The 231,795-nt window shown below is 37.4% G+C and overlaps 1 protein-coding gene and 1 pseudogene across 1 annotated transcript; one reads left to right on the forward strand and one right to left on the reverse strand.

The window, feature by feature from the left end:
• The first annotated feature begins 54,417 nt into the window (after positions 1 to 54,417).
• Positions 54,418 to 209,942, forward strand: LOC150076799 (hepatocyte growth factor-regulated tyrosine kinase substrate-like). The gene is made up of 16 exons (XM_090386541.1): positions 54,418 to 54,485; positions 72,849 to 72,933; positions 81,983 to 82,067; positions 84,237 to 84,312; positions 90,123 to 90,215; positions 94,751 to 94,874; positions 101,236 to 101,357; positions 111,614 to 111,738; positions 115,279 to 115,375; positions 139,017 to 139,115; positions 146,612 to 146,665; positions 168,575 to 168,772; positions 185,420 to 185,627; positions 189,368 to 189,540; positions 193,271 to 193,592; positions 209,644 to 209,942. Exons 2-16 carry the CDS (start codon positions 72,894 to 72,896, stop codon positions 209,940 to 209,942), a joined length of 2,115 nt encoding a protein of 704 aa, XP_090242667.1. The 5' UTR covers positions 54,418 to 54,485; positions 72,849 to 72,893.
• LOC150076800 (translin pseudogene) lies at positions 85,746 to 86,409 on the reverse strand (annotated as a pseudogene).
• Positions 209,943 to 231,795: the final 21,853 nt, after the last annotated feature.

Here is a 231,795-nt window from a genome sequence, read left to right on the forward strand (position 1 = left end):
GGAGGAAAGTTATTCCTTCTGGAATTTTTAAAAAAAAAAATTAAAGTTAAAAAAATATACAAAATCGATTTGGTGTTTGCTGGATGAAAAACCCGAGTTTCAGGGAGAAAAACCATGCTAACCTCTCCCAAGACCGACTAACTCAGCTACGTTGTAAAAAAGACATAAAATTCATCACGTCACTGAAGGAATTCGAACTCAGGTCTTTTCCACCCGTTGTGGGGGAGGAAGGCAATTCTACCAACTGTGCTACCTAGGAGGACGGTAACTATCTAGCTGCAACTGCTAATTAATGAAAAGATGTGACCACAATGCATGATAGGAAACGTAGCTTATCATAATTTGTGTTCTACCAAAAGCCGACCCATGGTATACACCTAACCATCCACTTCTCTACATCTTCCTGACATAGTTCCTCTTCATCATCTCCTTACAACCAGTACATTTTTTAATTCATCTGTTGAAGTTTTCCTCATTATTCCTCTAGGTCTCTTATCCCTCCACCTCTCTCTCTCTCTCTCTCTCTCTCTCTCTCTCTCTCTCTCTCTCTGTTGCCTCCATCATCAACCTCTCCATCTTAACACATACCCAATCCAATTTTGTTTTCTGTTTTCCAATTACATCTCCTCACCAACCCTCCTTAAAACTTTCTGATTTGTCACTTTACCAATAAATCCTAACTTTTCATCCTCTCCATAACCACATCCAGAAATTCTCTGTTCCAAAAAAAAAAAAAAAAAAAAACATACACCACACTAGACATCTTACCAATGTTCATCTTCTAAACTTTATATTAAGAGGACTAGATTTGTAGATGATGTGGCAATGGTAGATTCCAAGGAGAGATTACGAAATTTGGATAACAGGCTAAAAGAAAATTGTGGCAATAATTTATAATAAATAATGGAAAGATAAAGGTTAAGATTATGGGGATATAATGGTACAAGATTCCAGTCTCCATATTAGGAGAAGCCTATACCAGAGAGTTGCAGCACAATGTCAATTGGAAATTCGAAATTGAAAACACAATTGCATATCACAACATGTATTCACAAGTTAAAAATGGCGCGTTGCTTTAACTTTGTGTACCGCCGTATTTTAAAGTTTGCGCTAATAAGTTTGAAGGCTAATGGATTATTAATATAGAAAGGTAGTTGACACGAGCTCAACGTGAATCGATCAATGTGAAAATTGTAAAGCCAACTTTATTAATTTCAAAATATCAGTAATGATATTCAAGGCCGTGACATCATAAAAGTGGTACCCGCACTGCCATCAGGTTTTTATTTATTTACCGCAATGTTTACGAGTGATCAATATTCAGATTTCTTCCAATTGAGTGCTCGAAAAGAGCATCAATAAAACTTTCTTTGCCAAACATCTTCAATACTGCGCTGTTATGTTTGTTTCAAAGAGCTCTCTCTCTCTCTCTCTCTCTCTCTCTCTCTCTCTCTCTCTCTCTCGCGAGTTGCTTTCTTTCTTTTCGTTTTTAATTCCTGGTGTTTCCTTTTTTTTTTTTCATTTATTTTCTCCTTTCTTTCTTTTTTCTTTCCTTCATTTTCTTCCATTATTTTTCTTTCTGTATTTTTTGTTTCTTTATTCGTTTCTCTTTCATTTCTTGTTGTTTTTTCTCTATTTTTTATTTTCTTTCCTTCCCTTCTATTCTTCTTTCTTTATATTGTTCTTTCTTTCTACTTTTCTTTTTCGTTTTTCTTTCATTTTCATTTTCTTTTTTCATTTCTTGTGTTCTTTCTCTCTTTTTTCTTTTTTTCCCCTTCCTTCTTTCTTTATATTGTTCTTTCTTTCTACTTTTCTTTTTCCTTTATTTTTAATTTTTTTCTCTTCTCCTGTCTTTCTTCATTTCTTTTTGCTTTCCACTTTTTCCTTTCTTTTTCATTTCTCTTTTCTTTCGTCTTTTTCTTTCTTTTTTTTTTTTTCCTCTTTTCCTTTCTTTCTTTCTTTCTTTCTTTCTTTCTTTCTTTCTACTTTTCTTTCCTATTTTTTCCTTTCTACTTTTCTTTTTCCATTTCTTTTTTTTCTTCCATTTTTCTGTTACCTTTCTTCTTTTTTTTCTGCTGTTCTCTTCTTGTTTTCTTCCTTCCTTATTTCCTTCTCTTTTTCTCTCTTCCTTTCTGCCTGTGTTTTTTCCCTTTCTCATTTCATTTTTTGCATCTTCCTCTCTTCCTTTCTGCCTGTGTTTTTTCCCTTTCTCATTTCATTTTTTGCATCTTCCTCTCTTACTTTTTCTATTTATACTTTGTTAATTTCTCTATTTTCTTTCCTTTCCTTCTTTTCCTTCCATACTTTTTCTATTTATTTTTCGATCTCTCGCTCTATTTTCTCACGAACCTTTGGAATGGTTTCACGAACCTTTGCAATAGTTTCCAAAGTGTGTTCAGTGGAACCCTTTGTAGAAGTCCAGGGTTTCACAGTCTTGCAAATACTCCGTTAATTTTTTATCATTGATTTGTATTCAATTTGTGTACATGTGTTACCGTAGTCTAAAAGTTATAGAGGTGCTATAGTATTTATTTGTAAATAAAATAAAGTTTAAAGAAACAGTAGTAGTAATGATGGCAAATGATGCAAGAAAGCAAGCTTATATATATATATCATCAGCCAAAAAAAAAAAAAAAACACTTCACCCATCCGTACCAGTTCTCCCTTGAATTTATTCAACCCATCCACTTCCACAACAACAGAAGAAAAAAGCCTATTCCAACAATCAACCACTCGGTGGCTAAAGGAAAACTCCCACACATCTATCCTGCAACCATCCTTCCTCAACTTGAATTTATGTCCCCTCATGTGTATAGTCTCAGCAGGTGGAAGAATATTGACATTCAGCTTACTCAAACCAGTGAAGGCTTTAAACATCCTAATCAGATCTCCTCCAGGTGGCCGACCGGGCTAGCCGAGTGGGTAAAGTACCTGCCCGGCAACCCAAAGGTCGCGGGTTCGATTCCCGCCTCGGGCTTGGATCAAAGTACTGCAAAAACCTTGGGAGGTGCAATATGGCCACAGAAGCCGATGCGCCAACAACTACCAAATCAAAATCAACCAAATCAAACCTCCAGGTGACTAGTCTCGAGACGCTGCAATTTGCAGAACTGAAACCTTTCTACGTAAGAGCACCATTCTGTTCCTTTCACCAATCTGGTTGCCCTTCTCTGCACTTTTTCCAGCAGGTCTATATCGTTCCTAAAGTGAGGCCTCCAGACCTGTATACAGTACTCAAGATGAGGCCTAACCATTGCCTTTTTACAAAGGGATAATCACCTCCTTATCCCTGCTAGCAAAGTTTCTGTATATTATTGATAAAACCCCATAAGCTGTTCTGGTAGCATGTCTGCACTGCTCAGAGAATTTCATGTCTGATTGCAAATGTTACGATTTCACTCATTGACAGGAATTCGAGGCGTTTATCACTCCCAAATACTGGGTATTTTGTAAAATTAAAATTAAAAGGAAAAAATATGATTTTTGACACGGGGATTCCCACTATGTCCGCTCGCGATTGAACAGAGAACTTCGCCCATGCGATAATCCACCACGGGAACTTTGCTACGTTATCCGACCTGGTACTTGTGCGAAATGATGTAAAATGGAAGGATTCTTGGTGTTATCATTGGCATTTTAAAATTCCTAATGTTATCTTTAATGCTAATTAACTGATGTTCAGATAATGTTAATTATCGCTATAATTATTAATACTGCACTCACTGACCAAAACGATTAAAAACTTTTACTCAATATCTAATAGAGCGACCTTTTGCCCGAATTAATCCGTATACGAGAAATGGCATGATTTTACTAGGCGTCTAAGAGCATCTAGCTCCTTTCGACTTATCCCAGATTCGCATCTGAAGAATTAGATAGTCTGGGTAGCTGTTGGAAATTTGGAAATGTTCCTCGAACCATTCAGATATAATTTTTGCATGGTGGATTGTTGCGTTGACGTCTTGAAAGAATCTGTCACAATCCGGATAAAAATGAAGCACTGCAGGGTGAAGTTGGTTGTTGTTGTTTGGTTTTTTAGGAGCATTAGCAACTAAGGCCATATTGCTCCGGGATATGCGGTGGTCATTCCCTGACCTTTCCGCATCTTCCGTATTTGGTGGTGACGGGCTCGAACCCCGGTCTAATCAAGAAGCGTGTGCTGCTCCTGCCCACCTGGCTACAGAGGCGCCAAGGTGAAGTTGGGCTGATATGACAAAAAAAAATTCATTGGCGGTAACACGATCTTCTAATGGCATGGGCAAACCCAGTCCGTATGAACAGAATATGCATACTATGACACAAACTCCAGCCGCTTGAATGGGTGGACACGAGACAGTCTGGTTGCATGGCTTCATTAGTATTAGCAATGGTCATATGGTGCAAAGAAGGCTATGGCTTATGCTGCACCAGCCAAAAAAAAAAAAAATAATAAAGTAAAATAAAAAGTAATAATAAAATAAAATAAAATAATAAGAAGAAAAACAAATTAATAATAATAAGAAAATAAAAAAATAATAAGAAGAAAATAAAAATAATAAGTATTATTATTAACTAGGGGGCTTTGCCCCCTGCTCGCCTACCCCGCGAATGCTTTTCTACGTAATATGTAGAGGTAGGACGGAGTAAGTCAAATCTTTTCTATGTAAAAGACACCTGTCGAAACGCACTGATCGATTATCTAATCTAATATATAAAAGAAAATAGAAAGTGTAAGAAAAAACTATAAAAGTAAAATTATGTGAATGAAAGTTATTATTAATTTCATGTTCTATCTTAGCCTCTTCACTGGACAGACTGATGGCTATGGAGGCCCTCAGGGGCCTCATGGTTATCCTAGCTGACACCATGCTGTAGCTTTCCCTAGCAATACATGGTGTGGGATGCTGACACCGGCCATTCGGGTAAACCCCAAGCCAGTGTGGGACAGAGCTGCAAAAAGCACGCTCCACCAAGGGAATCTCTTTCCCTAAGTTCTTTTATTCGTACCACCTGGGATAAGTGGGTTTCCTTTCCCCACCCTGGGTGATCCCTACCCCCTTTTGCATGGTGGCTCATCCCACCACCCACTCCCAACTCCCACCCTCTGGACCAGGATGGGCGTCCTGTACCAGGGGTTCCCTTACTGTCTTCCCTTTCAAATCAGGCTAGTGTCCCCTCTATTCTCTGCTCCTTTTATCCCACCTTCTTCCTATCATCCCATTGTCTCCTTTCCAATAATTTTTTTTGGCTCTCCTAGGATGCCCAGGATACACCAGGGTTCACCCCTCCAGAGCTTTCTTCTCTCCTAATGTGTCCTGCCCTACCTCCCCGGGGCGGTGATGGAAACTGGGGGTATTATTGACTCTCCACAGGTCCCAGGCTAAGTGGCTAGAGGAACGACACAACCCATACTAATACTTCATAAAACACACACTAACACACACACACACACACACCCTGGCCTTATGCAGAGTATTGAATTCTACACAGAGTAAAAACGCGGAGTTGAGGGACATGTGGACATTTGTTTTTGTAAGGGGCGGCTCCTAGAACGTTAGTTCAATCCGCCTCGTATCTCTGTGAATAACAGTATCACTTCAAATGGGCCAGTGTGTCACTACAATGGATATGTGTGTGACGTAGATTTGTGTGTATTATGTGTGTGTTTTGTTGTTCTGTTCTGGCCTCTTGGCTACCCAGAAGCATCAGTCACCTGGACAGATGATTCTGGGTACTCGTCCACACCACGGGAATGTGGGCCAGTCCCAGCAAAAAGGTGGGCCAGATTCCTCTAGGGGCCCACTCCAGAGGAGAGAAAAAAAAAAATTTTAATTTTCCCGTGGTGAAAAAAAAAGAAAAAAAAAAAGTGATATGCAATAAGAAGAGAGAGGAGAAAAAAAAGTGATATTACTGCAGAACGCGAAACAACAAAACAAAATAAAATAAAATAAATAAATAAATAAATAATAAAATAAAATAAAATAAATAAATAATATAATAAAATAAAATAAATAAATAATAAAATAAAAGAAAAGAAAAAATTAAATAATAAAATAAAATAAATAAATAATAAAATAAAATAAATAAATAAATAATAAAATAAAATAAATAGAAATAAAATTAAAAATAAAGAAAAAAAAAGAGATAGTTTTCTGTCCTGCACACAGGTCGCAGAAACAAGCTCCACAGCCCATGTAGCAGGACGGGAGGGTTGGAATACATGGTTGGTTTCAGTTCACTGTTGGGTCGGATGTTGGTCACTGAGGGCCTGTTAATCCTTCGTCTGCGCTTAAAGACTTCAGCTGGGTAGGTTTGTAGTGCAGGGAGGTTGCTAGGGTTCTGTAGGAAGAGCTCTAGATGCTCGCCAGAGACCTGCGTACAGCTGACAAGGTTGTGTCTCAGATCCGCGTACGTAATGCACTCGAATAGTATGTGCCACCAGTTCTCTTTGGCTCCACAATGGCAGAGATCTGTTGGGTGGAGACCCAGATGGTGTAATTTTTCATTCATGGATCCGTGTCCGGTAATTAGGTATGACGTTTCTAGTGAAGGGGTAAACCAAGACTGTACAGATTTAGTAGCAGCGTAGGTTACATCAGGTAGGACTCTTCTTGTGACAATGCCCAGTGTTGAGTTATCCCATCGAGTTTGCCAAATGTTGAAGAGCTCGTTGTAGCAACGGGTCATCTCATCCTCGGGGTCAGCATCCAGGTTAACCTCAATGTCGAGGATCCTTGTTGGGATATTTCTCGTAATTCGGAAGCACACCCCACTGAAGATAACATATAGATCGAGCGGAAGTGCTCCCGCGATGACCTGAATGGCAGGAGTGGAGACCGTTCTATACACTCGGCAGATTGCCATTAACATTGATCTCTGGATGGTTCCAAGCTTGTCTCGCATCTTTACAGGCGTTACTCGATGGAACCAGGCTCCGGCTGCATAGATCACAATTGGTAAAAATACTGCGTTGTAATACAACCGCAGGGACTTTTTTGGAGAGTCCCCAATCATTTTTAGAGATGCGTATGATGGTTCCTGAGAATCTCTTAACTTTGTTTCTTAGATGAACAAATGTGGGAGAAAGCTGAGTTTGTGGTCAATAATCACCCCAAGTACCTTGGTTTCGTTGACGATTGGCAGTTGAGCATTAAATATCTTTACTTGTGGTGGGCACCTGAGATTCAGTCTATTCTTGAATAACATCATTTTAGTTTTTGTTGGGTTGATATGCAAATTATTAAGTGCGGCCCAAGTTGAGAGATCGTCGAGGACCTGGTCTGCGTTTTCTTCGATGGCCTTCCGTGAATGCCCTGACACCACCACTGTGAGATCATCAGCGAAGGCCACAATTTTCACGTTCCTGAAGGTGCGGGAGAGCCAGTCTTGGAGGGCTATATTCCAAATGAGGGGTTCCAGGACAACCTCGGGGACCCTTGGAGACAACCTCGATTTACTGATCTGGTGACTTGCTGGAATTTTGACTTGACAATAACTGCTCGGTCGGAAAAATAATTCTGGAAGAGGCTGTATAATTGCTAGGGGAAAGCGGCAGTTCGAAGGCGTGCCAGGGCACTGTCCCACCAGGCAATGTCGAAGGCTCCCTCGAAGTCTATGAAGATGGACAATTCGAATTTTTCTTCAGAACTTTCAATATGTAAGACCAAATCGAAAAGAGCATCTTCACACGACCTTCCACGGGTGAAGCCATACTGGCATGGTGAGACCAAATCATGCATCTGTAGCAGGGAGACAAAGACCTTACCAAGGTTAGGCAACAGGGCAATAGGCCGGAAGCTGCAGGGGTACGTTGGTGGTTTGTGAGGCTTCTTGATGAGGCGAAGGAGGGCCAACTTCCATTCTTTTGCGGAGTTGAGGTAGACCTCCGGTGCCGCCAGACAAAAAACACTATGATCGATATCTAATCAGGAAATGACCTATGTAATTACTTACCTGCGCATTTGTAGTACGCGGCATTTTCAAGGTCAAATAAATATCACCATGCAATTATTTACCTGGGTTCACATAGGTCACTTAGGAAAAGGCCTTTTGCTATGGGTTCCTATAATGCATGAGGAATATTGTTGCATCCCAAAGAGCAGGAGTAAAATATTTCACTGATATATTTACAAACTATACAAATATTTAAAATATTTACAAAATACTACATTACTGTATTTATAAATATAAAATATTCATTAATATACAAAAAAACGTTACAATGGAACATCAAATATCAGACAGTGAATCACGTGCACGAGGTTGGTGAACGTTATGGAGGCAGTTGTCAATATTATTTGCATTTCTAGTGACGTAATTGCCTCGCCCTCTTCTTCCATTGGCTCGAATAAATATCACTAGGAGGACAACTTTATTAATGTATAGAGAGATAAGAAAAAAGGAAATGGATAATCTATGCCAGGGGTGGCCAACAAGTCGATCGCGGCTTTAATTTGGATCGATCACGACGAATTTTAAATATATATAAAAAAAGATCCCCAGGGGCTCACATCTGGTGAACATGTGCTTGGCACACCCAATGTCCTGAGCTGGATATCATAATTTTTCTCTTTCTTGGTGATTCCCTTCTATTTCTGACTCTCTCTCTCTCTCTCTCTCTCTCTCTCTCTCAGGCAGGTAAATTCGCGCAGTTACGTTGTGGAGAGCATAGTGTATGTGTCGAATTGTTATTTAGCTTACTGGACAGTACTTATACGTTAATTTGATTTGAAATGAATACTAGGAAAAAGAATAAAACGTATAATTTTCATCAAGAGTGGGAACTAGAATACTTTTTTTGTAATGATAAAAGAAACGTTGTTTGATTTGCAACGCTTCCGTGGCTATACCCAAAAAAGGAAATTTAGAAAGGCAATTCAACGCACTCCATGGTAAATACCAATCGGATTTTCCACAAAATTTCTTCATGATACCCAATTTACAATCTAAAGCAGTTACTGTAGCATCATTTAAAGTGAGTCATTTTCTTGCAAAAAAAAAAAAAAAAATGCAGACTATTTTATGATGATCAATTCATCAAAGACGCATTTTTAGAAATAACAGATTCTCTTTTTGAACATTTTAAGAACAAAAATGAAATTAAAAGTGCCCTTCAAGATCTGCAATTATCTCACAAGTAAAAATGTGAGCGAACAACTGCGTGCTGATATTGCTAATTCTGTATCCTTTTCTTTACAACTGGATGAATCTACAGACGTCAGTGATACAGCTCAATTGCTCGTTTTCATTCGCATGGTTTTTGATGATTCTGTCACTAGAGAAGAACTGCTGAGTATAGTTTCGTTAAAAGAAATAACTAGAGGTCTTGATATGTTTAACGCATTCAAAAATTTTATTGAAAAAATTAAATTACCACTCTTTAAGCTCGTATCAATAACAACAGATGGAGCTAAAGCAATGAAGGGAAACTTAACGGATTCATCGCATTGTGCCAAAAGGATGATGGATTCCCAGATATATTGAGTTACCACTGTATCATCCACTGACAAGCGTTAGCCAGCAAAAGATTAAATACTAAAAGTGTTATGGACATCACTTTCAAAGTCATGAATTCCATCAGAGGACAATCTCTTCAAAGGAGTCTTTTCAAAATGTAACTCGATGAAAATGAACCAGAAAATATTACTTGAAAATGAAATTATTACATTGCGAAACAATATCTTCCTAAAAGCCAGATCATCAGAAGAAGAGTTTTGGAAATACGTTTGCCGAGAAAAGTACCCAAATGTAAAAAAATGCAGTGAACTTTTAAATTCCTGTTTTGGTTCCACATATCTGTATGAATAGTATTCGCATTTGAAACAAACAAAGACGAAGAATCGCTGCTCTCTTGTGGTCTATTATACAGAAGATTCCTTACTGTTGGCCTTATCAAATACAAATTTGTATATCCCCGATTTTGAAAGTTTGGCAGATTACATGAAGACACAAACTTCACATAAATTAAAAATTTAAATACGTATGCATTTAAAAAAAAGAATTCTGAATTGTATTTCATTTTAAATTTATAAACAACATTTTTCAATATGTGTTGATTAACTTTTTTAACCATGTGCAATGAAATTCTTCAGATGGTAGATCGCGGCACATTTTGAAGAAAAAATGTAGATCGCATCACAAATTAAGTTGGCCGCCCCTGATCTATGCACTTCCCTCCTCCCTTAGGTAATTATCCAGCTGACTTTTGAATTTCTCGAGCCGACCGGGCTAGCCGGGTGGGTAAAGTGCCTGCCTGGCAACCCAAAGGTCGCGGGTTCGATTCCCGCCTCGGGCTTGGATCAAAGTACTGCAAAAACCTTGGGAGGTGCATTATGGTCACAGAAGCCTATGCGCCAACAACTACCAAAAAAAAAAAAAAAAAAAAAAAAAATTTGAATTTCTCCAAACTGTCAGCCTCTACCACCCATGTAGGCAACTTAATTACAGTAATTTATAACTCGCTGGCTAAATAAAACTTCCTGCAATCCTGTCTAAACATCTCCCCCCATAACTTGAAATTATGGCCCCTAGTTCTAGCATCATTTATAACCGTAAAAATTTCGTCCTCATTCATTTTACTTATGACTCTCAGAGCCTTAAACACCTCAATCAAATCTCCTCTTAGGTGCCTAGTTTCCAACCTTTGCAACCCACTTATTATAAGTCTTTCCTCATATGGACGCCCTTTTGCCGATCTCACCAGGCGAGTTACCCGTCTTTGGACCCTTTCAAGAAGAACAGTCTTTCTTTAGGTGCGGTCTCCATACTTGAACACAGTATTCCAAGTGTGGTCTAACAATAGCCTTATATAATGGGATTATAACGTCCTTATCTCTACTAGCGATAAATCATTAATAGGACACCATGGGCACTCCTTACAACCAGTCTACAATGCTCGGAGAACATCATACCTGACTGTATCGTAAAGCCAAGTCCCTTTCCTCCACTACCGACTTTGGTTCAACTCCACCAAGTGTATAAGTTATTTTGGGGTTATTGTTCCCCAGGTGCAATACCTTACACTTTGTTGGATTAAAACATAGCTGCCATTTTTTCTAACCATTCCTGAAGTCTATCTAGGTCTCTCTGAAGAAGCTCAGCTTGACAGTGATCATTAACTACTCTACCAGTTTTAACATCAACTGCAAATTTAGACATCACGCCCTCTATCCCTTCATCAATGTCGTTTATGAAAATTAAAAACAACAGTGGTCCTTGGGGAACCCCACTTCTTACATCAACCCAATCTGAGGAGTAGCCATTTATCACAACCCTCTGCCCAGTCCCTGAAACCATCCTTCTATCCACATAAGCATTTTCCATGTGATTCCAACCTGTTCCAGCTTATAAGTAACCGCTCATGTAGGATTGAGTCAAATGCTTTGCTGAAATCCAAATGTCCAGTTCTTGAGTGACCCTGTCAAAATAGCTAACCAGATTAGTTAAACATGATTTTCCCTTTACAAAACCATGCTGAGTATCCTTGAGAATTCTATTTCTATCTAAATGATCCTGAATTTCAACTTTGATCATTGTCTCCATGATTTTCCCTACTACTGAAGTTAGACTAACCAACCGGTAATTCCCCACCTCTCTTAGAATCATCCTTATGTATTGGAGATACATTGGCACTTTTCCAATCCAACGAAATCACTCCCGAGTCCAGTGATACTCTCATAATTAGCCTCAATGGTTCAATGCACTATTCACCAGTGATACTCTCAAAATTAGCCTCAATGGTTCAATGCACTATTCAATGCAAATACTATTCACTTGCCACCTCCCTTAAGATTAAAGGATAAATGCCGCCAACCCCAGGAGCTGTAGGCTTCATGATGTTCACGCTACACTTTCTTACCAATTGTGCAAAAAAAGTGTAAATCGAGACCAGGTAATCTTTCAGCGAGGGTGCGTGGTTTTTTCTCCCGGAAACTGGGTTTGTCGTCTAGTAAACGGGAAATCGACCCTAAAACACAGCAATTTATAGACGTAACATATAAGGCGCAATATAGCCTAAGTCGCGATGCGCCTAAACAAATAAATTCAGCCAGCAGGGTGATCCATCATACAATTAATTATTTACATTACACAAGCATACAATCTCCTAAAACACACAAAATCAATTTTTTCACAAACAGTATCATTAAAAAGTGTATTCAATTTGATAAGTAATATTTACAGATTTATGTAGCCTAAGCTATAACAGTCCATGAAGTATGAATGAGGGGCAAACCTTAACACTCCTTAGTAGCTTGATCCCTTGGATTTTTTTCAAATGGCAATAGATGTCATAGCTCCATCAACATGAGAGTTTCCTGCAGTTTTTCCGGTCTGTATACTTTTGATTCGCAGAACTTGTCGAGGTCAATCGCTACACTGGACAATCTGCATTGTGTTTCTGGGAAACATTACTTTGACGACCTAGATTATCCAGTCCCACTTGAAGAGGTAGCCAGGGGTCAGCCTGGTTGCGTCCTGCTATTCTCGGTGTCTTGACGATATCATCGATTCTGAGGGCATCAATGCGACCGGTTATAAGTTTTGCAAGCGTTTGGATATTTTGAGCTACAATCTGTTTTTTGCAAGGCATCACTTCAAAATTTACAGCACCGATCTAGAGATGGTGTTCTGCATCCCAGTTATTCTATTAAGCCATTTAAGGAACCATACTCGAGCCCGAGAAATTTGTTGAAATGTGTTTTGGGCCCTGAGAACTAGATGAGGGAGGTATATAATGGTATAGGTCATTTCAGCTGATTTAGCGTGAATAACTTGTAAACTGACTGATTATAGATATCTTTCTAGTTGTGTTTTCTGATTGGCCAGTTGAATTTCCTGCATGAGCTTGATTAGGATCAGATAATGTTATGCACAATTTTATGTCATTCGCATAAGACAGAAAGCCCTGATGTGGTGCAAGGAAGGGTTCAAGAGAGTCAACAAACAGTAAGTGAGAAAGTACGCCTTCCTACGGTGTTCCTCTAATGACCAGGCATCTACACTGCCCTACCATTAGTATTCGGACACCCTTCCATGGATGGGGAAACAGTTCCTATGCATGCAACACGTCACAGAACCTGCTATAAATATGCACACTGGGCTTCTAACAGACAATTGCAAAAGTCGACATGCAAGATGAATTACAAGAAGAACCTGCTATAAATATGCACACTGGGCTTCGATGGTGAGATGAATTATCTCACCAGTTCAACAGAAAGGAGCGCGAATCCTGGACTGTAGAGCAGTGGAAAATAGCCCTATGGACAGACGAGTCGAGGTTCGCACTCTAGCAGTCTGATGGCCGTTCCTGGGTGTGACGAATGCCAGTGGAACAGTTCCTTCCTGATTGTATCCTCCCAACAATGAAGTTTGGTGGAGGCAGTGTCATGCTATGGGGCTCCTTCCATTATTTGGCTTGGGCCCATTAGTCGTTATCGACAAAACCATAAAACCATGAATGATGTGGAATACCTGGACAATCTGGACAATTATGCACTTCCAACATTATGAAAATACTTCGGGGAAGTCCCATACCTGTATCAGCAAGAAAATGCGCCACCATAGTGCTCGGGGCGTAACAGAATGGTTTGAGGACATGTATGGAAAAGTTGAATTGGCCAGCCCTGATGTGAACCCAATCGAGCATTTTTGGGATGTATTGGATCGTCGGGTACGTGCAAGTCGAGATCGCCGAAAGAATAAGGCCGAGTGGAGGAACATATCACCTGACATTTATGAAAAACTGGTTGAGAGTATGCCGCGAAGATTGAAGGCCGTCATAAAAGCAAAAGGTTTCAGCACAAAATATTAAATGACACAATAAAAGCTCTTTTTCTTTGTCTAAAGGCAGGTGTGCGAATATTAATGATAGGGCAGTGTATGTTGATAGTTTAGATGCATAACCAGAAGGCGTCCAGGTTTTAGAATTGCTTCCAAAATTATAGTGCATTCCCCGTGAATATTTTAATTATCCAACTAAATTAGAAGGTGAAAATATGTTACTACGTTCAATTTTAAGGGAAAATTTCGAATATCCAATCGAAATTGCATAAGTAAAAAATAAACATCGAAAGAGAAAGAAAGAAAGAAAGAAAGAAAGTAAGCCGGGGGGGGGGGGGGCTTTGTCTCTAAAAAATATTTTAAGTACAGTAATGGAGGGGCGGGATTGGATATATCGGATTCTTTACCAATTTCATGCTCTTGCTAGGCAGTCTTTTGACACCTGAGACTTGTCCTCTGAGAACACACAGGGTCACGATGGTGGCAAGATCCTGTAATCCATTTACTTCTTTTCTTCTTGGGACAAAGTAATCCGACTGGTTTCTTCTCTTCCCACGTGCTTAGGGGGGTTATACATCCCTGTCTGCGTCTCGAGATTGTCTACCTTGTCTTAACTCGTGTTTACTCTTAATTTTTTGGAGGTCATCACTGGACATTTACCCGACTTGACAACCTTACACCTTAGCAACGTCTTTTACGTACAAATAAAGGAAAAGCCGAGCAGCTTAAAGCAAAAGTTCATTACCATTTCTGCATTTTAATTAGTCACTCTATTGAAAAAGAAGCATCGGACAGAAGTAAGAACAATGCATTTTTGAGAATACAGTACTCGTTTAATGCCTGTTCTTATCAACTGCTGCATTATGAATGTCCTGCTGCCATCTGCCGGCATCAAATAACGACTCGGATTCTCATGTATTCAGTTTGTAAATTAAAGTTGAAGTTGATTCACTTCTAAAAATATACATATATAAGTATCACACACAGAAAATTTATAAGCGAAATATGTTAGCTACAAAAATTTTTTTCGGAGGAATTTTATTGCATAGAGTCAATCAGTTTGAGAAGAAATGTTCCTCTATTTTCATTAATCATAATCACGATCAGGAATAGTCCCGGGATTTTCTAAAGGAGGGAGACTAAATCAGTTAAATGAGGGGAGGAGAGGGGCTACTAAAAGAGTTAAAGGGGATTAAACAGGGGATAATTAAGCTTTAATCACCGAGTCATCATCATCATCAGCCATTTTCAATCCACTGAAGGACGAAGGCCTCTGCATTAACTTTCCAGTTCCTTCTGTTTTGTGCAATGGCCATCCATTTACTACCCACAAACTCACGAATTTCATCTGTCCATTTCCATCGTTGTCTTTCAGGTCTTCTTCTAGCTCCTCTTGGGTACCATTCTGTTATTTTCTTAGTCCATCTGTCATCATGTCTTCGAGCTGTATGTCTTGCCCAAGACCATTTTAGTTCTTTAGTTTTGATAAGAATCACCAAGTAGCATAAAAAAAAAAAAAAAAAAAAATCCGCATTATTTTGATCATAAGGAGGGCATAGTCCATTTTAGCTCCCTACCTCAAACATCCCCTTATCACGACTACCAGAATTGTGGAGTTGCTCCTGCATAATTCAAACATATAATGGGGTTGGTTGTTGTATGGTTTCAGTCACATTGGCAACTTAGGATATTGCGCTGTATATATATATATATGTCATTAAATTTCGTCGTCTATTGCTGTTTGCTGGATGAAAAATCCGAATTTCTGGGAGAAAAAACCTCTCACATTCTTCCCTGAAATCAAGTAACTCAGCCACAGTCTAGAAAAGACCCGTAAAAATTCCTTGCGTCATTGATGGGATTCGAACTCAGGTGTTTTCCACCCGGATCCTTCGTTGGTAGTATTGCGATTCTACCAACGAAGTAGCACAGTTAAGAGGGAGGGGTGACCATCTTTGAGAGTCAAACTGTTTACGAGAAAGAACTGATGGTGTGAGATGAGCGTTTGATTTCGGTTTGATACCCAATAAAACGCTCATGGGTCAAACCTAAAGCATCTCAGACAGGCTCAATCGCATTCAAGTCCGGAGATTTAGCTCAACATTCCATCCGAAGAGTATCTTTGCTCTGGAAAAATTTGCCAACCCACTGAGCTATCATCTATCAAAACTAATTTAGGGCCTATAGCACCTCTGCTAAAAGTAGTCTCGCACGCGGGTCTCAAAGAACTCGTCCGTACTCCTTTTAATAGCCAAAGTACCACGTGAACGATTTTGGAATCATTGTGGCCTTTCATCGAAAAGAAAATATTGGTCTTCTCTTTAATAATATAATAGCATCTAAAATAATAATAATAGTAAACTGGCTTCAGAGCCAGTTTGCTATTATTATTATTATTTTAATCAATGCTATAGAAACTTAAGATCATCAGGCGCAAGTGTTATTTGGATCTGACAAATTTCTTTTATTCCATGGCCACTGACCTATAAGAAATCCAAGTTTCCGCTGCTCTTTTACACATGCCTGTTCCTCGACCCTCGCGGTTAGCACAGTGGATATAATCACCCGTCCTCCCTACACCGGATTAAAAAGGCACGAGTTCGAATCCCTTCAACGCGCTTGAATTAGCCGGTCTCAGGCGAGGGTTGCGGGGTTGTTTTCTTTAAGAAACCCTTGATTTTTCGTCCAGCGAAACAACAAACCGGCCGAAGGATACAATTTACTGACGCTTTATCCCTTAGTTTCTTCGAGCGCCTGGCACACAAGATACGCGCGCGCAAATAAACCTGCTCTTTCCTCTAATTTTCTTTTTCACTCGCTAAGCCATTGTCTATCTGCTTATATTTCTGCTATGTTTGTTGTCTGTCCTTGATTTCTCAAGTTATACAAAATCAAATTAACCTAGTTCAGTAGCGCCTTTTCTCGCTATATGTGCTACCTTTTGATAGCTTTCTCCCTGTATAACAACTAATGAGTTTTGTTTTCTGCATCATTTAACAAGGTAGTAAAAAAAAAAAGTGAAAGTGGCCTTCAGAACTTGAACCAGACTTCTGAAAACAACATTCCTGCTTCAAAACTTGTTTCGTGCATAAATTTCACGTTCTCATTAGAGAACCCCTGTTGTCCATTCTATTCTCGTTTTTTTTTCGTTATTTTCATTGAGTGACGTGTGATCCGAGGTTAACAGTACATTAGCTGCAACTGCCATACTACGTTCGAGAATATAGTCCCACTCCATCAACAACACAGAACAATTCTTACGTTTCAATGATTGTTTCGTTTGAATTTTTGGGCTAACAAATCCCGTGTATTAACAATATCCATCTTTCTGTCTGTTGTTTCATCAACCTCATCTGAGCCAATTGCTGGTTAAAAATATATTTTTTTTAATTCTTTTGGCTTGGATTTTAGGGTTCCTTAAAAAAATAATTAAAATCTTTGATCAACCCATAAAAGGGTATTTTTTTTTCCTTCAAAAGTTTCTGTACTTTAACCGTAAGTATCTTAATGTTCATGGATGGTATGTTTGATAATTTGTCACCTTTCATTCCCTATATCGATAATCTGGATTCAACTAATAAAGAATCGATGTAACCAAATGATCTTTTTATATCAAATAGCTCATTGAAAGTCTCTATCCAAGAAAAAAAAGGAGGAACCTGGAAACAATCCAGAGTACACCTTGAGATGTATGCAGCTAATGACGATATCCTTCCAATATTTGTCTTGTTGTTTGTGGTACAGGTTATATATATTGTGGCAATTACAAATATCTGGGATCAGCGTAAGTATCGTGTGTTATATTTTACATTACTCCTTGTTAAAGGATAAGAGGAACTTTTATTGGCTTTTTTTCACAACATCGCCAGTTAAATCAGTCTTGGGGGAAGGTTCGCCGAAAACTAATTTGTCTGGCCATGTGTATTATGTCTACAAATTGCGTATGTTCGCTGGTCAATTTGCCTGGGATTTTCTAGGATAAGAAACCTTGCCATTCACGCCTGTGCTCGATTAACTGAGTCATTTAGGATATGGGGAAGCGATTTGTAGAAGAAAAAAAATTAGTTCAAATTTTCGCCACCGCGGGAGAAATTGGCAGTGTAAACATGAATTGGAATACTTAACTTAGGATTAGATTTTAATATCAGAACTTAGAAATCTACAGATATTGTTTTCCCTTCCAGTATAGGTGATGGTGGGGTGTCCATACGCCTCACTTCCAGTTCCAAAACATCCTACAGATGTTCAACTGGATCGAGGTCAGGCGAATTTGGAGGCTAATAAAGATGAGTGATATCTTCGCTGTGTCCTTCGAACAACTCCTGCACAGTGCTGAAACGATGATATGGCGCATTATCGTATTGGAAGGTCCATCCCGTTTCTGTCCGAAAAAAATGAGACATTGCAGGATGCACGTGGTCTAAGAGCTGCAAGTAGACCTCACCAGTGAAACATTGGTCCATATGTACCAAGGATCCTAGGTTTTACCAGCAAAACGTGCTTCATATTAAGCAACCACCGCCACCTGCCTGGATAGCGGGCATCATGCACGATAAATCCATGGATTCGTGTTGCTTGCACCACACACACACATACGAAGGTGTCCATCGGCGTGATGCACCAGATATTTGGACTCATCCAACCAGCACATTCGTTTCTAGTCCTCCAGTGTCCAACGAGCGTGTTATTGACACCATAGCATACGCCGTCGACAATGATCAGCGGTGAGGAGAGGGTGTCTCTTGTGTGTTCTGCTGTGGACTCCATACGTCTGAGTGAGCGGCGCATCGTCATTTGGAATATTGTTCTTGCGTTCCCCATATTGTATTGCGACGTACAACGCGCTGAACTTTATGCTTACCAAGTACATCTACCTTGCGTAATCCACACCATTATTTGTACACCTTTACCACAGTGGGCATGTCCAACCGAAAGATGTGTACAACCGTTTCCGATACGGAAGCACTCGGCGCATGGGCTCCCACAATCATGCTCTTTTTAAAATCCGTGTTTTCTTTGCTACATCCCATAACTGCTAATTTCTCACTTTGACTTGCACGACTAGATGCAAATTACCACTGCTCTACCGTGTGAAGTTGTTCAGCTTTTTATAGTGCGAGGTATATAGCATAGTCCATTACAGATGGGGTGGGTATAATTCAATGATCACTAAGCGTATATATAGCCCTCTTGGGTAGCACAGTTGGTATAATCGCCGTCCACCCACACCGGGTGGAACAGACCTTAGTTCGAATCCCGTCAACGATGCAACCACCCAGTATATATACATATACACCAAGTATATATAAGCACCAAGTGATTTGGTAGCATTCTGACAGATAGACAGATATTCATAAGACAGATATTCATAAACCACCGAATAAGTCTTCGTTATCTGGAGAGCGTGATAGACGATCCTTCACAGTTAATTGACAGAATGCAACAGTGCTGACCCCTGTAATACATTCATCTGCACAAAACTAGATAAAAATAACAGAAAAGATGCGTATATTCTTTAAGTGAAGTTATAAATCTTTGTTATTAAGGTAACCTGCTGGATCCTACTTTAATCGTATACATCAGCTCCACTAGATTCTTAAAATTATTCGATTTTTTTCTCTTTCAGTAGACGAAATTAAAGGTGAACTACGTGAGTTCTGGGATCTACTTGGGGACCGTAATTCTACTAATGAAGGTCATTAAAAGGTCAGTATTGCCGGAGTTCTATGAATTTGTTTGTATGCCAGTTCTTCGGGTCATGAAATACATCTATGGACAAAAGTTAAGACATAGTTGAGTTTTCAGGCAATACTTCATGGTCCAACGACATAAACACAAAGGATGAGTGATTTACAGCAGTGGAGAGGGGTCCCAGGGAAGGCGCATTGTCCTGCTGTAAGAGTCCATTGCCATGTGGGTGCACGATGACCATGAAGGGATGCAGATGGTGTGCAAGGATAGACACATAATCTGGACGGTTCAGAGATGCGTCTAGACGTACCATAGGTACCAACGTGGGCCAGTTAAACATACCCGAGACCATTACAGACCGTCCACCTGCCTGAACAGTCCTTGTTGACATGACGGATGCATAACTTCCTGCAATTTCCGCCAGATGCGCACACTCCGTCCGTCCAAATAACTGTAAAGGTGATTCATCGGACCAGGAGATCCATTTCCAATCATCCAAGGTTCAGTGCCGATGTTCTTTCGCCTAGTTGAGGCGTAGAGTCCTGTGTCGTGGTGTTAGCAATGATATTGCGGCTAATGATCGTCTGATCGTCTTCGCAGAGACGTTTCTGGCACCTCCCTCGTTGAAATCGGCGGTGATTTCAACGCTATCGCTCTCCGGTTGGCTGAAACAATGAGACATACGTCGGCGGCCACGTTCTTCCACCAACTTTCTCCGCCCACAGCGCTGCCCACGATGAGATGTTATTTTGGAAATGGCATATTCCCGATACACTCTTGATACTGTTGAAAGGGGATAGTGCAATTTCTGTACCATCTCTGCGATAGAGTAACCCATGTGTCGGGCACCCACTATCATCCCTCTTTCAAAGTTTGTTAACTCACGACGTTTATCCATACTGACATCGAATTACCGTGTACGTGAATGCAGCGTACCTATATACTTGCCAAGCGGTGAGTTAGTCCACTAGCGACAGGGGTGAGAGCGTCGCATTGCCCAGGAACCAGGTATCCCATGAATTCTGTCCTTTCACTGTATATACTGCACACTGTGAACTTTGTTACCCATGCGCCTAAAACCCTACAATAACAAACTAAGTACATAGCTCGCGGAATTCATTAAATAAAAAAGAATGGCACAATAAGAATGTATCTTCAACTGTAAAAAATGGCACCGATAGTTTTGGTAACAGAATGATCTGTAAACAGAATTTGTAAATCCATAAAGTTGTTACTGAGATCATTGATTGTAATTTCTGTAGCGTAATTCAAATTTGAATTAATTTTTATGTTTTTTAGGTATCCACGAGTGTAAACCAATTTTACGCTTTTAGCCTGGATGAAAATTGCTCGGATGAAAATAGGGTAACTGGTCATACTCATAAAAAAAGAATGATTACCTTTTCGAGAAGTTTCTTGTATCAATTTTTCAAATGTAAGTATTGTCACGATTCATCAAAATACTGCATTGAATCTTGTGTTTTTCCACTATGCGTAATAATATTTAAGATTAAAGGACATTACCACATTTCCAAATTAGTGAAAATTATTAATATATTCAAGAATTGATAAATTATTAATTATTATCAGATAATAATTTGCGAAAAAAGTATCTTTTAAAATATATCTATTTCTGATTTTTTTCTAGACTTGCTTGCGACTTGCTTGGTAGTCATTTGCTTGTTTCAAGGATTCAAGTTCATGGCATATTTAGGTTCTAAATATGGAGGTATTTTTGATTTTAAATCATTAAAGTAATGAGTTGGAGTAATACATGAATTATGTATTTTGATGACAAATAAGTAGCTACTAGAATAATCCATATCAGAGTTTAAGTTGACGGTTGATGAATAATTGGGAGTGAGGAATTCTCCAATAAATATCACTAGGATATATGGCTGGATCGAAAATATGAACTAATGTTGGTACTGAACTGCAAATGATCAGTACCACCATTAAAGCCAAAGATTTTCCCTTGCTTTATTAGTCTCTTTAATAAAATCCATATTGTTCAACACCACTGGTGTCCAAATACTCTTGAGAGGATAGTGTAACAGTTCGTTTCCTTAAATCATACCATAGACATAACAGAATTTCAATTCTTATATCATAATGGTTAAAAAGAACTTGTTAAACTAAATTTAACAGCATTTTTTACTCTTTAGAATTTCTGCCAAATGCAGTATCCCATTACGACGACTGGATGAAGACGCCACAGTCACTCTCTTCATCCTCATCAGGGTTTAACTCCGTAGAAGCCTCAATTGGAGACATTCCAATCAACGGTGATGCAGAAATGTTTGACATTTCTGTTACTGATGAATTTCTTTTCGTGGTTCTCCTGCTGCTTTTGTTCCAGCTTGTATATCTTTGGCTGATTATAAATATTTGGAAACAGAGTAAGTACCACTTCACATCTTTCATCATAGTGTCCCACATTATGATCGCATTACTGTGATTATAGGTTTCTTATTAGCCACTTGTGCCTTATTTAGAAAGAACCGAGTTCAAATCTCATCAATGACAAGAACTAATTGAGGTCTTTTAAAACGAGTATGTATGAATACACTGCTCGACAAAATTAACAGAACATGTAGAAAACGTGGTGTATGTGGTGCAGCTTGCGGTGAAGCGGGACAAATTTTGATATGGGGTGTACCACAGAAAAGCCCATTAAAGTTCTTCGCGTCATCGACGAGATTCGAACCCGGGCCTTTTCCACCCGGGGAGGGGAGGATGGTGACGATACCACTGTGCTAACGCGCAGACTATATACTGGTGTGCAAAACTTAAGCACCAACATTATTTCTAAAGGTTACAACCACAAAATCGAACGAAATAGCCTGTGGCGATTTTCATACTGTGGCCGTTCAGTAGAAAGCTGGTGCACATGCAAAAAGTTGAATCGTGATGACAGGGCTCACAAAAACAGATAAAAGCAGCAGTTCAGCATTTATGGGCAAATTACCGAATGGTCAGCACTATTGTTACAGCCGTTCGATTGGTTTCATACAGTGCTACAGACAACAAAATGGCCAGTAGACAACATTTGGACGATTGTACCAGGGGTCGAATATTTGGAAAGCTCGAGGAAGGTCGAAGTATGAGGAGTGTAGCTCCAGAATTCGATATCGCCCATAGCATCGTCTCACATGCGTGGTCGGCCTTCAGAACGACAGGTGCAGCTGTTCGAAGGACCAGTGGTCCACGAAAAACAACGCCCAATGATGACCACTGTATACTCCTACAGGACAAAGAGGGACCGACACCAGACAGCGGGATCCATCGGAAAACCAGCTGCACAGGAGCACAGGACGCAAGACATTTATTAATGATAACACTGGTTTACTGTGGCCATCCGACTCAACAAAGGTGGACTGTTTGCCCGACGGCCAGTACGCTGCATCCCTTTAACACCTGCCCATCGGAGACAGTGGTGCATCGAACACAAGGACTGGGCAGCAGTGCAATGGGGTAAGGTACTCTTTACTGATGTGAGTAGATTCAGTCTCAGCAGCGATTCTGGACGTCAGCTAATCTGGCGAGAGGTTGGCACACGGTATAACCCCGCGAACATCACTGAAAGGGATCGATTTGGCGGTCGAGGTGTTCTCGTCTGAGGAGGCATTATCTTGAATGGACGTACACAACTACAGATACTGGAAGGCGGTACTATAACCGGTGCACACTACTGTGCTGAGGTAATCCTTCCCAACGTACGTCTGTTCCGTTGTGCCACTGGCCCCGAGTTCGCATTTATTAATGATAACACCACACCCCATCGCATTGCAGCTGTTGATATGCTTTTGGAAAGTGGGGAAATTATTCATATGGATTAGCCTGCCCGTTCCATCGATCTAAATCCCATCGAACGCATATGGGACGCTCTGGGAAAATGTTCAGAAACTGTTCACCAGCTGAAGATGAATGGATGCTGACAGAGGAATGGACGATGTTACCGCAAGAACTTATCAACAACATTGTTTTAAGTATGGACAGGCGGTGCAAAGCCTGCATTGACTTAGGGGTGGCTATATCTCCTACTGAGGACCACCTTTTCCTTTGTTCCATCTTTGGCAGTGATGCAAATGTATCATGGCAGTCAGTGCTGTATTGCCATTTTTGAACAAAGTCTCTATGTACCGTTTTGTTTCCGCAGCTGTGTCAGTGTTGTTTCCTTCATCATTTCTGTACCTGACGAGGTTCCTTTGGTATGCTTTTCCCAAATCCAGGCCACTCCTATGAGAAGCTACAGGTGAAAACCTGACTGGTCCTTAAGTTTCGCACACCAGTGTAACTCTCTTGGTAGGCAATACGATTACAACTATATTTGACATCTTTTCCTAGGACTCCAGGAGCCAAATAAACTTCAAAAAGTTCATTTAGCTCCTGGATTCCTAGGAGACCTGTTGCTTGATTCCAATTTTTGCATACAGATGGACTAAATCCCTAGAAAGTACACTGAAAGGACAGAATTCATGGAATACCTGGTTCCTGAGCAAAGCGACGCTGTCATCCCTCTCGCTGGTGGACGAACCCACCGCTTGGCAGGTATATAGGTACACTGCATTCACGCACACGGTAATTCGATGTCAGTATTGATTAACGTCTTGAGTTTACCGACTTTGAAAGAGGGATGATTGTGGGTGCCTGACGCATAGGTCACTCCATCGCGGAGGTGGTACAGAAATTGCACTATCCCCGTTCGACAGTATCAAGAGTGTATCGGGAATACGCCATTTCCAGAATAACATCTCATCGTGGACAGCGCTGTGGGCGGAGAAAGGTGGTGGATGAATTTGGCCGTTGACGTCTGTCTCACATTGTTTCAGCCAACTGAAGAACGACAGTGTGACAAATCACCCCCGACTTCAACGAGGGATGTGGCATAAACGTCTCCACCAAGACAATCAGGCGATCATTAGGTGCAATAGGTTATGGGAGCCGCCGAACCACCAGAGTCCCATTGGTGTTCGAAGAGCATTCCGCAGATTTTACCACCATGGAATGGCCTCCCCGTTTTCGGACATGAATCCTGTGCAGCATCTTTGGGATGATGTGGAAAGGTACGTTCGAGTTTTGGATCCTCCATCCAGGAATGCGAAGGAATTATGGATAGCGGTGCAGCAAGCATGGATGGAAATACCCGTGAACTTGTGGACTCAATGCCTCGCCGTGTGATTGTCCTAATCAGGGCGGAATGTGGGCCTATCCGTTACTAGGTAGGTATCCCATGATTTCTGTCCACTCAGAGTACTATGCAGATGTGAACAGAATTTGGTATAATACGTCTAGAAACAAACAAACAAACAAAAAACTATCCTGTTAGGAGCTACCCGGGGACGTTCACATCAAATCATGTTTATTATGTGCATAAATTGCTTGTGTTCGCTGATTGATTTTCATGTTTGCTGGATGAACAACTGAGTTTAGAGGAAACACGGAAATGCTTTCTGTGGTGCAATCCGGGAAAACACAGCCACCTTCGTGAGACTGTGATTATTAATGACAGATTTACCAGGGCCGGATTGTTGCAACACCTCATCGTGATGGAGAACTCCATTAGTAATACAATTCCTGCCAAGATAGTCCTGTATTGTAATCTTAACTTAACTGCAGACTACATGATCTTTCCTGATTGATTGATCGTCGTAGGGATTTTAGGGCATCGGCGACTTAGACCCTACTGCCACTGTTGTTTGTATGGTTTTATGCGCATCAGAAACTTAGGCCATAGTGACATAGTGTTTTTTGACAAGCGGCACCGGTGCTTTCGCACAACTCCGCATTTGAATCTCTTGTGAAGTAAGACAGTACAGTACTGTCAAGGCCAGATATCATATGTTAGTGTATGTTCATGTTTGCTTAGTGCGGGTTATGTTGTTCATCTGGCCGCTTAGCCTAGGGTCTGTGGAACACCACAGACTGCTAGTTACCGTCACTGGCACTGGGAGCCGGACCAGGTATGTGGAAAGAGAACTCTGGCTGGCCGACCCTGGGGTTAGCCTGAGCTTCCCAGGGAGGGCCGAGAAAAAAAAAAAAAAATAATAAAATAAAATAAAAATAAAAATAATAAATAATAAATAATATAAAAAAAAAAAATAAAAATAAAAAAATAAAAAAATAATAATAAAAAAAAATTAATAAAAAAAAATAATAATAAAAAATAAATAAAAAAATAAATAAATAAAATAAAATAAATAAAAATAAAAAAATGAATAAAAAAAAATTTTTTTTTTTTTTTTTTTTGAAATAGGAGAAGGGGTGAGAGATTGAGGAGAAGAAAGAAGGTAAGCAGAAGAGAGAGGGTGAGGTAGGGTGGGCTCCCCCAGGGGGGGAGCCCACCCTACCTCAGGAAGAAGAGAAAAGGTTGTGAGGTCAAGTGACCCACAAAGTCAGATTGCCTAATAGCATGATCCTGCATTTGAAAGTCAAATGCCAGCCCCACTCCCAGAGGAGTATTTATATGAGTTCCTGCACAAGTAGGAAAATCAGATATTGTCATACACCTTGAAGAGAAGAGGTGCCAGCAAGTGAGTGGGTCCCACAATGGGCAAGGGGCCCAGGGTCAACAATTTAATCTTCTTCATCCAAGGGTGACTTGTAGGCAATGAGCAGTGTCCCACACTGGGACTTGGATAATCTTCTCTTAGGGGATGAGAGGAGGCACATGGATTCATGAAACTCAAGGATTGCTTGGAGTTCTTGTGGCTATTGTAGAAAAGTCCTTTTTGGGTTCGTGGGTTTGTCAGATAGCTTCCTTTGTGAACGTCGAGAGATTCCTGTTAGGTCATGACAAAGATCAATATTCTGTTTGTGTTTTCTTTGATTCCATTCAGGATATGTTCTGTGAATTGAGTTTTGGGTTCATTATAAGATGGGGGTGCGTTGAACAGTTTGCTGTAGGTGAATTTGACGCATTTCAAATACAGTCTGGGCAAAAGTAGTGAAGGCTTTGTAGTTGGTTTCGTCAATTATGTAGAGGTGTTCCTGCCCACTGGGTATATTTCCAGTTTTGGTAATTAGGAGACTTCTGGGTAAATCATAAAGAGGGCAATTATACATGAGGTGAATCCAGTCTTCATTGTCACCGCATGTGCAGAGAGGAGAATCGGTGAGACCCAGGGCATGCAGCTTGGCCCGAAACGATCCATGACCAGTGAGGAAGAACGAGACGTGAAGGCCTGGTGAGTACCACGGAGGAGGTTTTGGTGCAGTTATCATAACTTGTGGAAGAAATCTTTTAGTTGTTTCACCTTTGGTTGTTTGCTCCCAAGATCTTTGCCAATGCTGGAAGAGCTTAGAGTAAATCTGTTTCATTTCGTTTTTTGGATCGTTAGCTAGATCGAGTGTTATATCCATAATGGTGGTGGCAATTCCTCTCTTTATGCGGTATGCAAGGCCGCGACGAATAACCTCCAGGTCCAGAGGAAGAGTGCCTGCTAAGACCTGCAGGGCAGGATTACTGACTGTGCGGCATGCTCTAGTCACAGTGAGTAGGATATTGCGTTGAATTGTATGTAGCTTTGCTTTATTACGTGCAATGATGGCACGAGGGAACCATATGGCTGCACCATAGCACACAGCTGGTAAGAAGATGGTTTTATAAAGTAGCATGAGAGTCCTCCTCTTCAAACCCCAGTCTGCTCTGCTAATTCTTACGATCATGGCAGTATAACGACGTATTTTATTGGAGAGGTAATTAAGATGAGGTAAGAATGTTAATCGGGAGTCAAAGGTTACTTCTAGATATTTTAGTTCTGTTTTGAGTTGCAATGTCTGCCCAGAGATTTTAATTTGGGGTGGTCTTCTTATGTCCAAGGATCCTTTGAGGAGGATTGTCTTCGTTTTTTCCCCAGAGATGACTAACTTGTGGTTGTTTGCCCAATTTTGGAGGATCGTTAAGGCAGGGGAGGCAATTTGCTCAAGCTGAGTTCTAGAATCAGCTTTGATAAGGAGGATGAGGTCATCTGCATAGGCCATGCAGTCCACAGGACCCAAATCCATAAGAAGAAATTCATCTAGTATCAAGTTCCAGAAGTAGGGCCCAAGAACCGAGCCCTGTGGACACCCTCTAACAACTGGTCGGGAGGTTTTCTGAAAATTTGTTTGAACAGTGACGAGCGGTTGAAGAGGTAGTTCTGGAGACAGCGGTAGAGGTTGAGTGGAATATTGATTTGACGTAATCTCCTGACAATGCTGGGCCACCAGATGGAATCGAAGGCACCAGCAAAGTCAATGGAAATAGCCAGTAGATATTTTTCTGTGGTTGAGTTTGCTGTGTTGAGCAGATTGTTCATAGCATCTTCAGTGGAGCATCCTGGCTTAAAGCCATACTGCTTTGGAGAGTCTAAGTTGGCTGTCTGGTAGTAGGTGGATAATCTGGATTGAAGCAGCCGCTCCATTACCTTTCCCAAGACCGGGAGAAGAGCAATGGGGCGGTAAGATTTGGGTAGAGTAGGATCTTTATCTGGACCTTTTAGGATGAGTCGAAGCACTGCCTGTTTTCAAGAATCAGGGAAAATTTCTTTCGCAAGGCATTTGTTGAATAGTGCTAATAGGTGGTTTGGGAGATGTGTTGCTGCTTTCTTGATGACCTCAACCTCAATATTATCATGACCAGGGCATTTATTCATTTTTGTTCTGTCAAGTGCTTTGTTCATTTCCTCAGAGGTGAAAGGAGGTTCTATTTTATTGTTGGAGAAGGCCTGGTTGTCTTGTTTAATTTGCTTTTGTTCATCATTGAGGGGACTCTCATCTGTCTGAAGTAGGGCATTCAGAATATTATTCATGGATTCAGCCCATGTGTGTGTTGGATTGCCATCAGGAGTCAGGGTTGCATTTAACATCTCTCCCCTGGGCAGCTTGTTCATAACAATGCGATAAACGACCCCCCAAGGATCTGCGTTACCAGTGGTTGTCACAAGGTTCTGCCAAGACACTTTCTTTTTCTGCCGAATGAGGCTTGTGTAGTCGTTACGATATCTTCTATATGCTTCCCGTAGAGCCTGGACCTCAGCAGGAGGCCAGGAGTGCCTCGCTCTCTGGAAGGCTTTTCGGGCAGTGTGGACTTGCCGCCTTAGGTTTTCTAGTTCCCTGCACCACCAAGGGACAGCCTTTAGGTGCTTCTGACGTTTTTTCATAGTTCTCTCACATGCTTGTTGGAGTGTGCTTGTTAGGAGGGAGAGGTGCTCCTGTGGATCAAGATGGTTTAGTTGGGATGTATCCATTTGTAGCTTTGATTTTATATTGTCCTTGAAGGCATTCCAGTCAGCTGTTTTGGTGGAGTATCTGATGATATCGTGGTAGGTGGGAGGAGTACTATCAAGTTGTCTAGATAGATGGAAGGAGATGGCCCTGTGGTCTGAGGTGGTCCAGGCCTCATGAACCATCCATGATGAGAACTTTTGTGCTATGGACCGTGTGGCGAGCGTAACGTCAATGTTGCTTTCCCACAGGGTATTGCTGAAGGTAGAAAGGTGATGTGGTTTGTTAAGGACTTCAAATGGGGAAGATGAAAGGAAATCTTCTAATTGCTGTCCATTCTGGGAAACTATGTGGCCATCCACACGGCTATGCCACAAGCGAGATCTACAATTGGCATCCATCGTTACTAGGATTTTGCTGGAAGGTAAGAGGGTTATGACTGACTGGAGATATTCAATATATGTTGCGATATCAGTTCATGGTCGGCAGTACAACGAGACTACGTGCAGAGAGCCTTGTTGGCAGATAATGTGTGCACAAACACCAAAGGGGGTGCATAAGGAGTCGATCTTTGTGACTGTAATTGTTGTATTCCTAATAATGATGGCTGCCCATGGAGTATCTGTGGTTGTCTCAATGATCCTATAAGCGCGAGGGTAGCCCTGTACCCGTCCCTTGTGGGTGTAGGGCTCTTGAACGCAAAGGATATCAATTTCTTCTTCATCCATTTTCATTCTAATTTGTTCGACCACATTTCTAGCTCTTTGGGCATTCAGTTGGAGAATTTTGAGGACGTTGGTGGAATGGCGATTATGGTGTACAGCCATAGTCGGTTTTGTTATGGATGGTTCTCAATACCCTTAAATAGATTGGACATTTGACATCCCGGACGGAGTGATTGGGATCCATTTTTGCTGCTTTGCAGTTGGCGCAGTTAGGGGCTTGATGTTTGTTTGGACAATTGTTGTAGGTGTGTCCGCGTTCAGCAACAGTGGCCACAGGTGAAGTCTTGTCGGGCACAGACATGGGATGTGTGTCCAAATCGGAGACATTTAAAGCACTTGATGGTAGGTATGTGCTCCTTGAACCGGCAAGAGCTCCAGCCAATAAATATTCGTTGTTGTTGGAATAATATTTGCCATATCTGCGGGGAGAGTTCGACTACCCAGTTGCAACAAGTACCCGATCTGGATTTGGTGGAGTACTTGACTTTAAGTTCACTTTGAATTTCATGTCTAGTGATATGATCAGCAAGGTTCCTGTCATATATTTCCTCAAGGAGGTCATCTTTGGAAATTCCTTTTTCGACATCGAAGATTACAATTGATGGGCCTTTTGGTTTGGGTATCTCAGCGCTAAGACCCAGTTCATTTATCTGTGGGATTTGAATAATGTTTTCTGCATCTTTTTTGGAAGCAGTCTCAATGATGATTCCAGAATTACGGATTTTTCTGAGGCTTTTAATTTTTATGGTTTTCATTTGAGGTTTCAAGTTGGTAGTAACAACCTCCTTGACAGCCTCGCTTGAAGTAAAGCAACCCTCTTGGGTCGCACGAAGGATGACTAGGTTTTGTTCTCTATTCTGTCTGGTGTTGGGAGGGGCAAATAGCTTATCTGCCATTGGTTGGATCCTTTGCGCATCTGAATAGGACCGGGGGCGCTGTGGCATTTCACTTGGTTCCCGGTTCTTGGTCTGGTGATAATCATTAACTGTGATATTCGGTTCACTGTCCATAAGGTGGCAGTCAGTGTGATTGGGAGGATGGGCATTAATTTTTGGCCGCTGTACCATAGCAGCATAGGTTGATTCTGGGATAGGTGTAGGGAGAAGTGCTGGTCGTGTCTGGCGGTTTGATTGTGCTGTCAGATCTGGGAGGAAAGAGTTCTGAGTGCTATGGCTGGTCCAAGCTGGACTGCTGAGGGCCTTTGTCAAAGTATAATTTGTTTCCCTCAGTTGTTCATTGATTGCAATTAGTTGTTCATTCTGTAGTATTAGGTCATGTAACATTTTCTCGAGGGTACCCCAGCAGCCTGTAACTTTTTTGGGCAGCTGGCTTGGTTACTCTACTTCCTTCAAAGCGAAGGCAGCATTCCATCATGGACCTGAGGATCATAATTTTCTCCAAGTGAGAGCAATCCTTATCTAGTGAGGACTGCATGGAGTTCAGTTCTTCTTCAAGGTTCTCCCAGAGAGTAGCTGAAGGAGAACAGGTTTTAGTGGATTTCTTGACCTTTTTTTTGGGTTTTAGCCGTTTTCGCTCAGCTGGAGGGGTGGGGTTATTCATATTGGTGTCCACACCCGCAACCTCCTCATCAATAATAATATTGCTATTATTTGGATCCCGTTGCGAGGAAACATCAGTGCCTAACTTAGCTGGTTGTTTGTTGAGCTGTTTAATCAGAGCTGAGTTTGGGCAGGTGTTTTCAAGTAGTTCCTGGTTGCTTGAGGTGTGCCGTGCTCTGCATGAAGGGCGCAATAGCACAACTACGGGAGTACTGTTTCCCGTTTGAGATTCGATTTTTGACATATTTTCTTTAATTTTATTTTTGTTTATTATTACAATTTTAATTATTATCAATTATTTATTATTATTCACCTATTATTATTTATCCATATATTATAATTATTACTCATTTATTTATTATTATTATTATTATTTTTTGAAGTTGTTCAAAACAGCTAGAATTTATAGCCAATTAGCAGGAAGCTTCTTAATGCCAACTCGAAAAACGTAGGTTCGCTAAGTGAAACAATATGGTGGCGAACAAAGGAGACTGGCGATAAACATGGTAAAAGGTAAAATAAACTGCTAGGATCTAAAATAAAGACGTTGTATGTGAGGTGACCAGTTTAAAAGTTTCCTGGGAGAACTCCGTTCCCAGTCAGTTTCACAGTTTACAGGTTTCACTGCCTCAGTGACACTATCTCTACGGCGACCACGTGGGTTTCCATAGGGAAGATACGACGATATATTTCACTTGCTTGTAAAATGGCCTTCCCACATCAAATAAAAGATAAAATTTTACCTGCAGGTAGAGAAAGCGATGCTGCATCCACTGAAATGGTCGTCACAGTCCAGGGAATTGATAATCCAAAGTAGAATCCGTATTTTATGGGAACACTCTAAACATCGTTCTTGCTTTGCGACAAAATCGAGACTTAGGCCATATTTATGTCTGTAAATTGCGTGTGTTCTATGATCGATTTGCATGCTGAACGAAAACTTCAGTTTCTGGGATAAACTCCCTCCCCGCAAATAAGATGCAGAGTGTCTGGCTAAGTGAATAAATATGTCCACAAGGGCTCTGGACTATGTAGATCTGGTCTTGGTGTTTACAGCTCGCCGATATTTTCCTCTTTCTGGTTCTATCTGTTCGGCCTTTGATAGGCAGGAAACCAATTCGGCGATGACGATGAAGCAAAACAGTTTCTTGCGCAGTGTTCCCAAGCACTACACGTATAACTGTGGTATATCTGCACTCAGGCATACTACTGTCACAGTCCCGATGGGACAAGCGTCCGAGTTTATTGAGCAAAAAGTAGTACAATAACGAGTTTCCTTTTCGCAAAAGTATCTGTTATCTTGCATTTCAAACAGCCCTAATACACACACACCAGTATAATAAATAATTCGTTTAATAATAGTAGCAGTTGTTGTAGTAGGGTTTAAGGAGCATCAGCAACTAAGAACATATTACTTCTTGTATATTGTCTGGAACCTGAGTGTGTTCTGAAGTCGATTTTCTGTTTGCTGGACGAAAACCAGAGTTTCCAGGTTCGAAAAAACCATGCTGCCCGAGACCGACTAACTCAGCCACGTTGTGAAAATGCCCATAAAAATTCCTCACGTCATCTACGAGACAAGAATTTTGATCTTTTCCACGCAGTGTGGGCAAGACGACGATTCTACCAACTGTGCTATCCACGAGGACAATAAGTTTACCAATGTATGTAATGCGTTACATTTCAGGAACATTCGATTTTTAGGAGCGTTAACATATATGTGTAAAGTGGCTATTGTCTTCACCTTGTCCTTTTGTAATAATTGGACTCCCAGTGGTGGGATTTTCACGAACTATTTTATATTTGAAGAAGAAGAAGAAGAACTCTTTATTATATACAGAAGGCACATTGCTGTATACAACTCCCTTCACGGCTGCAGGCCAGGACTTACATAAAATAAATTACACAACATAATAAACAAAGATGGGGGAAAAAAACCTAGCATTTTGACTCCAGAAAGGTTTGAACATTGGAGTGGTGGATCCATAGCAGTGATGGACAAGTCCTCGGTAGCAGGTTCTAATGTCCTGTGACGTGGTTCTGGGAAAGACGTCGACCGAGTACGTTCTGCCTATATTTCTTATCGAATGCGAACTTGTAGAGGTTGCCGTCTAAGGAGTGTATGCCCTGCAGCATTTGCACGGGTAAGGACCGATCAGATAACTTTAACCGGTTTGGAATGGCTAGAACAATTGGATTGGCCCTAAGGCTTGGGACCGGGATCCTCCATCCGCAGTTAGCACAGAAATCTGGTACTGAAATAATGCCGACCATCATTTTGACGGAAAAGACAAGTCTTCTCTCGTGAATGATGGCAGGAATACGTCTCATGTTGAGAGTTGCCGCCATCTGGGTTGTCCTTGGTGCAGGAGGAAGCCGAAATTTCCATATGGCCCGCTTCCTCCAGAAAGCCAGAATTCCTCCGCGAAAATTCGTCTAAGATGAGTCGTAGCAGTTGAAGTCCAGACTTTAGACTACAACAGTCTATAACTGTCTTTCCTCAATTTGAATTTTTGCCCCCTCAGGTTCGTAATCTGAGCAAGAGGAAGAATCCCATCAGCACTGCGCCTGCTCAACCCATTCAAGTCTTACACACCTCAACCAGATCACCTCGCACTTCAGATGCTGCAATTTGCAGAACTTAAGCCTTTCTTGGTAGGAGGACCCCTTCGTTCTCCTCACCAATCTTTTTGACCTTCTCTGTACTCGTTCTAACAACTGTTCATCCTTCCTAAAATTAGACCTCAAGACCTGTACGCAGTACTCAAGGTGTGATCTGACAATTTTCTTATACAAAGGGATATTGACCTCGTTTTCCCTATTAGCAAAAGTGCTGTATATCATTGACAAAATCCCATGATCTGCTCTGGCAGGTTGTCTGCACTGTTCAGAAAACTTTATATCAGACTGCATAATTACCCCCAGGTCTTTTTCATTCTCCACTATCCTGAGTGGAGAATGAAAAAGACCTGCTACCACAATTAACCTGACTACAGTTAACTAACTGTAGTTAACTATAGTTAACTACCTGTACTACCACAGTTGGTATATTTCTCTGGGGTTACTGCTACACATACGCAGCACTTTGCATTTGTAAAGTTAAACTTCAGTTACCACCTCTCAGTCCGTCTGCTCAACCTTTCTAGATCCAGTTGCAGTAGCGTACCGTCATTACTGTCATTAACAGCCCTGCCAACGTTTATATCCTCCGCTAACCTGGAAATTAAGCCTGATATACCATCATCAATATCATTAATAAATACAGAAAACAACAACGGGCCCAACGCCAACCCCTTGGGGACTCCACTAATAACATTAATCCACGAAGGGCAGTGTCCATTGATTACCACCCTCTGTCTTCTCTCACTCGACCATCTCTTTATCCAAAGCAGAAACTTGCCCTTAATGCCACAATGCTCCAATTTGTCTTCCATGCGCTTTCCTGAAATTCAGGTATATATATCAAAATTATTTTTTGCATCCAGTTCCTTTGTAACTGCATCATAGTACCAATCAAATTGGTCAGACAAGACTTCCCCTTAACAAGCCCACCCATGCTGTGTCTGATCTATGACTGCGGTCTTTCCCAGACGATGATTATATCAGCTCTGCTACCCTCTAGGCCATTTATTTCTTATATTGTTGTTGTTAGGTCTTAGGCACAGGTGACTTAGACCATATTGCGCCATTGTGTATAGTTTCTTATAAATGCTATTTAACTTTCTATTAATTCGATATGCACTGAGTAAAGATTATTTATAAAATTTAAGAATATTATCACTTTCAGTTTCAAACATTAAATGGGAGTTGCATGATTTGCGTACTGCAGCTAGAAGACGCGATTAATAGGCAGCTGATGCAGGTCAGTATATCTGTTGCATATTTTGCAATTAATTAATTGTATTAATAGTTCTGCTAAATTTTTGTGATTAATGCAGTTCTCTTTTACTGTAACAATTTCTCTGTTTTAGTCATTATACAGGGTGTTTCAAAAGTGATGGTCAATAATTTAACTGTGAACTGTAAAGACTACAATATGCGAAAAAAAAGCCAAGTAAAATGGGTCCTTAAGTGAATCGTTTTCGAGATATTGCACATTTCTAATTTGGATCCACCACTGACAAGGAGAACTGTACAGAGTTGGGATCCACCACTGATTTGTTTGTTTAGGTTAGATTATGCTTATTCTCTCCCTTTCCCCTCTCTCAATGCTCTAGCAGCTAGTACTTGTCAAAGGATAGTCAACATGGAAAGAGGTTACAGCAACGAAAAGTATGCGGACATGTACTTCATGTATGGTAAAGCCAACGGCAGTGCACTCGAGGTTGCACGTTTGTACCAAGAAGCATTTCCCTGCCGAAGGCAGCCCAACAGGCGCACATTCATCAGGGTACATCAACGCCTTAGAGAACATGGGCGCTTTGCCCCTGCTTGCAAGCTCGCCAACTCCCGGGCCCGCTTTTCTATGTAAAATGTAGAGGTATGACAGAGTAAGTCAAATCTTTTCTACGTAAAATTGACTCATTGGCATAATTGACTCACTCACTCGTGCCATGTGATCCACATCCCTCTTCTCCCATTGGCTATCCCACCATGCGACATTTTCAAGGTCGAATAAATATCACTATGTAATTATTTATCTGCATTTATGTAGGTCGTTTAGGAAAAGACCTTTTGCTTCAGGATCCATAATGCATGAGGAGTAATGTTGCATCTGAAAGAGCAGGACTAAAATATTTAAAAACTATACAAATAGTTACAAAATACTAAACTATTTACAATTATACAAACTATATCGGGACGATGGGTCCCTTAATCAGCTGACATTAATATACAAAAACATTAAAATGGAACATCAAATTATTCAGGGTGTGGTCATGTATTAGACGGTGAAGCACGTGCACGAGGTTATTGAACGTTATAGAGGCAGTTGTCTTGCAATGCGACGAATGTTGACATGAGTCCTACGTATGCGTTCTACATTGTCAACAGAAAGTGTCGGATTCTGCCCAGTAACCCATTTGTGTGACCTCCATTTAACAAAAGTAGAGGTATGATTGTAAATAGTTTACTATTTTTTAAATGTTTTAGTTTTTTGTAAATATTTGTATAGTTTTGTATTGTATAATGTTACTACTTGTATAATAATAACATTATGATGCATTGATCGAAATCTAATCAGGAAATGACCTATGTAATTATTTACCTGTGAATTTGTAATGACGTAATTTCCCCGTCCTGTTCTCCTATTGGCTCGATTAAATAGGAGGAATACTTTTTTAATGTATAGAGAGATAATTAGGAAATACATCGCCAAAAACCCCGGAGTGAGAGATGACACACGTAGACGAAATAATCTAGCACATCACCGCAGGATGCAGTGTGACCACCCAGACAGAGCACACTCATAGACCACGGTAACCAGGATAATACATCAGAAGCCACCGCAAAATTAGCAGTTGATCAAAGATGACTAAGTGTACAAGTGCGAACCCCAGGCCATACTGGAGATCCCTACTCACGATCGGATATACAAATTATACTGGAACCACCCCATAATAACGAAGAAAGCAATCCCGCACAAGAGAATAAACATAACCCTCATCGACAAGATCGACATAGCGATGCCCGACACCAGCAACCTCCAGAAATCTTACGAAGAAAAGATTGGGAAGTATACAGACCTAAGAAGGAAGTCAAAGAAATATGGCATATGAATAATGACCATCGCAATCACTATGTCAACCGCCAGCATGGTGCCAAAGAGCTTAGCAGCAATAGGGATCCCTGAGAACACTTACATCGAATCCCAGAAAGCTGATATCCTGAACACCTCTGACAGTCCTATAGGTCTGTCCAGTAATAGTCAAGTTTGTATTGTATAATGTTATTATTTGTATGGCTTTGTATTGTATAATGTTATTAAACAATACAAAACATAAAATAATTGGACATAACAGCCACCCAACGAACCTGGTACCAATACCTGTAGCGGTATGAGGAAAAACCCATCAGGGGACGGAAAGAATAATAATAACCTGGTACCAATACCTGTAGCGGTATGAGGAAAAACCCATCAGGAGACGGAAAGAATAATAATAACGAATTACCTTTCTTAGTATTTTAATAATAGTAACAAAAAAGATGATCAATATTAGCATTAGCAAGGGCACATGATGCAAGAAAGCAAGCTTATATAGCATCAGCCAAAAATCAGCATTGAACATGTCAAACCATTCAAGGCTTTATACAACTCAATCAGATAACCTAGCTGGTGCCTAGTCTGCAGACACTGTAATTTGCAAAACTTAAGCCTTTCTTCGTAAGAGCAACCCTTTGTTCCATTCACTAATCTTGTTGCCCTTCTCTGTACTCGTTCCAGCAGCTCTACATCCTTCTTAAAATGAGGCCTCCAGACCTGTACTTAAGGTGTGGCATGACCATTGCTTTATACAAGGGGATAATCACCTCCTTATCCATGCTACAAAAATTCCTGTATATCATTGACAAGACACCATGAGCTACTCTTGCAGCCCATCTGCACTGCTCAGAAAACTTCATATCTGTCTGCACAATTACCCCCAGTTCCTTTTCACTCTCTACCACTGTCAGTGTAGTACGAAAAAACCTTGCTATCTAAGCCCCAGGCTGGCTGAGTTAGTCAGTCTCAGGCGTAGACAGCAAGGTTTTCCCCCAAAAAATTTGGGTTTTTTTTCGTCCAGCAAACAGGCAAATCGACCAGAGAACGCACGCAATTTACAGACAAATAAATATATGGGTAGATGTAAGAAATTACGGGTGGCCCTAATATAATAATTTGAATTTGAATTTGTCAGTGTAGCACCACACAGTTGATAGGCTACTCTAGGGTTGCTGTTTCCCATATGCAGTACTTTACATTTGTCAATGTTAAACTTCAGTTGCCACCTCTCAGTCCATCTGCTCAACTTTTCTAGATCTTGTTGCAACAGCGGACTGTCATTAGTGTCATTAACAACCCTGTCGTCCTTCGTATTGTCTGCAAACTTGGACATTAACCCTGATATATACCATCATCAATATCATTTATAAATCCAGAAAACAACAATGGACCCAACACTGAACCCTGAGGGACTCCACTAATAACATTAGTCCACGATGAGCAGTGTCCATTGATTACCACAATATTGTTGGGTATTTTGATATAATCGATGATCACTGAAGTAGCAGTAGTAGAGTAATAGAGGCATGTGATGCAAGAAAGCAAGTGTGTGAGCTTATATGGCATCAGCCAAAAAAAAAAATTCACACAACCATTCCCTCTAAAAGTTTGTCCAGTTCCTTCCTGAACTGGACAAACTTTTTATTTAAGCTATTTTATTTAAGCTATCAACTTCCACAACGACTAATGGAAGTTTGTTTCAGCAATTAACCACCCGCTGACTAAAGGCAAATTTCCACACATCTATTCTACAACTATCTTTCCTCAATTTGAATTCATGCCCCCTTAGGTTTGTAATCTGAGCAATAGGAAGAATCCCATCAGCGTTGAGCTTGCTCAAACCATTTAAGGCCATATACACCCAACACAATAAGATCACCTTGCAGGTGCCTCGTCTCGAGACTCTGCAATTTGCAGAACTTAAGCCTTTATTGGTAAGAGTACCCTTTCGTTCCCCTCACCAATCTTTTTGCCCTCCTCTGTACACGCTCAAGCAACTCTACATCCTTCCTAAAATGAGACCTCCAGACCTGTACGCGGAACTCAAGGCGTGGTCTGACCATTACCTTATACAAAGGGATAATCACCTCCTTTTCCCTGCTAGCAAAAGATTTGGATCTGCTGGAAAAGGTGCATTGAAGAGCAACATAGTTGTATTGATATGCAGAAGATTCCTTCTGAGAGAGAAAGAGAAACAGTTTTTTTATTGCACAGTGTCGAGACCAGTGTCTAAGTGAGGACTTGTTTGAGGTATTTATGGACTTAGAAGGTTTAAATTAATTAAATAATGGGGATATCTTTTTTCTTTCCAGAGATAGTTTATAGACAGGTTATAAAAGTCTTTTAGCCAAACGGTTATTAACTATTGAAATAATTTGCAATCTAATCTTGTAGAACTAAAGAGCTTATCCTCAATTTAACGATTGCTTAAACAGAGAGGCATTGATGAAAACTTTATAATTATTATATTAATGGCTCCCAATCGTAACTTATATCAATATAAATATATTACGGATGTAGAAGTGTGTTTACAGTCCGATATGCATTTTGTGGAGGCTAAAAATTCCAGAATACCTCAAAGGGAAACCCTACACCTTCAGCCTAAAATCGATTAACTGTTCCACCAATGAAAGAGGATTTAAAAATTCCTCCAATCATCCACGGGAATCGAACCCAGACTTCTTCAAAAGAGTAGAAATTGAGTATAACCCGCTATCCTGTCACGAAGAACAGCCTGGATGAGACCCGGTAGCTTTTTTTAAGACTAGTGTCTAAACTTGTCTTCTTTGCATCGATTTGCTTTTATTATTGTTTCTAATACTAATAAGCTGAAACAGATAATAACCTGCTGGTTCCTAGGTTTTTGTTGTTGGAACAGCCGCATCAGCAACACTTAGGCCGTATGTTCTGTGGGCGACATGCTGTTTACTGGATGAAAAACCTGACTTTCCAGGAGAAAATAACATGCTACAGCGCCTGTGGCCGACTAATTCAGCCACATTGTGAAAAAGGTCCACAAAAATTACTCACTTCATCGATGAGATTCGAACTCAGGACTTTCACATCCGGTGGTATAACCACCGTCCTCCCACGTGCGCCTATTTATTTTTAGCTGTGTAAGTCTCCCACCAGTATGCTAGCCACGAGCGCCTATTTGTTTTTAGCTGGGCAATTATCGATTAATATGTTATATATTAATATCTCTCAACTAATTAATGAACTGCTTACTAAAGTAATCCTCAGATGATGAATACTAGATTTTTATTATTTCTTCTTCTGCTCCTTTTTTTTCAGACTTCAAGAGCCATCAGAATCTTTGATGATGACCAAGCTTTTTTGTGTGTGTTCTCATGTTAAACATAAAAATTATGATCCTTAGATTTGATTATGCTGTGCGGAAAATGTAAACGTAAATTAATAAAAGTTACCGAAAATTATGTATTGTGTTGTTATTTTTTTCTTTTGAAAAGGTTATTCATTTTATGCAGTGCACAAAAAAGGTAGAAATAATAGCATCATTGAAGGATTCCTCAGTGCCTTAATTCAGCTTGGTGTCTTTTGCTTACTGGTAAAGTGCTAAAACTGCAACAGGAGTTTCCAGCAGTGAGCTTTCTCATTACTAAAAAATATTATGCTTACAAAGAATCTCAACATCATAAGTTCACCTTCTTTGGCAAGGAGAAAGTAATGATATTACCTATCTCCAAGTGAACCCAGATGGCCCAGATATTAAAGATGAATTGCTCAGACAGCGAATCTTGTTAAAAGCAGACTGTCTCGTTTGTTCAAAAAAATCCAAAAAAATTTAAAAAAAAAGGGAAGTGTATGCTGTTTTTGTTGTTGTTGTTGTTGTGGGTTTTAGGAGCATCAGCCACTAAGGCCGTATTGCTCCATATACATGTCTGCAAATTGCACGTGTTGTGTAGTCGATTTGCTGTTTGCTGAACGAAAAACCCGAGGTCCTGGGAGTACCAATTTGTTGATCTTTGGTTTGTCAGGTATGGATCCCTCTTGGATTTCTTTTTAGCCTAGTTAACATGTACCTTAAAGAACTGCCTCTACGTGGAAAGGTCAGGAACTAGGTAGCAGCCTTTTTTTCTTGATCGCTGCAACGTGCTAAGTGATCAGTCGAATAATTTATCAACATGACTCAATACTACACACAGAACACGCACACACCACACCCATACGACTCGGCAGTTCGCTACTACACAAAGAAAGAGAATATGACAAAACAAACAGGTACTCGCAGGACAGAGACATTATACATACATGTTTTTCTGATCCCTTTCTATTCGCTGAATTCAAATTCTGCATTCCCTATATTCACGACACCATTTTTCTGGTTTGCAATAAAGTCAGCATTTCATGACTCAACGAATACTTGAAATTCATAAAATTAGCTTTAGCATTGGCTACAAAAAAATTGCTAATTACAGAATCCTATATAAAAAAGTATGCATTTCCTCTGCCCATCCCTTCTAATAATTTGTCGAATCCTCCTTTAAATTTATTTAAACTACCCGCATCAAGAACATTACATGACTTTTTGGTAAAAGTGCCATTTTGTCCCCTTTTGTGCTCTCTTTTACACAGTTACTAACAGATACATGTCTTTTCTAAAATGAAGCGGCCAAACTTGTATGCAATACGTATGATGTAGTCTAATCATTACCATACAAAACAGGATAATCACCTGTTTTTCCTCCCTCCTTCCAAACTTCCAGTGAGTCATTGACAGAACAAGAAATCCCATCCCTTCCAGCAGCGTGTCTGAAATGCTTCGTATTGGACTGTACGTAGAATATTAAGTCATTTAACCTAAATTACTTTGAATTTATTATTACATAAAAAAAATACAGCCATTATCAATCCACTCCAGGATGGAAGCCATCCTCAACAATTCATGTTGATGGAAATAGACAATAATCCGCCACGCTGGACCAGTGCGAGCTAACAGATTGACGGTATTTAGCAGTCAAAGGTTTGAACGTCGGTCTACTCAAAGAGCATGTGCTACTGCACTCCTGCTCCTGACCACTAGGCTACACAGGTCGACCATTACTACTACATAATTAGTAAATGTAAAATTTCAGTTGCCATTTTCAACCCATTTTCTTAATTCATCCAGATGTTGTTGGAGTAGTAGCATACTACACTGGTGTGCAAAACTTAAGGACCAACACTATTTCTAAAGGTTGCAAGACAGGGGTTACAACCACAAAATCAAATGAAACAGCCTGAGGCGATTTGCATAGCTGTGGCCGTTCAGTAGAAAGCTGGTGCACATGCATAAATTTGAATCGTGATGAGAGAGTTCACATAAACAGATAAAAGCAGCAGTTCAGCAGTTATGTGCAAATTACCGAATGGTGAGCACGACTGTTACAGACGTTCGATTGGTTTCATACAGTGCTACAGACAACGAAATGTTCAGTAGACACCATCTGGGTGACTTTACCCGGAGTCGAATAATTGGGAAGCTCCAGGAAGGTCGAAGTGCGAGGAGTGTGCCTGCAGAGTTCGGTATCGCCCATAACATCGTCTCAGTGCATGATCGGCCTTCAGAACGACAGGTACAGCTGTTCGAAGGACCACTGGTGACCGCCCACGAAAAACAACGCCCAGTGATGACCGCTATATACTCCTACAAGCCAAGAGGGGCCGACATCAGAGAGCGGATCCATTGCAAACCAGCTGCAGGACGCAAGATATCGCGGTTTACTGTGGCCAGGCGACTCCGCAAAGGTGGACTGTTTGCCCGACGGCCGGTACGCTTGTGTTCCTTTAACACCCGCCCATCGGAGACACCGTTTACAGTGTCACATCAAACACAAGGACTGGACAGCAGTGCAATGGGGTAAGTTACTCTTTACTGATTAGAGTAGACTCAGTCTCAGCGCGATTCTGGATGTCAGCTGATCTGAAGAGAGGTTGGCACACGGTATCACCCCGCAAACATCACTGAAAGGGATCCATATGGCAGTCGAAGTGTTCTCGTCTGGGGAGGTGTTATCTTGGATGGACGTACACAACTGCAAATACTGGAAGGCGGTACTGAACCAGTGCATGCTACTGTACTGAGGTAATCTTTCCCCATGTTCGTCTGTTCCGAGGTGACATTGGCCTCGAGTCGTGCTTATGGATGATAACGCCACACCCCATCGCACTGCTATTGTTGATGCTTTTGGAAAGTGAGGACATTGTTGATATGGATTGGCCTGCCCGTTCCGCCCATCTAAATCCCATCGAACACATAAGGGACGCTCTGTGGAGACGCTTAGTGGCACGTCCACACCCACCAGAAAATGTTCACCAGCTGAAGATGAATGGAACGGATGACAGAGGAACGGACGATGTTACCGCAACAACTTATCAATCACATTGTTCTAAGTATGGACAGGCGGGGCAAAGTCTGCATCGACATTAGGCATGGCCATATCTCCTACTGACTACCACCTCTTCCCTCTGTTTCATTTTTGGCAGTGATGCATCTGTATCATGGCAGCCAGTGGAATGTTGCCATTTTTGAATGAAGTCCCTCTGTACTGTTTTGTTTCTGTTGTTGTGTCGGTGTTGTTCCCTTCATCATTTCTGTACCTCACGAGGTTCCTTTAGTATGCTTTTTCCATATCCAGACCACTTCTATGAGAAGCTACAGGTGAAAACCCGACTGGTCCTTAAGTTTTGCACCCCAGTGTATGATTACTGTCATTAACCCAAATGTGTAATCTTTACATTATGAAGTTTGGGTAATACAAAGGTTATGCATTTTTGAGAGATGCAAATTCTTTGTATAATAGCAAAGTTAAATTTTATAAAACTTGACATTAAACTTTATATGGCTATATGTTATCAATAATATCAACATTAACAATATCGTTAGAAATTTTTAGAAACAGTAGCATTAGCATTAGCAGAGGCATATGATACAAGAAAGCAAGCTTATTCAGCATCAGCCAAAAAAAAAAAAAAAAAAGAAAACAACCACTACTCCCATTTCACCCCTCCGTTCGTTCGAAATACCTGTCCAGCTGAGCCTTAAATTTATTTAGGCTATCAACTTCAACAACAAGCGATGGGAGTCTATTCCACAAACCAACTGCCCGCTGGCTAAAGGCAAATTTCCGCACATCTATCCAACATCCGTCCTTCCTCAATTTGAATTTATGCCCTCTCAGGTGATTATTCTGAGCAAGAGGAAGAATCCCATCGGCATTGAGCATGCTCAAGCCATTCAAAGCGTTATACACCTCTATCAGATCACCTCGCCGATGCCTAGTATCCAGGCTCTGTAATTTGCAAAACTTAAGCCTTTCTTCGTAAGAGCAACCCTTTGTTCCATTCACCAATCTTGTTGCCCTTCTCTGTACTCGTTCCAGCAGCTCTACATCCTTCCTGAAATGAGGCCTCCAGACCTGTATACAGTACTCAAGGTGTGGCCTGACCAATGCCTTATACAAGGAATAATCACATCCCTGTCCCTGCTTGAAAAATTCCTGTATATCATTGACAAGACACCATGAGCTACTCTTGCAGCTCGTCTGCACTGCTCAGAGAACTTCATATCTGCCTGCACAATTACCCCCAGGTCCTTTTCATTCTCTACCACTGTCAGCGTAGTACACAGAGTTGATACGTTGATCTGGGGTTACTATTTCCCATATGTAGTACTTTACATTTGTCAATGTTAAACTTCATTTGCCACCTCTCAGCCCATCTGCTCAACCTTTCCAGATCCTGTTGCAGCAGCATAGTATCAGTAGTGTCCTTAACAACCCTGCCAACACTTGGTATCATCTGCAAGACTTGGACATTAAGCCTGATACACATCATCATTATCATTTATAAATACAGAAAACAACAATGGACCCAACACTGAACCCTGAGGAACTCCACTAATAAACATTAGTCCACGTTGAGCAGTGTCCATTGATTACCACTCTCTGTCTTCTGCCTCAACCATCCCCTTATCCATAGCAGCAATTTGTCTCCAATGCCACACTTCTCCAATTTGTGCAGCAGACTTCCATGCGCAATAGTATCAAAAGCATTTCTAAGATCCAAATATCAAAGTTATTCCCTGCATCCAGTTCTTTTGTGACTACATCATAGTATCCAATCAAATTGGTCAGACAAGACCTGCCTTTAACAAAACCATGCTGTGTCTGAGCTATAACTGAATTCTTGTCCAGATGATCCTGCAGTGCTTCTTTAACAGTGCCTCATTAATTTTCCTGAGACCGAAGTTAAACTAACAGGTCTATAATTACTTGTGTCAGCCTTTGATCCTCCTTGTGAATTGGGGTTACATTTGCACATCTCTAGGTCCATGGGTACCTCCCCTGAGTCCAAAGAAGCTCGCATAATCATTATGGCTAGGTGTTTGCTTACTTCCTTTGTTGCCTCCTTTAATATAACTGGATAGATCCCATCCACCCCGGGTGCCTTTTTATGTTTATCCTCAACAATTTCTCCTCCACTTCCTCTCAGTTATTAGAAAATAATCTAGCCCACTGCCAATGTTTACTATCACCTACGACTTCCCCTTCCTGAATAACTCCTCATGTGTGAATGTAGATGCAAAATACCTGTTTAGATTGTTAGCCACCTGAGCTGGATCCATCAACTGTTGAACCATCAACATCCAGTGGGACCAATCTGATTCATCCCTTTCCTTCTTGAGTTTAAATAGGTAAAGAACTCTTTTCTGTTTTCTTTGCATCCTTTGCCAAGGAATTTCTCATAATCTGCCGTTTGCCTGCCTAATCTCTCCTGTGCGACTTGGTTACAGAGCAACTTATATCTATCAATAAGGCTTCCATGTCAACCCATTAATTTGTAATGTATCCCATGCATTTTTCTTCTCTGCCATATGTCTCATTAGTTCATCTGACAACCATTTAGGCCTGAAACCTTGAACAATATTTCTTGGTTGTATGTAAAGCCTGGTAGCTTCCAAGATTAGTTCCTTGAATGCTTCCCATTTTAAATTTGCTGTTGGTAACATCATCAGTTGGTCCCACTGTATAGAATTTAAATACTGTCTCAGACCATCATAGTCGCCTTTACGAAAGCAAAAACCCTTCCCTTTACCTCTGATGGTAGTTACCTCCTTGAGTAAATCCCACTTCAGCACACTGTGATCACTGCCACCCAGTGGTTCACTTTAATCTGCAGATTCCTAATGCATGAAGAATCACTACTGATAATCAGATCAAGAGTATTACTCCCTCAAGTTGCCTCCCGAACATGCTGGTGTAGAAAACAATCATCCAATAATCCACAAAAGCCCTGCTGGTGTGTGAGTGACCAACCCACAAATTCCAGTCAATATCTGGGAAATTAAAATCTCCCATATAAAGACTCTCTGATTTAGTGGCCCATTCTATTTCCCTGTTCAGTATCTTATTATACTCATCAGAGTCATTAGGCCACACTCCTACTCTCAATTTTGATTTACCTATGCTTATGTCATACCAAACTGACTCGACACTGCCTGTCCATCAATGTCGACTGGCTTCACTTCCTTGGATTTTATGTGTTTTTTAACTAATAGCATAACCCCTCCTTCCCTCCTGTCCTTTCTATCCTTACTATACACATTGTACTCCCCACAAATTCCAGTTCTGCATCCCTTATATCTGTGTGACACCACGTCTCTGATATTCCAACAATATCTGCCTTCGATGTTTTGAGCAATACCTCAAAATTCATCAATTTATTTACTAAACCTCTAGCATTGGTGTACACGCAAGTATACCTGCACCTGTTTCTATTCTTAGCTACCCTACACACAACCCCATGTGTTTACTTGTAAGCCGCAATGTCTCTGAAATACCATGCATCTTGTTTTTCAGGCTTCTGCTCATTCTAATAGAAGCAGTGCAAGAATCTCTTTCAACTCTGCCAGTGGCTACTGTCAATCTATTGGTCTTTGTCTCCCCCCAAGCTAGCAGTTTTCCGACCCACCTAACACTGCCTCGATAGCATCAGCAAATATTCTTGCACCCTTTCTATTTAAGTGTATCCCATCCCTGTAGAAGCAATCTCTCCTGTTAATAAATACATTCCAGGCTGAAAAAAATTTACCCCTTGAGCCTTGCACAATCTTTCCAGGCCGAATTGATCGACAAGGCTCTCATCATATACTCCCCTCCTATCGTGTCTGGGCAGAATTGCAGACACTTTCAAATTCAACCCTACTTCACGACTTTTTGTCAAAAGTGACCTGTACTTGTTAAGTAATTCCGCTGGTCTCCTACTCTTAATATCATTAGTGCCAACGTGTACAAACTATATCACCTTTAGTGCCCTTAAAAGATGATATCTGCTCTACAACGTCATCAACCTTTGCCCCTGGCAGACATACCTCGGTCCTGTTCCACTATCCTTTTTACAAAGCATGTTCCCCGTCTTCCCTGACAATAGAGTCACCAACAACTACTAGTTCCTGTGGGACCCCAGCGCATTCTGCCTTGGGGGCTGCCTCTGTGTTGCAAGATGACCAAGTGCAAGCTCTGGCGTTGATGTGGGCAGCTGAGAGCTTGATGGGCCCCTCAATTTATTTCCTTCGAGGGCATGCATCCACCCTGTCCTTCAAGGTCTCATATAGGCCCATAACAACGCCGAGTTGTCGCCTAATTTCCTTGCACTCCTTGCATCGTGCACACACAAAGACATCCCCCATGGCAGTATCATGTCCCGTACCCGATTGCTCCGCAAACATCAAGCAAACAGTGCATCTTAAAAGGCTGTGATTCAGAGGGCAACTGCCCCCCTCAGTTCTCCCCTGAGTCACAGCACTCCCATTAGCTTGAGCCTTTTGCTTTGCTGCTCTGGTCAGAGTCATGATTTCGATTTAAATGTCAATAAAATTACAATTTCAGAACAAAATTAAAACCTTAAACTTGTATCTTAACACAGTTATAACGCTATATTTATTTTTCAGTATCGAGTGTTATCTACGAGTTCCCTTTATATAACTTCCGTATCAAGTATGTACTAATTATTTGTTACGTTTGTACTCTAAGTCGTTATATATATATAGTTAAAAGTACAATTTAATTGACAATGAAGTTTAACAAGATTAATAGATCTACTGATTAATTGACAATATTATATTATGCACTATACTATAATTCCGGATATGCTGTATCGAGTTTCAGTAACGAGTGTTATCTACGAAATCCCTTTATATAACTTCCGTATCCAGTTATGTATTAATTATTTATTTTTACTAATTATTTATGTTCCGTAACCTAAGTGGTTATATGTATAGTTAAAAGTGAAATTTAATTGCCAATGAAGTTCGACAAGATTAATAGATTTTACTGATTAATTTTCACGCAACAATGGCGGCTGTTTATGAACGGTAAACACGTGGATTTGATACCCTTTCCGATACTAAGTAATACCTACAAATCTCTATCTAAGTTACTGTAACTTTAAATACCGTAAATAGGAATATAAAGCTACTCTAGAAATAAGTAATATGTCAATTTAAACTAATAAAGCAGAAAATAAATCAGAAAAAAACTTCTCTGTTCCAGGAGCGGCAGAAAGGCACGTCTGCACAGGAAACCCTCGTCCTCAAACTGACCCGGAAACGTGGGAGAATCCACACATAACATTAGTCCATGAGAGCAGAAGACATTAACAATCATTCTCTATCTTCTACCACTGAACCATCCCTTTCTCTATAGCCGAGACTTGCTGCAATGACACACTGCTAGGATTTGTACAGCACGTTCATGTCGAACAGTAACAAGAGCGTTACTGAAACCTAAGTATATAATATCAAAATTATTTTTGCTGTTCCCTTTGCAACTGCCTCATAGTTGCATTCAGATTGGCCAAACAAGATCTTCAAATAATAAATCCATGCTGCGATGGAAATATAATCGGATTCTTTGTTAAGATTCAAGATCTAGAAAAATTAAGTAGATTGGTTGAGAAATGGCAATTGAAATTTAATATTGACAAATGCATATGGGTTGCAGTACTGCATATGGGTGGCAGTAATCTCTCAGAGTAGTGTAGCAGCTAGGCGGTACTATACTCAGGGTAGTGGAGAATGAAAAAGACCTGGAGTAATTGTGCAGTCAGATATGGAGTTTTCTGAGAGTGTAGACAAACTGAAAGAGGAGCTCATGGGGTCTTGTCACCGAGATATGGGAATTTTGCTACAGGGATAAAGAGGTGATTTTCCCTTTGTATAAGGCAATGGTCAGGCAACACCTTGGTGAGGGGAACAAAAGGTTACTCTTATCAAGAAAGGCTTGAGTGCTGCAAATTGCAGTGTCTGGAGACTAGGCACCTGCGAGGTAATATGATGGAGGTTTATAAGGCCTTCAATCGGTTGAAAAGACTAAATCCTGATGGGATTCTTCATCTTGCTCAGATTATGCACTTGAGGAGAGCATACATTCAATTGAGCAAAGACAGTTGCAGAAGAGATGTGTGGTAATTTGCCTTTAGCCAGCGAGTGGTTCTGGAACAAACTTCTATCTGGCATTGTGGAACGTTATAGCTTAAACAAATTCGAGGAAGAACTGGACAAACTTTTGGAGCGAATGAATAGGGGGTGGGTTTTATGTGCCTATAACCCAACAACAATCAACTAAAACCATTTTGTTTTCCCAGTGTTATGCCACACCAAACTGACTCAATCCTATGCTGGTAACCCACATCAATTTTGGTGAACTGCTTTTAAATTATGTGCTTGTTATACAAACACATGACTTTTCCCTCCTTAGTTCCTTCCTTCCTTTTCATTCCATCTCTTGTGAGCACTTTGTAATCACCATATTTAAGGGTTGCATCCCGTACGTCAGAATGGCCCAATATTTCATATACAATACTTCTACAAGGTCTACGTTTGATACATAAAAAATATATACTTAATCAGTATGGTCCTTGACGTTGTCACAGACATTCTCTGAGATATGCCAGACAAGCTGTACTTGCTACCTGGGAGTCTAAAACGCTGGTGAAACTGATATTCGGGTGACATTCAAGTCAAGTGGACCCAATTTCGGCGAAGTCCGGGCAGTGTCTGACAGCCAAATCCTCTGCTTGCACCATCACGATGGTGGGACTGTTTGTAATCCTGGGTATAACCTCCATGCACAAGCACACTGGGTGACCACCCAGGTATGAACCAACATAAGCAAGGGTCGAGCTGTGGCGCCCACACCAAATGGAGGAATGCCGCCCCTCTGTGCTACTAGGCAATACTAGGTGGTAGATGACTCTCATAAACCGGTGCAATACTATCACTTTGCTTATTGGAGGCTCGAAGTGGAGGAATCCATGTGTAGTCTCCAGAGCTAAGTTCCGGTCAACCCTTCCCCATCTCTTCCATCACGCAATATGACTGTTGACTTTTGAGGTTATGATGGACATCATGACGAGATCCAATCTTCCTTACATTTCGAGGGTACATGTCTAAAACGGAGTTCGCAGGCCGGCCGCTTGTTAGTACACCAAACCGAACCTATTGGTAACTCTCTAGGAAGTTTCCGGATCAGCAAGTATATAATCTTGCTACCTCTACTATGCTAGATAGTGACTGGAGGGAGTCCGAGTAGTGTGTATGTGGGGAGCATTGTCGAGGCCACGTTATGTCAAGGATCTGGGCATATTTTTACCATGTGTACGCCATATCCAAAAATTTCATTACTTCATATAGCATGTCCCACCCACTTTTTCTTACTATTGAATACACCATGAATTGTCAAACTAATGGAGCACACTTATCTGCGAAAAGATCTAAACCTCCCAAGCACTTCCTAATTCATTTCACAAATATACGTGGTCTCAATTCTAATCTCAACGATGTCCATTTCCACTTGCGGTCTGCCAAACCCCATGTACTTTTTCTGACAGAATCTCAGTTATCGGTTGATTCAACTACTGCTCATCTCAGATGTCCAAATTATTTGCTGTATGATTCCTTTCGCCTCAAAGGTGGTACTTGTCATATGTCCATTCTGATATTCCCTGTCAGAGACTTGGCAATTTGGAATCTCCTCTCTTTGATCTTCTCTAGCTTAAAATCTCTCTGCCTCATTGTGCCAAATTCATCTGTTGTCTCTACCATTCTCCCAACTCCGCGAATCACCTGGAGCTCTTTGACTTTCTCTCTTTGGACTTCATTTTCTCCACACCAACTTTCCTAACAGTGAGGTAATTTTCCTTGGTAATTTTAATGTTCACAACTCCAGCTGGCTTCCATTTCTTTCACACCGACTAAACTCGTCGAGATGCTGCGGCTTTTACAATTACTAATAACCTAGCACAGATTGATCATTTACCTACAAGAATACCTGACAATCCTAACCATACAGCCAACACCCTTGATCGTTTTCTCACAAACAACACTTCTAAGTACACGGTCATAGTGAGTGGTCCTTTAGGCACCTCAGATCACAACACGGTGATTGTCTCTTCTCCAGTGGAGCATTTATCTCATAATATTCCCAACCTTGTGTTGTTTGTCATTACAAGAATGCAAAATGGGATGACCTGCGAGATTTCTTTTCTTCTTTTCCTTGGTCGGATTACTGTTTCAAAACTTCTGATGTCAACGTTTGCTCAGATCGTGTCAGTGAAATTAGTCTTGTAGGAATGGAACCCTTTATCCCACACTCCACTTTAAAATCTCATCCTTTATCTAAACCTCGGTTTTCCAATAAATGTGGTAAGGCTGTTCAAGAGAAGAATGTTGCATATCGTAATTAGCTTGTTTCCAATTCTTCAGTTTCATATTCTGCTTGCATCAAAGCTCACAGCAATTGTAAAGCAGTTATTAATCAGTCCAAACTAGATTTTGAACAGGCTAAGATTAGAAAACTTGCTTCTTGCCCTAATGGTAACCGAGCATTCTGGTCTCTTGACAAAGCTAGTGGCCGCAAATTTTGTCCACCTCTGCTCACACCTCTGTCAAAACCAGATGGTTCTGTTGTCACTTCAGCCAAGGATAAAGCTGACCCGCTAGCATCACATTTTTCTTCCAGCTCATGTATTATTGAACTTGGTAAAACACCTCTCATCATTTACAACACACTTCATTCAATGCCTCCTGTGGTCTTCCGTCAAAAGGATGTCAGAAGGATTTTGACAAATCTTGATACTATGAAAGCTCCAGATTCTGATAGTATTTCTCCACTTATTCTCAAAACCGGTGCTCCTGAACTATTCTGTTATTTACCGCCTTTTTTCACTTTCTTATTCAATGGTGTTTTTCCTTCTGCTTAGAAATTTGCCCATATCCAGCCAGTTCCTAAAAAGAGTGAAAAATCCCCCTTATCCAATGATCGCCCCTTTGCAATTACTTCTACTCTTTCTAAAGTAATGGAGAAATCAATTAACCGCCAACTCTTAAACTACCTAGAAACCTTCCGTGTGATCAGCGATCGCCAGTATAGATTCCGTCAGTGTCGATCCACTGGTGATATTCTGGTTTGTGTTACCCATTTATCAACAAATTCAATGGAAAGGTTTGGTGGAACACAAGCTGTGGCTCTTGACATCTCAAAGGCTTTCAATCGTGTTTGGCATAAAGGTCTTCTAAACAAGCTTCCATCTTATGTTTGCCAACTGTCTTTTATAATTGGTTATCAATTTTTCTCTCTCTCTCTGATTGCTTATTGAGAGTGATGGTAGATCGTTCTCTGTCGTCTAACTTCTCCACTCATTCATTTTCTACCAAGGTTCAGTTCTTTCCCCTCCTACTCTTTTCCTCTTGTATATTAATGACCTTCTTCCATTGACTGGAAATCCTATTCCTAGTTTTGCCGATGATAGTACATTGCATTCCACTTTCCATTTTGAGAAACGTTGTCCTGCTCAATCAGCTTCAACTTCTCGAAAATCTGCTACCAATTCCTTAAATGCAGATCTTCAGGTAATTCTCCAGTGGGGCAAAGACAACTTAGTTGATTTCAACCCTTCTAAAACTCAGTCTTGTCATATATCTCGCAAAAGGGATTCTTCTGCTCCTATGCTTATCTTAGTGACACTCCGATTTCTAGGCAAAATGATATATCTCTTTTGGGGATTACCCTGACTTCTAATCTCTCTTGGCACAAGCACATTAGAAATATTTCTTCCCCTGCATCTAAAAAAACTTGGTTTTCTCTTTCGCTCTCGGCGTTACTTTTCTTCCAAACAGCTGTTCACTCTGTACAAATCGCGAATCCGCCCTACCATGGAACATTATTCCCACATTGGGGCGGTGCCCCCAAAACCTCTCTAAGGCTTCTAGATTGCATTCAGAAGAAGACAGTTAGGTTAATTAATGACTGATCTTTAACGAAGTCTTTCCACTCACTGTCTCATAGATGTACTGTTTCTGCTGCATGCCGTTTCTACAGATATTTCCATGGGCACTGTTCTTTTGAATTGGCATCAATAATTCCCGATCTCTCTTTCAAAACAGTCTGAACACGTGCCGCCATTAGCCAACATCCATTTACTGTCCAACTTCAACTCACAGAACCAACTCTTCATCTTTCACCTTTATTTATTCAATTGCTATTTTCTGGAACAACCTTCCTTCTTACGTTTTTCCTGAAAATTGCAGTCTACAGAAGTTTAAGACTAATGTCAACAAATATCTTCTTTCGTTTTCTCAACCTCCAACCCAAGCACGGTACTAAACACTATATGTTCTAATATGTCTCTTGTTTGGGGTTTTCATAAAAAAATGCTGCATGCAGCATTGTTTAAGGAATTATCTGTCTGTGGTCTTATTAACACTAACAGCTCATATAATTGATTGTTCCAATAATTGATTATTTCTCTTCTTAAGCATTTAATTTCGCTTCTGCTTATGCCTACCATTAAGATATCTGCCTATATCCTCACCCCAAACTGTAAAATTTTCTTCTCACTTGACACTCTATATATAGTATCAGCAAATATTCTTGTCCTCCTTCTCTTCAAGTGTATTCGTTCTCTGTAAAAATAGTCCCTTCTGTTAACTAGCAGCGGCCATTCTTGAGAAAAATTCTACGTTGTGAGTCTTTCACATTCTTTCCAGGGATCAGATTAATTAACAAAGCTCTAATGTCATTTTCTATGTCATACATCCTTGGCAGCTAGCAGAATGGTTATAATTCATGTGACATCCACATAAAATGCATGAGTTCCATTTCATTTTAGTTGTTAAATTTTACAACTTTTTGAGTACTGTCTGGCATTAGCAGAGGAGCATGATGCAAGAAAGCAAGCTTATGCAGCATCATCCAAAATAAAAAATCCCATTTCACCTATTCATTCGCTCCAAAAGTTTGTTCTGTTCTTCCTTGAATTTTAAGCCATCAACTTCCACAACGACAGATGGACGTTTGTTCCCGCAATTGACCACCAGCTTGCTAAAGGCAAATTTGCTCTAGATGGAGTACCTTTTATTGGTTTATCACACCATGGCCAAGTTAGTCAGTATCATTTGAGAATTGTGATGCTTTCTAATAAAATTCTCTATTTTTATCCCACAAATACGTGAGAAGCAAAGCAGAGAATGCGTTCTATTTTTTTGCATGCGCAAGTTAATCACTCAATTGTCTGAATCTTGTTTTTTTATATATACCGATGTGCCTCCTGGCCTTAGTTTCCTTAAAAAAATCTAGAATCTGGGGTACTTTCGATATTACAGTTGCTGTACACCTGACATTAAATGCATAATTTCTGGTTGTTGAGCTAAAAGTGACATTGTGATTTGTAAACGACGCTAAAACAAAATCAGAAGTTCTGAATTTGCTTTCCTTGTGGGGGCTTATCGCATATGTGTGTTTACTTCAGAAGTGAGACGAGCGAGGTTATATTTACTGTGTATTTGTAAGTGCAATTTTGTTTTTGTATATTGTGATTAGTGACTGCATTGGTACAAAGAATGTAGCACATTGCAATTTTTGTATGTTATTTTTTTATATAAATAAAATTAAATAACATTTAATGTTGAACGGCTGATTTATTTTTAATTAATGTGAGAGCTCGGTTTGATGACACCTATAGCGAGACAAATACTGTTATTTATTATTATTCTTTTTTTTAATTCCGAAGTATACACAATGCAAAAAAAAGTAATAATAAAAAGTAGTATATATCTTACATGTTTTCAGAAGCTAAAGGTGCATTTTATTATTATTATTTTTTTTGTTATACGTGCAGAAAGTTTGGAATTGAAATATCAAATATCAACACACACACACGCACAACCGTTTTTGAGAACAGTTCATAGAATATACAAGATGTTTCAGATAAATTTAAGTTGTGTTAAAATAAAGAGGCACAGTGAATAATTAATAAAATCTTAAAAAAACATTTCTACCTTGCGTATGCATAACAACATAGTGAAACTTATGGATCTCCATCCATATGTGTTGACATGACCATTCACATGTTTGATGTTTATCGGTATGTTTACATAACCAATAGCTTACCGTTTGATCGGTAATATTGGCTTTTCACAGTAAAGTGTATGAGTTCTGCATTTTGTTCATGTATGAAATTTATTTATTTTTTCCTGGAGCTTATAATAATTGAAGAGCTTATAATGATTGAAGATAATTCACTTCATCTTAGTGGCATCATTTTTAATCAGCTGTAAATTGTCAGATATAATTAGCGATTTTACATATACCATACACCAGAGACGTAACTACAATTTTTTTGTCCACTCTTCCGAAAGGCTGGTAAACAACCACCCCCATGCTGACCAAGTCTAGTGACCTAAGCAGGATTCTCAGTTAGCTGCGTAAGGCTTTTGTAAATATGAAATCGGAATATTTATAAAAAAGCGGAGAGTTTTAGGTTTTAATCATTTACAGTTTAATAGTATCGTTTCAAAAAAAAAAATCGAAATTTATTTAACTACGAAATAAACCGTAGTTAACCACATCGCTGCACTGTTTTATTACCATATGACCTTGGTGTCTAGGAATGGCTTTTCTGGAGTACAAGATTTGAAATAAATAAAATTTAAATTATTTACCATTGATAAAATGCATTTTGTAGCAGCATTAGTTCCTTATGCCTCCACTCTCAGTTTTAAAATAACACCTGTCACTCCATTTTTTTTTTTTTTTTTTTTAATTCCTTATCCATATGAGCTAATATTATTTTGTTGTTCCATTCTGAAATCCACAATATTTAAATATGTTAATAATGTGTAATCACTTAAAAAAAAAAAAAACCTAAAGAATAAATATCCTTGAACACCATGCAAACTGTGACTGGGTAGCAAACCATAGATAAATAAAATACTTATTAGACAGGAAACAGTTTTATCATATATGAAGTAATAGCACCAAAGGGAAATGATATGAACTTTGGTACAAAGTGCGAAATTAAAACTGATTCTACTTTTGTGTCTTTTCCTTTATGAATAGCAGTTGGTAGGATCACTGTCTATTCCCACACCAGGTGTAAAAGACCCGAGTTCGAGTCCTGTTGATGGTGGGAAGAATTTTTATGGGCCTTTTTCATAATGTGGCCAAGTTATTTGGTCTCAGGTGAGAGTAGCATGGTTTTTTTTGTCCCAGAAACACAGATATTTCATCCAGCAAAATAGAAAATCAACCTCAAAACACACACAATTTGCAGACAGTATACTTGAAGCAATATGGCCTTAGTCACTATTGCTCCCAAATCCCTACTGCAAAAACTTTTGTGTCTGCAATAGGTGGGGTTGTGAAGTGTGAATGTGGGACTTTGTTGAATCAGAGTGGGCAACTGGATGGATAGTCAAAAAGTGTGGCTGTCCTGCCCAAAGTAGTATAAATGGTTACTGTTACTGTGTCATAACTAAACTGCTGCACTGTTTAACAATGGTGTAGTTAAACAGTGCAGATAATACCTATTGGTTGTTTGATCCTCATCATGGTTCAGTTATTGATAAGGGGGGGAGTTGACACTTTTCCTGATGATCAAAGGTTGTTGTAGCTTTAAAAAATGTTTAATTGCAGCAAAAACCAACGATAAGCACTTTGGAGTAGGGGGATGAATGTGGGTTTGTAACAGAGTTTATAAATTAATGAATAAGTTTTTATCTTAAGCTGAAATAAATAAACAAACAAACAAACAGAGAAACAGAGTATCTCTGTAATGAGGTGGTTAGACTTGGAATACAAGATACTATATCTCCTAATAATGCAACCGTGTTATAAAGAGATTATGTTTACATTACGGTTTATATATATAAATCATGTGCTTTCCTTTTTAATTGTAAAATATAAATTTTTAGCATTTTTTATGAATTTGTGAATTTTCTTTCATTAATTATGATTTACAAATTTTATCCTCTTCCTGATCTCTTGAAATTTCTCATGTTTTTTGTATATACTGTATATATATATATATTATTTTCTTTATTTTTCCAGTCATTCTTTTATTTTCAAAAGAAAATTCACTTTATACTTCAGTACAGCCTTATAGTGGCTAGAGGAATGTACAGCTTCTTATAACTTTGTAACTTTTGGCATCCAGCATACTAATATAGGAACTGACCGACCTACGAAAATACGACTTTACATAAGTTTTTGCCATGTCTAAAAATATATATAAATTCATACACCGACCATTGAATAAAATTTAAAATTTATATTAAGGTCGGATGAACGATTTTCTTTGCCACGTTCCCGAGACATTTCCGCTTCCAGTTCTGACCATGTGCCGATTGAACCACGTGGAGAAATACCACGTGTGGAGGTACCGTGAGCCTGCTACTTAAGGAGATGTTGCAGGAGTCATTTCACTGTTGAAGAAGGGAGCTGACGCTCCCGAAAGCTTCAGGTTTTTTAGCAGTTTTTTAGCGCTTTTATGTTTTATATTTTAGCAAATTTTATTGTAAATGATCTTTTATTACAGTTTTTAGCATTCCGCAATAGTTTATTGTAAATATTTTTGTGTAAAGATTGTAGTCATATTAAATTTTAAATTTTATTCAATGGTCGGTGTATGAATTTATATATATTTTTAGACATGAGTTTTCCCGACCTCAGAGGCCTCTTTCAGGATAAGTTTTTGCCAGCCAGTGCAAACTGAAAAAAATATGGAAGTGTATTTTGCATCTGTAGGGATAGATTATTATTTTAATTATTAGCTATATGGTGCAAGGAAGCCTGAGGCTTATGCTGCACCAGCCAAAAAAAAAAAAATTCCCCAGTTACCCTAAAAGAGAGAGAGAGAGAGATAGAGAAAAGTAAAAGGGAATCACCAAGAAAGGGAAGAATGATGATATCCAGCTCAGGACCCTGGGTGTACCAAACCCATACTCACCAGATGTGAGCCCCTGTGAAAATATTGTAATGTGAACCCAAAAAAAAACTGATATGTTAATATTGGGGTGTTTTTTTTTTTGTTTTTTTTTGTAATTCGTTCTAAGTCCTTGAAAGTTGAAAATTTCACTATATTACTAAGCTATTTATATCTCTAAAAGGTCATATTTATAATGGAAATTGCACTACACTTTCATCATTATCATATGTTCCCTTTATAAGAATAAGTTTTGAATGTCTTTGTGATATTTTTCTAAAGCATGTTTCTGGAGGTCATGACCAAAAAACAATAAAAACTATTGGGCTTTTCTGTTAGTGCAATCTATTATTATAAACGAGTAGTAAACTCAATCTTATTGTATTTGCAATAATCCCAATAACTGGAATTCTGTGCGTTTTTACTTTACGTTATTATGGTGAAATGTGTTCCCTTCATCTTCAATCATATAAAAAACAAATTTTCAGAAACTTCTCTTCATTCCTATTTACGTATTACAATGATGAAGGGAAAGGGACCAACGGAAAGTGCAAGTGCTGGCAGTGCCAGGAAACAAAACAAAATTGATTTAGGAATGAAGATAAAAATGATTAAGAAGTACGAAGCAGGACAAAGTTTGTCATCTATTGTAAGGGAATTCGGTCTCGCTGCTTCAATGCTATTTTAATGAATGGTGAATGCTATTTTAAAGGACAGTGCACATATAAAAGGATATGTCAAAGGATCAACGCACTTAAGATCAACAGTAATTGCAAAACAGCGTTCAGGTGCTATATCTAAGATGGAACAGCTATTAATAATATGGATGAAAATTCAGATTCAGAAGCAAGTGCCCTGAGTCCAATGGCCATTCAAGCAAAAACAAGAAGTATTTATGAAGATATTAAGGATAAGTACATCGAACCCTAAGCCACGTTTGTGGCAACAAATGGGTGGTTTAATAGATTCAAGCATTGTGCTGGTTTCCAAAACAGTAAAGTATGCAGTGAAGTCACCAGTGCCGATTCTGCAGCTGCAGAGAAATTTTGTGACATGTTTGAAAAAATTAATTATTGATGAAGGCAGCTATTCAATACAGCAAATTTTTAACGTTTACGAGACTGCTCTATACTGGAAAAAAACGCCGGATTGAACATACATTGCCAAAGAGGAAAAGACAATGCCAGGTTTCAAGGCTAATGCAGTGGGAGATTACAGATTAAAACCACTGCTTGTGTACTATTCTAGAAATCCTTGTGCATTTAAGGACATCAATAAAGCCACCCTACCCATGCATTTACTATCGAACGAGAGAGCATGGATAACAATATCTCTCTTTGAGGATTGGTTTAAATGCTGTTCATTCCTGAGGTTGAAAAATATTGTAAAGACAACAATGTTCCTTTCAAGATTTTGCTTCTATTAGGTAATGCTCCTGGGCATCCTACGTATCTAGATGATTTCAATTCGAATGTGAGAGTCATATTTCTACTGCCAAACACGACTTCACTCATCCAATCTATGGATTAGGATGTTATTTCGAATTTAAAAGCATACTATTTACGCACATTTGCTCAGGCATTGTCTGCAGTAGACTGTGAGAAAAATTTTACATTAAGAGACTTTTGGAAAGCTTACAATATTTACCACGCCATCTTAAACATTAATAGGGCCTGGGCAGAAATTACTAAAAGTTGTTTAAATGGCGCTTGGAAGAAATTATGCCCGCAGCACATAAAAGGCTTCAAAGGGTTTGAAAAAGACGAATCATATTCCCCCGGGGCTCACATCTAGTGAGTATGGGCTTGGCATACCCAGGGTCCTGAGCTGGATATCATCATTCTTCTCTTTCTTGGTGATTTCCTTCTACTTCTGACTCTTGTTTTCTCTCTCTCTCTGAGGGTAATTCAGAAATTTTTTTTTTTTTTTTTGGCTGGTGCAGCATAAACCTCAGGCTTCCTTGCACCATATAGCTAATAATAATAATAAATTTGTAAAGGTTGCAGAGCTACTTCAGTTGGAGGTTGTTGCCAAAGACATGGAGGAGTTAATAGAGGAAGAAGAGAAGGAATTATCTAACAAAGAACTTATTGACTTGCAGCAGCGATAGTGAAAGAAGAAAATGCTGATGAAGCTCAAGGGTGAACCAAATGAGGAGCCAAGACACTTCATCACCAGAGAAATGGCAGTGGCATTTCGTGAAATGGCAATGGCGAGGTTTGAGAAGATGGATCCTGACAGCAAATGATTCTTAAAAGTTAACAGAGGGATGAATGATATGCTTGCTTGCTACAAAGAAATCTACGATGAAAAGAAAAAAGCCACCATCCATTAATATGTTCTTTTATAAGGTTGAGTGGCTGACCCCTTCTAAATTTCCACAGCCCTCAACCTAGCAGCGGTGTATTTATCAGCTGAAGATGTCGATTCTGGCAACGATGCTCGAGAGGCAAAACTTACTGATGTTATGCCTGTCTCCTCTCTTTTTTTGTAATTTTGAAATTTTTTAAATTGCACGCTTTTGTAATTTTTCTTGCGCATGAGGTAAAAAATTGAATAAATACAATAAATAATTCTATTCACATGTTCATCAAACATTTCTTTTTTGATTCAATCAATTCAGTGAGTGCTGCACAAGCATGGGGGAAATTCCGACTTATGTAGAATTCCATATAATGCAACCCTTACGTTAATCAGGGAGTGGCTGTACTATATGTTTTAATGAGCTGTGTACTTTTTTTGTAGACATGTACAGACTTAATCAGACAATGTGCATATTTGTGTGCATATCAAAGTCCTGTTTCTTTATTTACCACTTGCTGGATTTTTCATCCCACAAAACAAAATCCCTCTATCTGTGCACTGACTTGCCTACTCATCCTAATGGATGAGTAGGCAAGTCAGTGACATAACATTTTGGTAGCTAGTATGCAATTTCCATAATTATCAATGGGCTGTGCACTTTTTACAGAGGCATATGGGTTTGATCTAAAAATCTGTGTATGTTATCACAGGACTACAGCACAGTCCCTTAAACACTCCAACAATTAAAAAAATATGGATATGAGCACTCAGACAGTGTCCATTATGCCCAGAATAAAAAAAAAACTAATGTTTTGTAAGTAGGATCATGATGGTATCAAAAATTTGTAAATAGAATATTAAGCAGAAGTACTGCATCATCATTTAGAGATAATTGAACTGGAAAGGTATATGGGAAGGTATGATTTCACTCCTAAATTCAGAAAAAAATAAATAAGGTTGTCTTTCAGTGCCATGTGGTGGATAGCAGGTCAATAACAACAACAAAAAAAAAGTATAAGGGGAACAGTATTAGTAGAATTAGGTTAAAAAAAGGCAGCACAGAGGCTAGCCTATTACAAGGATGACATGAGGTCAGCCTACGACACCTTATCTATGTGTTAGATAAATTGTTTTTTTTTTTTTTTTCTTTTTGTTCCCTGCTAGTTCCCAAGTAACCTAGCAATATTTTGCCAAATCATATTATTATAATTTAATCGATGCTTTTTTTAATCTAAACAGTATACTTACATAGTGCTGTGGCTACAACCTCAGACTTTTTCTCAAGGAAAATTCAACTTGAGGAATTACTGACATTTTATCTTTTCATCTTTTGGGCAAACTGCATCATGATTATCAAAATACTATGACTAATAAGTTATCAAATTTTTAAGATCCTTTGACGAAATAAATTTTTTCCATTACTAGTTTAAAGTGCTATAAGGAAATTTTTTCCTATAACAGTTTATTTGTAAAGAGTGGACCAAAAATTAAATGTGCCTGATTTCAAATTCTGTCAAAAATAAATTAGCTGTGATGTGAGTGTAAAATTAAAACCAAATAAAAGAGGGATCAAAGTTTATTTTCATCATTAGAGAGAATAATGCAACTGTAATTAACTGTAATTAACTAATACATACATTGCAGTTGCTAATTACAGCCTGCATCCTCTTATGCCCCATATTAGCAGTAACTGCAATCACATAGCCCTTCAGATTGTTAATTATTTTTGACTTCTTGGAAGAGTTTTCTTTGAGGAACTCCCATAGTTAAAAATCTAAAGGAGACACATCTGGTAGCCTTGGAAGTTGTGTCTAGGAAAATATTTATTAAGCCTTTGCATTGCTGGGTGCGAAGTGTGTGTGTGTGTGCATGCATGCGTGTGTGGGTGTGCGTGCCATGTGCAGTGGGGCCTTTTTGGAATCACACACCTCCAAAAATAGCTATCAAGCATTTGGATATATTATTCACTAATACTTCTGCTTCATTTTCTGGGTATTCAAAAAAATATGGCCCATAAATCCTTTTGGCATTGAACTTGCATCAGGCTGTTATCTTTGGAGAATGCAGTGGCATCTCCACAAAATGCACAGGTTTAGAAAATCCTCTACTTATCTCTGAAAATTGTCATCTATTCTTATTTCATTTTGACTTAGAATTTCAAGAAGTGTAGCAAAGACCTTTTCTGCATTGCTGGTATACCTCTTAATTGTAGCATCTTGATTTTTTGCAGGAAAGCTCAAAGTTCATCTCTCAAAATTAGGCTTGTTTGAATACCCAGAAAATGATTTCACTTAAAAGGTAGCATTTTAACTTTGTGACCTGTACATGATTGACTCATAAATGAGCTTCACATTTCTGGTGTTTGAACGTTCTTGGGTTACCTGAATATTTGGCATTTTGCTTCTGTACTGACCCTTTTACTTTCCATACAATCACAGTTGCTGTATTGGTATCTCATATACTTAAAACTTCTTTTTGAAGGCATGCTGTATTAAAATACTGAATGAATTTTTATATGCCAATCAGCAATCAACAGTCTTTGTTACTAAGCTCAATTGAGACATTTTGAATCTGCAGCAAAGAAATACAGTTATTTTGTAAAAACAAATTGTGAATTTTGAACCTATAACAAAAAATAAATTATTTTTTTAAAAAATGACTTTATTATTCATTTCTATCTTGTATTTACAATTTCTATCTGGAATTTACAATTTTTAAATTAGCTGCATTGTTTTTGGCCCACCCTATATAATAGTATACTAATACTATTTTATGGGGTGATTCACTACCAGTGCGATAAACTTGCAGGAGGTGTAGGGGGCACAAAGACGAATCGGAATCTCACATAGCATTGCAGGGTCCGAAATGCCTTCTTCATGCGGTAGAGGACATTGAACGGGAGGTCGCGTGAACAGCGATCCCGCTGGACGTCAGCATTTGCAAATCGGTTCCCGAGGCAGTAGGATGGACGAGTATTCAAACGTTGAACTGGCCGACATGCACCTTGCGTATGGAGCTGCAGACAGACTGTAACGGGCGTGCCGCTCTGCGCTTGTACCAGGAACGTTTCCCGCACAGGCGTGCTCCTCATCATACGATATTCGCACGTTTGCACAGAAGGTTACGTGAGACTGGTTGTTTCACGAGAGGTACCATGAATCGAGAGCGAACGACGAGGACGCCAGACAATGAGGAGAATGTCCTATGTCTTGCAGAAGGCAATCCGAGTACGAGTACTCGAGCGATAGGCCAACGATTGGGTATTTCCCAATCCACTGTATGGAGGATACTGTCAACAAACCAAATGAGTTCATACCATCTGCAACGCGTCCAATCATTGGAGCCTGCGGATTATCCACTCCAGAGGACTTTTGCTACTTGGTTTCTTCAAAGAAACGGTTCGCAAATGCTGACTTCCAGCGGGATCACTGTTCACGCGACCTCCCGTTCAATGTCCTCTACCGCACGACGAAGGCATTTCGGGCCCTGCAATGCAATGTGATTCCGATTCGACTTTGTGCCCCCTACACCTCCTGCAAATTTGTCGCACTGGTAGTGAATCACCCTGTATAGGGTGGTATACTAATTTTCCTATAATTAGTAAAGGTTTGGCCGTTATAAATTCAGTGTGGATGGAAGAATATTTGTCTTGTTTAGTTATACTAACAGTACAGAATGTTTATCTTATCTGTTTGTCAGTATAACTGGATATATGTACTATCCCTTGATAAAATTAGAGAAAGATGTCCATGATAGGATGAGTTTGCTAACTTTGCTTCATTTTCTTTTTTTCTTTGCTCAATTTGTTTGCCAAATTTTGGAAAATTTAATGGTAGCTTTATATATCCATAGCTTGTTAATGGTAGCTATTTTAGCCATTGCAATGCTGCAAATGCAACCCTAGGCCAAGTATCTTTTATTGCTCTATGGAATTTTATGTTCATCATATTTAAACTTAAAATAGTTTATATTTATACAAATCTAAAGTTATACTTAAAATGTATGCTTACAGTTATACAACTCTAATACAGTATATTTAATGCTTCATGTCTAATTATTATTCATTGATAGCAGCATTGTTACTTAATTTAATCTTGCATTGCTAATATGGCATACGACAGACTTCTTTAAAATTTTTCTGTTAATTTTTAAAATTTGTAAATGAAATCAAATCCTCCTGTGTAGCTTTGCCCACCAATATTCTCTAACTAGTTATACAGTATTTTCTGCTTTTATTTCCATTGACTATGAATTACGTGACATTATTATTATTTATTTATTTTTGTTGTTGTTTAACAGATGCTGGGGAAGCAAAAGCATCTATATTTCTTCTAGGCAATTCCCATGCAGGATCTGTGAGACTCCAGTGACAGGTCTGTAATCTTGCCAGAGAGCTTTGGTTTTTCTTGCTAAATGTGAACAGCTGACAAAAATGTAGACATTCACATTGCATCTGTCAAACACCATGGTGAATGAATGACCTTGAAAAGTCTTAAAAATATAAAGTCCTTTATTATTATTATTGCTTTTGCTTGATATTTTTAATTGAGTTTAGCAAATCATAATTAATATATCACTTTTAATTCAATAAAAAAAAGATAAAAATTAATTTTTTTATAATTAAAACAAAAAGATCTTTGCTAAACTGAGGGCATGAGTGATGGAAGGTTAACATTTAACCTTCCGTCCCTCACGCCCTCAAACATCATGCCTACCTTATTTAGGTAGGCATGCTGTTTAATTAATGACAGTTATAAGGGTCAGCCAATTCTAACAAGACCAAGATAAATTAGGCAGATGGCCTGAAAAGTGGCAGTCAAGGTTTAACATTGAAAAATGCAGTGTACCCCATTTGGAGAGTAGTAATCCCTTAATAACACACCAGTTGGGTAGAACTGCACTCAAGGTAGTGAAGAATGAAAAAGACCTATGAGTAATTGTACAGGCAGACATGAAGTTCTTTGAGTAATGGGGGGTTCTGTGAATAATATTCAGCAGTTTTGCCAGCTGGGACATGGAGCTGATTTTCTCATTGTATAAGGGAATAGTTAGGCAGGATTTTGATTACTGCATACTGGTCTGTAAGCCTCATTTATGAAGGATATGGATCTATTGAAATGGTTGCAGAGAAAGCAACAAGATTAGTCAGGTATGTACCCTTACCAAAAAAAGATAAGTTCTTTAAATTGTGATGTAAAGTACCTGTGAGGAGACCTGAAAGTATTTAAGGCTTTAAATTGATTGAGTAAACTAAATGCTTATGGAATCCTTGCTCATTCTTTAATGACACAAAAACACACAAAATTTGAATTGGAAAGGGATGGTTGCAGAATAGATGTGTGAAAATTTTCATTCAGCCAGAGAGTATACTTGACTGTTGGATCAAACTTCCATCTGGCATTGTGGAAGTGAGTAATTTGAATAAATTTAAAGAAGGATTAGGCCCTCCACGACAGTGTAGTGGTTTTGCCAATTGCCACTTATTTAGAAATATCTGGGCTTAAGTCCCATTGTAGACTGGTGCAATTTTTAAAAATTCCTTTAATTAGGGCTGTAATTCTCAGGCAGAAGGAGTAGTTTTCCTGTGAGAAAAATATTCTGGATTTTTCAGCCTGCAACATACAATTTGGACTGTGGATACTCATTTTTACAAAATTAATACACAATGGTGCAATATGGCCAAAGTCTGTTGTACCAAAAAACTAATAACAAGAAGAATGGTGTAAATTATTAGAATGGATCAATGAATAAAATGGATAGGGTTTTTTTTTTTTTTTTTTTTTTGTAGTGATGATGCTTGCTTCCTTGTTGCTATTAATACTTAGTGATGAGCATAATCAAGTTATTAGTAATTGAGAAGGTTCAATAATTGAAATGTTCATTTGCTAAAAATCACTGAAAGTATGTAATTTTTTTTTTAAATTTAAAAATATGTAAAAAAATGTACACCTCTATTACAGCAAAATGAGTTCTTCCAAAGGGTTTTCTTTCCAAATCCATGAAAATGATGAGTGAATGAAGAAATCTTTCATCTTCCAAATATTTGCATTTTATGTTATTGAAGAGTAATATTTAATTTTATAGTTCTGTATTTTTATGAAAACAAAGATAGAAATTTCAAATCTAAAAAAAAAAGAAACAAACAAACAGAGCAAGAAAAATCTTGTTTGGTAGAAAACTGGATTACAGTGGCATTGTGGGTAAGTTACAGTCATGGATAAAAGTATAGTTGAGTGGAAGAAGGTGATTATAAATGGGCACAGCTCTTCTTGGACTAATTTTATTAGTGGAGCACTGCAAGTTTCAGTGCTGGACCCTTTACTATTTTTAGTACTTATTAACTATATTGATAAAAGAATATGAAGCTTATTTTCTCTAAGTTTGCAGATGATACAAAGATCTGTAGGGTGGTTAATGAGAGGAATCAAGGTATACTACTGCAACAATACCTAGAAAAATTCTATAAATGGGCGGCAATAATCCCAAATTAAGATACCAATTGAGTGGTACCACACTCAAGGTGAATAAAGATCTAGGGATAATTGTATAGTCTGACATGGAGTTCTCTGAGCAGTGCAGACAGGCTGCTAGGACAGCCCATGGGATTCTGTCAGTGATGTACAGAGATTTTGACAGCAGAGACAAGTACATGATTATCTTGTGAATGTTAGTATTATTAGTGGCAAATTGTACAAGAAAGCAAGCTTATAAAGCATCAACCAAAAAAAGAGAAAAAAAATAATTCCCACATCTGCCATTCCTCAAATAATTGCTGAATTCTTCCTTAAATTTATTAAAACTACCCACTTCCACGACAACAGATGGAAGTTTGTTTCAATAATCAGTTGTCCCACTGGTGGAAGGAAAATTTCTACACATTTATCCTGCAGATATCTTTCTTCAGTTTAAATTTATGCACCTTCATGTGTGTTGTGTCTGTGAAAGAGTAAGGATGGCATCAACATTTAGCTTACTCAATCCATTTAAAGCCTTAAACACTTCAGTCAGGTCTCCTTGAAAGTACTTAGTTTCCAAATGCCACAATTTTCAGAACCAAAGAAATAGTCTAGTAAGAGTATCTTTTTGTATCACTTCAGTAATCTCTTTGCTCTTCTCTACATCCATTTATATCTATATCCATCCTAAAATGAGACTTCTAGATCTGTATGCAGTACTCAAGATGTGGCCTAACCACTGCCTTATACAATAGGATAATCAGCTCTTTACCCTGCTAACAAAATTGCTATACATCATTGAAAAAACCTCATGAGCTGGCCTAGTAGCTATCTGCTGAGAGGACTTCATATCTGACTATACAATTACCAAAGGACATCATAATCCCATTGTATGAGGCTATTGTTAGACCACACTTGGAATAGTGTATTCAGGTATGGAGACTGTACCTAATGAAAGACATTGTGCTTCTTGAAAGGGCCCAGAGATGGGTAACTCGCCTGGTGTGATTGGCAAAAGGGCATCCATATGAGGAAAGACAGAATATGTGGGTTGCAGAGCTTGGAAACTAGGCACCTTAGAGGAGATTTGATTGAGGTGTTTAAGGCTCTGAGAGGCATAAGCAGAATGAATGAGCACGAAATTTTCACGGTTATAAATGATTCTAGAACTAGGGGCCATAATTTCAAGTTATGGGGGGAGATGTTTAGACTAGATTGCAGGAAGTTTTATTTTAGTCAGCAAGTTATAAATTATTGGAATAAGTTACCTACATGAGTGGTAGAGGCTGACAGTTTGAGGAAATTCAAAGGCCAGCTGGATTACTTATGGGAGGAGGGAAATGCTTAGGTTGTCCATTTCCTTTTCTCATATTTATTAATTTTTTTTTTTTTTCAATTTTTTTCTTCTTATTATTTTATTCTTATCATTTCATTTTATTTATTTTTTGTTATTTTATTATTATCGTTATTTATTTTTTTATTAGGCTGGTGCAGCATGAGCCATAGGCTTCCTTGCACCATGTGGCCAATGCTAATACTAATACATGTACAAAGATTTTTCATTCTTTACTACCTTCAGTATGGTATCACACAGCTGGCATACTATTCTGGGATTTCTCTCCATATGCAGTACCTTGCATTTGTCAGTGTTAAACTTCAGTTGCTACTCCTGCTTTCATCTGCCTAATTTTTCTATAACCTATATTGAACTTCAGCTGCCATGTCTCAGCCCATCTGCCTAATATTTCTAGATCTTGTTGCAGTAGCTTACCTTGATTACTTTCATTAACCACTCTACCAACCTTTGTATCATCTGCAAACTTAGACATTAAGCCTGATATACCTTCATCAGTACCATTTATAATTATTGAAAACAAGGCCTAGCACTGAACCCTGGGAAACTCCACTGACATTAGACCATAAAGAGCAGTGCCCATTGATAACCACTGTCTTTCCCTTTATCTGCAACAGTATCTTGCCCTCAATGACACATTGCTCCTGTTTGTACAGCAATATTTTATGTGCAACAGTATCAAAAGTTCCCCTCAAACCCAAGTATATGATACCAAAATATGATACAGCCTGGAAAGCAAATCCCTTGCTTTCCAGGCTGCTGCAGTTCCCATACAAGCAGTGCAAAAATCATTTTCACTTCTTCCTCTGGCTCTAGTTAATCTATTAGTCTGGGTATCCTCCCAAGCTAGCAGTTTTCTGACCCACTTATCACTGCCTTGATAGCATTAGCAAATTTTCTTGCACCTCTTTTGTTTAAGTGTATCCCATTCCTGTAAAAGGCAGTCTCTCCTGTTAACATGCTGAAAAAAATTCTATCCCATGAGACTTTGCACGTTCTCTTCAGAGCCAGTTTGATTGACATCGCTCTGAACATGTACTTCCTCCTATTGTATGTTCACAGAATTGCAAAACACTCAAATTCAAGCCTAACTCCAAACTTTTTCCCAACATTGGCCTGTGCTTGTTAAGTTCTCAGATTATTGCACATGATATACATTTGTCCCTAGCAGACATACCCTGGTCCTATCCTCCTTGCACAATATATTTCCCATTTCCATGACAATAGAGTCACCAATAATAGCTAACTCCTGTGGGATTAGCCTTGGGGATTGCCGCTGTGTTGTATGATGCACAGTTAGTATTAGTAATGGCCACATGGTGCAAGAAAGCCTATGGCTCATGCTGCACCAGCAAAAAAACAAAACAAAAAAAACCTAATAATTAATAAAAGAAAAGGAAATTAAACCTATCATCCTATGCATTTCCCTCACCCGAAGGTACTATCCAGATGACCTTTGAATTTCCCCAAACTGGGGAAACAAACAAACTTGATGTCCAAAAAAACTTGGACATCAAGCTTAATGTCCAAGTTTGCAGATGATACAAAGGTTGGCAGGGTTGTTAAGGATGCTACTGATGCTATGCTGCTGCAACAGGATCTGGAAAGGTTGAGCAGATGGGCTGAGAGGTGGCAAATGAAGTTTAACATTGACAAATGTAAAGTACTACATATGGGAAACAGCAACCCCAGAGCAACGTATCAACTCTATGGTACTACACTGACAGTGGTAGAGAATGAAAAGGACCTGGGGGTAATTGTGCAGGCAGATATGAAGTTCTCTGAGCAGTGCAGACGGGCTGCAAGAGTAGCTCATGGTGTCTTATCAATGATATACAGGAATGTTTCTTGCAGGGACAGGGAGGTGATTATTCCCTTGTATAAGGCAATGGTCAGGCCGCACCTTGAGTACTGTATACAGGTCTAGAGGCCTCATTTCAAGAAGGATGTAGAGCTGCTGGAATGAGTACAGAGAAGGGCAACAAGGTTAGTGAACGGAACGAAGGGTTGCTCTTACGAAGAAAGGCTTAAGTTTTGCAAATTACAGTGTCTGGAGACTAGGCACCGGCGAGGTGATCTGATAGAGGTGTACAAAGCCTTGAATGATTTGAGCATGCTCAATGCTGATGGGATACTGCCTCTTGCTCAGAATAATCACCTGAGAGGGCATAAATTCAAATTGAGGAAGGACAGATGTAGGATAGATGTGCGGAAGTTTGCCTTTAGCCAGCGGGTAGTTGGTTGGTGGAACAGACTTCCATCCCTTGTTGTGGAAGTTGATAGCCTAAATAAATTTAAGGCTCAGCTGGACAGGTATTTTGAACGAACGGAGGGGTGAAGTGGAAGGGTTTTTTTTTTTTTTTTTTGGCTGATGCTGCATAAGCTTGCTTTCTTGCATCATATGCCTCTACTAATGCTAACTGTCAGCCTCTACCACCCATGTAGGCAATTTATTCCAATAATTTATAACTCGCTGGCTAAAATAAAACTTCCTGCAGTCCAATCTAAACATCTCCCCCCCGTAATTTGAATTTATGTCCCCTACTTCTAGCATCATTTATAATCTTGAAAATTTCGTCCTCTTTCATTTTACTGATGCCTCTCAGAGCCTTAAACACCTCAATCAAATCTCCTCTAAGGTGTCTAGTTTCCAAACTCTGCAACCCACATATTCGAAGTCTTTCTTTATAAGGACACCCTTTTGCTGATCTCACCAGGCGAGTTACCCGTCTTTGCGCCCTTTCAAGAAGCTCGATGTCTTTCTCTAGGTGCGGTCTCCATACTTGAACACAGTATTCCAAGTATGGTCTAACAAATGCCTTATATAATGGGATTATCACGTCCCTATCTCTACTTGCAAAAGCTTGATAGATCATCAATAGGACACCATGAGCCTTCCTTGCAACCTGTTTACAGTGCTCAGAGAATTTCATGTCTGACCGTATCGTAACACCCAAGTCCCTTTCCTCCAGTACTGGGTTTAGTTTGACTCCACCAAGTGAATAAGTTATTTTGGGATTACTGTTTCCCAGGTGTAATACCTTACACTTTGTTGGATTAAAGCATAGCTGCCATTTTTCTGACCATTCCTGAAGTCTATCTAGGTCTCTCTGAACAAGCTCAGCTTGACAGTAATCATTAACTACTCAACCAATTTTTAACATCATCTGCAAATTTAGACATAATGCCCTCTATCCCTTCATCAGTGTTGTTTATGAAAATTAAAAACAACAGTGGTCCTAATACTGATCCTTGGGGAACCCCACTTCTTACATCAACCCAATCTGAGGAGTAGCCATTTATCACAACCCTCTGCCTCCTGCCCTGAAGCCATCCTGCTATCCATCTAAGGATTTTCCTAGTGATTCCAACCTGTTCCAGCTCATAAAGCAACCGCTCGTGGGACTGAGTCAAAAGCTTTGCTGAAATCTAAATAAATAATGCCGAAATTATTCCCTAAATCCAGCTCATCCAGCCCTTTCAAAATAGCGAACCAGATTTGTTAAACAAGATTTTCCCTTTACAAAACCATGCTGAGTATTCTTGAGAGCTCTGGCATTGAGTTGGGCAACTGAGAACTTGATGCCCCCCCTTCCCATTGTAATTAGTTATAGCCTTACTAAAAGTAAAATTTATTAGCTAAAAACAAAAAATATGCCAACCTACATGGCTAGAACCTTCAAGCTACTTATTTATCCCAATGAAACCCTATAATTACACTACCATGCACTACACACCAGTTACATACTATGATATTCATGTCAAATCACTGATACAAATTCTCTGTGAATATTAAATCGAAACTTACGTCTCTAGCTAAATTTTAAAAATAAGCTGATGAACGTGACTAAAGGACCCAGAACTATTGCTATGCCATTTGATGGATCCTTAAAGGCAAGGAGAAGCTGACATAGCAGATTCACTGAGGACTTTTAGACTGTTATTATAAACATTAGTGTGACACCTTTGACATTTTTATTTTCAAGGATTTTATAATGAATAAACTTTGTTTTGCTTGGTTATTTTGGTATATTATAATCTGCTATTTTTGATAAAAAATAACTTAATTTTTAATCTTTTAAAAATATCTCTTTCAAAATTGGATGTGTCTTATGGACAGGAAAATATGGTATGTGCATGAGTTATAGAGTCAATTAAATTGAAATTAGTTTTCCAAAATAAGATGTTTTTTTTTCTTACCCAGAACATCCCAGAAAAATATCTTAAGCTTTTATTTTCAACATAGCCCTCGTAATGGTGGTTATAACCAGTCTCCACACCATGTGGAAAAGGTCTGGGTGGAAAACATCTTGCCTTGATGGAATTTTTATTGGCTCTTTTACACGATGACTTGTGGCCATAGTCACTTAAATGGAAATCCAAAAAAAAAAAAAAAACAATAACAGTTGTAAATATTATTCTTCAGTTGCTTATTATGCATTTTAAAAGCCATTCATTCACCATGGTTGTAAATCACATGATTTGTAACCCTTCCTCCTAAGGAAAGGTTATAAATACGCTATTAAGTCTTATATCTTATAAACCATTTCTTGAGGGTCATGATTATTGCCACAAGATATTGCTAAAGCTCAATTTTTATGACATTGGTGGTATGTTGAAGATGAATCATAATTGCATTGATGGATGCCGGGAAGATTGCTGGGCGAAAAAGTTAGAGAACTACAGCAACTTGCCATTTTTTGTTGTAATTACTTTACTTGGCATTTTTATTTTTCATGCCAAACATTTTAATTTCCCTCTTATATATGCATTATGATGAAATATAATTGTCTATACTCAGTATGATCAGACAATGTAAATTAACCTTTTCAGGAATTAGTCATTTGGTTATACTTGAAGCAGCAGTGTTGAGACGATATGTTTGGATGGTCAACAACCACTTTTGACAGGCTTCTTGGTGAGTATTTAAGTGGAGCTTGAATTTATTTTGTATACTATTAAGTTGTTTTTTTTTTTGTAACTTTTTTATTCTAAAAAAGTTAAATTAATCCTTTCAGCAGTAAGTTTGATGGCTTCCCCCACAATTAATTTTCAATAGTGCTGACTCTGTGGAGTGAGTTCATTTTGGGGAATTTTGAAAGTTTGTAAAAACAAAAACTTGGTACATAAATACTTTTAAAATATCGTCAAAATTCAAATCAGAAATTTTAGAAAAATTCATAAAGAAATTCTTAAAATATTTGTAAATGAAACCCAATTATAATGAACATTGTGGCGAGATCCAATATTCCTTACATTTTGAGGGTACAGCTCTAAACCTGTGTTCGCAGGCCGGCCGCTAGTTAGTACACTGGACCGGACCTATTGGTAACTCTCTAGGAGGCTTCCGGATCAGCTAGTGTATAATCTTGCTACCTCTATTTTGCCAGATAGTGACTGGAGGGAGTCCGAGTAGTGTGTATGCGGGGAGCATTGTCGAGGCCATGTTATGTCAAGGATCTGGGTATATTCTTACCATGTGTACGCCATATCCAAAAATTTCATTACTTCATATAGCATGTCCCACCCACTTTTTCTTACTATTGAATACACCATGAATTGTCAAACTAATGGAGCACACTTATCTGCGAAAAGATCTAAACCTCCCAAGCACTTCCTAATTCATTTCACAAATATACGTGGTCTCAATTCTAATCTCAACGATGTCCATTTCCACTTGCGGTCTGCCAAACCCCATGTACTTTTTCTGACAGAATCTCAGTTATCGGTTGATTCAACTACTGCTCATCTCAGATGCCCAAATTATTCGCTGTATGATTCCTTTCGCCTCAAAGGTGGTACTTGTGCATATGTCCATTCTGATATTCCCTGTCAGAGACTTGGCAATTTGGAATCTCCTCTCTTTGATCTTCTCTAGCTTAAAATCTCTCTGCCTCATTGTGCCAAATTCATCTGTTGTCTCTACCATTCTCCCAACTCCACTAATCACTTGGAGCTCTTTGACTTCCTCTCTTTGCAACTTGACTTTCTCCGGTCCAACTTTCCTAACAGTGAGGTAATTTTGCTTGGTGATTTTAATGTTCACAACTCCAGCTGGCTTCCGTTTTCTAGTACACCGCCCCAGCTGGTCGAGATGCTGAGGCTTTTGCAATTACTAAACCTTGCACAGATTGTTCATTTACCTACAAGAATACCAGACAATCCTAATCATACAGCCACGCTTGATCTTTTTCTCACGAACAACCCTTCTAAGTACACAGTCGAAGTGAGAGGTCCTTTAGGCACTTCAGATCACAACTTGGTGATTATCTCTTCTCCAATGGAGCCTTTATCTCATGGCTATTCACAACCTCGTGTTTTTTGGCATTACAAGAATGCAAAATAGGATGACCTGCGAGACATCTTTTCTTCATTTCCTTGGTTAGATTACTGTTTCAAAACTTCTGATGTCAACGTTTGCTCAGATCGTGTCAGTGAAATTATTCTTGCAGGAATGGAATCCTTTATCTCACACTCCACTTTAAAATCTCATCCTTTATCTAAACCTTAGTTTTCCAATAAATGTGTTAAGGCTGCTCAAAAGAAGAATGTTGCATATCGTAATTGGCTTGTTTCTAATTCTTCAGTTTCATTTTCTGCCTACACCAAAGCTTGCAACAATTGTAAAGCAGTTATTAATCAGTCCAAACTAGAGTTTCAACAGGCTAAGATTAGAAAACTTGCTTCTTGCCCTAATGGTAGCCGAGCATTCTGGTCTCTTGCCAAAGCTATTGGACGCAACTTTTGCCCATCTCTGCTCCCACCTCTGTCCAAACCAGCTAGTTCGGTTGTCACTTCAGCCAAGGATAAAGCTGGCCTGCTAGCATCCCATTTTTCTTCCAACTCGTGTATTAATGATTTTGGTAAAACACCTCGCACCATTCCAAACACGCTCCATTCAATGCCTCCTGTAGTCTTCCACCAACAGGATGTCAGAAGGATTTTGAAGAATCTTGATACTAAGAAAGCTACAGATTCTGATAGTATTTCTCCACTTATTCTCAAAACTTGGAAGAACTATCCTCTTCTTTGCTGCTTTTTTTCACTTTCTTATTCAATGGTGTTTTTCCTTCTGCTTGGAAATTTGCTCATATCCAGCCAGTTCCTAAAAAGGGTGACAAATCTCTCCTATCCAATTATCGCCCCTTTTCAATTACTTCTACTCTTTCTAAAGTAATGGAGAAATCAATTAACCGCCAACTCTTAAACCTTCTTAGAAACCTTCTGTCTGATCAGCGATCGCCAGTATGGATTCCGTCAGTGTCGATCCACTTGTGATATTCTGGTTTATGTTACCCATTTATGGACTAATTCAATGGAAAGGTTTGGTGAAACACAAGTAGTTGCTCTTGACATCTCAAAGGCTTTCGATTGTGTTTGGCATAAAGGTCTTCTAAACAAGCTTCCATCTTATGGTTTGCAAACTGTTTTTAGTAATTGGTTATCCAGTTTTCTCTCTGATCCCTCACTGAGGGTGATGGTAGATGGCTCTCTGCCTTCTAACTTCTCCACTAATGCTTTTCCCCACTCTTTTCCTCTTGTATATTAATGACCTTCTTCCATTGACTGAAAATCCTATCCAAAGTTTTGCCGATGATAGCACATTGCATTCTACTTTACATTTTGAGAACTCTTGCCCTGCTCAATCAGCTTCGACTTCTTGAAAATCTGCTATCAGTTCCTTAAATACTGATCTTCAGGTAATTCTCCAGTGGTGCAAAGACAACTTAGTTGATTTCAACCCTTCTAAAACTCAGTCTTGTCTTATATCTCGCACAAAGGATTCTTCTGCTCCTATGCTTATCTTTAGTGACACTCTGATTTCTAGGCAAAATGATATATCTCTTTTGGGGATTACCCTGACTTATAATCTCACTTGGCACAAGCACATTACAAATATTGCTTCCTCTGCATCTAAAAAACTTGGTTTTCTCTTTTGTTCTCGGCGTTACTTTTCTTCCAAACAGCTGCTCACTCTGTATAAATCGCAAATCTGCTCTGCCATGGAATATTGTTCCCACATCTTGGGTGGTGCCCCCAAAACCTCTCTCAGGCTTCTTGATTCCATTCAGAAGAGGGCAATTAGGTTAATTAATGATTCATCTCTAACAGAGTCTCTCCACTCACTGTCTCAAAGACGTACTGTTTCTGCTGCATTCCTCTTCTACAGATACTTCCTCCAATTCAGAAGAACAGTGCGCACTGTTCTTCTGAATTGGCTTCATAATTCCCGCTCTCTCTTTCAAAACAGTCCGAACACGTGCCGCCACCAGCCAACATTCATTTACTGTCCAACTTCAAACTCACAGAACCAACTTTTCATCTTCCTCGTTTATTTATTCAACTGCTGTTTTCTGGAACAACCTTCCTTCATACGTATTTCCTGAAAATTACAGTCTACAGAAGTTCAAGTCCAATGTCAACAAATATTTCTTTCGTCTTCTCAGCCTCCAACCCAAGCACGATACTAAGTACGCTAGGTTCTGATATCTCTCGTGTTTGGGGTTTACATTAAAAAAAAAAAAAAAAAATTTGTTTTATCAAATTCTGATAAAACTAAGTTGATCTGAATTCACAGAAATTCTTCAAATTTTTTTCTAATTTCAAATTGGACAACTCAGATCAATAGGTGTGATTTTCAAAAATACTATGGATTACTCAACTATAAGTTGAGAAACTTTGGATGTATTAAAAATCAAAAAGTAACAGGCCGGACTTATATATGGGTCATGTCAGTTTTCTATATATACGGGAAAAAATTTATATTAATAACTTAAAATAATTTTTTAATGTTATTGGAAAAGTAAAAATCATCATCTTCTCAGGTCTTTTAGAATGAATGTGATGTATGGATTATTGCATATCTAGTGCTACCAATTTTGGTTGTACAGTGTTTTGTATAACAGAAGTCAGGTGACAGCCTTGCATTTCTCAATTTTTATGATACCTACATTTGTTGTTGTTGCACAGTAGGTGAAAATTGATATTAAAGTGTGTCTGTTTTAATTGGAATTGCAGTTGATAGTGCTGGTAATTATATAAAACCAGTTTTATTAATTCTTTAATAAAAAGGGCAAGTAAGACTGAAATAAATTGAAAATGAGTGTCATGAAGCTGCTATTAAGTTAAAAGTAGTTAATCTTGCAGAGGCCCACAATTATTTGTGGTTTCTGCAATGAAATATTCCATTTATTTACTATAAAAAACAAGTTTTAAAGAAAATAGTTTTGCATACATTCAACATTGACTATGCCCCTAAAGCACATTTTATAATATCGTTCTGTACATAGGCCAATACATTTTCTGATTTCCAAAACTGGAGGTTGACTTATGCTCAGAGTTGACTTGTACTCAGATATCTGTGGTATTATTGCACTTTAATATATTATAAACTGTGTCTGCAATTATTTGAAACACAAGTGATGGCAGCATTCGCTAGAAACATTTCAAGATAATTTGTATATTAAAGGATAAATTATTTGAAGTAACTTTCAAAACATAGATGTACATACATACTCCTGTAGGGTTAATCACATCTATTTCTGCAATTATGTTATCATAGTTGCAGCTTAAAACTACTTACTATGGGACTAACTTTTGATTGCTTATTAGCAGATGTTTAGTTTCAACCACCATAAATTTAAAATTAATAAACAGATAATTTGGAGCTCTACTTCACAATTTGACAGTAAAGGCAGACCACATATCGAAAGGAAAATGGTTTGTAATAACCATTGCTCTAAAAATCTGGTCACTAGGTTGCCATTGACAACTAAGAATTCTGGCCTAGCAACTAGTATTTTACTGCTATTCTTATCCAACTTGTCAACTAACTTTTCACAAAATCTTGAACAGATTTGTCAAAGTTTGTAATAATGTTTTAATAGCTTCAGAAAAATGATATACTGTTAGTTTAAAATTATCCTGCATGATTTTGTTTTGAAAGCTAATTTCAATTATCATTCCATAGCACTGATACCTTTTGGTGATCGTCTGACAGGATTTGCTGCTTTGCTGCATTCGTCTGTTCCATCTGTGTTACCTCATGATGTGATGCTTTTATCACATATTTAAAGTCAATAGCATGATGCACATCAAGGTGTTCTTGAAAGTTCAGACATTTAAATTCATGAGCTGTGGTTCATGTGTAGTGGCCAATGATGCAAGAAAGCAAGCTTGTACAACAACAGCAAAAAAAAAAAAAAACACTTTTCATATTACCCGTCTGTCTGTCTGTCTCCTCTGATAGTTTCTATAGTTCTTACATGAAATTTATTCAATTAAGAACCAGAGAAACTACCCACTTCCACAACACCAGAAGGAAGTTTGTTCCAACAATCAACTATCCGTTAGCTGAAGGAAAACTTCCACACATCTATTCTACAATCATGCTTCCTCAGTTTGAATTTACGTCCATCCCCTGATGTGTGTAGTCTGAGCAGTAGGAAGGATTGCATCAGTGTTAGGCTTACTCAGTCCGAACAAGTTAGTGCAAAGCATCATTTTAGTTTGTAGTAAAACACTAAAGTAGGTGAAATGGCATCATTTTTGTTGTATCTCCTATTGCGAATGCCTTTATAACAAGTTGCTCTGATTTTGCACTACCTGTTTGTTATTTGGTTTTTAGGAGCATTAGCAACTAAGGCCTTATTGCTCCGGGAATATGCGGTGGTCATTCCCTTGACCTTTCCGCATCCTCGGTATTTGGTGGTGACAGGCTCGAACCCTGGTCTAATCAAGAAGCGTGTACTACGCACTGCTGCTCCTTCCCACCTGGCTACGGAGTCGCCGTTTGCACTACCTTGAATAAGCAACACTTCACCAGTGGAGAAGACTAATGTTACTTATTCTCAGTGGATATCACCACCACCCAGACAGCACTGTTTCAAGGCTTTTTGGCCTCTCGTTGGTGGGCAGGTAGATACCCTGGTGGTGCAATTAAGTGACAACCCAGTTATGAAGTATAACTCCAAAATATGAGAGATGCCAAATGGTGTGTAATAGTAAAGACTAAAAAGGTTTTATGGCTGAAAGTCTCAGACTACAGAAAATTCACTAATTTCAGTATTAGATGCAACAAACTTCATTCACAATATGAGATACAACAAAAATGACGAAATATCGATAATATACGGGATGTCTCAAAAATATTGGTACAAACGTTTAGGGGGAGGAAGGTAACATCTAAAGGAATGTGAATCGCATAGGAACCCATAACCGGAAACGTCATGGGAAAATAGTAGCAGAGGCACAAGAAGCAGAAATGACACAAGACAGTAATTAGTGGCAAACATTTATTTGACATAATATTAACAATGGAGTACAAGATGGATGCATTTCATGATGTTACAACAGATGCTCAAAGGTTCCACCAAGAGAGCTATGCCTGCGTGACACCGACGCAGCATGGATTGGCGGATATGGTCGAACACACCTGCAGTTTCTTTGACAGTAGCAGCAGCCCAGACTAGTCTCGCCACAAGATCCATTTCTGTCTCCACAGGCGATTCATACACGATAGATTTGAGAGTCCCCCACAGAAAGAAATCGAGGCTTGATAAAGCAGGTGAGCGTGGGGGCCAGGCAACAGGTCCACCACGGCGAATCCATCGATGCCCAAAACGCCTGTTCAAATGGTCACGAACGCACCTTCCATAATGGGCAGGCGCCCCGTCATGTTGAAACCAAATGTTGCATCTCACATTTGCTGGAACATCGTCAAGTAACCCTTGTAGAACTTGTTCAAGAAAGATCCGATATTTAGCGGAGTTTGTGCGGGATTGTAACAGGTATGGGCCGACTAAGCAGTCACCGACCATATCTGCCTACACATTTATTGCGAAGCGATGTTGTGCCGCATGGGAGCGCACACCGTGTGGGTTGTCATGAGCCCACACATGAGCATTGTGCTGATTGAATAAGCCTTCCCGAGTGAAATAAGCCTCATCCGTGAACAAAACATAGGCTGGAAAATTCAAATCTTGAACACTTTCTTGGAGAAACCACTGCGCAAAAGCCACACGTGCAGGATGATCTTGGGGGAGCAGTAACTGAACCCTTTGGAGATGAAAGAGGTGTAAGGAATCGTCATGCCAGACACGCTGTACACTGCAACGAGACACTCCTAAAGCAGAGGCAATGGCACGTGTGCTGGTAATAGGATTATTCTGGATGGCATTCAACACACTTTTTTCCATGGTGGGAGTTCGCGTCAAACGTGGTCTGCCCGCACTACTCCTGTTACCTCTAAATGACCCATAATCGCACAAATTTTGATGCACACGCGCAAACAAACGGTGTTCTCGTAACATGTATGTCTGGGAAGCGTTCTCCATAAATTCATTGAGTGGCTCATCCATTTCCCTCTGCTAATCCATACACTAGGTGCATGTCTGCCAGCTCACAGTTCGTATATCGATGCATGCTCTTCGTGCGGCAGTGGATGAGCCACTGCCAAAACATCACCGCACCGTCTATTGACTTACGGTGATGTTTCTGGTTATGGGTTCCTATGCGATTCACATTCCTTTAGATGTTACCTACCTCCCCTAAACATTTGTACCAATATTTTTGAGACACCCTGTATATATGAGAGTTACATTTGATAAATGTAGATAATGTGCCAAATAGATAAAAACAGACTATATAATTTGAAGAATTCTACTTTAAATGGTTGTTTAGAAGTGAAATGACAAAATATTATAAGTATTCTTAGAATTTTGAAGTGGACCTGAAAGTGTTACATTATAAGCCATAAAATTCTTTAAATAATAGCCCCTTTAAGACTGAAGCTAAAGATAAAAATCCTATGTTAAAAAGTAAGTTAAGAAATACACCTACTATAATTTAGAAGAACTCTATTCTTCAAAAGTATAGTATGTCTGTTTCTTATATACAGTTAGTTTTAAATATGATGCATTTATAACTTGAATATGGCTTCTTGAAGAGGCTGCATTTAAACATTTATAGCTTACAATCCAATCCCTTTCCAGGGCCATTTCAAAATTCTGACAGATATGTCCATAGTAGTCATTTCATTTGTTTGTACTCTTTTAAGATGTAATTCTGCAGACAAGTGGATCCCCCTCTAAACCAATGTTTCAATTATGGGATTTTATTATTATTACATAAGAGGTTTTTTTGTTGGCAGATGCAGAATGACTTTGTTGCCTTGCATCATTATACCATTTTAATGCAAATAGTAACTTAAGCTTTTTTAACCCTCAGATATTCAATGTTTTGAATTAAGTTTATCTTAAATTATCATTTTGCTGGAAAGTTTAATTTTCATTAATCTTAGAAAAATTTTAAATAATTGTCACCTAAATAAAGGCAATAATTTTCTGATAATGATATAACTAAACAGCTTCTACGATGGAAAAAAAAACTTATTATCACTAAACTTTTGGGGTGTGGTCACATAAAAGTATATTCTAGTATTCTCCATTTGATTTTAGTACACATTCCACTTTTCTGCTACACACCGCTGAAAATCTTTTTGATGAAATCCTTTCAGTAGTGCTGTTGCATTGCTGGATTGCATTGCTGATATCCTTTTTCTATATCAAAAAGAATTGCACTTTATAAATTTGTTTCACCATAGCAAACAGTTCCAGGCATTCTGTCTTCAAGTTTTGAAATGTTTATGACAGTGCGTTTGTCAAAGAAGATCATTCAGACTTGTCAAGCGAGATAAGTGGATTTTGCATTGTGTCAATATCACTTTTTCACAGATCTCTTTTGTCAAAAAAGAAAAATAAAAAAAAGCAATGTTTTCTTGTTCCCAAAAATACGAGAATATTGGAGGTGTACAGAGGTGAATACAGAGCAACTTGGGATGTTGGTCTGCGCGCGTGCACACACACACACACACACACACACACACACACACGCACTAAAGGCTGGTGATAATTTTTTTTTAATATATATGTTTGATAACTTTATATATCATCATTTTTTTTTTTTAGAGAAAGCAACAAGTCATCTGTTATTAGAACCTGATTGGAATGCTATTCTGCAAATATGTGACTGCATAAGACAAGGTGATGTACAGTAAGTATATAAGGAAATATTATTACATATTATTAAAAAATATTATTAAAAAAGTATGTTCAAAACTTTATTCTGCAATCACATGTATATGCAGAACAAATACCACATATACATGTGATATTTGTGTAGAATAGAGATGACAGCTGTAGTTAGTGATTGGAATTGAGTAAAATATATATATATATATATATGTACTTTAGTCCAATTATCAGTAATGTACCTTTCCTAAAATTTCAATATTTATATTTTAAGTAGTTGTTAATGTATTAGTACTGCAGAAATGGAGAAAACTATCCCAATTGGCCTTGATTATTTATAGTCCAATGTGACATTTTCAATATATCTCTTGATATTATGTAAGTAGTTGTGTAAAAGCTTAAGAATTTTATTATTGGTATAAGTCATAAATCATTTGCAAAATACAGCCCATAGCCAAGAAGAACTTATCACAGATGACCAAACATTACAGATAATTTTCCTTCAATGAATTTAGGGCAAAGGACTCCTGCTATGAGAGAGGTTTAAAACATAATTGGACAAATGATGCTATGTCCTATTTGTACAATTATGTTTTATACCTAATTATTCTATAAGTGAATTAAGTATGATGAAAATTATGTCATATTCTATCAATATCTGGTTATCATGCTGGTTTTTTCAAGGTCTGCCATGAAAAACCATCCATAACCTCACCAACATGTGTACCAAACATTACATTGATTATTTTAAAATTCTAAAGCTGAAAAACACCACAGCCAGCCAGCCACCATGGGAGGGACTCAATAAGTCCGCGGAAAGTTACTACGGGTACTTGTGACCATGCAGACTGCAGTGCACCCTGGAGTTCCTGTAGGTTCCTTGGTGGAGGATCCATCCATCTGATGTGTTGATCGAGGTGGCCCCATAGATTTTCAATTGGGTTAAGATCCGGGGAAATTCGGTGACCAAGGGAGTAGCTTGAAGTCTTCATCGTGCTCCTCAAACCACTCACGGACATTTCTGGCGACATGGCATGGAGCATTGTCTTGCTGATAGATACCATCGCCCCCCGGGGAACACGGCCAATATGTACGGAAGTACCTGATCAGCGACGATCAATAGGTAACCATTTTCATTCGGGGTGCCCTCCAGAAGTATCAGCAGACCCAAGCCATGCCATGAAAACATTCCCCAGATCATAACGCCATCCCCACCAGCCTGCCTTCTGCCAACAGTTGTGTCCAGGTGTCTGTTCTCGGAAGTTTCACACCTAATACGCCACCGTCCATCCACTTGGTGGAGCAGAAACCATGACTCATCGGAGAAGGCCACCCGTTGCTACTCAGCCGCAGTCCAGAGTTGGTATTGCTGTGCAAACTGATAGTATTGTTTTCGATGAAAGGCCATCAGCATGGGTGCTGTCACCAAGTGTCTGCTCCAGAGCCCAGTGCGCAACAGGGTTCGTTGCACTGTCGTGTTGGAGACTTTTCTTGTGGCCCCCTGGTTCATTTGGATGGTCAGTTAAGCAACAGTAGCGTGCCGATCCATCCTGACCAACTGTTTCAGCCGACATTCACCTCTGGGATCAATGGTGCATGGGGCTCCACAGTTGGCATGTTGGGTAGTCAAAACTGTCCCATTCGTCCAGTCTTGATACACATTCACCACTGCAGCATGTGTGCATTTCACAAAGTCCTCTGTTTCGTAAATGCTGGCAACCCTGGCCCAATAGCCAATGATCATGCCTTTTTCCAGGTCTGATAGGTCACATGCTTTGCCCATGACAGAGGCTGTTACTGTGTTCACGGAAGCCGAACGTCAAGCCTTATATACTTGCAGTGTGTGAACTTGACAAGTGCCCTTTATGATTCGCTAGGCATGTGTGATGTCTACATTGGGGGATGGTCATAATATTGTGACTGGACTCTGTATACTCACCGCCATACACAGGAGGAGATCATATTGGATGGTGTATTATAGCTAAATAAATATAATTCATCTTTAATTAGAAACATTATACTGAGATTATCAATATTATTTTTATTCACTGACTGATATCAGTTATGTCCTGTATGTTCTTATTTTATTCTGAATGAAAATATTAATTTCTTATGATATATTTGTTTTATGCTTTGTAAATATTCACTAGTTAGTTTGCTGAAACTTTTGTTTAATGCTTTTCATTTTAAGACCTAGATATGCAATGAGTGCCATGAAGAAGCGACTGTATTCTGCAAATCCTCATGTTGTATTATATACTCTGCAGGTAAGACAATTTCAGATTTGGTTGGGGGGGGGGATTTTTATAAATGTAATTTGTTTTTTTAATAAATGTATTTGAAAAAAACAGATGCAGAAATATGTTTTGAATCAATTAAATGAAATAAAATACAGGATATTCCAGATAAATGGAGTTTTCTCAGTATTCATATTTCTGTGTAGTTTGATATACTATTTGCACATGTTACCTTTGAAATCTCTCATATCTGCGGTGTCATCCAAGTGGTTTGCTCTGGTTCGATTGCATAGTTGTTAAAATTTTAGACAGTTACCATTTTCCAAATCTGTTATATCAAGTCAGTACAAAGGTCACTATTGTAATTCAAATCAGTCCTTGACTTCTAGCCTTTAATTCGCTGTTTTTTTTCACATGGGCAAATTCAAGATTTTATGATTCAATAGTTTTGATTCTAAAGCTTTACATTTGGAAAGATCTAGGTCCAGATTTCTGAATCATCAAAAATTTACATTACCTTGTTGATAATGCAAATTCTTGATGATTCAGCAATGAAACAAGGCCGACTATTATGTTCTTATTGAAGCTTTTGCAAGTGGGACTGGCCAGCATAGTCTCAAGCAGGAGTAAGGTTCTCATAGATGATTTACTCTAGAGGAGTGTAATCTTGCAAACAGACAAACTAGCTTAGAATTTTAGACTCAGTGCAGTGACACTTCCTGGTGTTTTGAATTGGCTTGGTACCAATCTAAACAGCCCAGCATGAATGACATATTAAGGAGCACCTGGTATGGAAATATTGGTGCACATATTAATTGTATGTTTGAATTCATTAATTGTCTTACGAATTTCACTTTCTCCAGATCAACCACTCTACAAGAAAAATAAAGCATTCAACCAAAAATGCTTGCATGTCGTAATGGTAATGTAGTGTGTGGCCTTTTGCTGGGGGAAAAAAAAAAAAAAAAACATCTTTATTAGGTCCAGTGACGTGCAACTACACCAGGGCCCAGAGCTGTGGAAGGGGGGACAAAAGGAAAATAAGAATATTGAGAAAGTTAAATAAATTACATTTGTATCATGGTGATATGGCACTCATTAGAGCTAATCATAAAGTAACCAGAATTTTGATTTTGTCTGGTTTTGATTTGGTTACAAAAATTTTGATTGGATATCTGGGACTTGTTGAATGATGTGCTTGAATGCATAATACAGTCATTTTTATTCATTTTGTTTTTGTCCCCTTCAAGGACTGGACCTGTGCAGTTGCACCACTCTTTGCTAAACTCTTTGGAAAGATCTCATTCTCAATTAAAGACATCCACAGAGTACTATGGTAGCGCTAATGACTAATGAGAGGACTTCCAGTAAATGATTTCCTGTAATATTTCCAGGCTTGGCAGAGACATTAGAATATGCATATGAAGTCATAGGAAGAGTGCTCTGAAAATATTCATAGTTGATTAACTTAAAGCATACTTAACTTTTAGATAAACTGACCACTTGCAAAATATCACAACAGCTATAATAAAACCGTTCAAATATATCTTAATATGCGATGAGCCCTCAATATCAGCAATCTTTTCTGTAGATTGAGGTTTTAAACCACGTATGGACAAGTCATAAACTACTTCTTCAATTTTTTTAAATAATACTGAATTCAGGCCATCAAGTCTTTTTCTAACAGAATCATTCTTCAGATTTAGAAGACAAAATCACAAATTGATTTTGTCTTCTAAATCAGTTATAAACTGTGATATCCCTGCAGGATGCCCATAATCACCACATGTAACACTGTTTACTACAAAACAAGCCAACACATCAGCTAAATTCAAGAACCCTAACAAGAAATCATCTAAATCTATGTGGAATCCCTCTTCCCGATTCACTTTTATCCCAGAAATTCAACTGTTACTTCTTTATTGATCAATTTTTCTGATTCAAGATAGACTATAAATGCAGATAAAAATACCAAACTTTGGGTAACAAACTGCCAGTGAGATCGTGGAATCTAAATTACTGGTCTCTCAGAACTTTTATACTCAAAAGTTCATAATAGTGTTGATAGTTAATGTTGATAGTTAGTGATTTTTTTTTTTTAAATTTATGTCCCCTCGTGTGGCGCATTATAGCCTCAGTTGCTGATGCACCAATAAAACCCAAACCCAAACCCAATCCCCTCGTGTGCTCTGAGCAAGAAGAAGGGTTCTATCAGGATTGGGCTTACTCAGTTCCATTCAAGGCCTTAAACGCCTTAGATCTCCTTGCAGGTGCCTAGTCTCCAGACACTGCAGTTTTCAAAACTGAAGTCTTTCCTGGTAAGAGCACACTTTTGCTCCCCCTCACCAGTCTTATTACTCCTCTCTGCACCTGTGTGCAGAGAGGAGTAATAAGACTGGTCCTTCCTAAAATGAAGCTTTCAGACCTATATACAGTGCTCAAGACACAACAGGCACCTCCGTAGCCAGGTGGGAAGGAGCAGCAGTGCGTAGCACACGCTTCTTGATTAGACCGGGGTTCGAGCCCGTCACCACCAAATACGGAGGATGCGGAAAGGTCAGGGAATGATCACCGCATATCCTGGAGCAATATGGCCTTAGTTGCTAATGCTCCTAAAAACCAAATAACAAACAAACATCAAGATACAACCAAACCATTGCCTTATCCAATGGGATAATCACCTCGTTTTCTCTTCGGCAAAATTCTGGTTGACTTGAACTTCTGTAGACTGTAATTGTCAGGAAATACGTAAGAAGAAAGGTTGTTCCAGAAAATGGCAGCTGAATGAATAAACGAGGAAGATGAAAAGGCATGTGCTCGGACTGTTTTGAAAGAGAGACCGGGAATTATAGAAGCCAATTCAGAAGAACAGTGCCTAAGGAAGTATCTGTTGAAAAGGCATGCAGCAGAAACAGTACATCTATGAGACAGCGAGTGGAGAGACTCTGCTAGAGATAAGTCATTAATTAACCTAACTGCCCTCTTCTGAATGGAATCTAGAAGCCTGAGAGGTTTTGGGGGTACTGTACCAAATATGGGAGCAATATTCCATGGTAGGATGGATTTGTGATTCGTACAGAGTGAACAGCTGTTTGGAAGAAAGGTAATGTCGAGAGCGAAAGAGAAAACCAAGTTTTTTAGATGCAGAGGAAGCAATATTTGTAATGTGCTTGTGTCAAGAAAGATTAGAAGTCAGGGTAATCCCCAAAAGAGATATATCATCTTGCCTAGAAATCAGAGTATCACCAAAGATAAGCATAGGAGCAGAAGAATCCTTTTTGCGAGATATAAGACAAGACTGAGTTTTAGAATGATTGAAATCAACTAAGTTATCTTTGCTCCACTGAAGAATTACCTGGGGATCAGCATTTGAGGAATTGGTAGCAGATATTCGAGAAGTCGAAGCTGATTGAGCAGGGCAAGAGTTCTCAAACTGTAAAGTAGAATGCAATGTGCTGTCATCTGCAAAACTATGGATAGGGTTTCCAGTCAATTTTTTTTTTTTTTTTTTTTTTTGTAGTTGTTGGCGCATCGGCTTCTGTGGCCATAGTGCACCTCCCAAGTTTTTTGCAGTACTTTGATCCAAGCCCAAGGCGGGATTCGAACCCGCAACCTTTGGGTTGCCAGGCAGGCACTTTACCCACCTGGCTAGCCCGGTCGGCTTCCAGTCAATGGAAGGTCATTAATATACAAATGGAAAAGAGTGGGGGAAACCAGCATTAGTGGAGAAGTTAGAAGACAGAGAGTCATCTATCATCACCATCAGTGAGCAATCAGAGAGAAAACTGGATAACCAATTACAGAAAACAGTTGGTAAACCATAAGATGCAAGCTTGTTTAGAAGACCTTTATGCCAAACAAGATCGAAAGCCTTTGAAATGTCAAAAGCAACTGCTTGAGTTTCACCAAACTTTTCCATTGAATTAGTACCATAGATAGGAAATATAAGCAATAATATCATTAGTGGAGCAACACTGATGGAATCCATACTGGTGATAGTTGATCAGATGGAAGGTTTCTAGATAGTTTAAGAGTTGGCAGTTAATTGATTTCTCCATTACTTTAGAAAGAGTAGAAGTGCAATGGGATGATAACTGGATGGGAAGCATTTGCCACCCTTTTTAGGAACTGACTGAATATGAGCAAATTTCCAAGCAAAAGGAAAAAAACTCTTGGAATAAGAAAGTGAAAAAAGACGACACAGAACAGGAGTAAGTTCAGCAGAACAGGTTTTGAGAACAAGTGGAGAAATACCATCAAGACCGCGCCTCCATAGCCAGGTGGGCAGGAGCAGCAGTGCGTAGCACACGCTTCTTGATTAGACCGGTGTTCAAGCTCGTGACCACCAAATACGGAGGATGCGGAAAGGTCAGGGAATGACCACCGCATATCACTGGAGTAATATGGCCTTAGTTGCTAATGCTCCTAAAAACCAAATAACAACCATCAAGACCTGGAGCTTTCTGAGCATCAAGTTTCATCAAAATCCTTCTGACATCCTTTTGACGGAAGACCACAAGAAGCATTAAATGAAGTGTGTTGGGAATGGTGGGAGGTGTTTTACCAAAATCATTAATACATGAGTTGAAAGAAAAATGGGATGCTAGCAGGCCAGCTTTATCCTTGGCTGAAGTGACAACAGAACCATCTGGTGTTGACAGAGGTGGGAGCAGAGATGGGCAAAAGTTGCAGCCAATAGCTTTGATAAGAAATCAGAATGCTCGGCTACCATTAGGGCAAGAAGCAAGTTTTCTACTCTTAGCCTGTTGAAAATCTAGTTTGGACTGATTAATAACTGCTTTACAATTGTTGCGAGCTTTGGTGTAGGCAGAAAATGAAACTGAAGAATTAGAAACAAGCCAATTACGATATGCAACATTCTTCTTTTGAGCAGCCTTAACACATTTATTGGAAAACTAAGGTTTAGATAAAGGACGAGATTTTAAAGTGGAGTGTGGAATAAAGGATTCCATTCCTACAAGAATAATTTCACCGACACGATCTGAGCAAACGTTGACATCAGAAGTTTTGAAACAGTAATCCGACCAAGGTCCTAGCAGCCTGTCTGCACTGCTCAGAGGACTTCATATCTGACTGCACAATTTTCCCCAGATTTTTTTAATTCTCCAGTGCCCTGAGGATGGTACCACACAGCTGGTATGTTAATCTGGGACTACTGCTCCCTATATGAAGTACCTTGCATTTGTCAATATTAACTTCACTTGCTACTTCTCAGCCCATTTGCTTAATTAGTTTGCTTACTTTTTGAAACTAAGCATTATTACCAATAGTTTTGAAACTATTATACTCCAGACAGATTTAATATTTTGGATTCTGCCATTTGGCATCTTTCAAAGTGCAGATTTAAATCATCACTCTTTTGATAATTATTCAATGTGGTGTCCTCTGATCAGATGGCAGTGCCATCATAACTACTTTCATGGTGACAGCATCGTACTGCAAATAAAATATTTGCCGTACAATGTATCAAAAGTAAAGTGCTTTTCTTTAATATCAAATTATCATTACTCTGATACTTTTATATTTAAGATACTTTTTATTGAGTATTTTGAATGCAACAAATTCTCAATTATTTCAAATGCAACATGTTACCGTGCAGCAATACCAAAGTTTGTGCTGCGTGTAAGAAATTGTCACTATTATGTAAAAATTGCATGCCCCCCCCACTCAATTTGGCTTTAGTTCACTTTAGAAAAAGGATGTTAGTCCTGCTAGTAATGTCTTAAATTTTCTGGGCTTGAGATTTTTAAAATTTTAGCACTCTTAATTTCATATATTGCTTATTTATTATTATTTGTTTGTATTTATTAATATTTTAGGTTCTGGAATCATGTGCAAAAAATTGTGGAACACCTATTCATCAAGAAATATCTGCTAGATCATTTATGGAAGAACTTAGAGAACTAGTTAAGGTGAACCAGTACTTTATATTCCATATTTATATAATATAATTTGTTATTCGGTATAATGCAGAATAAATTTTAAAAAGGATAATGAATTTTAAGTGAGATATAAGATGATTTAAAATGATTTTTCCTGATTTCAAAATTTATTTTGACTAAACCAATAAAGATACATTGAAAAATAAGTCACTTCTCAGAATATAAAGGTGCCTCCATAGCCAGGTGGGAAGGAGCAGCAGTGCGTAGCACATGCTTCTTGATTAGACCGTATTTTGAGCCCGTCACCACCAAATACGGAGGATGCAGAAAGGTCAGGGAATGACTACTGCATATCCCCGGAGCAATATGGCCTTAGTTGCTAATGCTCCTTAAAAAAAAAAAAAAACCAAAAAACCAAATCAAAATATAAAGTTTATTCCCAAATTTATTTCAGAATAATGAAGTTCACTATATGCTCTATTTGTGGCTCTGCCTGCTTCAAGAATATTAAATTTATTGTTATATAGTCATAATATATTATGCCGAACTCATGCAGTAACTTCACAAATATTTTTGTGAAAAAATATTTAAAAAATTATAAAAAAATATAAAAAAATCACAAATACTTTTGTGGAAAAAAAAATATTCATTGTTCTCTGTGCTATATCATATATCTCCAGAGGAAAAAAGTCAAAGGTTGAAGTGAAGAGTTAGATCAGTTAAACAAGCTGACAAAAGAATGGAATCCTTGTTCAGTTTAGCAGATTTGCACTTGTAAAAGTATTATAACCATGTTTTGAAAATGTGATGGTATGGTATATCACCTTTTTGAAACAAAACACTTGGATTGTCCTCTGACAGCTGGACCTCAGTCATAGCTCTATGCTGTGATCATCAGTCTATGCTCTTAATTGAATAATTAAGTGTAGCAGTGTATATAAGTAGAAGGAAGAGATGAACATCAAAAACTGTAAATACTGGCAGATACAAGTGAATTATAGAATCTTTGAGATTAAATTTCTGTGAAATAGTAAGTTGTATTGATCAGTGTCATTTCTGCTGACAAGTTAATTTGGTCTCTCTCTCTCTCTCTATGCATATATATATATATATACATATACATATATATGCATATATATATATATATATATTAATAGTTATATTAGTGATAAAAGGAAAGCAAGAAATAAAGCAAAGCAAGAAAGTTAAAAGACAATAACTAATATTTATGGGTTAATGCAGTTGCAAGCAATCATGCAATACACCCACAATGTCTACAGAATATCATTAGAAAAAGTAAATCAATCCAATAATAAGAATACCATCAAGGACTTAAGAAAACGCAAAAAAAAAAAAAAAAAAATATTATTATTATTATTATCGCTTTTTACCGACAATCTAGATGACTTCAACTGGGGCCAACCACCCAGAATGAAGGCAAAAAACGATAAGAAGTTCTCTGTTTCTGTGATGATCAATATATGCTAAGTAATTTAAATCTAAACCAAATATAAACCAGTATAGGCCGAACATAAATCGAATATAAATAAATCGAATGAAGATAATTAATTAAGAAAAATTTTGAAATATTAGAATCAAAGGTAAGAAATATAAGTAAAATATAAAAATGTAAGCATATATTAATCATCGTTGACCCGACAGAGAACGTAATTTAAGGATTAAAACAAGATTAAATATATAATACATACTACATTTGACCGTATCTAGGACATAATGTAATAGTCGTCAAAATAATATGTGGTGCCCCCTATGTGATGGATACGGTAAAAATAAATAATTAAATTAAATTAACGCAAAGAGAAACATGCAGATAGTAAGAAGAAAAACTAAAGGAGTAGGAAAAATAGAACCTGAACTCCACAAAGGCGAAAAATAGTGGTATAGATAAGAAATAGTTTCTCCTACGTCCTCGGATTGCCCTAATAATTTCGGAGAAATAAAAGTTTTATTTCTCCGAAATTATTAGGGCAATCCGAGGACGTAGGAGAAACTATTTCTTATCTATACCACTATTTTTCGCCTTTGTGGAGTTCAGGTTCTATTTTTCCTACTCCTTTAGTTTTTCTTCTTACTATCTGCATGTTTCTCTTTGCGTTAATTTAATTTAATTATTTATTTTTACCGTATCCATCACATAGGGGGCACCACATATTATTTTGACGACTATTACATTATGTCCTAGATACGGTCAAATGTAGTATGTATTATATATTTAATCTTGTTTTAATCCTTAAATTACGTTCTCTGTCGGGTCAACGATGATTAATATATGCTTACATTTTTATATTTTACTTATATTTCTTACCTTTGATTCTAATATTTCAAAATTTTTCTTAATTAATTATCTTCATTCGATTTATTTATATTCGATTTATGTTCGGCCTATACTGGTTTATATTTGGTTTAGATTTAAATTACTTAGCATATATTGATCATCACAGAAACAGAGAACTTCTTATCGTTTTTTGCCTTCATTCTGGGTGGTTGGCCCCAGTTGAAGTCATCTAGATTGTCGGTAAAAAGCGATAATAATAATAATAATATTTTTTTTTTTTTTTTTTTTTTGCGTTTTCTTAAGTCCTTGATGGTATTCTTATTATTGGATTGATTTACTTTTTCTAATGATATTCTATATATATATATATATATATATGCATGTGTGAGTGCCGATCGGGCTAGCCGAGTGGGTAAAGTGCCTGCCTGGCAACCCAAAGGGGGTTCAAATCCCGCCTCGGGCTTGGATCAAAGTACTGCAAAAAACCTTGGGAGGAGCACTATGGCCACAGAAGCCGATGCACCAACAACTACAAAAAAAAAAAAAAAAAAAAAAAAGCATGTGTGAGCACATGTACGCATGCTTCTTGTGATAGTTTTTCTCACCTAAAAGTCGGTGCTATTCAGGCATATGAAATATGAACATCAGCAGATAATAATATACATAAAATATAACAAAGAATGAGGTAGCAATACAAGTATTGCACACAGGCATTACAAGAAGAAACAAGGAGAAGGAAAATTATACACTTTTATATATGAATAAGTCTGTAGTGTTTGCAATACCTTTTTATTTCTCACTTAGTGTTCAGAAAATGAAGTGGCATTTTCCAAATATATATTTGGATCTCTCTCTTAGCCTGATTCAAGTCTGTTGGGGTGTGTACCCACCCCAACTGGGTTTAACAAATAAATTCTTTAATTTTTACTCTATCTAGAAAGCTGAAACTCACTATAGCTGGAACCAGAACTGTTTTCTTCGATTTTCTCATTTCAATTTTCAGAAATTTCTGTTCAGTTTCACGCAAACGACAAAAATGTGACATCAAGTGTGCATTTTTTTTAAGCCTTTTACAGTTATTTTTTTAACCCCCACCTTAACTAGCCTAGGGCTTATGAAACAATACTTGATTCATTTATTGTTTTAGAGAGAGCGTGCGCACGTCTCTGTTTACAGAGAGGAGTTGTTTATGGAACGAAGCATGAGAACGGTTTGCTCCAGGATTGCATCAGTTCTCCATATAGCTTTATCGAGAAGGCAAAAAACAAACAAAAGACAAATGCAAGCTACTCTTTGTTGGTATAAGAAACAATAAAGCAAAATGGTATTAACAATTGTTTCTGAAAAGCGAAAAGATCGTATTTCCTTTCTTCAATGTGTATTGCACCTACTAACAGAAAATCAAGGAAATTCATTTATTGGAAGCTACACTCTAGAGCAAAGTTTCCGGCGTCCCCCCCCCCATACTTCTCATTTAACCCATGCACGGTACTAAGTACTATAGGTTTTGATACCTTTCGTGTTTGGGGTTTTCATAAAAAAAAAAAAAAAAAAAAAAAACACTGGAAATGGGAAAAATTGGTGTAAAACTGATAACACTGCAATGCGCATTTGATAAAAAAAAAAAGTTTGCTCTATTGTAATTGTTTTTAGGGAACAATATCAGAACAGCAGTTCCCTGGATGTATATTTGATCTTCTAACGAAATTTCAAGAAAATATTTCTATTGATAGCTGCGTTATAAACTTCGAAAACTGGTACACAAAAGAAGAAAAAAATCATCCACTATGAATAATGGATTGTTTCTTGAAATGTGTATTGTTCACAAAACTACAATATTTTTGAACAATACAAAGATAACGGATTACGGCTAATGGAATGGTATTTTTAGAAAATATTTCCTTGGTATGAAACTGTTCTTTTACAAGATTTCCCAGAATAACAAACCTGGAAAAAAAATAATTTAAAAGAAAATAAATATGTTGTTAAATCAGTCGCCATGATTGATTTTAATAATATAGCAGAATTGCTTTTTTTTTCTGTTCATTTGTTTAAGAATAGAAAATATATAATTTGAGAATTATTAAAGCTTGCCTTTCAACTTTGAAGACAAAAGGTTAAACATAACCTTTACACCTCAAGTTGGTTTTAACTTACTGTAAGAGATAAAATTATCCAGACATAGGAATGGATTTAGGTTTTTAAAAACACATAAGTATACAACTTTTATTATTTATTTTTAAATTTTTTTACCCCAATTCCTTTTCAGAAACCAACCAATGAAAATGTGAAAAATAGGATTCTTGAACTGATTCAGATTTGGGCTCATGCTTTCCGCAATGAACCTAAATATCGGGCTGTCCAGGACACACTTAATCTACTAAGGATGGAAGGTAAAGTTAAATATATAAGTTCTGTTTGGTTATGTTTTCACCATTACATCTAAGGTTTCTAAATTCCTGATATTTTTTAATCTTTGGGAACCAGGAATGAGAAATTGTGGTTCCCGAAAATTTTATTTTATCGATTAAATATTTGCTATCTCTTTGAAAATAATTTTTGTCCATATTCTAGTCATGAAATGTTATTATAATGAATTGTATATTGTGGCATATAAGTAAAAAACTAAAATTTAATAAGAATTAGATATTAAAAAATACGATTCATAGTTTGATGAATGTAAACAGAAAATTTTATTATATTGGTACAGCATACAGATAGGCAACATTATTCTATTCATTTATTCAAAAACCTTAAGTTTGAGATTAGCATAAAAGAAACCTAAGTAAAGACTAATGCTGAAACAAAACAAATAATAAGGAAAACTAATATTAGCATTTAACATTTACAATCATTATTAAAATGAAATATTAAAAAAACACAGTGCATTAATTGTTTGGTCACAAAGCCTGAGTCTTTGCTTAGTTACAAATAAGCCTGAAATAGAAAATTTCCTTCATTTTGAGTTGAAGTAGATCTAATTGTTAGCAGTGTATCTAATAACATTGTTAGATTCGGTGTCAGTGTACGTGTCACTTCATATAAATTCATCTCACTTCTTAACAATGAAAATACCTTATTTGGTTGGATTAGCTCTTCTTTTGCTGTTGAAATGGATATATCTCTTGCTAACTAGGCACCTCCATAGCCAGGTGGGCAGGAGTGGCAGTGCATAGCACACGCTTCTTGATTAGACCGGGGTTTGAACCCGTGACCACCAAATACGGAGGATGCGGAAAGGTTGGGGAATGACCACCACATGTCCCCGCAGCAATATGGCCTTAGTTGCTAATGTTCCTAAAAAGCAAATAACAACAACAAGTCGCTAACTCTGTTTTTAGCTCTGCTTCTAATTCTCCGGGTTCCAAATTTTCCATTTCTTTGTTCATATTATTTTCTGTTTCAAACTCCTCTATTGAAGTGCAGGTAACCCTCGCTTAACACGGTAATTTGGTTCCTATAAAATCTTATGTAATGTGAAACGGTGTTATAAAGGCCTAAGAACCGGTACAAATGGGGGTTACATTCCAAAAGCTAACAAAAATATACCATTTTTTTATAACTATTGGAAACTTAATTTTTGTAGTAGTAATACCTTAATATTTTAACTTTATTTTTATAATAGCAGTAACTTAAATAGTAATAACTGAACAAACGTCTTACCTTACAAACTGTGATACTTATATGTGAGATAATGTACATTCATTTAATTTTCTTCCTCTTCATCGCTGCTTAGCAGCAATGAAGTGAGATGAAGAGCAATCTCTTCTGCAGCATTTAGATTTCATGTACTTTCTGCTCTCTTTAAAAGTCACGAACTTCATTCTTCGAAGTCAATTATTTTTTATGGTCTCAAACAAGCACAAGTTCAATAACACAGAAGCTATTGAACACCCGGGGATTTCCCAATAAAATACAGTGTACCTCCACTTTAAATGATGTGTGAAAATCATAAGAATATTTTCTAGTTAGCAAAATAAAAATAAATTTACACTTACTTAATTAATACATACTGTAATATGTACATACTAATCGATATTTCTGTTCACTGAATTTTTTTTTTTGTTTTAAAATTTAAAACAGTAAAAATGATAAGCAATAAATAACAAAGAACACAGCATGCACAAGTTGCAACAAACACATACAAAGTAATGAGTTTCTGGAAATTTATATTTTTTATATGATTGAATATTTCACAGAAGAGGAAACACATTTCACCATAATAATGTGAAAACCCACAGAATTCCAGCTATCGGTACTATAGCAAATGCAAGAAGATTGAGTTTACCACCCTTTTATAATTGATTACACTAACAGAAAAGACCAATAAACCGGAAACTGCAAATTGTTTTTATTGTTTTATGGTAGTGACCTCCAGAAATGTGTTTTAGAAAAATACCATGAAGGCAATAACGACTAGCGAGTCATCACCAGGGATTCAGAAAAAAGGAATGGAAACATTGAAAATTATTGAAAATTCATCTAACATAATAGCAGGGTTTCCCTAGCACAAATGCTTAAAAATACCTTGTTATGGGAGATTTCTAGCAATTCTCAAACTGTGTTAGAACGAAACCTTGTTGTAGAAGTACTGTTGTGCGAGGATTGCTGCAATTTATCAATCATGTTAGAGCGAAACTGTGTTGTAGAAGTACCATGTTATATGGGGCTTGCCTGCACACTAGGGCTTACAATACTGATATTCCGGGATCCCGGTCATTTTTTTCCAGTATTCAAATCCCGGTATTGATACAAAAATACCAGTTTTTCGGTACTAATTTAAAAAATAATTATCCATTATTTATTCACATAAAGGTTATAAAATTAACAACAGTAAATTATTAATACTGCTGAATTTGCAAATGAGGGATTGTTATACACAGTAGAAATGCAACGGAAACCTGAAAATGTCATGAAACTGTAAGACAAAATCTTACAAATATATTTCTCTTAGTAAGTATAGTGTGTGAAAGTAAAGCACTTAAGGAATAACGAAAACATCATTACAGAAATATTTCCATTAGTGGCAGTAGGCCTGGTAGTGCAATTTTAAGGAATATGGTGAACAGTGGTATGGCAGGTGTGGAAGGGTTAAAATTAAAAGCTTCTGAACAATAGTTTAATCCTTCTATTACACTGCTATTGTAGATTCAACACTTAGTGCATTTTGGGAAAGAGTGTCAGTATGGAGCAGTTCAAAGTTATTGTGAACAGGTGATCTTGAGGTAAAAGATGAAAGCATTTCGTTGTGTGGGAAAAATATTCTGTTTTTCCTACCAAAGGAAGAATGAGTTTAAAAAATAACACCGTGATTAGGTCGGGTTTAAATTTGATAGGGGTAGATATGTAAATGCATGCAAACTCCTCTGGGGTTTGCACTTGGGGGGGGGGGGGTAATTATGCATTCAGATATGAAGTTCTCTGAGCAGGGAAGACAGGCTGCCAGGAAAGTTCATGGGATTTTGTCAATGATATACAGTAATTTTGCTAGAAGGGATAAGATGATAATTATCCCATTATATAAGGCGATAGTTAGGTTGCATCTAACCATTATGCTGCATACAGGCCTGGAAGCCTCATTTTGGAGGAATGTAGATACTTGTAGTAGTAGTAGTAGTGGGAAATGATGCAAGAAAGCAAGCTTGTAAAGCATCAGCCAAAAAAAAAAACTCACTACCCACTTACACACTTCTCTCTTCCACACCCTCAAAGAATTTGTCTAGTTCTTCTGTGAATTTATTCAAACCATCCACTTCCACAACAACAGATAGAAGCCTGTTCCAATGATTAACCACCCACTGGCTGAAGATGAAAACTTCAGCACAACTGTGCTACAACCATGCTTTCTCAACTTAAATTTATGCTCCCTCATGTGTGGTCTCAGCAAGAGGAAGAATTCCATTCATGTACAGCTTACTCAATCCATTCAAGGTCTTAAACACTTCAATCAGATCACCGTGTAGGTACCTAATCTCCAGAAGCTGCAATTTGCAGAACTGAAGCCTTTCTATGTAAGAGCACCATTTTGTTCCCTTCACCAATCTGGTTGCCCTTCTCTGTGCCCCTTCTAACAGATCTTCATCCTTTCTAAAGTGAGGCTTCCAGACTTGTATTCAATACTAAAGATGAGTCCTAACCATGGCCTTATACAATGGGATACTCACCTCCTTATCCCTACTAGCAAAGTTTCTGTATATCATTGACAAAATTCCATGAGCTGCTTTGGCAGCACATCTGCATTGCTCAGAGAATTTCGTATCTGACTGCACAGTTACCTCCAGGTCTTTGATGAATTTGAAGTACTGATTAAGTCATCAAATGCAGACATTGTAGGGATAGCAGAGACATGATGTCACTCAGACACAAGTGATGCTGATTTTGAATGTGGGGAGTACAATATATACAGGAAGGACAGACAGGACAGGAGGGATTATGCTCATAGTTAAGAAGCATATTATATCTAAGACAGTGCATCCAGTCGACATGGGTGACCATTGTAATGTTGAGTCAGTTTGGTGCGATGTAAGAACTTGGAAAAAAAATTGAGAGTAGGAGTGTGTTATATGAGAGTAGGAGTATGTTATGGAGATGTTCTTGCTGTCATAAAATCATAAACCATGAAAGAAGGTAGGTAGTGGTGAGCGAGTAAACATCAAATTTTATCCCTAGTTCTAGCAACCAGCTTGTAAAAATCATTTTAAAACTCTACTCTTGAAATGTGAGGAATGTTGTGTCTCAACGTGATGCTCATCATAACCTCAAAAGTACTTGTGCAGCACAATAGAAGAAACAGTGAGGGGGGGGGGCGACTTCATTCTGGAGTCCAGGAGTAGTTTTGGCCATATAAAATCTCCATGAAGCAAAGTGGTAGTTTTTCACTAGGTGATGGCAGTCATCTGCCATCTAGTATTCCCAGTTGTCAAAGAGGGGATGTAGCCATTACTCTGTTAGGTGTGGACACCACTTGGAATGGTCATCTCCAGTATAGGCATTAATAGCACTTTTAGACCTTGGCAAATATACCCAGAGTTATACAGTAATACCCCGACTTACGCTACCCCGACTTACGCGAACTCGGAGTTACGCGGTTCTTGATTTTTTCGTTTCGCAACGCTGCCGCCCACTATCTTCAAGGTCGTTTTTCATATGTTATCGATATGCGGTGCGACGGCGGAGAATGAGAGCGAAAGATGAACAAAATTCAACTTTGCTGCTTTTATGTTTTTTATATCAGTGAAGGGGAAACACATTTCACCATAATAACGTAAAAACCAACACAATTCCAGCTATCGGTATAATCGCAAATGCAATTAGATCGAGTTTACTACCAGTTTATAACAGATTTCACTAGCAGAAACGCAACTGGACTTTTATTGTTTTATGGTAGTAACCCCTAGAAATGTGAGGTGTTAATAGTGTATCTCTGCCTTTATGGTGTTGTTTATTCAGTTGCTACATGCGCGCAGCTTTATTTATGCGTATCAAGCGTGCCTCCTCGTTTTGTAATTGTGCTTTATTCCCTAAAAATGAGTAAAATACTTAATTAAAAGGTGTGAAAAGGAAGCGTCCTGGTGAAGACACTGCAGATTCAGAGAGAAAAAGAAAAGCAATTATCGATAAACAGAGGCGGACTGGATCAAAAATTCTTACCCGGGAAAATTTATAGTGGCCTCATACTATGGTTTATGGCCAAAATCACACTGGCCCACCGGGGTTTCCCCGGTAAGGCTTATGGCCAGTCCGCCTCTGTCGATAGAGAAAAAATATGAAATTGTGAAACGCTTTGAGCGAAATGAAAGACCATGTGATATTGCACGTGCTACAGGCCTAAATGAAGCAATGGCGAAAAGCACATGACAATTGCAAACTTGACAAGTTGAAAATTGAAAAGGGCTCAATTGTAAAGGGCTTAAAAATGTTAGAAAACATAGACTCCAACGTAGAACGCGTTATAGCTACAAAGCAAGGAATAAAAAAAAATTATTAGCTTGCTACGAAGAAATTCTGTGTGAAAAAAAGAACGCGCTGTGTCGTCAGACGAATTTGTTAGATTTTATGAAGCCATCGACATCGAAATAACTTTTTAACGTAAGTAATTTGTTTTTTTAATACATATTTTGTATTAATATGTATAAAGAACTGCAATTTTATTAATATTTTTCTTCTAAACTAGTGTTTATATTAGTCCTTGGTCCCAATTAAGCAAAATTTATATGCAAAGTTGTACCCCGACTTACGCGAATTCGACTTACGCGATTTTCGTCGGACCCACCTATCGCGTAACTTCGGGGTATTACTGTACTAATAGTCCCTCTAGTGTGAGAGTGGAGCAAAGAATGTTTACATTACAGAATCATGGAGTTTTGTGATGTTTGTCTCACAAGTGTAACTGCAATGTCAGCTCCATCAGCATTTTAGACTTTCAAGAAGTTGCTTTAAAGCAACTTTCAAGAAGTTGCTTTAAATCTCATTACTAGAAGAATGGCTGTGAATCAGTGCATGTAATAAACATTGTTTCACTTTTAACATAGAGTAGTTTAATACACCTTGTTACACAAGTATTGTTATTGATTGAGAAAAATAATGACAACTATTCTAATATTGGGTGACAAAATACCTTGTGCATCCACTATTACAAAAGCATGTGTGTTTGCATAATAGTTAATTTTCTTAAATTAATTTTGAACATTGTTACTTATCATTTAACACTTACGTAATTGTGATACCTGTAATTATTATTGGATTTCTTTCTAGGTTTCAAATTTCAAATGCTGAAAGAAAGTGATGCTATGTTCACGGCAGATCAAGCACCAAAATGGGCTGATGGGGAATGTTGTCATCGCTGCAGAGTGCAGTTTTCTGTGGTGCAGAGAAAGGTTGATTAATTTTCAGAAAATGAATTGGCTTTAGTAATTTAAAATAATTCCGGTTAGCTTTTGAGCAAGTTGCTTCTAAAACTAAATTTTAACAACTTAAAACTATTTAATATAGCAGAAGCAGTATGATTAGAAATAAATTTAGTAAACTATGGTCTTTCTTCATGTTTAGGTGGCCAGCACACTTTTGATTGCCATAAGTTGTATGGGCAACCTTTGTTCAGCTGCAGGCCAGAAAAAAATAATTTATATATTTCATTATTCAAATTTTATGATTCGAAATCTAACAAATCATGACTTATGATGTTGTTAAATAATAACACTGGAAATGGTGAAATAAAATATTGTATTTACGTGACTTTTGGATTTGAACATTTTTCACAAGAATGTCAATGTTTTTGAAATGCTTTTTACAGCTATTCAGAAGTTATTTTGGAGGATATGGTCTGTCAGCTTTAGATTTGATTTTATGTACAGTAAAACCTCATAAATGCCAGCATTCAGAAAATATTGCATTTTTCTTTTTTAACAATGTTGCACAAAAATTACAGTAATTCAAAAATTGTTATGCCCTTCAAGTCCCCATATCAAATCCCTCAACTGTACATAAGTATTTATAACAGCTATTATTTTAGCAGTTATAAATAATTATGTACAGTTGTATAAATTTTGAAGTAGTTTGAAATTCTCCACAAAAATTCAGGCAGTGCTCTAATGGTAAATAGCATTTATTACAGCAACTTTATCTTGGTTAATTTTATTATAGCTTACTGAAGTAGGTTGTTTACTAATATATGAGTCAAGCTGAGGCTGCAATGGGATAATTAAACTGTGTGACCTATTTACCTTATTAAACTTAGTTTATAATGTGATACCAAAAATTGCTTCTGCAGCTAACTTCATTGTGTGTTTATTTCTCAATTGCAAGCTTAACGTCGTATTGATCACGTTGGGATGCTTTCCTTGGTTGTCAAAGCAGTGGCCATCGAAAAGTTATCCACACATCATATTCTTGTCTTCTTAAAAAATAAATAAAAATAACAGAAAACCTTGCTCTCTTTGCTATAAATTTATATGGCATGCAATTTGAATTACAGTAGTTACCATTCATGATTAGATCCCTCCAACATATACAGTGGGGCCTCAACTTACAATGACATCAACGTCCAATATTCTCAGGATCCGATATACCTTCCATACAATATTTTATTTTAAGGATCGATGATATGTGCAGGAACTGATGGTTTCCTGATATAGCTGTAATGATTATTGTTGTTGTTTTAAGGGTTTTTAAGACACAAGGGCATCAAAGGCCAAGATGTGTTTTTACAGGTTTTTTTAATGCATATCAATATTTTTTAGATTCGTTTGTCAAAGTGGATTTGCCGAATAAAATTAAACAGTTCATCGAGATTTGCAGGGTTATCTAAAATCTGTTGATGGGTAAGTGGATTCTGATTATTGCAACTGGAATGATACATGGGTGAAATTTTTCAGACACGTGGTGCACGGAACATCAGTCGTACGATTGTTCTCAACTAATTAGCATCTTTATTATTGTTCAATAAACATTCCCATGTGTTACAGTACTTTGGAGAGTTTCTTTATCTTCTGTTTGATGTTCTTGTTCAGTGTATAAGCAGTGTGTTTTTGTTAATTATACGTAATTACAGTAATTTAATTGTGTTTATTTTTGAATTTATTAATTAAATAAATTGAAATTAAATAACCATTGCTCCTAAAGCACAAGTTAAGAATAAATTTCTATTAAAATGAAAACAAGAGATGATAAAAAAACATGAAGGAGTAAAAAATTAATGTATTAGTACATAAGTATAGTTTTTCCTCAATCAAACCATTTTCTACAATACTTAAACAAAAAGATAGTCCACAGAGTGTTTAAAGTTAGTGATGATTCCACATCGGTGCATAAGGGAAGAAACTTTATTGTGGAAATGGAAAGGTTTTTTGTTGATATGGATTAGGGAAAAGCAGATGAAGGATGACACAGTGTCTAGACAGTTTATCTGCGAACGTGCTAAGCAGATCTATGACGATCTTAAACTTAAAGCTCCATCAACCAGTGGCAGTGCTGTGCATTTGAAGGCTTTAAAGCTAGTAGAGGCTGGTTCAAGTGCTTAAAAAAAAAAAAAAAAAAAAGGGCGAATATCAAAAGTGTTGAAAGGCATGGAGAGGCATCCAGTGCTGTTAAAAAAAGCAGCTGAGGCCTTTAAAATTGAATTCAAAGAGTTTGTTGATCAGGAGGGTAATCTTTCACAGCAGGTTTTTAACATTGATGAAACTGCCCTCTTCTGGAAGCAAATGCCCAGGAGAACGAACATCACTAAGGATGAGGCTAGTTTACCTGGGCATAAGCCTATGAAAGATAGGCTCACTCTCCTGTTGGTGCCAATCCCTTGGCGCCTCCGTAGCCAGGTGGGAAGAAGCAGCAGTGCGTAGCACCCGTTTCTTGATTAGACCGGGGTTCGAGCCCGTCACCATCAAATACGGAGTTTGCGGAAAGGTCAGGGAATGACCACCGCATATCCCGGAGCAATATGGCCTTAGTTGCTAATGCTCCTAAAAACCAAATAACACCATAATAACACGCCAATCCCTCTGGAAATTTCAAGCTCAAGCCCTTTGCTTGTGTATCACTCTAACACCCCCAGAGTATTTAAACAACAAAAAGTCGATAAAGGCATGCTGGGAGTGTTTTGGCACAGTAACAAGAAGGCCTGGATTACAAGATATGTCTTCAGTGAATGGGCACTTAAAATTTTCTGTCCTTCAGTGAAGGGTTATCTTGAGAAAAATAAGCTTCCTGTGAAGGCACTGCTCCTGCTGGATAATGTCCCAGGCCATGATCCCAACCTTGTTTAATCTCCTAAGGGACAGTTTGACTGTGTTCAAGTCAAATTTTTGCCACCCAACACCACTCCTCTTCTTCAACCAATAATGGACCAGCAAGTAATAGAAAACTTCAAGAAAATCTACACCAAGAAAATGTTTGCAGGTTGCTTTGCAGCAACCTCTTGTGAAAATGCTGTCACCCTCAATGATTTCTGGAGGTCGAAGTTCAACATCCTGGACTGTGTGTGAAACTGATTGTAAGTTCTTGCAATGATGTTTCCACCAGGTGCTTAAATTCAGTCTGGAAAAACATCTGGCCTTTAATTATCCATAACATTGACAGATTTGAAGATGATGGTGCTTTGACAAATGATATTGTCACTCTTGGTAAATCAATTGGTCTGGAGGTTGACGAAGAGGATGTGGGGCGGACCTTATTGATGCTCATGGGTGTGAGCTAACAACAGGGGAGCTATAAGAGTTGGAGAAAATTACAGAAAGTGACACTGGAGAGGAAGAAGATACCCAAAATGTGTCTGCTGAAGAGTTGAAGACTCATTTCTTGTTGAGAGCATTTAAGAGAAGTGGTAAAAAACCACCCCAACATTGAAAACACTGATATGCAAAATGGAATATGAAGTCATTTCTTACTTCAGGAAGCTACAAAAAAGTCATCAGAAACAGTCCACTTTGGACAGTTTCTTTTCCAGTAGCGACAAAAGACTGAAAAGACACCTGACTCCTGAAATAGTCACACCACCACTATGCCACCATTGATTTCATCAGCTCTGCACTTCAAGTCTAAGGTAAATGCTAATTTATTGGGTTTTTCATTTTAAGATGTTTTATGACTATTTATTAAATAATCTTTATAAAACACTCATTTTTAATGTAAATAAAGTATAACATGTAAGAAATGCCTATTTTTTGTGTTGTTGGGGGTCTCCTGTCAAGGGTTTGAAATAAATTACAGGAAATATATTATTGGTTTCAACTTACAATATTTTCAACATACAATGGGTTTTGTGGAATAAATTACCATCGGATGTTGGGCCACTTTATATCTTCAAGAGATGTATATATCAAAGAATTTATCAGTGAATTGACACTGGATGGTGTGTTGCTTTGGATGGTCATGTCACATTTTTAACTTGAAGTGTGATATTTGGAAACTTTCCCGTGGTGAACCATATGCTATAATCATTATTATGGCAACATTATTTGAACATCTAGGCACTTTATTATCAGTATTTATGTACAATATTAGGTCTGAAAAATCTGGAATATTTAAAAGTGTAACAAGGACTAAGTCCAGTGTTGTCAGATTTATGAAGTTTTACTGTATTTCATTTTGGAAAACAGCTCATTACAGTTATAGGTATCCCTGATTAGAGACAGATTGTTGAGGGAAGATTATACAGGGGGAGGGGAACACCAGTATGTCAGATTCCACCTGAGTCCTGGAAGGTTAAAATTTTACTGCAGAAAATTTTATTTGCTTAACACAAATCACCAATTTTTTGGCAGGTTTCCACAGGCTATCAGTTACTCATTTATGCCATAAATAAATACTGTGGACTTTCAGTACTCATCATAGAGCTCAGTAACCAAAATGTGTGTAATAGTGGTGTTTCATATTTTAAACAAATAACACAGTAACCTTTACTAATTTTATTTGTTGAAAAATAGTGTATTTTGAGGTGTCTTATGACTACTGGTAACCGGTAGCCATTCTGTTTTAAACAGTGTAAGTCCATGGCATTCACTTTTAGCAGCCTATAGTCTACTGGCCGTTAGACATATAGAGGGCCAAAGTATAGTCCTTGTTAGTTTACTAAGCCTTAAAAAAGTTGATTGATTACACTTTAATAACCTTGGATTAAAAAATACATATAAAAACCTTACTTTAACAAACTATATTAGGTTAAGGCTTATCAATTGAGTGGATGCCTGTGTATAGTGGAGGGCCTCCCAGATATTCTGCTGGCCCTCCACTTAGCATCACTGGGCTCCAGTGATTCTAAGTGGAGGGCCTAGTTTCCAGACTAAAAAATCATAAGAATCTGACATGTTTTGACCTGTCTTGTTGCAACCTTTACCTGAGAGAACTGGAAGAGGGGAATCATAGCGTTTGGGAGACCCAGTTTCAACACACCACTTTGGCCCCTGCTTCAACAAAATAGAAAATCCTGTAATGGCTCACTCAGTATCAATCTGCTAGTGGGTTAGCATTAGCATTAGTAGAGGCATTTGATGCAAGAAAGCAAGCTTATGCAGCATCAGCCAAAAAAAAAAAAAAAAAAAAACCCACTTCCACTTCACCCCTCTGTTCGTTCAAAATACATGTCCAGCTGAGCCTTAAACTTATTTAGGCTATCAACCTCCACCACAAGGGATGGAAGTCTGTTCCACCAACCAACCACCCGCTGGCTAAAGGCAAATTTCCGCACGTCTATCCTACATCTGTCTTTCCTCAATTTGAATTTATGCCCTCTCAGGTGATTTTTCTGAGCTAGAGGAAGAATCCCATCAGCATTGAGCATGCTTAAACCATTCAAGGCTTTATACACCTCTATCAGATCACCTCGCTGGTGCCTAGTCTCCAGACACTGTAATTTGCAAAACTTAAGCCTTTCTTCGTAAGAGCACCCCTTTGTTCCATTCACTAATCTTGTTGCCCTTCTCTGTACTCGTTCCAGCAGCTCTACATCCTTCTTGAAATGAGGCCTCCAGACCTGTATACAGTACTCTAGTTGTGGCCTGACCACTGCCTTATACAATGGAATAATCACCTCCTTATCCCTGCTGGAAAAATTCCTGTATATCATTGACAATACTCTATGAGCTACTCTTGCAGCCCGTCTGCACTGCTCAGAGAACTTAATATTTGCCTGCTCAATTACCCCTAGGTCCTTTCTATTCTCTACCACTGTCAGTGTAGTACCACAGAGTTGATACGTTGCTCTGGGGTTGCTGTTTCCCATGTGTAGTACTTTACATTTGTCAATGTTAAACTTCATTTGCCACCTCTCAGCCCATCTGCTCAACCTTTCCAGATCCTGTTGCAGCAGCATAGTGTCAGTAGTGTCCTTGACAACCCTGCCAACCTTCGTATCGTCTGCAAACTTGGACATTAAGCTTGATATACCATCATCAATATCATTTATAAATACAGAAAACAATAAAGGACCCAATACTGAACCCTGAGGGACTCCATTAATAACATTAGTCCACGATGAGCAGTGTCCATTGATTACCACTCTCTGTCTTCTCCCCCTCAACCACCCCTTTATCCATAGCAGCAATTTGCCTCCAATGTCACACTGCTCCAATTTGTGTAGCAGTCTTCCATGTGCAACAGTATCAAAAGCCTTTCTAAGATCCAAGTATATAATATCAAAGTTATTCCCTGCATCCAGTTCTTTTGTGACTGCATCATAGTATCCAATCAAGTTGGTCAGGCAAGACTTCCCCTTAACAAAACCATGCTGTGTCTGAGCTATAACTGAAGTCTTGTCAAATGATCCTGCAGTGCTTCTTTAACCAGTGCCTCCATTAATTTTCCTGGAACAGAAGTTAAGCTCACAGGTCTATAATTACTTGTGTCAGCCTTTGATCCTCCTTTGTGAATTGGGGTCACATTTGCACATTTCCAGTCTATGGGTACCTCCCCTGAGTCCAAGGAAGCTGCCATAATTATGGCTAAGGGTTTGCTTACTTCCTTTGCTGCCTCCGTTAATATAACTGGATAGATCCCATCCACCCCGGGTGCCTTTCTTGTGTTTATCTTCAACAGTTTCTCCTCCACCTTACTCCCAGTTATTTCAAGATTCTGTAACTTACTGCTAGAGTTGAATACACCTCTGGCATTCCCCTTGCTGAATAACTCCTCATGTGTGAATATCGATGCAAAATATTCATTTAGTTTGTTAGCTACCTGAGCAGGATCATCAACAGTTGACCCATCAATATCAAGTGGACCAATCTGATTTATCCCCTTCCTTCTAGAGTTTACATAAGTAAAGAACTCTTTGCTGTTTTTCTTTGCATCCCTTGCCAATGATTTCTCGTAATCTGCCTTCGCCTGCCTAACCTCCTTTGTAACTTGGTTGCATATCAACTTGTATCTATCATAGGCTTCTGTGTCATGTGTTAATTTGTAAGTATCCCATGCATTTTTCTTCTCTGCCATATGCCTCATTAGTTCATCTGACATCCATTTTGGCCTAAACCTTGAACAATATTTCTTAGTTGGTATGTAAAGCCTAGTAGCTTCCAAGATAGGTTCTTTGAATGCTTCCCATTTTGAATTTGCTGTTGGTAACATCATCAGTTGGTCCCACTGTATAGAATTTAAATACTGTCTCAGTCCATCGTAGTCGCCTTTACGGAAGCAATAACCCTTCCCTTTACCCCTAATGGTAGTTACCTCTTTGAGTAAATCCCACTTCAGCACACTGTGATCACTGCCACCTAGTGGTTCATTTATCTGCAGATTCTTAATGCATGAAGAATCACTGCTGATAATCAAATCAAGAGTATTACTCCCTCAAGTTGCCTCCCGAACATGCTGATGTAGAAAACAATCATCCAATAAATGCACAAAAGCCCTGCTAGTGTGTGAGTAACCAGCCCCCAAATTCCAGTCAATATCTGGGAAATTAAAATCTCCCATTATAAGACTCTCTGATTTACTGGCGCACTCTATTTCCCTGTACAGTTCCTTATTATACTCATCAGAGTCATTAGGCCTATAGCACACTCCTACTCTCAATTTTGATCTCCCAATGCTTATGTCACACCAAACTGACTCAACACTGCACTGTCCAGTGATGTCGACTGGCTTCACTTCCTTGGTTTTTATGTGTTTCTTAACTAATAGCATAACCCCTCCCCCCTTCCTATCCTGTCTATCCTTTCTGTAGACGTTGTACTCCCCAAATTGCAGTTCTGCATCCCTTATATCTGTGTGACACCACGTCTCTGATATCCCAACAATATCTGCCTTTGATGTTTTGAGCAATACCTCAAATTCATCAAATTTATTTACTAAACTCCTAGCATTGGTGTACACACAAGTATACCTGCACCTGTTTCTATTCTTAGCTACCATAACACAACCCATGTGTTTACTTGTACCGCAATGGCTCCCAGCAGTCTCTGAAATACCATGCATCTTGTTTTTCAGGCTTCTGCTCATTCTAATAGAAGCAGTGCAAGAATCTCTTTCACCTCTGCCAGTGGCTACTGTCAATCTATTGGTCTTTGTCTCCCCCCAAGCTAGCAGTTTTCCGACCCACCTAACACTGCCTCGATAGCATCAGCAAATATTCTTGCACCCTTTCTATTTAAGTGTATCCCATCCCTTTAGAAGCAATCTCTCCTGTTAACAAGTACAGTCCAGGCTGAAAAAAATTCTACCCCTTGAGCCTTGCACAATCTTTCCAGGGCCGAATTGATCGACAAGGCTCTCATCATATACTCCCTCCTATCGTGTCTTATTTGAATTTTATTTTGAAACTTATGGTGTTCTTTTGGTTATCTGTACAACTAACCACAAAGATCAGGATATCAAAATATCGTAAGTGAAAGTAGATAATAACATAAGTGGGCATTCTACCAATCCAGTGGCTAAGCAGGAATGATAAGCATATCCTCAACCCCAACATCTAAAACTAGTGTTTTGTTACATTTAATTATATTAATGTTATATATGGATTGGAATCTTTTCGGGAGGTCCCCATGGACTGGAGGTGTGCAAAGGTGTCCCCAATTTACAAAGAGGAATCGAAGGGTGACACGGATAATTACAGACCTGTTAGCCTAACTTCTGTTCTAGGGAAAATGAGAGTCACTGGTTAAGGAAGCGATGCAGGATCATCTAGACAAGACTGCAGTTATAGTTCAGACAGCATGGGTTTGTTAAGGGGAAGTCTTGTCTGACAAATTTGATTGGATACAGATGGAAAAAACATGTAGAAAGAATGGAAGATAATAGATTCCCTAAATTAGCTTACACATATAGAGCAAAAGGAAAAAGAGACAGCGGAAGACCAAAGAAAAGATGGGCAGACGTCTTCGAGATCGGAACAGGCGGATTGCCTAATCCGTGAAGGAAGATAAGATAATAAGAATCCCTCATAAAAATAATCTCAAAATTGTAGTGTATAATTCTGTTACCAAATAAATTCATTCATGATATTTTTATATCCTCATATTTCTGTTTATTGTTTTGTCTCATCAAAGAAAATGAGGTGAGGTGTCTTCACCCCCCAACCATTTTGAAATTATTTAAGCAAAAGCATTCTTATGAAACATATTATTCTTATGCATTTTCACTCATGCAGATTTCTTAGTTCAATATTTATCTTTTCTGCATGTTTCCAATACTTTGTTCAATTACAGGCATGTGGACATACAAATGCTCTTACTTTTTTTTTTGAATAATTTCAAAATAATGGGGAAGGCACAAAGATTTCTTCTAAAGAAAAGCTAAGGAAGTGGAAGCTATGTATATGAAGAAACTTAAAATCACGATGATAAAAATAAATGTGGGAAGGGATATAAAAGTATTATGGTTGATTCATTTGATAATATAATTTAACGTTACATTTTTATTTTATAACAGATTCTAATCACTATGTATATGTAATATTGGTTGCTTGATCATGCTCTTATGATGTCATTTACTTTCACTAAAAGTAGTTTGTGAAAGTAGATAATGCTGATAACAGAGCTAATTATTGTGGTGTAATAAAGTGTATTGTTAATAGTTGACCCTAAATGGAAATAACCCTCAAAGTAGATGACGTTTAAAGTCTTGATAACATGAACTCTGTCTTATTTATGTCAAGAATGGTACCTTAAGAATAAGAACAGTAAAAAATATATAAATAAAATTTTTAAAAAATGGTACAAAAGATAGCAATCACTCACAAAATTACGTAAAATCTTATTTATGAAAATTACTGAGTTTGGCATTGAGCACTACACTAATTCAAGAAACTTATGGAAAGCTATGGTAGCATTACTATCCAACTTCCAGTGTTGTCTTAACTATAAAATGGCATAACAGCAACCATCAGCAATAGCTGTTGGACTTGTTTATGAGACTGTAGCCCATTGATTAGTCTAACATTTGTTTTCCAGATTGGAGATCAGCATACAACAATATATGCTGTTATCTGTGGATTAATATATTCACTTGTTATCTGTGGATTAATATATTCACTTGTCATCTGTTGATGAAAAGCAATACCTTGGAACTGAATGATATTAAGTTTAAAGTACTCGCCTTATTTTATTTTATTGATGTAATTTATTATTAAAAATTTTAATACTTCAAGCTTTAAATATCTCAAAAAAGTTTTTGTTATTTATTATTATTATTTTTTTCTTATTAGCACCATTGTCGGAATTGTGGACAGATATTTTGTAATAAGTGCTCATCTCGTTTTTCTCCTATTCCACGGTTTGGAATCGAAAAAGAAGTCCGTGTATGTGAATCATGTTGGGAAAAATTAAACAAGTAAGTGTAGCTAACAAAATAAAGAGTACTTACATATTTCTTTATTAGTAACTACATAAATAGAAGTTTGTATTAATCTCTCTCATATATGTGAATTGTCTAGTGTTGCCCTACAGATAAACAGTATTTCCTGAAAAAGGCATATAATGCTCTTTATTTGTAACATGCTGCCAGCACTCTTATTATATATAGACCAAGCAGCATATGGGTTTGCCTGTATTGTTATTAATTTATTATATTAATATTAATTTTAATATAATATTAATTCATTTTTATTCATCCTCTTTTCTCAAAATTGTTGTATCCTTTTAACTTATTAATTAAATAATCACTGCTGTCCCTAACCTAATTACACTTTTTATTTTCAAAACTGCTGCATCCTTTTTTTCTGAATGAATAACCATATATGATTTTTTCATTTATTTTCCTAAACTTTTACTACCTTTAACTTATTCATGTCAGCATTTAACCTTTGTGGTGTGAGGTATTACGAAGCAAAAGAAAAATGAGAGTGGCTATGCTACAATTCAGAAGACTGTGGAGAGTATGATGATTGCATCTATATGCAGATGGAATGGGTGAGTAAATGTGAGTGTCTTGTTATGGGAGATTTCAGTTTGCTCTTTATTGTTTGGTCAATTGGAATGGAAACTCATCATGTAAATCAAGGTTTCTATATCAGCGTGTTGAGGAAAGTATTAGGGGCAAAAATATTCTGGATATTATCATCACTCGTGATATGATAATATCATAGGCTCGATGATATGGGAACTTAGAAGGGAGCGATCCTAGAGTGCTAAGTGTTTGATGATAAACAGTCTCAGTTGTTAACAGCAAGAGCAGAAAATTTTAATTTAAAGAAGGGGATTGTGATATTCTAAGATGCTGTGTGTTCCCTCTCTCAACTGGGTTGATAGTGTGGATAGGCAAAATACAAACAAATTATGGAATAACTTTAAAGCTGCCATAACAGAAACCACAAATGCACAAGTGCCATTAAGAAAATAAAGCATGAGGTTGGATGTCAGTATGGATGAATAAAGATCTGAATAGTACAACTGAGGAAGAAAAAAAAAAACAACATGGAAAGTTAAGAATGATGAATTTCAATACATATACAACACAAAAAATACATACTGTAGTTATAAATTGGTCAATAATCTTAATGAATTTAGGGAAAAATCTTTAGACTGAGGTTGTTCCCTACTTGTAACAGTTATGTTTTATAGCTACCATATTTATATTTTATAGCTACCAGTTTAGGTTAAAGGTCTCATACTATGAGACCTTTAACCTAAATTGGTAGTATAAAACATTCTATGAAGCATATCACATATTGTGTGTATTTCTCATCAGGTCATTTGCTTACAATGCCTATTTCCCTACTGATGAGGCCCCAAAAAAGGGGCCTAAACTAAACATGGGGAATGGCACACATTTTAAATAAATAACAATATACTTCTCTGTTGGAGGGTACTTTTTACTTAAAGTGTGTAGTGCAACTCGTGGCAACTTGTGGTGAAGCACCTCCACAATATATAATTGATATACTTGGTAGCAAATTTAGTTTGCACAATTGCTACATACCGACTGATGCTATAGTCTACTTGTATAATTGTGTTGTCCATAATAGTATTACAGAAATGGGTAAGTTGGCGGGGTCTGAGTATGAGAAATCACTAGTTTTATACACCTCATCATCAACAGCAGTTTTCCACGAAGAAAAGATTTCAGAGCGGGAAAGAGCAACTTGTGGTGAAGCACCTCCACAATATATAATTGATATACTTGGTAGCAAATTTAGTTTGCACAATTGCTACATACCGACTGATGCTATAGTCTACTTGTATAATTGTGTTGTCCATAATAGTATTACAGAAATGGGTAAGTTGGCGGGGTCTGAGTATGAGAAATCACTAGTTTTATACACCTCATCATCAACAGCAGTTTTCCACGAAGAAAAGATTTCAGAGCGGGAAAGAGCAAAAAATCTGAGTGTGCAAGGTCGAGGGAGATAAACAGGATGCAGCAATATTTCAAACCCACATTTGTGAGCACATTAAATTAATGCATTTGAGGAATGTGCAGAGGCATTATCATGGAGCAGGCACACACACCTTTTGACAGCTTCCCCAATCTTTTTTTTTCTTTTATAGCAGCATGTAGCTTTATGAGTAGGTTGGAATAATACTTCACTTCACAGTACAGCCCTTTTGAAGGTAATTTGTTAATATTACACCATGCTGATCCCCAAAAAAAACTGAGAGCATCATCTTGCCAGCACTTTGTTACATCTTTACCTTTGGGGGAGGTGATTCTTCATGCTTCCATTGTTTTGATATTTGTTTAGTTTCAGGATCATGTGATAGATCCAAGTTTCATCCGTGGTGACTAGTTGTGAAAAAAATCCTCTTGCTTTTCCTGGCACATCAACAACATTTCATATGCACACAGCAGTTGCTGGGCATCCTGGGATGGTTATCCATTGAACTTTATTCATTGTGACACTTCACATCATTCAGTGCTGCAGAAAAAAAAAAAGGAATTGTCAGATCAAAACCAAAATTTGTGTGGTTGCTATAGAGATTTCACAGTATCAGACAAAAAAAAATTTCATCTTTATATCACAACTACTTCTGGGTGAATACAAATCTTCTTTATTAGAGTAAACTTTGAAAGAGTAGATGATGTGGTATATGAGAGGTAAAAATACACAGTTTGGAAGGATGGAAAGTCTTTTAAGTCATAAGAAACTAGATGAAAATTGGATGGGCATGGAAAAATGGAAGAGCCAGTTTGAAAATTCATGGAAGTTGGAGGAAAAGGTTTAAAAAAATTGCATAGAACTAAAAGATGGATAGGAATTATACAAGTAGCAAACTTTAGAGTAATCAGTTGGAAAGAAGAATAGGAAAATATCCATTTAAATTTTGCTCAGTTTATTCTTATTTTTCTTTTAATTGCTCTAAAGCTGGGTACAAAAAAAAAAGTCTATGTTACTTTATATACACATTTATAATGCATTAGAGTTTTTAATCTAATTGAAGTGAGTATTATGTTATTTAATCCTTTCATGAAAGGTTTCTGCAAAGACACATGCAAACTTTGTGTGGCTTCTCCAAATCTGTCCTCTGTTTTCAACCTTATAATCAGAAAATGCAGAGTACAAGCAGCAGCAGCACGGAATCACTAACAGAGAGTATTCTGGTATATTAACTTTGTGTGTATATGTAGTTCAGTACTAAATCAGTAAAGCAGGAATTATTCTGCAAGTGTGTATTTAATTTTTGTGTTTTTGTATGTTATATTTATTTAATATTTCTTGGAGAGCTGAGTATATATATATATATATATATATATATATATTTTTTTTTTTTTTTTTTTTTTTCTCTTTTTTGGATATTTGGCAATGGTTTTATTGTGGCATTCTCTCCCATTAGTGAAATTCTTAATTAGCTTTGCATAAGTGATTATTCTGTGAGTTAGTGCTGGCATCTAGAATCAGATTTAAAAAAGTGATCACTTTCTTATTATTTTTAGGTCATCTGCTTCTTCCACTTCCTCTACCTCTTCCTCCTCTAGCCAAAAAAGTAGTGGCTCTAACTCAGAGCAGTCTTCCCCCCATGTAATAGCTAAAGTAAGTTATTTCCGTATTGAGCCCAACCATTATTGCTGAAGGATGTGCTGTAATAGAAAATTTCAGGCATTTTACATTTTTTTTTTATATTGCAGTATATTCCTTTATTTTTGTTTAAAGATAAATTAATATAATTCCTACTTGCTTGATAATATGTTTATTGTTGTTATGGGATTTTTCTGATTTATTGAATTGGTATGTACAGGTATTCATTAATTGCTCAACTTCAAATCACTGATACTTCCTAAAAATTCCTAAAAACTAGTTAAGCTGACATTATTATTACTACTAGACATATTGTTCAAGGAAGCCTGAGGCTTATGCTGCACCAGCCAAAAAAAATTCCGATTACCCTGAGAGAGAGAGAGAGAGAGAAGTAGAAGGGAATCACCCAGAAAGAAAAGAATGGTGATATCCAGCTCAGGACCCTAGATGTGCCAAGCCCATACTCACCAGATGCGAGCCCCTGGGGTTAAAATGAACTTTTTTTTTGTATAATAATAATTTATTATATAATTATTTTGGAAGATAAGGATGATGGTATGTATTTCTTTGAAAAAAAAAAAACATCTGCAATATATACTTAATTTAATTAGAATGGATGTTATTTGGCATAGTGTACTTATTCTTATTTGGACACTTAGCTATGATTTTTCCACTTTTTAGAATTTGTGTCATTATAACATATATGTTGTATTTTAACAAATACAAGTATGATCTACAAGTGTTGCAACATAATATAATATGTACATTTATTGTAGTTTTTTTTTTTTTTTTTAAATAGACTGAAACTGGCCCTTGTGCAGTTATTTTCTTATAACATTGATAAATTACAGACCTGTAAGCTTAACATCTCTTCCAGAGAAAACAGTGGAGTAAATAGTTAAAAAGGTATTGCATGATCATCTTTACAGGAATACAGATATGCAGAAATCATAGCATCAATTTGTTAAGGGGAGACAAAATTTTAACATCATATATTTAGATTTCAGAAAAGTTTTTGACACTGTTCCATATGAAAGACTATACAAATTGAAGCAGTGTGGCATTAACAGTAAGTTACTGTTGTGGATAAAGGGATGGCATATGGCAGAAGATAGGGTGGTTATAGATGTGCACTGCTCTTCTTGGCCTGTTGTTATTGGTAGAGTCCTTCAGGGCTCAGTGCTAGGCCCTTACTGTTCTCAGTGTTTATTGACAATATTGATGAAGGCATATTAAGCTTATTGTGGAACTATGGAATCAAGGTGCACTACTGCAAAAATACCCTAGAAAAATCAGGCAGGTAGGCTTAAATTTTCAGATTTATTAATGAAAAATTCAGATTTTTCATTAATAAATGCAAGGTAATGCATATGGCAGCAGTAATCTCAGAATAACATACCAATTAGGTGATATCACACAAAAGAGACCTAGGAATAATTGTACAGGCTGACATGAAGTTATCCGAGCAATGCATACATGCTGCTTGGACAGCTCATATTCTGTCAATAATATACAGGAACTTTGCCAGCAGAGAGGAGATGATTATTTCATCATATAAAGCAATTGTATGCCTTGAGCACCTCATATAGGTCTGGAAGCCTCATTTTAAGAAGAATGTGGATCTATTGGAATAGGTGCAGAGAAGAGCAACAAGATTATTTTACAGGACAAAAAAAAAAAGGGTACTCTTACAATGAAAGACTTATTTCTGAAAGTTTCAGCACTTGGAAACTAGGCAACTACAAGGAAACCTGATTGAAGTGTTTAAGGGTTTAAATGGATTGAGTAAACTAAATGCTGATCACATCCTAACTCTTTCTCAGATAACATACATAAGAGGACATAAATTTAAATTGAAAAGGATGGCTGCAGGATGGATGATTGGGTAGTTCTTTTTTTTTTTTTTGTTGTTGTTGATACTGTATAAGCTTTCTTGCATCATTTTCCATTACTAATGCTAAACTAAGCACAAGATGATGTATACAATCTTAATTTAAATTATAGGTTATGGATTGTAGAGCATTGTTTAAGCAGTTGGAACAGGATTATTGAAAAGGTGTACTTTTTTTGTGGCATCATTCTCTATATCTTATTTGGTGAAAATTGTTAATGTTTGTTTATAGTAAGTTACAGACTGACAGAAAACAAGCTTTCTTGAATAAAATTGTGTATGTTAATACATATCTAGGGGCTATGAAAATATGGAAAGAAATGGGGTAATTGTACAGTTCAGCATATAAAGTTCTTTGAGCAGTGCAGACAGACTGCTAGGACAACTTATGGAGTTTTGCCAGCAAAATAAAGAAATGCAAAAAATTATAGAAGCTATAAGGAATGCTTAGGAAAGAACTAGTTTCAGAATTCAAGTTTTATACAGAATGATTCTGACTGGGCAGTGGGAGTGTGCCATTTCTCCAATGGCATGGAAAGTAGTGAAAAAGCAATCATAAGCTACCATAATGATGGCAGGGATGTCACATCTGGCAGGAAAAGAGATGAAGCTTTCAAGATCATCAATAAGGAAATCCTCGTGGCTGAGAAAGTTGTAAGAGGAGGAATAGGAAATAGAATTAGGATAGGAATATGGAATGTGAAGATGGGAAAAAAAAAATTGGAAAACTTAAGAAAGAAGGAATAAACTAGGATGAAACACAGCCCTAGAAAGGGGCACTCTTCTCTTGTCCTTGAACTTGTTCATAATTTAAATGTTTCCAATGTTATTATTGTTGAATGGTAATCATCATTAAATGTTGTTCTCCACATGGCAGGTCCATGAGAGTCAGAGCTCAATTGCACCTTCATGTCTTTAGTCCTCTCTATTTAGCCCATAATACCTGTTGGCTCCTATTGAGTCATCCAACGTTCCAATTCTCCTTCTTAATCTTGGATTCTTGCCCATCATCCTCCCTTTGGTTACATTCCTAACAAACTGTTCTCCCTCGATACATATCCGGTCCAATTTTTCTTTTTTTTTTGTTCTCCTGCCCTCCTCATTACTTTCTCATTTTAACCTTTACTGTCCATTTCAGCCTTTTCCACACCTCAAAAACTTTAATTCTTCTAATATTTCATAACATATGAAACTCTATGCAAAATATTTAACTATTTCCGAAATTCGGCATCAATTCTCCCTGTAAAACATCTCCCTTCTCTTCTCAAATGTTATCTTACCAATTAGTATTTTAGTATTAATAGTGGCAAATGAAGCAAGAAAGCAAGCTTATAAGCATCAGCAAAAAACAAAAAAAAACTTCCTACATCATCTGTTCATCCCCTATAATAATTTAGTTCTTCCTTGAATTTATTCAAACTACTCACTTCCACAATAATGGCAGTATGCTACTGCAACAGTATCTAGATAATTTGGGCAGATGGGCTAAGAAGTGGCAACTGAAGTTTAACCTTGACAAATGCAAAGTACTGCATATGGGTAGAAGTAACCCGAGAGAAAAGTACCAACTGTGTGGTACTACACTTAAGGTGGTAGAAAATGAAAAAGACCTGGAAGTAATTGTGCAGTCAGATATGAAGTTTTCTGATCAATGCAGACAGGCTGCCAGGGCAGGTCATGTGGTTTTGTCAATGATATATATAGGAATTTTGCTAGCAGGGAAAAGGAAGTAATTATCCCTCTGTATAAGGCAATGATCAGGCCACGCCTTGGGTATGGCGTACAGGTCTGGAGGCCTCATTTTAGGAAGGATGTCGATTTGCTTGAGCATGTACAGAGAAGGGCAACAAGATTGGTGAAGGAAATGAAGGGATCCTCTTACCAAGAGAGGCTTAAGTTCTGAAAATTGCATTGACTGGAGCCTAGGCACCTGCGCGGTGATCTGATTGAGGTGTATAAGGCCTTGAATGGGTTGAGCACGCTGAATTCTGATGGGATCCTTCCACTTGTTCAGATTATGAACCTAAGGGAGGCCATAAATTCAAATTAAGAAAAGACAGATGTAGAATAGATGTGCAGAAATTTGCCTTTAGCCAGCGGGTGGTTAATTGCTGGAACAAACTTCCATCTGTCGTTGTGGAAGTTGATAGGTTGAATAAATTTAAGGAGGAACTGGACAGGCATTTGGAGAGAATGGTGTGATTTTTTTTTTTTTTTTTTTTTTGGCTGATGCTGTATAAACTTATACGCTTGCTTTCTTGCATCACATGCCACTACTACTACTACTACTACAACAATAACAACAGATGGAAGAATTGTAGTTCCAGTTATAATACAATAATCTCCGGTTATAGTGATCGCATTTGCAAATTGAATTTTGATTATAATAAGCAAAAGATCAAGTTTACTACTCATTTATTACAGATTGTATAATCAAAAAGCCCAATAAACCGAAAACTGCAAATTGTTTTTATTGTTTTTTGGTTGTGACCTCTAGAATTCTATGTGACCTTGAAAATGTGCTTTATAAAAATATCACAGAGACTACTGGGTTTTCTTGGAAACCATGAGTGAATTTCAGATATGTTTAGTTCCAGATTCAATAAGAATAATATCAGCCTGAAACTGTGCAATTTATTATTTTTCTAATTTTTTTATGGTAAAATGTGAACGAAAAGAAAACACATGGTTTTAACATTTCAACAAAAAATGTAAATTATTAATAGAATTAAAAAAGGTGAAAATTTAGGAAATCTCTCCAAAGAGTTTAATGTGGGAACTTCAACAGTTTATGACATAAAGAAAAATTCCAATGCTATAACAGAATTTGCATTGATTATGGATAGTGAAGGAGGATCTAGAAGGAAAAAAATAGAGTGCACTCAATTTATTTTTTTGTTTTCTTCAGAGCGAAGTTTAGGTGAAAAAGTGTCTGGTCCAATGTTGTGTGAAAAAGCATTGGATTTTAATCGAAAATTAAGAGGTAATGAAGATTTTGGCTGATAAACTTTTAAACTGAGACACAGTATACGTGAACTAGATATTCAAGGCGAGAAACTTTCTGCAGACGAATTCGGCAGCAATGTCCTTTGAAAAGTAAGTTTGCTTCAGTTATAGCAAATTATGAGAAAGAAAACTTTTATAATGTTGATGAGATGGGCTTATTATAGAAAGCGTTATCAAGAAAACCCTAGCCACTAAAAGAGAAATGCCTGCACCAAGTTTTAAGATGAGAAAAGAGTTAGTTACAATTGTTTTGTGCAAATGCCACTGGGATGCACAGATTGGCCGCGCTCGTTTTTGGTAAGTCGAAAAAACCGAGAGCATTTAAAAATCTTTCTAATTTTCCTGTTTTGTATAAAAATGATAAAAATGCCTGGTGGATGTTTCTGTTTTCTGAGATTGGTTTATAATTTTTTTTCATTTAATTAATCTGATTCAATTTAATCTTACCTTACATTTAAATTTATTATAAATATCTAAATATTTATTTAAATATTAAATTAAAAATATAAATTAATCTTACTGGAAAAATTATCCAGAAAATTTCCCAGTTCGATTATCCAAAAAATTTGCTATCTGGAAGAGGTCTGACATCAATAATTCCGGATAACTGATGCTCTACTGTATTTCTCTCATCAGTGTTACCAGACTGCCAAGATTATCCTTTTGTTATCCATTTTGATAGCTATTCCTTTTCATCCCTTCTAACCATCATAACTTTAATCTAATCCAAATTTATGCTCATTCCATTTGATTCACAAATTTTCATTATATTTCCCAACAAAATCTGTAATCCTTCTATAAGATATCTATGCTATACATCTCCAAATCTCACTGTCTGTACAATATTGTCTGTACTATCTTTACACCTACTTTAGTGTCTTCTTCCATTATCTCTCTCTCTCTCTCTCTCTCTATATATATATATATATAGTAGTTAGGGAGAAAACATTCTTGTTTTATTCCACTACTTATTTCCATTTTTCTTGTATCCTCCAGATCTATCCCCTGTTTTCAAGATAAGCCTGAGATCCCATTGCAGTTATTTTATACATTTTCTATCTCTCCAATCAATTTACACATCTTTCAGATGTGTAATTCCCATAAGTATTTCCATCGACTTTTTTTTTTTTTTTTTTTTTTTTTTGTACAAATATCTCTGAACAGAAGACAGGCAGACTTTCTGCAGCCCACGTTTTTTAATCATTGCTTTATATGCTATCTTTCTCACTCAGAACCTTTCAAATTGTACATACCCTTGTGGTTTAATTGATAATGATGCAACTTCCTATGGTAAAGTAAGGAGTTTGAATATCAATGATGCAAATGAGAATTTTTTTATGGGAAAACCAAACATCATTATTGGAATGATGTACTGTGATAGCTAGCATTCTCCAAACATGAACTTGATTCTCATATCTAAATTATTTCTGTGGTATATGACCCTGTGGTATATGACCCCACCATGATATTGGTGTTATGTGGAGCTTGTGAACTCTACCCAACACCACTGTTGTACAGACACCTCACCAAGTGGTAAGGTGTCTGTACAACAGTGATTCACTCAGCAGTTTGAAAGAGTATACGAAATTTAATCAGAGAATCAAATGCACTTCACTCTTAGAGAATTGGTTTATTGCAAGTCTAAGAAATCAAGTTTATTATGTTCTTTTATCCAATCATTTCCTTTAAGATTACCAAGAAACAAAATGTCAAACATTGATAATGTTCAATATCAAATATGTTTTCACATGGTTTACCCCCAATTCATATGCATAAACTGCTAGACTTTTTTTTTTTTTTCCCCTGACTTCAATTTTTTTTTTTGTTTGCAAGATACAAATTGTTAAAAGCTAATTAACCAAATGGTTTGTATGTGTGTGTGACTTGTGTGGGTATTTAATCCTTCATTGTTAACTGAAACAATATGCTCGGTTTTTTTAAAAAGTTATACACTTGACTCCACAGTATGTGTACAATTTTAAATGGCTCAAAGTTCCTAGAGTAGAAATTAGGCAAAACACTTAAACATAATTCCTCCTAAAAGGCAAGTCTAATCTGCTAAGTAATAGTGCAGTCTTGTCAACATTTTGGATTCACTTTTAGGAGGTGCCTCCGTAGCCAGGTGGGCAGGAGCAGCAGTGCGTAGCACACGCTTCTTGATTAGACCGGAGTTCGAGCCCGTGACCACCAAATATGGAGGATGTGGAAAGGTCAGGAAACGACCACCACATATCCCCGGAGCAATATGGTCTTAGTTGCTAATGCTCCTAAAAACCAAATTACAAACAAACAGCAGCTTTAGGATTCAGATTGAGACTCTGTGATAGAGTTGATTGTAAAACTTTGTTTTTCTCAAATGAGCTGTGTACAAGCATGGCTTTATAAAAGAATGTTATTAGACTTGAACAAGAAAAGTTCAGCTCCAAAGAATTGTAGGTACTAAGGAGTTGTCTAAAATGTCAGATGTGATGTGGTATTAGGAATGTACAGTCTTAGTCTGAACTATGAGAATCAGCCTCACACTGACTGTGATGATGCTTCCTTCAGACATCATTATTGGGTTGATGCACTCTGATAGGTGACATAGCATTCTCCAAATCCAAACGTGATTCCCAGAGCTGAATTGTCTCTGCAGCACATGGCCTATCATGCTACAGGACCTCTTTCCATTGTTATAGCTAACATCCCTTGTTCCACAGTCTGTGAGTGATAAACAATGCACAATTCCAAATGATGTGGAGCTTGTGAGCTCCACATAAACCAAGCTCATATAGCTTCCTATAGGTACATCATATACTTATGGAGTCTTGGCAACTGAATCTCTGTTGTCAAATATTGTATGGGCAGTGTGGCATATTGATTGAGATGGGGTTTATGATTTACCCCTCTCTATCAATTGTCATGATCTAATGGTGGGGTGTCCAACCCATGGGCTGTTGCACATGGGTTGGACACCCATGTTGTGTGGCCTGCAGCCATGTAACCAGCCCTTAGGCCAGTTTGACATGAGGATACATGTATTGCATACGCATGTCTAGGATACCAAAATACGGAATTTACATTTTTTCCACATGGGCAATACGGGTGACTTGGGCTGAGGAATGGGGCATGACCAAGTGTTTCCCTCCCCAGTCATTCACTTGCTTTGCCACTGAGAGTTTTGTTTGTTTGTAATAGACGATGTCGACGCAACTCACTTTTGGATCTTGTACAAAAACTTACAGGTGAAAAATGGAAATGGAAACATTGGATTCATCCATTCGTTAGTTAGTGTGACAAAGGGGGAACTTTTTGTTTACTCTTCGAAGAAGTTGCTCCTGTGTGACCCCAGTAAATTCTTAATTTACTGCCAAATGTCCATTAGCTCGTTCAGCAAACTACTTCAGATTTTGGACAACTCCATTCATAAGAAGAACATAAATGTGCAAGCAAGCATTTCACCAAAGGAGAGATTGACAGTGAATCTAAGGTTGGCTTAATGATGAATTTCTTCAAATGGGCCATCCACATATGATTGCACACTCACAAGGGGAGGGAGGTTTCAAATGTGTCATGATTTGTAATGATGGGGAGGGTGGGGTGTTGAAAATGTGAATTACAAAATAAAATTGATAAAATGACTAAATTTAATTTTTTTGATAAGAGTTGACTCTTTTTCTTATGAACTCTTTAAAACACTGTTTGAAAGCCGACTAAAATTAGTTAAATTAAATTTATATCTTTGATATGTTGAGTACTTTAGAATGATAATAACGACAGGTTTAAAAAAGAAAATAATCATCAGTTTTAATCCTAAATGGCTTAGTTTGTATGGATCTTGGCATGATATATAACCAGTCTCAGATTCAATTAGTATGCATCCTCCCTCTTCACTTTGTCTGCATAATCACTGTGGAATTTGTCTCGCAAAAGCAGGGACACTGTAAAGTAGCAATGAATTTATCATTGTCAAAGGACATCCTTCATCAATTTCAGAAATAGTAAAGTAGTAAAACAATATAAAATAGCAAAACAAGAATAGAAAACTTTAGGAGCATGGCTTGCGAAGTATCTGATGCAGAATCCTCCATGTGAATAGTGCAGTAGCCAACAACAATACGTCAGCCGCACAAATACAGTTGGCAGTGATGCGACCTCAGCTGGCATCACTGCCAACAGAGGTTGCATACTTATCATTATACAGTATGCGATACGTGTTGCCATATGAAAGGCTCCACAGACTGTAATGGTTTATTGGTATCTTAGATTGCTTATCCTCTTGTGAAACTAGCCTTAGTGATATAAGTGATAAGGACCTGTTCTTGCAGCCCACTTCCCACAAGAACCCATGTGCCACAGAACCTTCAGAATTATATTTTGGCCCCTATTGAAAACATTGGATGTCCCTGGTTTAACAGATTGTCATTTAACTGTTGTATCATCCTTCCATCTTTTCACAGCATTGTTTGATGATGACTTTTCAGAGGATTCAAGTTTGTTTTAGCATGCACTGGCAAATTACTGATATGACCACCAATAATATATGGTTTATGCAAGCTCAATGCTGATGAGATTCTTCCTCTTGCTCAGATTATGAAAATGAGGGGGACATAAATTCAAATTGAGGAAAGACAGTTGTAGAATAGATGTGCAGAAATTTGCCTTTAGCCAGTGGGTAGTTGATTGCTGGAACAAACTTCCATCTGTCGTTGTGGAAGTTAATAGCTTAAATAAATTCAAGGAAGAACTGGACAAACGTTTTGAGCAAATGGATGGGTGAAACAGGATTTTTTTTTTTTTTTTTGCCTGATGCTAGATAAGCTTGCTTTCTTGCATCATATGCCTCTACTAATGCTAATAACATATCTCTTTGAATTTCATAAACTTCTTACTGTGACTCATACTGACTTGCTGCTGTAATCTTTGGTAATTCATCACACTATTATACCTGATTTTTATTTGCATGTTGTCACCTCATATCATTCACTACCTTAAAAAGGGATGTCTGTACTTTTGGGTGGATAATACTGTAGTAGTAGTAGTAGTAGTAGTAGTAGTAGTAGTGGCACATGATGCAAGAAAGCAAGTGTAGGAGCTTATGCAGCATCAGCCAAAAAAAAAAAAAAAAAAAAATCACACCATTCCCTCCAAATGCCTGTCCAGTTCCTCCTTAAATTTATTTAACCTATCAACTTCTACAACGACAGATGGAAGTTTGTTCCAGCAATTAACCACCTGCTGGCTAAAGGCAAATTTCCGCACATCTATTCTACATCTGTCCTTTCTTAATTTGAACTTATATCCCCGTAGGTTGGTAATCTGAACAAGTGGAAGGATCCCATCAGAATTCAGCGTGCTCAACCCATTCAAGGCCTTATAGACCTCAATCAGATCACCGCGCAGGTGCCTAGTCTCCAGCCACTGCAATTTGCAGAACTTAAGCCTCTCTTGGTAAGAGAATCCCTTCATTCCCCTCACCAATCGTGTTGCTCTTCTCTGTACACGCTCAAGCAAATCTACATCCTTCCTAAAATGAGGCCTCCAGACCTGTACGCAGTACTCAAGGCGTGGCCTAACCATTGCCTTATACAGAGGGACAATCACCTCCTTTTCCCTGCTAGCAAAATTCCTATATATCATTGACAAAACCCCATGACCCGCCCTAGCAGCCTGTCTGCACTGCTCAGAAAACTTCATATCTGACTGCACAATTACTCCCAGGTCTTTTTCATTTTCTACCACCTTAAGTGTAGTACCACACAGTTGGTACGTTTCTCTGGGGTTATTTCTACCCATATGCAGTACTTTGCATTTGTCAAGGTTGAACTTCAGTTGCCACTTCTTAGCCCATCTGCCCAAATTATCTAGATCCTGTTGCAGTAGCACACTGCCATTACTGTCATTAACAACCCTGCCAACCTTTGTGTCATCTGCAAACTTCGACATTAAGCCTGATATACCTTCATCAATATCATTGATAAATACACAAAACAACAGTGGACCCAACACCGAACCCTGTGGGACTCCACTAATAACATTAGTCCACGAAGAGCAGCACCCATTGATTACCACCCTCTGTCTTCTCCCACTTAACCATCCTTTTATCCATTGTAGCAACTTACCATTAATACCATTCTGCTCCAATTTGTACAGTAGTCTTCCATGCGCAACAGTGTCAGAAGCTTTCCTGAAATCCAAGTATATGATATCAAAATTATTTTTTGCATCCAGTTCCTTTGTGACCACATCATAATAACCAATCAAATTTGTCAGACAAGACTTTCCCTTAACAAACCCATGCTGTGTTTGAGTTATCGCTGCAGTCTTGTCTAGATGATCCTGCAATGCATCTTTAACCAGCGACTCCATTATTTTACCCGGAACAGAAGTTAAACTAACTGGTCTGTAATTACTCGTGTCACCCTTCGATCCACCTTTGTGAATTGGGGACACATTTGCACATCTCCAGTCCGTGGGAACCTCCCCTGAGTCCAAGGATGCTCTCATAATTATGGCTAAGGGTTTGCTTAGTTGCTTTGCCGCCTCCTTTAAAATAACTGGATAGATCCCATCCACCCCAGGTGCCTTTCTTATGTTTAACTTCAACAATTTCTCCTCCACTTTGCTCTCAGTTATTACAAAATCATTAAGCACACTGCTACAATTTGATAACCTTCTTCCATTTTCAAATTGTAATAATTCCTCACGTGTGAATGTAGATGCAAAATACTCATTCAGTTTGTTTGCTATCTGAGCAGGATCATCAACAGTCGAACCATCGATGTCAAGTGGTCCAATCATATTCATCCCCTTCCTTTTAGAGTTTATATAAGTAAAGAAATCCTTGCTGTTTTTCTTAGCATCTTTTGCCAAAGATTTCTCGTAATCCGCCTTTGCCTGCCGAACCTCCTTTGTGACCTGATTACAGACTAGCTTATATCTGCTACAGGCTTCTGCGTCGCCTGATAATTTATATGCATCCCATGCATTTTTCTTCTCTGTCACGAGTCTCATTAGTTCATTTGATAACCATTTAGGCCTAAACCTTGAACGATATTTCTTAATCGGTATATAAAGTCTAGTAGCTTCCACGATTAATTCTTTGAATGCTTCCCACTTAGAATTTACTGTTTGTAACATCGTCAGTTGATCCCACTGTACAGAATTTAAAAACTGTCTGAGACCACTGTACTCCCCTTTACGGAAGCAAAAACCCTTTCCTTTACCCCTGACGGTAGTTACCTCTTTGAGTAAATCCCACTTCAGCACACTGTGATCACTGCCACCTAGTGGTTCCTTTATCTGCAAATTCTTAATACACGAATGATCACTGCTGATAACCAGATCAAGAGTGTTACTTTCTCTGGTTGCCTCTCGAACATGCTGCTGCAGAAAACAATCATCCAATAACTCCACAAAAGTCTGACTAGTGTGTGAGTGCCCAACCCACAAGTTCCAGTCAATATCTGGGAAGTTAAAATCCCCCATTATAAGACATTCTGATTTACTGGCCCACTCTATTTCTCTGTACAATTGTTCATTGTACTCATTCAAGTCATTAGGCCTATAACACACTCCTACTCTTATTTTTCCTTTCGCAGTGCTTATCTCACACTAAACTGACTCAACAGAGCACTGTTCATCTATATTAACTGGGTGCACTTCCTTTGATTTTATGTTTTTCTTAATTAACAGCATAACACCCCCTCCCTTTCTGTCCTGTCTATCCTTTCTGTACACATTGTACTCCCCAAATTCCAGTTCTGCATTCCTTATATCTTTGTGACACCACGTCTCTGCTATCCCAACAATATCCGCCTTTGATGTCTTGACCAACACTTCAAATTCATCAAATTTATTTACTATACTTCTAGCATTGGTATACATGCAAGCATACATGCTCCTATGCCTATTCCCTGTTACCCTAACACATCCCATATACCCAACTATTCCATGATGACTGCCATCCGTCCCTGAAACCCCCAACACCCCTCGCTCCAGGTCGCTTCTTATTCTAATAGAAGTTGTGCAAGAATCACCTTCACCTCTGCCTGCGGTTACTGTTAAACTATTAGTCTTTGTATCCCCCCAAACTAGCAGTTTTCCGACCCACCTAACACTGCCTCGATAGCATCAGCAAGTATTCTTGCACCCTTTCTATTTAAGTGTATCCCATCCCTGTAGAAGCAATCTCTCCTGTTAACAAGTACAGTCCAGGCTGAAAAAAATTCTACCCCTTGAGCCTTGCACAATCTTTCCAGGGCCGAATTGATCGACAAGGCTCTCATCATGTACTCCCTCCTGTCGTGTCTGGGCAGAATTGCAGACACTTTCAAATTCAACCCTATTTCACGGCTTTTTTTCAACAGTGACCTGTACTTGTTGAGTAATTCCGCCGGTCTCCTACTCTTAATATCATTAGTACCAACGTGTACAACTATATCACCTTTTGTGCCCTTGAAAGATGATATCCGCTCTACAACGTCATCAACCTTTGCCCCTGGCAGACATACCCTGGTCCTGTTCCACCTATCCTTTTTACAAAATATATTCCCCGTCTCCCTGACAATAGAGTCACCAACAATAACTAGTTCCTTTGGGACCAGCGCATTCTGCTTTGGAGATTGCCGCCGTGTTGCCCGATGCCCAGGAGTGAGCTCTGGCGTTGAGGTGGGCAGCTGAGAGCCTGATGGGCCCCTCAATTTAGATCTTTCGAGGGCATCCACCCTGTCCCTCAAACTCTCATATAAGCCCATAACAACGCTGAGTTGTCGCCTGATTTCCTTACACTCCTTACATCGCGCACACACAAAGACATCCCCCATGGCAATATCATGTTCCGTTCCAGAGAGTTCGGCAAACATTTCACAAGTTGCACATTTCTTTAGGCTGTGATGCGTTGGAGAATTGCCCCCCTCAGTTCTCCCCCGATTCACAGCACTCCTGCCACTTTGTGCCCGTTGCTTTGCTGCTCTAGTCTGGGGCATGGTAGTTTAAATTAATAAAATCAATAAATTAAATATCAATAGTATTTGAATAGAAACTATTAAATAGAAACAGTGAAGCGTATTACTATATAATTATGCGTTAGAGCTACCTAGCTACCTCAATTAAAAAATTTGAATTCCCTACCACTATATCCAAAAACAATGGCTACAAAAATGGAACGAAATAACGGTTTTACCTATCGTAAGTAAAATCCACAAAAACTCTTTATCTAAATTAAAAATAAAAAATAACCAGCGTAACTATAACTATATGACTACGTATTAAGTACAATATAAAATAACAATCATGTAAATAAAAGGCAAACACTTATCGTTTTTGCGGAGCCTGTAACTGTCAGCTGTAACTTTTTGTCTTTACTGTCGTTAACAACTCTGCCAACCTTTGTATCATCTGAAAACTTGGACATTAAACCTGATATACCTTCATCAATATCATTGATAAATATACAAAACAACAATGGGCCCAACACCAAACCCTGGGAAACTCCACTAATAACATTTGTCCACAAAGAGCAGTGTCCATTGATTACCACTGTCTGTCGTCTCCCACTCAACCATTCCTTTATCCATTGTAGCAACTTACCCTCAATGCCACACCTCTCCAATTTGTACAGCAGTCTTCCATGTGCAACAGTATCAAAAGTTTTCCTGAAATCCAAATATATATGATATCAAAATTATTTTTGGCATTCAGTTGCTTTGTGACCACATCATAGTATCCAATCAAATTGGTCAGACAAGACCACCCTTTAACAACCCCATGCTGTGTCTTAACTATTACTGTAGTCTTGTCTAGATGATCCTGCAATGCTTCTTTAACCAGTGATTCCATTATTTTTTCCCAGGAACACAAGTTAAACTAACAGGTCTATAGTTACTTGTGTCACCTTTTGAATCCCCTTTGTGAATTGGTGATACATTTGCACACCTCCACCCCTGAGTCCAAGGAAGCTCTCATAATTATGACTAAGGGTTGCTTACTTTCTTTGCTGCCCCCTTTAATATAACTGGATCCCGTCTACCCCAGGTACCTTTTTATGTTTAACTTCAACAATTTCTTCTCCACTTTGCTCTCAGTTATTAGAAAATAACTTAGCTCCCTGTTAGAGTTTAATAAACTTCTGGCACTCCCCTCATTTAATAACTTCTCATGTGTGAATGTAGATGCAAACAAATTAGAATATCTTGCCTGCATCCAGGCAAGGTATTCTAATTTTACCTTGCCTAGATGCAGTTATTCCTGAAAAACTTGAAAAAATCCCAGGTAAGAGAACTGCTTAAAAAATCCTAAAATGTCTATAATATTTCTTAATGTCCTATATGTTTTATTTAATATTTTATTTTTATTTGATCTAAAATCAAATCTTTTGATTTAAAAATTAAATTCAAAATGATGAGACAGATCCTATACAAGAGAAAATCACAATAAGTTTGCATTTATTCGAACCCGTGACAACCAAATATGGAGGATGCGGAAAGGTTAGGGAATGACCACCGCATATCCCCGGAGCAATATGGCCTTAGTTGCTAATGCTCCTAAAAAAAAACCAAACAAACAAACAAACAAACAAGTTAGCATTTGTCCAATTTTATGAATATTTGCAGGTCTCGATTACACTAGCTATCTGTCCAACATATCACACTATTCCAAGTGTGGTATTATTGCAATTGCATTACCTTTTCAAGCAGATGTTGATATTCACAATTTAAGTAAATTATAAAATATCATATTTCATTAAATAAGTACATTAAGTGCCGGTTATAGTGATCACTGGTTATTAGAATCGGTCACTCAATAGAATCAAATTTCAGAGAACCAATCCAAATCAGTGAAATGCACTACACTTTTATCGTTTACTAGAATCACATTTTCGGTTATAAGAATTAATTTTGAATGCCTCTGTGATATTTTTCTAAAGCACATTTCTGCAGGTCACATTTATAGAGGTCACAACCATAAAACAATAAAAACAATTTGCAGTTTTCGGTTTATTGGGCTTTTCTGTTAGTGCAATAAATGGGTAGTAAACGCAATCCTATTCATTTGCGATAATACCGATAGCTGGAATTCTGTTTTCACATTATTATGGTGAAATGTGTTTCCCCTTCACTAAAATCTGCTCTTTGTTTCACTTGCATGTGTCGTGTTAGTTCCAATTTGTGTGTGCAGTGTGCTTTGTTAATGATTGATGCTTATCTTTTTTACTGTGTTTTAAATTTTACTACGAAAAAAATATATATATCAGTGAACAGAAAGAGAGTGAATTGAGTGTAAAAGATAAATTACAAAATTATAGAAACGTACGATAAATTAAACTTAGGCAATATGTCTCAAAGGGAAGTGGCAGTAAAATTAGGAGTGCCTCAGTCATCTTTATCAAAATTGTTAAAATCATGTCACACATTAAATAGTAATATGATTTAGTGAAACCAGAAAAAGGAAGCGTGAAGGGAAATTCCAAACAGCAGATGAAGTTCTGTTAGTTTGGTTCAAACAGGCCAGCTCATTTAATGTGCCAATCAATTGTAGCATTCTTCTTCAAAAAGCTAATGATTTTGCTGAAAAACTACATGAAGAGTTTAAGGCGACAGATGGATAGCTGACAAGATGGAAGGAGAGGCATGATATTGTTTACAAAAAACTTCATGGATAAAACCAGGATTCTGATGGTTCTGCAGCTGACGCCTTGTTGAAAACCTCTTGGCAAACTGTGTTAAGCACTTATAATCCTAAAGACATTTTTAATACAGATGAAACAGGGTTGTACTACAGTGCTGTCCCAGACCACTGAATGATTTTTAAAAATTCCTCTGTGTGTACAAGAAAAAAGATCAAGGACAGGATTACAGTTCTTTTAACATGCAACATGACGGAAACAATCAAGATGAAGCCGTTAGTTATCAGCAAGAGTAAAATCACGTAGATGTTTTAAAGGAGTAAAACAGCTGCCTGTTGAATATGCCAATAACACCAATACTTGGATGACAGCATCTTTATTTGAAGATTATCTTCATAAATGGGATTGAACTTGGATAAGAAAAACAAAAAAATTGCATTGGTTTTGGAAAACTGCCCAGCTCATCCAAAGTTGACTTTCAAAAACATTGAATTAGTTTTTCTACCTTCAGATACTACATCACTGATTCAACCTCTCGACCAGGGAATAATAAATACCTTTAAGACCTTTTATAGATTGGAGAATCATCCAGTCTATAGATGAAGGTTTGGGAACATTATCCGATATTGCAAAGCAGATAACTGCTCTAGATGGACTTCATATGACAATGAGTACCTGGAATGAAGATTCCGAAACCTGCATTAGCAATTGTTTCAAAAAGTGTGGATTAATTATTCATGATGGACAACTAAGTCACGATATTGATCACGTTGAAAAGCCTGAAGACATGGGTGAACAGGAGTTGAATGATTGGGTGGACATAGATGGGGATCTACAAGTTACTACAGCTTTAACAGATAAAGAAATTGCCCAGTCTGTTACTGATAACTTCACCAAGGAAGAGGAGGAGGAAAATGAAAATGAACCTGAACGAATTCCAGTTACAAAACAACAAACTCGTGAAGCTATAGCCATCCTGAGGAGAGCATTGGAAGAAACTGGTGCAAGTGATCGTGAATATAGACTGTTAAGCAATATTGAAAAATCTATAAATAGATTTTGTAGTGATAATTTAAAGCAATCTAAAATAAGTGACTATTTTAAATTATAACCATATTGCAAAGTGTTATGTTTAATTAATATGTATATTAATTAAGCTATTGTTTAAAAATAAGATCGATATCATACCTTTATTGTAGGAAATCTTGACCTGACGTTCACATCAAACTAATCCAATTAATGTAATATAAAATCTTTAAGTATTAAAATCTTTAAAACCGCAAACATATCCCTATTGAAGGATTATTGAATTATATGATATTATATAAAAAACTAAACTTATCTTCAATTCACAGTCTGCCAGCTGCCACCAAGGAAGAGCCAAGTGCAGCCGATGCACATCAACTTACCCCAAACTAAACTCATTAGCATTGATAGACCAGAAAGAGAAGACAATCGTCAAACTGTGTTAAAACCATATTTAAATATTCGAAGGTTGAACTTCTTAATACATGACCAGGTATTTCAGTCGTAAACCGTGCTCACAAAAAGTAACAAGTTAAAAACAATATCCACTCTCTTATATTTTAAAATAGGTGCATCACGACAAGATTATTACCAATGTGAATTAAGCTATGTACATAAGTATAAATTTATTTTTATTTTTCTAACCTGTGGATAAATTTATTTTTATTTTGTTTGGAATGTAAAAATCAGAATATTCTTCAATTTTTACGTATCATTTAATTGGTAATAAACCTTTGGCAATAAAGTGTAAATTTGTGCTTTGTATCTTTATTTTTATAGCCTCTAGATAATATTTGTTGATTTTCACTTATTAGAATCAAAATTCAATTTGCAAACATGATCACTATAACCAGCACTTACTGTATACTTTTTGTTTCACACATAAAATGGGTTAAAATTGCATTTTTTTTATAAAAAAAAAAAAGAGAAAACCAGCTTTATCCATCATGAAAAATTTTGTTTTCTTGTCAAGAAGTTTCTAAACTTTATCTTATCTCTTTGAGTAGGCTGTTTAGATTAAATGTATGTGGAAACCATGTATTCAGCTTACTGCCTGTAGGCTAGCATCAGAGGCGCCTCCGTAGCCAGGTCGGCAGGAGCAGTAGTGCGTAGCACACGCTTCTTGATTAGACCGGGGTTCGAACCCATGACCACCAAATACGGAGGATGCGGAAAGGTCAGGGAATGACCACCGCATATCCCTGGAGCAATATGGCCTTAGTTGCTAATGCTCCTAAAAACCAAACAACAAACAAACAAACAGCTAGCATCAGTGTTACAAAACAAACAAAGACTACAGAAAAGAATAAGAGTACTGCTAAAGTTTCTTTTCATAGTGCAGAAAGTAAATTTCAAATTTAAAAAGTTTTGCTTCTTCTCTCCCTTCTCAACAAGTGTTATAAGGAACAAAATCTCAAACATAGGACCTTGCTTGTTTTTGATAATGTGTCTGGCTATCTGTTAACATTGAAGACCTGTATAGCAACATATAAGTCATTGTAATATTTGAAAATATGGCAGCCGATAGCCCAAAGGGTTTTAGCAACATTCAAAGCCTGTTATTCCCAGCCGATCACATAGCAACCAGGACAAAAATTGAGGATCAGCCATCACTTTGGGAGTTCTGCAGGGGAAACAATATTAAGAAGCCCATATCGACAACATTGTGACATCATGGGAGAAAGTCACTAAAGCTACAATGTATGGTATAGTAATAATAGTACTTGACATATAGTGTAAGAAAGCCAGAGGCTTGTGCTGCATTGGCAAAAAAAAAACACAAATAGATAAGAAAATTTCAAATTATATGCTTCCCTCCTCATATAGATAACTAACCAGTTGACCTTTTAATTTATTCAAATTGTCAGCCTCAACTACCTGCGAGGGCAACTTGTTCCAGCAATCAACAACTTGCTGGCTAAAAGAAAACTTCCTACAATCTAACGTAATTTGAATTTATGGCCCCTATTCTTTATAACAGTGAAAATTTCACCTTCATTCATTTTACTAACCCTCTCAAGCCTTATAAACCTTAAACAGGTCACCTTTGAAGCATCCAAATAAGGTTGCCAAGCTCTCTAGCCCACATAATCAGTCAGCGTCTCCATAGCCAGGTGGGCAGGAGCAGCAGTGCGTAGCACACGCTTCTTGATTAGACTGGGGTTCGAGCCCATGACCACCAAATACGGAAGATGTGGAAAGGTCAGGAAATGATCACTGCATATCCTCAGAGCAATATGGCCTTAGTTGCTAATGCTCCTAAAAACCCAAAATAACAAACAACAAACATAATCAGTCTGGTTGCCGAGCTCTGTAGCCCGCATATCAGTCATTATTCTGCCAATCTCACCATTCGAGTTACCTGTCTTTGTACCCTTTCAAGAAGCTTATTGCCTTTTTTTCAGATGCAGTCTCCATACTTGAATGTAGTATTCCAAATGTGGTCTTACAATTGCCTTATACAGTGGGATTATGACTCCCTATCTCTACAGAATAACATTCAATAAATCGTTGATAGGACACCATGGGCTTTCCTGGCTGCCTGTTTACACTTTTTAGAAAACTTCATATCTGTCCATATTATAACTCCCAGATCCCTTTCTTTCTTCCCTGTGTTTAATTTGTCACCACCAAGTGTATAAAATATTTTGGTATCACTATTTCCCAAGTATAAGACCTTGCATTTAACTGCATTAAAACATAACTTTCCCTTCTCTGGTCATCTTTGAAGCCTGTTCAAGTCATTCTGAAGGAGCACTGCTTGGCACTGATCATTAGCGACTCTACTAATCTTTATGTTGTCTGAAAATTTTGACATCACACATTCTATCCTTTCATCAATGTTCATTAATGAAAATGAGAAAAAACGGTGGTCCAAGAACAATCCTTGAGAAACCCCCACGCAATCTGAACAATACCCATTAATCACAACTCTCTGCCTTCTGTCCTGCAGCCAAGCAGCAATCCATCTTCGAAACAATCCAGTAATCCCAATCTGTTCCAGTTTATACAGTAACTTCTTGTGAGGAACTGAGTCACATACTTTGCTAAAATCCAAATAAAATATGTTAAAATTGTTCCCTAAATCCAGCTCATAAGTAACTGTGTCAAAATAGCCTAATAAGTTAGTTAAACACGATTTTCTCTTAACAAAACCATGTTGTGTGTCCTTCAGTATGCCATATCTATCTAAATATCCCTGGATTGCACTTTTAATCATTGCCTCTAAGATTTTCTCTACCACTGAAGTCAGACTTCACTCAGTTACATATGTCACTCTTAGAACTGCCTTTATGTATTGGTGATACATTGGCACTTCTCCAATCTAAAGGAACCTTTCCCAAGTCCAAAGGTGCCTTCCTAATTAACCTCTATGGTTCAATTCACTCCCTGGCGGTTTCCTTCAAAACTACTGGGTATATGCCATCAACTCCTGGAGTTGATGGTATATGCCATCAACTCCAGGAGCCTTACTTGCCTTTATGCTCAAAAGTTTTTCTAATAAACAGTCATATGTAATTACGAAATCACTAATTTCATTCGGCTCAGCCTCACTCACACAGCCTCTTCTCAGCATGACAGTTCTTTTGTCAGTAAAGACCAATGCAAAGTACCTATCCAATTCATCTGCAATATCAGCTGGGTTATCTTTTTTTTTTTTTTTATGAAAACCCCAAACACTAGAGGTATTAGAACCTATAGTACTTAGTACCGTGCTTGAGTTGGAAGTTGAGAAGACGAGAGAAGATATTTGTTGACTTTAGTCTTGAACTTCTATAGACTTTAATATTCAGGAAATATGTATGAAGGAAGGTTGATCCAGAAAAAGGCAGTTGAATGAATAAACGAGGAAGATGAAAAGTTGGTTCTGTGATTTTGAAGTTGGACAGTAAATGGATGTTGGCTGGTGGCGGCACATGTTCAACGTGTTTTGAAAGAGAGAGTGGGAATCACAGAAGCCAATTCAGAAGAACAGTGCCCATGGAAGTATCTGTAGAAAAGGCATGCAGCAGAAACAGTAGGTCTATGAGACAGCAAGTGGAGAAACTCTGTTAGAGATGGGTCATTAATTAACTAACTACTCTATTCTGAATGGAATCTAGAAGCCTGACAGAGAGTTTGGGTGCACTGCCCCCAGATGTGGGAACAATATTTCATGGTAGGGTGTTTTTCCAATTTGTACAGAGTGAACAGCTGTTTGGAAGAAAAGTAACACCGAGAGTGAAAAAGAAAACCAAGTTTTTTATATGTAGAGGAAGCAATATTTGTAATGTGCTTGTGCCAAGAAAGATTAGAAGTCAGGATAATCCCCAAAAGAGATATATCAACTTGCCTAGAAATTGGAGTGTCACCAAAGATAAGCATAGGAGCAGAAGAATCCTTTTTGCGAGATATAAGACAAGACTGAATTTTAGAAGGGTTGAAATCAATTAAGTTGTCTTTGCCCCACTGGAGAATTACCTGGAGATCGGCATTTAAGGAATTGGTAGCAGATATTCGAGAAGTTGAAGCTGATCGAACGGGTCAAGATTTCTCAAATTGGAAAGTGAAATGTAATGTGCTATCATCAGCAAAACTATGGATAGGATTTCCAGTCAATGGAAGAAGGTCATTAATATACAAGAGGAAAATAGTGGTGGAAAGAAATTAACCTTGGGGGACACCAGCATTAGTAGAGAAGTTAAAAGACAGAGAACCATCTACGATCACCCTCAAAACGATCAGAGAGAAAACTGGATAACCACTTACAAAAATCAGTTGGCAAACCATAAGATGGAAGCTTGTTTAGAAGACCTTTATGCCAAACATGATCAAAAATGCCTTTGAGATGTCAAGAGCAACTGCTTGTGTTTCACCAAACTTTCCCATTGAATTTGTCCATAAATGGGTAACATAAGCCAGAATATCACCAGTGGATCGACACTGACGGAATCCATACTGATGATTATTGATCAGACAGAAGGTTTCTAGGTAGTTTAAGAGTTGACGGTTAATTGATTTCTCCATTACTTTAGAAAGAGTAGAAGTAATTGCAATGGGACGATAATTGGATGGGAGGGATTTGTCACCCTTTTTAGGAACTGGTTGGATATGAGCAAATTTCCAAGCAGAAGGAAAAACGCCTTTGGAATAAGAAAGTGAAAAAAAGGCAGCAAAGAACAGGAGTAAGTTCGGGAGCACAGGTTTGAGAACAAATGGAGAAATACCATCAGGACCTGGAGCTTTCTTAGCATCAAGATTCGTCAAAATCCTTCTGACATCCTTTTGACAGAAGACCACAGGAGGCATCGAATGGAGCGTGTTGGGAATGGTGGGAGGTGTTTTACCAAGATCATTAATACATGAGTTGGAAGAAAAATGGAATGCTAGCAGGTCGGCTTTATTCATGGCTAAAGTGACAACAGAACCATCTGTTTTGTCAGAGGTGGGAGCAGAGATGGGCAAAAGATGTGGCCAAATAGCTTTGGCAAGAGACCAGAATGCTCATCTACCATTAGGGTAAGAAGTAAGTTTTCTACTCTTAGCCTGTGCTACCCATGAACTACCTTTAACTGTGCTACCCACGAGGGTAGCACAATTGGTAGAATCCCCGCCCTCCCCACAAACTGAATACAGTCCAACTCATCTACTCTTGCTGAAAAGAATGAGAGAACTGGCAGCAAAGAAACAAAGTTCGAAAGTGCAGCAAAAAAATAAGTAATTATTTTTGTTAAAAGGCCTATACATAAGTGTTATTGTTACTGAATGTTCCATTTGTTTTGTTACCTATGAATAAAAATACTTAAGTACAACTTAGTGTTCTTATTTCTAAACTTACTAAATCTTTTTTTAAGTCTCCAGAACTGTTTTGATAAGTTATTTCTGTTGAACTGTTATTTCTGTTTTGATAAGTTTGAAAATCCGAACAAATCGGAAGTCTGAACAATGCCTAGTCCCAATTAGTTTGGATTATCGATACTTATAAAAGATAATTATAAAAAAATATGTATATATACCATGAAATGGTTAAATTTCACCTCTAACATTTAAAATAAAGATTGGCTTAAATTTGAATAAATATAGTAATTAAATTATCAAAGATCTTATGTTAGACATGCTTAATATTACATAAAATTTTTACTTGTTAGGATGGAAGTGGTAAAAGTGAACAAGAATTACAAGAGGAAGAAGAATTGCAGTTGGCAATTGCTTTATCCAAAAGTGAAGCAGAAAACAAGGATCAGATAGTACGTTTTTGGTAAACTTCATAAAGATGATTATTAACTACCGTATTGCCCCATGTATAAGACGCACGTTTTTTTCGAAAAATTTGGCTCTAAAAACTGGGTGCATCTTATACAGTGGTTGTAGATTTTTTTTACTTGCATTTCTCGTTTGTTGTCTTTGCGCTCATCGTTTCGCATTTGTTACTGGTATATTAGGTTACGTTTTGCCACGTTCTGCCCATAAATGGCTAAGAAAAGATTTTTGTACAGTGCTGAATTCGAGTTAAAAGTGATCCAGTTTGCAAAAGTGAATGGAAATCGTGCTGCTGAATGTAAGTTTGGGCCTCCTCCAACTGAGAAAACAATCCGAGACTGGCTACGGGAAGAAGAAACCCCACTGAAAACGTCACAGCAGAAGAAGGCCATTAGAGGCAAGTCAGCAAAATGGCCTGATTTAGAGAGGAAATTGAAGGTATGGATTGAGGAGCAAAGGGCAATTGGAATTCCTGTGTCCACAAAGATGATTCAGCATGAGGCAAGAAGAATTGCTGATGAAAAAGAAGTTACTGATTTCAAAGGAGGACACAATTGGTGCTTCAGGTTCATGAAACGGAATGGACTAAGCATGCGTACACGCACCAGACTTGCCCAAAAAACGCCTGAACGCTATGAGAAGAAGGTCCTTGAATTTCATCGTTTTGTCATTCAATGTCGGAAGACACATCAGTTTGAGTTGGGACAGATTGCAAATATGGACAAAGTTCCCCTTCAATTTGATGTCCCAAGTAACAGAACTGTTGATAAGAAGGGGGTGAAAACTAACTACTGTGAAGACAAGTGGACATGAAAAGAGCCATTATACAGTTGTTCTAGCTTGTTGTGCCGATGGAACCAAGCTGCCTCCTATGCTGATTTTCAAATGCAAAACAATGCCGAAAAGAAGACATTCCTCAAGGATCCATCCAACCCTTGTCATGTCCACGTTCGTGACAAGGGTTGGATGGATCAGGATGGGATAAAGATCTGGTTTGAGAAAGTTTGGAGCAGGAGACCAGGTGAGCTCTTACGCAAACCTGCCATATTGGTGCTTGATCAGTTCAGGGCACACATAACAAAAAATGCAAAGAAGATTGCTGCAGAGCAAAAAACAAAACTTGCCGTCATACCTTGAGATATGACGATCCTGGCATCCAGAAAGATCCTGGGATAATATCAAGATTGAGATCGTTATCAAGTCATTTAAGAAGTGTGGCATTTCAAATGCCATAGATGGAACTGCAGACGAGGCAATATATGAAGACAGTGATTCATCATCAGACACAGATGAGGACAAGCTAATGGATGGGAGTTTTGACAGTGATGAGTTGTATGAATTTTATGACGAATAAAACTTGAGTTCGATAACTTTATGTAATACATTTTTTTTTTTTTTTTTTTTCAAATTTCGGGCCCCAAAATTAAGGTGTGCCTTATACATGGGCACGTCTTATACATGGGGAAATATGGTAATTTAGTCATTGTGACTGCCAATTCAAGTAGCATATCATGTGATCTTTATTATGTATTATGTCTATACAAGAGAATGTCCATGGACTGGGTTGCATGTTGTTTAGGGTAAAAGTCAAAATAGGGAGTACATTTGATTAATTCCACTTCTATTTCTAACTGGCCATAATTTGTTCCCAAAAATTTTCTATATTATTTTTATGCAAAAAGAATTACTTTTAATCCCCTAATGCAGCATTTCTCAAACTGGGGTCCGCAGACCCCTGGGATCTGTAGACCAGTATACTAGAGGGTCCATGAAATGTTCAGAAGGGGGTATCATGTAATATGTGTTCATATATGGATGGATGTGTGTATATATAAATATATATAATAATCTTAAATATTGTAGGTGCCTCCGTAGCCAGGTGGGAAGGAGCAGCAGTGCGTAGCACACGCTTCTTGGTTAGACCGGGGTTCGAGCCCGTCAACACCAAATACAGAGAATGCAGAAAGGTCAGGGAATGACCACCGCATATCCTGGAGCAATGTGGCCTTAGTTGCTAATGCTCCTAAAAACCAAATAACAAACAAACTTAAATATTGTTGGTGAAAACCTCGTACCTTTGAGTAGGACTGTTAATCTCTCAACACTCAATCGCGAATGATTATAATACGAACTTACCCCCCCCCCGTGTGTTGTCATAAATGAATCAAGTTAAAATAACTGTTAATTAAAATTAGCATGTATTCAACTCTCATATCACATCAAGGGAATCAGAAAGAATCACGGAAAGACGGCAGCCACCAACCTCCAAAAACCAACCAACACCACAAGCCATCGTGAGAATTGAAAAACAATTTTCGCAAAATTCTAAAAATGACAACACTAATAAATTAATTCACATGTAAGTTAAACTTTAAAATCGTTATTAACTTCTTTTAAGAGACCACGTTATTCGGTTTTTTACCGTGTTCACAAGAAGTACAAAAATGATAGGGCACCTCCGTAGCAAGGTGGGCAGGAGTAGCAGTGCGTAGCACATGTTTCTTGATTAGGCCGGGGTTCAAGCCCGTGACCACCAAATACGGAGGATGCAGAGGGGTCAGGGAGTGACCACCGCATATCCCGGAGCAATATGGCCTTAGTTGCTAATGCTCCTAAAAAAAAAAAAAAACAAATAACAAAAGTGATTCGCAAATGATATCCCCCCTATTTTATATCAAATTAATGACACCTGACACAAGATTATTTATATAAACCAATGTATGAATTGCTATTCATGCATGCGCATAAGAGTCCATGAGTCCGAAATATTATAAGGTCCGCATATATTAATAAAATTAACATTTAATCTCATTTCTAATGTTTCAGCAATTAATAATTTAAAATATTCACGCTGTTTATTAAGAAAAAAGTACAAAAGTCATTCGCGAATCACTTTTGTACTTCTTGTGAACACGATAACAAACCGAATAAGGAGGTCTCTTAAAAGAAGTTAATAACAATTTTAAAGTTTAACTTATGTGTGAATTAATTTATTAGTGTCATTGTTTTTAGAATTTCACAACAATTGTTTTTCAATTCTCATGATGGCTTGTGGTGTTGGTTGGTTTTTGGAGGTTGGTGGCCGCCGTCTTTACGTGATTCTTTCCGATTCCCTTGACATGATATGAGAGTTGAATAAATGCTAATTTTAATTAATAGTTATTTTAACTTGATTCGTTTATGACAATACGTGGGGGGGTAAGTTCATATTATAATCATTCGCAATTGAGTGTTGAGAGGTTAACAATCCTACTCAAATCTATGAGGTTTTCACTAATAATTTAAGATTATTATAATAATAATGGGACTTATTGGGCTTCATAGTCCCTTTTGATTTGAATTAGTAATAAATATATATATACACATAGTACTGCCATACGGAGGATATGCAAAGGTCAGGGAATGACCACCACATATTCCCGGAGCAGTATGGCCTTAGTTGCTAATGCTCCTAAAAACCAAATAACAAACAGTACTGCCATAAATACTGTCACATGTGTTACTGCATGTAGCCACAAAATAAAAAGACAGCAGCTGAAATCTGTTGGTTTATTCTTGAACACCCAACAAATGAAGCTACACAACATTCAAAATGTGCCCCCCCCCTTGTTTTTTACACAAGACTTCAAACATTCCGGCCATTCATCAGAAGTATGCACAACATCAAGCAGGAAATTGGCCACAGCATGCTCCAATGATCTCTTCAGGCTCTCCAATGTGTTGTGCCTTTTACCACAGACCATCCCTTCCAAAACAGCCTACAAACGATAATAAAGTGGATTAAGATCTTGGCTGGCAGGAGGCCATTTGTGATTCTCAATGAACTCAGGCACATTCTCTGTCAGCCATATTTAGGTGATCTTTGCCTTGTGGGCAGGTGCTGAGTTCTGTTGGAAGATCCAGTGCTGACCAATGAAGAGAGTTTGATTGAGGGGTCTCACATGTGGCTTCATAATATCATTCAGTTACACCCTTGCACTGGTTTTCACCCCCTGAACACAAAAATGCACCTTTGTAGGAGACTCCCCACGAAACCCATCACTGATGCTGGATGATGACCCCTTTTAACGTCCTGATATGCCTCTGCAGAGCTATGGTCATGCACCTTGTCATTTTGACAGTTGTAACTCTCCTCAATAGTAAAAATCTTTTCGTCTGTGAAGAGTATCTGACAATGCTTACCATTCATGTACCCAGACTGCAGTGCCTCTGCAGTTTTGCTGATCTTTTGCGCCTCTTCCATCAGAGCTGGAGTTAGGAACTGTCCTGTTCTCCTGTGGTAGGCATTCATCCCTAGATCACTTTGGATTATACGTGACATCAATCTTGGTGATATTCCCATTTCTCTGGACATGATTTTCTGTTTTCGTAGGGGGATTCCTATGAATTCTGTTTCCACCACATTGATAGCTGCAGGGGTCCTCACAGTTCTTGGGCGGCCGGACTGGGGCTTATCATCAATTCTCTGTTGTTCATTGTACCTATTAATTGCCCTGTAGACAAATCTTCGGCTTATTCCAAGTGGTTTCAGAAGTTTGAAAATTGAAGGTTCATCGTGTCCTGCCATATGAAGGCCCATGACGGTAGTCCTGTTTTCTTTATCTCCCCATTCCGTTTTCACTGGCTTCCTTTACTAGTTAATGATATCTGTTAAAGAAAACCATACATTAATACTACACATGATGCAAAACCCACAGCTTTGTGATATCATTTTCTATTTTTACGGAAGTCTTACTTTTGTGACAGTATTTATGGCAGTATTGTGTGTGTGTGTGCACACCATTTATATGTTGCTCAAAAAATTCAAAAAGAAAATGGTTAATCAAACAAGAAACAGCAGCGATTCAAGACAGAAAAACAGTCATTAAGCATGTTCAAAGATGCATCTTTCCCATTCTGTCCTATGCTTCCGAAATCTGGTCTGGTGCTTCTCAAGTAACCGTCAAGAAATTCCTTGCCCTAGAATATTGGGTTCTTAGATGGCTCAATAGTAAGCTTCGTTTTCCCCATACAATATCCAGGCAACAGCTTTATAAAAACCTAAAAACAAAGCCTCTGCAAAAGATGATCAACGAGTCTGGAGTTATGCTTCTTGCAAAGTTAATCACCTCTGCATGCGATTTAGCCAATATAATAGCTGTCTAGACTGGGGTTCGAGCCTGTCACCACCAAATACGGAGGATGCAGAAAGGTCAGGGAATGACCACCGCATATCCCGGAGCAATATGGCCTTAGTTGCTAATGCTCCTAAAAACCAAATAACAAACAAACAAACAACAATAATAGCTATCCCCAACAGGGAAAATTCAAGAAACCAGTATCCACTATGCGAAATCCACTATCCAAAACAATCAGCATCAAAGCAGCGAATGCATCTAGGCTCTCTGGAGGTCTGCTTTTATCTATTCAGCAGCGGCCATCAATTGGTCATCGGAAAAAGGAATGGGGTGTGTTTTACAGCTCGTTGATTGGTTTGCCAATGACCAATAACTAGCTGCTGCAGAGTAGGTAAAAGCAGACCTCTAGAGAGCTTAGAAGCATTCGCTGCTTTGACGATTGTTCTGGACAGTGGATTTCATAGTCAATTTTATAAACTTTCTTTTGAAGGACAAGTCGGAACTTTCTTCTTGTTTGTAAAGGATGACAAGAAGCACTTGGTTTGCTGCACATGGCGGTATGTTCGCTCGTTATATCCGGGGACATGCTCGTTATATCTGAATTGAATGCTATGTGTTTTTAAATGAAACCAAACAAAATATCTCAATTTACTCATTGTATCCAGGAACTCCTAAGCAGGCTCATTATAAATGAGTTCAACTGTATTTCAGTGTATAGGTAACACTCAGTGATACAATGACATCCAGCCAATGCCAGTCATGTGGTTGTAAACATCTTATTGATGCGAGAGTCCAAAGGAGGATAACAGAAAGACTACAGTTAGTTAAAGAGGCATTTCAAAAAGCATAATTTGTCACTGATGAGGTATTTCAGCCAACCACTGAACCACATTCTACCGCTGTCAGCAAAAAAAAAGAAAAAAAAAAGAAAAGAAAAGAGGATGTGGTTATATTTTTGGTTTGGTTTTTTTTTTTTTTTTTTTTTTTTTAGGAACATTAGCAACTAAGGCCATATTGCTCCGAGGATATGCGGTGTGGTCATTCCCTGACCTTTCCGCATCCTCCGTATTTGGCGGTCACGAGCTCGAACCCCGGTCTAATCAAGAAGTGTGTGCTGCTCCTGTCCACCTGGCTACGGAGGCGCCGATGTGGTTATAGTTGTCTTAGGAAGTACAATCCTGGGCAGTGGAGGATTGGAAAAATGTTTCTTGGTCTGATGAATCCCAATCCCTGCTGTTTCATGCTGATGAGAACATCAGAATATGGTGATAACAGCATTGTTGACATTTGATATCTACCTTGTCAGTATCAATGGTGCATGGGTAGTGGGTAGCAGTATAATGGTGTGAAAACATTTCTGTGGTATTAATTGCTTACACATTACCCCTTAATACCAATGGAGCTACATTTGGGTGTTACAGGCCTATTTGGAAATTGTTTCTGATTAAGTACAACCCTTCATGCATGCCCATAGTGTATCCATCAATGGATGGGTTCTGCATCAGGATAATGCACCATGTCTCAAGGCCAGAATTGAACAGAGCTGATTTCAGGAATGTGAGAGTGAACTCACCCTGTGTGCTGGCATTTCTAGTCACCATATATCAATCTAATTGATACCTGTGGATGAGAGCAGCAAGAGCTCTTTTTAGTAGAGATCAGCAACCATCCTGGCAACAACAGTAGGAAGTAGTTGAATCAACATGGAATCAATAAGGCAACATGCTGATGCCTTATTGATTCCATGCATGGTGAATCCAAGCCGTTTTGAGGATAAAGCAAATAGGTACATTGTAACATGTATGTTACAATGTAAAATTTAAAAAAAAAGAGCAGAAATAATTGAATTAAAAAGTAGACTGGTTCTTATATTAGCACAACTATGTTCAATCAGTGAATGTAAGAAATGAGTCATCTTATATAGTGAATATGTGATTAAGCATGAACTTTCAAGACAAAAAACAGAGGTAAACTTACACACCAAAATATATATTCTGTACTTGTAAATTGTGATAGCCAAAGAGTAATTGTCTGTTGGAATAAACTTGTGCCAAGTCATTGGTAAAATGTTTAGGAAAAATAAGTAATTCAGCAAATGAGAAAATGACCTGGGATATATTTAAAAATTATTTATTTTCTATTTGTTTAGTTGATGCTGCATAAGTTTACTTCCTTGAAAAATGCAAGTATAAGTTTATTATACTTTGCCAATATAATAAATCCAGCACAAACTGTTTTCCATTATTAGATCTGAATATGATTCCACTTTTTTTTTTCTTTTTTTTTCTTTTTTGTGATAAAATCTAAAGATCTGTATTACTGAAACAACTGCTTACAGCTGAATAATTAAATTTTTTTTCTTTCAGAAACCACAGCCATCGTCCAAGTTAAACAATAACCCTGAAACTTGCTTACCTTCTGTAAGTTCTTTTCGGTTTAATGTGGATTTTGATTCTCTAACACTTAAACATATTAATTTCCTTATTGTTTGGAAACTGTAAACCTACATGTGGACTCATAAACCCAAGAAATTAATGACTTTTTATGTTTTTCTAGTCAGCTTTTATTTCTGATACGTTATGTATAGTCAAATAATTCACATAAATAAATTATTTTTATTTTATATATATCACAAAAGTTACAAATTATAGGTATATAGCACTATGTAATAAGGCATGGCACTATGTTGTATCTGTATGTAGTAAGCTGGGGGCCAAGTTTATATTTAATTTTTAAAGTGATGGATTCAAAATTAGTATTTTTTTATGGGACTGAATTGAAGTATAAGTAAAACATAACACCTGTTCATCCTTCCTTTGATATACACAGTTGCCATTAGTGAATCTACTGTCATTAATGACTTTATGTGGAGTTTTTTATATATAAAGTTTGTCAAGTTTGTATTATATTTTTAAAATACAATTTTCTGTTGTCTTTTTCCAGTATATATCTATTGTATATTACAGTTATTTATAGATAATACTCAATAAATTAAATAAATCTACATGTTAGCTGTATGTATTGATATAATTTTCGACAATAAAGAGTTTTGAAGGAAACTTAAAATGTGAAAATAGTAGTTTAATGCTAATTAAAACAAAATAAAACATTGCTTTTCAGACACAAATATCTGATGAAGTTAAACCAGCAGTTGTTTGTGCTCAGCACATGTGACTGCCTGTTCAAATGATTCTTCTGAGGTGTGTGAAGAAAGGTTGATTCTAATTTCTTTCATCTTCATTGAAGTTGGTTTTTGTTCCTGAGAATAGTGAAGTTAGTTGCTTTTTATGAAAAGTAGGAGAACTTGACTTTCTCATTTTCCCTTATGCTTTTGTAACAAGCAGCATTTAAATTACTTAGTAAATGCAATGGTCTTAATGCTTACTTTGTCTTTACTATAAGTTTACTCAGTATTGACTTCCTTTTAAACAAATGGTGTATTCCGAAAGGTTGTCTTAAACGTCTGTTTAAGAGGTGCAATACTGCTCTGACCACCTCTTTTGACTTACTATTCCTTCATCATATAACAGGCGGTCTCTAGGTGACAAATTATTTAAACAGTGTTATTGAAGTTTTTCAGTGTGGCCTGCAATATAGTAGATGAAGTTAAAGCTTTGAAATTATAATACAGTGGATTCCGGTTATTTGGGCCACCGGTTAATCGGGGCAGCCGTTTATTTGGGGCAAATCTTAAAAAACAGAAACCAATCAAGAAAATAGCCAGGGCTTACTTCGTTTAATCGGGGCAGGAGACCGCAGCACGGGAGATTACCCTACAATTGTCTCTGACGGTACCACGTGGTTCAGTCGAAATTCTGGAGGTCACAACCATAAATCAATAAAAACAATTAGCAGTCACCTGTTTATTGGGCTTTTCTGTTAGTGAAATCTATCATGATAGTAAACTCGATCTTATTGAATTTGCGATAATACCGACAGCCAGAATTCTGGGGGTTCTTATGGTGAAATTTGTTTACACTTCCATGAAATCTTCAATCATATAAAAAAATTAATTTTCACATCTTCTCTTATTTAAATTTTTAAAGCTTTGTAACTCGTTACTCCGTTCTCACTTGTGTGTATTGTGTTACTTGCAATTTGTGTGTGCCGTGTTCTTTGTTATTGATTGCTTATCTTTTTACAGCTTTAAATTTTAACCCCCACCCACAAATGTCAGTGAACAGAAATGTCAACTAGTTCGTATGTACATATTACATACAGTATGTATTAATTATTCCGATTATCACGTATATTCTTCCGATTTTCACGTATCATTTAATTTTTTAATTGGTAAGGTAATAAAAGGTAAATTTGTGCTTAATATATCTTTACTTTTATAGCCTGTGGATAATATTCCTCCTATTTTCTCTAATTAGAATCGCTGTTTAATAGAATTAAAATTCAATTCACAAATGTGATCATAATGACCGTCGCTTACTACATCGTATAGTTAACGGTACTTTACTATAGTCAGTTCATCATAACGTGATTTGATTGTACAGTGAACCAATTGTAAAGGGGGGGGGGTATGTTGTATTTTTAACTATTTACGTGAAACTTCGGATAATTGGAGCAGCCACTTAATCCGGCCAAAATGCACTAGTTCCGATGTGTTCCAAATAACTGGAATGGACTGTATACCATTAATTGTTTTGGCCTGTTCAAAATGAATATTAGCCATTTGGTGAAAGTAATCCCTAGTCTTTTTGCTACACCAGCCAAATAAAAAAATTTCTTTTTAATAAAATAAAATAAAATAAACTTACTTCCCCTTGTCTTGTAGGTACCAATCCAGTTGACCTTTGAATTTCTCCAAACTTTTGGCCTCAACATGGAGGTAATTTACTCCAGTAATTAACAACTTTAAGGCTTCCCGTTTCAGATTGTAGTGGACTCCTGTCCTCAACAACAGCTTCAAAAAGAAACAAGTCCTACATAAGAAATGGAAGCTTATGGATAGCAGTCAAGACAGAATCGCCTTTTCCCATGCCAGGGCCTACTTTAATTGGAAAACACTGCTGCAATCCAAGAAAACCTAGACCGCACTCTGAGAAAAGGAAAGCCATTCTCTGCTGCCCCACATGATGGATTCAATCAAATGCTTGATCCTCAAGAATGGCTCAAATACATTGCCAGGGTCCTGTCTACAGATGAAAACCCTTCAGATGTCCTAGGGACTATCCAAATAACAAAACAGTTCATACGTGCCATCAATTCTCTTCCCACAACAGCCACTGCTGGAGAGGATGAAATTCCATAATTTATGGTCAAATGCTTGTGCACATTTATCATAGACCCTCTTCTTTCGATCTACAACAGATGCCTCATTGAGCATTACTTTCCACCCCAATGGAATAAGTACAGAGTGTACCCCATCCCTAAAGCCACCGCCATAGCCAGGTGGGCAGGAGCAGCAGTGCGTAGCACACGCTTCTTGATTGGACTGGCGTTCGAGCCCGTGACTACTAAATACGGAGGATGTGGAAAGGTCAGGTGGATGACCACCGCATATCCTCGGAGCAATATGGTCTTAGTTGCTAATGCTCCTAAAAACCAAATAAACAAACAAACCATTCCTAAAAGCGAATTTGCCACAAACGTCAGTCAGTTTATACCCATCTCAGTAGTCTCCAGTCTGTTAAAAACTCTCAAAAAGGCTTTGCTAGCCACAACAGTAAATTCTAAGTGGGAAGTATTCAAGGAATTAATCGTGGATGCTACTAAAAGTTTCATACCTATTAAGAAATATTGTTCAAGGTTTAGGCCTAAATGGTTGTCAAATGAACTAATGAGACTCGTAACAGAGAAGAAAAATGCATGGAATGCATATAAATTATCAAGCGACTCAGAAGCCTATGGCAGATATAAGTTAATCTGTAATCAGGTCACAAAGGAGGTAAGGCAGGCGAAGGCAGATTACGAGAAATCCTTGGCAAAAGATGCTAAGAAAAACAGCAAGGATTTCTTTACTTATATAAACTCTAAAAGGAAGGGGATGAATCAGATGGGTCCACTTGACATCGATGGTTCGACTGTTGATGATCCTGCTCAGATAGCAAACAAACTGAATGAGTATTTTGCATCTACATTCACACGTGAGGAATTATTAAGTTTTGAAAATGACAGAAGTTTATCAAATTGTAGCAGGATACTTAATGATTTTGTAATAACTGAGAGCAAAGTGGAAGAAAAATTGTTGAAGTTAAACGTAAGGAAAGCACCTGGGGTGGATGGGATCTATCCAGTTATATTAAAGGAGGCGGCAAAGCAACTAAGCAAACCCTTAGCCATAATTATGAGAGCGTCCTTGGACTCAGGGGAGGTTCCCACGGACTGGAGATGTGCAAATGTATCCCCAATTCACAAAGGGGGATCGAAGGGTGACACGAGTAATTACAGACCAGTTAGTTTAACTTCTGTTCCTGGTAAAATAATGGAGTCACTGGTTAAAGATGCATTGCAGGATCATCTAGACAAGACTGCAGCAATAATTCAGACACAGCATGGGTTTGTTAAGGGAAAGTCTTGTCTGACAAATTTGATAGGATATTATGATGTGGTTACAAAGGAACTGGATGCAAAAAATAATTTTGATATCATATATTTGGATTTCAGGAAAGCTTTTGACACTGTTGCACATGGAAAACTATTGTACAAATTGGAGCAGAATGGTATTAAGGGTAAAGTAAAGTAAAGTGCAGCCATTATCAACCCACTGCAGCATGGAAGCCTCCTCAACAATTCATGCTGAGGGAAATGGACCATAATCTGCCACGCTGGTCCAGTGCGGGTTGGCAGATCGACCGTATTCAGCAGTCAGGGGCTTGAACCCCGGTCTACTCAAAGAGCGTGTGCTACTGCACTCCCGCTCCTGACCACTCGGCTACGGAGGCCTTCTGTATTAAGGGTACGTTGCTACAATGGATAAAAGGATGGTTAAGTGGGAGAAGACAGAGGGTGGTAATCAATGAGTGCTGCTCTTCTTGGACTAATGTTATTAGTGGGGTCCCACAGGGTTCGGTGTTAGGTCCACTGTTGTTTTGTATATTTATCAATGATATTGATGAAGGTATATCAGGCTTAATGTCGAAGTTTGCAGATGATACAAAGGTTGTCAGGGTTGTTAATGACAGTAATGGCAGTGCTACTGCAACAGGATCTGGATAATTTGGGCAGATGGGCTAAGAAGTGGCAACTGAAGTTTAACCTTGACAAATGCAAAGTACTGCATATGGGTAGAAGTAACCCCAGAGAAATGTACCAACTGTGTGGTACTACACTTAAGGTGGTAGAAAATGAAAAAGACCTGGGAGTAATTGTGCAGACAGATATGAAGTTTTCTGAGCAATGCAGACAGGCTGCCAGGGCAGGTCATGAGGTTTTGTCAATAATATATAGGAATTTTGCTAGCAGGGAAAAGGAGGTGATTATCCCTCTGTATAAGGCAATGGTCAGGCCATGCCTTGAGTACTGCGTACAGGTCTGGAGGCCTCATTTTAGGAAGGATGTAGATTTACTTGAGCGTGTACAGAGAAGGGCAACAAGATTGGTGAGGGGAATGAAGGGATCCTCTTATCAAGAGAGGCGTAAGTTCTGCAAATTGCAGCAGCTGGAGACTAGGCACCTGCGCGGTGATCTGATTGAGGTGTATAAGGCCTTGAATGGGTTCAGCCCGCTGAATTCTGATGGGATTCTTCCACTTGTTCAGATTACGAACCTGAGGGGGCATAAATTCAAATTAAGAAAGGACAGATGTAGAATAGATGTGCGGAAATTTGCCTTTAGCCAGCGGGTGGTTAATTGCTGGAACAAACTTCCATCTGTCGTTGTGGAAGTTGATAGGTTGAATAAATTTAAGTAGGAACTGGACAGGCATTTGGAGGGAATGGTGTGATTTTTTTTTTTTTTTTGGCTGATGCTGCATAAGCTCATACACTTGCTTTCTTGCGTCACATGCCACTACTACTACAATTACTCACCAAATCCTCCAGACGAAACCACCTCAAATCCACTACGCCATCCCAGGAAAATCATCAATTACTAACTTGGCAGCTACATTCAGAATGCATTCTCTCAGCACTCGAGCTGGCAAATATATATCTTGATGTAAGTGTAGCCTTTGATGCTGTGTCGATCCAAGTCTTGCTCCTACTTAAGAAGAAATTTCACGTTCAAGGTAATATGCTGTGCTTTTTTAAATCTCTGCTCTGTCACAGAACACTTATATTCTCCATTGGGAACAACACACCCTATTGACACCACCCTGAGGTACATTACTACTGGAGTACCTCAGGGTGGTGTCCTGTTCACAGCTATCATCATGCCCATTATTCCCTCCATGAACGGTCTCTTATGCTATGCTGATGAACTCAAACTGCTGACACAAGTTAACCCTGGTGACAACTTAGTTCAGTTCAGCAACAGGATCAGTTCCCAACTTAAGGATCTTGAATTGTACCTGGCAAGCTTCAATCTAAAAATCAACCCACAGAAGTCTGCTCAGGTTATATTTTCTCTTAAATCCGTGCCAACACTACTCATCGTGTCACTTGGAGGGATACCAATACCAAACATACCCTGGCACACACACACACACCTTGGTATTCTGTTTGATCAAAAGATGTCCTTTGTTGCCCAGATCAACAAAATCAGTACCAAATTTTCTCTTCTACAGCAGATCTCAAAGCAGCAGCTGCTACACATCTGACATGCCCTCACTGTTAAAAAATTTATCACCTCTATGATCTACTCTGCCATTCTCTACGTAGCAGAAATATGGGCCTCAGCCACACCTACAAACCTTAAGTGGGTGGACACCGCTGAATATCTGAATATTGGTTATTGAAATGGGCCAATACCAAGCTTCATCTGCTACCACAACCACCATAATGGCACAAGCACTGGAAATCCCGAGGGTGAAGTTCCTGATTGTGGAAAAGAGGCTGGTCTTCACACCCAAACTCCTCACAGGCCAGATATCATCTCTCAATATTTGGAACGCTTGCTACTGGAGGATCCCACACCCAAGCCTAAGATCACCTGCACTTGTGGCTCACCACAAGAGGCTTGCACTCACTGAGAGATTTCTCCCCAAGCAGATGCTCACCACCCTGAACTGTGTGGATGCCAACTTTGACAGGATAATAAGTTAACAAGAAGGACAGATACAACTTTAGCAAAGCCCTTGATCCCTGACGTGCTAAAAGAGGATCACGATGCCCCATCCCCAGGTTCAGATTTGTCACCACTGGAGCCCTCCTGAATCATTGCTAAGCTGTATTCTGTTTTTCTGTATTTGTATTCTTTTTTGTATTTGTACACTGTACACTGTATCCTTTTTGTATTTGTACACTGTGTTTGTAACCTGTTTTTTATTTGTATTATTCTGTTTTTCTCAACTACATGTGAATGGCTGGCACTCCTCACCATGATGGGATATTGTGTTGTAACCCTGTACTTCACAATAAAGATTTATTTATTTAATGGCTAAAAGAAAACTTCCTACAATCCAGTCTAAACTTCTTTAACTATAATTTCAATGTACATCCCCTGCCCAGTTCTGCTCTCATTTATAACTTTGAATGTTTTGCCTTCACTCATTTTACTATTCCATTGCAGAGCCTCTCTGTGGTACCTAGTTACCAAGCTTTGTTGCCTACATATTCAGTCTTTGCTTATCAGGCACATTGCTCGACTTTAACTTTTTCGAGAAACTCTGTGTCTTTTTTTTTTAGATGTGGTCTTCCTAAAAAATTATGTGATATTCCAAGTGTGATTGCACTTGGAATATCACAATATTCAGGGAGAATGTGACCTCTCTATCTTTGCAAGAGATATTCAATTCGGCGTATCACATACAGACCAGAAATTAAGAAAATCAATGAAGTGAAAGATTTAGGAAACTAAGGGAAATTTTGATCACTTAGACTTTTCATTTTTCTATTATTTGGAAAATAATAGAAAACAGAGAAGAATATATATTTTTTACCAGTTTATTTTGTGTAAAAGTAGTCAAAGTTTTCACTTATAGGCAGAGTGGAAAGTGAGCGTGACTATCTGTCCATATTGTAACAACTTTATGATATGGATGGACAGTTGTTCCGAAGATTATTATGTCACATTTCATGTGACACAAGCACTGGGAAGGCAAAAATGAGAGTAGGAGTGTGTTATTGGGCTAATGACTGATGAATACCACCAACAGCTGTATAGAGAAATAGAGTGGACCAGTAAATCAGAATGTCTTATAATGGGGGATTTTAATTTTCCAGATATTAACTGGAACTTGTGGGTTGGTCACTCACAGACTGACAAGACTTTTGTGGATTTATTGGATGACTGTTTTCTATAGCAGCATGTTAGAGAGGCAACAAGATGCAGTAATACCCTAGATCTGATTATTAGCAGTGATTATTCATGCATTAAGAATCTGCAGATAAAAGAACCACTAGATTCTTTTATATGCAGATTTAATTAAAGATGTAACTACCATTAAGGGTAAAGGGAGGGGTTTTTGGTTTCCATAAAGGTAACTGCAATGGTCTCAGACAGTTTTTAAATTCTATACAGTGATACCAAACTGATGATGTTACCATCAACAAATTCTAAATGGGAAGTGTTGAAGGGATTAATCATAGAAACTACTAGGCTTTTCATACCAACTAAGAAATACTCTTCAAGATATAGGCCTAAATGGAAGTCAGATGAGCTGATGAAACTCTTGACAGAGAGGAAAAGTGTATGGGATGCATATGAATTATCAGGCAACACAGAAGCCTATGGTAGATATAAACTAATCTGTAATCAAGTCATAAAGGAGGTCAGGCAAGTGAAGAAATCTTTTACATTACAAGAAATCTTTGCCAAAGAATGCAAAGAAAAACAGCAAAGACTTCTTTACTTATGTAAACACTAGACAGACGGGTCCAAATTAATTAGTCCAGTTTATATCAGTAGTTTGACTGCTGATGATCCTGCTCATATTGCTAACAAACTGAATGAGTATTTTGCATCTACATTCACATGATGAATTCTTTAGGGAAGGGGATGCCAGAAGTTTATCAAACTCTAACAGAGAGGTAAATAATTTTGTAATAACTGAGAGGAAATTGGAAGCGAAATTGTTGAAATTAAACATAACAAAAGCACCTGAGGTGGATGGGATCTATCCAGTATAATAAGAGAGCCAGCAAAGGATGTAAGCAGGTCCTTAGCCATAATTATAACAGCATCCATGGATTCAGGGCACCTCCCCATAGACTGGAGATGTGAAAATGTATTCCCAATTCACAAAGAAGGACTAAAGAGTGACACAAGTAATTACAGAATTACTTCTGTTAATTACTTCTGTTCCAGGGAAAACAATGGAGTCACTGTTAAAAGAAATAATACAGGATCATCTGGACAAGGCTGAAATTATATTTCAAACACAGCATGGGTTTGTTAAGGGGAAATCTTGTTTAACCAGTTTGATTGGTTACTATGATGTTGTCACAAAGTAACTGGATGCAAAAAATAATTTTTATATCATATACTTGGATTTCAGGAAAACGTTTGATACAGTTGCACGTAAAAGACTGCTGTACAAATTGGAGTAGAGTAGCATTAAGGGCAAGTCTCTGCTATGGATAAAGGGATGGTTGAGTGGAAGAAAAGGAATGTCCATGGATTTGTAATCCATGGACATTCCTCTTTGTTGACTAATGTTATTTGTGGAGTCCTCCAGGGTTTGGTGTTGGGCTGATTGTTATTTTCTATTTATAAAATGATATTGATGAAGGCATATAAGGCTTAAATGTCCAAGTTTGCAGATGATACAATGGTTAGCAGGGTGGTTAATGACAGTATGCTACTGCAACATGATCTAAAAAAGTTAGGCAGGTGGCTGAGAAATGGCAACTGAAGTTTAACATTAATAAATGCAAAGTACTGCATATGAGTAACAGTAACCCCAGAGTAATGTACCAACTCTTCAGTACTATACTCAGGTTAGTGGGAAATGAAAAAGACCTGGGGTAATTGTGCAGTCAGATATGAAGTTCTCTGAGCAATGTAGACATGATGCCAGGACAGCTCATGGGGTTTTGTCAACGATATACAGGAATTTTGCCAGCAGGGATAAGTAGGTGATTATCCCATTATATAAGGCAACGGTCAGGCCGCATCTTGAGTGGCCTGACCATGAGGCCTCCGAACCTATATACAGTAGGTAGTATACCTATATACTACATCCTTTCTAAAATTAGGCCTCATTTTAGGAAGGATGTGGAGCTGCTGTAATGAGTACGGAGAAGGGCAACAAGATCGATGAGGGGAACAAAGGGGGTACTCTTACCAAGAAAGGCTTCAGTTCTGCAAATTCCAGCATCTGGAGACTAGGCACCTGCGAGGTGATCTAATGAGGTGTTTAAGGCTTTGAATGCATTGAACAAACTCAATGCTGATTGTATTCTTCCTCTTGCTCAGATCACACACGAGAGGGCACAAATTCAAATTGAGGATGGACAGTTGCAGAATTGATGTGCTGAAGTTTCCCTTTAGCCAGCATGTGTTTGATTGCTGGAACAAGCTTCCATCTGTTGTTCTGGAAGTTGTAGTTTAAATAAATTCAAGGAAGAACTGATAAACTATTGGAAGGAATGAATAGGTGAAATGGGTTGTGTCTTTTTTTTTTTTTTTTTTTTTGACTGGTGCTGTATAAGATTGCTTGTTTTCTTGCATCAGTTATCACTACTAGTGCTAAAGATAATAAGCACGATAATAAGTCCTGCCATTCCAGGATCATGCAGTGGTATCCATGGGCCCATGCATAGTTGGTTTTGGGATCCCCTTCCCTTCTCTTGTTATAGCTATGTTATACTATTTAAGAAATGATATTATACTGATTAAAAAGTGATGCAACACACTTGGGCTCCTGCTGTATCAGGGACCTGGTATGCTGCATCATATCTTATCATGAAGGAAGGAATTATATTTTGTCATCAGAACAATGGGACAATTGGAATTTCATTTTGGCAACGTAGCCATATGCCTACACATGTTTCTTCACCAGTAACAGTGCATTGATGAAATTAGGATCATTTCAATACTCTCCTTTTCAGCATTACAAGGTTCTCAACAGCGAACCTTTTGATTATCATTTATTCAGAAATGTTGAAACAGATTTTTCTGGCATGATGTATATTTTTCTGACATGATGTATGTATCTTTGGTCAGCATCACCTGGCATGATCTAGTGGTGTTTCCAGTTTGTCAGAAATTTCTCAGTTAGTTAAACAAACCAATTGAACAAATTTTTTTTTTTAAATTTGTTCAACTGGCAATGTTTCCCACCTTCACTCACACGGTTCACCCTCACTATGTTTTTTTTTTCTTCGGTAAAGTTGAAGGTCGATTTAAACATTGGCCATCTTACACAGATTCTTGGCCATTTTGGAAACATTAGCATTAGTAGAGGTATATGATGCAAGAAAGCAAGCTTATACGGCATCAGCCAAAAAAAAAAAAATCCCCATTTCACCCATCCAATCACTCTAAATGTTTGTCCAGTTCTTCCTTGAATTTATTTAAGCTTTGCAGAACTTAAGCCTTTCGTGGTAAAAGGACCCCTTCATTCCCCTCACCAATCTTGTTGTCTTTCTCTGTACTCATTCTAGCAACTCTGCATCCTTCCTAAATAGGCGCCTCTGTAGCCAGGTGGGAAGGAGCAGCAGCAGCAGCAGCAGCAGCAGCACATGCTTCTTGATTAGACCTGGGTTCGAGCCCGTCGCCACCAAATACAGAGAATGACCACCGCATATCCCGGAGCAATATGGCCTTAGTTGCTAATGCTCCTAAAAACCAAAAAACAAACAAACAAACCTTCCTAAATTGAGGCCTCCAGACCAGTATGCAGTACTCAAGGTGTGGCCTGACTATTGCCTTACACAAAGGGATAATCACCTCCTTTTCCCTTCTAGCAAAATTCCTGTATATCCTTGACAAAACCCCATGATTGGCCTGCAGCCTGTCTGCACTGCTCAGAAATCTTCATATCTGACTGCACAATTATCTCCAGGTTTTTTCATTCTCTACCACCCTGAGTGTAATACCACATAGTTGGTAAGTTTCTCTGGAGTTACTTTTACCCATATGCAGTACTTTGCATTTGTCAATGTTAAATTTCAGTTGCCACTTCTCAGTCCATCTGCCTGATTTTTCTAGATCCTGTTTCAGTATCTGTCATTACTGTCTTTAACAACCTTGCCATCCTTTGTATTATTAGCATTAATGATACAAAGCTAGATAATCTTGTAATAACTGAGAGTAAAGTAGAGGAGAAATTGTTGAAGATAAACACAAGAAAGGCACCTGGGATGGATGGAATCTATCCAGTTATATTAAAGGAGGCAGCAAAGGAAGTATGCAAACCCTTAGCCATAATTATGAGAGCTTCCCTGGACTCAGGGTAAGTATCCATGGACTGGAGATGTGCAAATGTAACCCCAATCCACAGAGGAGGATCAAAGGGAGACACAGGTAATTACAGACCTGTTAGTTTAACTTCTCTTCCAGGGAAATTAATGGAGGCACTGGTTAAAGAAGCATTGCAGGGTCATCTAGACAAGACTTCAGTTATAGCTCGGACACAGCATTGGTTTGTTAAGGGAAAGTCTTCTCCATGTGCAACAGTATCAAAGGCTTATCAAAGAATAACTTTGATATCATATATTTGGATCTTAGAAAAGCCTTTGATACTGTTGCACATGGAAGACTGCTGCACAAATTGGAGTAGTGTGGCATTGGACGCAAATTGCTGCTATGGATAAAGGGATGGTTGAGTGGAAGAAGACATATAGGGAATAATATGATTATTCATATTATTGTAAATAGTTACTGTGGTTATAGTAAATGTTATAGTGGCTGTTAAATATGGATAATATGGTAGGGAAAAATATGATTTGGAAATAAATGGCAGATTTATCAGTGAATGAAATTTGAAACTTTTGGCATCACTAAAGGAAGTTCTTAATAGTTGGAGGAGTTGCATTCCATTTTGCCCATTCTTCACACAAAATTTGATAAAACTTTCTGAGTTATTCTGATGAGGTATCCACTATGGTTGCGACAGAGGCAAAAGACATATCTGAACTTCAACACACACACACACACACACACACACACACACACACACACACACACACACACACACACACACACACACACACACACACACACACACACACCCGTTGTGCCCTTTAAAGCATATATCTTTTAAGGGCACAAATGGTGATATTGTTGTACACATTGGCACCAATGACATTAAGAGTAGGAGATCTGCAGATTTACTTAACAAGTACAGATCAATGTTGCAAAAAAGTCGTGAATTAGGGTTAAATTTGAAAGTGTCTGCAATTCAGCCCAGACACGAAAGGAGGGAGTACATGATGAGAGCCTTGTCAATCAATTCGGCCATGGAGGAAATGTGCAAGACTCAAGGGGTAAAATTTTTTTTCAGCCTGGTCTGTGCTTATTAACAGGAGAGACTACTTCTACAGGGATGGGATACACTTAAATAGAAAGGGTGCAAGAATATTTGCTGATGCTATCGAGGCAGTGTTATGTGGGTCAGAAAATTGCTAGCTTGGGGGGGATTCACAGACTAAAAGGTTAAAAGTAGCTACAGGCAGAGGTGAAGGTGATTCTTGCACGACTTCTATTAGAATAAGCAGTGGCGTGGAGCAAGGGGTGTTGGGGTTTCAGGGACTGATGGCAGTCATCGTGAAACAGGTGGGTATATGGGATGTGTTAGGGTAACTAATAATAAGAATAGGTACATGTATACTTGCATGTATACCAATGCTAGAAGAATAGTAAATAAATTTGATGAATTTGAAGTATTGGTAAAGACATCAAAGGAGGATATTATTGGGATAGCAGAGACGTGGTATCACATAGATATAAGGAATGCAATATAAGTGTTAGGGTAACTAATAATAAGAATAGGTACATGTATACTTGCATGTATACCAATGCTAGAAGTATAGTAAATAAATTTGATGAATTTGAAGTGTTGGTCAAGACTTCAAAGGCGGATATTGTTGGGATAGCAGAGACGTGGTGTCACACAGATATAAGAAATGCTGAACTGGAATTTGGAGAGTACAATGTGTACAGAAAGGATAGACAGGATAGGAAGAGAGGAGGTGTTATTCTGTTAATTAAGAAAAATATAAAATCAAAAGAAGTGCATCCAGTTGATATAGATGAACAGTGCACTGTTGAGTCAGTTTGGTGTGACATAAGCATTGCGAAAGCAAAAATAAGAGTAGGAGTGTGTTATAGGCCTAATGACTTGAATGAGTACAGTGAACAATTGTACAGAAAAATAGAGTGGGCTAGTAAATCAGAATGTCTTATAATGAGAGATTTTAACTTCACAGGTATAGACTGGAACTTATGGGTTGGTCACTCGCACACTAGTAAGACTTTTGTGGATTTATTGGATGATTGTTTTCTGCAGAAGCATGTTCGAGAGGCAACCAGAGAGGGTAATACTCTTGATCTGGTTATCAGCAGTGATCATTTGTGTATTAAGAATTTGCAGATAAAGGAACCATTAGGTGGCAGTGATCACAGTGTACTGATGTGGGATTTACTTAAAGATATAATTACCATCAGGGGTTAAGGAAGGCGTTTTTGCTTCCGTAAAGGTGACTATAATGGTCTCAGACAGTTTTTAAATTCTGTACAGTGGGACCAACTAATGATGTTACCAACAGCAAATTCTAAGTGGGAAGCATTCAAGAAATTAATAGTGGAAGCTACTAAACGTTTCATGCCTATTAAGAAATATTTTTCAAGGTTTTGCCTAAATGGTTTTAAAATGAACTAATGAGACTCGTGGCAGCGAAGAAAAATGCATGGGATGCATATAAATTATCAAGCGACACAGAAGCCTATGATATATATAAGCTAGTCTGTAATCAAGTCACAAAGGCAGTTAAGCAGGTGAAGGCAGATTACGAGAAATCTTGTAATTGTTCGACTGTTGATGATCCTGCTCAGATAGCAAACAAACTGAATGAGTATTTTGCATCTACATTCACACATGAGGAGTTATTAAGGTTTGAAAATGCCACAAGGTTATCAAATTGTAACAGGGTGCTTAATGATTTTGTAATAACTGAGAACAAATTGGGGGAGAAATTGTTGAAGTTAAACATAAGAAAAGCACCTGGGGTGGATGGGATCTATCCAGTTATATTAAAGGAGGCGGCAAAGGAAGTAAGGAAACCCTTAGCCATAATTATTAGAGCGTCCTTGGACTCGAGGAGGTCCTCACAGACTGGAGATGTGCAAATGTGTCCCCAATTCACAAAGGAGGATCGAAGGGTGACACGAGTAATTACAGACCGGTTAGTTTACCTTCTGTTCCGGGTAAAATAATGGAGTCACTGGTTAAAGGTGCATTGCAGGATCATCTAGACAAGACTGCAGCAATAATTCTGACACAGCATGGGTTTGTTAAGGAGAAGTTTTGTCTGACAAATTTTGGTTACAAAAGAACTGGATGCTGTTGTTATTTTGGTTTTTAGGAGCATTAGCAACTAAGGCCATATTGTTCCGGGGATATGCGGTGGTCATTTCCTGACCTTTCCGCATCCTCCATATTTGGTGGGCTCAAACCCCGGTCTAATCAAGAAGTGTGTGCTGCGCACTGCTGCTCCTGCCCACCTGGCGAACTGGATGCAAAAAATAATTTGATATCATATACTTTGATTTCAGGAAAGCTTTTGACACTGTTGCACATGGAAGACTACTGTACAAATTGGAGCAGAATGGTATTAAGGGTAAGTTGCTACAATGGATAAAAGGATGGTTGAGTGGGAGAAGACAGAGGATGGTAATCAGTGGATGCTGCTCTTCATGGACGTTATTAGTGGAGTCCCACAGGGTTCAGTTTTGGGTCCACTGTTTTGTATATTTATCAATGATATTGATAAAGGTATATCAGGCTTAGTATCGAAGTTTGCAATGATACAAAGGTTGGCAGGGTTGTTAATGACAGTAATGGCAGTGTGGTACTGTAACAGGATCTAGAAAATTTGGGCAGATGGGCTGAGAAGTGGCAACTGAAGTTTAATATTGAAAAATGCAAAGTACTGCATATGAGTAAAAGTAACCCCCAGAGAAACGTACCAGCTGTGTGGTACTACACTTAAGGAGGTAGAAAATGAAAAAGACCTGGGAGTAATTGTGCATTCAGATATGAATTTTTCTGAGCAATGCAGACAGGCTGCCAGGGCAGGTCATGGGGTGTTGTCAATGATATACAGGAATTTTGTTAGCAAGAAAAAGGAGGTGATTATCCCTCTGTATAAGGCAATGGTCAGGCCACACCTTGGGTACTGTGTGTAGGTCTGGATTCCTCATATTTTAGGAAGGATATAGATTTGCTTGAACGTGTACAGAGAAGGGCAACAAGATTGGTGAGGGGAATGAAGGGATCCTCTTACCAGGAGAGGCTTAAGTTCTGCAAATTGCAGCAGCCAGAGACTAGGCACCTGCAAGGTGATCTGATTGAGGTGTATAAGGCCTTGAATGGGTTGAGCACGCTGAATTCTGATGGGATTCTTCCACTTGTTCAGATTACGAACCTAAGGGGGCATAAATTAAGGAAGGACAGATGTAGAATAGATTGTGTGGAAATTTGCCTTTAGGCAGCAGGTGGTTAATTGCTGGAACAAACTTCCATCTGTCATTGTGGAAGTTGGTAGGTTAAATAAATTTAAGGAGGAACTGAACAAATATTTAGAGGGGATTGTTTTGTAATTTTTTTTTTTTTATTCTGCATATTCTGCATGCTGATGCTGCATAAGCTCTAACACTTGCTTTCTTGCATCACATGGCACTACTACTACACACACACTGCTTACTGTTTTGGAAAGTGGCTAGGATCAGTAATGTAGTTACCCCCTTTCCATATGCTTACTCATGATTTTGGTTCTTTACCTCCATTACCTCTTTTGTAATAGCCTTTTAACTTTTTGATTGGACCTCATATATATTGAGTATGTTCTAAGAAAACAAAATATATGGAGTGAACCTACCACTATTCAGCTATGGATACATCATTCAGCTTTGAAAAGCTGTGCCAGCCCAGACAGAAACTCCATTGATTGTGGCAGGCAGAATCAATCTTCAGATATTGTTAGAGTGATTTTCTGTTATGTTCCTTTTCTGTAGAATTTGCATGAGGGTCTTCTTCAAAATTGTTATTTAATAATTCTTTCACTTCTAAAATTTTCTTCTAACCTCTTCCACTGATATCAAAAAATAATTTTGATATCATATACTTGGATTTCAGGAAAGCTTTTGATACTGTTACACATAAAAAACTGCTGTACAAATTAGAGCAGAGTGACATTTAAGCAGAGTGGAAGAAAACAGTGATTGGTAATCCATAGACATTCCTCTTTGTGGACTAATGTTATTAGTCCACACTTCAGACCTACCCAGCTAATTTTTATTCCCCTTCATTGATTACTTTTTCCTTCTACTTCTGTTCTGTAGAACAGTATTTTCCCATTTACATTTCCTTAATTAGAATCTCCAGAAAAGGGTTATTTTTCCATGGCCTGTTTTGTCATTGTCGCCAAAGCTAAACCAACTCAAGAAGAACTAGGATTTAACCTCTAACAGGTATGCTGTTGTACTGCATGCAGCACTGTATTTTTGGGAGGGAAAAAAAGGCAAGAAGTAATTTAAAATGATGCACTTACATTAAAATTTTATTCTTTATTCTGATACTATACTGGATAATAACAAATAATAAGAGTAGAAAACTTACTTCTTGACGTAATGGTAGCCAAGCATTCTGATCTCTTGCCAAAGCTATTGGCCACAACTTTTACCCATCTCTGTTCCCACCTCTGTCCAAACCAGATGGTTCTGTTGTTACTTCAGCCAAGGATAAAGCTGACCTGCTATCATCCCATTTTTCTTCCAACTCATATATTAATGATCTTGGTAAAACACCTCCCACCATTCCCAACACGCTCCATTCAATGCCTCCTGTGGTCTTCCGTCAAAAGGATGTCAGAAGGATTTTGACGAATCTTGATGCTAAGAAAGCTCCAGGTCCAGATGGTATTCTCCACTTGTTCTCAAAACCTGTGCTCCAGAACTTACTCCTATTCTTTGCTGCCTTTTTTCACTTTCTTATTCCAAAGGTGTTTTTCCTTCTGCTTGGAAATTTGCCCATATCCAGCCAGTTCCTAAAAATTGTGACAAATCCCTCCCATCCCATTATTGTCCCATTGCAATTACTTCTATTCTTTCTAAAGTAATGGAGAAATCAATTAACCACCAACTCTTAAACTACCTAGAAACCTTCTGTCTGATCAATGATCGCCAGTATGGATTCCGTCAGTGTTAATCCACTGGTGATATTCTGGCTTATGTTACCCATTTATGGACTAATTCAATGGAAAGATTCGGTGAAACACAAGTAGTTGCTCTTGACATCTCAAAGGCTTTCAATCGTGTTTGGCATAAAGGTCTTCTAAACAAGCTTTCATCTTATGGTTTGCCAACTGTTTTTAGTAATTGGATTTTAAGTTTTTTCTCTGGTCGCTCACTGAGGGTGATGGTAGATGGCTCTCTGTCTTCTAACTTCTCCACTTATGCCGGTGTCCCCCAAGGTTCAGTTCTTTCCCCCACTCTTTTCCTCTTGTATATTAATGACCTTCTTCCATTGACTGGAAATCCTATCCATAGTTTTGCCGATGATAACACATTGCATTCCAATTTCTAGTTTGAGAGACTTTGCCCTGCTAAATCAGCTTCAACTTCTCGAATATCCGCTACCAATTCCATAAATGCCGATCTTCAGTGCGGTAAAGACAATGATTTCAATCCTTCTAAAACACAGTCTTGTTTTATATCTTTCAAAAAGGATTCTTCTGCTCCTATGCTTATCTTTAGTGACACTCAGATTTCTAGGCAAAATGATATATCTCTTTTGTTGATTACCCTGATCTCTCTTGGCACAAGCACATTACAAATATTGCTTCCTCTGCATCTAAAAAACTTGGTTTTCTCTTTCGCTCTCAGCGTTACTTTTCTTCCAAACAGCTGCTCACTCTGTACAAATCGCAAATCCGCCCTACCATGGAATATTGTTCCCACATCTGGGGTGGTGCCCCCAAAACCTCTCTCAGGCATCTTGATTCCATTCAGAAAAGGGCAGTTAGATTAATTAATGATTCATCTCTAACAGAGTCTCTCCACTTGCTGTCTCATAGACGTACTGTTTCTGCTGCATGCCTCTTCTACAGATACTTCCATGGGCACTGTTCTTCTGAATTGGCTTCTATAATTCCCGCTCTCTCTTTCAAAACAATCTGAACACGTGTCGCCACCAGCCAACATCCATTTACTGTCCAACTTCAAACCCACAGAACCAACTTTTCATCTTCCTCGTTTATTCATTCAACTGCCGTTTTTTGGAACAACCTTCCTTCATACATATTTCCTGAAAATTACAGTCTACAGAAGTAAAAGTCCAATGTCAACAATTATCTTCTTTCACCTTCTCAACCTCCAACCCAAGCATGGTACTAAGTACTATAGGTTCTAATACCTCTCGTATTTGAGGTTTACATGAAAAAAAAAAAAATCCCCAAAAGAGATATATCATTTTGCTTAGAAATTGGAGTGTCTCCAAAGGTAAGCATAGGAGCAGAAGAATCCTTTTTAAAAGATATAAGACAAGACTGAGTTTTAGAAGGATTCAAATCATTGTCTTTGCCCCCACTGGAGAATTACCTGGAGATCGGCATTTATGGAATTGGTAGCAGATGTTCAAGAAGTTGAAGCTAATTTAGCAGGGCAAAGTTTCTCAAACTGAAAATTGGAATGCAATGTGCTATCATCTACAAAACTGTGGATAGGATTTCCAGTCAATGGAATAAGGTCATTAATATACAAGAGGAAAAGAGTAGGAGGGGAAAGAACAGAACCTTGGAGGACACCGGCATAAGTGGAGAAGTTAGAAGACAAAGAGCCATCTACCATTATCCTCAGGGAGCGATCCGAGAGAAAACTGGATAACCAATTACAATAAACAGTTGGCAAACCATAAAATGGAAGCTTGTTTAGAAGACTTTTAGGCCAAACGGGAACAAAAGTCTTTGAGATGTCAAGAGCAACTGCTTGTGTTTCACCGAACGTTTCCATTGAATTTGTCCATAAATGGGTAACATAAGCCAGAATATCACTAGTGGATTAACACTGACGCAATCCATACTGGCGATCGTTGACAAGATAATTACGATATGCAACATTCTTCTCTTGAACAGCAATAGCACATTTATTGGAAAACCAAGGTTTAGATAAAGAATGAGATTTTAAAGTGGAGTGTGGAATAAAGGATTCTATTCCTACAAGAATAATTTCACTGACACGATCTGAGCTAACATATACATGAGACGTTTCGAAACAGTAATCCGACCAAGGAAAAGTAGAAAAGAAATCTTGCAGGTCATCCCATTTTGCATTCTTGTAATGCCAAACAACACGAGGTTGGGAATATCCATGAGATAAAGGCTCCATTGGAGAAGAGACAATCACCAAGCTGTGATCTGATGTGCCTAAAACCCACTCAGTTTGACTGTGTGCTTAGAACGGTTGCTTGTGAGAAAAAGATCAAGCTTTCTGGTTGTATGGTTAGGATTTTCCGTTATTCTGGTAGGTAAATGAACAATCTTGCAAGGTCATTAGTAATTGCAAAAGCCTCAGCATCTTGACCAGCTGGGTCAGTGTGACTAGAAAATGGAAGCCAGCTGGAGTTGTGAACATTAAAATCACCAAGGAAAATTACCTCACTGTTAGGAAAGTTGGACTAGAGAAAGTCAAGTTGCAAAGAGAGAGGGTCAAAGAGCTCCAAGTAATTAGTGGAGTTGGGAGAATGGCAGAGACAACAGATGAAATTGACAGAATGAGGTAGAGAGATTTTAAGCCAGAGAAGATCGAAAAGAGGAGATTCTAAATTACGAAGCCTCTGACAGGGAATATCAGAACGGACATATGCACAAGTACCACCATTGAGGTGAAAATAATCATACAGAAAATAATTTGGGCAACTGAGATGAGCAGTAGTTGAATCAACTGATAACTGAGATTCTGTCAGAAAAAGTGCATGGGGTTTGGCAGACTGCAAGTGGAAATGGACATCGTTGAGTTAGAACTGAGTCCATGTATATATATGAATTGAACTAGGAAGTGTTTGGGAGGTTTAGATATTTTTGCAGATAAGCTTACTCTATTAGTTTGACAATTCATGGTGTATTCAATAGTAAGAAAAAGTGGGAGGGAGACATGCTGTATGAAGTAATGAAATTTTTGGATATGCCATACACATGGTAAGAATATACCCAGATCCTTGACATAACGTGGCCTCGAAAATGCCTCTCCCCATACACACTACTTGGACTCCCTCCAGTCATCTTGCAGAGTAGAGGTAGCAAGATTATACACTAGGTAATCTTGAAGCATCCTATACAGTTAACAATAGGTTCGGTCCGCTGTACTAACTAGTGGCCAGACTGCGAACACCGTTTTAGAGCTGTACCCTTGAAATGTAAGGAAGATTGGATCTTGGGATGATGTCCATCATCACCGCAAAAGTCATCAGTCATACTGCATGATGGAACAGATGGGAATGGTTGCCCAGAACTTAGCTCTGGAGACTAAACATGGATCCACCACTTTATGCTTATACAGCATGCCAAAGTTTTTTAAAAAAAAACATGTGGATTAACTTATACAAATTTGTATTACAGAAATTAAGCTAATCTTGGGTACCTTTTTAATATATGTCTGCTAACATATAATTGCACACATTGCAATTTCTAACAGAAATATTAGTATAGGGAAGTCGAAATCTAATTTGTTGTTTTTCTTATTTAATATTTTATGCTATTAATTAAACTAAAAATATGTAATGGTTTTTTTTACAAATAAATAAAATAAAGTTTTAAGGCAAAAGTTTTTATTTTATTTTTTAGTAATTAAATATTTTTTGTAAATTTTTTATTGTATTTGGTAGTAATTTCTTCTTTCTCTTATATGCACACAGTACCGAGAGGAGATTACTACCAAGTGAATTATTAAACTTTGGCTTTATTTCTTTGAGTAAAAATAGTCAATAGAACTAAATCTGAAAATGTTATAAAAAATTAGAATATTCCAAATTTCCATACAGATTTTGAATGAAGATGAAATATGAAAGAATAATGAAATTTTGAATAACGAAGTCACAAAAGAATAATTAATTTTATTTGTAGGATAATGAGAATACTGCAAAGAAAGCTTTAAATTCAGGAGAATCTGAGTTGGAGCATTATTTAAACCGATCATACTGGGAACAGAAGCATCAAGCAAAAGCAGAGGATTCATTGCCAGAAACAAATGTTAGTCCTGTACCCAGTGCACCTTCATCTAACCAAAATCATTTAATACCAGATGTCAAAAAAGTTTCAGAGGTAAGTTGAGCCAATATATCCTTCAGTTCCAGGATGAAGCAACATCCTGCTTCTTGAGATTGCTCTGAATTTTATACTAGCTCTCAATTGGCTGTAAAATGAGTTATTGGAAACTGCTGAATACTTGCTTAATTGTTGGTCATTGCTCTTGTAGAGCCTGAGGAGCTGTTCTCTGAAAATGTTTGGGCTCGTTTGAGGCTGTGAACTGTAACAGTGAAGAATTTTGAGCTTTTGGAAACGGATAAGTTTTTTGGAAAATTTTGCCATTTATTTGAATTAATAACTTATTATATTCAATAACTAGTTCAATAGTCCTGGTCACATTTGTTAGCTTTATATTTAGTTAGTGATCTTGTAAGTTACAGCTTTATATTCTTAGAATTTTTTATATCAGTAATTTATTAGGAATATCATATCACATAACTAGTAGTGTAGTGCATGGAAGTGGAATTGTGTTTTAATTGTGTTAAATAAGTTTTAATCACATAGGTTGGCATTTTTTTTTATAACAGTATAATGTATTACATACATTATAAACTTGAGAACTTAATACATTTTATTGCATTTAACTATCTATTAGCTTAGTGTAATATTCTCAAATTAATTAAATTTAAACAGAAATCATGCCTCAGACAAGAGCAGCAAAGCAATGGGCTCAAAGTAGTGGGAGTGCTGTGGCTCAAGGGAGAACTGGAGGGTCGCTTCTCCTATAAATCACAGCCTTACAAAATGCACTGCTTTTATGATGTTTGTGGATCTGTATGGAACAGGACATGTACAGCCAAGGAGAATATTTTTGTGTATGTTTGGTGGAAAGATTATGATGAAATTAGCCACGAACTCAGAATTCTGATGGGCATTGAAGAATAGGATGGATTACATCGAAGGAATTAAAATGGGGGCCCACCAAGATCTCAGCTGCCCAACTCAATGCCAGAGCTTGCACTTGTGCTTCAAGTGACACAGTGGAAATCCCCAAGGCAGAAAGCACTGTTTCCCACAGAAGGTAGTTATTGTCAGTGACTCTATTAGCAAGTAAATGGGAAATATATTGTGCAAAAAGGATAGGTGTTAGATGGGTCGGAGAACTGCTAACTTGGAGGGGGGGAGATGCACAGAATAATAGATTAACCAGAGCCTCAGGCAGAGATGAAAGTGATTTTTGCACTACTTCTATTGGAACAAGCAGCAGACTGGAAAGCAAGGTGTCTGGAATTGAAAGCACTGCTGTAGATCATCATGGAACAAGTAAATGCGTGGGCTGTGTTAGGGAAATTAAGAGTAAGAACAAGTACATAATTGCATGTACATTAATGCTAGAAGAATCGTAAATAAATTTGATGAATTTGAAGTACTGATCACGTCATCAAATGCAGACATTGTAGGGATATTGGAGACTTGGCACCTCTTGTGTCACTCAGACTGGGTGGCCAGTGCAATCTTTTAGTTTCTTTTTTCTTCTTCTTCTTCTTCTTCTTCTTCTTCTTCAAATAGGCCTTTGAATTTGGGAAAGTCATGACTCATACTAAGTGCAATTGAATACACCAACCATATATAACCACAAAAACTTTATTAAGATAAATTAAAATAAAGTGAAACAGGATAAAATTTTGATGTAAAAATAAAATGCACTGACAACTGTAGAGTTAAAGGCAATGAATCTGTGGAGTTAAAAGCAATAAAAATATAGATAAAATTAGAATATACAAGAAATATTACAAATTAAGAGCAATAAAACAATGAAAACAATACTATAGCATTCAAAGGTGACCGCCTTCTTTAATAACAGTAGAACCTTACTGCCACAGCATATCCTTAAATGGCCGACCGGGCTAGCCGAGTGGGTAAAGTACCTGCCCGGCAACCCAAAGGTCGCGGGTTCGATTCCCGCTTCGGGCTTGGATCAAAGTACTGCAAAAACCTTGGGAGGTGCAATATGGCCACAGAAGCCGATGCGCCAACAACTACCAAATCAAAAAAAAAAAAAAAATATCCTTAAATAACATAAGCAGGTTTATGGCTCATGGTACATATTACTGTAGGAGCATGGGAATTATCCTTCACATGTGCATGGAAACTGAAACTGGCTGAGGAGCGTGCAGCCTGCATACTCCCTAGACATTTCCAATTTACGTTTGTGTGGAGGATAATTCCCTTGCTCCTACAGTAATAGGTACAGTGAGCCATGATTCTGCTTATGTTATTTAAATATGTACTGTGGCAGTAAAGTTCCACTGTTAATAAAGTAGGTTGTCGCCATTGTTGTGCAAATGTATCACCAATTCACAAAGGGGTCTCAAAAGGTGATGCAAGTAACTATAGGTTACCTGTTAGTTTAACTTGTGTTCCTGGGAAAAAATAATGGAATCACTGGTTAAAGAAACATTGCAGGATCATCTAGACAAGACTGCAGTAATAGTTAAGATACAGCATGGGTTTGTTAAAGGGAAGTCTTGACTGACCAATTTGATTGGATACTATGATGTGGTCACAAAAGAACTGAATGTCAAAAATAATATTGATATCATACACTTGGATTTCAGGAAAGCTTTTTATACTGTTGCACATGGAAGACTGCTGTACAAATTGGAGAGGTATGGCATTAAAGGTAAGTTGCTACAATGGATAAAGGGAATGGTTGAGTGGGAGACGACAGAGAGTGGTAATCGATGGACACTGCTCTTCATGGACAAATGTTATTATTGGAGTTCCCAGGGTTCAGTGCTTGGCCCATTGTTGTTTTGTGTATTCATTAATGATTTTGATGAAGGTATGTCAGGAATAATGTCCAAGTTTGCAGATGATACAAAGGTTGGCAGGGTTGTTAACAACAGTAAAGACAGTATGCTACTCCAACTGGATCTAGATAAGTTGGGCAAATGGGCTGAGAAGTGGCAACTGAAGTTTAACATTGACAAATGCAAAGTATTGCATATGGGTAGCAATAACCCAAGAGAAATGTACCAGCTGTGTGGTACTACACTCAGGGAAGTGGAAAGTGAAAAAGACCTGGGGGTAATTGTGTAGTCAAATATGAAGTTCACTGAGCAGTGCAGACGGGCTGCCAGGGCAGGTCATGTGGTTTTGTCAATGATATATATAGGAATTTTGCTAGCAGGGACAGGGAGGTTATTATCCCATTATAAAAGGCAATGGTAAGGCCACACCTAGAGTACTGTGTACGGGTCTGGAGACCTCATTTTAAGAAAGATGTAGAGTTGCTAGAACGAGTACAAAGAAGGGCAACAAGATTGGTGAGGGGAACAAAGGGGTGCTCTTACAAGAAAGGCTTAAGTTCTGCAAATTGCAGAGCCTGGAGAGTAGGCACCTGCAAGGTGATCTGATCGAAGTGTATAAGGCCTTGAATGGGTTGAGTAAGCTGGATGCTGATGAGATTCTTCCTCTTTCTCAGATTAAGAAAAACTGAGGGGGCACAGATTCAAATTGAGGAAAGACAGTTGTAGAATAGATATGCGGAAATTTGCCTTTAGCCTGCAGGTAGTTGATTGGTGGAACAGACTTCCATCTTTTGTTGTGGAAGTTGATAGCCTAAATAAATTTAAGGCTGAGCTGCACAGGCATTTGGAACAAATGGAGGAGTGAAATGGGAGGGGTTTGTTTGGCTGATGCTGCATAAGCTTGCTTTCTTACATCGTATGCCTCTACTAATGCTCATTGAAAGCCATGGTGTTGTTTTATATCACTTTTATTGCTTTTAATTTGTAATCTTTCTTGTATATTTTTTAGTTTTATGTATTTTAATTTTATCTGTATTTTATTTTATCTTAATCAAGTTTTTCATCTAATACGATTGATATATACAAAAAATCTATGAAAGTGGCGAAATCCCAGATGACTTTTATAAAAGCAGAACAATCACTCTTCCAAAGAAAGGCAATGCTAATGACTGTGCCAATTACAGGACTATAACCCTACTGTCCCGTGCATCAAAAATCATCTTGAATGTAGTGAAGAACAGGATCAAGAAAAGAATTGAAAAGGTCATCGATCAAGATCAGTTTGGCTTCAGAACTGGATGTGGGACAAGGGAGGCACTTCTGGCAATGAGAACAATTCTTGAAAGAAGAATGGAAATGAATAGAGAACATACATTGCTTTTGTTGATATACAAAAAGCCTTTGATGACGTAAATTGGAAGAGATTGTTCAGAGTCATGAAAAACTTTGGCCTGGACTGGAGAGACAGAAGGCTTATCCTGCATCTGTACAAGACACAACGTACTGAAATAGATATTAATTGTACCATAAAGGAAGCAAGGATCAGGAGAGGTGTGAGGCAGGGTTGCTCTTTATCCCTGTACCTTTTCAACGTGTTTGTTGAGGAATCCATAACAAAAATGAAGCAGGAAGCAAAGGGTATCAAGATTAATGGACAACAGATTCACTGCATCAGATTTGCGGATGACATAGCATTATTAGCTGACTCAGAGCAGGAGCCGTGTAATATGTTGGAAAGGCTATCATTAAGGCTACAAGATTCACATCTAAAGATAAATGCACAAAAGACTAAAATACTTTTCGTCACCAAGAATGATGAACAACCTCAAACAAACATCAAAATGGGGAACAACAAAGTGAAACAGTTTTGTTATTTGGGGAATTTCATTACCCAGGACAATCGGTGCACTACAGAGATCAGAAGAAGAATCCGCCCTTGCCAAGTAAGCTTTCAGTAACAAGCAAAATATTCTAACCAGCAGACACATTGACAGGAAGACCAGGAAAAAGTTTGCTAAGTCATTCATTTGGAGTGTGCTGCTGTATGAAAGTGAAACCTGGACATTATTCAACAATCAATCTGTCTTGAGTGAGATGCAAGAAAAGCGGCAGCTACTCACGACGGCGGCAAAAAGACAGTCTATATTTTTAGGACACGCTCTAAGACATAACAAATTTTTAGTGAATATCTCAGAAGGAAAAATATTGGGAAAGAAAGGAAGGGGACGACCAAGGAAGAAAATTTTGGAAAACCTAATGAGGAAAATTAACTTTAGGGGATATGAGGAAATGAAACATTCAGCACTAGACAGAGATGTATGGTTGCAGCGACAAGGCAAAGTCTTTAGAGTTTGATGATGATGACGATTGGTGTATTCAATTGCAGCTAGTGTGAGTTGAGTCAGTTTGATGTGTTATAGGCCTAATGACTGTGATGAGTATAACAAACTGTTATACAGAGAAATAGAGTGGGCCATTGAATCGGAATGTCTTATAATGAGGGATTTTAACTTTCCAGATATTGACTGGAACTTGTGGGTTGGTCACTCAAACACTAGCAAGACTTTTGTGGATTTATTGGATGACTGCTTTCTACAGCAGAAGCATGTTAGAGTGGCAACAAGAGGAAGCAATATTCTTGTATTCCCTGGTTAAAGAAATAATGCAGGGCCAGCTAGACAGGAATGGAATTATACTGCAATTACAGCATGGATTTCTCAAGGGGCAATCTTGTCTGACCAATTTGATTGGAATTATGATGCAGTAACAAAGGAACTGGATGCAAAAAATAATTGTAATATACATATTTGAATTTCAGGAAAGCTTTTGATAATATTGCACATAAAAGACTGCTGTATAAATTGTAGCAGTGTGGAATTAAGGGCAAGTTATGATTAGAATAAAGGGATGGTTGAATGGGAGAAGACAGAGAGTGGTTATTAATGGGCCCATTGTTGTTTTCTATATTTACTAATGATATTGATGAAGGCCTATCAAGTTTATTTTCTTAGTTTATAGATGATACAAAGGTTGGTAGGATGGTTAATGACAGTAATCAGGGTAAGCTACTGCAACAAGATCTAAAAAAATTAGGCAGATGGGCTGAGAAATTACAGTTGAAGTTTAATATTTACAAATAATTAACATACCAACTGTATGGTATGTTAATTCAACTCAGTGTAGTATAAAATGAAAAAGACCTGGCCTGGGGGTAATTGAACTGCTGGAATGGGTGCAGAGACGGGAAATGAGAGGTGAAGGAAACGAAAGGGTGGTCTTGTTTAAGGCCTTAGTTCTGCCGATTGCAATGTTTTTGAGACTAGATACCTGTGGTGGTGGTGGTGGTGGGGGGGGGTTGTTGTTGTTGTTATTTTAGTTTTTAGGAGCATTAGCAACTAAGGCCATATTGCTCCGAGATATGCGGTGGTCATTCCCTGACCTTTCCGCATCCTCCGTATTTGGTGGTGACGGGCTCGAACCCCGGTCTAATCAAGAATCGTGTGCTACGCACTGCTGCTCCTTCCCACCTGGCTACGGAGGCGCCATGTGGGGGGGGGGTGTCTCAATCATAACAACATATTTCCTCAATCTCAATCTAGATTGAGGAAATATGATTGCAAGATAAATGTGCAGAGTTTGCCTTCAGCCAGTAGGTGGTTGATTGTTGGTACAAACTTCCACCTCTTGTGGAAGTGGATAGTTTGAATAAAGTGAAACTACCCACTAGGTAGAAATAGACAAATTATTAGAGTGGACAGACAGGTGATGCAAGGAGTCCCCCCCCTGCTGAAGCCACCTAGCACACCGGAAGTGACCATCCAGGTGTGAACCAATGTAAGCAGGGGTCAAGGTGTGGCATCCACAGAGGAATACCACCCCTCTTTGTTACCAGGCAATACTAGATTGTAGATGATTCTCATCATTAGTTGGTGCAATATGACCACTTTGCTTATTGGTGGCTTGAAGTTTAGTCTCCAGAGCAAAGCTCCAGCAAACCCAATCCCCCCCATGTCTTCCATCATGCAGTACGATTGATGTCTTTTCAGGTTATGATGGAAATCATGGCGAGGTCCAATCTTCCTTATGTTTTGAGGATACAGCTCTAAAACAGTGTTTGCAGGCCTGTCACTAAATAGTCCACAGGACCGAACCTGTTGGTAACCCTCTAGGAGGCTTCGGGATCAGCTAGTGTATGATCTTGCTGCCTCTACTCTGCCAGATAGTGACTGCAGGGATTTCGTATAGTGCGTATGTGGGAGGCATTGTGGAGGCCACGTAATGTCAAGGAGCCTGTATATTCTTACTGTGTGTATGTCATATCCAAAAATTTCATTACTTCATATAGCATGTCCTTGCTACCCTTCCTTATGACTCAATACACTATAAATTTTCAAACTAATAGAACAAACTTATCTATGAAAAGATCTAAACGTCCCAAACACTTTCTCATTCATTTCACTAATATATGTGGTCTCAGTGATTTCCATTTACAGTCTGCCAAACTTTATCTTTACACTTTACTGTACTTTATCTGACAGAATCCCATTTATTGGTTGATTCAACCACTGCTCCTCGCAGTCATCTGAATTATTCGCTGTATGATTCCTTTTGCTTCAAAGGTGGTACTTGTGCATATGTCCATTGTGATATTCCCTGTCAGAGACAGTAATTTGGAATCTCCTCTTTTTGATCTTCTCTGACTTAAAATCTCTCTCTACTACATTTTATCAAATTCATCTGTAGCCTCTGTCGTTCTCCCAATTCTACTAATCACATGGAACTCTTCCTTGGAGTTCCATGTGATTTCCTTGGAGATTTTAATGCTTAAAACACCAGCTGGCTTCTATTTCCTAATCATACAGACTCAGCTGGTGAAGATGCTGAGGCTTTTGCAATTAACAATGGCCATGCATAGATTGTTCATTTACCATTTCTTCTTACTCATGTATTAATGATCTTAGCATTAGTAGAGGCATATGATGCAAGAAAGCAAGCTTATGCAGCATCAGCCAAAAAAAAAAAAAAAAAAGCCTTCCACTTCACCCCTCCGTTTCGAAATACCTGTCCAGCTGAGCCTTAAATTTATTTAGGCTATCAACTTCCACAACAAGGGATGGAAGTCTGTTCCACCAACCAACTACCCGCTGGCTAAAGGCAAATTTCCACACATCTGTCTTTCCTCAATTTGAATTTATGCCCTCTCAGGTGATTATTTTGAGCAAAAGGCAGAATCTCATCAGCATTGAGCATGCTCAAACCATTCAAGACGGTGAGGTGATTTGATAGAGGTGTATAAAACACCTCTATCAAATCACCTCACCGGTGCCTAGTCTCCAGACACTGTAATTTGCAAAACTTAAGCCTTTCTTCGTAAGAGCATCCCTTTGTTCCATTCACTAATCTTGTTGCCCTTCTCTGTACTGTTCCAGCAGCTCTACATCCCTCTTGAAATGAGGCCTCCAGACCTGTATACAGTACTCAAGGTGTGGCCTGACCATTGCCTTATACAAGGGAATAATCACCTCCTTATCCCTGCTAGAAAAATTCCTGTATATCATTGACAAGACACCATGAGCTATTCTTGCAGCCCATCTGTACTGCTCAGAGAACTTCATATCTGCCTGCACAATTACCCCCAGGTCCTTTTCATTCTCTACCACTGTCAGTGTAGTACCACAAAGTTGATACGTTGCTCTGGGGTTGCTGTTTCCCATATGTAGTACTTTACATTTGTTAAACTTCATTTGCCACCTCTCAACCCATCTGCTCAACCTTTCCAGATCCTGTTGCAGCAGCATAGCGTCAGTAGTATCCTTAACAACCCTGCCAACCTTTGTATCATCTGTAAACTTGGACATTAAGCTTGATATACCATCATCAATATTATTTATAAATACATAAAACAATAATTGACCCAACACTGAACCCTGAGGGACTCCACTAATAACATTAGTCCACGATGAGCAGTTTCCATTGATTACCACTCTCTGTCTTCTCCCCCTCAACCACCCATTAAATCTTGGTAAAACACCTCCCAGCATGCTCCATTCAATGCCTCCTGTGGTCTTCTGTCAAAAGCATGTTAGAAGGATTTTGACGAATCTTGATGCTAAGAAAGCTCCAGGTCCTGATGGTATTTCTCCACTTGTTCTCAAAACCTGTTCTCCAGAAAAGGCAGCAAAGAACTCCTGTTCTTTGCCACCTTTATTCACTTTCTTGTTCCAAAGGTGTTTTTTCCTTATGCTTGGAAATTTGCTCATATCCAAAAAAGGGTGACAAATCCCTCCCATCCAATTATTGTCCCATTGCAATTACTTCTACTCTTTCTAAACTAACGGAGAAATCAATTAACCGCCAACTCTAAAACTACCTAGAAACCTTCCATCTGATCAACGATCACCAGTATGGATTCCATACTGGTGATATCCACTGTTGATATTCTTATGTTACTCATTTATAGACAAATTCTATGGAAAAGTTTGGTGAAACACAAGCAGTTGCTCTTGACATCTCAAAGGAGCTTTTGATCATGTGCTGACCGGACTAGCCGGGTGGGTAAAGTGCCTGCCTAGCAACCCAAAGGTTGCAGGTTCGAATCCCGCCTCGGGCATGGATCAAAAGTACTGCAAAAACCTTGGGAGGTTCATTATGGCCACAGAAGCCGATACGCCAACAACTACCAAAATAAAAATAAATAAATAAATAAATTTGATTGTTTGGCATAAAGGTCTTCTAAACAAGTTTCCATAGTATGGTTTGCAAACTGTTTTTTTGTAATTGGTTATCCAGTTTTTCTCTGATTGCTCGATGAGGGTGATGGTAGATGGCTCTCTGTCTTCTAACTTTTCCACTAATACTGGTGTCCCCCAAGTTTCAGTTTTTTCCCTCACTCATTTCCTCTTGTATATTAATGACCTTCTTCCATTGATTGGAAATCCTATCCATAGTTTTGCCAATGATATTACATTGCATTCCACTTTCCCAATTCGAGAAACCTTGCCCTGCTCAATCAGTTTCAACTTCTCAAATATCCGCTACCAATTCCTTAAATGCCGATCTATAGGTAATTCTCCAGTGAGGCAATGATAACTTAGTTGATTTCAATCCTTCTAAAACTCAATCTTGTCTTATATCTCGCAAAAAGGATTTTTCTGCTCCTATGCTTATCTTTGGTGACACTCCAATTTCTAGGCAAGATGATGTATCTCTTTTTGGAATTACCCTTACTTCTAATCTCTCTTGGCACAAGCACATTACAAATATTGCTTCCTCTACATCTAAAAAACTTAGTTTTCTCTTTTGCTCTTGGCGTTGCTTTTCTTCCAAACACTGTACAAATTCTGTACAACTATACAAATTCACTCTGTACAAATCGCGAATCTGCCCTACCACGGAATATTGTTCCCACATCTGGGGTGGTGCTCCCAAAACCTCTCTCAGGCTTCTAGATTCCATTCAGAAGAGGGCAGTTAGGTTTTAGTGACTCCAACAAAGTGATGGTTTTAGTGATCTCGAACAAAGTCTCTCAACTCGCTGTCTCATAGATGTACTATTTCTGCTCCATGCCTTTTCTACAGATACTTCCTCATGGAAGTATCTGTAGAAAAGACATGCAGCAGAAGAACAGTAATCCATGTTGGATTACTGTTCTTCTGAATTTTCTTCTATAATTCCCACGCTCACTTTCAAAACAGTCTGAACATGTGCCGCCACCAGCCAACATCCATTTACTGTCTAACTTCAAACTCACAAAACCAACTTTTCATCTTCGTTTATTCATTCAACTGTTGTTTTCTGGAACAACCTTCCTTCATATGTATTTCCTGAAAATTAGTCTACGGTCTACAGAAGTTCAAGTCTAATGTCAACAAATATCTTATAGACATATACAAATACATCTATGGTATTAGGATCCAGAAGGTCTTGCATCACACTGGTTTAGAGGTTATGTGGGATGAAGGCCTAACCTTCCAACAGCACTTTGCCAACACTAAGGCAAAAGCTCTGTCAACAATATGGGCAATAAGACAGGAAATTACTGGAGTAAACAACTATAAACTTGCCACTCACTATATACAAACATGTCATGTTCCGATTCCTATGTATTCCTCGATGATCTGGTCCTCTGCTTCTCTCACTAACATCAAAGAATTCATGAGTATCGAGTACTGGATTTTAAGATGGTTGAACCATGTTAATGGCCACCCTTTCACCAACTTGAGATCTATAATGTATGCAAACCTTGGTTGCACCCCTTGGAATCAGTTCTCACCGATCATCTTGATGCCCCAAATGTCCACAATCTTTTTGTGGGCCCGGCTGTCTTGCATCGTTTGCAGTCATGTGTGGATTCCTCTAAGAATTTAGAGGATTCTTAGAGGAATCCTCACTGTGAATTCCTCATTACAGAATTTAACCATGCTTAAAATATTTTTTCTGGCTAACACCCTCCAAATGTACAACACCCTGAAGATTGACCCCCACAAGTTCTGTGATGATAAAGTGTACAGGTCTCAGAAGATACAGGATATGTACCATCATGTACAGCTGTAGCAGTTTCCTGATTATCCCCTTCAGAATGAAATTTCTGTTCAACCCTACTTTGCTCCTCTGCTGAGGAGAATTAACTTGTTTTAAATTATTTGTTTGCATATATATTATTATGTATATGTATGTTAGTTGTATATATTACAATATGTATATATTTATGTCTTTGCCTTTTGCTTGTCACTGTAGATATATATAATCCAAAATTAAATAGAGAGATAAAAAGTAATCAAAATATATATTAAAAATATAAATATTAAAATAAATAAGAAAAAATATATTGCATCAGTGGTTTGATCTTGGTATCATTCCGTCGTTGCATTAATTTGTTTAGCGTTTGAAATGCAGTGATTCCCTGACTATTATTGGCCTCATGGTCCTCTGTCAAGATGGAGCATAATGGTCAGTCTATTTTATTTTATTTCATTTCATTTTATTAATTATTATTTTTAGTTTATTTGGTCACGTAATGTTGTTAGTCCACGTTTCCACCTTAGTGAGATTTCACATAATTCAGGAGCGGTTGCCTACGAGGGGGGGGGGTGCTGCTAATTTTCTTTTAATTAGCTTAATTTTTAAAATTATTTAGGAATGTTGCTTCAACTTTTCTTTTCTTTATATTTTTCTGTTATTGTTATTTTATTTGGTTGAGTTCTTTTTCACTATATATATATATATATATATATACAGGGTGTCTCAAAAATATTGGTACAAATGTTTAGGAGAGGTAGGTAACATCTAAAGGAATGTGAATCGCATGGGAATCCATAACCGGAAACGTCACGGGAAAGTAGTAGCAGAGGCACAAGAAGCAGAAATGACACAAGACAGTGATTAGTAGCAAACATTTATTTGACATATTAACAATGGAGTATGAGATGGATGCATTTCATGATGTTACAACAGATGCTCGAAGATTCCACCATGAGACGCGATGCATGCGTGACACCGATGCAGCATGGATTGGCGGACATGGTCAAACACACCTGGAGTTTCTTTGACAGTAGCAGCAGTGCAGACAAGTCTCGCCACGAGATCCATTTCCGTCTCCACAGGCGATTCATACACGATAGATTTGAGGACCCCGCAGAAAGAAATCAAGGCTCAATAAATCAGGTGAGCATGGGGGGGCCAGGCAAGCAGTCCACCACAGCCAATCCATCGACGCCCAAAACGCCTGTTCAAATGGTCACGAACATACCTTCCATAATGGGCAGGCGCCCCGTCATGTTGAAACCAAATGTTGCGTCTCGCATTTGCTGGAACATTGTCAAGTAACCCTGGTAGAACTTGTTGAAGAAAGATCCGATATTTAGTGGAGTTCATGTGGGATGATAACACGTATGGGCCGACTAAGCAGTCACCGACCATACCTGCCCACACATTTATTGCAAAGCAATGTTGTGCCGCATGAGGGTGCACACCATGTGGGCCCTCTGCTGATCTACATACACTGCATACACTAGATGCATGTCTGCCAGCTCACAGTTCGTATATTGATGCCTGCCCTTCATGCGGCGACTACTGCTTGAATGAGTAAACCAGAAATTTTCCCTCTCGTGAACTGATGAACAGCGCCGTGTACAAACTTAAAGTGACATTTCCGGTTATGGGTTCCTGTGCGATTCACATTCCTTTAGATGTTACCTACCTCCCCTAAACCTTTGTACCAATATTTTTGAGACACCCTGTATATACACACACAGTGACTTTCTTTACTTTAAAATTTTTTTTTAGGAGCATTAGCAACTAAGGCCATATTACTCCGGGAATATGCGGTGGTCATTCCCTGACCTTTCTGCATCCTCCGTATTTGGTGGTGACGGGCTCGAACCTTTTTCTTGCTAACTATGCTTCCAATCAAAAAACTTCCCAGAGCACTTGCCTTATTGCCCCTTGATGAATTAAATTCTGTAGTCTGTGTGTGAGTCACTATATGACCAGGGTTATTTGGTCATGCACACAGATAATTGCAAAAAGGGCTTTTAATTTAAAAACATTTAAAACTTAATGCATAATGGAGCTGCTTTTGGCCTGGATGATGTCGCAACACAATTGTTCAATGGGGGTTGCAATTTGAGTTCTGTGAGCCTGACCAGTCCAAGTTCCTGTTGGAGTGCATTCTTTAAACCATGAAGTTTGGGGGAAGCAATCTGATATAGGGATGCTTCAAATGTGGTTTACTGGTGGTAGTGTCTGAAAACCATGAAGTTGATTGTTTCCAGTTGTCACTGTCATTGTTCACAAAACAGCCCTGTATGTTCCTCGCTGTATGATATGAAAAAGCATATGAAGCATTGTCATGCTGCTGCCGAGAGGGTCTTAGTGGTTGCCATAGTATAGGTAATACATAATTGTCTGGAATGTCCAAGCCAATCATTGACTTTGATGGCTCCAGGCAATACTGCTAATTGATCAAGTTCAAACCTGTTGAAACAGTCCCATATCCACTGGCAGCTACTGTCATTAAAATTGTATGTCATGTGAATTTTAAAGGGGAGCAGTTTTGTTTTTTTTTTGTTTTTTTTACTTAAATAGATAAGATGCTAGTAACTGCTGAGAAATGCAAGCAAACATAGCAAATTTTTACCAGCAACACATAAAAAAGAAGTAAGGACTTTTAAATTTCTTTCTGAAAACTTGGGCTGCTGGTCAAAATTGGTCTTGCATTCAGCAAGGAGAACCAGTTTGGTTTAAAATATTAGCTGCATTTATCATTTTTTTTTTTTTTTTTATGTAAACCCCAAACACGAGAGGTATTAGAACCTATAATACTTAGTACTGTGCTTGGGTTGGAGGTTCAGAAGACGAAAGAAGATATTTGTTAACATTGGACTTCAACTTCTGTAGACTGCAATTTTCAGGAAATATGTACGAAGGAAGGTTGTTCCAGAAAAAGGCAGTTGAATCCTTTTTGCAAGATATAAGACAAGATTGAGTTTTAGAAGTATTGAAATCAACTAAGTTGTCTTTGCCGCACTGGAGAATTACCTGGAGATTGGCATTTAAGGAATTAATAGCAAATTTTCAAAAAGTTGAAGCTGATTAATCAGGGCAAGGTTTCTCAAAATGGAAAGTGGATAGCAATGTGCTATCATCGGCAAAACTATGGATAGGATTTCCAGTCAATGGAAGAAGGTCATTAATATACAAGAGGAAAATAGTGGGGGAAAAGAACTGAACCTTGGGGGACACCAGCATTAGTGGAGAAGTCAGAAGACACTGGATAACCAATTACAAAAAACAGTTGGCAAATCATAAGATGGAAGCATGTTTAGAAGACCTTTATGCCAAACACGATCAAAAGCCTTTGAGATGTCAAGAGCAACTGCTTATGTTTCACCGAACTTTTCCATTGAATTAGTCCATAAATGGGTAACATAAGCCAGAATATCACCAGTGGATTGACAGTGATGGAATCCATACTGGCAATCATTGATAGACGGAAGGTTTCTAGGTAGTTTAAGAGTTGGCGGTTAATTGATTTCTCCATTACTTTAGACAGAGTAGAAGTAATTGCAATGGGACGATAATTGGTGGGAAAGATTTGTCACCCTTTTTAGGAACTGGCTGGATATGAGTAAATTTCCACGCAGAAGGAAAAACACTTTTGGAATAAGAAAGTGAAAAAAGGCAGTAAAGAACAGGAGTAAGTTCAGCAGCACAGGTTTTTAGAACAAGTGGAGAAATACCATCAGGACCTGTAGCTTTATCATCATCAAGATTCGTCAAAATCCTTCTGACATCCTTTTGACTCAAGACCACAGGAGGCATGGAATGGAGCATGTTGGGAATGGTGGGAGGTGTTTTACCAAAATCATTAATACATGAGTTGGAAGAAAAATGGGATGCTAGCAGGTCAGCTTTATCCTTGGCTGAAGTGACAACAGAACCATCTGTTTTGGACAGAGGTGGGAGCAGAGATGGGCAAAAGTTGAGGCCAATAGCTTTGCAAGAGGCCAGAATGCTTGGCTACCATTAGGGCAAAAAACCAGTTTTCTACTCTTAGCCTGTTCAAACTCTAGTTTGGACTGATTAATAACTGCTTTACAATTGTTGCGAGCTTTGGTTTAGGCAGAAAATGAAAGTGAAGAATTTTAGAAACAAGCCAATATGCAACGTTCTTTTCTTGAACAGCTTTAGCACATTTATTGGAAAACCAAAGTTTAGATAAAGGACAAGATTTTAAAGTGGAGTGTGGGATAAAGGATTCCATTCCTGCAAGAATAATTTCACTGACATGGTCTGAGCAAACGTTGGCATCAGAAGTTTTGAAACAGTAATCCAACCAAGGAAAAGAAGAAAAGAAGGTTATCCTATTTTACAAATTGCATTCTTGTAATGCCAAACAATACAAGGTTGGGAATAGCCATGAGATAAAGGCTCCATTGGAGAAGAGGCAATCACCAAGTTGTTATCTGAAGTGCCTAAAGGACCTCTCACTTCGATCGTGTACTTAGAAGGGTTGTTTGTGAGAAAATGATCAAGTGTGTTGACTGTATGGTTAGGATTGTCCAGTATTCTTGTAGGTAAATGAACAATCTGTGCAAGGTCATTAGTAATTGAAAAACCTCAGCCACAGTTCCAGCATTAATGATAAGTGTGCATATTGCACATGCAGTGGTACATGAAATCCAGTTGTTTCAGTAATTTACATTCCAGTAGAATGTACTGAAATCTTTTAAAACTAAAATTAAATTGTCATTTATCAAATAAGCACACCACCCAATAAAATTAAATACGAAATGATTTGGTCGATAGGTAGGCATTCAATGCTTCAACACACTTAGCTTTGTTGCCAAAGCAGTCCATGGTATCTCAAATTCTGATTTTCTGCTAGTATTTGAGTGCCTTTCTTTGCCAACTCATTTTTCTCAGAGAGTCCTCTCACTTTTTCACTTGTTATTTCCATGAAATAACAAGTGAAATAATGGCTGTATTTGTTACAAATGGGAAATATTTTTCTGTTTAAATTAGCATTAGCATTAGTTAGTTAAGGCATATGATGCAAGAAAGCAGGCTTATGCAGCATCAGCCAAAAAAAAAAAAAAAAAAAAACTCTTCCCATTTCACCCATCTTGTCACTCCAAATGTTTGTCTAGTTCAGCCTTAAATTTATTTAAGCTATCAACTTCCACAACAACAGATGGAAGTCTATTCCAGCAGTCAATGACCCACTGGCTAAAGACAAACTTCCACACATCTGTTCTACAACTGTCTTTCCTCAATTTTAAACAAAATACATTATTTCTGGTGAATTCTTCCTTATATGCTTACTGTAGCTGTGATCTTGTTATATAAATGCTTGTTATCAATGAGCTCAACTTTAATTGTACAAATGTCTTTTTTTTTTTTAATTCAGAAATACCAAAATGGTGGATTAGATGAAATGACAAATTTTTTGGCAAATCTGAAGACCACGCTAGAAATATTTGTCAACCGAATGAAAAGTAATTCAAGTAGAGGACGACCTATTACAAATGATACATATGTACAAACTCTCTTTATCAGTGTCACAAATATGCATTCACAGTTGTTGAAATATATTCAAGAGCAAGATGAATTAAGAGGTAATGTATTTAAAAAAATAAATAAATAATAAAAAAATTCTTTTACTTGATAATATTTAGTGCATTTTACAAATCTTGACTCTTTTACAAAAATTGTATGAATTTTTCAGCCAAACAAATACAAATTTTTATTTTTTGTCCCTGCTTTATAAACAGTGAATGTAATACTGATATTTAATTTAATGTTAGTATCATTTTATTTTACAGTATCAGACATGAATCATGCTACAACTTATACAATTCAGTTTTCTTTTGGTGATACTGCCTCCAATTCTTCATGTTTCAGGGCTTTAAGACTATTAATATTAAGGCTTCTGAGGAAATATCTCGTTGTTTCTTACTTTTAGAGATCCACTGATAGTATTTCAATGGACCAGTCTGTCAATGAGCATCCAAGGATCAAAAGATTTTCTCCCTTGCGCTCAGATTTGTCATATAATAATATGACATACCTAGGGCTCACAATACCGGTCAAAATCTTAATATCAGTATTTCAGTATTTTTAATTTATGAAACTGGATACCGGTATTCCAAAATTTTTCTTCATTTACTGTTGACCTATAAAGTACATCTGTTACTGCTAAGTGTATACCATGGACCAAACAAAGCTGCTGTTTGGCATTGATTACTTTACCAAATTTTTTGGTCACAACTGATTCACTATCAGTCCTTACACAAATTACATCTTTAGAAAGAAAGAGCCCAATTCAACTTATTTTTTTTTCTCTGCAAGTTAAGCAATTCTCTGCTGACATACTATATACACACACACACACACTAGTCTAATATTCTTCAAAATTCCCCCAACAGAGTGAACATTTATATTTAAATATTGTCTATTGCTTACTGATGTCCACTTATCAAAAGTCAGACGAAATCTTTTACCTTCTGATTTAAGTTGAGCTATTTCATTTACTACCATTTTTCGAATGTGAGGGACTCCACTGTAAGCCAGTACCATTTTTTTAATGGTTACTGGCGATTTGGGTAAATCACTAAAGCCTGTAGGGATCAATCCTTTTCTGATATCAACAGAAGTAGAGAAAAGATGGAATGGTAAGCTGTCATATGAGCCAGTACTTCTGACAGTTTTTCTCTTTTATCATTCTTGAAGTAATCAGCCAATAAAAATTTTGACTTTGCCTCTTTTGTTGTAGTAAGTTCATCATTCTCTAAATTAGATGCCTGCACATCTCTTTTTCTTAAATGTATATCATGTATTGTCTTCAAATGCATATAGAGCCTGCTTGTAGATCCCCCCCCCCACCATATCAAATTTCTTTTGAACATTTTTTACATTGTGCTAGCTGACCATTTTTTATCAAATAATAAAATCAAACTGAAGACTTATTGTTTCATTTTCTGTGTTCCATGAAGACATTTTTTGTGTCCATTGGGCCTGTAAATATAAAATTAATTTAAATTAATAATTCAAAATTAATCAATAAAAAATATTACCTTTTTGACTTTTTATGACACTTTGTCCATAAAAAAAAAGGGATGGACATTTAAGCCTGGTGAGGAAACGAGATCTGAGTTTCAGGTTTCTGTTATATTTGTATTGTGTATAACAATCCCTCAGTTGCAAATTCAGTAATATTAATGATTTATTGTGGTCGATTTTTAACCTTTAAAATGTGAATAAATCATAAACAATTATTTTTTAAATTATTACCGAAAGACAAATACCAGTATTTATGCCAGTATTCAAATACCAGTATAAATATTGGGGAAAAATGACCGGGATCCCGAATACTAGGATCCCAGAATCTCATTATTGTAAGCTCTAGACATACCTGAACGTAATAGTTTATTGAAATACCCAAACAGTCCTATAGTATTGTCATATTATAACCATTATGAAATTTGTTTGTATCAAAATGATGAATTTCATAAATGTTATGGTATTTATATAATTTACTTTATTGATTCCCATGATTTTTACTCGATTGATTGCTGTGTCCTCTTTTATGGTTTGAAGATGGAATTTGGCAAAATTCTTATCAGTCTCGAGCTTTAGTAGAAGTGACAAATGATGCAAGGAAGTAAGCTTATACAGCATCGGTCAAAATTTTGCACATCTGACCTGGAGTTACCTTTTTTCAGTTAAGTTTATATCCCCTTATATGTATTGTCCAAGAAAGAGAAAGGATGCCATCACCATTTAGTTCACTCAGTCAATTTAAAACCCTTAATATGTGAATCAGGTCTCTTTGCAAGTGCCTGTTTTCCAAGCACTGCAAATTGCAGTGCTTGGAAGCATGGTGTCCTTGAGTAATTTGGTGGCTCTTCTCTACAGCTATTCTGAGAAATCCGCATCCCTCTTAAAATGAGGCTTCCAGACCTCTGTGGTTCTCAAGAGTGGCCTAATGGCTGCCTTATACAATGGGATAATCATTTCTATCTCCCTTTTGGCAAAAATTCCTGTATATAATTGACAAAACTCTATGAGCTGTTCTGACAGCCTGTTGACACTGCCCAAAGAACTTTATATATGACCGCATAATTACATATTCCCCCATGTATTTTTCATTTCCCACTACTCTGAGTGTAGTACCACACAGTTGGTACATTAATCTAGAATTACTGCTACTCAATACCTTGCATTTGTCAATGTTAAAAACTTCAACTCATTTCTCAGCCCATCTGCCTAATTTTTTTTTAGATCTTGTTGCAGTAGATTACCCTGATTATTGTCATTAGGCACTTCAGCAAAATAGTGCCAAACTTTGTATCATCTATAAACTAAGACAGTAAACCTGATAAGCTTCATCAACATCATTAATACATGATGTTTAAATAAAATATTGAAAATGGTAAAGATCTCAGCCCCAAACCCTGAGGGACTCCACTGATAACATTAGTCCAAGAAATGCAGTGCCTATTTATGACTACCCTGTCTTCTATCATTCAATTATCCCTTTATCTATAGCAGTAACTAAATGCCACACTGCTCTAATTTGTACAACAGTCTTTCACGTGGAACAATGTCAAACACTTATCTGAAATTTAAGTATATGATGTCAAAATTAGTTTTGCATTCAGTTCCTTGTGTCATCATATCTAATCAGATTGGTCAGACAAGATGTCCCCTTTAACAGACCCATGCTGTGATTTCCATATACCTCCATTCCTGTCAAGGTAATCCTGCAGTACTTCTTTAAACACTGACTCCATATTATTCCCTGGAACAGAGGTCAAGCTTATAGATCTGTAATTACTCACCTTGCCCATTGATTCCCCCCTCTCCTTTGTGAATAGGAGAGACATTTTTGCATCTCCAATCTATAGAGGCCCTGAATCCTAGGACACTCTCATAATTATGGTCAAAAGTCGGCTTACCTTTTTTTGCTGCTTCTTTTAATGTAATTGAATAGATTTTAATCGATTGAATAATACACAAGGCTGGGGAGGCAAACTTTGCAGCCTCAGCCTTGTGTACTTTTAGATTAAACAATTTCTTTTCCACTTTCTTCTCAGTTATCACAAAATAATTTGGCTCTCAGTTATAACTTGCTTTACTTCTGGTATTCCCATCCTTAAAAACTTTGTCATGTAGATGCAAAATATTTATTTATCTATTCTTCTTGTGTTAACATAAGCAAAGAATTCTTTGCTACTTTTCTTTGCAAGTATGTTTTGGTAGTAGTTACCTACAGCTTTAATGTGTATGATATCTTCAATAAAATAGTGTATGTTTTCAGTTTAAATAAAATTTATTGGCATTCTTTTCCACTTAGCTCACTATGAAAGCCTGCAAGATAAGTTAACACAAGTGAGAGATGCTAGGGCAGCGCTTGATGCTTTAAGAGAAGAACATACAGAGCACCTTAGAAAAGAAGCAGAAGAAGCTGAAAGACAAAGACAAATACAAATGGCACACAAGTTAGAAATAATGAGGAAGAAAAAACAGGTATTAGATCCAAAATTAATATACTTCTAGCATCACTTGTAATTAATTGCAAGTGATGCCAGTAAGAAATTATACATGCTTATATAGCATGTATAGATAAAAATTTTGAATGTGTACTTATAGCAAACTGCATGCACTACTATGTGTATATAATAGCATTAAATTAAAAATAACTTATAAATAAACACAAATCATGGGAAAAAGTAGTTGCAAGTGATTACATTACATACTACTAGATAAGCAAAGTATTTCTGGATATATAAATTACAGTTGAATGTAACAATTTCTTTTGTTTTGGCTAATTTATATTACCTTTTTATGAATTGCTCAGTTTTTAATATCTTCTAAATTCAATAAGTTAATAATTAGAGACTATCAGAATGCTATTTGAAAAGGGTGGTGAAAGCAGTTTTGAGCAATAAATTAATAATTTATTTGAGCAATAAGCTATGTTTCAATTAACCTGAAATATTATATTCAGCTGATGGCAACGGTATGATGTCTTCCTCCAGGTTAACCAATAATCTGGGTGCCTAACAGTATCATCAACATGTTTGGGATTTCAGAAGTTTGCTTTCTGGGCTTGCAATATCTCTTGTTTGATATTTCAGTAGAGTGAAGATTAATATAACTGTTAGAGCTTTTATAAGATTTTTGTTTGATCCAGTTTGTACATACATCCCTCCTTCAACTCTCTGAACTAAAGTTCTCATTATTAGTTCAAGGGACTTAACAACATCCAGTGAACATTAAATGATGGCCCTTCTGTTCCTTGTGTTAACGAAAACTATATTAGAGTTTTATTGTGTGTGCATATACACAAATAGCATGCAGTAAACTTCTCTTACTTAATTCTTCTTTACTGACTCAAGTTTACACTTCTTCTTTTCATAATGACAGTTCTTTACAATGAAAAGTCTGTTTATTTAATATCCCTTTTTAGGCATGTGTGACAGACATTTCTGTTATCCAACACAATCTGCTCCTCCATTGCACATCAGATGCTGGGCTCCTCCGTAGCCAGGTGGGAAGGAGCAGCAGTGCGTAGCACATGCTTCTTGATTAGACCGGGGTTCGAGCCCATCACCACCAAATACGGAGGATGCGGAAAGGTCAGGGAATGACAACCGCATATTCCCGGAGCAATATGGCCTTAGTTGCTAATGCTCCTAAAAACCAAAATAACAACAACATCAGATGCTGAATTCTTGGGTAACCAAACCCATTTTCTCATAGGAACATTGTTAAAAATTAAGAGTAAGTTTTTTCCAAAGGGCCAGGTAACTTATGGCTATGTTTTTTCTGCCTAAATAACCCTAAAAATTATATTTACCCAGTAATGGCAGTGCATTAACCAGATTCATCACCAAAATATCTATTGTACCAGTGTGGATTAGTGGCTGTCCCTCCCTCCCTCTCTTTTTGTAAATATACAAACACAATTACTTGAGTAGTTTTATGTGAAACTTGTTGATAGATGAGGTACTGCCATTTGCACTACTCTTTGTCTCCACTTTGTATACACTATTGTCTTTCTCATCAGAGAGTTGATGTGCTGTTATTACTGTATCTACTAAATAAGTTAGATACCATTCTTTTTATGTTAGAATTATTATGCAGGATATTTTCTTTACTTTGTTATTATTATTTATTCAGCAAAAAAATATTAAAACATGCATGTGCATAATTTTCATATAATCAATTGGTTTTATAAACTTGAAAATGGAAGTGACTAATAGTTTCATGTTTATATTTTCTGTTTATAATGCTTCCCGCCCACCAGAAGAATTAATAGAAGTTTTGTTTCATTGGAAATACCACATGTCAAAAAGAACTTTTTTAAAAACAATAAAAAAAATTATTTTAAAAATAATAAAAAATGACATTTAATAAGTATTGTAATCTATTAGTAAATGGTGTAAGATTGGTATACAGAAAGAGAATTAAAAAAAAAAAAAAAAACCCAAACACTTTTTTTTTTCTTTTTTTTTTCCAGAAATGAAAATTGGCATCTGAGAGAACTAGGCAGGGCAGCTTTGTTGCACTTTGTGGTTTGTCACTGCTGCTGGAAGGTTAAAGTGATTGTATCTAAATACAGTAATTGTATTTATCAAACTAAATCAGAAACATCTGAAATACATAAACTAATGTATGTATGTAAGTAAAATATACAATGTACTTGTAGTTAAAGGAATATTATTTTCAGTGAGCCAATATGCAATGAATTTGAGACAAGACTGATGTGTAAACATCAGATATTGAATTGATGATCTTGTAAATTTTAAGGTCATCAGCAAACATTTGCCATTTGACATCAAAAGTTTGGAATGCTGTTGAGGTCATTAGAATATGTAATGAACAGTAGAAGAGCCCAGAGGAAACCCTGTGGGACACTACAAGAGAATGAAACAGTAAAGGATGAAGCAACTTAGAACATTTGCAGACCTTTTATTTAACAGTTGAATTATACCATCATCATTTAACATCAAGTAAATATGGTAACACTCTGTAAGACAGTAACTTAGAATGAAGCACTTTAGGGTGAAAAGGAGTGAAAAGCTCTGGCAATGACTAATATTATACAATTGACCTGATCCAGATAAACATGAATGAAGTGCAAAAACAAGACCAGATTGAAGCAAGTTGATCAGTTTTGTATCACTCATCTCTTGATGCAATGACTAGTTCATTCAGAGAGGTTGGCTGTCTTACTCTGGCCTTCAGTTGGTTCCCAAACATCCCAGAGATGTACTCACTGGATTCAGATCAGGGCTGACCACAGCAGGTTTACTACAGAATTGCCCTCAAACCACTTGTTATTAATGAGCTATGTAATATGGACTACTGCTATGGTAATTCGTGTAGGACCCTTCTCCATAGAATTCCACAATGCAAGCAGGCAAGATTATCTAAAGTCACTGTAGCCAGTCGTAGCTCATTCCAACTAATGAATCCGCATCAAGCCGTGTGAAATAGGTCTAACCCATTATGTTCTGGCCCTCTACTGAATGATACTGTAGGTATAGTGTATTCTATATGAAACTGTTTCTTGGTCATATCCTGCAAGTACACACACACACACAAGTATTTGGGCTGATGTATAAATTATATAGTTGCTTCAGCTGCTTGATACCATCCTATGCTGATGGTAGTTGCTTTAAACAAAAACAAGAAATAGCCAATAAATGCTAATAAATTAAATTTATTAGCATTCTTTTCCACTTAGCTCACTATGAAAGCCTGCAAGATAAGTTAACACAAGTGAGAGGTGCTTTTTGTTAACTTATCTTGCAGGAAAGATGCTCACAGGAAACTGCCATGCCAAGAAGCAGTGTAGTTTTACACTGCTGTGTGATGTTTCTAATAGTTGATTTGAGATGCCCTGTATTGTATGTTGTGTTATATTATAAATTCAGTGTAGCATCCCACCATAATACTTCCTTGGAAGTGGGCAACATTTTCTTGTTCTACCTAGGTTTTAATTAGTTGTATTACTGTTGTGCCTTCAGAACCAGTGCTGCCATTTATTTTTCTAAACCTTGTTAGAGGATAATGTTAATCTCCAATTTAAAAGTGCAGTGATTCTTGACTTTTCTTATTAAAAAAAAAAAAAAGTTAATAGTAGTGAGAATAATAATAAAAGTAATTATTTAAAATTATTTTGTTTTAAATTCCACAGATGTTTATCATATATCCAGGCCATGATTCTTAACAGCTGTTTTGGTTTTAGGAATACCTCCAATATCAACGACAGCTAGCTATACAAAGGATGCAAGAAGAGGAGCGAGAAATGCATTTAAGACAAGAGCAGCAGAAACATCAATACCATCAGACCCTTCATCAAGGAATGTATTCCCCTCCTCATGGTCCCTATATGTCTTCTCCCATCTCAGGTAGTCAAGGTTATCCGATTATGCATCCTGCTGTTAATAGTAGTCCAGTACAAGGTTCATTTCCTGTATCCTATGGTCCTCCACAAGTTCCACCACCAAGTAGTCCTGTTAATCAGCTACCTATACATACCACAGAATATCAAGTTTTCAATATGCAAGGTGTGAATATAACTTCATTTGTACATGTTATATATGATATGATTTTATTGTTATGATTTCATATCTTTATGTTTATGAGTAAAGTGCACGTTTTTTTTATTTAGCATTATTTTATTTATTATTTTATTTTATCAGTTGGTGTAGTGCATGAAGTTTAAATTAGTTATTCAGGTATGTGAAGAAATAGGCATGTATATGGAGTTAATCCACATGACAACAAGTGCATATGATGCTGGTGCAGTGTGGAGAAGTGGAAGCTACTGATAGCATATTTCAAAACTTCTGATAAAATATGTTGAGCACCATTGAAACAGCATGTTTTGACAGATTATTTTAAATAATGAAACAATTCTGGTAGGTCTTGATAGGTATGTAGCCTATGTATGAAATTTACAATCATGATTATCTTGTTTGATACTGTAGTACATATTTTAAATAAGATAATACTGTACAGGCACTCCCTGACTTACGTAAGGGTTGCATTCCAGGGAACGCTATGTAAATCAAGTTTTACATAAGTTGGAATTTCCCGAAAGGCTTATGCAGCACTCGAAACTATACCCACTGAATTTGATTAAAGCAAAAAATACTTCAATCAAAGTATTTGATGAACATGTAAATAAAATTATTTATTAAATTCTTTTTATCTCATGTGTAGGTAAAATTACAAAAGTGTGCAATTACAAAAACTTCAAAATTATAAAATTACAAAAAAAAATTTGGGGACAGGCATAACATCAGCAGGCTTTACCTTTCGAGCATCGTTGCCAGAATCAACGTCTCCAGCCGATAAGTATGCCGCTGCAGGGGTTGAGGGCCGTGGAAATTTATAAGGAGTTTTTCCCAGCATATCACAAAATTTCTCTGCTGCTGCTGCAGAATCGACACTGGTGACTTCACTGCATACTTTAACATTGTGGAAACCAGCGCAATGCTTGAACCTATAGAACCACCCGTTGCTTGCCATGAACTTGACTTGGGGTTCACCGTACTTATCCTTAATATCTCCGTAAATGCTTGTTGCTTTTGCTTGACTGGCCATTAGACTCGGGGCACTCGCTTCTGAATCTGATTTTCCATCCATATTATTAATAGCTTTTCCATCTTCTATATAGCACCTGAATGCTGTTTTGTGATCACTGTTGATCACAAAATGATCAACATGCCTTGATCCTTTAACATGTTCTTTTACACACGCACTGTCCTTTAAAATAGCATTCACTGTTGAAGCAGCGAGACATACTTCCCATGCAAAAGATGACAAACTTTGTCCTGCTTTGTACTTCTTAATTATTTTCATCTTCCATTTCTAAATCATGTTTTGTTTCCTATCATTGCCATCACTTGCACTTTCCATTGATCGCTTTCCCTTCATCATTGTAATAAGTAAATAGGAATGAAGAGAAGATTCTGAAAATGTATTTATGTTTTTTATATGATTGAAGATTTCAGTGAAGGGGGAACACATTATTATTTTATTATTATTATTATTATTAGCCATATGGTGCAAGGAAGCCTGAGGCTTATGCTGCACCAGCCAAAAAAAAAATTTTCTGAATTACCCCAAGAGAGAGAGAGAGAGAGAGAGAGAGAGAGAGAGAGAGAGAGAGAGAGAGAGGAATCACCAAGAAAAAGAAGAATGACGATATCCAGCTCTGGACCCTAGGTGTGCCAAGCCCATTCTCACTAGATGTGAGCTCCTGGGGTTATTTCATCATAATAATGTAAAAACCCACACAATTCCAGTTATCAGCATTATCGCAAATGCAATAAGATCGCGTTTACTACCCATTTATAATAGATTGCACTAACAGAAAAGCCCAATAAACCAGAAAGTACAAATTGTTTTTATTGTTTTATGGTCGTGACTTCCAGAAATGTTCTTTAGAAAAATATCAACAAAGGCGTTCAAAATTGAATCTTATAACGGAACATGTGATAATGATGAAAGGGTAGCGCTCCATTATAAAAATTACCTTTTGGAGAGATAAATAGCTTAGTTATAGAGCAAAAAAATTTCAACTTCCAAGGTCTTGGAATGAATTACCAAAAAAACAATGTGTTATTGGGTTCACATTGCGATGTTTTCACAATACTTCCATTTATTCCTGCAGGATGCAAAATACGTTTCCACAATTTTTTTAAGTTTGTACTGACCGGCAAAAACTTACGTAAAGTCAAATTTATGGAATTCGAGTATTACCTAAGTCGGGGAGTGCCTGTATTGTATTAGTAGCATTACATTAAATTTTCAAGCTTTTACTTGTTTTTTTGCTGATTTTATGAACGATCGATATAACATCCTTCCGAAATAATGGCCGTTTTTTTCATTCCCCTACAAGGTCGTTATATAGCACTTTGATTGTATTACTAACTATCTTTTGGTTTTTCACTCTATAATATAATTTTTGTTATTATATCGTGAGATTTTAATAATTGAAATGTATTTCAAAGATTGTTTATAATTTCTGAGCTAGTAAACTATCTTTATTCAAAAATTCTGTTAATTAAAATGGAATAGTTGCAGCTTAATAACCAACATGCACACAACACATCATATTTTATAACATTTATTGTTAAACAATAAATATAATAATAAGAAAAAGTAGTATACACATGATGGTATATACCAGATATATACTATCATGTGTATATATCACATTCTTCAATCACAAAGGGATATTTCATAAGAAATTTGTTACAGAAGGAAGCGCTGTTACCAGCAATTATTATGATGTGGTTACAAAGGAACTGGATGCAAAAAATAATTTTGATATCATATATTTGGATTTCAGGAAAACTTTTGACACCGTTGCGCATGGAAGACTATTGTACAAATTGGAACAAAATGGTATTAAGGGTAACTTGCTACAATGGATAAAAGGATGGTTGAGTGGGAGAAGACAGAGGGTGGTAATCAATGGGTGCTGCTCTTCGTGGACTAATGTTATCAGTGGAGTCCCACAGGGTTCAGTATTGGGTCCACTGTTGTTTTGTATATTTATCAATAATTAATTAATTAATTAATTTTTCTGTTTATACCCGGCACGACAACCAAGTCAGTAGAGTTTACAATAAATCGTCATTACAAATATTTATCGTATTTAGTAGTCACGGGCTTGAACCCCGGTCACTCAAGGAACACGTGCTATGCACTCTCGCTCTTGACCACTCGGCTGCGTCATATTGATGAAGGTATATCAGGCTTAGTGTCGAAGTTTGCAGGTGATACAAAGATTGGCAGGGTTGTTAATGACAGTAATGGCAGTGTGTTACTGCAACAGGATCTAGATAATTTGGCAGATGGGCTAAGAAGTGGCAACTGAAGTTTAACCTTGACAAATGCAAAGTACTGCATATGGGTAGAAGTAACCCCAGAGAAACATACCAACTGTGTGGTATTACACTTATGGTGAAAAAGACCTGGGATTAATTGTGCGGTCAGATATGAAGTTTTCTGAGCAATGCAGACAGGCTGCCAGAGCAGATCATGGGGTTTTGTCAATGATATATGGCGCCTCCGTAGCCAGGTGGGAAGGAGCAGCAGTGCGTAGCACACGCTTCTTGATTTAGACCGGGGTTCGAGCCCGTCACCACCAAATGCGGAGGATGCGGAAAGGTCAGGGAATGACCACCGCATATCCCGGAGCAATATGGCCTTAAGTTGCTAATGCTCCTAAAAAAAAAAAAAAAAAAAAAAACCAAAACCATCAATGATATATAGGAATTTTGCTAGCAGGGAAAAGGAAATGATTGTCCCTCTGTATAAGGCAATGGTCAGACCACGCCTTGAGTACTGCATACAGGTCTGAAGGCCTCATTTTAGGAAGGATGTAGATTTGCTTGAGCCTGTACAGAAAAGGGCAACAAGATTGGTGAGGGGAATGAAGGATCCTCTTACCAAGAGAGGCTTAAGTTCTGCAAATTGCAGTGGCTAGAGACTGGGCACCTGCGCGGTGATCTGATTGAGGTGTATAAGGCCTTGAATGGGTTGAGCACGCTGAATTCTGATGGGATCCTTCCACTTGTTCAGATTACGAACCTAAAGGGGTATAAATTCAAATTAAGAAAAGACAGATGTAGAATAGATGTGCGGAAATTTGCCTTTAGCCAGCGGTTGGTTAATTGCTGGAACAAACCTCCATCTGTCGTCGTGGAAGTTGATAGGTTAAATAAATTTAAGGAGGAACTGGACAGGCATTTGGAGGGAATGGTGTGATTTTTTTTTTTTTTTTTTTGGTTGATGCTGCATAAGCTCATACACTTGCTTTCTTGCATCACATGCCACTACTACTACTCAGAGCTGTTCTTTACTGTTTTAAAAAAACTGCTCTATATGGCATGTTGTATATGTTATAGACACTGCCCTACCATTAATGTCTGGACCTCTACATATCTACAAATAATCTTTATTTATAGGAAAACTAATAATGTGTACTGAAACCTTTAGCCTGTATGACAACCTCTACTCTTCGTGAACCACACACCACCAGTTTTGTTGTAAATGTCCTCCGATATTCTCCACCGTTCGTTCTTCAAAACCAAGACAATTTCAGCTCAATTTTTTGGGTAATCCCACACACACACACACACACACACACACACACACACACACACACACACACACACACACACACACACACGTGCGCGCACACGCACACGATGATCCATCCACCTAGAGGTTCTCTGTAGGACTGAGGTCAGGGCTGTGGGCTTCCAGTCTAACTTTTTGATGCTAATGACTTCAAACTAGTCCATCACGACACAAGCAATATGATGTGGAGTGTTGTCATGCTGATACAGGTATGGGCCTTCCCTGACATGCTACCACAATGTAAATAGCACTTTATGTCCAGCAGATAGTTTTTTCCAGGCATCTGGTAGACCGTGTATTCTTATCACTCCACGGCACAACTTCCCATTGGTCTATGGTCCATGAATGGTGAGCTGTACACCAAGCTGCATGGAATCTGGCATTATTCAGAGCGGTTAGTGGCTTGTGGATGGCTGCATGACTATGGTAACCCATATCATGCAGTGTCCTACAGACTTGACTGGTGCTGATATGTGTCCCAATTGTCTCACTGAAGGCACACGTGTGCTGTGACAATGTCAACCATTATTCCGAGTGGATGAGTCTTTTCATGGTTGTCATGTTCAGTCAGCTTTAGAGGTTTTCTGGGCCAGACTTTTTGCAAAAAGACCTCTGGCTGCTTCAATTTGCATATCATATCACAAATCATCGACCTAGAGATCCTCAATGCTATTGAAATTCGCACACAGACTGATTGCTTATGTGGGCACCCTATTATCATATCATGCTGGAAATCCATTAACTCCGTCAGTTGCGGTGTCTTGCATTCACAGTCATGCTACTATCTTCTTGAAAGCCTACAAGCATATTTACAGTTGTGTCTGACGTGGTGCTTGGTTAGGGCATGGACAACTGTCATGGTGGGATATCCAGAAATTAATGGTAAGGAAGCTATGAAAATATATACTGCCCTAAAGTATGTAGGCATATTGTGACATCAGCATGTTCAATTTTTTTTTTCTGTATTAGTTTATAAAAAATTCTTGTGTTAACAAAACTGAAAATAATTAAATAAATTTTTTAAATAACCATATTATGCAAAATAAATACTTTTTTAACATCATTTCAATTATATCATGGCTTACATGTACTGGTTTTACATAATGTGGCAAAAAAGTAATGAGACTAAATTTTAAAAAAATATCTAATGCAAGTATTGCTCTGGAAGAGGGCACTAGAGAAGTGTAGAAGTGTGACCTTGGCAGCCCACCAGTCCAAAGCAGTTTGCCTTAAGTTGCTTTATTGTGTGGATTTTCTTTATGCATTATGTGTAATGTCACCATCAGAAACCAAATAATTAATCACCATCGTTTTTGTAAAGCTGGAGAAAAATTCCACTGAAACACATGAAATGTTACAAACAGCATATGGGAATGAAGCTCTGTCCTGAGCACATTCATTTTGATGGTTTAAGTGTTTGGAATAACAGACAATCTTTGAAGTGGACAACCAAAACTGACCTGGAGCCCTGAATTGGTGGACTCGCTAACATTGAGAATGCTAGTGCGTTAAACGTGAATAAGGAAACCATAATTATCACAGACTTAGGGAAAAGAAAAATTTTGCAAAGTTTGTTCCCTGTTTGCATGATGAGGAAAAAATTAGATCATTGCATGCTTGCAGAGATTTTGTTCAAACAACTGAGAGTCAACCTGGTTTCCCAAAAAGCATTATTATGGGGGATGAGCATTCATGCTTCCAGTATGGTCCTGAGATCAAAAGACAAAGTGCAGAATGGTAATTACAAAAGCTCACCAAGAACAAAAAAGGTTTATTTCCAGAAATCATATCAAAACCATGCTGATCACATTCTTCAATCACAAAGGGATATTTCATAAGAAATTCGTTACAGAAGGAAGCACTGTTACCAGCAATTACTACTCAGAGGTATTGAAACTTTTGTTGGTGAGAATCAAGAGTGTGCAGCCAGATTTTGAACAATCTGGTTTGTGGCTGAACAGTCATTTCAACATGCAGACATTTCAGGTGCACAAGCAGGTTGCAATGCTCAACTACCCTCCTTACTCCCCTAAGTTGGCTCCATCAGACTTTTTTGTTTTGGTATAGGGGTGGTGAGGTTGATAGGAACAAAAAAATAGCACCTTGCCTTATCCACCTTGCCCTATCAATAGCATTAATTATTTTGCTGTATTTATTTTGTGGTTTAAGTGTTTTTCAAAATTTAATCTATTCAGTTTATAAGCAACCTGAACAGGATCATCATCATCAGTTATATCCTACATATCTAGTGGACCAGTGTGATTTATCCCTTTTCTTCTAGTGTTAACATTTATTTTTCCCAAGTCTTTGCTATTTTTCTTTTCTTTTCTGTATCTGTTGTAATCTACATGACTTTCTTAACTTTGTGACTTGTTGCAGATTAGTTTATACCTGTTTAGGTTTCTATATCTCTTGATAATTTATAAGTAACACCATCCATTTTTCTTCTCTTTTGGAACAGGTGGATAGTTTGAATAAATTCAAGAACTAGACAAATTCTTGGAGGGTATGGATGGGAGAAGTGTGTAGTGTGTGGTTTTGTTTTTGTTGATGCTATATAAGCTTGCTTTCTTGCATCATTTTTTGCCACTACTAATCAGGTCATCTGACATTCATTTGCATCCAAATTTGAATATTATCTCTTAGTTAATATAACAAAACCTAGCAGCTTTTACAATTACTTCTCTGAATGCTTCCCATTTAGAATTCACTTTGGTAATGTCATCAGTTGATCACACTGAATAGAGTTTTTAAAAAGTCTGCGACCATTGTAGCACCTTTACAAAAGCAAATGTCCTTCCCTTTGCGTTGGACAGTAATTACTTTAGTTAAATCCCACATCAAGACACTGTAATAAGTGCCCCTAGTGACTCTTTTATCTGCAGATTCATAATGCATTATGAATCTTACATGAAGAGTCTTTGAATCTTTGTGCATTCTTAATGTATGAAGATTCAAAAACTCTTGCTGCCTCTCTAACATGCTGGTGTAGAACACAGTCATTCAGTAAACCTAGAAAAGTCTTGTCTTGCTAATGTGTGAGTGACCAATCCGCATTTTCCAATCAATATCTGGAAAGTTAAAATCCCCCATTATAAGACATTATGATTTACTGGCCCACTGTATTTCCCTGTATAGTTGTTCATTATATGTCACATTCATTGAGATTGTAACATAATCCTACTTTCATTTTTGTTTTCCTAGTGCATATGTCACACCGAACTGACTGAAGGTGCATGGAAGGGCAGCCATGTCGACTGGATGCACTTCCATGCACCTTCAGTTGACATGGCTGCCCATTTTAACTGGATAGACTTCCCTAGATTTGATATGTTTCTTTACTAAGAGCATTGTAGTGTACACCACAGTCCGTGTATCTGCTTGTACTCTGAGGATCCCCAGTAGTTCTTGTGATCCCTGACACCTTGCTTTCCAGGCTGCTACATCTTCCAGTAGAAACCATGAAAGAATCACTTTCACCTCTGCCTGTGGCTGCTATTAATCTATTAGTCTGTGGAAACAGGCTATCCTGTTAACAAGCACAGACCACACTGAAAAAAAATCTACCCCCATGAGTCTTGCACAGTTTCTGTGGGGCTGAATTGATTATTAGTAGTAGTAGCGATAGTGGTATACAATGCAAGAAAGCAAGCTTATAAAGCAGCACTAAACAAAAAAAAAAAAAAAAGCCTCCAACATCCACTCCAATAATTGTCTAGTTCTACTTAAGTATCTATTTAAGTGTCTTAACTGTCTAGTTAAGTAAATCCTCAGATCCCTACTCTTAATATCATTAGTACCAACGTGTACAAATGTTGTACATGTTGTATAACATTTGTGTACAAGTGCCATCAGCTTTTGCCGCTGGCAGACATACCATGGTCCTATTCCACCTATCCTTTTTACAAAATATATTTCTCATTTCCCTCACAGTAGAGTCACAAACAAGAGCAACCTGTTGTGGGACCAACACACTCTCCTTGGATGATCTCATATCTTGTGTTGCATGAGTGCATTTCTTGTGCTGGCTAAGTGCTGGAAGATCCCTCTTTTTAATTTCTTCAAGTTCATCAAACCCTGTTCCTCAAGCTTTCATATAAGAATCCATCAGAATTCTGTTTGGGTGCATAAGTTCCTCACACTCTCTGAATGAAAGCACACAAAGACACATCTTGGCCATATCATATCTCACTACAGATAACTCTGTAAAAAGGCCACAATTAGCATAATGAATATAGCTGTGATTCACAGAATTGCCATCGATGTTCTCTCCCTAGTGAACGTATTCTTGCTATTTTGAATCTTTGAGCTTTTTGAGTTTTTTGCTTTGCTGCTCTTGTTTGAGCAGCAAACATGATTCTAGTTTAAATTTAATTTGAAATTACCTCACGAACTAAAAGGTAGCACACACTATTACCTGATTTTATTATGTAGACGTACTATGCTGTTATCTATGCTATTAACTAGTATGCTGTTATTAACAGATTTGGACTACCAACCAGAAAAATTACAGTGCCACACTTTATTAAACAAGAAGAATTGAATAACTTAGTTCATGATTTCAACTTATCTAAAAAGCAGGCAGAACTCCTTGGTCCTAGATCACAATGGTAAAAGTTACTTGAAGCAGGAAATAAAATTGGAAACATCACAAAGTGTCTCAAGGTATGCTACTTCAAGTAGATTTGAACATTCTAGGCATATGTTTTGAAAAGTTGCTACCAAAACCAAGGTACTGCATTTGGGTAGCAGTAATCCCAGGATAGCATACCATTTGAGTAGTGCCAAACACAAAACAGTTGACAATGAAAATACCCAAGGATATTTGTACGGTTCTACATGATTTCTCTGAGCAGTGCTTACAGGACAGCTCTTAGGGTTCTGTCTGTGATATATATTCAGAAGAAAGAGAAAGAAAGAAAGAGAGAGGTGATAACCACATTATATTAAGCAGTGGTTATGCCATATCTTGAATAGGGCATACAGATTTGAAAATCCTATTCGAGGAAGGGTGTCGAGCTGTTGGAAAGAGTGCAGAGAAGAGCAACAGTGTTATCTGGGGCACAGTTGGGTATTACTTCCAAGAAAGACTGGAATTCTGTAAAGTGCAGTATCCAAAAAGAAACTAAGCACCTCCTGCATGGCAGCTTCATTGAAGTATTTAAAAGAATTGAGTAAACCAAATGCTCATGCCACCTGTACGCTTTCCCCAGCAATACACAGAAAGGGAACATAAATTGAAAATGGATGACTGCAGTGTATATTTCCTTCAACACTAGAAAGTAATTGATTGGTGGAATAAAACTTTCCCCTAGTGTTGTAGAAGTCAGTAGTTTGAAGTAGGATTGGACAAATTACTAGAAAGAATAGGCAAATGAAGTGTGTGGGTGTGTTTGCATGTGCGTGGCATATAAGCTTGCTTCCTTGCATCATTTTACTAATACTAAATGAACAGAAAGTTCACCCATTACTGCTAAGGGTGAGTGTGTACTGCTCAAGACTATCTAGAGAAATTTGTTGCAGTGGCTCAGTGGCTTTTTCTTTGGGTGACTTGCTATAAGTTTCACTGGATGAAAAAGATATTTTTTTTTTTTTTTTTTAACTGAAATGTAAATTGTCAGTGATTGATGTTAATGTATGTGATCTATGTTTTATAAATAGAATTATGAAGACAGGTCTTCGAACTTCAGTTTCTGTCAGTTATTATATCATGCAATACCTGATGCATCAGGCGTTACCTATCATGTGTGAGATACTGTATGATATGTTCTGTCTTTTCAAGGATAGCCCAGCTTATAAACTGCATACTGCATTAACTTAGTGCTGATTTTCCTAGAAATTTTGCAGTTAGACGGATCAAAAATGTTCATTTCTTGACTTTAGTATTTGCTATGATTGTGTCAAAAATATTCTGGAATCATAACCTCTATACAATAAACAATGCACATTCTTGTAGAGTTCTTGGAAAGCTCACTGTTAAAATTGAAACTGGATGAAAATATTGCTTTCATTTTGAATATTTTCTAAGAAGCTTTCAAAGTTCAAAACCCCCTTTGAACTTTGGCCTGGTGCTAGGCCTGGTGCCATTCTTCCATACTCATCAATAGATCTTATGAGAGGTTTCGTGAAAAATGTATGAAACTAGAAAAGCTAAAAGCAGCAGCAGCTGATAATGCTCCAAATCTCTTGTCTTTAGATCCTTCAGTTATATAAAGTGTCATTTCTGTGGGGAAAATTGACATTGGCTTCAGTGCTGAAAACCTGAAGGGAGCAAACTGTTTGGATGGAGAAAAGGTGTGTTTTAAATTGAGTGTTAGTTGCAGAAGAAAAGTCCACTGAAATATCGCCTTGTTCAGGGAGTGACTTTCTCCCCCCCCATCAAGTATTACAGTATGTAGCACAACTTTTCATGAAGGTTCTATTTATTTGTATTGCTTATGTTACTTTATGAATTTGGGTATTCTAATTCAAAATATCACCTTAATTTTTGTGCACCTTAATTTTCCCAGAAATAAAAGAAAAATAATTAGGCAATAAATAATACTCTGTCAGATTTATTAACAATGTTTAACTTCTGTACAGGATAGAGAATTAGAGTAAGCAAGCTATAAAAAGAGAAACCCTCCTTGGGTTGAACAAAAAAATTTCCCTAATATATTTACTTATGAAAATCTTGGTCTTTTATGGTCAGTATGATCATCCCATCTTCCTTGAAAAGTTCCTCTCCATTGATTATGGCCTGGTAGAATTTCTTCCCATACTCTTCACTAACATCACCAGATTTATTGTATCGATTTTTATACACTGTAAAACCTTGATTTAATGGACTATATGTGGGGGGTTAAAGTCTAATTGTAAAATACTCTGTTTTCTGATTAAATTAGTGTTTAATGATACTTAATTTATTTATTTACTAAATTAGAGTGTTTAACACTAGCTGTGAATATATTACCATTATTTACAGGGAGTGGACAAAATAATGGAAACACCGTGATAAGAATTACAGATATGTACTAATATGGTGTTGGGCCACCCCTTGCTTTTAAAATAGTTTGTATTCTACATGGACTAGATTGAAAAAAGTCTTGAACTGTCTTAAGAGAAAGATTGGACCATTTTTCATGGAGGAACATTTCAAGCTCTTTAAGTGATGATGATGGTGGAGGAAATCTGCTTCTCCCTCTTTTTGCTAAATATGCCCCATAATGGCACTTAATAATATTTAAGTCTGGTGATTGTGCAGGCCATGGGAGATGCTTAGCCTCAGTTTCTTGCTTCTCAAACCAAGATTAGACACATCTTGCTGGGTGTATTGTAACATTATCATCTTGAAACATGGCATTGTTTGTGGGAAATGATGTTTGCAACGTGGGATGAACCAGATCACTGAGAATATCATTTGCCCATTCCAGGTGATGATAGGACCTAAAGAATACCAAAATATTCCTGCCCAAACCATTGTTGATCCTCCTCCATGTTTGATGGCTGCCACAAGACAGTCAGGATGATGCACTTCCTTTGGCATTCACTAAATTTAAACTCTCCCTGATGTTGAAAAAAGTGTGAACGATGAGTCGTCTGAAAATATGACGTTTCCAATCATCAGGTGTCCAGTTTTTATGCTCCTTACATCACTGCATTCGTTTTCTATAATTACCATCAGTAACGAGTGGGTTGGCAATAGTAGCTCTGCCACAAATTTCAACTTTATGATGCTCTTGCTGAACTGGTTTGCTAGAAACTGAATTTGCTGAGACTGACCTTTAGTTCTGCAGCTATTTTTGAGTACATAGTTTTATGTTTTTGGACTACAATCCTTTCAGTCAGCTTAGATTTTATGCCAAAATTTTTCCTATCAGATTTTGTTTTTCTGTACTTGGTGAATGCAGACATAACTTTCGATACAGTTGCTCTGGATACATTAAACAGATCAGCAGTTTTAGTGACCGATGTGCCCCTGCTAAACATGCACCAACAATTTGACCTATTTGGAATTCAGGCAGGTCAGTTGTTTGCTTCATGTATCTTTTTATATTGACTCTAAATAAATGTCAGCTTTTATCATCTTTCCTTCACAGTACTACCTGGAGGAAACAAAAAAAAAAAAAAAAAAAAAATCACCACTGCATGTTCATAAATACATAAATAATGTAATGTAAGTTTCCATTACAAAAACTACTACTTTCATATCAGGTGTTCCCATTATTTTGTCTGCCCCTGTACATTAGATATTTAACATTAAAATTGAACTATAAATAACAAACCACATAATGTAAATTGAATAGTTTATGATTAGAACAGACTATTTTATGTTAATTAAACTGAATTGGTTAAAAGAATTTGGTAATATAATATAATGTAATGTAGTTGCTTATACATTTTACCAAGAAATTTTAAAGTTGTAATTCTGCATGCACGGATAACTATTGAAAATAGTTAAATGCACAGGTAACTATTGAAACATTATAGGCTGTATATATGAATTATCTATGTATATTACCGAAACAGTGAATTGGTGTGGAATTAGGAAAAAATACCATTTCACATATACCGGGTGGTTATAAAATAAGTTTTCCTATTCAGGAGACCCTAGTGTCAAAACGGTTAGAGATAGTGCTGTGAAAATCGGTGGATATGTCATTTAGGGTATGTGGAAGCGATTTGTAGAAGGAAAAAAAAATTAGTTCAAATTTCCACCACCAGGGGAGAAATTGGCATTGTGAACATGAGATGTGGAATACTTAACTTAGAATTAGATTTTAATATCAGAACTTAGAAATCTACAGATGTTCTATGTGCTTTCCTTCACTTGAGATGACATTCTGAAAACAGAGGATTGCATGCAGCACAGTTTCTCATAGCGTCTCATTGGGGATGTTGGCTACATTCTGTTTAATGCTTGCTTTCAAATCAATAAGTGTCTGTATGCTGCCACGGTAAACTCTGTCTTTCAGGTATCCCTATAGCCAGAAATAACAGGGATTCTGGTGATCGGGCTGGCCAGAACTGAGGAAAGTATCTAGAAATTATCCGAATGTTGAATGGAGCAGTTCCTTCACTTGTTGACCGATGTGGGGAGGGGCACCAGCTTGCATGAACTCTATGGTCTCCAAGTATTGCCTTTCTTGCAGAGCAGGAATAATGTGATCTCTTAGAAGAGTGCAGTACCGTACACCTTACAGGGCCATGAGGTGTAGACTTTTCAAAGAAAAATGGTCTGATTATAAACTGTCCTGTGAATCCACACCATATGTTACACCACAATAGTTACAGTGCCATACTGTAACTATTGACTTTGTAGTGGTCTTTCATGCACAGCAGATGGACGAGAATTTCCCCATTTACAGCCCCATGAAGAGTGAAATGTGCCTCATCAGACCACAAGATCATTCAAGCCCATGTATCGTCAAGTTCCATATGAGCCAGAAATCGTAGAGGAAAATCTATTCGTTGTTGCTGATCACAAGACTAGTTCTTGCACTACACGAATTTTGTATGGGAACCAGCATAAAATTATTCAAAGCACTTTACATACAGTAGACCAAGGAAGGTTCAAGTCTCTTGACACACCTCTGGCACTACTGACTGGTAGTGTTTTGCATTCTGACCTGAAGGCCATTGCAACCGCCACTTCATCCACTACCTCCGTTCCGATATGTGGTCGTTCCCTGCCTGGAATTACTCCCCGGTCACTTCAAATTTCTTTATTAGTTTTATAAACCCCACTGACGTCAAAGGTCCTTTAGCAAACCTTTAAGTTTCCAATATTCACTTAGTGCTGCATTAGCATTACTATTATTCTGGTAGAGCAGTTTTACTAAAAGAGCACGTTCCTTTTTTTGTAAGAGCCATAATGGTTATTGATGATGGTGTTGGTCTTCTATTTTATCTAACAGGATCTCATTTCCATAAACAGCATGTCTTTAAGTAAATGACAGCTTTTACATAAGTGCAGCGCCATTTTCCCATGGTGGCAGAAATTTGAACTAATTTTTTTCCTTCTACAAATCGTTTCCCCATACCCTAAATGACATACCCACCGATTTTCACAGTGCTAACTCTATCCATTTTGACAGTAGGGTCTCCTGAATAGGGAAACTTATTTTATAATCACCCAGTATATCAGCTGTATATCACACACACACACATATATATATTACTTGTAATTACATTAATTAATATGTGCTTATGAAAATTATAATAATATATATGCTAGAGAAGATTAATATATAAGATAGTGTGTTGTAATTTTTTATTTTTATTCTTACTTTATTATTTTTTCCAGTTAACCTTATGGGCCTATGTATTATCTCTATAATTTAATTTAATAAACATTTAACCATAATGCCTGATATATTGCAAATTTAAAGAGCATACAGCTATTTCCTGATTAATATAACTACTACGTCCAGGGCTATTGCTAGCACAGATGGGAAATTAGACTCCTGGTTGACTCTGGTACAAACTTTATACTCTTTATTCTTATATTTTTTAACTTTTCTTCTATGGAATATTTCAATATTCTGAGCTATTGGGGTCCTGATGACAGGAATGTCCATTTCTATCCTAATTTCCTATCTAATTTTACCCTCTGTTAGCAGAAATCACAATACAACTGCCTTTGACTACGGTGCATAACATTTAGGCAAAACATATAAATAATAACAAAAAATATATATAGCATGCTTGTTATTGTTGTCATGGATACTAATGTTATCATTTGAATAATGTTATCATTTTTATGAAGTCCCCAATAAGATATATATAAATACATAGAAGAAAACAAATCTGTTTATTGTAATCAGGCTTCAGTTTATGTTATCACTTTTCTTTTTTTTTTTTTTTTGCTTTATCTCAGTGTACACATATGCAATCGAAGTCATAACATCCTAATTTGTTCTTGAACTCAACGTGTTGCATGTAGAGTTACTACTGTTGCATTGTATAGTTCATATCGTTGTTGGTATCATTACTCCATGAAAGAAAGTACTGGCTGTATATCTGCCAATCTCTTTTATAGTAGAACATTAACTCTTTTCTAATTCTTGATTTTAATCTTTTCTTTATTTATTTTTAATTTAATGGTTTTTATGGATTTCGAGAGTTTTCATTACGACAGTTTCATTTTTATCGATGACTTGTCCTCTTCCACCTTTTTTTTATACAGATTTCCACTCTGCATTAATAAACAATGTTGAAAAGCTGCAATCTTGTTCCATCAGTTATTGTTATCACTTTAGCTGAGTCCTTAAGTGATCGCAGTAAGTAACGTCTACTGTATATATATATGTATATATATATATATCACACCTAATACAAGTATTAGGTGTGATATTTCTCCTATATTGCATCTGTAATATAAGTTTTAATACTTAGTTCTATTAATAGAGTACATTGTCCAAAGTAATTACCATTTTAACTACTTTTGAAATTAAAACTTCCCCTTTTTTCCTTTAGGGATGACTGGAGCTCTTCCCCCAGTGCCACAAGGATCACCATATTCTCCTCCATCTGTTGTATCTAGTACCCAAGCTCAGACTCTTCCCCTAAATGCTGCTATACCACTACACAGTGGAAGCACTGTTCCACAAGCAGTTGCATTAATACCAAATTCAGGACAGCCAATACTACAGCAGCAGCAGTTAGGTCCTGTTCCTATGAGTGTTCATCAAATGATGCCAACAGCTGTAGGACATCAAAAGCCACCCAATCAACATTCTCAGAATTCTATAGAACCTCTAATTGTATTTGATTAGATAATAATAATGTAAATATATTAAGTATTACTTTTGATTTTATATATTTTAAAACCTCATTATGTCTTAATAGTTGAATTGTTTTCTTTAATTGTACAGTTACATTTCTAGCAACCTGGACTTAACATGTCTAAAGCAAATATTCATTAAAACTACCACTTTAATAATTATCTACAAAATTTAGTGCTATATGCTTATATTCCAATATTTGGCTTACTTTTTGCAGTTGTTCAATTTAATAATCACTTGAAGGTGAAATACAGTGTTTTTAAAGTTTTAACAGAAATATAAATAATGACTATTTAGAGCTGTTCACATGAACTATAAAAAAATGACCAAAAGTTTGTTTTCAATTGGCTTCAAACAATATAAAAGTTTTGGAGTTATTTATTTTATTATTATTTTATTTATTTATTTTTTTTAGATATAAAAAGATTTCTAATTCTTGGTTGAAGTTTTACCTCGTGGATATGGACATCTCTTGCAATCTTTAACTCCACTTAAGAAGTGATTTTATAAATCCATTGGTTTTAGAAAACCTAGTGTAGTGACAGATATAAGCAACCTAAAATGCTTGACAATGAGACATTTGCTTCCAGTGTACACCAAATTTAATGAATTAATTCATTAAAGAACACCTTTGTTATGTTTTGTGCAAATAGGTATGTAAAGTACAACTCGTGGTAACATTGAATATACTAATAGTTGTTTAAGTTTTTCTTGTAAATAGTGAATATAATGTATTTTTATTCCAACTAGGCTAAAAAAATTATTCCTGCTTAGCCCTAAAAATGCCAAATTTACCACTGATGTAATTCATAAGACTATTCTGAAGTTTTAAAAACAAAGGTTTTGTGGGGCAAAACATGGTATGTACTAATATAATGAGAATCACACTTCCACCATATAATTAAATTATGTTTTAATCAACTGAATGGTTTCAATATCTTTTCTAATGTGTTTCATTTTTAGTAAGAAAATAAAAAAGGAAAGAATAAAAATCAGAGTCTTAAAAGCCATTAAAATATTAAACAGTACACACCGCAATTTAAAAAAAATAAAACTAGAACTGCATGCGATCTGATATTTCACTCCATCAGATTAGAAGTCTGGTAGAGATATCATAAAATGTGATGTTAGGTGCATTAGGCCAAATTTGTCATTTTTGTTTTTTTTATTTAGATATGTTAGAATTAATTTAAGAAATGTATATTAAAAAAAAAGAAAGAAAGAAAGTAAGAAAAACTATATCAGTCAGTTTATTGTCATTGTTATTGACTGAAAATGTTTTCATCTGATTTAATTAAAAAGAAAGAGGAACTGTGGTATATATGTTGTATTGCCAAAAATATCTGGACTTCCCTGTGATTTGTTAAAAATGAACAACACCCACCTTTCATGTGACAGAAATAGGTATAAAAACAACTGTGTTCACACTAGAAAGCAACCAGATCTATGAAAGAATAGCAGATGGGTTAGGGTATTGAACTTAGTGACTTCCAACAGGAAGTCATAGGATGCCATATTTATTGGTCAATCTATTCGTGTTACCATAGTTTTGGTGCAGTGACAAATGGAAACATCATGGTGCTACTACAGCTGGAAAATGTTCAGTCTGCAGAAACTGAAGGGAAAAAAACTAGAGGGTTCTCAGAAGAGTGCTGCATTGATTCATCAGTCCTTAACCATATCATCAACCAGGAGTTTGGAAAGACTGCAAGAACTGATATTAGTATGAGACAATACATAGGGAGCTTAGTAGAATTAGATTTTACAGTGGAGCTTCCAGCATATAAATCAAACATCACAGCACATGATATATTGCATTGATTTGCCTTGGGCACAACCCATTACAATTGATTTCTGAAAAATTGGCAAGCTGTATTATGTGGTGAAGAATCATAGTACACTATTTTCTGATCTTATGGCTGTGTTTGGAGCTAGTTGATTTCTGATGAACATAATTAATAGAGTGTGTTGCCCACTGTAAAGTTCAATGAAGGTACTATTTGGGGTTGCTTCTCATGATCTCTGGCTTAGATCATTGATTGTTATTTATGGAACAAGGCAACCAAGTGACACATTAACATTCTGGATGATTCTGTTCTGCTTATATCATTGGTGGCAGTGTGGGGAGGGCATGACAATGCACCACATCGTGCTACACGTCCCGTAGTGACTTGGTTTGAAGACACAGACATGCAAAAGTTTGACACTTTTGGAATGAAAAAAGTAAACTTCATGCCAGGTTAGCACACCCCTACAATCAGTAGTTGAACTGACTGCTACATTGAAGGAATGGACCGAAGGAATGCCTTGCTATTGTCAAAAATTGGTTCATTCTCATCTACCAATTAGAATAGTGTGTAATTAAGATAGGCCAACATGTTATTAAATATTGTATCAGTAAAGGGTTCTTTAAAACCAGATGTCTGGTAACTTTTGGCATATACAGCAGTAGGACCTATTGTGAGGAAATTGGTAGTTTAGTTTAGTTTATAACTCGGTTTCTAAACTCATTAGAATACAGAACATTCATTTGGTCATTCTTAATCAGTCAGCCAGTGATTGCAGTAAACGTAAAGGCACATGAAATTATCAGCTCAGTATTGGCACACTGATGAATGATTTGCAGCAATGCTTGGCTTTTTTTTATAGCCTTTGCACACAGTTTTATGTGTTCTTTGCTTATGTTGATGTTAGTTTACCCATGTGAATTTTATAAAAGTTTAAGATATTTTCTGATTTACAGCTCAGCGAAAACGTGTTTTCTTTTTAGTAGTGATGAATTCCATACTTTTCATTCATTTTTTTTTTCATATAATTTTATGAATTTTCAGAATTCTGGGGATGTCAGAATGTTAATATTTTTCAAAATTCTGAAAATTACAGCACATTGAACAGGTTCTCTCAAATTTAGATGACAGCAATCACATTATTGAGCATTGAGGATTGCTGTAAATAAACAAAGAGAATAAGTAAAGCAGGAAGCATAAAAACTCAGTTAAACAAATTCATTTTAAGCAAAAAAAAAGAAATTAGCCAAAAGACAAAAAATAGATGTTTAAATATATTTTTAAGCCTACAGAACTTATAGCTGGTTGGGAAATAAAGGATTTGATTAAAATTTAGAACTTTCATAAATGAGAGTTTTAAATGGGTTGTTTCTTCTTTGTTATTAAACATTTTTTTTTTAATTTGTTATTTTGACATTTCAATATTTGAAACATTACCTGCATCATTTTGGAATGAAAATTATACATATATTTACTTGATTAATATAGATTGTTCTCTTTATAACATGGGTTGGTCTTGAAATATGTATTGTAAAATAGAAATACAAAAGTTATTGCCAAGTCAGTGAGTAAAAAATAAACTGATTTATGATTACATATATTAGTAATGTTATATACATAAAGATCAGAAAAGAACCTTAAAACAAGATTGTAATTCTTGCAGTACGTTTGACAATCATATCATATTCTGATGCCAGCCAGATTTTCAGAAGATGGATTATCCCCAGTCAAGTCAAGTTTTTTTTTTTTTTTTTTTTTTAACACCAAAAATTTTACTTCAGATAACAGCAACTGCACTGTGCCATAAAATAACTGATTGGCTGATGAATAATTAAGTCCACAAACCTGCTTACAGATCAACCAATATCCATTATAGCTAGTAATTATCCAAGCCTTTATTGCAATTTAAATGGTATGGTTCACACTGAATAACTTGGTGTATATTTGCTGCAGCTGGAAAATGAACTTTCTTTTAGAGAAGCAGGTAACTTTTTTTTTCTAATAAACTACTGATAATAGTTGTAATGGAGTCAGTAATGTGCAAACATTTTGAGATATATGGGTTTGAGTGAAGGCAGAATTTTTACCAAGTCATTCTTTATAAACATTTTATAAACACCATATGAGAAAATTTTTATGCATTGTCACTTCTTATTATGTAGTTAAGCATAAGAAATTACTAAATTTACTGTCTCATATTAATTTTAAAGAATAAGAAAATAATTTTTCTTTTTCTTTTTTTTGTAAAATGTAGTACAACTTAAATCCATTGGAATGTCCAACATTTAGGAAACATCTTATCAAAAGTATAATAACAAAATATTAGAGTTGGAAGAAAGGAAGAGCTATAAATACATTTTGATTTGGACTGTGTTTAAAAGTAACTTACAATGTGCTTTATATTTCGCTGTTGTAGTATTTTTACAAATGAAAATTGTATACTTGAACAATTGTGTGTATAATTGCCACCAATGGCTAATAAATTTCTAATGCAGTTAGCTTTTTTTTTTTTCCCCTAGACATTTGCAGTACTACATGAAATTATAGTAGAGGCAGTCCTCAATTTATAGAAGAGAAGTATTCCTGAAAATCATTGCTTATATCAAAATTGTTTGTGTAAGTAGAACATAGCAGGGATATAAGAAATAGCTTGCAATATTCCTTTTATAGTTTTCTATAGCAAAGATAGGAATGTAAAATTTATTTTTCCAAAAAATGAGTGAAGAGATATGTCATCACAGCATTCAAAAATTACCTGAACAGTGGAAAGCAGTCATAAAGCAGGAAGGAAACTACCTGTTATAAAATAAATTCATTTTAAATTAACCACTTTTGTGCATTACTTTTGGGATAATCCTCATAGTACAGGTAAGATGTGAGGAAGCTAGGCTACAGCTGGATCCGCCAAAAAAAAAAAAATCTTTATTTATCTATACAACCTGTATCCGTTTTATCATACTTTTCCAACTACCAGAAGAACCTATGCAGTTGCACCTTAATTAAGGAAGACTATCACCTTCAAACACTCATGATGGCAGCTTGTTCCAGGTGTTTATATCATTAAGTGTCAGCATCCTGAGTTCCAGGTGTTTATATCATTCAGTGTCAGCATCCTGAGTTCCAGTCAATCAGTTTTTACATATAGTTTATATTTGTGCCCTCTGATTTTTTCCCCTTTGCTATTCACACTAGATCAGTTGCTTATCTTTGGACTCTTTCAGGAGTCCAGAATCTCAGTGTCTCATTGAGATTTTGTCTTTTCAATGTCTGAATGTTTTTTCTCAAATGTGGCTTCCAAACCTGAACATATATTCTGAATTTACTTATAAAATGGAGAACACATTTGGAATACAGTAATACCCCAACTTACGCTACCCCAACTTATGCGAACTTGGAGTTACGCGGTTCTTGATTTTTTTTTGTTTGGTGTATATCTAAAATTAGCTTACCAGTGATTTGGAATTCAAATCATAAAGCTTGGGTGACAGCTTCAGTTTTTTGAGGACTGGTTTGGTCACCACTTCATACCGAAGTCGAACGTTATTGCAAGTCTAAACAGATTCCATTTAAAGTGATGCTTCTTATTGACAATGCACCCGGTCACCCTCCTGCCACCCTAATTAATTTCGACCCACGTGTGAAAGTTGTGTTTTTGCCTCCAAACATAACCAACTTGCTTCAACCGATGGACCAGGGAGTCATCAAACATTCAAGGCTTACTACATGAGGCGTTCATTTGCACATCTGAATGAAGCTATGAGACAAAATAGTGAGATACCTGTTAAAGACTTTTGGAAACAATTCAATGTTTTAGATGCCATAAGAATCATTGAAGAATCTTGGGATGAAATTCACAAAAAAACTTTGAATGGTGTCTGGAAGAAACTTTGTCCATTTTTTTTTTCAAAAACGAGACGAAAACAACTCCAGAAACTGATCATGTCGCTCATGTGATAGAAGAAGTTGTTAATCTTGCCAGGCAATTAGATTTGGAAGTCAATGGTGATGATGTCAACGAGCTGTTGGATTCACATAGTCAGGAGCTGACAATGAATGAGCTCAGAGAGCTTATTTAAGGTAGTGCAATATTATGGCAACTTGTAAATCATTAAATATATCTCATATCAATATGAGATATATTTAATGATGCCAATTTATAACTACTTTAGTTGGCTACATACAGAAATGATGCAATTGCACTAACTTGTATGCCTGATGCAGCATTAAAAAAATATATACTGTATATATATTTTTTTTTATTATTTTATTTATTTTTTTTTGGCCTAATTAGTACTAAATTGGTTAACATTGTGATCTACTGACATGCCATAATACTCAAATTACTTGTGAACTTCTCAGCTGAAATCAGTTGAGTGAGAGGCTTCTCATTCAACTATGTAATTAAAAATGTATTTAATTCAATTCTGGTTAATATTATTATAAATTGTATTTCTCATCAGGCCCTTTCTAAAAATCCTCTTCATAAATCTAGCATAACAAACTGGAACACTTTATTATGAAAGTTTATGATGAAATATTCCAAAGTAACAAACAGTATTGGAAATGCAATTTAAAAAGATATACAGGGTGCATTTAAATTGGTGTCAAATATTCTAGGGGCATATTCCGATCGACCAAACATTAAAAAAAATTTCATATAAACATGGGTCTAGAAACGCTTAGTTTCTGAGGTAGGAGGAATTTTATTAACAATATCAAACAATAAGCAATCCAACAGAACAAGTAATGCAATTAAACAAGACAAAGTTTAACAGAAAGAAACAAAAACAAAGTAAACACGAGACAGAACATTTTGTTACAAAAATTGTTCAAAATGGTTTCCTCCTGCTTTGATGCATCCTCTGAGCCTGCGTTCCATGCTTTGTCGTACCCTGTTGAATACACCTGGAGTGTTATGTATTTGCTCACATCCATTTATGATACGCTCTCTTAAAACATCAACATCAGGCACAGGAGTTGTGTAAATAATGGACTTTAAATGTCCCCAGAAATAAAAATCCATTAGGTTCAAATCTGGTGATCGAGCAGACCATTCAATGGATCCCTGCGACCAATCCATCTTTGAGGAAAATGGCCATTCAAATGCTGACAAACTCTCCAATTAAAGTGAGCCAGGGTGCCATCGTGCATGAACCACATTTGTCAGCGACATCCAGAGGTACATCATCCATTAAATGGTGCGATTTATTTTCAAGAAACTGTAAATAAATGTCTCCTGTGAGAAGCAGAGGTAAAAAATAGGGGCCTGTCAAATGATCATGCACGATTCCAGCCCAAAAGTTTAGACTGAACGTATGTTGATGTTTGTCCTATCATGCTACATGACGGTTGTCATCGCTCCAGATGTGGTCGTTATGGTAGTTTAAGACTCCATCACGTGTAAAACCAGCCTCATCAGTGAACAAGATAAATGCCAAGACATTCAGGACCACAGCACACTTTTGTTGAATGCGTTGGCACAAAGTTCTTCGTGGCAGAAAGTCTGCCTCAGTCCTTGCAGCCATTGAAGGTGATAGGGGTACAAAAGGTTTTCGTGGAGAATATTCCAAATTGTCGTATGACTAACTCCTTCCCTTACTGCAATTCTTCTTATACTGTCTGATGGATTTTCGTCCACATTACGAAGAACTAGTTCCTCAAGGTCAGAATTTTCCGTACCTCTCTTGGTCTTCCAGTGTCAAAAGATCTCTCAAATGAACCCGTCTCTTGCAAATGGTGGATTCGTGTGAATGTTCTTGGACAGGGTATCGGGGTACCTTTCTGAATAAAGTTCATTTGCTCTTAATGCATTCCCATCAGCAAGACCATAAGTGTAGTGCACCTCTGCCATTTCACTCACCGAATACATTTTCTTTACAATTTCTTTAATCAGAAACTAATCAGCAAAACAAAACACTACTACCCGTTGCAGATATCTTTTCTGCTGAGCGGTGGAGTCTCTACATGCTTACATGACTTGATAGAGGTATCGAGGCGTGTGGGGAAGAAACTAAGCGTTCCTAGACCCATGTTTATATGAATTTTTTTTAATGTTTGGTCAATAGGAATATGCCCCTAGAATATTTGACACCAATTTAAATACACCCTGTATTAAATATTTATTAGTGATTTCATATGCAAGTCACAATGGCAGTTACAAATCAGTTCCTCCAGACTATTAGCTTTCCGTTCACTATTTTCTACCATGTTATCCTGTATATATTGTATATTAATGTTATAGATAACCTTTAGTTCTGAGGTTGAAATAACAATAAAAAGATCGGAAACCTAAAATACTAGAACTTACCTCCCTACTGCTTATGTGTTAATGGATGAGGTTAACTAAAAAGAGATGTGGATATTAAAAACTGGTTAAAATTAAACTTAAACTGCATAGAGTAAAGTGCACCTTTTCCAGTGCTCATCATATGGGTTTCACTATATAAAATGACTCTTGAACCAAGAGTCTGAATGGGGAGCTTTTGAATCATTGGTTGGTTCATCATGGTAAGGAAGGAAGTGGTGTAATTCGATCATGCATGTTGGAAATTCCATAGTGCCGATGATGATTTGGAGAGTCGGCATTAAGAAGTGAAAACTGGATGTTTTGTTTGAACCATTCTATTGCAAGTGCTTCAAAAGTGGTTAATTTATAACTGGAAGGTAATTTGATTAGTGGTCTTGCTGAATCAATTTTCGATTGATGATTGGATGTGTTGGCAAAGTTCAGTTGTATGGTATTGTGCATGTAAGCTGACTTGGTGATAATAGGTTCTGGTGTTAGATATGTTTGAGATGTCATATTTAACTGTAGTGCTGTCGATATAACATGCATTACATTCATGTTGACATTGAATTAAGTATGTAGCCCTCAATTTACATCGCGGTTAGGTTCCTGGGGAGACAGGCGCAAATGGAACCCTTTGTATAATGGAGTCAATCGGACTCGATGCACCAAATATTTTATGTACCACTTTGCATCAATTGTTTTATTTTATTAGCATTCTTCATAGTTGTAGTAATAGTCAATGGAGGCATATTCATAGCCTACACACGTATTAGGGCAGCTTTCACCAGATTCCACCCTACAAATATTGCACTAGAATTCAATGAACTTCTTTTACCAGACATGGCATCTCTTTATACTATTAAATTAAAAACTTGATAACATGATTGGCAAAAACTGCACATGGATATCACTATTATTATTATTTAATATATTAATAACACAATTAATAAATAATGTTAGCGTAATAAATTTCCAACGTGTGTAAATAGTGTAAACAACAACCGACTGAATGCTTCACCGCAGGTGCCTCCGTAGCCTGGTGGACAGGAGCAGCAGTGCGTAGCACATGCTTCTTGATTAGACCGGGGTTCGAGCCCGTGCCCACCAAATACAGAGGATGCGGAAAGGTCAGGGAATGACCACTGCATATCCCCGGAGCAATATGGCCTTAGTTGCTAATGCTCCTAAAAACCAAATAACAAACAACAGCTTCACCGCATGGACCTTTACTACTCACATCCACAAGTGATTACTTTGAGGGTGGGAATCTTTTTTGTCTGTGATACGGATGTGCAAATTGCTGATTGGCTCAGATTGTCCTAAATCACATGACTAGTGCATGATACATAGTACAGTATGATGCCGATAAATTTTGTCTTACTTTAAACTTTCAATTTATAAAAAATTTGAAAAAAATAAATAAATAAAAATAAAAACGGCAGTGTGGTTACTGATCGGCGCTATTACAAATCGAACCAGCCCAAAACGAGTGCTACCTGTACTATGCTATTGATGTCTCTGAATTATTATACAGTTGATTCTGGTTATTCGGGACTAGTGCATTTTGGCCTGATTAAGCGGCTGCCCCAATTATCCGAAGTTTCATGTAAAATAATACAATGAACCCCCGCTTTACAATTGGTTCACTGTACAATCAAATCACATTACGATGGACTCACCATAGTAAAGCACCGTTCACTATACAATGCATAGTAAGCGCCGGCCATTGTGATCACGTTTGTGAATTGAATTTTAATTATATTAAACAGCGATTCTAATTAGCAAAAATAGGAGGAATATTATCCACAGGCTATAAAAGTAAAGATATATTAGGCACAAATTTACCCTTTATTACTTTACCAATTAAAAAATTAAATGATACATGAAAATCGGAAGAATATATGTGATAATCGGAATAATACGTACTGTAATATGTACATACTAGCTAGTTGACATTTCTGTTCACTGACAGTTATGGGTGTGGATTAAAATTTAAAACAATAAAAAGATAAGCAATCAGTAACAAAGAACACAGCACAACACACAAATTGCAAGTAACAATACGCACAAGTGAGAGCAGAGTAACAAGTTACGAAGCTTTAAAAATAGGAATGAAGAGAAGATTCTGAAAATTAATTTTTTTATATGATTGAAGATTTCATGGAAGTGTAAACACATTTCACTATAATAACCCACAGAATTCCAGCTGTCGATATTACTGCAAATTCAGTAAGATCGAGTTTACTATCCATTTATGATAGATTTCACTAACAGAAAAGCCCAATAAACAGGTGACTGCTGATTGTTTTTATTATTTTATGGTTGTGACCTCCAGATATCGTAGGGTAATCTGCAGTGCTGCGGTCTCCTGCCCTGATTAAACGGCATGTTGTCCCAATTAAGTGAAGTAAACCTTGGCTATTTTCTCAATTGGGTTCTGTTTTTTTAAGATTTGTCCCAAATCTTAAAAAAATTTAAAACAGTAAAAAGATAAAACAAAAAAACAATCAATAAGCAATGGTAATTTAATGATTTGGGACAAATCTTAAAAAAACAGAACCGGTGGCCCAAATAACCGCAATCCACTGTACTTGAAAATGTCTTTATGATTGTCAAAATATGTACTGATTTCATTATAAGATGTAAACTGAGGTAAGTGCCAGAAAATATGTTGTCTGGCTAATTGATTATGATATGAGAGGATTATTTTTGTGTTTGGGACAGACTGTTTTTTTTATTGCTAGGCGATTTTCAAATTTATTGCTTGTGTGGTATTTTCAATAAGAATTTTAAAATGGAAATATCCATTTTAAAATTCTCTTTTTAAGAAAGCATTAGTTAAGTATTGCAATTCTGTTTGTAAGTCATCCTCAGAATGACAGTATTTTATTGCATTGTAGATTTGTGTAAATAAAATGCAATTGTAAATAAGAATGCAAAAATTTCCCAGTGTGTCTCTTTCCTGTAAATACAAGTTTTTAATTGTATTTACAGGAAAGATAAGACATCTTTTAAAATCTTGAAATTCAAGAAGTTTATGCTATTGTCACTTCCACAAGACAGTAGGATAAACGTAAATATTTTTAAAGATAACAACCAATTAAAAACTTGTATTTACAGGAAAGATACACACACACTGGGAAATTTTTGAATCTTTATTTACATCACCCATACAGCGTTAAAATCACAATCAAGGTTTAAATATGCAAACTGTTGGCAGGTAATGATCATGCAATGGTTAGAAGATGAAGAAAGATATTGCAGTAGCTAAAGGCACGGGTTTTAATTTCAGAAGAGGAGACTGACAGTTTAAAGTGCTATGTGGCATCTGTTAATTAGGTGGATTGCAGAGGAAGGACAAATACATTTGAAATATGAAATACCTTTAAAGCAAAAATCACAGAAGCCATGAATGCATATATACCATTTAGAAAATATTGCATTAGAAGAATGCTGAAATGAATGAATACAGAGCTGGCCAGTCTAAGAGAGCAGAAAAAAGATAACAGGAAAGTTATTTTTTTTTTTTTTTTTTTGTTTGTTTTTAGGAGCATTAGCAACTAAGGCCATATTGCTCCAGTATATGCGGTGGTCATTCCTTAACCTTTCCGCATCCTCCGTATTTGGTGGTGATGGGCTCGAACCCAGGTCTAATCAAGAAGCGTGTGATGTGCACTGCTGCTCCTTCCCACCTGGCTACGGAGGCGCCTCAGGAAAGTTATAGAGCGATGAAAAGTACTGAAGCTTACAGCAGCTACAAGTTGATCTGTAATAGCGCCCTTGTGTACAGGGTATGAGAAAGTCTTAGATAATCCAGATGATGTTGCTGATGAATTAAATAGGTACTTTGCAGTGTTCTTTACTGAAAAAAGACCCTTTGTGCTGAAGAGAGGCTGTGCAAGTGAGTTTGAGCTATACGAAATCAGTGATTCCAAAATTACTGATGACTTTATTAGAAAAACATTCAAGCATAAAGGCAAGGCTCCCGAAGTTGATAGTATATATCCAACAATTGTGAAGGAGATGGCCAGAGTGTATTAGTAGTAGTAGTAGTATGTGATGCAAGAAAGCAAGTGTATGAGCTCATGCAGCATCAGCCAAAAAAAAATCACACCATTCCCTCCAAATGCCTGTCCAGTTCCTCCTTAAATTTATTCAACCTATCAACTTCCACAACATATGGAAGTTTGTTCCAGCAATTAACCACCTGCTGGCTAAAGGCAAATTTCTGCGCATCTATCCTTTCTTAATTTGAATTTATGCCCCCTTAGGTTCGTAATCTGAACAAGTGGCAAGATCCCATCAGAGTTCAGCATGCTCAACCCATTCAAGGCCTTATATACCTCAATCAGATCACCGCACAGGTGCCTAGTCTCCAGCCACTGCAATTTGCAGAACTTAAGCCTCTCTTGGTAAGAGGATCCCTTCATTTCCCTCACCAATCTTGGTGCCCTTTTCTGTACATGCTCAAGTAAATCTACATCCTTCCTAAAATGAGACCTCCAGAATTGTACGCAGTACTCAAGACGTGGCCTGACCATTGCCTTATACAGAGGACAATCACCTCCTTCTCCCTGCTAGCAAAATTCCTATATATCATTGACAAAACCCCATGACCTGCCCTAGCAGCCTGTCTGCATTGCTCAGAAAACTTCATATCAGACTGCACAATTACTCCCAGGTCTTTTTCATTTTCTACCACCTTAAGTGTAGTACTACACAATTGGTACGTTTCTCTGGGGTTACTTCTACCCATATGCAGTACTTTGCATTTGTCAAGGTTAAACTTCAGTTGCCACTTCGTAGGCCATCTGCCCAAATTATATAGATCCTGTTGCAGTAGCACACTGCCATTACTGTCATTAACACCCTGCCAACCTTTGTATCATCTGCAAACTTCGACATTAAGCCTGATATACTTTCATCAATATCATTGATAAATATACAAAACAACAGTGGACCCAACACCGAACCCTGTGGGACTCCACTAATAACATTAGTCCAAGAAGAGCAGCTCCCATTGATTACCACCCTCTGTCTTCTCCCATTTAACCATCCTTTTATCCATTGTAGCAACTTACCCTTAATACCATTCTGTTCCAATTTGTACAATAGTCTTCCATGTGCAACAGTGTCAAAAGCTTTCCTGAAATCCAAATATATGATATCAAAATTATTTTTTGCATCCAGTTTCTTTGTAACCACATCATAATATCCTATCAAATTTGTCAGACAAGACTTTCCCTTAATAAACCCATGCTGTGTCTGAATTATTGCTGCAGTCTTGTCTAGATGATCCTGCAATGCATCTTTAACCAGTGGCTCCATTATTTTACCCGGAATAGAAGTTAAACTAACTGGTCTGTAATTACTCGTGTCACCCTTCAATCCCCCTTTGTGAATTGGGGATACATTGGCACATCTCCAGTCCTTGGGAACCTCCCCTGAGTCCAAGGATGCTCTCATAATTATGGCTAAGGTTTTGCTTAGTTGCTTTGCAATCTCCTTTAATATAACTGGATAGATCCCATCCACCCCAGGTGCGTTTCTTATGTTTAACTTCAACAATTTCTCTTCCATTTTGCTCTCAGTTATTACAAAATCATTAAGTATCCTGCTACAATTTGATAACCTGCCATTTTCAAACCTTAATAATTCCTCGTGTGAATGTAGATATCTCATTCAGTTTGTTAGCTATCTGAGCAGGATCATCAACAGTTGAACCATCGATGTCAAGTGGACCAATCAGATTCATCCCCTTCCTTTTAGAGTTTATATAAGTAAAGAAATCCTTGCTGTTTTTCTTAGCATCTTTTGCCAAGGATTTCTCGTAATCTGCCTTCGCCTGCCTAACCTCTTTTGTGACTTGATTACAGACTAGCTTATATCTGCCATAGGCTTCTGAGTCGCTTGATAATTTATATGCATCCCATGCATTTTTCTTCTCTGTTGCGAGTCTCATTAGTTCATTAGATAACCATTTAGGCCTAAACCTTGAACCATATTTCTTAATAGGTATGAAACTTTTAGTAGTTTCCATGATTAATTCCTTGAATGCTTCCCACTTAGAATTTACTGTTGGTAACATTGTCAGTTGATCCCACTGTACAGAATTTAAAAACTGTCGGAGACCACTGTACTCACCTTTACGGAAGAAAAAACCCTTTCTTTTACCCCGATGGTAATTAAATCTTTAAGTAAATCCCACATCAGTACACTGTGATCACTGCCACCTAGTGGTTTCTTTATCTGCAAATTCTTAATACACGAGTGATCACTGCTGATAACCAGATCAAGAGTATTACTTTCTCTGGTTGCCTCTCGACCATGCTGCTGCAGAAAACAATCATCCAATCAATCCAATCCACAAGTTCCAGTCAATATCTGGGAAGTTAAAATCCCCCCATTATAAGACATTCTGATTTACTAGCCCACTCTTTCTCTGTACAATTGTTCATTGTACTCATTTAAGTCATTAGGCCTATAACACACTCCTACTCTTATTTTTGCTTTCGCAGTGCTTATGTCACGCCAAACTGACTCAACAGTGCACTGTTCATCTATATCAACTGGATGCACTTCTTTTGATTTTATGTTTTTCTTAATTAATAGCATAACACCTCCTCCCTTTCTATCCTGTCTGTATACATTGTACTCCCCAAATTCCAGTTCAGCATTCCTTGTATTGAACCAGTGAGGTTAATTATGAAGGAATCTTTGGACTCGGGAGAGATTCCTTTGGATTGGAGAAGTGCCAACATATTGCCAATACATAAAGGTAGTGTTCTAAGTTAAGAAGTTGATAACTACCGACCTGTTAGTCTGACTTCAGTGGCAGGGAAAGTCTTAGAAGCCATGATTGAGAGTACAATCCGGGGACATTTAGAAATAAATGGCATTCTGAAGGGCAAATAATCTGGTTTTGTTAAGGGAAGATCATGTTTAACTAACCTAATAAACTATTTCGACACAGTTATTCATGAGATGGATAGGGAACAATTTTGACATGGTTTATTTGGATTTTAGCAAAGCATTTGACTCAGACCCTCATGAGAGGTTACTGTATAAGCTGGAACATGTTTGGATTACTGGAAAGATTCTAAGATGGATTGGAGGGGAGAAAGCAGAGGGTTGTGATCAGTGGATATTCTTAAGATTACGTAATGCATCAAAAATGGAGCCCCCCAAGGATTGGTTCTTGGACCACTTGTTTCCAAATTTCATAAACAACATCAACAAAGGGATAAAGAATGCAATGCCAAAATTTGTAGATGGCATAAAGATTGGAAGAGTCATTAATGACCCATGCCAAGCACCACTCCAGGATGACTTGAATAGGCTTCAAGAATGGTCAGAAAAGTGGTAGCCATATTTTAATGCCGCAAAATATAAGTTCTTACACATAGGGAATAGCAACCCCAAAATAAATTACACAATTGGCAGAGTTGAATTAAAAACTGTAGAGGAAAAGAGAGAGAGAGAGAGGTATCTTGGAGTTATGATACAGGCAGCCACAAAGCCCATGGTGTCCTATCGATGACTTATCAAACACTATCCTGTAGAGTGAGGAAGGTCATGTCAAAAGACACTGAACTTCTTGTAAGGGTCCAAAGATAGGCAACTTGCATTGAGATTGGCAAATGGATGACTGTATGAGGAAAGAATCCTATTATGTGGGCAACAGAGCTTAGCAACTAGGCACCTCAGGGGTTATTTGAAGTTTATAAGGCTCCTTTCACTATTATAAAGAATTCCAGAGCTAAGGGCTACAAATTCATATTACAGGGGAAGAGGTTTAAACTAGATTGTAGGAAGTGCTTTTAGCCAGTGAGATGCTGACTACTGGAACAAGTGGAGGCTGACAGTTTGAAGAAATTCAGTTACCTACACGAGGACGAAAGTGCATATTTTGTATTTTTTCTCTTTTTTTTTTGCCTGTGTAGCAAAAGCCTGTGGCTATACTAATACTAAAGTCATTAGCCCTCCCCACAGACTTACAGGTCCACATCTGACTAAGCACGTTGACTTACAGTGATAAACTTCCACACTATGAAGGCATCCTAATAACAATCCAGTAAAGGGCTGCGTCAACAACCTTTCTAGAGAGTTCACCCTCCCTTTGTACATAACTCTCAGTTTCTGCCCAACTGAACATGTGTGGGATGTTATGGAATGAGCTATTGGCATACCCTGGATCTGGTACTCAAATACCTGGCAATTGTGAGATGTGTTCAGCACTGGTTATCATACTTATGAACACTCTCCAGTACTTTATGCTGTGATGTATCCAGACCATGTTACAAGCCAACCAGACTTAAAAGCCGATTCAAGGATATTAAAATTAGGATTCTTTATGTATATATTATAGGTAACCATTAAACAAAAAGGGCTCTCAAAATTTATGGAATCATTTATTTTCTGTTAAAATGTACATGCATCGTCATTTCAGTATATTATTGGTCCAGTGTGCATAACAGGACATCAAAAGTCATGATAATGCTAATCAATGAACAAGTATATAATTATATACAACCATATTTTTAATAAGGATTTCCAGCCACAATAATGAAGCCATTTTATATTTTGTTAGAAATAAGCACATTTTATAACTTCTAGGAGAAAGAAAGACATGTTACACTGCACTATTACTAAATGATTCTGTACTTCACCATGGAATAATTGGACCTTTTAGTGCAATTCCTAATTAACCTTCTTTGCTATAAAGAAGTATGCATTCATTAAAGAATTTGAAATTTCTTTTCAATTTAATCAGCACAAAATTGCCAATCTCTTCTATATAATCATAAGTGTAAAAATGTGGTTTTCTTTATTGTGCATATGTGTTTTCACAGGTGAATGGCTAGATTGTGAATTGTTAACAGATCTCACTTCTGGAATTAAAAAATATATATATATATGCAGGAATGTGAACAAAAAGTCAGGACCAGTCACTAACATTGATGGACTTATCCTAACATAACCTCTTATTTCTTTACTGGTATATTTATATAAAATTTCCTCCTTTTTCTTTACTAGTAACCATGAAAGCCAATTTAGTTATTTCCTCATATGTATTTAAATTGTCCTGACTCTTGGCTTACTGTAAAGAAGTTTTTTTTTTTTTTTTTTTCTTCACTTTTGTTATAAGCAGTTTAAATTTTTTATAACAGATCATCACATAATGAAAGCAGCATCTATTAGCTCTTTTTAAAAATGATCTTGACCCAGTACATCTGGAGTATAATGCAACTTTCATCCCCCATGGCAGATGCACAATACTGTGAATTCCTCACCCAGTAATTTATTCCTATTCTTCCAGCAGTCGCTTGTGAAAGATCACCTTATACTGCTCACCCAGTGATATAATTGCTTTGGTGTCCTGCTATTTTCCAATTCCTTGGTCACCACTTGCACCTAATCTCAATCCATTTGACTTCTGGGTGTGGGAGCTTAACCTGAGATTTGACCTTTCTCTACCATAATACAGATAATGAATTTTTCTTTTCACAAAAAAAAAATAATGAAACTATGTTATTGGAATTTTTTTTAATTTTGTGAATTTCTGCATATTTTTGTTAACTGGCTTAGTGTGCTTTGGCAGTCTACACTGCAAAACAGACATGGAATGATAGGTTTTTCTCTGTAGTGTGAAGCTAATTAACAATGTTTTTGAGCTTTTGATACTGTCACACATGGAAGATTATGTGGACTAATGTTATTACTGTATAAATTGGAGCGGTATGGTATTAAGGGCAAAATGCTGCTATGGATAAAGGGATGGTTGAGTGGGAGAAGACAAAAGTAGTAATCAATGGACACTGCTCTTTGTGTTTGTGGACTAATGTTATTAGTGAAGTCTGCCAGGGTTCAGTGTTGAGACCATTGATGTTTTCTGTATTTATTAATGATATTGATGAAGATATATCAGGCTTAATGTCTAAGTTTACAGACGATATGAAGGTTGGCAGGGTTGTTAATGACAATACATTACTGCAAGATAATCTAGAAATGTTGAGCTGATGGGCTAAGCGGTGGAAACGGAAGTTTAACATTGACAAATGTAAAGTACTGCATATGGGTAACAGTAACCCCAGAGTAACATATCAACTGTGGTACTACACTGACAGTGGTAGAGAATGAAAAGGACCTAGGGGCAATTGTGCAGGCAGATATGAAGTTTTCTGAGCAGTGCAGATGGTCTGCAAGAATAGCTCATGATGTCTTGTCAATGATATACAGGAATTTTTCTAGCAAGGATAAGGAGGTGATTAATCCCCTTGTATAAGGCAATGGTCAGGCCACATCTTGAGTACTTTATACAAGTCTGGAGGCCTCATTTTAAGAAGGCAAGATTAGTGGAAGGCAAGGCCTTGAATGGTTTGAGCAAGCTCAATGCTGATAGGATTCTTTCTTTTGCCCAGATTAATCATTGAGGAAAGACGGTTGTAGAATAGATATGCAGAAGTTTTCCTTTAGCCAGCATGTGGTTAATGGCTGGAACAAACTTCTACCTGTCAATGTAGAAGTTGACAGCTTAAATAAGGCAGAACTAGACAAACATTTGGAGTGAATGAATGGCCATTTGGAGTGAAAGCAAGCAGCTTGCTTTCTTGCATTATATGCCTCTACTAATGCTAATATCTTTCAGTAAGATTCCAAAGAAATATGATGTAATACTGAAAGGGTAATATTGAAAAAAAAAAAAGGGTTTGCCTTGTGTACCGCCGTGTCGATGTGATATTTCAAAAGGCAGGAAATATGATATAATCACACATTTGCAAACAAATAAGTATAATGAAAGCATGCGTAGAAAGAAATTGCATTTAATTTTGTGGTGACAGCAATGTCATATATGCCAATTTTTTTTTTTTTTTTTTAGTAACATTTGAGAACAATTGTTCAGAAATAGTTTCTGATAGTGAAACAGCAAAAAAAACACAGCTGTAGGAGGAACAAGAACAACAGGTATTGTAACTGCATGAGTAGAGAACAAAAAGAAAAGATAGTGAGATAGCGATGGCTCTAAAAATGGGCCATTTTTGATTGCTAAGATGGCAGTAATCAAAGTGCTTCCAGGTTACTGTAATAAAAACCTTTTGTAATAAAAAAAAAAAAAAAAAAAAACTCATTAAATTGAAGTGGCTTGCTCTCGGTGCCAGCATTGTGACATTTTTTGAGCAAGATTCCTTCAAAAAACTGGCATTTAGCAATACAGGCTGTCCTTGTCACCTTATTAATTTGTGCTGAAAAGGGAGCTACAAATATATGGTGGATATTAAGTACTAAAAGGAATGATTTAAACAATTAACTGATGTATGCCCTAAATAAAAGACTTGGATATATATATATATTTTTTAACTTAATTAGCTTAAATCTTAACTGTTTTAGTTAAATTGTTCTAATGACATTTTTGCCTTGGGATATTTTAGAGCAGTTTTCATCTCATATAATTAGTTAGTTTAATAATGCATTTTAATTATATCCAAAGTTAATTTTGAATTGTAGGCTAATATAGACTACTTTTAAATGACAAAAGTGGTTTACTTTTGTGTATCATTAATTGCAAAGTCACTAAGAGCAAAAATCATTTAAAATCTGCAACAGTTAACTACCAGTGGGTTTTTTTTTTTTTTTGTTGTGGTAGAAGGAAAATAAGATCTCAGATTTCGTGCATCAACAAGCCAAGATGTCTTCCAGTGGTGAGGAGATAACAGAATTTAAAAAAAATTCTCATCTTTTAAAATTAAAGGCCCAATATATTTCCTTGCTACTTCAAGTAATACTTTGTACTTTAAAATGATTCACATCAAAAGAGTTATAAAGAAAATCTGTCAAAGTATAACACTTGACAGCCATAATATACTGAAATAGTTTTATTTTAAAAGTTGACACCAGATTATACATAAGAAGGAATTATGATGCAAATGAATCAACTTGAATGGTTTGCACAAACAGTAGATGGAGTAGTACCAAAAGACAACTTCTAGTGATTAGTTGATTTACTAATCACTAGAAGTTTTCTTTTGGCAGCAAATCTAACAAAGTAGGTAACTAGGGAACTTTTTTTTCAGGATGCCTGTTACACTTGACAATGATATGCAAAGCCACCTCAATAATTTAGCTGTTCAGCTGGTATCATAACTTAAAAACAAAGACCATTGTGTCTCTTCCCAATACTATAACTCCCCCAGTGTTACCATCACAAGTACAATATTCAAAAAAATTCAGATGGTATTAGGACTCAAAGTTTATGAAAAAATTTTGAATTAAAAAATATATATATGAAATACAAAGAGGACAAATCAGAACAACTTCTAGCCATGTTCTTGCTTCGTCCAATCCTTTTCACTATTATTATGAAATGCTATCTTTGAATCCATCTAAATACACAAGAACCTGATTTAATTCCTTTTTTTTCCCTGTGCACTTATTGTAGTCTGCTGTACTGTATTTCAAATCAAATGGCAAATTTTATAATATTTAATATCAGCTATTTTCTCTGCTTATCGAAATTATCAAAAAATGGGAATTAATATTGTGATTGTCACTTGATAAAATTTCAGTGGAAGGCTGTCTAAGTGTTTTATCTAACAGTGCCTTAATGTTAATTCATTTGCATTTAATTTTTCCTTTTTTAATGTGATTTACTTTTACAAAGTGATTGTGATACTGTTCAGAACTGCATCACTAACTCTTGTTGGAAAAAAATTTGTTTCAATACCTGCAGCCTTTATTTAAAAAAAAATAATAATAATAAAAACCCCCAAACTTTGCAACTAGTGAAGGTTTTCTGTTCTAACATTTGCAATTCAAGTTATCAGCAACAGCCACAATCAGCCTTCTCAACATTATCCAAACTAATCTCTTGGTTTCTTTAAATATCATGAGTTGGTTCTTGTAATCCATGGTAATTTTGGATACAACCAGGCCACAGTTTTCTCTAAGCTCCATTCATGTATGATGTCTTAACCTTCTTCCATTCATCATATTTTAGGCTCATTTTAAAGAGAATATTAAAGAAAAATCAATAAATGAATTGAGTAAATGGTGCTGGAAAAATAGCATAGCACTTTCTTACTAAATGATGCTTTTATTAATTGGAAAATGCCACAATGATGTTTTTTTTTTTTTTTTTTGTTTGTTTATGTTTTTTGTTTTTTTTTAATATTTCTAGTCATTTTTTTTTTTGAGGGCCTCATTATAATGAGGTGAGGAACACTGCAAACTGAATATTAACATACACTTAATATTTGGATCCCATATTAACATAAATTATTTTTCATGTGTCATTAATTAACCACCTGCTTTATATTACATTCCATATAATATAAAGCAGGTGGGCAATTCAGTGTGAGAATGGACAAGACAAAAATAGGACTTTGAATGTGATGGTGTAGTCTGTGCCAGTATGAGTATCTCAGAAATTGCAACCCTATCTGGGGTTTTCATATACAGCTGTGCCTCGGGTGTATAGAGACTGGTTTCATAACCAAAACACATTCATCCAACAGAAGCTGACAAGACGTGATAATAAAACAGTGGATAACCAAAGAGGTATTTCAGAATGCATAACTCATCACACCTTGTTGTTAATGGCCATACTGCAGTATGGCCATCAACGACAAGGTATGATGGGTTCCACTCCTGTCAGCAAAAAAGAAGGTATGGTACACCAACACTGGAGGGGACTGGAAAAACTTTGCTTGGCCTGATGAATCCTGCTTTTTGCTGAAATGGCAAAATCAACACAAGTCCATGGGCTCACCAT

This window comes from Mastigoproctus giganteus, chromosome 12 (genome assembly GCF_048544385.1).
Source record: "Mastigoproctus giganteus isolate SK-2022 chromosome 12, ASM4854438v1, whole genome shotgun sequence".
NCBI lineage: Eukaryota > Metazoa > Arthropoda > Arachnida > Uropygi > Thelyphonidae > Mastigoproctus > Mastigoproctus giganteus.

Bases quoted from the DNA above. Each gene is read 5' to 3' on its own strand.
- LOC150076799 (XM_090386541.1), top strand. From the start codon at position 72,894: ATGTTTGGATGGTCAACAACCACTTTTGACAGGCTTCTTG. The intron at 90,216-94,750 runs GTGAACCAGTAC...ATTCCTTTTCAG, and splicing joins AACTTAGAGAACTAGTTAAG to AAACCAACCAATGAAAATGT. The intron at 189,541-193,270 runs GTATTAGATCCA...TTTTGGTTTTAG, and splicing joins TAATGAGGAAGAAAAAACAG to GAATACCTCCAATATCAACG.